At 37.6% G+C, this 283,824-nt stretch overlaps 1 protein-coding gene and 2 pseudogenes across 10 annotated transcripts; all 3 read right to left on the reverse strand.

The window, feature by feature from the left end:
* Positions 1–10,035: 10,035 nt before the first annotated feature.
* RAPH1 (Ras association (RalGDS/AF-6) and pleckstrin homology domains 1) lies at positions 10,036–129,734 on the reverse strand. Of its 10 annotated transcripts, XM_072617339.1 has the most exons (17): positions 129,388–129,734; positions 124,695–124,716; positions 80,780–80,899; positions 71,465–71,570; positions 70,265–70,770; positions 58,031–58,111; positions 51,782–51,856; positions 45,048–45,125; positions 42,693–42,852; positions 36,272–36,393; positions 32,738–32,803; positions 31,319–31,462; positions 28,755–28,865; positions 23,252–23,350; positions 17,960–18,080; positions 15,850–15,992; positions 10,036–12,939 (listed from the first exon to the last, which is right to left on the reverse strand). In XM_072617339.1, exons 3-17 carry the CDS (start codon positions 80,897–80,899, stop codon positions 10,978–10,980), a joined length of 3,894 nt encoding a protein of 1,297 aa, XP_072473440.1. In that variant the 5' UTR covers positions 124,695–124,716; positions 129,388–129,734; the 3' UTR covers positions 10,036–10,977. The 10 variants fall into 10 exon arrangements, with proteins under 10 accessions (XP_072473440.1, XP_072473443.1, XP_072473438.1 ...); XM_072617342.1 differs by lacking the exon at positions 124,695–124,716 and having other exon boundaries at positions 129,388–129,548; XM_072617337.1 differs by lacking the exon at positions 51,782–51,856 and having other exon boundaries at positions 129,388–129,478.
* A 4,999-nt stretch (positions 129,735–134,733) lies between these two features.
* LOC140512374 (glyceraldehyde-3-phosphate dehydrogenase-like) lies at positions 134,734–138,655 on the reverse strand (annotated as a pseudogene).
* A 135,480-nt stretch (positions 138,656–274,135) lies between these two features.
* Positions 274,136–274,867, reverse strand: LOC140511515 (vesicle-associated membrane protein-associated protein A pseudogene; annotated as a pseudogene).
* Positions 274,868–283,824: the final 8,957 nt, after the last annotated feature.

The raw sequence follows: 283,824 nt of genomic DNA on the forward strand, positions 1-283,824 counted from the left end.
GGGGTGGATTGGTGGTGGTTGTGGTTAGTACTGGGTATATACCTTAGTTTAAAAAATATGTTCCTTAAACTATTTATTCCCAGTATCTCCTCACACCTGCTGGATTTTCTGCTTCAGAGTGCTTAGTGGGTGTAATCTTGACAGCTCACCAAATTCAGTTACAGAACCCTGTCAGCTGAGCCACGCTTTCAGAGGTAGATACACTTAAGAGTTCTCTCTAGGGCCGGGGCCTTCTCTGCTGTCTGCTGACGGCACGTGTGAAGTTTTCATTCTATAGTCACTGTGGAGGGAGTCCATGGGTCAATGCTGCTGGCTTTTGCTCTATTCAGTACTGATGTGTAAAAAAAAAGTTGGATTTCATGCACATGTTTTATTTTGTACAGTTTAAAATTCTATAGCTTGTCTAGGAAGGATTCTATGTGATCAAAACCCAGAGTAATTGGAGAATTTAATGTATGTAATATTTCATAGACTGCATGCTACTAATAGTGAGGGTGCTGTTTCCAGTTTTATCATTTGTAAGTTTCCCCCTTTTGTCCTATTGAAAAAATAACTTTAAAAAAGCTTGGAAAAACTTAAAATTTGAGAAATAGTGCAGAATGCTGCAGCAAAGTCCAAGTCCAAAAGCTACTGACCAGCCCTCAGCAATGTTGTCACTAGAGATGAGGGGAATGCCATCACGGTCCATAATAGAGTGTGTTCTAGGACCACAACCAAAACAAAAACCCTTTCCCTCTGGAATCATGTTTTCCTAGATTATATTTTTACCTTCACCCTTTCTCCTCCCCACCCCGCTCCAAGAGCCCATTATGGCTGTTTCTCTTTTAGTATTTCATTTCCATGGAGATATGAATGAAAATACACTTCCTTGTTCTATGGCCTTAGGGTGAAGATGACATAAACTTAAAAAAAGTGCCAATTGAGGATGTTGCAAGGCTCAGCCTGCTGTTGGATTGATAAAGATGAGCCTCCTCTTGTCTTTTTAGCAGTGTTTTCCATTGCGTGGCGGTTTTGTTTCTACCTCCCTCAGTGGTCCTTGTTTCTGGCAATTTAGTTAAGGTAAGCAGGCAGCTGGTATTGATGTCATGTGTCTGAGGGATTGATTCTGTGTCACCAGGCAGAAGGATACTCCCTGCCCCCTTCTGATTTTGTTAAATAATTTACCACTTTCTTTCATCCTTGTAATGATAGTATTCATGTAGTTGTGGTGGTAATTTTTCAATTATTTCATCAGTGTCTTACTGAAAAAAAAAAAACCTTAATGAGATTTTTAGTTCTGGTGGGGTAGGAGATTATCTGTACTTTTTTTGTATTTTAAACTTTTTATTATTCCAGCACTTGCCTTCACATTAGAATACCTCTCCTATTGTCCTTAACCACATATTTCTCTAGTGGAGAGAGCATGTTGTGTCCTGAGTCTCACCATGACACTAAAAGCAGCCTTATGTAGAGGGTAGCAGGCAATCTCTAAGTATTTAGGAAGGCAGGCTTTTAATTTCCATCAGTTTACACTTAATTCACTGGCTGGGAATTCCACTTTCACTGGTGTTAAGGGGGTTTACTTAGATTCATAAAAATTATTAGAGCCAGAAGGGACCTTAGGTTATCTAGTTCAGCCCCCTCCTTTGACAGATGGGGAAACTGAGGCCCAAGGACATTAAGTGACTTGCTCAAGGTCCCACAGCTAGTTAGTGGTAGAGCCAGGACTAGAATCATGCCACCCAGTCCAGTGGACTTTCCACTATACCATGCTGTTTTGACTAAATATGCTATGTTTTTCTTTAAAACTGTGAGAACATTGGAGTTCCACTTGATGTCTTTAGGAAGATACTTGAAAGAAGTATGGCCATGTTTTGATAAATGCCATTAGAGTATTATTCACAGTTCCTCTTTGAATTATTCAATCAGTGTGCTGAGTGCAACCTTCATTAGTGAGGTGAGAATTTTAAAAAAATGGTACTTCAATGTGAATTGCTATTTAGTACAAATAGTCTTCTCGCCTTGATAAGGCATATGTTCCAAACATGTTTTATATGCTATTTTAGCAGTGGGAGGTGCACTGCACAGCAGGCTTATAAGAGAGGCTTATAAAGAGCCATCCACTAAAGAGGCATTGTGCTTGATAGCTGAAGTTTATTTTCTGCTAATATTTGTTCCTATTTCTTATTGAAACTCATACAATATTATGAAAATTGACAAATATGACAGGGCCAACCTGTGTACAAATGGACTATTTACGCAAATAAAACTTGCTAAATATCTTAACATTTTTGTAAAAAATAAAACACAAAAGTGCTTATTTTCACATTAAAATGGAAGTGTCTTTTGCAACTTCAGAATTCTATGGAAAAGCAGTTTCTACCATACCTTGTGTCCATGTACATTTTTAAGAAACAACAGAAAAATATGGTTTACAAGTAGGATGGCCGTGATTTGTGCTCTGGTAGTACTAACTAATCCAACTGGTGTACTCTTAGCTCCCAGAGAGGAGGTGGTTGGTGGCAGTGATTTAAAAAGATTTTAAATCATGGAGGACCCTGAGGAGCAGCTTGTCTGCTACGAGTAACGTTTAGTGTATGTGTGCCATTAAGCTGCCTCCAAATGAGTGGGGAACATTGACTTTTTACATTTTTTTTTAGATTGTACTTGGGATTAACTGTTGCTGTGTATTAAGAACTTGTTTTAAGTCCTAAATAAAAACCCACAAAGCACATAGAAGTGAATGTATTTATTCTTGTAATTCAGTGCTATCAAATTGACTTTAAAGTATGTTTGGGGGAAGATGTGTAAGCACCCTAACTTCATAAATAGACACAAAAAGATGACTGAGGTTCTAAACCAAGACCATCTTGGGGTGGGTCTTGGCATGTCACATTTAAATAGTTTTAATAAAAAAAAGTTGAGAATGCTTTTTATAGGTTAGGTGTTCTGGTATTCCTGGGGTGAATACATACCAAGCCATATTAATAACTCATTTATATGGCAGTTAATGATTTCAGAATGCTCTGATAGTCACACTAATCCTGAGTGTTATTGTTCCTTTTTGACAAATGAGGAAACTGACTCAGATGCTTTTCCTGTCTTAGATTGCTAATTCTGTGGAAGATGTGAAATCAGGTGAACAATAAAATTCTTAAACATGTAAACACTGATTAATTCTTGGCCTTTAGCTTGCTGCTATAATGGATGACCGTGTGACATTACATTATCTGCTCAGGCCTTTTCGGGCTTTTGAGTCTTGTAGATAAAATCTAAACTGGTGTTCTATTTGAGCAGCCACCAGTAATGTACATCGTTATAGTCTGAAACGTTTTTTGGGGGGAAAATTTGATGATAGGATTAAGAGGACTCAGTTTTCTTTTGTCTTCATTTTAGATTCTTAGAATCCATGGTCTAGATTCGCTTCCCCACTGTTCAGCTTCTCATGTAGATGGCACCAAGCCATTGGCAGAAGTGCTACATATATAGTTCCTGCCCTCCAGGAGCACTCTGTCCTGCTGAGAGTTTGCATGTACAAAGAGGATTAGGATGTACGCAGGATTTTTAAAAGGGACTAAAAACTTGACTTTGAAAAGGCACTAAAATACTTGAGACATGGAGGAGGTAAACTGAAAGACAAGATTCATTTTAGGCCCAGAACAGTGTTGACCAGTTGGATGTGAAGTAGGAGCCAAACTATGTCCTTACTGTGTCCATATCTTCATGAAAACTTTTCCTGAGTGCAAAGACTAATTCTGAATGGACTCTTCTGGAGTCTTTCAACACTACCAAGGAGGTTTCAGAAATGTTTGGGGGCAGGCTAGACTACAAACTTTTGAGCTTAATCTCCTAATACATTCAGATTACATCATCCACTCAAATGCTTAAATGAAGGCTTTTTTTTGGCCCTTTTACCTTGTAGGTCCCCCCACATCTCTAGACAATCCTTCCTCTTCCCCTAGACGTCTAGCTCTGGTGAGCAGGGCCAATACATCCAAAATGTATTCTGGTAATTAAAACATTAAAACTAACCTTTGTGCTAAAATATCATCTGTATGTTATTAAAATTTCAATAAACCTAAATTTGGTTTTAGTGTTTATTAAGCATGAAACGATGAAAACTGGCTCTTAATGTATCTCACAAAAATAGTAGTGGGTATCTTTGCTCCCTTTTCCACAATTTAACCTATTTTAGTATCTCCTCATTTGCTCAGTTAGCAAATGTGTTAACATGCTGACAAATACATACATTCTGGCGTTTAAGCTCGTTTCTTCCTTAACAAATATCAAAAGCAGCTTACACAAATCTGAATTTAAAGGATTCTGTCAAGGTTGTCAGAGGAAGAGATGAGCCTGGGCTGTCTTATATTTGTCTTCATACACTGCCATCCATTCCATTTTAATTATGAGGAAACATTCCCTGACTACCTATACCAGCCACTGGGAATCAGGAAAAGCCTGAGTTCGAATCCTGTTTGACACTTGGTAGCTATGGTCATGTGACCATTCTGTTTTATTTGCTGATTTGTAAAACTGCCTGCCCTTCATATATATTAGAGGCTTATTGGTTTAACTGGGGCCCACAGCTCTTAGTATGGCATGCTGGCCAAGCATTCAGTCACTGATTATTTTATTTTAAGATCACAAAGTAACCTTTCTAATGAAAGAGTTAATAAGAAGTTAATAATAATAATGTCTTATTTGACTCTTGGCTCTCTAGGTCAAGTAACAACTTCTTTGGGCCTCAGTATCTTTATCACAATGGATTAGATGACTGTAGTCTATTCTAGCCTTAAAAGTATGACCTTCTAGCTGACAACAATGGTGGGAAAATGGTCTTAATTACTGAAGAAGATAGCAGAGTCAATATTTGTACAAATAAGATGTATGAGTTAGTGATGTGGAGGCGAGCTCTCGACCTACTGCAGCACTCCTTCAACTCTGAGCAATCCCATATGGGGTTCTGAAAAATTTGGCAACAGTGAAAGGTTTCTCAACGTGGAAGGACAAAAAATTAAAAATCAAATGTGTGATGAATCCGAGGTGTTTCTGGGAGGGCTTGCCCGTACTGTGTGGCACTTCACTGCAGCCTTAGTTCTGAACACACACAAAGGATGCACACTTTGCACTGCGAATGCCCTCAGGCCACGAAACACAAACACAGGCCACTGGACTGTGAAAGAAGGTTTAAGAAGCCCTGGCATGTCCCAAATCACCTTTCCTGATGTTGAGTGGTTCCCCTCACTGCCATTTTCCACCTCCCGTCTGCCCCCAAACAACTTTAGGGAAAAAACTGATGCAATTCTGCTGCTATTCCAGGATGTCCATTTATGTTTATTCACCTGTTATTGGCATGAGAAATGAAAATAATTAACCCCTGACAAAAAATCATGGTATAGAAAGACCAATTGTTTGGTCACTTAAGAATATGAGTATTTGCAGATCAGCTTGAGGGGGGAAAAACCCACATGTAGATGAAGCCAATATTTTATTAAGGTTTCAGTAAACTTTACATAGTGGAAACATAAATGAAAAAAAATTTACACTGACCTCATGACCACCATCCTAAGCCATTACAATACTTTACTAACAATTGGCAAGAGAGTGACTCAGTAAAATAATTTAATCCAGCAGTATAATGAAAACATGGTCAGTAGTACTGAATATACCTCTATATTTTCACACAATCAGGGAGCAAGGCACATTATGAAATAAGAACATACAGTTATGCAAAAGACAAGACAAAAAAATATTGAATTTAACTACATCCTTATTGAATTGTGCATATTCTTTTGTATACTGGGTACTTTATAATGCAGTTCCTTTTGTCCTCTCTCCCATGCTTAAAAAAGTATATTTATACATACATATATATTCATATATTTATATGTGGCAAAGCTCTCCCAGACTGTGTAAGTCAGAGTTTCTAAGAACCTCCTCTCCGTCCCCCCAAACATGAGTTAAGGGATTGGGGTGAGGGAAGAGTAGGAAATAGGGGAGGCAATTCCATTTAAAGATAAAAGGTGCAATTTCATAAAAAAGGGGTAAACATGAATGTATTTACACCTAGCACACGCTTTTGCAGACTAATGACTTTTAATGTGCATCTCTGTACAGAATTCTGTTAATGGCTGTTAACAAAATGAAGCTGCAAAACCATGGGAAATATTCCACTTAATGCTTGTTTCACAAGGATTTTTTAAGAGATAAAAAAATCTTTTGGGGGAGTGATTATGATTGAAATAGAAGTTTCAATTCCAAATGCCAGTCCTTTAATAAGGTTAGAAAAACAGAAACTGATTTTACTTTAAACTCAAAGAATATCTTAAAAGAGGAGCTAATCGATTCAGTTATTCATGACAATTACTTATAGAAACACCATCCAGATGTCTATTTTCACAAAGTATGGTTTATACCTCTGTGCTGATAATCTTTTCCAGATGCAATACTTTTTACTTGGCTTTCCTAACATCTTTGGTAGACAGCCCTGAACTCACCTAATGACATTCATGGCTGAAATTATTCCATTTGGGGGGATGTTTATAATGAGTGAAATAGCCATGGTTTCATTTTACTACTTCCTTTCATCAGCCATCATGGATTAATCTACTCAACTGATTTAGAGAATGTTGTTCCTCCACGGAGTTCAAGGTGAATCTTGGTACATTACTCCATTACATCCAAGAAGCCCAAACAAATCAAGTGTTTGTCTTTTTTTTTTTTTTACATTCAGTGTGAATGAGGTCAATTTTTTCTCCCCCCCCAAAAAAAACCCAAAACAATAAACCAATTTTTGTCATTCTTTTTGTACTCTTGGTTACGTAGATACTAATTTAAATTTCTTACATGCTAATTAATGGGCATATGGTTTGGGTGAAAGAAAATCCAAATGTTTGTTCTCTCCAGAGTTCAAAGATGTATCCTAAAGGATCTAAAGGCTGATGGAAGACATTAGTTTTCATATTATTCATTCTTTGGACCCAGTCTCAAGTTTATTTTACTAGGAAGAAAAGAGTCCAGATGTATCCTTGTCACAATCAACACATTCATCAGAAAGTTGTCCCTTTGTAAAGGAATCCCTTTGTGAACAGTGCTTTCTTATCTTTTGTGTAAAGTCACATGTTTAGGTTGCTGAATTAGCGGCACATCTGCACTGTAGAAGCTTACTCGCTATAATCAAACAATTTTAAAATAAATGATAAGTATAACCATTAAAAGAAATTATATTAGAGGGAATAATGCTCCGAGGACAGGACATGCTTCTTGGGAACTTAGTAAAATTTGGCTAGAGCTTTTGGAAAAAAAGGCCTTTCCCCTCACTTCAGCTGGGGAAAAAGGAGTTCAAAAGTAGCTACTGGCTGACTCAAACTAATCCATACCATATCTGCTGCATTTGTGCCTTTATAATTAAAGGCATTTATATACTTCAGTACTAAGTCGTGGCAGATGCAGTCAGTCACAAGGAGGAAGAACATGCTTAGTGTTGCTACCTTGGGTCCCCATCTTCCTTGCTAATTATAAATACCACTTTCCCTGAATATTTCTTGCACATTTACTTTGTAAGAGCTCACCATGGATAATAAATTAACACCTCCATTCTAAGAATAATATCGTTTAAAAATAACCTCACCAAGGAGTATCTTTCAAGTTTGGATCATAACCTGGCTCTTGGCAAATCTATTTCTAAAAAGGGACCACCACTCTATAGAGTCAAAGTTAAAGACAGCCAAAAATGCATAAGGAATTTTAAGATCAAGTATCAGCGATTGGTAAGGCATAGCTTGACATTTTCCTTTTTTTCCAGTAATTTGTTTTAGACTTATTGTTCTCACTTAAAAAAGCAACAACTTGCAAATTATGATCTAATTAGTGAGCTACATTAACCTTATCATAATCACTTGCCTCAAACAGAAAGGAACCAGATTATTTCCCTCCACTGACCAAAAGCCACACTGGCAAAATCATGATGCTAACTTCCAAGACCATTATATCTTTTGAATATTTTAATGTTTACATTAACGTGCTTAAGTTAAAAAGAAAACACATAAGTTACATTATTACCAGAGAGAACTGATGCTGCCGTAGCCCAGTCTTGATGGTACAGTTCGTGGATAATAAGCAGGTTAGTACATACAATAACCACCAATTTGCACTGCCATCTAAAGCAGTAATTTAAAGCTGAACTGTCTGAGGTCCTTGGGAGTTGATGCTGCCAAACCAGATTTCCAGCTTTTTTTCCTTGTTCTGGAAAAAGGAAGCTGGACTGGAACTGTTAGCAGAGGCAGTGAAAGGAAGGCACGGTAATAGTGTCATCTGGCAGTAGATATATTTCCCTGAACCTACAGAGAAAAAGGAATGGCTACAAAAATACCCAAAATCTAATGTTTGAGGTTTTTTTTTTTTTAAGAACCCCTAATCTTCCCCCAAAAGCCACTTTAGGGAAAAAGGTTTAAAAATATCAGCAGCAAAAATCAAAAACAAAAATAAACCTTCTAGAAGAAAAATCTAAAACCTCAAAGAGGGCTAAGAACTTTTATTTTGGTTTATAATTCAGTTGTTTCCTGAATCCACATAAGAAAACACTGTAAGCTATTAGTTTGTGTTACATTTCTATTTTTCTCAAAGACAGAAATGGCTATATGTTAAACCAAGACTGTCAAAATTAAAAAAAAATATATAATTCCTTACTGCAGTGTGTTCCTTACCCAAAGGTCTGGAGCATCAATTTCTGCCTCCAAAATCTTCCATTAGTGTTCATTCAGAGAGTCCTTGGTCTCAAGGGAAAATGAGTAACAATTATTGGCCACTGTTGAAGGCAGAAAAATCCTAATGAATCTAATAGGGAACAATGAATGAATATTATTTCTTAGAGTCTTATCCAAACCATCACTGTCCTACAAAAGCTTTGGAGGCCCAAGGAAGGAAAGAAGAGATCTGATTTTTCATGGGGAAAAAAACAGTCCTCATTCCAACTTCATAAAAGTCTGACAACACAGCTAAACTCAATACTAAACAAATATCTGATCTCTGGTACCTAATACCTCCGCCTCAGAGAAGAGGTGGGGAGGCAATCCTTTCAATACGAAACTGCAGGTAGAAGGCTGTGGAAAAAGACAGCAGCACCCATGGACAGTAGCCTAGTTTAACCCAGAAGGTGTGTCAGCTGGCTAAACCAGGGCACGCTTCAGAACCAACAATGCAAACGCTTTTAAGGACACTTCATTAGCATACATGTCAAACACAGGAAGTTTGGTGAACAATTTAAAACACAAAAAAAGTGCTTTTTAAAATAGTGTTGCTTTAGAACACACAACGGTCTTATTGCTCAGCCTACATTAACACAGGAGAAGGTGACGTGGCAGTGGAGGTGCTGCGCGCTTTCACTTAACTCTTCTCTTTCAGGGTGCACTGTTTTCTACAGGGGAAATTTTTACACTAGATTTTTTGGTGAAACTTGCTCAATCTTTTCTTATTCCCAAAAGATGACTATTATTTGGACTCCTTCTTCCTTATGGTCTGTCTTGATATTTTCACCTTTTTCACTGATAATCATTTGCTTATACTTGCTGAGCAGATCATATAGTGTCCTGGGTAAAGCAGCTCCTCCCAGTCCCCAAGGTCAAGGTGACAGGACAGGATCTCTGATGCCCATCTCTTCCTCCTCTTCCCTTCCAATAAAAACTGACATGGAACGATATTAGTTAGAAAACACCACTAGACCTAGAGTTGTTCCACTATGGTTTTATGCTGTGCTGTACATGCACAACAGGGAATCAAGCACCCATAATTGGACATTCCAGTCACTATCTGGTAGCTGGATAAGCCTTCACAATTTTTAAAGATAGGATTCTGATTTGTGTTCCTTTCTCCCCTCCTCTTTTGAAGTCTAATGATATTCTCAAGTTCCATGTAAGATAGAGAAGTGTTTATGGATTTGTGCATTCATTAATGCCGAGAAGGACAAAGATCTAGAAGCTTAAATTCCCTATAATTCCTGATTACTCCTACTAGGGAGAGCAGCAGAAACGTAAGAGGTATTTATTCTCCCCAGAGATGTTTTTTTGGGCAACAGTATATTTGTATAATGTGTGCACATATTATGCAGAGATATGTATTACATACAGCTACATAAATCACACATTCCAAAGGATAACTGATATCCTGGAACATATATCAACATCTTTAGATGGTTGGTACTACACATGAATATCAAGACAAAGAAACATGGAAGCAAACTTGATTAAAAGCTCAACCTCAAGGAAGGGACTGAAATGGTACTCCTGGTTAAGAGGTAAAATGAACTAACAAAGCTTATTATCAGGTAAATTATCCCTTATTTTCTCAGGGACAGAATGCCACATTCTAGAAGGCTACTTGTGGCAGAAATTTATATTACTCCAGATCACCAAATAATTTCTATTTCCTTTTAGTTTTTACAGCTAGAATGTTTCAGTTGTATCATATCTATATTCTAAGCAGCTGGTCACAAATATCCCGGTATTGTTCTCACTCTTGAGATACTGAGCTTTTCCTGGCTTAACATGCCCCCTCCCTATGCATGAAAGTGAAGACTCAAACAATCTAGATAGACGAAACATTCTGGTTCTGTTATAATTGTGAGAAATGTCCCATTATAAACCTACTCAATATATACTATAAAACATGCACAAACGGAGTCTCATTGCACATGGACAGACACTACAAAATACCTCAAATGCAGAAAAAAGTAAGAAAGGTTTTTGGTCCAATCCACGTGAAAAAAAAAAAAAAAAGAAACATCAAGGAATAAGACACACACATCCCTCCACCTCCCCCCACCCAAAACACAAAACCCATTTTTGGACTAAGTATGGGGGATTGGGGGGGAGTGTATACAATTACCCTTAGCTATAGCTGAATACCATTTTGATCACATGATCTATCACACAAGGAGGCGCTGAACACCTGAAATTATGGTTAGATTAGCTGACTGAAGAATGATCCAGAATCCTATGGTAGCTACCAGTCTCTAGAAAGCTTGGTGTTCTGGTCCCTTTTTGGGGGGGCAGGAGGTGGCCCCCTCCGCAGTGTTGCATAGCCCGAGATATGACTCCCTCCGTAACCAATCTTCTGTTGATCAGAGAGCAGTTCAGGGGGTGGAGGGGGCAATGCCATATCATCCATGGTGGCAGTTGGCTCTGCTCTGGATATCCGGGAAGAAGAGAGTGAGCCATGCCGGGTGATGGACTTCCGTTGTAGTGTTCTATTTAAGTCAGCCAAGAATCCAGGTTGGACGCTAAGGCTGGACTTGGGAGAAGTGGGCACTTGTGGAATGACTGTAGCAGTCACCTGTTGCTCTGTGGTTTCCGCTTGTGTGAGGCGCGTACTATCATTCCGTTTGGGCCTTGTGGGTGGAGGGGCTTTCTTCACTGATGTTTTGGACCATGGCTGTGGCTGGGGGTTAACAACAGCTACTTTTGGAGGAGTGTTTCCTGAAAATACTGATGGGATCTCTACTGGTGGTAGAGGAAGCTCTATTTCAGGTGGAGGAGGTGGAAAGTCAGAATCTGAAGGAGGAGAAGGGAATTCTATCACTGAGTCCTTACCAGGTCCACTCATAACAGGTGCTTTTGCCGAAATGCCTCCTTGTTGGAGAACTATTGGTAGACTGACTCCAGAGAGATTGAGTTTTCCAGGTTTTGGTGGAGCTGCAGGAGGGGGTGGAGTTTCCTTGTTGGGAGACCCAGAAGGTTCTGATGGGGGTGCAAATTTGCTAACAAGGCTGTCCACTGAAGGTCTTTTAGACTCTTGATATTCTGCACAACTGCTAGATTTGATGCTGGAGTTTCGCTGCGGCGTTGGGGGTGGTTTCTTTCCCCCAGGACTAGAAGTCTTGCTGGTCTTTTTTACTGGAGATCCAATTTTATCAGGGGTGGGAGAGACCCCTGGTGTTGCAGCTGGTGGAGGTGGAAATACAAGGATGCTTTCAGGTGGAGGTGGAGGAAAATCAGGGGATGGCACAGAGCTGGGCTGCCACTTAGGCTTGGCTTTCACAGCAGGGGGAGATTGTGGTGTCACACTCAATGGCACAGGCTTTAAAGGTTGAGGCTCTGATGGAGGAGGGGTGGGGGGAGGTGGGAAGTGGCTGGCTATCTGCTTCACAACAGATGGCACTGGAGACTGTGGAGAAGGAGGTGGTTTTACACAGAAGCTCTGTTTTGGTAATGTTGGTGGGGGGACTGGACTAGGAAGAGCAGGAGGAGATTGTGGAATCTGGGAAATGGGAAAAACTGTCTGCTTTTTTGCTGGGGGAACTGGAGGGGTGGGAGCAGAGACTGGGGTTTGTATCACAGTAGGTGATGCAGTTTTGGTACCGGTTGGTGTGGGAGTCACCAGGGGTTTAGGAGGGGCTTGAGGAGGTGGGGGTGCAGGAACAGGAGGTGGGGGTGGGGGAGCAGGAGGAGCAGCCTGAACAACATTCTGCTGCACCTGATGGATTTTCAGAGGTGGAGGTGGGGGGTTGAACTGAGGAACCGATGGGGCACACGGGGCTGGTTTTAGCTGAGCCATAGCTGATCCTGGGGTAGGAGGTGGAGGTGGAGGAGGGGGAGGTGGAACTACCCCATTAGGAGGCACCAATAGTTGAGGTTTTCCTGACTGTGAAGCTGCTGACACTTGCTGTGTCACCAGGGGTGGTGGGGGTTTAAAGAGAGATCCTGAATGTTGAGAAGCATTCTGCAGCCTGGTTATTGTACTGTATTTGACAAACATTGTGGCTGCTGAAACTGAAGAAGGTGCAGCTTGGCTGGGGAGTGGGGGTGGAGGGGGTGGTGGCGGGGGTGGAGGGGGCGGTGGAGGAGGCGGTGGGGGCGGGAGAGGGGGGGATGGCTGTGAAGCAGTATAGGGGGCAGCTGTCTTAGTTTGTGGGGACAAAGGGGGCATAAGTGAAGTGTAAGGTCGGTTCAAAGACTCCATTCTGGCCTAAAAGGAGTATAAAAAAAAAGGGAGACAAGGGAGACAAAAAAAAGGTTATAAAGTTCAGTTCTGATTTGCTTATCTATTAAAAAATAAAAAGGAGCCTGGAACATGCATGAAGAAGATGTAGCAAGAGGATGAAGATGGACAGATCACATGACAGGAAGGAGGCAGCCTGGCTCCCTGGGGAGGAAGGACATCTAAGAATATGCTCAAACTGCAGATAACTAGATTGCCTATCAACCTGGGAGAGGATTTCCTGGTGTGGAAGCACTTTAGACAGTGACAGGATACAGAATTTTAGGATCTGTGGTTATTACTTTCACACATCCTGTCCTGAAAGGGAACCATCATGAGAAGAGAGGACCACCTTTCACTGCATGATTGCATCCGCATCAAGCAGATGCATGGATTAGGTTTAAGATGTGCTGATGGAGGGCCTCTTGATGAATGAGGATGGCTTTTTGATGCTAGTGTGCTGACATGTGAGAGCATGAAAATATTCAGCAGGCGTGCACAGTCATACAGGGCTGAGCTTGACACACACACTTGTATTCGTATGAGACACTTGCATCCAACATGCACAGAAGTCCAGCAATGCAGGTAAAAGGGGGACATTTTCCTTATATTTGTTTTACTGGAAAATACATAAAGAAATGATTCATGAACATTACAGTGAGTGACAACAAAAAAACCCCATTATTATATAGAAAAAAGCAGGAGAAAATGAAAATCTCAACAGGTTTGAGAAAAGGAAATCCAGAAGGAATGGAAATCTGCGGATGACTTAAAAAATCTTCCTTAGTGCTACTGGAGCCACCGTGATTTCGTGCATCAGTTAATTAACATAAGGATGTGATGAAAATTTTCTGGAAATGACAGCAGAAATATCCTGGGTAATATTTGTCTCTTTTTTCTGCTTTTTAAATAATTTGGGCATGACCTCTGGGGTTTTATCTGATGGCAATGGATCAAAAGCAAGAATGATTTATATCACATTACAAAGAATTTTCTAACCAAACTGTTGGTTATCTCTAACCTGCCAGACTAAAGTTTAGGGCTAATTAGCATAATCACATAAAAGGATTAGTTGGTAAGATCTGGCTTTATGAATCACTCGGGTTAACGTGCTTTCAAAGAGCAGTGGCAGACCTTAGCTGCACCCCATAGTAGGCATCTTGGATATGCAGACCGTAGTTCTGCTGCCGGCCTTCACACTGGGCATCTGAGACTGAAGTCACAGGAGGAATACAGAGGAATGGGAACAGAAACTTAAAAAATCTACACTGCTGCAAGGGGCCTACCAAAATTTCTGACTTGAAAGTTTTTTTTCCAAATTCTTCTATTCCAGTTAACCTTTACTTTGCAATGACAACCAACTCTTTTAAAACACAAAATCTTTAGATCTTTGTTTTGAGGCAATTCTACAGGTCAAAATCTATGTGGAAAACATCATTAGAAATTTTATAAAGTGGAGGATTTTATTCTGGAAATTAGCATTAGTAGAATTTCCTGAAGCATGGTTCCTGATTCATCCGAACTAATTAAAAGACAAAGAAGGACTAAGAATGTTTAAAAATTCTACTGCGTTGACTTGATTTTCCCCAAACAACCTCCAGTATTGACTTTTGTTCTGAATTAGAGTTTTGTTGGGTAACTTATAATTAGAAAGTAAGCCAATGGGCATCATTTATGGCAAATTTTCAATTTGACTCAATTGGTGAGTGCCGTAAGTGTATATAAGTAATTCAGATCACAGCACTAGAAAACAATTACTGAATAAAATCCTAACTCAGCAGTTGCTATATGCAATGTGATGAGTTCTTGAACTGGATGTTTTGAGGTGAAGGCCAGTTAGTAGAGATGTAACAGAACTTCTGCAATGAGCAAAAGGTCAAGGAGCTAACGGAGATGCAGTGATGTGGGGGACTTCATTTTACTTCTCAATCTCAGTTTCCTTATTTGTAAAATAAGGTGACTAGAATAGTGGTTCTCCAAGTATGGTCTACGGACCCCAGGGAGTCCCCAAGGCCAAAACTATTTCACAACAATGCCAAGACAATATTTGCCTATTAAAATACTCCCCCCTTTTCCACTGTGAGGTCAGATCTTTTTTTCATGTACTTCAACCAAAACAACATCTTACAACAGACTGAATGCAGAAGCAAATGAGAATTCAGCTGTTTTCTACTAAGTCAGACATGAAAAAGATTTGTAAAAATAAGTATAACACTGCCATGCTTTTCACTATATTTTTGAGAAAATAGTCCTCTTTTATAAAAAATTATATAACATGCAGTGGCTTACTATTATTTTAAATAAATATTTTAAAAATTTTATCAGTTTGATTACTAAGACACTATATATGTATGTATAATATTTATAATAAATATAGATTAAGAGCTCTTTGGGGTCCTGAGACCAAAAAAGAGTTGAGAACCACTGGATTAGACATTCAGCTTGAAGATTCCATATAAAAGACTTTTCCACTGATTTAACAGTCCAGGAAAAAGTGTCCAATTCAACAAGGCAGTATGATTCAGGAACACAAGAGTTTGGAATACAAAATTTAAAGATGATCAATTAGAACTCATTCCTTTCCTCTATAACTCTGTGGAAGAGGTAAATGAGTAGGAAAATGGTTAAAAAAAAACCAGAAAGAAATTTAGTGAAGCAAGAGGCTCATATGCAACAAGCTGAATAAATTCACTCTGAACCTCCAATGATCAACTGATCTGATAACATCTATTTAAATAGAATATAGTGGCTCCCCACAATCATAAAGAAAGACAGTAAGAATAAAAGAATCGAGAAGGAAGAGTTCCTAAAGAAAGGACAGAACAACACTGCAGGGAAGTCCATTTCTCATTAAAGCATCATGAGATTTGCTCTGCAGCCTAAAAACAGGCTTGTTACCTTGCTGGACTCTTCAAGCTGAGTCCCTCGTTTCCAGGCTTCTGAAAAGATAGAGCTCACGATACTCTGAGAACGAATGTGTCCTGTGGGCTGGGTGTCAGAAACTCCACTGTCAGACTGATTCGAGTGATTCGACTGAGATTCTGTTTAAATTAAAAGTTAAATCGACTTTAAATAAGTCTGTCAAAGTGAATAAATGTTAGAATAGTCTCACAGAATAAGCGTCAACTGATGTGCAACTGACAAGGCAACGAAAGTTCACGTCTACCACCCAACTCATAGAATGAATTACTTTCCACTAGAAAATGTCTCTCAGCTTAGAAGTGGTAAATCTCAAGCATACCAGTTCACTAAGAAATTATTCACAAAGATGATGCATGCTATTAATATTCAATCATTCTGCAAATCATAGAACTTGTACAAGGACAAAGAGGAATCCAAATAAGAAAGTATTTAAAGCCAGCATTACAAAGCCTAACATAACAACCCCCTCCCCATACCATCTCCACCCCCTGCTCCCCCTAGTCTTATACCTTTCTACTTCCCCTGAAATAAAATAAAACAAAATAAAAAAATAAAAAAACTGACAACAGTCATGGTAATGCTTAATTATAAGTTCTGATTTCTTTTGACTGAGAAAATGGGCCTTTTAAATTTAGTGTCTGTTTTGTTACATTGGGAAATGGGACAAACTACTCTTTAAGATTAAGTGATTTTTAATTTACAGATTTAAATCTGTCTTCACTTTATTATCATTAGGATTTTGAAATGATTGCCTTTTCTGGAGGAGGGAGAGGAAGGGAGAAAGAGAATGAATAAGAATATATTATGGTATCTTGGCTAGCTACTGGATAAACTAGGAAGGATTACAAATTGTTCCTGTAGTTTCCCCAGTTACAGTTTGAGACCACCAGGTTGCAGACCATGTGTTGCTGATATGTGGGGTGAAATAAACCACAAACCTCTAAGTCATACTTTAAGAATCAACAGCTATTCATTACTAAGAAGAATATGTCTAACGTCTTCCTTTCTTCAAACCTTGCTAGCAATAGGGGGTAAGTCATGAAACTTCTGTTCTGTAAAAGGGAGTGTTTGCTGCTACCTTTTTCTTGTGTTATCCCCAAACTCCATGAAGACAGGGGTTGTTTTATTTCTGTTATCTTCCTCACCACCTGAAACATTGTTTTGCACAAAGTAGGTACTCAATCACTGCTCCTTGTGCTTGGCTATGTATCCAGTAATTTCCTCAGATCCCTTCCACATCTGATCCTATGACTTATAAACTAGGAAAACATCCACCCCCAAATTGTACACAATGTAATGTATTTAAATGATAATGAATTAGAAAATAGCATTACGACATTTCAATTTATAATGGTCAAATTTGCTTTTTATTTCTTTTTTGTATATTCCTGTACAATGTGCTCATTATTCCCTTTTTGGTCTATTATCAAGTTTGTTTTTTATTTATTTGTTCTTACACAATAGTGATGAAAAGACTGTCTTGCTTGAGGCTTACGCAGGAGACAAAAAGAAAAAAATCTTTGGACTGCACTTCCTATTTCTTTACTTCTTATAGCTATCTCACGGACACTTAGGGAAGACAGGGTTTTTAAGAAAGTGTGGTTGTTTGTCTTCAACATTTTTGTCACCTTAAGATTTAATCTACTAAAATTTTCCATTTTGAAGATACTCAATCTAAATTTTCTTCATAATTTGAATAATCTTAGCTTTCAGTTTTGAAGAAAAAGCCCTTTAATAGCCTGGCATTGAGAAATTTAAAGACAGAACACACCAATTTTTATTGTTAAGAGGGTCAACAATTGAGATTATACTGAAATAGAGAGGTAATTAATCTCTGGAAAGGGCTAAAAAAGCTTAAAGTAGGGGTTTTTAACATGTGTGAACTTTAAAACTTTTAGATAACTATTTTTAATATAATTTGTTTTCTCTGTAATCCTATGTATTGAGAAGGGGCCCACAAAATCCACCAGATCCACCTTCCAAGGAAGTCCGTAGCACAAAGAAGGTTAAAAATTCCTGCTTTAAAGACTGAGGGTAGTCTTTACCACAAACTTTGAAGCAGTACTTTGAGATATTTCTGATTTACCTGGGATGCTAGAAGAACTTGATCCAGATTTGATACTAGAACTAGACAAGGAGGTCCAGTCATAGGCTGCCTCTGTTCTCTTCAGGGCTTCCTGGTAATTCAGGTAAAGCTGTTTTCCATACTAAACAGAAAAGACAGTAATTTGTGACTTTAATTGAATTTAATTGGTGTGGAAAGAGGAAGAAGAAGCATGTTTTTGCTAGCTGATTCACAAGTTTCTATTAAAAGACTTACTCACCATGCCAAACCATTAGAATGAGTTAAACTGTAATCTAATATAGCTAAATATAATTTCTAGGCAAGGCAGCAAGAGGTTGAAATGCAACAATAACCAATACTTGGTCAGATCTGTGGATTACTCAGTAGCTTTTCTGGCATAAATATAAAAGCAACTTAAAAAGCACAATAAAAAATGAAAATTTCCTTCAAAAGAATCACAAGACATTCCAAACTCAAATAAATCACACTTTTACCATATCTAGTGTTCTTTGATCACTTCTATTCAGTTAAGATTCAGAAGTTTAAACCTCAACCAATGAAAATAAATTACACTAATATGTACTCATCAACATGAAAGATGGGGGACCTTCCCTCCCTGTCAAGACTTTTTTCCTTATGCTCTTGATCCCATTTCTCTGTCATTTTTGCCATCCATTTCTTCTTCTTTTTGAAAATATGGCTCTTTTCAATCTAGAAACAGGTCTTCACCAATCTTCTAAAAAGCCTGAAAATGACCCTTCTATCCCTCACTCTCATTTCTGTCACTGCTGAAGTTCTAAAAGAGTAGATTTCAATCCACATATAACTAATGCCCCACAATCTTGGTTCTTAAACCTACCACCCTACTGAAATTGTTTTCTCCAATGCCACTTAATAACTTCATGATTAACAAATCAAATGGCATTTTATCAGTCCTCATCCTTGACCTTTCTGTAGCATTTGGTTCCCAAGGCACAGAAGAAAAAAAGATTTTAACATATAAGGAGAAAATGCAGTAGATGATTTAAAGTTGTTTGGACTAGTGAAGTTATTATGTGGGAAGGAGAAGTTTGGGAGAAAATTGAGGGAAATTCAAGAGATACCTGCCTAGATCCAGGATGATGATCTAGGAGCATGTAAAGAAAGGGGCTTAAGGAGGAAGGGATCAAGGAAGATTCGGGAGTAGAACCTGAACAAGAAGACTACAGAAGGCAAAGGAGAAGGGAGGTAGCAAGATAAGGTAAGGTAAGTTAGAAAAAAATTGGGTCTGCTTCATTTTTTGTCTTTTTACAGTATCTCCAGCACCTAGCAAATATAAAATCCTGTTTGTTTTCTATACAGCTCTTCACAATGTGGTTCCTCCCTATTCTTCCAGTCTTTGAATACTGCACTGTCCTCCACCTGGTCTGTGAAATGTCAGCCTTCTTGCTTCTACAAACACCACACTCTATCTGCCTTTTCACTGATATCATCCATTCCTGAAATACTAGTGTTCCTTGCCTCTTGGCTTCCCCTGGATTCCGTTAAAACTCAGCTCAAATCCCGTTTTCTGCAAGAGGCAAAACTTTCCTTACACTTCCAGTGCTTTCCAGATAACACTTCTGCTGGGAGCTCCATGAGGGCAAGCACCAGGTCTTTGCCATTCTTTATTAATTCAGGGCCTATCATATAGTAAGGATTAATAAATGCTTGTTGATTAAACAGAAAAATTGAAGGATAACTGGTGGGAGTACTGGTGAAAGAGATAGGTTGGTGCAGTACCAGTGGCTTTCAAATTGTTGAGACAGAAGAAAATTAAATATAGTGAAGTTCTCAAGTTTTTAAGAAATGACAGTCTGCTACCAAAATTTGTCATTCTTCATTAATCCAAGGCTGGATTTCTCCAAGTTTTGTAGTATGTGAAAAAATGCAAGAAATAACTATTACAGAAAAAGTAAAGCAATACTGAGATTCCATCACACACCCATCAGATTAGGAAAGATGATAAAAATGTAAAATTGTAATTGTTGGAGCAGTTGTGGGAAAACAAGCACGATAATGCACAGCTGGTGATGTGAATTGATTCTGCCATTTTAGAAAGCAATTCAGACCTGTGCCCAAACATATATGCTTTGACTAAGTAGTAGTGATGCCATTACTACTGGGCCTACTTCCCTAATGAGATCAAGGTGATAGTAACTCTTTTTGTGTATATAAAACAACTAGAAGCTAATGGGGTAACCATCAATTAGAGAATAAACAAATTATAGTATATGAATATAAATAATGGAATGCTATTGTGCCATAGGAAATGAAGAAAGGACTGGTTTCAGAGAAACCTGGAAAGATATGCAGGGACTGATAAGTGAGCAGAACCAGGCTAATTTACAGTATAACAGCATTACAAAGACAAACAACTTTGAAAGAATTAACTGATCAGTGCAATAAGTAATCAGGCTTTTAAAGGGCCAACTTTGGACCGAGAGAGAGGTAATGGACTCAAAATGTAGAACAAGACAAACATTTTTTGGATATGGAGCTGACTCTTGCTAACAGAGCCAATGGTTGGCTAAGCTAGAAATGATGGGCACTCTAAGGGGAAAGAGATCATTTCCTCTGAGAGTCTGTGACAGAGAAAAAACCCTGGGCATGACGTAGCATGTACTCCAGAAGCTGGGAAAGCAGATTTCAAAGGGTTCACAGGAAAGATAGGCAGGTTCTCTTGGACTAAAATGCTATTGGGTAAGTTATCCCAAGAATGAAATTCTGAAGACCCAAAGGGAAACAAGACCCTTATGGAGGGGAAAAATACAATGTGTCTGAAGTTAAGTAAAAAAACATATATTAAGTGCTGGGTATTTGGGCTAAGTGCTAGGAAATACAAATATAAGTAAAAATAAAGAAAATCCATACAAGGGATAGGGGAGAAAGTACCTGCACAGGGACATGGTGAACAAAGTCCAGAGAAGAATGAAAACTGGCTGGGACACTACTTAAGATGGAGGTTCTGGGCTGGACTAACCAGAGGAATGAGCCTCTGGTGTGAGAAGCACAAGAGGCCCAAGTGAACTTGCACAGGGAGTAAGCGGGTACTCTGGTAGGTGGGGAAATGCTGGAGAAACAAAGGGAGGGCCTGATGTGGAAACACAGGGAACTTACAAACAATTTCTATTTTAAAAGAAATGTATAGATATACAGAAAGGCCAAATAACAGAGGAAGAATATCTGAGCCTGGCACAATCCTGTGAAAATCGTGTGTACAGCGTGAAAGCTCAGAGGGTGAAGCTGAGGCTGGAGAGGGAAGCTTTTAAACTACTCTGAGACTCTAAGTTTCAGAAAGGTGCCAGCCTCCAATGGTAAATGAAATCTTTCTCACCTGAGGGTTCACTATACCAGTGAAACCACAGGTCCATCCCTCTCCCTACCGAAAGGAAAAGGAGAATTAGAGAAGCCCTTTACTGGGATAAATGGGATTATGACAGCTGACTACAGAAAGAGATAGAGCCGCTCAGGACAATGAGTTAACAAGGAGTTGATGTTCAAGATAAGTAAATGGATAAGTCAGCCTCTAGTTGCCCTAGCCTGAATTCATTTAGTCCAGATGAATAGTGAAAGAAGCAGTTGAGACACTTGGTGATATCTAAAAGAACAGGGAAAATGGGAAACGTGCCACAAAACTGGAGAAAGGCAAACATTTGGTTTTTCTAGAGTCAATGTAGGAATTTGTTTATACATATTTATAACAGGATGAGTTTTTTTTGTTTTTTTCTTTCTCAATGAGGGGAAGTTGGAAAGAGAGTGGATCTTTGTATGGAAAAAAATTTATATAAAAAAATGATAGAGAATAAAGTCTGCCAACTATAGATCAGTAAGTCTGATTGTGATTCCTGGGAAATTCTATATCTGATCATCTAGCTGAGGGTCATCCAGAAAAGGAAGTGGTGATTTGGTGATTACAAAATGTCTGTGTAGCTTCATAAAGAACGAGTCACAGCAGACTAAGTCCATTTCCTTTTGACAAGATTACTAAATCAGTAGATGAAAGGAATGTTATGAATATAGTTTAACTAGATTTAAATACAAAGCTTCCCTACAAGCTAAACAGTATCTCACGGCAGTCTTGTGAAATGGACAGATGTGGACTAACAACATACAGACAAACAGATCCAGAACTTGCTGAAGTCCAAGAGTAGCTGTCCATGGTGCAATGCTTTGTGCTACTTACAATTTTTATCAAGACTTTAATAAAGGTATGCTCATCAGATTCATAGCTAGAAGGGATAACTAATAGTTTCTTTTCCACACTGCAACTTTCCCCATTGTGGTTTCCATATATTTTGAGTCAGCATAAGAAATTAAATGGGAATTTTTTTGGAAGTTTTGCTGAAGCTGCAGATGACACAGAAAAAGTTTAGAAACTCAGAAAAATACAAAAAAAAAATATGTGTAGTATTACACAATATGAGAATATATTACCTTTTAATACCATAATAATTCAGACTTCTTCTCTGGTATGAAGGGAGAGCCAAAAATTTTTACATGGATTTTCTAGATTGAGGGAGGGGTGCCATGCCCCTAAACCTCATGACATGGAAGACAACTATACAATGTATGTAAGAGTCAAGAACCAAAAAGATCTTGACAGTCTAGCACTGGGTTGAAGTAAGTTGAAATTTAATAAAAATAACTACAAAGTTCTACATTTGGGTTAAAAAAATCAATTTCACAAGTACAAGATGGGGAAGTTGTGGTTACAGAGTTTTTCTGAAAACAAACCAAAAAACCCTTAAAAAACCATGATGATTTTAGTGAACCACAAGCTCAGTCAGAAGTGTAATGTGGTGGTCAAAAAAGCAAATAACCTTCTTTGGCTGCATTAAGAGAGGAAGCATAAACACGGTTAATGTGGAATTATGTTCTGCATGTCTTCACATGTAAAATTAATGTCGTATTGCTCGTCTTACTTTCTCCTGCCTCCATGCATGCCATTCTTTAGACCAGCAACATCCATCTCTCTCTACTGAAATCTGTTTTCAAAGCTTAGCTCAGCTGTGCCATCTCCTCCATGAAGCCTTTTCTGATTACCACCACCCTGCCCACCCCCACCTGTAATATGAAAATTTTCCCTTTGCCTTTATCACCATCTTTGTCCTATTATTTAGTTCTGTACACTTCCTTTCCTTTTAAATCATAAATTGCTAAGGACAGAAACTTTATTTTTCATTTTTGTATCCCTAGCATCTAGTGAGATACCCACTGTCTAATAATGGGGACTTGATAAATATTTGCTGAATTGCTTTAAGAACCCATCAGACATCTTAAAGGAAATCTTGCCTTTGCAATCCGGATGCCATTTACCCACTGGTGCAGAGTTCTAACATCGTCACAACACAGATACTTGATATACTGAGACTTCTTTTGGATCTGTGGGTGCTGGAGTAAAAAAAGAATATTGAAAGGGAAATTTCAAATATAACTTCAAGATAAGAAAAGCAAAAACTGAAACAAAAATTAAGGTCACCTTGACAACAGTTAAAACAATTAGATTAATCCCCCAATTATTTCCTTAAAATCTTGTATTTTATCTTAGAACAGGATGCATGAATTAGAGTAAGCCTGATAAATGAATTGGATATATCCTAGGACATTTCCAGAAAATGTTTTGCATATATCCATTTTGGGGAATAACAACACACAGTAAAGAACAAAACCAATTTAAGTTCAACCTATGAAAATTAGGAAACTTAAAAAACTTAAAAAAAAAGATACCAATTCCTTTTATAATGAAGACTACCTTTAGGTTTCTAAGTGAGATTTTAAGGACAAGGCAGCCTATGTTGCAATTAAAATAGCATAATGGCTGTAACTTGTTTATAAAGCATTTTATATCACTAAGACTAAAACCAGTTCAGGTCTGCCCATCCTCTGCAACTTTTTTCCCTGTCCTCATAAGTTTGCTACACGTGCTGGAAGCTTCTGCAAGCATCCCAGTGCATCACTGGCACCCCTTGCCATGTAACCTGCCCCTATTTTCTTCTCACTATATAATTCCCTTGATGGGTTAGGGTTCTTGTTTTTCTCAGTTCCTCACTGGTTATTTATTGTGGCTTGTTCACACCCACCCTGCCTTATCTATTGCCCTTTGTGTGATATTACTTTTTAATTCTTTGGAGACTGGTATGTTCAGTTTCACTGCCGTATAACACCACCGGCCAACTTGGTATTAAAAAACAAAACTGTTTACTTTCATGGAAAGATGGGTCCCTTCAGGCACTCCAGTCCACTGAACTCCTGTGTCCAACTCTGGTCCCAACTCCCTGTCCTTGTTACAATATACATGCTTTTAATAAAAGATATTTGATTAAGTTTTCTAAAATTCCACTCACTGCTTTAAGTTGGTCCTTTTATAATTACTTAGCTGCTTTAACTTGATAATTTTGTAATGCTAAGACACTCTTATGGTTTTCATGATCACATGAACAAAAATCTTGAAAGCTGTTTGTTTCCCTTGTAAGAAAACAGGCATCCCTAGATATACTTAACATACCTCACAATTCTGGAGTGCTTTAAGGTTTACAAAATGTTTTCCTTTTAACAATCAATCTTGCATAGTAGGTTGGTTGCACATTAGGTTCTCATTTACATAAAAAGAGAAAAATTTGCAAATTCACTAATTGTATTCCATTAAATTTCTAGCCTCAAGGCTAATTATTTAAAAACAAACTTCTAGCATGATCAAAGTTGAAAGTATGTGTCTTAAGTAGACAGTATGGTAAGGTGGAAAAAAAGAATACTCATTGGCCTTGGAGTGGGGAGATTGCTGGACTCCAATCTTTCCTCCAGTACCTACTCATAGTCATATACAGAAACTTATGATTAGAAGGGACCCTCCATGTTCACCCACTCTAAACCATACCTGAACAAGAATCCCACATAAAACATGCCTAACAAATGGCCATCCATTCACTGCTTGAAGGCCTTCAGAAAGGGGAGCCCCCTACTTCATACAGGTGCCCATTCCACTTTGAGTTAGTTCTAGTTGACAGAAAATTTTCTTTACACCAATCCTAAATCTGCAAGTTTTAACTCTTGCCTTGATCCTTGCCCTCTAGGGACAAAAACAAAAAAGGTATATTCTCTCTTCCAAGAAAGGGAAGAAGTAGTAGTACTACTAGTAGTAGCAGCAGCAACAATAATTCACTTTTTTTTTTGCTTTGTGTAAGTAGTGCATCTTCGTTTTATAGGTGAAGAAACAAACTCAAAACAGTAGGGTGAACTATACCCATAGCAGTCTCCTGAACTTTTTTTAGTAATTGTCAAAAAAGTAATGTTAGTCTGTTACAAGTTGTTCTGAGTGAAACTGTGGTTTACTGGTTATAGTTCTGCAAGACACATCCTTAGCAGTGTTTATGGTTTAGGGTAAATCACATTGTTCTTAGCTTCTCCTAAACTTTTTTCAAATAAGGATAAAAATAGTTAAATGGACATGAAGAAGAGCCTTGAAGGGAAAAGTCACAAAAAGGCAGCCAGAAGGAAGTACAAGTCACTGCTTCATAACCAGGATGTTTACTAACCACCTCTTTTAAATTACCTTACCTTTATGAGTCTGTTTCTTCCCCTATCAAATGGAGACACACTTCTAGGACAAGGCAAACAAAACAAAACAAAACAAACTATTACCACCACCACCATCATCACAGAACCTACCACTGAGCCAAATAGGTGGTGCAATGAATAGAATCCTATGCCTCCACTGAGATTTGAGAGTTCAATAACTGCCTGAGATACAAATAAGCTATACAGATAATAATGGCACCTAGCTCATACAATTGCTGTGATGATTAAATGAGACAACACACGTAAAATGTTTTGCAAACCTTAAAGGACTATATGAATGCCAGATTATTGTTATTTCCTTGACATAAAAATTTAAAACCTGAGAAGCAAGATTTTTTCTACTAAAGGCTAAAATTTACATTGTTACTTAAACAATGAACCTGGGCCACAGAAAGGTAGATACAACAATCCATGAAATTGGTGGTTGTTTCTTTCCCAGCATGACCAGGGCTGTCCTTAGCAGTGTTTCACTGCTTACGGCACAGGGTAAATCATACTGTTTGATCCTAGCTCCTCCTAAACTTTTTCCAAACAAGGATTAAAAAGTAGGCTAAAATTAAGATGAAGAAGGAAAAAGCCACAAAAGGGTAGCCAGCAGAGAGTATGAAATGTGTGGAAGGGTGTTCGGTCAGTTTCAAATCCCCTGAGTTAATAATGGTTGAAAAAGTATTGTGTAAATCTTTCCACTAAAAAACAAACTATGCACATCCTCACATCATTTTAAATATAATACTGATTTTGAAGGATCACTTGGTAAAAGGCAACAACACACTACTGAAGAATCAGGAAGAAAATATAATAAAATTTTTTATTAGCTTTTTCTGAAATCAGATCTAAGTCACTGTTTTCTTTTCTTTGTCTCTGCCTAAATTATAATGGAACAATTCCATGGACAAATCACAATCTTTCCAGTACGTGTGATGCTGTAAAATCCCAACTCTAAATTAGAAAATCAAAGACAATTACATAGACATCAATCATCTTAATCACCCCCCGCAATACTTTGGAAGCACATGTAATTGAAAGTAGTTTCTCATCACATTCATGATTTTTAAAAATAGCTTATATATAAACCTATCATATTATTAGATCTGTGGTTTCAATATATATTACATTTTTTTTACTAGCAATACTTTTAAGTTTTATGCTCATACTCTTCTCAAAAACATTAACCATTCTTGCTTTCCTACGTATCATGTCTAATAAAAATTATTATTTTTCTCATTTCTTTGAGAAACTGATATTCTATGTTGGCTGAAGTCAATATTTTCTCAGGAATTATTGTGATTTTTTTCATTTAAAAGCAAATAAAAAAAAGTAAAATAACCTTTACTTTTAACCCTTAACCATTACTCTCCATTTATCTCAGTGCGTACATATTATCATGAAGACCAAACACAATCAGTGCCTACAGTATACAACAATTAGCAAACTCAGAAATTAGAATCATTTTCTGCAAGTCTACTGCCAATTACAGCTGACAATGTGATTCAAATAATTCAAATAATGCCAACTTGAGTCAATAAGTTTTTGCTGAACCGAATTTCCATGAAAGTAAAAACGAGATTTTAAAAGGCTATGAAAAAGACCATCTAAGTAGGTCCTAATCATTTCTGTTGTTACCAAAGAAAGACTTTATCAACAAGATTCTAGCTTACAATTTGCCCAAAAATGAAAACACAGGTCAGCAGTGATAGTGATAGTGGTAGTGGTAGTGATAGTGGCAGTGAGAGTGGTAGTGGTAGCGGTAGTGGCAGTACTAGCGGGTGTGGGTTGACAAGTGAAGAAGCAGTGAATTTACTTCTAAACATTCTCTATGTGTGGTTTGAAATCACTCAACAAATCTGCTATTTCTCAGTATTCCTCACCATACTATCCTCTTCTCTAGAGCTCAAGCCCCATCTCCCCTGCCTTTTAAATCTTCTCCTATTTCCCCAAAGCAGGGAAGCAAAAGACATTTATTTGGGGGACGATGGGGGAAAGGATAAATTAAGTACAAGAAGGGCAGATGGTTTCTTGGATTTTTAGCATTAGTCTGTGGTCCCAAAAGCTTAAGAACCATCATCTTGGGCACTCTGGTGATTTACTACAACATCCATACACTCTGCTAGTAAGCACACACATGGCTGAGAAGTAAACCATACTTTCCCTTTTTGATAATCTGGTAGTAGTGAACAAGGCAGAAGAGGGGGAAAAACACCTAAAACATCTCATATATCATATGAGAAGGGAGAAACTATGGTATGTTTTTTTAAAAAAAGGGCAGGTTGTATTGATGATTTATAGGTAAGAAATCTGAAATTTAAGGTTGCCAAAGACCTTTAAATATGCTTTCTCATTTTATTTTTATAACAACCATGTGATGGTAGATACTGTTGTTATCCCCTTTTTACAGATGAAGGCTTAGAAAGGATAAATGACTTGCCCAGGGGATTAGAGCTTTTAATCATCTGAAGCAGAATTTGAACTTGCCTGATTCCAAAGTCAGAACTCTAGATACTACATCACCTCTAAATATCCTAATATATGGCACATCTTTGCTTCCCTTGTGAATATAATTGGTTTAATTTTATCTTGATAAATAAAAATGACAGCCATATAATATGTATGGTTTTTTTTTTCCTCTCTCCAATGTGAAGAAATAATTGGACTGGAAAACCTCATGGAGGTGACGGGAGAAAGTAAAAAACATTAAAAACAATTCAGAGACAGGGTACAATAAAGGGACTGGAAATCAATGAAATGATTTACTTTAATGTTCTTTCAGTAGTGGGTGGAAGTGGAGTGAAGTTTAAACTCAGACTATGGTGCCCTCTGATGGTTCTGTTTAGTAAAGAACAACAGCTAAATGGAAAAAAAGATTCTCAGGAGCTGAAAAGAATTTTCATCCCACTTAATGGACTAATTTTAATTTTTTGAAGACAAATGTGTATTTCAAAATAACAAGAAATACAATCAAATTGTCTGAAATACATTGGAATATAATGCTGAAATGTCGGTATCCATTTCTATGGCTAAAACCTTAATTCTGGTATACTATACACAATTCTTATTCGTGCTACCTTTCCTACTTTTCTCTTTCTTCTTTTGAACTCTAAGTACAATGATATGTCAGGTAGAGACAGTTTGGGTTCTTACATTACTAAAATAATATTATAGATAATCCTATCTACTATGCAAGTTCAATTAGAAATTCTTATCAAATTATAAAACAAGTTACCTTCAGGGCTAAGCAATAGTCTGTAGGTGCTTTGTATTTGTTCCGATAATCTTGTCCATAGTAAACATTGATATGATCCAGCTGAAGAAAGCATACGAGATCCCGAGAAACCTAATACACAAACAAAAGAGTCAGCAACAATTTATTAAGTATTCTCTAATCTCCTAAAACTCTGCTTCAGTGTTCTTCTCTGCATACCCCCCACGATAGGCTCATTTACTCTTATTATTTTCAAAGCCTACATCTCCAGCCCTTTCTCTTACCTGTTGCCCTGCTTCATATTTTCAACTGCCTACAGTACTTTTTTATTCTACTATATTAATCACACTGATGTTAAAATTTTCCTCTGGAAGATGGCTTCCTTTTCCAGTTATCCTCAGTCCTAACAGCAATCTCATCAACTGCCCAATCTATAAAGGCCCTGGTGTTTTGATTCTCCCCTCCTTTATGACCCCTACCTGCTATCTATTAACAAGCATGTCGTCACAGCATTTCAAAACTGAAGGGTCCTCAGTAAACATGTAGCCTGATATGTACAAAAAATAATCCTCTTTTTACAACATCCTGAAAAATAATTATTCAAGCTCTTTAGGAAGTGTGTATACTATCTTTATAAATTCTACCCACTGCCTCTAGTTCTACCTTCTAGGACCAAGCAAAACAAGCTGTTAACTCCTCTTTCATGTGAGTGCATTTCCAATGTTTAACTATAGCTAGCAATCCTTCTGAAATCTTTTTCAGGCTAGACATACCCAGTTCCTTTCCATGACAGCATGAAATCATCTTTCACCCTTTTTATTTCACTCTTTTGGCCACTCTCTACTTTGTCAATGTTGTTCCTAAAATGCATGCATCTAGAACTGAACACAACATTCTCAATGTAATCTGACCTGCCTGATCTACAGATAGGAGAAGAATTTCATGACTAAGAGATAGGAGTTTACAAGAGACAAAGTGAAAAATTTAAATTACATAAAATGAAAAAGGTTTTGCATAAACAAAAATCAATGCAGCTAAAATGAGAAGAAAAACAGGAAAATGGAGAAAAAAATCTTTCCAGCAAGTTTCTCTGACAAAGGTCTCATTTCTAAAATATACAGGGAACTTGCCAATAATACAAGAATAAGTCATTCCCCAACTGATATAGGTCAAAAGTTATGAAGAAGCAATTTTTGGAGGAAGAAATCTAAGTTACCAATAGTCTTAAGAAAATTATACTCTAAATCACTAATAAGTTGGGAAATGCAAATTAGAACAACTTTGAGATACTACCTCACACTCATCAGATTGACAGAGATGACAAAAGAAGATGACAAATGCTAAAATATTACCTATGGGTAAGCTATATTTCTGAAATGTGCATTCTCTCTTCACCACAACTATTTAGTAAACTGGTGAGTAAGTGTAATCTAGGTTTATGTGTACTGTAACAAATTCTATTATTAACACATTTTTATTAATATGTTGCTATCTATGGTAGCAATTTCTTAACTATTAAACAAAAAGGTCATATTTAAGATCTAAATGTCATTACTATGACTAATTGGTGTTACTCTGCCATATGCTTTCTAATTATCTGACGTTTGTATAAAATATTTAGGAATTGACCCTACCAAAGCAAACTTAAAACCTGTTTAGATCAATTACAAAATGTTTCTTAAGAGAAAAAAAAAATTATGGCTGGAGGAATATTCTGTGCTCTTAGTTGGGTCGTGCCAATATAATAAAAAAATGACAAAAGCAACTAAGTTAAATTTTTTCCATGTATGAAACTTAAAAACACTAATAAAAAAAAGCAAATTAAAATAGCTCTAAGATTTTACTTTAATATATCAGATTGGAAAAGAGGATAGATAAAAATAGTTAATTTTGAAAGAGGTGTAGGAAGATAGACATACTAATACTACTTGGTGGAGCTAGAAACTGGTCTAACTGTTCTAAAAAAAATTTAGAATTGCATAAAAAAAGTTACTAAACTGATCATACATAGTGATTTCACAACAGGATACATAAGTCACAGATAGAAAATAAAAAGTTCCATATTTAACAAAGTATGTATAGCAACATTATTTATAGTGGAAAAAACTAGAAAGAAAATGATTACTCATCAACAGAAGAATGGATGAATAAATTGCCACGTTATGAACATGACAAAAAATAACTGTTTTATCAGAAACAACACACCTAAAGCATTTAAAGAAACATGGGAGCACTTTTATGAGCTGATGCAGAGTAAAGAAAGCAGAAATGAGCAAACAAAATACGACTATTTTAAATAAAAATAACATTAAAAGGCAGTTAAACACAGAGGAATTTCAGCAACAGCCTTGGTTCTTAAGCACCAATTTCTCTTCTATATACCTAGATGTGGAGGGCTATGGGTATGGCATACTGTATACTCTTGGTCAGAACTGATGGCTGCTTTGTCAGCTGTAAGTTTTGCTTTGTGACAAAGTATTTTGGGAAATGTCTGCGAGGTTAAAAAGTAAGACACAACAAAACCAACCAAAGAACAAAAGCAGTACCAATGAAAAAGTTAAACATCTTTACTATAAAGAACACACCTTTGCTTTTCCTTTAGGAACATAGTAGATACCAGAAGCTCGCAGAAGAAAATAGCGTTTTTTCCAGGACTTCTTGCCATCATCTTTTAGCCACAGTACTCCTTCAAGTTCTGGAACTGTCACAGAACTCCCACAAAAACACTCCTGAAACAGAACAATGCAGAAATTAAAACAAAGTTATTCTTAACATCAAATAAAAGAGCATTTTCATAAACAACGTAGAACAGCAAAAGGATTGTATGTGAAAATACAAGATTGCTTTTTAAAATCATATCATAATAAAAAAATGAACTGAAACCTCCCTGGTGAATTTATATATATTAGTTGTACTTTCTGGTTAACAGAATAAAATTTGGTAAAAAAATAAAACAAAAAACAAATGAAGGTTTCCCAGAGACTAAAAATATGAAAGATGTATCAAAGATGATAGAAATCATGTTGAAGGGGTATGAAAAAGGGCTCACTTACACAAATGTTGGTAGGACTAGAACTGGTTCAACATCAACCATGAAGTAAATTGTTCATATCCTTTGACTGAGAAAGCCATAAAATCGAAGGGAATCAAAGGTAGAACGGAAAAGTTTCACATGTACCAAAATATTCATCACATTACTATTTGGGGGGGGAGGGGGAGAAATTGGAGACACAATTGGTGTCCCTTTCTTATGGAATGGCTGAACACTGGCTGAACAAATTCCTTTAAAAGAGCATAAAGGAATATTACTGGACCATAATAAATGATGAAAAAGGTAGAGAAACATTAAGAATATTTTACATCAAGTGATACTGAATGTAACAAGCGGAACAAGAGAACAATATTACACCCTGGCTACAATAATATAAGTGAAAACAATTCTAAAAGAAAGTCAAATTCTAAGAAATCAAAATCATCAATATCTTTGTCCCAGAAAGCAGATGACACACATCGCCTTCCCTCTTTCTGGTAGAAAAGTTGGTACTATTGGTACAAGTGCAGAATGCTGTATATATAGTCAGAAGTGGTTGCTACCTGGGTTGATTTTGCTTAAATCCTTTGGCTACAATGTAGGATTCAGTAAGTACGGGAGAGGGGTAGGAGAAGGTGTGCTGAATATCTAAAAATGAGTGTGACATCAGTACAAAAGCTATCAGCAAAACTTACTCTTAAAAAGCAAAGGAAGTTCACAAAATTGAAAAATTCTTTGCCTTTTAACTATCAGGTTAAATACAAAGAATCCTTACAACACAAAATTTGAACAATTAAAATACAATTTCTGCTAATAACCCTAGATACTAGTCTGGCAAAAGGTCTTTTAAATACTCAGAAAAAAAAAGATTCAAGTTGCAAAGCATATTTTATTTATTATATTTACAACAATAGCCTTCCTTTCAAGTTATACTTTTGAAAATAACATTCTGAAAGTGCATTGACAATTCTACCTCCAGCAGCACTTCTTTATTTCTGTCTGCCATCTCAGATGTTTCCTTTTTCCCCAGAAGATAGTTCTGAAAGAGAAAATGAAGACATTAAATTTAAAGACCTAGAATAAAATAAAAGATAGGTTTATTATGGAAAACCTGAAAGTCTATATATTCCTTTGTCACATACATGATATTGCCTCTTTTAAAAAAATTTTTTGCCTTGTTACTGAAAACTACTCCCACCAGATGTCTACCACTAGTCTGTTTCGTCTTCACCTATCCCTCTGTATTACCCCCTGTATCTCTCAGATCTTTCCCCCTTTGTGACTATATGGTAAACATTACAGATAAATAACAACTATATTCTGGCACATCATATTGTAATCAAACTTAAAGGGCACAAAAGAATCAGACAAACTTATTTAAAGCAGTTACTTAGTGCGTAGAAGGCCAAGCGATCCAGATTCCCTCAAAGTCAGTTTTTTACCTCTCTCTTTCTTTTTCTTTTAAAAAAAGAATGTTATTTTATTTTTTTACATGTAAAAACAATTTTAGACATTAGTTTTTTAAAATCATTTTTGAGTTCCAAATTCCCTCCTTCCTCCCTGAGAAGGCAAGCATTTTGATAAAGATTAAACATGCAGTCATGCAAAATATATTTCCATGTTAGCCATGCTGCTAAAGAAAATGCAGACCAAAAGAAAAAAAATGAATGCTTTGATTTGCATTCAGACACCATCAATTCCTTCTTTGGAGGTAGACAGTATTTTTCATTATAAGTCCTTTGGAATTGTCCTGTATCACTGTATTGCTGAGACTAGCTAAGTCACTTAGAGCTGACCATCTTTACAAGGTTGCTGTTAGTTACCATGTACAATGTTCTCCTGGCTTGATTTACTTCACTTTGGAACAGTTCATGAAAGTCCTCCAGTTTTTTCTGAAAGAATCCTGCTTGTCATTTCTTGTAGAACAACAGTATTCTATCACAATTGTATACCACAACTTGTTCAGCTATTTCCCCAACTGATGAACATGCCTTCAATTTCCAATTCTTTGCCACCACAACAAGAGTTGCTATAATTATTTTTGTACATATAGGACCTTTTCCTTTTAACTCTTTGGGATACTAGTAGTGATATTGCTGGGTAGAAAGGTATGTACAGCTTGATAACCCTTTAATCATAGTTCCAAATTGCTCTCCAGATCAGTTCACAACACCAACAGTGCATTAGTGTCTCAATTTTTCCACGCCCCTTCCAACATTTGTCATTTTCCTTTTCTGTCACATTAGCCAATTAGGTATGAGGTGATACCTCAGAATTGTTTTAATGTGCATTTCTCTAATCAATAGTGATTTAGAGCATTTTTTCATATGATAATAGATGGTTTTGATTTATTTCTTCTGAAAACTGCCTGTTCATATCCTTTGATCATTTATGAACTGGAAAATGTATTTTTATAAATTTGACTCAGTTTTCTAAATAAATAAGGCCTTTATCAGAGAAATCTGCTGTGAAAAATTTTCCCCAGTTTTCAGTTTTCCTTCTGATCTAGGCTGCATTAGTTTTGTTTGTGCAAACCCTTTTTAATTTCATGTAATTAAAATTATCCATTTTATATCCTGCAATATTCTCTTTGCTATCTATCTTTTATTCCCTTATCCACAGATCTGACAGGTAAAATATTTCATGCTCTCTTAATCTGCTTATGATATTACCTTTTATATCTAAATCATATACCCACTTTGATCTTATCTTGGTATGTAGTGTGAGATGTTGGTCTATATATAATTTCTGCCAAACTGTTTCTAGTTTTCCCAGCAATTTTTGTCAAAAATTAAATTATTTTTCCCATTTACTACTGTTTTGTGTACCTAACGTAGTCCACTGATCACTCTTTCTTAGCCAGTACCAAATTATTTTGATGTTTACCATCCGTAAATATGTTTTGAAATCTGTACTGCTAGGCTAAACTCTATTTTAAAGAATTAAATCCAAGTCATCTCAGCTAGTTATAATTCCACAATGTTTGACTCAACTAGAAGTTTTAAGAGTTTCTAAAATTTAGGGTGAAAAGTACATTTTGCTAATCGTTTATAAAGCCTAATTTTGATTAATTAATTAATATTCTCACACATTATCGTTTTTCTTGGCTATAGGTTCACCAATTTTACACTGGTGGACTATAAAGTCTGACAGGTCTTACCAAACAGAAAGGACTGTGAATACAGACCTGGTAACGAACTGTGTTTTGGATGCTAGAAGATCAGCCTATGTAAGACTGAAAAAGCTTATCACCAACAGGCTGATACCTAGGTGACAAATTTTTTCTGGCTTGAGAGTCATACAAAAACTGGGGGGGTGGGCCAGATTTGGCTCACTGGTCATAGTTTGCTGACATCTGTACTAAGGTATGGAAAGGCCATGATCTATAACAGATCTTTTCAAGCATTTAAAGAAGTATAAAAGTCTAACAGTATGCAATCACAACAAAAGGTTTTTACTTTCCCAAAATAAGCACTCTTCACAATTATTCAACAAAAGTATCAATTGTGGTTAATAATATTTTGTATATTAAGACAAATACTATTTGCCTTTAATACTGTGCTATTTGTCATTAGTATTAACTGGAATAATAGAAAATGGAAATTAACAGGAATTTTACTTATTCAGTTGATTTTTTAAAAGTATAATATCAGTAAATTTTCCTGATAATTGGGAAACATTAACTCCTATTATACGCTTAGTATTAAGATCTGAGAGGGAATCAGGAGGTGACCTAGTTCAACCTTTCCTTCGCCTTAAGAGATGAAGAAGTTGAGGCCCAGTGAGGTTAGCTGACTAATCCTAGATCATACCACTAGGCCGTAACACAGCTAGCATCTGAACCAGGTCCTTTGACTTCAATCCCATTATGATTTCTACTATAACACAGCTACTTCCCCCCATGGAAAAAAATACTAGCATTTGCAACTACAAAGCACTAAAATCAAGTTAATACACCAAAATGGATAATGTAAACATAGGAGTTAGATGAGGAAAGGTGCTTTAGGGTTATTTAGTTCAAACAGATCATTTTACAGATAAGTAAACTAAAGCTCAAACAAACTACAACCAAAGTGACACACTTCTTCAACAAAAAGAACAGAAAATGAACATAGTACATATATAAGGTGAAGAACTCCAAAAGCCACAATGCCCAAGGAGAATTTAATACTTCCCTGCAAAATTAGGTGCATACTGGGTCATCCAACAAGCATTCAACAGACGGATAGGCTAATTTATAAGCCATTTCTTGGGGAAGAACTAAGGAAAGAGGCCAGAGGCTACTGAAAAGTAGTAGCTACTTCTGTCACCCTTGGATGTGGATAAACACTGATCACTTTTGAAGGGAGTGTTTTGATCCTTAGGGTTACCACACAGATCAGAAAAAAAATCATGCTACAGTGCTCTACAGTTGTCATCAAGTTGTCCATTTTTCAAAACGGTTACCTGATTAGGTCAGAACAGTAAATAAACTACATTTCAATCTTACACGATTTTTTAGGCTTACCTGGGGATTTTTGAAAAGTGCATATTTTTCTATACGTTCCACGAAGATAAGCTTGTTTTGACTATCTCTTGTCCAGTTTAGAAGATTTTCAACTAAGTTTTCATGATCTTCAAAGATTCTCTCTGCCCAAATGACAAAGTTTTATTAGTACATCATTGCTGTAACGATCTCAGAATTAGATTATTTTACATTACAGTCTATGACTCATTGAAGACTGCTGGGTAGGGAGTGATGTGATCTGAGCATCCTAATTCTAGATTCATTACAAAGCTAATGTATTTAGCAGCTTTACATGGCTTAAACACTCTTTAAACAAGGGGGATGGAGGAAAACTTAAAGTAAACACTATGGGAATTGAGTGAGCCACACTGACTCCATCTTATGACTCAATCCTGGATCTAGCTCAGGTCCCTTTCTATTCAGTTATGGGATTAGTTCAATTTCTGTCTTGTGACAAACTTTATTCAATTATGAGAATTATGATAAAACTTTAATGCATTGTTTGAACTTCAACCTGCATGGCTGGGAAGCTAAACCACCTTTACCTGTTGCTTAGAGGCTCATAACAGGTTATGGTGACCAAAGACTCAGTCAGATCTGAAGACTGATGCAAACAGTTTTCTCATAATCATACATCTCAAGCAACTCATGTCTTACTTGAAAACTGGCCCCATTCTAGTTAAACAGTTATTGTTTCTATTTTCTTTTGATTGAAGATAGGTGTAGGATTTCTGATTTCAAGGTTTTAAACCTGTTTGCTCCCCCCTCCCAACCTGGAAAGTCCCTAATCTTTCCTCCAATTAGAAATCAGATTAATATTTTATTATGGTTAATCGTTTTCTTTTAATTAATTGGTTTTGTTTGTTTTTAATACATAATTTGGTTCACTCTGTATTCAGGGTCTTTGGTAGGACTGGGGAGTTTAATGAACTGTTTATTATACCTGTCTTGATTTATATAGGTCAGACTGTTTCCTCAGTTGTTATTAATTACCGCAATGATGGACTAAACGAGTACTTGGGTTCTTTTCAACTCTGAGATTCAAGACACGGAGAAATCATTCAACAAATATTTAACAAAAATTTAATTCAACAAATATAGTATATATGCTTTATGCAAGTCACTGTGGTAGATACTGGAGGGAAATCAGGCTGAAAATACTATAAGAGGTCTTTATGCATCACGCTAAGGAGCTTGAGTTTTATTTGGAAAATAGTGGGACAAGTTTTTGTTTTTGTAGGAATGTGATGTGTTCAAGATGTTCATGATGAAGACGAATTAGTTGTCTCCGTGTACTCGGTAGGGCAGTGCAGCACAGTGGAAAGAATGCTGGATTTGGACTCAGGTAATCTAGTTTGAATATTTTCAAACTTCAGTTTCCTTATCTCTGGACTAAACTAGCTTCCAGAGCAATTTTTTTTTTTTTTTTTTTAGCTCTAAGCTCATAAGATTTGGCAAGGGATAAGAATGAAGGAAAGCGAAAAAACCAAAACTAGTAACTTATGTGATTGGTGCCCATTAAAGAAACAGGGAAATCAGAAGAAGTCAATATTGAGGAGGACTAATATCTGACTTATATGGAATGAGACATAAGAATAGTCAACAATTTATTAAATGAATTTGGATTACTATATAAGACAAAGGTAGCCTAATTTTAGATGAAGCACTCATGGTAACCTTGGATTCACTATAACCTTACTATGGGAGTGTACAATTAAAGATGGATTTTACGTCTATCTTCAAAACACTATTTCTTAAACAAAAACAAAATATGTTCCTAACTTTAAGTTACAGAAACAATAGATGCTACATATTGAGACATAATAAGGCTATCAAACACTATGGACAAATAAAAAGCTATGAATAATGAAAAGACATTTTATCCTAAGTCTCAGACACTCCTGTCAGTTGGGTACTCCCTCCCTTAAAACACACGCACACAAAACATGATTTTCATTAAAATTTTATGAAATTTTGTGGTGGCAGTGACAGCATAAATAATATGAAACCACTGTAGTATGCCGTGGTTGAAGGAGCTATTGCATCTTAATGCAACAAATCATTACACATTGTTAATAGGCAGCTAGTTCCTACAGTGTGGAGATAATCTCCCAAGATAAGTTATTTTAGCTTGAAAAAAGGAAATTTTATTAAATAAATAGTATAATAAAGCAGCTGAAGGATAGACAGGTATGATGGAAGAAGAAAGGTCAGGTAAAAAATTTACTTGAAAAACCTTTCCAAATTAAAAGCTTGTTTTTGTATGGGGTAAGAACATTTAATTTGTGACCCCTTCTAAGATAGGAACCCATATTTTCATTTCCAATTACACCTATGATTCTGGATCAACCAAGCAATATTAGTATTAATATTACCACGAGGACATCAAAATATATTTCAGAGGCACTAGTATTACTATTTTAAATAACAACTTATTTCATATGATTTTGGATTTAAGTAGGACACCAATTCAAAAGCATTACCTCATCACCTTTGCCTCTTAGACTCACTAGTTTCATTCCAACTGCATCTCAAGCAGCATAAGGCTGCTCCTGATCTTCCAGTTGGAGCCTACTCCTCCTTCCTCCAATTACTTTGCATTTTCTTTTATATACTTACACAATTACATGTTACCTTACCTGATAGAATATCAACTCTTTGAAGACAGAAACTTGCATTTTTGTCTTTGTATCTATCCCTAGTGCCCAGCCTTGTATCTGATACATGAAAAGTGCTTTAGAAATATCCAACTAATTGATCTACACTCAGAAAATTAGTAAATGATGGCACTGACTTTTAACAACACTCAATATTCACTACCCCCTATACATCTGTACGAATGAAGAAAGAGGCTAATCAGATTCCCTCACCTAAGCTAATCTCTAAAGGACACAAAGTAAAAACCAATAGTTACTAGCAACTTTAACAGCTCCAATTAAATAAAAAAGTAAAGAAACAATGGAGGGTAAAAATCTCTGGAGGATAAAACTTAAGATTAGTTTCCTGGAAAGTATTTACTTTGGAATATTTATTGATTCAGGCATTCTAACAATCATAGCCAACATCTGCACAGTACTTTAAAGGATCGCAGAACACTTTAAATTATCACATTTGAACCCCCCAGAACAATTTTGTGAAGTTGCTACACCTTATGTCCATTTTATAGAAGAGGCAAAAGAGGCTGTGAGAGGCTGTATAGAGGTTCACACAGTTCAAGCAGCTATTCCTGACCCTCAAGTCCAGAGCTCAGTCCACTCTGCCCTCTTACAGAAGCTAAAGTTGTTTTTTATAAGAGATTTTATTCTTCAGTGCCATATTAAGAACTTCCTCCATTAAAATCAGCATCACTAGATGACAGATTAAGACCTAGAAAGGATGTTGGAAGACATCAAGTCCCATCCCCTTTACAGATGTGGAAACCAAGACCAGAAGGGAGGCAGTAACTTGCCCATAGTCATACAGGAATAACAATGATTTTTATATAGTGTTTTATAGTTGGCAAAGCTGTTACGTTAATGCGTTTCATTTATTTTATTCTTACAACCAACATGTAAGGCAGGTGCCAGTATCGTCTGAGGTAGGATTCAAACCTGGGTCTTGGCGATTTCAAGTGAATGGCAGAGCTAGGATTTGTACCCAGGTACTCTTTTCAGTATAACACATACTGGAGGACACTTCACCCATTCTCCCTAGTTCACGTGGCCATGATGAATATGAAGAGTAGGCATTTTCCTTCTTAGTCTACTGCTACTTTGTGGAATGTCTATAGTCCTGCTCAGGTTTTCAAGAGCTATGTTAATGGAACGTAAGGAAGAAAGGCTTGTCATATGAGCCTGGAGAACTGGGTATAGAAGATCCACTCATTTATATGTTAAAGGTCTTATCACAAGAGGATTGGTGATCACTAGGTAATAAATGTTTTCGCGAAATTGATGAAACGTCGAAATGGGAGTAATCTGTATCCATGGGAGAACACATCAAATTACTGGTGAAATCTTAAGTCTTTCAGAATGTTAAGTGTTAAGAGAATGAGAGTTGCCCTACTGTGCCATACTCATCTATATTCTTATTGACACATAGAGATATATTCTATGAAGAGAGTTTTCTACTCTGATACCAAATTCACAGACTAGAAACGTGCTCAAATCATTCTGTTTTCTGTCAGGCAAACCATTATGGATCTGTTATAGATGAATTTATCTAAATCTTTAAAAAAATCTATTTACCTGTATCATCTTTTGGTAGTAAAAGTACAGTAGTATTCTAGAGTAAAATGTTCTATAAAATTACATATCATGACAACTGGATATCACTAACCTCCAATGACACTAATACAACAGTCCTTTATACAACTATTCATATTTTTTGTTTTCAGGCCTCCTATGTTGTACAGAAGTGAAGGGGCTTTTTGGAGTGTCAGTCTGATGCTTATCAGCATGGAAGTTTTAAATGGCTTTTTGACTCCCCTGCTTCCAGGATGTCACCATATTGGTACTGAACTTACAAGGATATTCAATCAGCTTCAGCCTCACTGTGGCTAAGAACTTCTAAATTTAAGAGACCCACCAGCCTCAGCCTTGCAATAGAACCAAATTCAGCTACATATTTCTATGGTCTCTGTTTAAATGCATCTGTAGCTAAGAGCTTATTACCTCCAGAGACAGTCCATCTCACTTTTTGGCAGATCTAATTGTTAGAAGATTTTCCTTATATTAAGCCTGAAACTGCTTTTGTCTTAAATATCCACCTTCCAAAGGGATGCTCCCTTTTACAAATATACTGGTTATCTGGTGAGCAAATATTTTCATCCGAATATTTTATGATTTTATTTGTACATAATGAATTATTTTGAATATTATTAACATATTCCTAAAACTATTAATTTTTCTATATGTGATCTAAAACACACTAATAATAACTTGTAAATGTCTCATTAAAATTAAAATGGTTTTCAAAGGATTTATGGTAGACAACTGAGGTTATTAACTTGCTTACATTAAATTTCATTTATGCCAGTGGAAGAAAAAGGAAATCTGTTATTAAATTTCTTTTTCAAATTTTCACATGACTTATAGACCCAAATCAAGTCATTTAAAATGATTCAATACAACACAGTATTTAGGTTTAAAAGCAAGTTTAAAATAATTAACTAATGAACTTAAAATTGCTTTGATACAGAAATAATACTGGCATAGGAATCAGGAAATCTGGGTTCCAGTTTCTGTTCCATTACCTCCCAATTGTCACTTTACTAGTACACAAGAATCTGGTACTCATTTTTCTCTCTTTGGTCAAACTAATACCTGCCTTCTCACAGGGTTGTTTTGAGGACAGATAAAATAATGTACATGAAAGCTCTCTGGAAAATGAAAAAACAAGGAACAAATAAAAAGTGGTACTATTACTATTGTTGACCAAATCCCCATTCTACATTTGGGAAAACCAAAACTAGAAAATGAAAAATCAGAGTGATGTAAGTATACTATATAATTTAAAAATCCACGTTATATTTGATTGAAAAAGTTATTTGTGTCCCTTCCTCGAATCACATAAAACAAGAGGAATATGGGGATGTCATTTCTACACACATGTACATGTACAGGAGTACCTTGTTATGTTACTGCTACAGGAAATATTCTTAGGATGATCACTTGATATTAGATGAACTTTATGAACTTAAATACATAAGGTTCAAATAGTCATTTGTGAGTCAAAGTTACCAGGATAAATTTCAAATGTATTGATCGATTTTTGAATTTAGATTATTTGTCTGAGGAAAATTAACTTTAATATTTTTAGAGAGACAGGGGAAAAATTTAAGAACATGATAGTTAGATACAACAACAGAAAGAAATCAGTTAAGATAACAAAAAATGAAGTAAAATTAAATGTATGCCATAATGGCTTTCAGATATCTTTAGAAATCTAAAATTACAATTACTACAAAACTCTTTTTGATATAGGCCCTTCTTATACTCTTAGTGATGAATTTAACAATAAAAGGCTCCTAAATGAAGCTTATAGATCATAGGAAATTTAGTCAGTAAAAACTGTCTAAAACCATTAAGAGGTTTTCCATTTATCTCTGAAAAATCAAAAAATAAACCATATAAGCATAACTGTAGGATAAAATGATTGACTGTACAAAATTCTAAGAAAACAGTATTTTTCATGCATTGTTCTGTCCACAATAAAGCAAAGACATGAGTAAAATGGTATAGATTATAATCATGTATTATGTTATAATCTAAGTAACACTGAGACAAATCAGATGCTATAAACATAGAGGAAAAATCCAAATTATGAAAAAGCTGCAACTAAATTTATAACAATAAAAAGGATTTTTAAAGTACGCCTTTATAAAGAGTAAGACAACTGATCTTACACAGATATAAAAGACTGGTACAACAAAATTACTAACCCATTTGTAATTCGGAGATGGTTTCTACTAGAGACCAGTCTAAGCTATAGCCACAGTGTGACTTGTCCATCAGGTTATCCAATACTTGTCTCACTGTCTGCCTCTCGTCTACCATCATGGTTTTAGAGCTGTCATCAGACATGTGGACTCTAATTACAAGCTGTAATAGATAAGAAAAAAGTTAAAAAACAAAAAACATGATGAGTGTCATTTTTTTCAAGTTATTCTTTACTAGTAACAATATATACATACATATACACACACATACACTCTCACTTGAGTTTTATAGTAATCTGAAGATGTTTTGTTATTCCTGTTTTGTAGATGAGGAAACTGAGGTTCAAAGAACCTTAGCCAAAATTAAAACTGTGGGGCAAGGGTTGGAAGCCTTGTGTCCAGCATTCTTTCTACTATACCAGATGTTTCTTAAAAAGAAAAAAACCCTTAAAATATCACCACCAACAAAAACCTTTATCATCCTTTTATTTTATTGGTTATCTGCCTCCTAACATTTGGCTGGGATCAACTAAATTGAAGGAATGAGGCTTTTGTTATTTCGTGGAGGGGAAAAGAGTGAAAAAAGCATGGCAGGCTTTTTCTATACAAAGAAAAAAGTATACAGAGTTCAAAACAAGGTAGGATCAAAAACTTGTAGTACTTTGTATTCTTGAATTAGTCTAAGGCTTTTTTTTTTTAAAGGATATGTTTTGGTTGAAAATTAAGACAGTGATCTTCATGCATTCTACGTTCAAACCAAACTGAACTACCAGGCATCTCCTTGCCATTTTATTCCCTCCTCTGTCTATATATTTATACAAGATGTCCTTGTGTGCTTCCTCAGCTTTGCCCCTTGGAATCCTTATCTTCAAGGTTCAGCTTGGGGCCACCTCCTTGGACAAGTCTTCCCTGAGTTACCCCATTGTGATACTCTTTCCCTATATGTGTGCTTGTCTATACTTATCTTTGTAGTACAGGCTTTACCTCCCCATGACAATGTCAGTTCCTTAAGGACTCCATCTCTAGTATCAAGCACATTACTGTACATACTGGAGGCACTTTGTAAAGTTTGCTCAATTTGTTGCAATAACTAGAAGGTTGTATTAACCAGAAAGATGTATTAAAAGTTTAGCTAAGAAATATAACATGTGCCTCAATGTCACCAAGTGAACTGACACAAGCACATGCTTCTATTATCTTTGCTTAGTGATCTCGAGCAATCAAAAGAACGAGAGGCACTGGTAACGCATGAAACAACACTTGTTGGTCACTACCATCTGCACGGCATATATACCTAATCAGCTGCATAAATGTAGCAAGGCTTTTAAGAGTTCCAAACTGGCTAATGCAATAAATGGTTGAGAAGTCCTCCCCAAGATAATTACTTCAAAAGGTCTGTGACTGCATCAGTCGAGGCATAACTAATGCTTTAGTTAATATTAAATGTTGCTGTTGCTCAGAATATTTATTACTTTCTCTTCTGAGAAACCTCCTGACCTTAGCTAGGCTCACTAGGCCTTTTAGTTTGGTAGACAAACCCTGTCATGGCTTTTAGTCCCCTCAATTGAATACATTTCTACTTCTATGCCATTCTGACATACACTTCACAAACATACAATTAAAATGGTTTCCTTCTGAAATTTTCATTGGGCTCTATTTTCTTTATAGTTCAAGAGAAGGGGGAACCCCCCCCCCCAATAAAAAGTCTGGTCTGAAATAAGCAGTAAATATTTAAAATTTATATTAGAACTGGCATTGTGGAAAATTATCTAAAACAATATGGAGAAACTAAATAAGGACTAAACCCATATTTTAAAAAGCATACAGTGTGTATAATGTTATATAAATGAGCTTCTTGTTCTCTAGCAACTACTACATTTGTATCCATATTTTTTTCTGGGTGAAATATATCAAGTAACAACTTCTGAGAGTTTCCTATAAAGTAGAGATTACTGTCTTCTACTTTAAAAGAACGGTGGAAGCAATTTAAAAATAAATTTAAATATGGAAACAAATATTTATTAGTCTCTTAGAAATAGCTTTAATCTGCTTGTTGTTCCAGTGCCTAACACAGTGTCTGACATACCAGGTGCTTAATATATGCTCACTGAGTTGAGCTGTCCACGATCCTACAGGCGTACTATCTAATTGTTCTCTACAAGGACTGCACCGAAGCATGCAAGGCTGAAATTATGGATCATGTCGCTGTTCTGCAAGATCAGGTTGGTCTCAAACATATTTATTTTAGAACTACTTTAGACTTATTTTCTTTAATAAGCCACCCTCACAATCCATTACGTTACAGTAGACATTTTATCAATTAATAAAACCCCAAGCCATCCCAAAGCCCCAGACCACCTTCTTCACTTGGGCTTCTTTAATCTTCTCTAGGGCCACTCGGATCTTTTCTGCCTTCATTTTGGCTGCCTGTTCTTCCTGTGAACACATGACGATTGAGATAAACAAATGACCAGAGGATTAGCAGGTATTTTGAAATTTAAACTTAATAAAATGCTTAGGGTTAGTTTGGGGAATAAATTTTCAAGAGTATGCAATTTCCCCATGCTTAAATGTACAGGATATATATTTTGAAAGAAAAAACGAAAATATGGATCGTTATTTATGGAAGATGGCTTTTTATAAAATCTATCATACCCAACAGACTAGATTTGGTCACCAAAAGGAATTAGTTTTGTAGTATGGTGGCTAAGTTTATATATTCTAAGGTTACTAAATTTGATTCTATCCAAATATGAAGATCATGTAGTTTAATTATGGGAGAATATATGGTCCCAAGATATTATAAGCTAAAGCATAGTTTTGATTTTGTTTGCTGACAAATCTTTGCCTTTAATGAAACTTCTCTGAATTTAAACTCCTTGCAAAGGAGAGCAGCTGAACTTACTTAATTTTTTTTTGGTTATACTGCAACAACATTCTCAAGAAATTATATTTACAGGAAAAAGTAAAGTCTCTTTTTTATGAGTATGAAAACTAAATACAGGCATATTTTCAGAATACAAATGAGTCTGTTACATAAAAACAGGACCTAGGTTTTCCCCTGCTTTTAATGTTCTTAACCTTCTAAGACAGTCAGTTGTACTTTATGTTAGTAAATTCCAGTTGATCTGCATTCATCCATTGTTAGATTAAAAAAAAGTTAACTGTAAAACAATTTCTAAAATACTCAATTCAGTGTTTTGGGAACTTCTTAGACATACTTATCCCAAAACATTACATTAAAATGACTAGGAATTAAATATATAGTTTAAACATTTTTCTAGTTTTCCTAAAAGAACATTTTATACACTAACATCCATACTTACTTGCAATTTCTGGGAACAGGTCATATGAAACTGTAGCAGTAATCTCCAAATTAAAAAAAAAACACCTCAAGAAGTAAAACCTTTGCTAGTAAAGAATGATTAAAAAATTTTCTAAGGTATCACATAGGTGAGGCATCTAAAGAAAAACTTTAATTTTATTACTTAATCTGATATTTAAGAGGAACAAAGCCCAAACTTTTCAATTCCATTGGCTCCTTTCCATTTACCTCCCTTCTAATGCCCAATCGACCCCTGTCCCAAATATATTCTAGATTACAGTTAGTAAGCATAGCTAAGTCCTTCAGAGCAGTGGTTAAAGAAAGTTTCCATTAAAGTACTTGGTTCCAAAAACAATTCTTATGTTTTCTTCATTAAACATGAAGACAATGAAAGTCTGCTATGTTTAATAGAGCTACCCCATGCTTTTGCACAAGATTTCACTGTAGCTGAAACTAACTCCTTGAGAGCTCCTCTCTTCTTTACCTGCATCATTCCACACTCTAGACTGCCTTCCTTGTTTCATGCTTTGTATTTACTATTCTGTTAGACAGTGTGAGTGAAACAAGTGGACTAGGTAAAGCAGGGGGCTTGTTCATCAGGAATCTGATCCTTGAAAAGAAGCCGGTAAATTAACAAAAGCATAAAGCTGTAACCTGAAATACTATCTGAAAACCCAGATAGGCAAAGAACAGAGTATTTTATTTAGAAGGTGCTGAGGTGTAAGAAGAGGCTGATTTATTTTGTAAAGGTGTGCTCATTTAATGAAAAGACTGACTCATTCATCCAAATATACTTAATCAGTTAATACACAGCTGACTCTTCATTGCATATTTTAATAGAAGATACTTAAAATTCAACTTCAACAGTGGGACAAAATTACATATGAAAATGTTTACATGAAATCTTTAGGTTAGTTATTATTTTTCTGTGCTTCTCAAACAACTTTTAAAAAATGCTTTTCTGCTTCAGAGGGCACATTTTGTCTATAGCTATTAGATTATAAGAATGTTTCCTGCTTTTGGAAATTGAGAAAACTTCACACAGGAAAGGGGAAAAGATCTCATCATGCAAATTTTGTCATATTTCACAAACAGAGTGAGAAGACACATGACACAGCCCAGTACCAACACGCTGCTTAGTAAACACTCACTATGATGAGTTTTGCTCACCACACTTAAAAGTGCTTACAATTTTTTTTTTTTAACAAAGGTCATGACAATCTATGTTCAGTTATTTCTAAGGCATGGCAAAGTAGAAAAGGCCTGATTTGAGATCAGAGACCACTGGCTCAAATTCTAACTGCTGTCTGTTAGGTACATGAGACCCTAAGATAAATCAGGTGGCCTTCTTGGGTTTCAAAGACAACTTGCTCCAGAGTTACAAGAAGTGGGTTTGAATCCTGGCTAGCTGACCAATTAGCTCATTTACCACTGGTGTGGCTCTTGGCCATCTCATTCCTCTTTTCTGGGACTTATTTTCCTCATCTGTAAAATGAGAGGCTTGAACTATAGATCCTTTCTAGCTCTAAATCTAGGCTTCCCTAATTTCTCCTGATTTTTTCAGTATCCTTTTATTGACAACGTCTTCCAAAACCCCAAGGAAAAATAGCACCAGAAGCAACAACACTATACCACATATTAGGTTCTGGGATTTTTCAGTACTCTGTCTCAGTTCCTCTCTTATTTCATATTTTTGTCAACCTAAGCTAAATAACAGTTAAACAGAAAAAAATATCCTTACCTACTTTTCTTTACTAAAAGAGAAAAAGCAAACCATTGTCTCCTGAAAAATTCCTTTCACAGCTATCAAAGACCATCAAAAACCAAGCCTCCTCCAATTTGCATTAAGGACAAAAAATGGGTGGAAATCTCTTGATTATAAGAAAGGCAATGCTGTAGATAAAAGGTGCTGTAAAGCTCTATAGCATTTTCTTTTTTTGTATATAAAAATTTTAAAACTGAGGAAAAAAAAAGCAACAATAGTCAAAGGAAATGGAAACGGAAAGTTTGAGATCACTAATTCTGGAGATCATGAACCCAAGAACAAATCAGACCCAAATTAGGGAGGTTCAATGAAAACTAGTTTCTATCACCTTCCCCAAGCAGCCACACGCCTCACTGACTACCTGCCATCTGAAATGAAGCGTCCCAGCCCTTACGGCCACTAAGCAGAATCCAAAGACAGGACATTCACATTGAGAAATGTTTATGAGACTGAGTCACGTGGTAGTAGTCTGAATGCCTTCCCTAGAGCAGAGGAGAACAGGAAGGCCTAAGATGACCATGGCTTGGACTCATGTATTTTTTCAGTCACTCAATCACAAAGGATAAGCTAACATGATAATGACATCCCGGGTCAGAGGGTCACAGATACAGCAGTGGCTGGGTACAGTGCAGAGAATGCTAGACCAGGAATCAGGAAGACCTGTCTTTAAATTCAACACTCATGTAATCCTGGACAATCCACAACCTCTTTCTGTCCTAGTTTTTTCAAATGACAGCACCTACCTCCCAGAGTTGTTGTGAGAAATGAAACAATATTTGTAAAGCACTCTGCAAAACTTAAAAGTGCTATATATGTGACCTATTATTACTATTGTGCTAGGTGGTGTTATAGTGCATAGAGCACAAGTCCTGGAGTCAGGAAGTCCCATCTTCTTGAGTTCAAATCTGGCTGCAGACACAATAGCTGTATGACCCTTGACAAGTCATTTAGACCCTGCCTCAGTTTCCTCATCTGTAAAATGAGCAAGAGAAGGAAACAGCAAACCACTCCAGTATCTTTGCCAAGAAAACTCCAAATGTGTCACAAAGAGTTGGACACAACTGAAAACAACAACATTATTACTGTTAACTGATGTTAATATTTTTGCCTGCCTATTAGTATCATGATGATAAAGATGGAGGTCACTGCTATTCCTGATAAGGCAAATGACCAGCACTGCATTTTCAAAGTTTATTCCTCAGAATTAACTATTTCTGCAACTTAGAACTAGTCGTAATTTGTCAGCAGCAGCACTGTAAAAAAGAAACAGTGACAGGTACTTTCTGGATGTTAATACCATTCAGTCTGGGCAGAGGTATATTATTATATCTGTATTAACTACTAAAGGCAACACAGTACCACAGAATCAAATGTTTTGGGGAAAAGAGAAGCAAACAACAAAAAACACATTAACATCCTATGCTGTCTGCACCTGTGAGTTAATTTTAGTTAAATTGTATGACTAAAAAGATGTGATCTCCTCTAGAAAATAGTTTGCAAAGCTCAGCTTGCTTTTTCTAAGCCTTCCTAATATCTTCATCTATTGTTCATGTGGAAAATGTGGCAAACCATTCTGGTATCTTTGCCAAGAAAACCCCAAATGTGGTCATAAAGAGTTGCATATGACTAAAAAACAACTGAGCAACTGTATTGTATGATACAGTTACATGTGTGTAGATCACTCTCAAAGGTTTTATAATGATGAAAAAAAGCAGAAAGTCTAGTGGCAAGAGGTTGTAGCATAGTGGCTAGTGGCTTTAAGGTAGCAGACCATGAGGACAAGATGGGCAGAACAAGAATGGATTAAGGAAACCCAAGTGACGATAAGGGCATTGGTGTAAGCACAACAGACTGTAAGGAGAGTGGAATTTCAACATTAAAAATGTTGGAGATGATAGCTCAGTGTCTTTTTTTTTATCTCCAGCACTTAATCATTTAATAAATGCTTACTGATTGATTGAAAAAATAAATATACTGTAGTTAAGTTTTCAACAGAAGTGGAAACTATGAACAACTACTGGAAAAAAAATGCACCAACTCACTCATAATAAGAGAAATTCAAATTAAAACAACTCGAGACTTTAATCCACACTCAACAAGCTAGAAAAAGTGATTTAAAAAAATTGAAATGATTCAAGTTTGAAGGTCCATGGGATGACAGAAACACTATTTTTGGTGGAGCTGTGAATTGGTCCAGTGGCACTGGAAAACAATTCAGTTTCCAGGTGAGCAAAATGATTCAACTGTTTTGGCTCTAGGCCTGCTTGACTTCGCTACTGAAACTTCAGGGCACTCACCAAGCCTCTCCTTACCAGCCACACCTTCCTAGATTGTTTAGGCATTAGTTTTATTAAATCTTAGTCAGAATAAAAAGAGGTTATAATGAGTTATGGGCAGTGAGGTGGTGAAATGGATAGAATGCTGGGCTAGGAGTGAGGAAGACTCAGAGTTCAAATTTGGCCTTGGACACTTACTAGCTGTGTTAGCATGAGGAAGTCACTTAACTCTGTTGGCTTCAGTTTCCTCATCCTTAAAATGAGCTAGAGAAGGAAATGGTAAACTATTCCAGTATCTTTGCCAAGAAAATCCTAAATGGGGTCATGAAGTTCAGTAATGAGTTACAGTTAGATGGACAATTCATTCTTAATGTAAAAATGAGCTTATTTTGAAAAATCAGGAAGAACTGGTATTTGAGTAATTATTAACAACAACTGAAAACAATATAATCAAGGGTATCTGGGTTGAGAAGTTGTCATACATATCATAGATCTAATCTACTCTATTAAAATAATAATATAAAACATTTTCCCCTGAAATCCTAAAATTACATTTTTTGAATCAAAACCATAATTTGGTTTCTGATTATTTAAAAGGTATTTTGGGATCTTGCACTGCTTCAATATCATCTTTACAAACATCATTTTCATCATCGTCATCATCATTACACCATGTTCTGTAGTTGTGTAGTAGTAGTTCTTGGTACAGGTACAGATAAATATATTAAATATATTAACAGTTTACAGAAATGTTTTTAGTCCTTACATTAATCTATCTTAAAACAAGTGCTTCAAATTTATACCTAAGAAATGCCATTCAAGTATATTCTAAGTGGCTAACTGTAACTTAAATATAGTATCAAATACAGTTAATTCTCAATTACAAGGGTCAGTTGTGTCCAAATCCAAAATGGCACATAATTTTAAAAAATTATTTGATTTCCAAACAATTGTATACTTATAGAGAATAATTTATCTTCTATCCAAGGAATTCATGATACTTTAAACCAAAACTGAAGTTAGACTGTAAAGTTGTCCAGTTCCTAATTTAGTGATGGAAACAGAAATCACCTCTCAGAAAGAGGCAAAACAACGGTCTAAAGGAAATCCAGCTTAGGTCAAATGAGTTGCAGGGCTTATATATTCTTGATGATGTAGAATTAAGTAATAAAATGTTATAGACCTTCCTTCAAGCTCATGTTTGGCTACAATAAATCAAGATTTTAAGTAAAAAAAAACAGAAGTAATATTGGCAATGATAGAAATAAGAATTTGAAAGCAAGATTTGCCACAGGAAAAAAGTTATAGGGATAATCCTACCAAAGATAAATGACAATTAACTGCTTTATAGAATACAATATGTATTAGACTTTAAAGGAACAAAACTATTATAATGGAAAAGGTGATACAACACCAAAAACGCTTTTAAAGAAATTATTCTTTTCATGTTACAATGCATATGGAATGAATGCCAGTCATTACAAATATTAGAAAGCTGAGTGAAAAGTTATTAGAGGATTTTAGATAATTTCTTTAAAGAATCTTGTTTCTAACCAAGAGTTATTAATATCAAGTAATTGTCTTCAACTGGAGAAAAAGTCAATCTACTAAAGCCAAAGGTGCTACAATAATTAGGAAGCAACGATCCAGGAGCACATCCAAATTATGGGAATTGTATTCTCCCTCAAAGCAACAGTCACATGCAGGCAGAAAGAAGAAGCATCACCTTGGTCAGCAAATGAGAAGGTTTTCCTGCAATGTTTCTCAGAAGGAGGGAGGTTTCCCTGTCCAGATAGGAGTGCTTGTGCAGAAAGAGAGAAAAAAAGGCAAAAGGAGTCAGTGTAGGCTTTCTGTGCTTTAAAAAAATGAATAAATATAAAATAGACAAAGCAAGAATGTCCTTCTTTATACTTCTAAACTGAGACTACATTCACAAAGCAGGCAGTTTCCAGATAACAGACCCTGCTGCCTCTTCCTCACCTTAAGAAAATGTAGATTACCTAAACGCCATAGGGCAAATATGTATATGGTGAATAATAATGGTAATAAAGTTAAAATTTTAAGAATCTTTCAGAAATATTCATGATTACCCCAAAGTCCCAAGGTTAAAGAAGAATCCAAGTTCTTGACTTCCAAATCAGCACGTTTTTCTAATGAACAGTTTAATAGAACTGTTTTATTTTAAAATATCCTATAATTTAAAGTTGCCTTCCCCACTAAGAATGTAATGAGTTTATATTTTTATTCTCTTACTATTTTATCATAATGTACCTGGTCATGTACTCTCTCTTTCTGCATGTATGTGTATATAGTATACTAATATCAAAAACTCAAACTATAAAGAAGTTTAAATTCCTTAATGTTTTTCTTTGAAAAGTTTTCTATTTCCTCTTCAAACCCACTGAAAAAGAAAACTTACACTTATCAAAACAAAATGCTCACAAGATGGAGCAGTAGAAAGACAGCTGGATTTGGAGTTAGAAGATCAAGTTCAAATCTTGGCTCTGCTACCTTCTGCCTATCTGACTTGTGGCAAGATAAATCTATAAAAACAAGAGTTTGAACTAGATGACATCTCAGATTCTTCCCAGCTCTAGATCTGTGAGCCTTTCACACCTAAATTGGTTTTTGTAGGATCCTCAACTTATTTAGATGGCTCAATTATCTCCACCCCAGAACCCTACTAGAGATCACTGTCCTATTTTTTATACCTTTTCATTCTGTACAGTTCTTTTTTTCCCCCCTTTATTTATTTATTCATTTACTTATTTATTTATTTAACTTTTAACATTCATTTTCACAAAATTTTGGGTTCCAAATTTTCTCCCCTTTTGTCCCCTCCCCTCACCCCAAAACACGGAGCATTCTAATTGTCCCTGTCACCAATCTGCTCTCTCTTCTATCATCCCTCTCTGCCCTTGTCTCCATCTTCTCTTTTGTCCTGTAGGGCCAAATAACTTTCTATACCCCTTTACCTGTGTTTCTTATTTCCTAGTGGCAAGAACAGTACTCGACAGTTGTTCCTAAAACTTTGAGTTCCAACTTCTTCTCCTCCCTCCCTCTCCACCCCTTCCTGTACAGTTCTTATACATATTTTTTCAGTGGTCAACAGGTACAGACCACATAAAAGGATGAAAAGGACCATTTTAAAAGAAAGTTTATATTTTTTACTCTTATTTTTTCTTTTTTTGTTTTACCTTCATTTCTGGATATATACTTCCCTCAGATTTCATTACCAAACAAAGGAGAGAGCATAGAAAATAAAATTGTCATTTGCATTACACTAAATCAAAAAGCTTTTACATAAGCAATATCAATAGTTAAAATTGAAAAGAAAACTGTTAACTGGAGTAAAAAAAAACCTTTGCAGCAAATTTCTCTAAGATAAATCTAATATACAAGATAGAGAGGAACTATTATAAGTATATATGATCAAGATATGAACAGGCTATATTTCTAAAGAAATGCAGGCCATGACAATTCTATCAAAAATGCTCCAAATCACACAGAATAAGAGAAAACACAAAATAACTGTTAAGTTTCTACCGTACGCACATTAGCTTGGCAAAGATGAAGAAAATGGCAATTGTTGGAGGAGACAGGGGAGGATAGGTACAATGGTACAATATAAGTGGAGCTGTGAATTGTTCCACAATTCAAGAAATGTGGAAGCATACTAAAAAAAAAAATCACTAATACATGTATACGTATATGCATATATATGTGTGTGTATATTATATATATATAATATACACACACATATATAAATACTCTTTGAATAAAGTGATAACACTCTCTGCCACATGCATACACAAATATACGTGTGGGACAGACAGAGGGAAAAGACCCAAATGTAAGAAAATATCTATTAACAGTTCTTTTTTGTTGTAGTAAAGAACAAAGTGGGTGCCTATCAATGGAGAATGGCTAAACAAATAATGCTATTTGTTGTGCTGTAATGTATTTATTATACTATAAAGTGCTATTATATTGTAATAAATTATGAATATGATAGATTCAAAGAAATCTTGGAAAACCTATAGGAAATAATACAGAGCAAAGTGAGCAAAAATCAGGACAACAATTTATACAGCATAAAGGAAAACTACTTTGAAAGACTTAAAAACTCTGGATTGATATAATGCCTCCTTCTCAGAACTCTAGGAGACTGATTATGAAGAAGGCTTCCCATAGCTTGGCAGAGAGGCACTGGAGTAGAGATGCAGAAAGAAATATATGTTCTCAGATATGGTCAAAATGTTTTGCTTTGTTTGATTATGTTTATCACAAGGGAAGGCTTCCACTTTTATTTTGGAAATGGTTGTGGGGGACATGGTGAGTCATAATAGTGATGAAAGAAAGAGGAAAAAAGTGTCAATGAAACATTAAAAAAACAGACACACACATACAGAAGGGAAGAAACAGAGAGGAGACTTTGGGAGGGGACCCAGACAAGCTGAGCAGTTTTGTTACTAGGACTGGATCTGATTTAATGCAAACTCAAACAAACCCCAAACACCTAGGAACAAGTTTAGTTTCACATATAATCCTCTTCTGTTCTTCTTTGTACATGGAAATGTTCATATTAGTAGACACTTGCTAAATCCATAGTAAAAATTAAAATGTATAATCTATGTACGTATGAATGAAATATATGTATTGTTATATATTCCTTTTCCTGCCCTAAATAGCAAGTTATCCTTAGAGTAAAAATCAAAAAAAGATGGGGAAAAAAAGCTCAAGAGTAAAATTATTTTAAATAAACATTTGAAAAACTACGTGATTCTTAACATCCTCTGTTCCCTTTCCCACAACTATACCATCACCAGTACAAAATCATAATGATGCTGCAATGGACTTGGGGCTGGCTGTTTTGGTCTTTGCTATGACCAAAATATTCATCACTTTGCAACTGAACTTCTGGTAATGAGCTTCTCCATATTTAGTCAATGTGGTTCTCAAATATCACAAGGCCTATATTTAAAGCCCTTCTGGCTTGGTAGAACCTGCTAGTACTTGATTTTTGCTTGCTTTTAAGAAATGAAGAAAATTTTTTGTTCAGGCTTATTTTATGCAATTACACAAATGTGAAGAAGGTCACAGGGATGCTAAATTCAGAAGAGAGTGCTGAACTCAAGTCTTTTTGACTTCAAGTCTAGCTATTCTATTTATTGCCCTATGATACCTCTCAAAAAAAAGGCCCCATAGAATAAGTTTTTTAAGGTCAGTGGTATCATGAAATTAAAAAAAAAATCCAAGCACCATTTTTAGGTTTTTGGACACTATTTTTCCTCAAAACCTTCTCATATGATTTGCTCCATTAGCCCTCAAATTCCAATACTTCTTCCTGGTCAGTAAAATAACAAATACAGTACATATTACTTGACCACCAGGGGGCAATAATATGTAATTTATACTTGAGAGACTTGATAATACTGATCATAAAGTTATATACTAAATACTAAAAGAAGTAGTTTAAGAGATGAAATCACAATAGATACAGTAACAGAGTACCAAGCAATGAACTCAACATCATCTTCTCAGTAGCCCATGCATACCACCTCAATGTCATCCTAGATTCCTTTTCCCTTTCTCTCCACATATACCTCTCATCCAGACTACTGCAATAGCTTCTTAATTGGTCTTTCTGATTCTACTGTACCACACTTCAAGCCATCCTCCACATGGCTGCCAAAGTCATCATCCTTAAGCACAGGATTGACCACATTGCTCCTCTAATTAGTACAGTGGCTCCCCAATGCTTCTAGGAAGAAACATTTAAAAGAGTTTAAAAGCCTTTATAACTTTACCCCAACCTAACCTTCCATTGTTAAAAAATAGCTACAATCCAGTCAATCTGGCTTTCAAATTGTCTGTTCCTCAGACATGGCATTTCGAATCCCATCTAAGTTCTGCAAAGGCTGCCCTTCATGCCTGGAATGTACCTCTACCTCTGAGAAACCATAACCACCTTCAAGACTCACCTCAAGCATTACTTTCTATATGAAGGCTTTCTAACCCCACCACCCCACCCCCTGTTAGTGACCTCTGAAGCAAAATAATTTTGTATCTATTTTGTATATACTTATATGTGGGCATACTTTCTCCTCCAAAAATGCGAGTTCTTGAAGGGCAAGGTCTGTTCTGCTTTTTTTTCATCTCTATCACCTAAGCAGAGTGCCTGGTACCTAGAAAGAACTTAGTGACAGCCTGTTGAAAGTGTAATAAATTTGCAGTCAAAGGACCAGGGTTCAAATCTTTTTAGTGTAATACCTTAGTCAAGTCACTACACATTTCTGGGCCTCAGTTTCCTAAACTATAAAATGAAATGCTCCTCCTTGGGTCTCACAGGATATAACATCTCTGTCTACCAGGAAGTATGAGTTGCAGCCTTCAGTAGCCTATCTCTCTTAAAGACCTTCTTTCTTTCTCAATGACCTTCTCTCCAACCACTGATAATCTGCCTAGATTCACTATTCAATAGTCAACGTATTTCCATTCCCTTTACTTGCCCTGTATCAGTGATCCTGAAACTTCAGTTGTAGATATACAAACTCCATTCTCCGCCCTTAATATCCTTCACTCCCTCATGCCTATCCATTTCAATTTTATCTTAGAGCCAATAGGGAGCTACTAGAGCTCACTTAACAGCCAAATAGAGGATTGATTGTAATGAATAACTGATCTCCCTGCCTCAAGTCTTTCTTCACTCCAATCAATCCTCTATTTGGCTGTTAAGTGAGCTCTAGTAGCTCCCTATTGGCTCTAAGATAAAATATAAAGTCTTCTCGCATTTAAAACTCTTCATAATCTGGCCCTCTCTCACCTTTCTATCCATCTCATTCTTGACTCGTCTTCACTCAGTGATCTAGTTACACTGGCCTACTTGCTCCCTGAAAAATACCATTCCATCTCCAATATCTGTGCCTTTGCACTGGCTGTTCCCCATTCCTAGGATGCTTGCTTTCCACACATCTAACTCTTAATTTCCATGGACCCTTTAAAACTCAACCCAAATTCCACCTTCTGCTAAAGGCCTTTCCTGGTTCTTCCTATGTTGCTAATATCTTCTCCTTCTAATATTATTTTTCATCTATTCTGTATGTTATCTTGTATATACAGATTTATTTGCATGTTGTTATATCAAAATAAGCAGTTTGATATCAGAGGCTAATTTTACTTTTTTTGGGGGGGGGGAGGCAGCTTAGCACAATGTTTGCCATATCATTTAATAAATGATAACTACTGACCCAACTTAAAACAAGTAACCTTGAAAGGAAGCATTAAATAAGTTGAATAAAACACTCTTTCTGTATAAATACTTTCAACAAAAGCCTAGAGGACATCAGTCCAAAACATTTACCAAAAAGCATTTTATTTTGGGAACTACTTGTATGCACAAACTAATTAGAGTGCTGTACTTAACATTACTCACCAAGGACACATTAGGCCATTACAAGATAGTGACAGAGTAAAAAGATATGGGAATACATTTGAGGAGAGCAAAGCTGATTCTATTTTTTAGCAAAGAATCAGTATTAAGGAGGCAGCAATTTCACTCAATCATCCAGCTGAATTGTAGTATAACCTTAAATTAACTGACTGGATTAATACATACAACTGATTGTTTTCCTTTTTATTCTTCCCTTATCTTCAAAATAGTAATTTTTAAGAAGTCAGAAAGTAGCATGTGGTATCATGTTTTCATAAAAGTGGTTAGTAACAGCACTTCTCTACTTAAAGATATGCCATGATATCTGTACTTTTAATATTACTTTTTTAAAAAAATCAGAAGATACTGTACACCAAAGTAATTGCAGCTCACTTATTTTTGACATGTATAAAGATTAAAAAACTTCCATCCCCAGAAAATATATCTCAACGTCAGTATGATTTAGTGGGATCACTCTTCATTGATTATATATATATATGTATGTATATGGGAGCTCATAGACATGGTCACACAATAACTTACAGGAGTTAGCTCAGTCTCTTCTTCCATGAAGTCAATATGACACTTGGCCTGCTTGCTGGGACATCCCACAGAACTAAAATGCTGTGAAAAATGCAGGAGGGAGAAAATGATAGATTTGGAGAGGTGGAAAAAGACATGTCTTTATTATCATGTAGAAAAGGAAAATGAATACTAAAAGGAATAGGAAATGAAAATAAATGTTCTGTATGGATGTAACAATGCTTATTCTTATCATGTAAAAACAAACAAAAATCTGAGTTAAAATCAAATGATTATGTATCTCTTCTCTTTCATTTTCAATACTATCACCAACCATCTCAGGCCTTCATCACTTTATGAATAGACAACTGTAAAGGGTTATTAAATGATCTCATTATTTCTAATCTCTCTGCCATTCAATCCATCTTGTACAGTGAATATTCATCTCTCTAAAATATCAATTTCTTCATGCTACTTGGCTGTTCAAAAGCCTTGACTGATTCAGTACCCATAAGCTAAAACTCAAACTCCTCAGTTTGAAATCCAAGACTCTGTATAACCCAATCCTATTCTACCTAATTAATCTCCAACAATTCCCCCAAATTAGACCTTGCTTCCACAGACTGGTCTCTATGGCCCCAAAAGATGCCATGGTCAATTTCACCTTAACTTCATGCTGTTCATTTAGCAAGTTCTCCCTCTCGGAATAAATGTCACCTACCTTCAGAGTCATCCTCAGGTCATCCTTTTTACGATGACCAGATATCTTTTATTGTATATAGTATGTATGTGTTGTCTCCTTATTACTTATATGTCATAATTTAGACACCATTATTTCATCAATAAGCAAAACAATTATTACTGGAATATCGTGGTGCTATTCTATAGCATTATGCACTCTGATGAGTACAGAGAGGTTGTATCTGATGCTGCTTACATACTTGTGAAATGAACAACAGAACTACATATTTTTAGGCTACCACTATTCAATGGTACTAGCAGCACCCTCAAAATTACATTGAGAAGTACACAAAGAGTGGGAGGAGGGTACATAAACATCAATGTTAATATTTCTATAAATCTTTATCAGTTTTATATCTGAGGTATTATATCTGAGGTATATCTGAGTTTCCTTCTGGGCTGGACCTGAAGTTTCCCTAGTGTAGGAAACTCCTGGTAAAGAAATACTCTTTTTAAAAAAATTAATTTATTTGTTTTCAGTTTTCTACAATCACTATCATAAATCTTAGATTTTCTCCCCTCCCTCCCCAAGACAGCATGCAATCTTATATGAGTTCTACACATACATTTTCACGTTAGTCATGTTGCATGGAAGAATTAAAATGAATGGGAGAAACCATGAGAAAAACCAAACCAAAACAAAAGAGAAAGAGTCTGCTTCATTTTGTGATCCAATTTCTTAGTTCTTCCTCTGGATGTGGAAGGCATTTGAAGAAATACTCTTTAGCAATGCACATCAGCACATCATATGCAACTTAGAGCTTCAAGAGAGTTCCAGTGGGCTCCTGAGGGGTGAGGTGATTCTCTGGCATGACAGAGCCAGGCTATCTCAGAGGTATGTCCTTTTTTAGTGAGAGATCAGTTTCATTCACCATGCCATGCTGCCTCTCACAAAGAAATCTCATCAGTATATAGTTTTTAGAAGAACAGTAATATACAGAGGGAACAGACTATATAGCTTAAGTCAGTGTTTCCCAAACAGTGTTAAACAAAACTTTAATGATTCAGGCAATATTTTTTTTAAAAGTTAGTGTACATCAGAGGAAAGGATAAAAGGAATGAGGAAGAAAAGAGAGTAAATAACATCAAATATATAAAACAAGGGGCTATCATATATTATAGGACCATAGGATTTAGATTTTAAGAGATAACTTAGAAATAACTTATGTCAATTCCTCATTTAATAGGAGAGGAAACAGACTCAAAGATAAATTACTTATCTAGGTAACATATAATATGTTCTATACTTGAACTTAGGTCTTTTCTCTTGAAATGCAATGTTTTTCATAATGCCATGCCGAAAAGTTTCCAAAGGGGGTGGGTGGGTGGGTGGAAGAATGAGCAGGACTGAGACAAGAAAATGAGATGGAGATGGCAGACAAAAAAAAGCAACAACACATAAGTAGAATAGAAAGAAAAATGTGGATTGGGAAAAAATGTTCACTACAAATAGTTCAGATAAAGGTTGGAAAACTAAGATATAGAAAAGAGATTCAAATATCTGTAAGTCAAAGATTATATACAATTTTCAAAAGAAAAAATGTAAACTATTGACAATATAAAAATGTTCCAACTTATTAATAAGATGAAGGAAAAATAAATCAACTCAAGTTTCACTTTACTCCTAGAAAACTGGAGAAAATGATAAAGGACAGAAACAATCTATTTGGGAAAATAGGCAACTAATATAATGTTGGTGTGAGCTGTCACAACTGCACTGGAAAAAATCTGGAATTATGAAAGAAAAGTGTTAAATTGTTTATACCTTTTGATCCAGTAGTATGACTTTTTTCTGGGGGTATATCTCAAGATGATCAAAAGACAGACAGAAGGGTCCCACATATAACAAAATATTCATAGAAACAATGCTTGTGTCAGTACAAGATTAGAAACAAATTTGAAATAAAGGTTTTCTCAATTGTGGCACAGCTAAGAAAATTTTAGTGTATGAATGTAATGTTATTGAACTGTTAGAAACACTATGAGAAACTCTGAAACTTAGGAAGATTTATCTGAAATAATGAAAAAGAAAAAAAGCAGAGTCAAGAGAAACAAGATAGAAAATAACAGGAAGGACATGACAATTTGGATCAGTGTAATGACCAACCTTGATACAGAGTACTGATAAAATAACACTGTCTGTCTTTAGGTGTAGAATGTGTAGAACGAAGCACAGTTTGGCCAAATTGTTTGACATTTGCTTCATTATAAGGGAGGATTCTAGGTTAGTGGAAAGTGACAGCAATGTAAAAACAATTACCACCCCAAAAGCTGCCATGTAACATTTAAAATAAAAATTTAAAAACCAAAATAAGCAGTGAGTTAGTCATATTTAAAAAATCAAACCCAAACATCGTGCCCTTTCCCTTTTTGAAAGCAGAGATCTTTCTGACAAAAGGCTTAGTGAGAGATCACTATTCCATGGTAGGGTACTTGGCCTCAGGAAGTTTGGAGGTGTCACCTATTGAATACCTTCCTGTGATATGTTGTAGCATCCCCCATAAGATCATTAAAGGCAGAGATTGTGCCTTTTCTAAAAATAAGAATTAAAAATCTGTGTCCTTCCCACCTACCAGTGCCCTGCATGTTGTACTCTTCCAAGGGGCTACTAATAATGTGAGCCTGGAGCTCTGGAGAGAGATTAAGCTGGATACAGAGATTGGAAAATCAAATGCATAATTAGGCTGATGAGAGAGTTCTAGTTCTGTTCCTATTTATCTTGTATAATTTGGGGCACATGTGACATATGTCAAAATCCCAACTATGTGCCTGTGGTTATCAAAATGAAAGCTTACCAGATCCCCTATGTTATCTGATGTCTAACTTAGATTTGGTCACTACTTTAGTTGACTCTTATGACAGAAGACTTGCTTGTCCCTTCTATTTTCTCTGATACAGTTTTTGCCCTAAAATTTCCCTTGTTGAGCCCTTCAAAGTTAAAATCCTCTAGGGGCAATGAAGACCCTCAAAATGAAAGTGTACGCAAAAAGTTGCAAGTTTCCCTTGGCAGACTAGTGCATAGGGAAGGGAAATTGCAGAAGATTCTGAGGTTTTTTAATTTCTATAACGAAATGATTTTGAGGACCATAAAAAAGATTTATGGTTTTAAAATTCCAGTCCTCATTTTATATCTTAGAAATAAAGTAACGTGCTTAATATGATAATTGTATGATTACTCAACTCATTTCCAAACCAAAATACTAAAAAAAATTTTCTAAAGATATTGAGTACTAATTGTCATCTAACCCAATTTGCCATCTCTGACATTTCTTGACCTCGTAGACCATACTGTTCATGAGGTTTTCTTGGCAAAGATACTGAAAAGATTTCCCATTTCCTTCTCCAGTGGATTAAGACAAACAGAGGTTACATGACTTGCCCAAGAAGATGCAGCTAATAAATACCTATCTGAGACCAGGTCTGAACTCCGGTCTTCCTGATTCCAGGCCCAGTGCTCTCTCCAATGAGCACTTGGCTGTCTCCAAGTAGCCTTCCCCAACTCTTCAAGTTGGAATAGCATATACTCCGAAAGTTATATTGAAGTGATTATTCTTCTTGTTTTGGGGTGGGGTGAAGTAGAAAGATTTTTAAAATGAGAGAAAAGTGCTTAATTCACCCACTTTCAGGGCTAAAAACAAATAGCTTCCTTATGACACTCCAGATGCAATCACTATTAATGTGCAATACTTTAGGTTAATCTGCCATGGATTCTTAAACCTGGAGTCCAAAAACTTACTTTTTAAAATACAAATGTTGATAATCGCATTTCCATATAATTGCTTTTCTTTGTAATTATATTTCATTTTATGAATTTGAAAACATAACTGAGGAATCCATAGACTTTACCAGATTGCCAAAGGGGCAATGGTACATTAAAAAACCCTAGATCTAAAGGTTTCTAAAGTATTAAAAATGAAGCATATATTGTATACTATTATATTTTAACTTTAAAAAAAAATTAAATTGATAGTAGTTAAGGAAAGACTTCCTTTGCCAAGATGCCTGCTTATCTACCTGAACAAAATTAGAAAGCTTAGTTCCCCCACTGAACTTACTCCAACAAAAACCTAATAATCACACAAGAGCAAATGATGATCAAGAAGTTCCAAGAGAAACTACATTAAGTGACTTTTCCACTGCACAAGAAGTCACCTAGAATCCCACAGTCAACAGAAAAAACTCCAGAAAAGTCAGTATCAGAATAGGCAAAAAAGAACTGTACTCCAGAGGGACTAGGGACATTTCTATATTGAAAACAGCCAGATCTAAGGGCACCCTGGAGAAAAATGAGTTGGGTTGGATAGTCAGACCTGGCAGTCTCTGAGAATGTCTGTAAGTAATGAGGCCAACAGCAGCACTCTGACTGAGACAGACCACACCCAGGGCTCTAAGGACATGAGACACTCAGTTCAGGAAGCCAGGTAACCCAGATCCAAGTTGAGACGGGCCTACCATCAGTACATACAGAACCTAGCTGTAATGCATGAACTAAGGCTGGAAAAATGGGTGAACACAAGAAGATTCAGACCACTGTAAAGAACTATAATCCAGAGATACTTTTCCACAGGGCTCATATGAATATGTAGAAGAAATGAAACAAAAGATAAATGAAAGAAAAATCTCTAAGATTGAGAAAGAATAATAAAGGGCTTAGAAAAATGCTTAATTTACTTAAGTAATACCTTGAAAATTATAACAGGCCAAAGAGAAATCAATGACTGATGTGAATGAATGTCATGAAAGCAAGAAATAATAAAGAACTGGAAAAACAGAAAAAAATTTAAGGAATCTGATATAAAAACTAACTGACCTAGAAAAACATGATTAAAAAAAGCTAATTTTTTTTACAAAAAACTTCTATTTCAAGAGATTGTAAATATGAACTGTACAGATCAATTAAAAATGGAGAGCAAAATGAAGACAAAAAAGAATCCACCAATATCCTTCTGAAAGTAATCTCAGAAGGAATAATTTTTGACTTTTATCATAGCCAGAGTAAGTAAATGAAACACTAAGGCATCACAATCAGGATCACATAAGACCTGACAGCTTCTACTATAAATAAAAGATGCTGGAATATAATATTCCGAAAGACAAAAAAGATAGGAAAATGCTATCCAAATCCAGAGAAAAAACTGATGGAGTCTGAAAGCAAATTGAAGCATACTATTTTCACTTTGATTTTTTCCTTTTGTTCTGTTTCTTCTTTCACAATGTGATTAATGTGAAAATATGTTTATATACACATATGAGATACACACATATATGATTTCCCTATTCATCTCTACCTACTGGTTTCCTTTAAGTTCCAACTAAAATCCCATCTTCTACAGGAAGCCTCCCAACCTCTCAATTCTACTGCCTTGTTAGTTATCTCCCATTTATACCATAGCTTGCTTTGTATATATTTGCTTGCATATTTAGGCATATTTTTTGTCCTTTTAAAAAAAATCTCCAGTGTTTAGCACAGTGCTTGGCACAATGTAGGTGCTTAATAATGTTTACTGAATGATTAATTAAGGGTGCAGCCATCTGATGAAGCTCATTCTTATCTGAAAGGACAAAGGGAAGTTGAACACAAACACAAAAATTTGCTGTAGAAATACATTAAACTCAAAAGTTAAGCTGGTAAAGAGAAGGAAAAGAAGGGTATGGTTAAAAGGGAAGGCAATACCAGGAAGGGAAGAGTCCAAAAGTAAAAAAAAAAATTTCTGATCATGAAGAGGTGATTAAAAGGGGTGGAAGAAAGAAAAGAATTGGAAACTAAGAGGGTAAACAGCTGGAGAATGGTTGAATAAAACATAGTTTATAAATATAATTACTACAGTAATTATACTACAGTATAAGAAATGATCAAAGGAACAATTTCAAAGGATCCTGGGAAATATGAACTGATACAAAATGTGGTAAAGAGAAACAGGAGAACAATTTGCACAACAAAAATAATGCTGTAAAGAAAAACTACTTTGAAAGACTTAAGAACTCTGATCAGAACAATGACTTTCTAGAGGACCTGTAATGAATCATGTTATCTACCTCTTTCCTGACAGAAGTAATGAACTCCAGGTCAAGGAGTATACATTTCTGAACTAAACCACTGTGGATTCGTGTTGTTTGAATGTATGTATTTGTTATAAATGTTTTCCCACCCTGTTTTTCATGGGTAAGGGGAAGGATCAGAAAGAAAGGTAACAATGATGAAGGCAAAAAAAAAAAAAAGAAAAAGAAAAAAGAGGCAGGCCAGTGAAACATTTCAAAAAGTGCAGCACAGAGGATTATGGAATTAATTCAGAAGGAAATATAAACCAGCAGGACAATTTTGAAAGTAACAGGCTGAATTTTTTTTCTTTTTAAAGCAAGGATGTACACAATGGGGATTCATGATTTCATATACAATCCTCATATTCTACTTGGTATATGGAAATGTTCATTTTAGGGATATTTGTTAAGTACAGAATAAAACATTTTAAAGTAATAAAATAATTATACAGATGATGCTTTAACAATGTATTAACTGTGAATGTTTTATTAAATTTCTTTCAAATCAAATAAATTTTTCATTCACTGATAAAAACATAGGATATTAAGACCCACTGATATAAAAAATGACTGACTCAATAGGCTAAATCTACTTAGAATTTCAAAATTTTAATAAATGTCCCTAATACAAATAATGGAAAAACAAAGAATATATGTGATTTAAGCAACAGGAAAGAGATCAAACTATAGGGAATTTAGTATCAGACAGCAAAAGATATATAGTGGGAATCGCATTATTTAAAAAAAATATTTTGGCTAAGGACGTAGATATTAGCCTTGCAAATATTACTAATGGAATTAAGATATCTTAACGCTAGCAAATAGTGACCAACTACATAAGATTAAGATCACTGGAAAGATATAGTTCATTTAATGGAAGTATTACACTTGTGATTGCTTAAATGTATTTGCAAATATAGTCTTAAATTTTAAAAATTTCTTAGCCAAAGTTTGTTTGAACAAATCTTTAAAACAGCATTTCTATTTATTTGTGCCACATTTAAGTTTAAAAGCAAAATGATTAATTTTATACTAAATTTGGTATACTGTGAAAAGGCATATATATGTATACACACACAAATATAAATATATATATACACACATACACACACACACACACACATACCTTAAGTTTGAGATGGTGCTCACTCCACATACCTATCCCAGTTAACACTAGCCCCCTTGTTGTTCTTTGTGCATGACACCGCATTCTCCTGACTCTGAACCTTTTTGCTGGCAGTCCCCTATAACTGTAACACTCCCCTCCTCCTCATCTCTATCTTCAGGCTTCTTTCAAGTCTCAGCTAACATCTCACATTCTTCAAGAAATTCTTCTCAGCCCCTTTAAATTTTAATGCCTTTCTTCTGAGACTACCCTCAATCTATCCAGCTTATACTTTCTTTATATAGAGTTGTTTTCATGTCATCTCCCCCATTAGAATGAAAGCTCCTTGAAAGCAGAGCCTTTTTTTTTTTGGCCTTTCTTTGTATCTCTAGCATTGAGTGCACTGCAAAGTACATACTAGGTTCTAAACATATGCTGATTGACTCTTGGAAAAAAAAAACCCCGCAGAAATTTTAAAAAATCTCATGGGCATATAATTTTTTAGATTCTGGTAAAATCTAGTACATTGGTAGAAGTTACAGACATAAGTATGTCTAGGTATTTTAATCAGTGTCAGTGATGCTCTCTTTCCAAGTTATTTAAATAAACATGTTTAATTTGAAACAAAACCAAATTCATTTATTACTTGTTGGACACAGATTCAAGTCAGGAAAATCAGTAGTTTACTCTATTAAACCACATTTTGCACTTCTATGATACCCTTCTGCACCTAGCATAGTCAATTTAGAGAAACTGCTACTTGACAACTTGTTAGCTTAAGAGATTACAAAAAAAAAATTTTCACTGCCAGGCACCAAAAGTCATTCTCAAATTTATTATAATGTCTATATTTTGCTTCAGCAAAGTGGGGTTTTATTTTATTTGGGCAAGATGGAGGGAAGTAAGGAGGTTTCAGGCCAGTGACTCAATTTCAAATGAAGTAACCTTTGTTCTACCATGTTAACAGACATTGATGAAAATAATCTAATTGAATAAAACTAGTTTATTATAACCCCTCTACTCTTCCTTCGCTCTCTTATTTCCTCTCTCTTGAGTACTTTTCTTCCCCACTGTGAGTAGGGAGTATGACAGAAGAAATCAAGAAAACACTGGATTTAACTATACCTTTATCGTATAAGGGCAGTAAAATATTAGCTAATATTAGCAGCTTGACCCAACCTCCTACACTGAAAGGAATCCCCTGAAAGAGAAAGAGAGAAAGAGAGAGAGAGAGAGAGAGAGAGAGACAGAGAGTGTGTGTGTGTGTGTGTGTGTGTGTGTGTGTGTGTGTGTGTAGGATAAATTCTTATCTAGCCCCTGCTTCGATACCTTCAGTAACTATGAACTCATTACTTACTGAGGCAGCCTACTCTACTTTTCAACAATTCCAGTTATTAAGATTATTTCTTCATATTGGCCCTAAGTTTGCCACTTTCTAGCTTCTAACACAGATTTGTGCCCTGGAGCTACACAGAATAATTTAAATCTCTATTCCACATGACAACTCTCTTCAAATGTTTGCAGTCCTATCACCTTCAATTCTCTTTTTCAAGATATTTTCAAAAATACACCTTGTTTCTTCAACCAAACTTCACATGACTCCTCATGTCCTTACCATTTCAGCAGCTATTCCTTGGACATGCTCAAGTCCATCACAATCTCTCAAAATATGTTGCTTAGAACTGAAACCAGTACTCCAGATGTCATTTGACCAGTTCAGAGTATATTAACACAATTACATACTCCCCTGCCCCAACATTATACTTCTATTAATGCCACCTGAAACAGTACTAGCTTTTTGGGCAACCACATAATACTATCAAGTTGGCAACCAAATAAAAACACAACTCTCGGTCATATAAACTTTTAAGTTAAATCTCCACAATCTTGTAGTAGTGTAGCTTAGTTATTTTTAATTTAAGTTCAAGACATTTGCCTTTATTAAATTTCATCTTTATTATCACTGCTTTACACTATGGATTTAATATTTGTTAAAATTGTAACATTGTATCAGTTTGAAAAAACTATAGGGTATTACTTATGTTTATGTTTGTGATCTGCACATCAAACAAGTATACATTCTAAGTCTCTTTATGAGTCACTGATAAAAAATTTCAAAAACAATGCTGAGGACACAGCCCAGTAAAATGCCACTGAAGACCCATCTCTAGGTTAATTTCAACACATTGATCCACTAATTGACAAGTTTTGAAGACAGTGGATCAATAAACTATGAATATACATAACTGCACTATCATCCAGCCTATGTTTCTCTATCTTGTCTACAGAGGTATCATGAAAAGTTGAAAGTCTTGCTAAAATTCAGGTATTCTAAGTCTACAGCATTTCCTAGCTTTATTAGTGTAAAAATCACATCAAAACAATATTTGGCATAATGTTCTTGGTGAATCTCTGCTGAGTGGATAAAAAGGTCCCTTTTCTTTGTTTCCCCAGTACTACTTAGTACTTAGTACTACTTACACATTTTAAAAATTAGTTCTAGAACTTTGCCACGGTTAAACAAGAGTTCTACAATCCAAAAACTACCTTCCTTTTTTTTCCCCATCTCACATTTTGAAAGCTGGGCCATGTGTCAATCTTCAATCTTCTGTTCTCCACAATTTCTCAAATAGTTGACAATGTTTTAGTAATCACATCTCTAAGTTCTTTCAGTACCTGTGGGATAATAATTCATCATCCTCCCCATCCATTTTATATGGAGGTTTATTCTCTTATTTTCCATGTTACATTGTTTCTCCTTCAAAATATAGCAAGGTACTACCACAATTCTGGAATACAATTTCTTGAGAAAGTACAGAATATTCTCCTTGAAGAGAGGTAAGTTAAATCTGAAGAAATTATTATATGAGGGTAAGAAGAAGAGTAAGCCTAACCAGACACATCAGTGTAATGATAATAGAATGGGAAGATCTTTCTCACCCATTAATAGGCCTATATGACCTGCTTTGAGCTGGGGCCCAGCCAGCTGCTAAGACAAGAGCATGAATCACATGGAAGCTGAGTCACATGGCAAGGTGGGATGAGGAACTGAGAGTGAGGCAGAGTTGAAGCAGAGTAGCTAGCATGAATGAGACAGGGAGGAATTTTGCCTAGGGGAACTTGTTTGTGGGGAGGTCTAATGAAGACGTCAGTGCTCCCTGGATGGGTAATGTGTATAAACTTCTTTGTTACCATGGTGAATTTGGCCTTCTGGTATCTGAATAAATATCTTGGTTTCATCTTTGAGGAAGAGAGTTGTTTATATTTTGCAAATTTACCCTGGAAATACGGATGTATATTCATAGCTACTGCTATGGGCATCGCATTGGTGTGACAATCAAAAACTGTTTTTATGAGACCATTTATTATGTAAGTCTTTATTATCTATACACATTTTTTCAAAATAGGATGAAATTCAAGAAGTATTTCTGCAGATATGTCAAAAAGCAAATTTTGTGTAATTTTATAGCTTTTAAATAACAACTTATTCATAGAAAGTAGGAAATAAAGTTAAAAGGAAGGGTCAGACACACCAGTGTTGACTTTCCTAAATAAAAGAACTGCAGTAGTAAGATTCATTGGGATAGTTTTTGGTAAGATAGGAGAGAGCAGTTGCAATGTAGCAGGACCAGTATCTCTTTTTAATGATATATTTGGGATACAAAGTAGCCTCCGTAAGTGCTATTGTCACTTAAACTACCCTAAAGTAAAAATGACCTGTTTAAATGTTAAAAGTAAAATGATATACATATTCATGTTTATACTGGATAAACACATAGTTTCCTAGGAAAGCCTAAAAGAAGATTATAGAACAAGACCAAGAACAAGTCTGATAAAAAAGGAACAGGAGACAGGGGAAGTAATGGAGTACCCAATGATTATAAATTGTTTTAGTATAAACTTGTGATTTCACAGATAGGAGGGCTTCTTTTTTCTCTAGAGAGCTATTTTAAATTGAACACATGTTAAATATAAAACATGATATTTTCATGTGAATTTATGAAATCATTTACTGCTATCAGTTTTTAAAAATTTTGCATTCAAATAACATAACCTGAAATTCTTTCTGGAAGGCTTGAGGATGCCCTCAAGAATAAGAATACTAAGACAAAAGCCTTCTTCGTTATCTGTCTTGAAGCATACATGAGAGGCAGTATTACTTGTCTACTTGTACTATTCATTACAGAGTTTTTGATTTAAAGATTAATTTGTAGGACACTATTCACAAGTTTTAAGTTAATGTAAAGACTTGAGACAAGAGATAACTATATTTCTACTTACTACTGCCTTCTCCTTATGTAATACCGGAAACCCAATATTATTAAACACTTTGTGAGAGTACGAGTTTGCAACTTTTATTACATATTTACCTCAGTAACTGGTTGCCCCTGATGTGTCAGGTCTAGTTCTTGAGGACGTGTCATCTTATCAATATCCAAAGAGTCCATGCTGGAAGCCGCAGAAGTGAAGCTTGAACGAGATGAATTGCTAATGGAGCGTCCTTCAGCATCACTTACAGTACCTGCTGACGCTGTTCTCCTGTGCTGACTAATCACTGTGGGTTTCGAATCTTCCATTATTGACTGCTGAGCAGCCTCATCCATGCTGAGAGAAGCCTGTTCTAATTGTGCTGTAATGTCATCCAAGGAGTAGTTGGCAGGTGAAGGCTTCGTTATCCTATTAGATGAAGAGGACAATCCTTTCGGGGTGCCATGTTTCAAGGTATGTCGGCTAGCAGGTAATTTCAGAGCAGCTTTTGTTTCTGTGGCTTGACGCTTACTGTTTCCAGAGCCAATGCTACTGAGCTCCTGCTCAATAGAGCAAAGATCAGCCATCAAGGCATCCAAATCTACAGTTTCTCCCTGATTCAGGGCTTCTGCAATAAACAATAATACACATCAGGAGTCTCATATAGGTTTAATTATTATTTCTGCATTTCATTATTTCTTTTTCTTCACAGTAAATATTCTCCATGTAATAAATTCAAGAGGAAAACAAAAAGATTTCATTATATTGGGTTTAGAACACATAAAGTATCTGTAATATGTATTTTTAAAATAACACATATATATTCAAATCTCAACTATTCACAATTAAATAAAATAGCAATAAAAAGTTTGGTAGACTATCAATATGCACTGAAATGTCAACAGAGCAGAGAACAGGAAAACAGGTAGTAAAGGGGCTGCTGTATAGAATCTAAAAAAGTAAAGAACTAGATAATTAAACTCAAGTAGCCAAGAAAAATAATGACAAGTATTAATTTCATTGGTATTTTCACACAGTTTCAAGAAATGGCACAATTGGAAACTTTTGTATTGCACTTATGTTTAGATATTTAACAAATTTCCTGGAAAATAACTAAAAAAAGTTTAGTTATATTCATTTATTTTGAAATAGAAACTTTTCTACCACACTAATCATCAAGTAATTAATTTGTAAACAGGAAAATATAACAACTGAGTAAAAACACGTGTACATATTATCCATCTCTTGTTATTGGGTGTCTAATTTTAGCATCATGCAACTAAGCAAATTACTTCAAATTTTATTTTTCAATCTTTACTTACCATTCAAATTGTACATGGAGAAGCGATAAGAAAAATTGGCAATGTTTGTTTCCTGGCGAAGAGGAGATCTTTTTACTGGTTCTGCTGGCTTGTCAGTATCCAAACTCTTTAAAACAGGCAAACAAAAAAAAGCCAGAAAGAAAATAAAGTAAATTATATATTAAAAGCAAAATTGGTGACTGCTTCAGTTAGGTCAGATGACAAAATTCCCCCTCTATTTAAGTAGCATACCAAAATATATTGAAAGAAACTATAGTTCAGATAAGCAATAGCCTGGAAGACTGATTGCTTTGCCATTTCCTTCTCCAGTTTTTTTACAGATGAGGAAACTGAGGCAAACAGGGCTAAGAGACTTGCCCAAGGCCATACAGATAGTAAGTGCCTTTAGTTTTACCCACATGCAATTCAATAAGTATTTTATTAAGACCCAATAAGATGCCCTGTTTGGTACAAAGGTGATGCAATCTTAACACATGACACATTATTGAACTACACTAAATATAATACTTATGAGGAAGATGCATTGCTCAAAGTATTTTCTATCTATATGTAAGGATTATACAAGGAAGTTCTCATTCATAAATCAGATCATCTGAATCCCTCAAAGATGTAAATCTGTTCAATGTTCTGATACAAGAGATTTATAAATGTTCACCAAAAGTATTCTCCAGTGATGAAGCGGATCCAGCTTAGAATACAGGTCCTTTAGGGATTCTCTGTACATGGGAATTCTTTGTTTGCAGAGGACACATCAGAAAGCATCCTGGAAGAGTACTCTAAAAATATATTCCTATTCCCCCATCAATGCTGTGTGTAATTGTAAGAAAGCATGTTAATGTGGAGAATGATTTTTTTTAAAACTATAGTTTACTAGTTACTAATGACATTTCAGGAAATGCTCTTGCTTGGAACGGATCGTAGTTACTGGCTAACTATTAAAAATAAATATAACAATGAGAGTTTGTGATTTATAGTTTTAAGAGTTTGTCCTCTAGAGTAAGTAAACCTTAAGTATCACTCCCAGGGGGCTCCAATCTGCTGACTTTATTTTACAAAATTACTAGAAATTAAAATACCTAGTCCTCTCCTTTTCCCCCTCTTCTTGAAATCAGATGGTAACAAGCAAGTAAAGCCAACAGAATACAATTAAGAGTTTTGCTTGAGTACAGAATAACTTGAATGCAGCAATAAGGGAGTATTAACAATGAAGGAACAGGCCCCCTATCTATCAGCAGTGTAATATAGCAGAAAATCTGCTGAAGTCAAAGACCATGAATTTATATCCTGGTTCAACCACTTGCCACATCTATGTTCTTATTTATTTATACATACTATAGTTGATTTGTTTCTACATTATTATATAAATTTACACATACATACACATAAAATTTTATACAAATATAGTTATATTTATATTTCTGAATTATACATTCTATGGTTATTTTAAATGGAATCTCTAATTTCATGCTGAGTTCTGTTGGTAATATGTAGAAATGCTGATGATTTACATGGATTTATTTTGTATACATATATATGTATACACACATATGGGTTCAACTGTTGAATTTATCAACAATTTCAATTAAATTTTAACTGATTCTGTAGGTCTTCTAAGTAAATCATATCTGCAGAAAGTGATAATTATTTTATTTCTTCTCTATCTATACTTATGTACTTAATTTCTTTTCCTTACTACAGAAAATAGCAGTGATGATAACAGACAACTTTGCCTTACTTAGAATTCTAGTTTATCCTCATTACATATAATAATGACTCTTGCTGTAGATAGATATGATTTTTCATATTAAGAAAAGATCCAGACCCACAACCCATAGAATGGCTACAGGAAAGTAACTCACGGCGAATTCCGCACCCAGAGGCCACGGAACATTGGAGCGAGGGAGATTTCTGTTCCAGAGAGACCTGCAAACCTCTCGCGGGGGGTCCTTCGCGCTGCGGACTGGGCGCCGGGACTGGGAGCTGAGTGCAGCCCTGCAGCGGCCACGGCACCGAGAGGAAAAGATCCGAGCAGGCTTCACAGACAGGATCTCCAGTGGCCACGCGGGTCCCTCCACCCACAGAGGGATCTGCAAACCTCTCGCAAAAGGTCCGTCTGCGCAGACGCAAAGCCCAGCCCAGACCTGCTGCGGCCACAGCTGCGGCACCGAGAGAAACAGATCCGAGCAGGCTTCAGGGACGGGATCTCCAGCGGCCGCACAAGTCCCTCCACCCACAGGTGACAGGGGTGAGTGAGTCTCTTTGGCGGGTCGAGAGGGGAGTGGGGTGCCCCCATAATTCAGGCCCCCCCCAGGAGGTAGAAGCTGAGAGGTGGCTGCAGACAGGGGCTCCCCAAGCAGGCGGGAGCCTGAATCCATTGTGGAAGGTCTGTGCATAAACCCCCTGAGGGAACTGAGCCTGAGAGGTGGCCCTGCCCCGACCTCAGCACCAGAACATAATCTCATACTGAATAGCAGCCCTGCCCCCGCCAAAAGCCCTGAGGCTGGAAGCAGCATTTGAATCTCAGACCCCAAACGCTGGCTGGGAAGATCAGGAGGCGAGGTGGGTGTGAGGAGAATATTCAGAGGTCAAGTCACTGGCTGGGAAAATGCCCAGAAAAGGGAAAAGAAATAAGACTTTAGAAGGTTACTTTCTTGGCGAACAGGCATTTCCTCCCTTCCTTTCTGATGAGGAAGAACAATGCTTACCATCAGGCAAAGACACAGAAATCAAGGCTTCTGTGTCCCAGCCCACCCAATGGGCTCAGGCCATGGAAGAGCTCAAAAAGAATTTTGAAAATCAAGTTAGAGAGGTGGAGGAAAAGCTGGGAAGAGAAATGAGAGACATGAAGTCAAAGCATGAACAGCAGATCAGCTCCCTGCTAAGGGAGACCCAAAAAAATGTTGAAGAAATTAACACCTTGAAAACTAGCCTAACTCAATTGGCAAAAGAGGTTCAAAAAGCCAATGAGGAGAAGAATGCTTTCAAAAGCAGAATTAGCCAAATGGAAAAGGAGATTCAAAAGCTCACTGAAGAAAATAGTTCTTTCAAAACTAGAATGGCACAGATGGACGCTAAGGACTTTATGAGAAAGACAGATATCACAGAACATAGCGAGAAGATTGGAAAAATGGAAGATAATGTGAAATATCTTACTGGAAAAACAACTGACCTGGAAAATAGATTCAGGAGAGACAATGTAAAAATTCTGGGACTACCTGAAAACCATGATCAAAAGAAGAGCCTAGACATCATCTTCCATGAAATTATCAAGGAAAACTGCCCTGAGATTCTAGAACCAGAGGGCAAAATAAATATTCAAGGAATCCACAGAACACCGCCTGAAAGAGATCCAAAAAGAGAAACTCCTAGGAACATTGTGGCCAAATTCCAGAGTTCCCAGGTCAAGGAGAAAATATTGCAAGCAGCTAGAAAGAAACAATTCAAGTATTGTGGAAATACAATCAGGATAACACAAGATCTAGCACCCTCTACATTAAGGGATCGAAGGGCATGGAATAGGATATTCCAGAAGTCAAAGGAACTAGGACTAAAACCAAGAATCACCTACCCAGCAAAACTGAGTATAATACTTGAGGGGAAAAAATGGTCTTTCAATGAAATAGAGGATTTTCAAATTTTCTTGATGAAAAGACCAGAGCTGAAAAGAAAATTTGACTTTCAAACACAAGAATGAAGAGAACCATGAAAAGGTGAACAGCAAAGAGAAGTCATAAGGGACTTACTAAAGTTGAACTGTTTACATTCCTACATGGAAAGACAATATTTGTAACTCTTGAAACATTTCAGTATCTGGGTACTGGGTGGGAGTACACACACACACAGGCACACACGCACACATACATAGAGACAGAGTGCACAGAGTGAATTGAAGAGGATGGGATCATATCTTAAAAAAAAAAAATGAAATCAAGCAGTGAGAGAGAAATATATTGGGAGGAGAAAGGGAGAAATGGAATGGGGCAAATTATCTCTCATAAAAGAGGCAAGCAAAAGACTCATTAGTGGAGGGATAAAGAGGGGAGGTGAGAGAAAAACATGAAGTCTACTCTCATCACATTCCACTAAAGGAAAGAATAAAATGCACACTCATTTTGGTAGGAAAACCTATCTCACAATACAGGAAAGTGGGGGATAAGGGGACAAGCAGGGTGGGGGGGATGATAGAAGGGAGGGCATGAGGAGGAGAGTGCAATTCGAGGTCGACACTCATGGGGAGGGATAGGATCAAAAGAGAATAGAAGTAATGGGGGACAGGATAGGATGGAGGGAAATATGGTTAGTCCTATACAACACAACTATTATGGAAGTCATTTGCAAAACTACACAGATATGGCCTATATTGAATTGCTTGCCTTCCAAAGGGAAGGGGTGGGGAGGGAGGGAGGAAGAGAAGTTGGAACTCAAAGTGTTAGGATCAACTGTCGAGTAATGTTCTTGCCCCTGGGAAATAAGAAATACAGGTAAAGGGGTATAGAAAGCTATCTGCCCCTACAGGACAAAAGAGAAGATGGAGACAAGGGCAGAGAGGGATGATAGAAGAGAGAGCAGATTGGTCATAGGGGCAATTAGAATGCTTGGTGTTTGGGGGGGGAGGGGATAAAAGGGGAGAAAATTTGTAACCCAAAATTTTGTGAAAATGAATGTTAAAAGTTAAATAAATAAATTTAATTATAAAAAAAAAAAAAAGAAAAGAAAAGATCCACCTATTCCTGCTTTGTAGCATTGTTTTTTTTGTTTTATTTACTTACTTATTTATTTAATTTTTAACATTCATTTTCACAAAATTTTGGGTTACAAATTTTCTCCCCTTTTATCCCCTCCCCTGCCAAACACCAAGCATTCTAATTGCCCCTGTGACCAATCTGCTCTCTCTTCTATCATCCCTCTCTGCCCTTGTCTCCATCTTCTCTTTTGTCCTGTAGGGCCAGATAGCTTTCTTTACCCCTTTACCTGTATTTCTTATTTCCTAGTGGTAAGAACATTACTTTTGATCCTAACACTTTGAGTTCCAACTTCTTTAACTCTCTCCCTCTCCACCCCTTCCCTTTGGAAGGCAAGCAATTCAATATAGGCCAAATCTGTGTAGTTTTGCAAATGACTTCCATAATAGTTGTGTTGTATAGGACTAACTATATTTCCCTCCATCCTATCCTGTCCCCCATTACTTCTATTCTCTTTTGATCCTTTCCCTCCCCATGAGTGTCGACCTCGGATTGCATTCTCTTCCCCATGCCCTCCCTTCTATCATCCCCCCCCCCCCCCCGCTTGTCCCCTTGTCCCCCACTTTCCTGTATTGTGAGACAGGTTTTCCTATCAAAATGAGTGTGCATTTTATTCTTTCCTTTAGTGGAATGTGATGAGATTAGACCTCATGTTTTTCTCTTGCCTCCCCTCTTTATCCCTCCACTAATGAGTCTTTTGCTTGCCTCTTTTATGAGAGATAATTTGCCCCATTCCATTTCTCCCTTTCTCCTCCCAATATATTTCTCTCTCACTGCTTGATTTCATTTTTTTTTTTTAAGATATGATCCCATCCTCTTCAATTCACTCTGTGCACTCTGTCTCTATGTATGTGTGCATGTGTGCATGTGTATGTGCGTACTCCCACCCAGTTCCCAGATGCTGAAATGTTTCAAGAGTTACAAATATTGTCTTTCCATGTAGGAATGTAAACAGTTCAACTTTAGTAAGTCCCTTATGACTTCTCTTTGCTGTTCACCTTTTCATGGTTCTCTTCATTCTTGTGTTTGAAAGTCAAATTTTCTTTTCAGCTCTGGTCTTTTCATCAAGAAAATTTGAAAATCCTCTATTTCATTGAAAGACCATTTTTTCCCCTCAAGTATTATACTCAGTTTTGCTGGGTAGGTGATTCTTGGTTTTAGTCCTAGTTCCTTTGACTTCTGGAATATGCTATTCCATGCCCTTCGATCCCTTAATGTAGAGGCTGCTAGATCTTGTGTTATCCTGACTGTATTTCCACAATACTTGAATTGTTTCTTTCTAGCTGCTTGCAATATTTTCTCCTTGACCTGGGAACTCTGGAATTTGGCCACAATGTTCCTAGGAGTTTCTCTTTTTGGATCTCTTTCAGGCGGTGTTCTGTGGATTCCTTGAATATTTATTTTGCCCTCTGGTTCTAGAATCTCAGGGCAGTTTTCCTTGATAATTTCATGGAAGATGATGTCTAGGCTCTTCTTTTGATCATGGTTTTCAGGTAGTCCCAGAATTTTTACATTGTCTCTCCTGAATCTATTTTCCAGGTCAGTTGTTTTTCCAGTAAGATATTTCACATTATCTTCCATTTTTCCAATCTTCTCGCTATGTTCTGTGATATCTGTCTTTCTCATAAAGTCCTTAGCGTCCATCTGTGCCATTCTAGTTTTGAAAGAACTATTTTCTTCAGTGAGCTTTTGAATCTCCTTTTCCATTTGGCTAATTCTGCTTTTGAAAGCATTCTTCTCCTCATTGGCTTTTTGAACCTCTTTTGCTAATTGAGTTAGGCTAGTTTTCAAGGTGTTAATTTCTTCAACATTTTTTTGGTTCTCCTTTAGCAGGGAGCTGATCTGCTTTTCATGCTTTTCTTTCATCTCTCTCATTTCTCTTCCCAGTTTTTCCTCCACCTCTCTAACTTGATTTTCAAAATTCCTTTTGAGCTCTTCCATGGCCTGAGCCCATTGGGTGGGCTGGGACACAGAATCCTTGATTTCTGTGTCTTTGCCTGATGGTAAGCATTGTTCTTCCTCATCAGAAAGGAAGGGAGGAAATGTCTGTTCTCCAAGAAAGTAGCCTTCAATAGTCTTATTTCTTTTCCTTTTTCTGGGCATTTTTCCAGCCAGTGACTTGATCTCTGAATATTCTCCTCACACCCACCTCGCCTCCTGGTCCTCCCAGCCAGTGTTTGGGGACTGAGATTCAAATGCTACTTCCAGCCTTAGGGCTTTTGGCGGGGGCAGGGCTGCTATTCAGTGTGAGAATTAAGTTCAGGTGGTCAGGTCAGGGCAGGGCCACCTCTCAGGCTCAGTTCCCTCAGGGGGTTTATGTACAGACCTTCCACAATGGATCCAGGCTCCCACCCGCTTGGGGAGCCCCTGTCTGCAGCCACCTCTCAGCTTCTACCTCCCAGGGGGGCCCGAATCATGGGGGCACCCCACTCCCCTCTCGACCCGCCAAAGAGACTCTCTCACCGACCCCCGTCACCTGTGGGCGGAGGGACTTGTGCAGCCGCTGGAGATCCCGTCCCTGAAGCCTGCTCGGGTCTGTTTCTCTTGGTGCCATGGCCGCAGCAGGTCTGGGCTGGGCTGGGCTCCACGTCTGCAGTGTGACGGACCTTTTGCGAGAGGTTCGCAGGTCCCTCTGTGGGTGGAGGGACCCGCGTGGCCGCTGGAGATCACGTCCCCGAAGCCCGCTTGGATCTTTTCCTCTCGGAGCCACGGCCGCTACAGGGCTGCCCTCAGCTCCCAGTCCCGGCGCCCAGTCCGCAGCGTGAAGGACCCCCTGCAAGAGGTTTGCAGGTCCCTCCGGAACAGAAATCTCCCTCGCTGAATTCGCCGTGAGTTACTCCCCTGTAGCCGTTTTGTGGGTTGTGGGTTCGGAGCTATGTGTATGTGCGTCTTTCTACTCCGCCATCTTGGCTCCGCCCCCCCGTAGTATTGTTTTTTAATAGAAATGAATATTGCAGTTTGTCAAAAAGCCTTTTCTTAATCTATTGACATAACCACATGATTTTGGTTGTTATTGTTATGGAGACAGTCTATTATGTTTACAATTTTCCTAATTTTGAAACAACCCTAAATTCTTGGTATAAAGCTAACCTGGTCATAGTTTATGATCTTTTTTATGTCTTACCCTACCTTCTGCTAATATTTGATTGAAAAGGTTCATGCCAATCTTCATCTGGGATAATGGCATACAGGTTTTTCTCTGTTTAACATCTTCCTGTTTTAGATATCAAAACTAAATTTGTATCACAGAAGGGATTTGGTAGGAATCTCTTCCCTCCCCTCCCTTTTTTTTTTTGCAAATAGTTCATGTAATATTGGAGTTTTTCTTTGAATATCTGAAATTCACTCGTTAATCTTGTGTTTCTTCCCTTCTTTGAAAGTCTGCTCATGTGCTATTCAATTTTTTTTCCCTGATGCTGGATAATTTAAATTCTCTATTTCTTGTGATAATTTGGGTGTTTTTTTTATTTTTGGAAATCTCCATCCATTTCATTTAACTAGTTTTGTTGGGACATAGTTGATAATTAACAAATTTCCTTTAGTCTTCATTTTCTGTTAATTTCATTTTTGATACTAATCAGTCGGTTTTCCTTTTTAATGACACATCTAATCATTTATCTGTTATATTCATTTTAGTTACTTAAAAATATTTAAGTTATTTAAAACATAAGCTCCTACTTTCACTTATTAAACTTCTACAGAAAATATTTATATAGGATCTTTAACTTTCTCACTAGTTATGAAACTACAGAAAATTTTATAATCTAAGTTTAATCTCTGGAAGACCACTCAAGTTGAAAATAATTTAACTATGTTGGTACTTAACAAATATAATAGCTAATAAAATAAAATAAAATACTCTTTTACTTTGTAAAATATATTAACCATTAAAGTAAAATTCAGTATTGTAAAGTACTAAATATTGTGTCCACCAGTATCTCAAAACCAGCATTACATCTTTCAGTTTTATTTAGAAAAGGGAAAGAATCTTTAAAGTAAAATTTCTCAGACAACAGAAATCAAACGCCATCTTCAACATTTTCCAAAAGAGAAACAAAACAAATCTTATTCTTCCTTAAATTCAGATACCCAGTAAAAGCAAACTACAGGAGAAAGCTATTGTTAGTGGTCTAAATTAAGTCTAAAGTTAGATACTGACAGACGTTTGGAAATATGTAAGGAAAGACAGTATTATTAAATAAAACAATGTAAAATTTTTGTCATTTGACTTGGATCTGAGTGGATCTGCTCAAGCTGCCAAATCCTACCTAAACTACAAGCTTTAAAAAATTATTCAAGTGTGATTATATAGAAGTTTCATCAAGTGTTTATTTACCGTATGTCATTTTCATGCTGAAAGATTTTAAAATATTCAAAATCACCACATAAAATCATGTATTTCCTAATGTTACTATTTATGTCCTTTTTTTTTTAGTATATCTGTTTTTTCTCCTTTTGAGTTATATTTCTATTTTATTTCACTTTTTAGTTTACATAATCCTTAAAGATTGAATTAAGAAGCACATAATACTTTCAAATTCTTATAACCCTTTTCTCATAAACTATTTCTGACCTGTGTAAGTTTGTCTAGCTCCCCAAGCCAAGCCCCAAACATTTTGTCCAGATCCTGATCTTCTTTGTCACTGTCTTCCTCAGCACCATGGTCAAGTTCTTCATCTGATAACTGCTCCATCTGAAATACAAGAAATTCACCTTAGTACTTTAATTACAATGAATAATTAAATTTCTAACAAGTTCATTCTTAAAAATTACACACATTCAGTATGTAAGTTTTCAGTACATGGAATCCAGGCAAATTAGAAATAAAAGCTTTTTACCATGAAAGTCCAAGAATTTGAAATGACAGTCAAAAATCTGTTGTTCCCAGAGCGCATATACCAATCAGCAAATTGTATTTTATTATGTGGTAGGAAAAAAAATTGCTCGACTGGAAGTCAGAAGAACTGAGGCCTACCGTGAGCATACTATACTGGATACTAGACTGCTAAAAGGTTAAGAGTCCTGGGTTCTAGTCTGTCTTTTCACATGTGAGAGAACTGAGGTCCAAGATTAAATAATTTGCTCCAAGTTACATAAACTGGGAATCTGTGCATCTCCTCCCTTGTCTCACATTATATTGTATATGCCTAACGTGTACATGCTGTATACATTTAGCATGTATAGCAGAATGAAGGTTCCTGAAGAGCAGAAATGGTTTCACTTTTGTGACTTAGCTCCATTACCTAGCATACATCAGCCACTTATTTGTTGAATTTTTGAGTAATATGATGTAAGTCTGGAAAGACATTGGGGCAAGACTGTCAAAGAACTTAAATATCAGTCTGAGGAGTATGTATTTAATCCTACAAGCAATTTTTCTATACTGGAGTCAGGTCTGTGACTTGGGAAGAGAAATCTGTATCTTACTCTATTAATTCCCTTAATTACTAAATACCTTAATATATTAACTACCTTCTTTCAAAGACAGAAAACTCTATTTGGAAAGGTCATTGGAAAGTATGGCTTAGGTATTCAGATAGCTTAGATTAGTTTAAGAATAACTCTACTTTACTAGAATGTTTAACAGATTGTCAACCTCTTCTTTCTTCTGGACCTCACAGTTTCCATGCTTCTTCAAAATAAAACAAGAATAACCTAGATGTTTAAATATTCTTAAGTGTAATTCTTCCTTGAATTATTATTTGCATCTCTTGATCTTAAGTGTACTGCAAACCAAGATATTACTATGATAAGAAACATCACTGCAGGCTTTTGTTCAACCTAGTCCCTGCCCACTTGGCTACCTTTATGTTACTTTAAAAAGAGAAGCCAAAAAACAACAGGTTTGGTGTCTTTACAGAGCATTTCAGTATCCTTTGTGTGGAACAATGTAGTATTATGATAGGATTAAAGAATAAATGGGAAGGATGTAGTGATTCAGGCACTACTTAACATTTTACAAACAAAGTTTTTGCTAGCTTTCTTTTCCTTTTGAGTTTCTGACACAACTTGAGTTATACAAAAAATGACTTTCATAAGACAGAATACACTATTTAGCAACTTATCTGCAGCTTTTCCAATAAATAGACTTGGAAACAAGTTTCTGTTGATAAACTTTGGTATAAAACAGTATATCTAGTTCTTCGTAAGCTGATTCTGATTTTTCTAAACCTTACTTTCTCTAGCCTGGAATCACTTTCTATTTACCGTACTAAACACAATATTAGCAGCCTATAGAAAGTTTTTTACCCAAACTCTTCAGTCAGCAAATCTGGCATTGCAATGAATTTTAATTTGTCAATTCCTTAAAGATCCCACCCAATCTGTCCAGAAAATCAGTTGCAATAGCTACAAATCAATGCCTTCTTCCTAAAATATAGAACACTTCTTGTTCTGATTTCTTTCTCACTTAATAAATAAAACAATATTAGGTTTTTGGCCTCAGAACCTGAATTTCCCCTGTATCACACACTATTAGTAATGTTGACAAATGGTACACAAAGACAGAAACCCAAAAATCAATGGATAGGGGAAGAGGGTTAGCAAAATTTCACAAGCAACTGAAAGTGATCTTCATTTTTAAAATGAAGATGAATTTAAATAGAAATCCTCTAGTCATAAATGCTAAGTTTCTTAAGTCATAAGTTCTTTCTTGATCTCTAAATATGTTCTGGTAAAATATATCATCCTGCTAACATGTTATTTCATAGCATCTTAATCTAACGTTAGATTACCATCTATGTGGAAAGGAAAGTTTTTAATTTTCAATTGATCTCTGCTACATGTGGCAGTCTATGTTCCAAGGAAGTCAACAGATTTAAAAATACACAACCATCTTTAGGAAAGCAGCACACTTTCATATAGTACTGAGCTTATGACAAAATTTATTTTAATATTTATTATCTGGCAACCAGGAGAAAGGAAATTCCACATGGCCAATTGGTTGGCTGTGACTCAGACCAAGTGTCCTAACTCAACTCCTACCTGAAATCATACTGTCTCAGTTATTTAATCAGAACCTTATGCTTGGTTCCAGATACAGAACAAAGTTTAATGGCTCTGGAATCTGAGGATCTGAGTTCAGATGCTGCCTCTCTGATGGTAACTATCTGGGTGACTTTAAGCAAGTGATTCAACCTCCCTGGACTTCAGCTTCCTCAGTTACAAGTAGGTTGGGTCAGAGGACATCTGAGGTCCCTTGTAGTTCTAAATCGTACAATCTAGGATCTGAATCCAGTTCTGAAACATAAGAAGTGAAATGCAAAGCAAATATAACAGCAAATCTAAATATACAGTATTTCAAATCTTTTACTTATGACTAATAATAGTAAGACACTACTCAAAACCAATAATTTAAGATTAGCCAAGAAAATGAGAAGTGATAACAAAAGTGTAAGTCATGAATCTGCAGAATATTCTTCCTAATTATGGATACTGAGTATTTCTGCCCTTAGATTTGATCTATTTGACAGCAATTTTATTGAGGTATGGTTTTTTCTTATGTTGTTTTTCCTTAGGATCTCCAGTCACACTTGAACTAGTGAACAAAATGTAACAGATCTTCAAATACATCTCTAAATACATCTGACTTGACTGATTTTACCCTACTGGAGACAAATCACATTTAGGGTAGCATTTGGCTCTAAAAGGAGTGTGAGGGGGTGGGGTGGCAGGGCAGAAGAACAACTAAAAAGGTAGGGGGCAAAGCATTTAACCTCTCTTGGTCTCAGTTTTCTCAACTGTGAAATGAGAGAATTGGATTAGATCAGGGGTGGGGAACCTGTGGCCTCCAGGTCACATGTGGCTCTCTAAGTCTTTGTGCATCCCTTTGACTGAACTCAAACATCACAGAATAAATCCCCTTCATAAAAGGGCTAGATCCTACCAGCTCTAAAACTGATTTTTTTCATTTATTTTTTTATTTTTAGTTTTCAACATTCATTTCCACAAGATTTTGAGTTCCAAATTTTCTCCCCATCTCCCCCACCCAAGACATACCCTTGCCCCAATCTGCCCTCCCTTCTATCATACCCCTCCCTTCCCTTATCCCCATCTTCTCTCTTTTCGTGTAGGGCAAACTAGATTTCTATACACCATTACCTGTATTTCTTATTTTCCAGTAGCAAGCAAAAACAATTTTCAGCACTCGCTCCTAAAACTTTGAGTTCAAACTTCTCTCTTTTCTTCCCTCCCCACCCATCTCCACTGAGAAGGCAAGCAATTCAATACAGGCTATATATGTGCAAGTTTTGCAAAAGACTTCCATAACAGTCATGTTGTGAAAGACTGACTGTATTTTCCTCCATCCTATCCTGCTCCCTATTTATTATTCTCTTTTGACCTTGTCCCTCCCCTAAAGTGTTTACTACTAATTTATTTCCTCTTCCTATTTGTCCTCCCTTCTATCAACCTCCCCACCCCACTTATTCCCTTCTCCCCTACTTTTCTGCAGTGTTGTATAGATTTTCATAGCAAATTGAGTGTGCATGTTATTCCCTCCTTAAGCCAAATGTGATAAGAGTAAGCTTCACTTTTTGCCTCTCACCTCTCCCCTTTCCTCTCCATTAAAAAGCTTTTTCTTGCCTCTTTTATGAGATAATTTGCCCCATTCCATTTCTCCCTTTCTCCTCCTAATACATTCCTCTCTCACCTCTTAATTTTATTTTTTAAGATATTATCCCTTCCTATTCAACTCACCCTGTGCCCTCTCTCTCTATATGTATAATCCTTCCAACTCCCCAAATACTGAGAAAAGTTTCAAGAGTTACAAATATTATCTTTCCATGTAGGAATGTAAACAGTTCAATTTCACTAAGTCCCTTATGATTTCTCTTTCCTGTTTACCTTTTCATGTTTCTCTTGACTCTTGTGTTTGAAAGTCAAATTTTCTACTCAGTTCTGGTCTTTTCATCAAAAATGCTTGAAAGTCTCTATTTCACTGAATGACCATTTTTCCCCCTGAAGTATAATATATTCAGTTTTGCTGGGTAGGTGATTCTTGGTTTTAATCCTAGTTACTTTGACATCTGAATATCATATTCCAAGCCATTCAATCCCTTAATGTAGAAGCTGCTAGATCTTATATTATCCTGATTGTATTTCCACAGTACTCAAATTGTTTCTTTCTGGCTGCTTGCAATATTTTCTCCTTGACCTAGGAACTCTGGAATTTGGCTACAATATTCCTAGGAGTTTTTCTTTTCAGATCTCTTTCAGGATGTGATTGGTGATTCTTTCAATATTTATTTTACCCTCTGGTTCTAGAATATCAGGGCAGTTTTCCTTGATAATTTCATAAAAGATGATGTCTAGGCTCTTTTTTCATCATGGCTTTCGGGTAGCTTGAGAATTTTTAAATTGTCTCTCCTGGATCTATTTTCCAGGTCAGTTGTTTTTCCAATGAGATATTTCATATTGTCTTCAATTTTTTCATTTTTTTGGTTTTGTAACTTCTTGGTTTCTCATGAAGTCATTAGCTTCCATCTGTTCCGTTCTAATTGTTAAAGAACTATTTTCTTCAGTGAGCTTTTGAACCTCCTTTTCCATTTGGCTAACTCTGTTTTTCAAAGCATTCTTCTCCTCACTGCCTTTTCGGACCTCTTTTGCCATTTGGGTTAGTCTATTTTTAAAGGTGTTATTTTCTTCAGCATTCCTTTAGCAAGATGTTGACTAGCTTTTCATGATTTTCTTCCATCACTCTCATTTCTCTTCCCAATTTTTTCTTCACTTTTCTTACCTGATTTTCAAAATCTTTTTTGAGCTCTTCCATGCCCTGAGACAATTGCATATTTATTTTGGAGGTTTTGGATGTAGAAGCCGTGACTTTTATGTCTTCCTCTGATTTTGCCTTGTTTTTCCTCATTGGAAAAGATGGAGGAAAATACCTGTTCACCAAGAAAATAACCTTCTATAGTCTTACTTTTTCCCCTCTTTTCGGGTATTTTCCCAGGTAGTTACTTGACTTTTGAGTCCTTTCTCAAGTGGAAGGTATACGTTAAGGACCTGTAAATTCTTAGTTCCTCAAAGGTGGCACAATTAAGGGAGAGGAGTTTACTCCTCTCCTGTGCTGTGCTCTGGTCTGGGAGCAACCACTAGCTTTTCTGCCCAGGATCTGTGAGTAGAATTCCCTCTCCACAACTGCCTCCACCTCCACCACAACAGTGCTCCTCCTCACCCCAAGATGGCCATTCAGGGCTGAGATCTAGATCAGCTATGTGATTTTCCCAGGGTCTTAAGGCTGAGGACTACAAAAATGGATGCAGTGCCGCAGTGACTTCTGTCTCCATAGGGGCCAGGGCTAGGGCAGGACCCTGCTCCCTTCTCACCCAGGTAAAAGAGCTTTTGCACTGATCTTTGAAGCTGTCTTTGGCGTTTGAGAAACTTGGGAACCACAGCAGATGCTCATGATTCCACACTCTACCACAAGGCCTGCTCCAGTTCTGTACCTTGCTTTGTGGCCAAGGCTGAGCTGTGCTGTGCTCTGAGCCTGGTGCAATAGACCTTTCCTGCTGCCCTTCCAGGCTATCTTGGGCTGGAAATCTTTAACTCTATTGTATTGTGATGTCTGTTGCTCTAGAATTTGTTTAGAGTCATTTTTTACAGGTATTTTATGGGCTTTGGGGGTAGAGCTAGAGGAGGTCCATCCTTCTACTCCGCCATTTTGGCTCTGCCTGCCTACGATCTTTTAAAAGTTCCCAAATCTGTAGTTTCTGTAGGATTTTCATAGATAATGTGAAAAGAAACCAAAGAATAAATTGCCTAGTGTGCTAACTGCTATGGGTAATAATTCTTGCACATGAGTTTACAGCATAATTTGAAAGCTAGGTTATATAGAATTATACATTTTAAAATAAAATGTATAAAAATCAAGTTTTGTATGGTACAGACCATACATTCTACAGGACTTTAAAGAAAGGAAAGATCAGTGAGCCTGCAGTAATCAGGGAAGATTGATGAAAAAGGTAAATATAACCACAGAAATGTAGAGCTAGAAGAGATTTGTTTGGAGAAAGTATAGCTTTTGAACTGCTGAAGAAGAAAAGCAAATGAACATGGTTTAAAGACAAAGAGAATGATTTACATGCTGTTTTTAAAACATCTTTTAAAAATATATGAGCTTACATTATTTATTATTTGATACCACAATTTCTGTTAGCACTATTTGACACTGAGAAGCCCTTAGGGCTCAGTCATTGTATATGATAACAGATTTAAAGCTGCAAGGAGTTCCTCTAGTTCAACATCCTCAGTTCACAGATGAAGATCAGTTAGAAGGTACCCTAGGGTTAATTTAATCTACTCTCCTTGCTTTATACATGAAGAGGCTGAAGCTCATAACATACTCGTTTAAAATGAGTGGGTTAGACTAGATGACTTACAGGTCCCTTCCAACTCTAAAAGTCTATGGATTCTCTTTCCTTCTAGAAGGATTAAAGAAAGCTTCTTGGAATTGAAGAAGTACTTGAGTCAAGTCTTTAAATTCAGGTCTTGAGGCAGAGATGAGAAATAATTTCTCAAAGTTTATAAAAGGAATAAGTGACAGAGCCAGAGTTAAAACCCAGGTAACCTAACTCCGAAGTATAATGTTCTTTCCTCTATCATGCTATGTGGCTTGTTTTATAGGGATAAAACCTTAGTAACATTCAGACCCAATGAAACGGGTAAAACCTAATGAGAATACCCAATACGTTCCTTTCATGTTTTTATCACACAGGGAAAAGTGATAGCAGAACTAACTTAAATTTTCAACTTTATCTCATACTACTTATTTCTCTCCATACACCCTAGCCTTCTTCCAAACTGGTATACCTGATCTCTCATACATGTATCTTGAACTTTCTTGACTCTCTGCCTCTGCTCATACCATGCCCTACATCTAGAATAATTTCCTTCTCTCTGGCTGTTAAAATTCTTTGCCATCTTTCCAGATTAGAATCAAGCGTAAGTTCCTCCAAATAAACTTCTATAATCTTTCCAGTGAGAAATGGAATCATAAAACTTTTAAAGTAAAAGGGGAACTTAAATGGTTATCTAGTTATCTCCTCATTTTAGAGATGATGAAACCATGAATCTCAGTAACTTCATTTGTTAAAAAAGAAAGTTCTTTCTAAGATCTCTTCTAAGGTGCCACATGGTCTTATGCATATAGCAGACACATTGATTGCATAATGCAGGGAGTAGATCTCAGATTTACTCCCTTGGAGGGTTCACCCATCTAAAAGATCATTCCAGGGCCACCTACGAAAAGCAACTTCATTCAGGTTGTTCTTTCCTTATAACGCTAGTTCTATCTTGAATATAAAACATTTAACTACCCAGTTCTTAAAAGCTAAGGCTATTACAATACAACAATTATCTTAAATAAAAACAGCTGAAAATCATAAGTTACATATTATGGTCAATAAAAAGCAGAGAGAAAAAATGAGGGAAAGAAGTAAAGTGGTAGAGTAAGAGGGAGATAGGCTGGAAGGAGGAAGCAAATAGGACTTTAATATCTCTTCAATTTGTACTCAAGATTATATGCCAATCCTTCTCTTTGTAGACCTAACTGCACTTGTTTATATATTTTTATAATATGATGACAGACTCAGCATTTTGTACTTTTCTTTGGACATAGGTCAAAATGATCTTAAAGTATAAAGATGGAAGAAAAGAGATACATAAGAGAAGATTTATCCTGTAGGATTTCTCTCTCTTTCCTGTTACCAATGAACAATTATTATCAGTATTTCAATAAGGGTTAGGGAGACATTGCATCCTGGGCCATCTTCAGATGAATATCAGACCACTGGACCCAGATGGCTAAGGAGAAGAAAGTGAGGTTGGTGACCTTGCACAGCACTCCCTCATTCAAATCAAAGTCAACTGCAAGTCATCATCTTGATGTCATAGTCCTCTTCTGGACAAAGGACAAACACAACCTACAAGTGAGTAGCACCTCCTCTCTTCTCTCCTGTCCTACCCAAGGGAAGGTATACTCTATGGCCAAAAGCTGTCTTTTTTTCTTTGAGTTTACTGGCTACATTTCTTGCTCAAAGATCAAGCCTTAAACCCAATTTACTAGACCAGACCACAAGTCCCCACCCACCTAGCACAGAGTGAATGAAATTACTAAATACTAATTGTTTCTCTTTTACCCAGGAACCCTGAGAATCTCCCACTGCATCCTGGGTCATCTCTAGTCATCCTGATGAATATCTGATCACTGGACCCAGATGGCTGAGGAGAAGAAAGTGAGGTTGGTTGATCTTGCATAGCCCTCCCTCATTCAATTCAAAGTCAACTGCAAGTCATGTCATCATCTTGATGTCATGGAACTCTTTTGGAATGAAGAACATAACAAGGGTTAGGGGAGAAAAGGAATAAACTTTGGCCTTTCAAAAGCTAGCATGATCATCACTTACATTTATATAGCATTTTAAGGGGTGAAAATTGATTTACATAGATTATCTCATCTGGTTGTCACAACAACCCTCTAAAGCAGGTGTTATTATCCCCATTTAACAGATGAAGAAACTGAAGCTCAGAATGCTAATAAAATGCTTGAGGCAAGATCTGCCACTCTGTCTTCCTTCCCAATAGAATATAAGTTTCCTGAAGCCATGGCTATTTCACTTTTGTGTTGGGCACCAAACACAATGCCTGGCACACAGAAGATACTTAATAAATGCCTACTGATTGACTCATGACTCTAAGAATAGTGACCCATCATGCCACAAGACAGTGTGTAAATACATAAAACATATACAAAATTCCACTGTAGCAGGGGAAAGAATACTGGATTTGAAATCAAAGGGTCTAGATTCAAATCCCAGCTCCATTTATTCTACCTATGTAACCTTACTTCAGGATGGAAAAGAAGGCATTTGAAATAGGTCTTGAGGAAGACTGGTAGGATTTCAAAATGATCTTTCCTTCCTTACACCTTCCTTTCTATATTAGTTATTTGTGAACATCTCTTATTCTTCTAAAGACTGTAAATTCCATGAGAACAGAGATTGTCTTAATCTGTCTTTCTTCCACTCAACAAGCATTTCTTAAAGAGCCTACTATGTACCAGACACTGTTCTATGCGTTCAAGAAACAAATAAAAGAATGAAACAACTCCTACTCCCAGGAAGCTTATATTCTACTAAAGGAGAAAAGAAAAAAATATAAAAAATACAAAAGGAATAAGTATAAATAAGCACAAGGCAGTTTTTGGAGGGAGGCAGGAGGTCACTAGGAGTCAGGAGATCAAAAAAGATTTTAGTGCCTAGGATAGTGCCTTGACCATAGTAAGCTGAACTGAATCTTTAGGAAGTGTCAGTCATATGGGGTTTCCAATGGTAAATTTCTGCTGTGAAATACTCAATAGTGATACACAAAATCATATAATATTAGAAACAGAAGGGACACTAGAGATCATCTAGTAAAATCCAATAACCTCAGACATTATTTTAAAAAGGAAAAAAAAATGAAGACCTAAATAAGTGAAATGATTTTCCCAAGGCCACACAGTGAATTAATGGCAGGGCTACGATTTAAACTTCCATATCAACCCAGTGTGGTGCACTTTGCCCTTCATTTCAATGCCTCTCATGTCAGAGATACTTAGGAAACAAATGATGTAGAGAAATGTCTTTGTCCCTTCCTGTTCATGCATTCCATTCACTATCAATGTCAAACTCCTACTATATGAAGACTGCTGTACTAGGTATTGGGGATTCAGGAAGCGGGGATGCAACAAAGATAATATAAGACAAGATTTCTAGCATCACAGAGCTTATAATCTTTGGCACCAGGCAAATTCAAGACTTCTGTTCTTTTGTCAACACCAGCAATTAACTCTCCTTTATTCTCACACCTCAGTCACTTTGTGGTTACTATATCTTATTCTATACATATGCAATTTGAGAAGGTATATAGGAGAGAATTGGAGGGTTATTTCTAAGTAGACAGCAACCCAGAAAAGAGTGAATGAAAAGTCCACAAAGACAATTCCCATTACAAGTTTAGTGACACAGAAACTTGATTAGAGTATTCAACAAAAACACTGAATAGACATTGTGTAGTTTCCTCAACTGTAAAACACAGATAACAATAATATCATCTACCTCAGAGATTTGTTGTGAGGATTAAATGAAGTATTTACAAAGCATACTGCTTGGCACTTAGAGTGTAGTTGAATGTTTATTCTCTTCCCCTTATTTCCCAGTGTTTTTTCCTATTTAACTCCGCCAATACCCTTTGAAGAGGTCAAGGTTTTCAAAGGACACTTGTTTCTTTTTCCACCCTCCTCCTCCATCAGAATGTTAGTGCCTTTTAGCATCATATGACTCCTTCCAATTGCTCAAATAAATTTATGTTTCTAAGTCTTGTGTTTGTATTTCAAAGTTCTTAATAGATTCTGGTCTTTTCGTCAGGAATGCTTGAATGTCCATTAAGACTTTTTTTTTTTTTACCCTGAAAGATGAGACTCAGTTTTGTAGGCTAAGTTATTATCAGTTCTAAGTCTCTGACTTTTGCCTTTTGGAATACTGTATGTCAAGATCTCTTCTCATTTATAGAAGATGTTATGAGGTCTTCTGGGGTTCAGTGTTTCCCTAGCACTTGAACTGCTTCTTTCTAAGATGCTTGCAATATTTTTTCTTTGCTGTGAAAATGCTGAATTACGGCTGTATAATTCATGGGACCATTCCCTGCCTTGCCTCACTGGTTAAAAAATTTAAAAATAGAAAGAACAGAAACCTATTCCATCTACTCTGTTACTCCTATTTTACTGATTGGCTTAGAATGTTTGTAAAAAGCAATTGTTCCTCTTTTGGCCAGAAACACTGAGTGTCTTCCCCAACTAGATTTTTTTAAGAGACCACTTTATGCCTCATTTCTTATTAACCCTTAATCACAGAATAGGTTTTACCTCAGTCAAACTGAGCCCTGTCAAGGACCTTGGTTTGAGAAGGTCAAGGTTTCCCACTGCATCCTAGGTCATTCTACAGTCATTCTGATCTATATCTGGCCATTGGACAATGGCTCCAGAGGTAAAAGTGAGGCTGGTGACTTTTCACAACCCTCTTTCACTTAAATCCAATTCACTTTCTGTCATGGCTTCACCTTTGTGATGTCATGGTCCTCTCTGAGAAGGAAGGACAAACAGCAAGCAAGCAAACAATTTTACTACAGTAGTTTACCTGGTACTGTGTCTGTTAATCAACAAATGAATTCTAGTTTCTAAATATCAGTCATATATTCAGATTTTTCCCTCAGAAAATACTATTTATGAAAAAAACAAAAAACAACTTATCCCAAGCTATGAGTGTTTCTGGGAAAAATATGCAGTAGGAAAGATGGGAAGTCTGTATTGGTTTGGAGGAATATATCTACATGAGTAAGATTTAACTACTGAAACATAATCAACAAGGAAGTTTAAGGGTAAAAGGGACCAAAAATGTACACAAAAACAAAACTTCAGAAATTTAGCTGGGGGTAAGGGAGAGAAAGCTAACCCAAAGGGAAGAGACAAGACCAAAAAAGCAAAAGGAAGTCAAGTCTGAGTAGAGAAGGAAAGAAAGAACAAGAATGTTGGTTGTTGTCCTTTGTTTTTGAAGAGGACCAAAATGACAAGAATGTAACTAGTAGTGAGAGGAAAAGACCCCAACACAAATAGCTCTGATTCACAGTAGTATATAATAACTTAATTCCACCAATTCTTTAAGGATCTGTGTTCTTTTCAACGTGGGCACTTCTCTTTACCAATTCAAATTCACCATTGGAGAGGGGGAGTTCCTCTTTTGCCTGCCCCCCCAAAACTACATCACCTTGTGGTGAAACTGGTTATGAGCCCCTCTAAAATTAAGTTATGCTGGTCTCAAACAACCTGTACTCAAAGCTTTTCATAACCGTGTAAGACCCTCTAGAATTTATGTTTATTTGGCATAGCCTTTGAGAATCTGGAGTCACTTCCAAACCACAATAAGTCATTAGGGATTTTTAAAAAAGGATAATTTCATTATAAAATGACAAAGTATTATGTGAGGTCTGAGGGGAAGACCATTATTTAAAAATATGAAAATCTTCACAAATTTGCATGTAATGTACCAAAATTGTATCATGATATCAACATTTTCTTCTAGTAAAATTTTTATTTTATATGTGTTTACCTAGTTAAAGCAATGAGTGAATTTTTTCATTCACTCATTGCTTTTTCGCATTTATTAAGCACCTACTATGCTTGCTTTATACCTGTGCTAATTACTGGGGATAAAAATACAAAAGCCAAGATAAATTCAGCATAACTTGATGTACAGCAAAGAAAGCTGAAGAAAGAAAATAACCCACATAATGGCTATAATATATATAAAACATTAAAAGGCAGTTATATGAATATTGATGATTAAGTTCACAATAAGTAACTTAAAAACAGCAGTTGAAATTATGACAGTAACCAATACTGATTACAGAGGACAGATGATAAAATATATAAAGATGGGTTGCAGCTGCTGGATACTGGTGTTGTTCATCTGTTTTGCTTTCGATGAGAGACCTAGGGATGGAGCTACAGGAAAGGACTGTGTTAAAAAATTTTTCTAAAAAAATCTGAAATGCAGCATACATACTATATGAGATTGTAACATGTATTCACACATCTCTCTTTCTTCTCTTCCCCTCCTTTCCCTTCTCTCTTTGCCACGATCCTTTTCTCTTTTTCCCCAAAAACTTTTGGGGAGAAAATATGCTCTCCCCCCACCCACATAAAACTCTTCAGTCCCAGGCAAGAAAAAATATTGTCAAGATGTTGTCAAAGTCAAAAACCTGGATATCTTTAGAAGAGTGATTGCTACAATTTAATGTTTGCAATATAAAGTAATATGTGCAGCACCTGTTTAACAAAATTTTGACTATTACATATAGTTATCTAGAGAGTTAATAATATGGTTCTGTTATTTTTAGATAATCAACCTGCACTGTAAGAACTGAAAATGACAAATTCAAAGACATATGGGAAAACTTATATGATACCACTTGATAGCAAGTGAAGAAAAAAAGAATGAAAAGAGCAGTATACCCACAGACTGGGTATAACTGTAAATGAAGATGAGATTAAATGACAACAAAACAGGTTAAATATAATGGATGGTGGTAGAAGTTTTTTAGTTCTTTACCCTTCAAAAACACTCTTCTATACTGCTTAACAGTTTTCAAGAACTGTATTTCAAGAACTGTTTGTCTGTTTAAACTTATTAGCTGGCTTAACCAAAAATTCATCAATTAAAAAAAATTAAAAAGTAAAAATTCATGGGAATTCTACAAATAATAGTAAGTAGGTTTTCACAGCAGTCTTGCAAAAGTGCAAGAGGCATTTTTCTTTCAGTTTTCCAGAAGCAACAGGACGCTTCATGTGCTTTTAAAATTTTGTTATTAGTTTTTCCTTTAAGACCAAATTAGGGAAAGTGGAGGATACACCTTTTTGTTCTTACTGCTCCCTAGAAGGAATATAATCTCTCTTTACTGTAGGAATTAGAACAAAATATTAAATTCTAGTTGTCTTTTGGCTTAATCTGAGCTAGCTACTAGGGAAGGTGTTAAACGGCCCAGACCTTTAAACCATAGCAACTTCTAGTAAGGTTTTTATTAAATTTAACTAACTAGTACTTTATGGAAATTCTGATTTATGAGGAAATATACTGCTGGTGAACTATTACCACCATACTGTTGAACTATCATTAGGACAGTAATTCTTTCCCTCATGTCTATTTCCCCCATGATAAGCTGCATTACTGTCAGCAGCAGCATTTCTCCTCATACATCAGAATTTTCATTTTCCTTAGGGTGTCCATCCAATGTTCTAGAAGCTCTCCTCTAGGTCTTTTAATGAGGCTCTCTTCATTATTCATTATTCAAATATACTATTTATGTAATATCTATTTGCTATTTTTTTCAAAACTTTTAAAAAAGATTGACCTGCCTCCTTTTCTTAGTATACATATCCTATATGATAAAATTTGCCTCATACCTTGCATATACATCATTCAGTGATAACATGCTACAGTCAGTTATACATACTATAGCTCTCTATTGTTCTTTGGGTTGCCCACAATTTTCATCATTCAAAGATTGTAGTATTCCATGAATGGCAGTCATATTGCAAAAAAAATTCTTTTAGACTGGACCTATGATTTCACTGACATATGGAACTCCCAAAGAGTAAAACTTCCCTACCAAAGTGGATGAACAGCCCTTCTCTTCAATTATAGTTTTAAAGAGTTGCCAAAGTCACTGAGAGGTTAAGTGACTTGCCTAGGTTCACATAACCAGCATGAGTCAAAAGTAGGACCCTAAGCCAAATCTTCTGGACTCTGAGCCATGCTCTTTATCCACTATATCACATTGCTGCTCAACTACAAAAACATCAGCTTTCAACAGACTAGGTTTTGTTAAAGTATAGCTTGAAATTGTTGAACAATTATGTAATTTGCCATTATCTTCTAGCTTGTTATCTTCTCCCTATGATTCAATTCTGGACTTAGCTTACCGTCCACATGAGGTCTCTGTCCAAGATACATGTTCTGATGGACCAGTCCAATGGGCTATCAATTCAAATGTATTGCATATTCCATGTCATATCTACCCAAGTAGTTTAAGATATCTTTCAAAGTGGAAGGAAACTGTAAGAGTAAATATGGCACATTTTTCACGGTTCACTAAAAGCAGCTCAATGGTTTGTTTGTTTTTTACATAATATTAACACAAATAATGTAGCTAAAAACCAAAGATGAGCATAACAGAACCAGTCTTTAATAGGATTTACAAAAGCTATATTCTACACAATCTAAAGCTAATATACATTTCCAAAAGTCATGATGTTTGAGTAATATATTATTAGGTTGGTCCTGAAATGGCAGTATACTTTAATATAACTCCTAAATAATACGGTAAAGAAAACTATAATTTCACCACATTATTTGCCAACAACAAATTTTTTTACATAAATTGTTTAACCGTGATCAGTGTCATGACTAGCATCAATAGATTAAAGAAGACTGCTTTTTTTTTAAGATCACCAAGGTCCAGAATCACTTTTTAATATCCTTCTCTTTTAATCTAACACAAAAATTACTATACAGTAACAACACTGCTCACTTACCACACACTTACTTGAGCAATCCAAACATCTGACAGACTGCTAGGAAGCTGATAAAAACTACTACCACCTGATACTTTTCTTTCCTTATTCCTTCACGTGTCCTTCACTGTCCCAGAACTGATCCAGGACTGCATGTACTTGCCACTGGAGTTATGCTTTCCCTTTGAATTCCTCTTTCATTGGCTACTTGACAATCACAAAGCTTGGGTGGGATGAGAGATAACTCTGTTCATTACAGTCAGGGTTCCTTAAGAGCACAGGCTATTTTGTTTTTTCATTTGCATCCCCATGCTTGGAACACACAGTAAATGCTTAATAAATGATTTTTTCATTTATTCATGACTAATCTCTTTATGAAGAAATTTATCAAAATGACAAAGAGATGGGAGGCTTTTAAGAATCATCTATTTCATACGTAAAATAAAGGGGGAGATCTATTTCAATAAACTACACTTTAAAAGCAATTTTACATGAAAAATCCCAGTGCTCTCCAACCTCAGAGATAGCTGAAGATGGGAAAAATCATAATGAACTCTTTTTTTAAATTAAATTTATTTATTTAAAGTTTTCAACATTCATTTCCACAAAATTTTGAGTTCCAAATTTTCTCCCCATCTCTCCCCTTCCTCCACCCCAAAACGCCAAACATTCTACTTACCCCTACCACCAATCTGCCCTCCCTTCTAACATTCCTCCCTTCCCTTATCCCCATCTTCTCTTTTGTCCTGTAGGGGCAAGATAAATTTCTATACCCCATTACCTGTATTTCTTATTTCCCAGTTGTATGCAAGAACAACATTCAACAGTTGTTCCTAAAACTTCTGAGTTCAAACTTCTCTTCCTTCCTCTCTCTCTACCCATCCCCATTGGGAAGGCAAGCAATTCAATATAGGCTATATATGTATAATTTTGCAAATGACTTCCATAATAGTCATGGTGTGTAAGACTATATTTCCCTCCACCCTATCCTGCCCCCCCCCATTTCTTCTCTTTTGACTTTGTCCCTCCCCAAGAGTGTTGACTTATAATTGCTCCCTCCTCCCACTGCCCTCCCTTCCATCATCTCCCCCACCCTGCTTATCCCCTTTTCTACTTTCCTATATTGTAAGATAGGTTTTCATACCAAAATGAGTTTGCATTTTATTCCTTCCTTGAGTCAAATGTGATGACAGTAAGCTTCACGGTTTTCCTTGCATGTCCTCCCTTTTCCCCTCTCACCTCCCCCCTTTTCCCCTCCACTGAAAAGTCTTTTTCTTGCTTCTTTTATGAGAAATAATTTGCCCCATTTCATTTCTCCCTTTCTCCTCCCAATATATTCCTCTCTTACCCCTTAATTTTATTTTTTTAGAGATGATCCCTTCCTATTCAACTCACCCTGTGCTCTCTGTCTCTCTCTCTATGTGTGTTTGTGTGTGTGTATGTAATCCCACCAACTGCTCAGATACTGAAAAAAGTTTCAAGAGTTCAAATAACTGTTTTTCCACGTAGGAATGTAAACAGTTCAACTTTAGTAAGTCCCTTATGATTTCTCTTTCCTGTTTACCTTTTCATGCTTCTCTTGACTCTTGTGTTTGAAAGTCAAATTTTCTTTTCGGCTCTGGTCTTTTCATTAAGAATGCTTGAAAGTCCTCTATTTCATTTAAAGACCATTTTTTTTCCCCTGAAGTATTATACTCAGTTTTGCTGGGTAGATGATTCTTGGTTTTAGTTCTAGTTCCTTTGATTTCTTTAATATCATATTCCATGCCCTTTGATCCCTTAATGTGGAAACTGCTAGATCCTGTGTTATCCTGATTGTATTTCCACAAGACTCAAATTATTTCTTTCTAGCTGCTTGCAATATTTCCTCCTTGACCTGGTAACTCTGGAATTTGGCTACAACGTTCCTAGGAGTTTCTCTTTTTGGATCTCTTCCAGGAGGTGATTGGTGGATTCTTTCAATATTTATTTTGCCCCCTGGTTCTAGAATATCACAGCAGTTTTCCTTGATAATGTCATGAAAGATGATGTCCAGGTTCTTTTTTTGGTCATGGCTTTCAGGTAATCCCATAATTTTTAAATTGTCTCTCCTGGATCTATTTTCCAGGTCAGTTGTTTCTCCAATGAGATATTTCACGTTATCTTCCTTTTTTTTTTTTTTTATTCTTTTGGATTTATGATTTCTTGGCTTCTCATAAAGTCATTAGCCTCCATCTGTTCCATTCTAATTTTTAAAGAGCTATTTGCTTCAGTGAGCTTTTGAACTTCTTTTTTCATTTGGCTAATTCTGCTTTTTAAAGCATTCTTCTCCTCACTGACTTTTTGAACTTCTTTTGCCAATTGAGTTGGCCTATTTTTAAAAGTGTTATTTTCTTCAGCATTTTTTGGGGTCTCCTTTAGCAAGATATTGACCTGCTTTTCTTGCATCTCTCTCATTTCTCTTCCCAATTTTTCCTCCACCTCTCTTACTTCATTTTCAAAATCCTTTTTGAGCTCTTCCATGCCTAAGACCATTGAATATTTATTTTTAGATGTTTGTGATAGAGAAGCCTTGACTTTTATGTCTTTCCCTGATGGTAAGCATTGCTCTTCCTCATCCAAAATGATGGGAGAAGATATCCGTAAACCAAGAAAGTAACCTTCTATAGTTTTATTTTTTTCTCCTTTTTTGGGCATTTTCCCAACCAGTTACTTGACTTTTGGGTTCTTTGTCAAGAGTAGGGTATACTATGGAAATCTGTAAGATCTCAGTTCCTCCAAAGTGGCACAATCAAGCGTGTATACTGGCCTGGGAGCAACCAGAAACTTCTGTGCCCAGAATCTGTGGGTAGCAGAGTTTCCTCTCCACAACTACCTACCCTCCAGTTCCACCAAACCAGCACTAGGGGCTGAGATTCAGATAAGCTGCTCAATTCCCCCAGGGGCTTTCAGTGGGGGCAGAGCTGCCAATCAGTGTAAGATAAAGATCAGCTGCTCAATTCCTCTGGGAGCATTAGGTGGGGGCAGGGCCACCACACAAGGCTGAGGTAGAGATCAGCTGTTCAGTTCCCCCAGGGGTTTTACAATCCAACAATGGATGCAGGCTGCTGTGGGAGATGCTGCTTAGGCTGGAGCTATGGGAAAACCCTGCTCCTTGGCCAGCTGAAAAAATTCTCTCATTGACTTTGGTGCCTGTGGGTTGAGGGATATGCAAACTGCTGCTACTGCAGCTGGGGATTTGCCCCTGAGGCCTGCTCGAGTCCTCCTCTTGGGGCAGTGCTGCAAGGTCAAAGCTGGGCTGAGCTCCGCTCTGTGTCTGATACAACAGACCTTTCCCGTTGGCCTTTCAGGTCACCCAGGGCTGAAAATCTCCTCCACTGCGTTAGTCTGTGGCTTCTGCTACTCTAGAATTTGCTAAGAGTCTTTCTTTACAGGTATTCTATGGGCTGTGGGGGAAGAGCTAGTGTATGTGCATCTTCCTACCCTGCCATCCTGGCTCCACCCCCAATCATAATGAATTCTTGAGATGACTAGACAGTCTTGACTTATTTTCAGGAAAACTTTTTTAAAAGTTTTAATTGTGCCTTACATTCTTGCTCAGGAACATAACCTACAATTTATTTTATAAGCAGGGTAACAAAAACTATCATTAAGTTCAAAGAACACATAAGATTTAAAAAAATAAGTCACTGAGGGGGAAAAAGCCTATGCTACAATAGAAAGTAACCTTTAAAAAATGTACATGTGCATGTGTATGTATGTATATATATATGTATTATTTAAAATCTAAACACCACTGTCCTTTCAGTAACATAACATTTTTTTAAAAAGGTGCTTAAAACTTATACTGTTATACTTGCTTAAGAGAAAAATACAAATTCACTTTCAAAATTTATGGTCCAAGAAATCTTTTTAACCTTTTTCAGTTTTGTTTTTTTTAATTAACAATGCTAGAAAGGCTGCATGGTGCTAAACTACTGCAAATGACAAACTCTTTTTCAGATTTTGACTATGAAACATTAAAAACTTCTAGGCTGTCAGGGAACTGAGAATTCCTAGTTTGCTATTGTCTGTGCCCTTTGTGGTTATGATCTGCATCAGCTTAAGCAAAATAAGTAAGTAAACAAACAAACAAATAAATAAAGTTATGGTTTTTCTGTAGTCAGCAAAACAGCACCATCCCTTCAAGAAAAGAGAGGTGTCTGAGAAGACTTACACAACAGCAAAGTGAACAGAATCAGAACACTGTATGCAATAACAGCAATACTGTACAATGATCAACTGTGAATGACAGCTATTCTCAGCAATACAACAATTCCAAAGGACTTCTGATGAAAAATGCTATCCAAGAAAAAACTGATGGAGTATGAATGCAGATTGAAGCATACTTTTTAAATGTTCTTTCTTATTTTTTTAATCTGTATTTTCTTTTGCAACATGGCTAAAATAGAAATATTTTGAATGACTACACTTGTATAATCTATATCAAATTACTTGCTTTCTCAAGGGAGTGAGGGAGAGAATTTGAAACTCAAAATTTAAAAAAATGTTCAAAATGTTGTTGTACATGTAATTGAGAAAAAATAAAATAAAAATCAATTAAAAAAATTAAAAGGTTTCTTCTGTCTAGGTATAATCAGTTTGCACTACTTGTTCTCAATCTACTGTCCCCTTCCCACAAGAAGAAACAACTTGTACCAGTAATCATCTTTCACGCACCTTCAACCTCTCATTTACAAATAGCTTCTTCTCATCTGCTTATCAATCAACATTTATTATGTGCCTATATGTGCCAGGCACTGTGCTAAGAACTTGGGGGATACCCAATTGATAAATGGTCAAAGGATATGAACAGGCAATTTTCAGAGGAAGAAATTAAAGCTATCTATAATCATATGAAAAAATGCTCTAAATCACTATTGGTTAGAGAGATGCAAATCAAAACAACTCTGAGGTACCACATCACACCTATAAGATTGGCAAACATGACAGAACAAGAAAATGATAAATGCTGGAGAGGATGTGGGAGAGTTGGAACACTAATTCATTGTTGGTGGAGCTGCGAGCGCATCCAACCATTCTGGAGAGCAATTTGGAACTATGCCCAAAGGGCTACAAAAATGTGCATACCCTTTGACCCAGCAATATCGCTACTAGGACTATATCCCCAAGAGATCATAAAAATGGGAAAGGGTCCCACATGTACAAAAATATTTATAGCTTGCCAAAAACTGGAAGTCAAGGGGAATGTCCATCAATTGGGGAATGGCTGAATAAATTATGGTATATGAATGTAATGGAGTACTATTGTGCCATAAGAAATGATGAACAAGAAGACTTCAGAGAGGCCTGGAAGGACTTATATGACCTGATGCTGAGTGAAAGGAGCAGAACCAGGAGAACTTTATGCACAGCAACAACCACAGTGTGTGAGAGTTTTTTCTGGTAGACTTAGATTTTTGTAATAACACAAGAACTTCTTACCAAAAAAAAAAAAAAAAATCCCAATGGAGGATCTCAAGGCAAAATGCCTGCCACACTCAGAGAGAGAAATATGGAAGTCACTCACATATTGTAGCAGATCATGTTTGTGTATGTGTATGTGTTTGTGTATCATGTTCTGATTTGTTATACGATTTCTTTCATTTATCTTAGTCTGACTACATAGCATGACTATAGTGAAAATATACTCAATAGGAAAGTATATGTAGAATCTATACAGAATTGTATGCAGTCGTGGGGAGGGAGGGGGGTAGTGGGGAGTAGGTGGGGAGGGATAAAATCGCAATTGTATGGCAGTGATTGTTAAACATTACAAAATCAAAAAAAAAAAGAACTTGGGGGATACAAAAAGAGGAAAAAGACAGTTGAAGATCAAGTTTAATGGCCTTTTTTCTGTCCTCATCTCCACTGACCCTTTAACAAAGAGCTATCAGGAGATCAGATTGCAATAATGGGCAACAATGACAAGGCAGAAGCTCAGTTCTTACTTATTTAGCATGTTTGCTTTGCGAAGGAAAAGGATGTTTGGACTGGGAAAAAGAGAAGGAAACTGGTTTAAAACACAAAGAAGTTAAGAGAGAGTGATAACACCTATCTGATAAGCTAATTAAATCCTGGAGTATTAAAAGAATTGGTATAGATGCTATGTGAGACGCTGACTAGCTTTTTAAATTTATACTCCCCACTAATAAGCACTGAACAAACACTGTTTCTTTCACTTATTCATGTAGCTGGGTCACAGGATCACAGGTTTAGAGTGTAAAGGCATCTTATTTAAGACCCTAGAGTTAAAGATGAGGATGGATGCCCAGAGGAGGTTAAATTAAACAGCAGATTGAGGTTTTTCAATCAAGGACCTGCAGTATGCCATTAATACTTTAAAACCCCCTAGCAGTGACAGGTATTGCTTCATTTTTATATTTCTATATTTATACTCCCAAAACTTAGCACAGTGACTTGCAATAATAGGTGCTGAAAATTTTTGTTGAATCAAATTTGATATTTCACTGACAGTTTAGAACCCACTGCTTTGATGGCAAATCTGCTGTACTGCTTACAAATGCTTTATCTTGAGACTCCAATTCAAGGCTTCTAAAATGCTTCTATGTGCTTTTACATCTTTTACACTTACTAGTCAAAATGTATTATAAATAGGGAATACGTTTGGTCAATGGCAAAAACTAATGTAACACATAAACTGGGGAAGTCAGATATTATGTTTGTAATCTATATACCTAAATACCAGTATAATTAATATCAGTTTTAACCTATTTTGAATAAGAAGCACAAGCTATTGAGTCCTAAGTCTTAGGCAATGATCTTTAAAAAAATAATGGTGCCATGACACTGGGGAAAGGCAGATGATGTCTGAAAGGGGAGTGTTATTTTTTCAAGCCATGGACCAGTGAGCTTGACTTTGCTAATTCTACAATGTATTAGCTTTAAATTTATATTTACAGAACTTTTGTTTTCATACTATTTTCATTAAAAAAAAAAACAATCTTTTTTTCCCCTTTCCAGAGAGTTGTCTTTTGTGACAAAAGAAAAAACAAAGAAAAGAAAGCAATGCAGCAGAACTAACCTAAAATGCAATGTTCTATAACCAGTTTTCTATCTGCAAAGAAGGGTCCCCTCTCCCTTCTTCATAGAAAAGCTTGATTATTATAATTATACAGTGTTTAGATTTTTCCCCCCTTTCCATTTACCTGGTTTTTATTACTGTGTATATTATTTTCCTAGCTATGCTTACTTCATTTTGCATACTTTCACCTGAATTCCTGTCTTTCCAAGATAGGCAGCTAGGTGGCAAAATGGGTACAACACTGGGCCTGGTGTGAGGAAGAACTTGGTTAAAATCTGGGCTTGGACACTTAGGAAGTATATGATCTGGGAAAGTTACTTAACCTATGTCTGCCTCAGTTTCCTCAACTGTAAAATGGGGATAATAGTTCTTTCCTCAGAGTTAAGAGGATCAAGAGGGCTGTAGGGTGTGTTCAGGGAGGACCAGTACCAGTACTAGTCCCTTTGGTGTGATGGCTGCTGAGACCTTTTCAGGGCTTTCCACCTTTGGTGTCCACCTGTTTCACCTAACTCTCACCTGTGGTTCAAAGAAGCTGTAGCATGAGCATGGTAAGCTGTTTTGGCAGACGGGCCAAACCAGGCTGAGGGTAACCAAAGGTTCTCAAACCCATTGGTGAGGTAGGGGAGTGTCTACCCCAAGCATGTGAAGATGTCACCTGGTGGACTAGGCAGATGAGAACAATTTGTTCCAACAGCCATGAAGGCAGATGAAGCAGGCCATGTGGAGCGCTTAGAGCTTGGTTAGACACCAAAGACACCAAGGTCATCCACTGTATCCTGAGCTACTGCTAGTTGTCTTGACTCTGTCCTGCCACTGGACTATGATGACTCTGGAGGAGACAGTGAGGCTGATGACTTCATGCAATTCTGTCTCACTTAAATCCAATTTATGCACGAATCGAAAGACATCACCCATACCATTTCACTATTATGCCTCAAAGTCCTGTGGCAAAAGGTAAGCGATGAAGCAGTAGGTGCGGATACATTGGGACCTATAGTTACGACCCTGCACACAGGTGGTCCAGGCCATAGGGTCATTTCTCACTGGAAGCAGCAGTGGAACTTGGCAGCCCCCTGGGTGTCTGAGCAGCCTTTTAAGGATTGCACAGTTCATGTCCTGGTGTGAGGAAGAGGGCTAGAAAAGGTGCCCCAAACATTGCCTGATTACCCAACCCTGACCTGATTACCGCAGCAGGTGGGGAATCCCACTATGTGGTCAGCACACAAAAAAAATGTATGAAAACATCCGTAAAGATGATTCCACTCACCATTGGCACATAGAATGTGCGCACACTAATAGACAACACAAAATCCAGTAGACCTGAAAGAACTGCTCTTGTTGCAAGAGAACTCAACAGGTATCACATCCAAATAGCTGCCCTGAGTGAAACAAGGTTGGCAAATGAAGGCCAGCTTACTGAGGTTGGAGCTGGATACACATTTTTCTGGAGTGGGTGCAGTGAAGGGGAGTGCCATGAAGCTGGAGTGGGTTTTGCAATGAAAACCAATCTCATCAGCAAGCTGGCATGCCTGCCAAAAGGAGTGAATGACAGGCTCATGACAATGTGATTGCCACTCACAGGAAAATGCCATGTCACCATCATCAGTGCCTATGCTCCCACCATGACAAACCCTGATGAAGTCAAAGAAAAATTTTAGGAAGACCTAGAGACCCATATTGTCAATGTGCCAAAAGAGAACAAACTTATAACTCTGGGTGACTTTAATGCTAGAGTTTGCTGAAACTACCAGACTTGGCAGGGAGTCCTAGGGAGGAATGGAGTTGGAAACAGCAACAGTAGTGGTCATTTACTGCTGAAGACTTGTGCATCGCATGCCCTTCTCATCACCAACACTGTCTTCTATTTACTTAAATGCAATAAAACTTCATGGATGCACCCTTGCAGCATACACTGGCATCTAACAGATTATGTGATTGTAAGGAGAAGAGAAAAACAAGATGTGAGAGTGACAAAGGTAATGTGTGGTGCAAAGTGCTGGACTGACTACAGACTTATCCTTTCCAAGCTAAATATTCACATTCACCAAAAGCACCGACCCCAAGGCAAAATGACTACCAGAAGAATTAATGTCAACAAATTACAGTTCTCTGAGCATGAACAGTTTGCTGCTGACTTGGAGGGAAAGTTGAGCCAAAACACAGTTGGCAACAGTGGAGCAGAAAAGGAGTGAGCAGCTTTCAGAGATTTGGTGAACAGTACGGCATTTGCTCATCTGGGTCAGAACACTCGCAAACACCAAGACTGGTTTGATGAAAGTGATGGGGAAATTCAGAAGCTGCTAAACGAAAAACGAGAACTCCACAGGATTTACCAGCAGGATAATTCATCCACCTCTAAGAAGGCAGCATTTAATTCCATCAAAGGCAAAGTACAAGCAAAGCTTAGAGAGATTCAGGATTCCTGGTTCAGTAAGAAGGCAGATGAAATTCAGTTTTTTTTTTTATTTAATTTTTAACATTTATTTTCACAAAATTTTGGGTTACAAATTTTCTCCCCTTTTATCCCCTCCCCCGCCCCAAACCCAAGCATTCTAATTGCCCCTGTGACCAATCTGCTCTCTCTTCTATCCTCCCTCTCTGCCCTTGTCTCCATCTTCTCTTTTGTCCTGTAGGGCCAGATAGCTTTCTTTACCCCTTTACCTGTATTTCTTATTTCCTAGTGGTAAGAACATTACAGTTGATCCTAACACTTTGAGTTCCAACTTCTTTAGCTCCCTCCCTCTCCAACCCTTCCCTTTGGAAGGCAAGCAATTCAATATAGGCCAAATCTGTGTAGTTTTGCAAATGATTTCCATACTAGTTGTGTTGTATAGGACTAGCTATATTTCCCTCCATCCTATCCTGTCCCCCATTACTTCTATTCTCTTTTGATCCTTTCCCTCCCCATGAGTGTCGACCTCGGATTGCATTCTCCTCCCCATGCCCTCCCTTCTATCATCCCTCCCACCATGCTTATCCCCTTGTCCCCCACTCTCCTGTATTGTGAGATAGGTTTTCCTATCAAAATGAGTGTGCATTTTATTCTTTCCTTTAGTGGAATGTGATTAGAGTAGACTTCATGTTTTTCTCTCACCTCCCCTCTTTATCCCTCCACTAATGAGTCTTTTGCTTGCCTCTTTTATGAGAGATAATTTGCCCCATTCCATTTCTCCCTTTCTCCTCCCAATATATTTCTCTCTCACTGCTTGATTTCATTTTTTTTTAAGATATGATCCCATCCTCTTCAATTCACTCTGTGCACTCTGTCTCTATGTATGTGTGCGTGTGTGCCTGTGTGTGTGTGTACTCCCACCCAGTACCCAGATACTGAAATGTTTCAAGAGTTACAAATATTGTCTTTCCATGTAGGAATGTAAACAGTTCAACTTTAGTAAGTCCCTTATGACTTCTCTTTGCTGTTCACCTTTTCATGGTTCTCTTCATTCTTGTGTTTGAAAGTCAAATTTTCTTTTCAGCTCTGGTCTTTTCATCAAGAAAATTTGAAAATCCTCTATTTCATTGAAAGACCATTTTTTCCCCTCAAGTATTATACTCAGTTTTGCTGGGTAGGTGATTCTTGGTTTTAGTCCTAGTTCCTTTGACTTCTGGAATATCCTATTCCATGCCCTTCGATCCCTTAATGTAGAGGGTGCTAGATCTTGTGTTATCCTGATTGTATTTCCACAATACTTGAATTGTTTCTTTCTAGCTGCTTGCAATATTTTCTCCTTGACCTGGGAACTCTGGAATTTGGCCACAATGTTCCTAGGAGTTTCTCTTTTTGGATCTCTTTCAGGCGGTGTTCTGTGGATTCCTTGAATATTTATTTTGCCCTCTGGTTCTAGAATCTCAGGGCAGTTTTCCTTGATAATTTCATGGAAGATGATGTCTAGGCTCTTCTTTTGATCATGGTTTTCAGGTAGTCCCAGAATTTTTACATTGTCTCTCCTGAATCTATTTTCCAGGTCAGTTGTTTTTCCAGTAAGATATTTCACATTATCTTCCATTTTTCCAATCTTCTCGCTATGTTCTGTGATATCTGTCTTTCTCATAAAGTCCTTAGCGTCCATCTGTGCCATTCTAGTTTTGAAAGAACTATTTTCTTCAGTGAGCTTTTGAATCTCCTTTTCCATTTGGCTAATTCTGCTTTTGAAAGCATTCTTCTCCTCATTGGCTTTTTGAACCTCTTTTGCCAATTGAGTTAGGCTAGTTTTCAAGGTGTTAATTTCTTCAACATTTTTTTGGGTCTCCCTTAGCAGGGAGCTGATCTGCTGTTCATGCTTTGACTTCATGTCTCTCATTTCTCTTCCCAGTTTTTCCTCCACCTCTCTAACTTGATTTTCAAAATTCCTTTTGAGCTCTTCCATGGCCTGAGCCCATTGGGTGGGCTGGGACACAGAATCCTTGATTTCTGTGTCTTTGCCTGATGGTAAGCATTGTTCTTCCTCATCAGAAAGGAAGGGAGGAAATGTCTGTTCTCCAAGAAAGTAGCCTTCAATAGTTTTATTTCTTTTCCCTTTTCTAGGCATTCTCCCCAGCCAGTGACTTGACCTCTGAATATTCTCCTCACACCCACCTCGCCTCCTGGTCCTCCCAGCCAGTGTTTGGGGACTGAGATTCAAATGCTGCTTCCTGCCTTAGGGCTTTTGGCGGGGGGCAGGGCTGCTATTCAGTGTGAGAATTAAGTTCAGGTGGTCAGGTCAGGGCAGGGCCACCTCTCAGGCTCAGTTCCCTCAGGGGGTTTATGTACAGACCTTCCACAATGGATCCAGGCTCCCGCCCTCTTGGGGAGCCCCTGTCTGTAGCCGCCTCTCAGCTTCTATCTCCCGGGGGGGCCCGAGCCATGGGGGCACCACACTCCCCTCTCAACCCGCCAAAGAGACTCCCCCACTGACCCCCGTCACCTGTGGGTGGAGGGGCCCGCGCCGCAGCTGGAGATCCCGTCCCTGAAGCCTGCTCGGATCTGTACCTCTCGGAGCCGCGGCCGCCGCAGGTCTGGGCTGGGCTCCGTGTCCGCAGCGTGACGGACCTTCTGTGAGAGGTTCGCAGGTCCCTCTGTGGGTGGAGGGACCCGCGCGGCCGCCAGAGACCCTGTCCCCGTAGCCCGCTCGGATCTTTTCCTCACGGTGTCGCGGCCACTGCAGGGCTGCCCTCTGCTCCCAGTCACGGTGCCCAGTCCACAGCGCGAAGGACCCCCCGCGAGAGGTTTGCAGGTCTCTCCAGAACAGAAATCTCCCTCGCTCCAATATTCCGTGGCCTTTGGGTGCAGAATTCACCATGAGTTGGTCCCCTCTAGCCGTTCTGTGGGTTGTGGGTTCGGAGCTATGTGTATGTGTGTCTTTCTACTCCGCCATCTTGGCTCCGCCCCCTGAAATTCAGTTTTACCCTGATAGTAACAATCCAAAGTGCTTTTATGATTCCCTGAAAGTTATTATGGACCAAAAACCTATGAAGCATCACAGCTACTCAGTGCTGATGGAGCCACATTGATTAGTGATAAGGACAAGATCCTAGAGAGATAGGTTGAACACTTCCATAGTGTTCTCAACAGACTATCATCAGTCAACGCTGAGGCCACTGACTATTTACCTCAGGTTGAAGTTAATCCCTCCTTTGCTGAACTGCCAATTGAAGAAGAGGTTTTGAAGGCAATTAGGCTCCTTTCATGTGGCAAAGCACCTGGTGCTGATTCTATTCCAGCTGAGATTTACAAGATAGGAGGACCATTACTCATACAAAAGCTGACTGAAATCTTCCGGGTTATATGGCAAGAGGAGGTTATCTCCCAGGAGTTCAAGGATGCCTCCATTGTCCATCTCTATAAGAGTAAAGGAAATAGGTTGTCCTGCGACAATCACAGGGGGATCTCTCTCTTAAGTCATTGCTGGCAAAATTCTTGCTAGAGTCCTCCTTAATAGGCTGATCCTTCACCTGGAAGATGGGCATATACCTGAGAGCCAGTGGGGCTTCAGAAAGCGTCGAGGAACAGTCGATATAGTGTTTGCTGCCCGACAACTCCAGGAGAAATGCCAGGAGCAGAACAGAGGTCTGTACACAATGTTTGTAGATCTGACCAAGACCTTTGACACTGTTAGTTGTGAGGGCTTATGGAAAATTATGTCAAAATTTGGTTGCCTGGAGAAGTTCATCAATATTGTATGTCAATTCCATGATGGCATATTTGCTCAGGTTCTGGATAATGGACAAAGCTCTCGTGCTCTCATGCTTTTTTAGCATGATGTTTTCAGCCATGCTGACAAATGCTTTCAATGAGGATGAACATGGCATCAAGGTCAACTACCATACTGATGGCAAGTTCTTCAATTTGAAAAGGCTCCAAACCAAGACCAAAGTGGAGGGAGTGTTAGTGAATGATTTTCTGTTTGCAGATGATTGTGCACTCAATGCAGCCTCTGAAGCTGAGATGCAACAAAGTATGGATCAATTCTCTGCTGCCTGTGCTAATTTTGGCCTAATAATTAACACCAAAAATACACAAGTACTCCATCAGCAACCACCACACCATCCACATGTGGAACCATCAATTACAACAAATGGAGAAGTTTTGAATGCTGTGAATAAGTTCACTTACCTTGGTAGTGTACTTTCAGGAATGTACACAATGACAATGAGGTTCATGCAGGCATTGCCAGAGCTAGCTCAGTGTTTGGGAGGCTCCAAAGAAAAGTTTGGGAGAGAAGAGGTATTAGACTGACTACCAAATTGAAGGTCTATAGAAGCACTGTGCTGATCTCATTGTTGTATGCCTGTGAAACATGGACAGTCTACCAGCGCCATGCCAGGGAACTGAATTGCTTCCATTTGAACTGTCCTAGGAAGATTCTGAGGATCACCTGGCAGGATAAGGTACCAGACACTGAAGTCCTTACTTAAGCTGAACTGCCAAGTATTCAAACTATGCTTCAGACAGTGCAACTCTGATGGGCTGGCCATGTTGTTTGAATGCAAAATGTATGCTTGCCAAGACTATTTTATGGAGATCTTGCATGGGGCAGGCGATCATGTGGTAGCCGGAAGAAATGATACAAGGACAACTCTCAAGGTCTCCCTCAAGAACTTTGGATTTCACTGTGCAACATGGGAGACACTGGCACAGGACAGCTCAGCATGGCATGCCCACATAAGAAAAGGTGCTGTGCTCTTTGAGCAAAGCAGAATTGAGACAGCACAAAGTAAAAGCAGGATGCACAAATTTGGGATATTCATCCCAAATATTCACATGGACTATCTGTGTCCAACCTGTGGTAGAGCATTCCGAGCATGTATTGGTCTGATCAGCCACAGTTGGACACACTGAAATTTCACTTTACAATAGTGATTTCATTTTGGTCCTCTTCGAAGACGAAGGACAACAACCAACCAAGAGGATCAAAGGAAATAATGTTTATAAAGCACTTAGAACAATGCCTGGCAAATAGCAGGTGCTTAATAACTGCCTATTGTCTTCCTTTCATGATTCTCTCTATTCTTCACATGAAATACATATTAAAGGAATGATTTATGAGCACTTAGAAAGAAATGGTGACCATTAGGAGCTATCATGGTTTCAACAAAATTAATATACCAGATAAAATTTATTTCTTTTTTTGCTAGGGGACTGCTATAGGTATCATTGTATCTTAGCAATCACTTGGCAGTCTCTCACTCAGGCTATGCCAACAGACAAGATGGAGAGACATGATTCAGATGACAGTACAATCAGATAGATGGAGCCAGAACTGATTGAACAACCAGATCCAGGGAAGTGATGGCTTGATGACAACTTGGAGAGAGATCTTTAATGGAATGTATCATATCAAGGGTATGAAGTGCAATATATTGAACAGATAAGGAAGGTGACAGTACCACTATATTTTGATCTGCTCCAACCACAAGCTAGATTTTGTGTTGTATATTAAGAAGGATATTTTGAGAAAGGCAATAGCAAGACAGAGCATATCTATGAGAGCAATCAGGATGCTAGAGGAGCTGGAAACAAAGGATCTTTGAAGAAAGTAGGAATAGCCCAGAGAAAAGACTGAGTGGAGTACTGTCCTCAAATGTTTAATCCTAGGGACTGGCATGTGGAAAAAGTGGTTAAGAACTGCTCTGCTTGTCTCTAAAAGGCAGGACTTAAAGAATGAGTAGTAGTTCAAGAAGGCATATTTTAGCTTACTGTAAGAAAAATCTTACCATCAATCAGTCTTCAGGAGACAGGAGGATATTCATCATTCAAGAAGCTCAAGTTTGAAAGACCATTTGTCAAGGATTTTATCCTTGAATTACCATTCAAATACCAGTTGACTTCTACCTACTAGCTCTAATTCTAAGGTTGCGTGATAACTTTATTCTATTCAAAGTCATTTAATAGTTTCCCCTATGGCCTACTGAAAATAGTAAAAACTCACTAGGTTTATCTTCAGTGACCGCCATAATAGATGCTGTGCTACTTCTCCTCCACATCTTCTATATTCTAGCCAAACTGTATTATACACCTTCCCCTACACCACACTTTAACACCATCCTTCTCATTGTTCAAGTTGATCCCTGTAATTCCCATGAAATGCCATCCTCCCCCTTCCCTTTTTACCATAGTTGACAGTCACAGAATCCTTATGGTATCATCTCTTAATCACTGAATGGTCATCACCTCAGTCAAACTGAGACCTGGGAAGACCTTAGCTTAAAAAGACCAACGTCTCCCACTTCATCCAGGCCATCTCCCATAACCTTGATCTGCATCTTGTCACTGGACCCAGATGGTTCCTAAAGAGAGAGTGAAGCTGACGATTTTGCACAGCCATCCCTCACTTAAATCCAATTCACTTGCAAATCATGACATCATCTTCCTGGCATCACTGTCCTCTTCTAGAATAAGGACAAACAACGAACAATGGTGTCATCTAGTCCAACTTCTTCACTTGTAGACCCAGAAAGGTATAATCAAGCTCTTAATTAAATAGTAGAAGTGGGAATAAAACCCAGACCTTGAAACTCTAAATCCAATGTTCTTTAAAGCAGCTTTTTGCTCATATTCTTCAGAAAACCTTATCTAATCTCTCTTGTGTTTTGTCATCCCCATCATCCTTCTGATTTCCTCCACACCTTTCTTTTACACATATTTTGTATCATAGTGTGTCATACCAGACTGTGCTCAATAAGTAGTTGTTGGGTTATTTTGTTTATTAAGGAATGAAGTCTAATACATTTCTGGGCATGGGCAAGGTGGGGATTTGCTTTTCTTGAGGATGTCTCAAGGGCTTTGTTTTTATTTTAAATTGGGGACAGGTGCAAAGAACAGAAAATAAATGTTTATTAACTGAAAAATCAAATGAAATAAAAATAATAAAAAAAGGAAGTCCATATAATAAAGCAAATGAACCTAAGGTAGTTTCCTCAACAATGACAAATATAAATTTTATTTCTCACCCTATCCAGAGGTACAGGAATCAAGATTTCTACTCAAACAGGAGGGAAAAAATGGGTAAAGAATTGACAGGCAAGAGAAATAGATGATTGGGGGAATTTTTTTCTGAAGAGGGCTTCATACATAAGTGTAATTATATTGAATGGTGATCACACCATCACATGAATATTTCTTCTTCCTGCTCACCATGAGGCAAGAAAACTCAATGGGAACATCGCAAAAGCCTTTTATCTGACCTGGGATGCTAGAAAGGCTAGAAAGACTGTACTCTCTTCAAATAAACCAGAATGAATGGATTGACCATGAGCATATTAAAGAGGAGATTCTAGACACACTCACTGTGATAAGATGCACAGACTGAGAGGTACTCAAGAACTGAGACTAAAAAAGAAAACAAAATTCAAGCTTACATTTCTGGGGTATCACTTTCTCTCTCCCCATCTATACTATAGTTCAATTGTAAGTTAAATGCACGTAAGGTTTTGGCATTATTGTAATAAATATATGAATTAAAATTATCTAAGATGACAAAGATTGAACATCTAATTAGGCAAAACTGCAAAGATGCCACAACATGGTAGATAAAATGGGAGGTGCAAAGTACTACAAAACATCATCCCTTCAAGAAGCTAGTTGATAAATATTAGGAATTATCATCAGTTCCCAGGAAAGATAATCAAAATCCACCTGTAGAATTCAGCTCACGAGGAATTCAGTATTTATATGGATTTTTCTTCCAGGAATGGTCTGGCCAAATGGGTCTCTCCTTTTAGAGGACTGTTAGTGCTACAGCAATTATTCAGTCCCTTATAGCACTAATCTTCCAGAATTTATGTCTTTGTGCTTATCTGTAATTTTCCTTCTTGTTTAGGCATGTGTTTACCTATGTATTTTCTTCAGACTTGAGCAGCTCTTTTTTATGCCTTATTTTACATCAGCTATTGAGTAGTTATTTTAGTTTCTTTCTTCCAAGGGTCTTTTCAAGTCTTTTCACCTTGATTATCACACACAATCTTATACTATGTCCCATTCAATGCATGCACTCAAAATAGGTCTATAATTCAGATTTATTTTCTAATTTCAAAAATATATTAAACTAAATCAGTGTGTTTAAAACAAACAGCTGCATTATTTTCAACTCAGCCTATCATCCATGCTTTTCAACTACTAAGGCCAATGAAAATTTTATATTAAGGTTTAAAATACTGAATTAGAGAGAACAATTTATAAGACCTTGTTGAGATAAAATCAAGGTATAAATGAAAATATCAAAATGCTGATTACTTCATATCCTACAAAGTAGGATACTATGTTTCATTATATAATTTTAAGAACATAAAATCAGGTCATTTTGCTTAAACATACAAAATTATAAACAGAAAAAAATGTTTTTCACATATGGTGAAATGATCTGATAATTTTTATAGTACTTGTATAATAAGCAAATCTGAGTAGTACTTTATGTTCATAATATCAAAACACCATTTCTTTTAAAATTAACTTTAAACGATTCCTTTGTTTTTTACAGCACATTCATTTCCCAATATCTCTCTCCCACATGCCCTACTGTTGTCTATACTGTTGTGGCTTGGGTAGGAATATGAATTAACCCCCTACATTACCACACCAGGTAAGACTGTTACAAGCAAAGAAGTTATGCAGATCTGGGGCAGTTGGGGTTAGTTTTGCACTTAAATGTACTTGCCTGGGACCAAAATGTTGGTACTTTGGTCAAGAAGAGTGCAAAAGTTTTTTTGAGACTTTGATATAGAGTTCCTGAGATACCTGTGAACTTCTTGCTGATGGCTTTTAAGCACACTTGTCAGTGGCTTTTATTTGATACTATCCTCTGGATTGTTTTTTAAACTGTTATGAGAATTGCTTATGAAGGTACTGAAATATGATTTAGTAAAAGGACTTTGTTTAAAGTCTCTGGCTCTGAGTGACCCATCATACTAGTTGTAGAATGAATAGCAACCCCTGACAGATACGTAGCAAGGATTCCCTTGTAACATAAGGTTAAAAAATTACAAGTTTGGCAAAATGAACACATTCCCTCTTATTTCCCCCATAATAGAGTAGGACCCCAGCATATCAAACAATCTACTACACTCATAGTTCCCTACTTCTGCAGTACAAGGAAGGAGGTACGTTTTCTTAACTCTTCTCTGAGGCCAAGTTTACCCATTGTAATCACACAGAATCTGGCCTTTTGTCATTCCATCATTTACAATGTGGCAGTACCTGCTTGGTATCTAGTTCTTTGCTATCATAAAAAGTTCAGTAATAACTATTGGGCATATGTGGAACCTTTCTGTTTTTGAATTCCTTGGGCTATTCCTAGCAGTGGAATTTCTGGGTCTAGAAGTATGGATGTTTTGTTCACCTTTTAATATTATTCCAATTTGCTTTCCAGAATGGATGGAACAATTCAGTCTTACATTTTACTCCTCTTCTCCACATATTATGATCCAGGGACACTGGCCTTTGTGCTATTATTCACACGTCCATGATGCTCCTGACTCCATATGTTTACCATGCCTGGAATGCTCTCCCTCCTCAATTCCATTTCCCAGCTTCCTTCAAGACTCAGATACACACTACCTTCTATAGGAACTTCTGGTCCTTTTCCCCACTAGTGCTCTTCCCTGTGATTATCTTCCATATACACTGTACATCTCTTTTGTAAACACAGTTATCTGCACATTGTGGCTGTCATTTGAACGTAAGCCTCTTCAAAGTAATGACCATATTTTTGCCTTTCTTTGTATCCTCAATGCTTAGTACATTACCAAATGTCTATTAATGGTCACAAATATAATGGATAAAATAATGCAATTTATGTAAATTGTTTATATGATTAGTTATTTACAAAGACAGAAACAGTCTCTAATCCACAGCTCTAGTACACAGTATTCTATATACCACAAATACCCTAATATGCATACAGATACCTCATTTGGTTTTGGTAACATAGGTGTCTCAACTAAAATCTCAATTGGGGCATTTCTATAAAACAGCTAATATCAACATTAGCTATGGGGTTAACAGCACACAGACATTTATTAAATTTAGCATTATGGCTCAATGAAGTTTTCTTTCCACCAGGTTTACACAGTGAGGGTATTTGAACTACTCTCTCAAGAGAGTTATTATGCAAGTAACTCTAATACACTGTTACTACGTGAGTTTGCAATTCTCCCAAAACTCCTTTTTGTGTCATGAGCTTATTTTTATAGGACAAACTCACAGAACAAAATTCTTTATCCTTAGCTGGATCTTCTAACATTACTCCAGACTACTCCTCTGTCCCAGCTCCAGAGAGTCTGAGCACCTCTAAATAAAGTTTGAAAAACAAAACTGATTTTGTTCAGTATAAATTTACAGTAAACTAGTGTCAATATAGTCTGCCACCTACCTGAAGTCCATAGCCTGAGCTTCTCTGCCTGTTTCAGCAATCTTTCCAACTGTACTATAATGGCTCCCTTCTCATTCCCCACAATGATTGTACTATTCCAAACCTTTTTTCTCTCTCATGAAAATTCTAATCTCCCCATTCCCACCCCTACTTACAGCAAATTACTTGGCCTCCTACTTCACTCATAAGACTAAACTCACTGACAGCAAGTCCCTCAATTTCTTTCCACTCCCTAAAAATTCTTAGCACCCAAACTTACTCTCTCTTCTGTCCTTTCAAACTTCAGGATGAAGTACGCAATCACCTTGCTAAAACTAATTCCTCCACTTAGACCTTTGATTTCATCACTTCTTGGCTCTGACAACTTTGCTCCAGCAAACATCTCCTCTCTCCCTCAGTATCTTCAATTCTCTTCAGTGTACCTATGTAGTAGAACACTAAATCTAGAATCAGAAGCCCTAGATTCAAATTCTGACTTTGCTACTTGGCGCGTGTGTGACTTTGGGCCTATCTCTCTGAGCTTATTTCTTTACTTGTAATGAGAGTAGACTGGATGATCCCTAAAGTCTCAAAATCCTATAAATCGTTTCCTCCCACTAGCTCCTTCTAGTTGTCAATGTGAGCATAGCTCCTCAATCCTAAAAAGTTTTCTCTTGACTTTTCTAAACCATCCAGCTAAGATTACATCTCTATCTTCCTGCTCATGACCAAACTTTTTGAAAAAGCTGTCCTACATCTAATGCTCCTAGCCTCTCAGGCCCTTGCCTTTTGAATTCCATGTGCACCACACTAGAGAAACTCTTTAAGCCACCAATAACTTCTAGATATCAAATCCACTCACCTTTTTTTCAGTCCTCATTCTGATATATATACCTCCAAACTATCCAATAGGATATGTCTGTGTCCCATCAGCACATGAAACTAGACATGTCTAAAACACTGTCTCTTCTCAAAAAAACTATACCTCATTATTTTTGTCTATGGCACCCTCATTATTATAACATCATAACCTCAAACTTCTATAGTGCTTTTAAGGGTTACGATTAGAAGGTATTTTGCTCACAACAACCCTGTGAAGTGAGTAATCCAAATATTATCCCTCATTTTGCAGGCAAAGAAACTGAGGTTCAGAAAAGTTAAGTGACTTACCCTTAGACATGTAGACAAGTGTCATCATCAGGATTATAATTCATATGTCCTGGCTCCAATTCAATATGCTTTTCACCAACAGGTTCAAAACCATAGTATCATCTTTAATTCTTCCTCCTTAATCTTCTGTCATATCTAATCATTACCAAATACTACAGTGTAGGCTTCGAAAATCTATCCTGTATCACCCTGTCCCATTATATTTTCATTGACTCCACAACTGATTATTTACTACCATTTACTTGAACTACTGTCATAGTCTCCAAGCAAGTCCTTCTACCTACATTCTCTCCTTCTTCCAATCAATCTTTCACTTATAAAGGAAAAGGATCCCTGCCTTTACTTTCTTCACAAGGCTTAAAGAAAGTACTCTTAACTCTTAAAGTGCTAGGTAATGTGAGCTGTCATCCTGAAGTTTAGTGCTTAATTGTTCTCTAAATTGTTTGATATTAATGTACACACTAAGCTCCTCAAAGAGCTGAATTGCAATGAGTACTCAGTGAGCAAGCACTCCAGGGATTGATGCAATAGAAATGATCATCTGCTGCTGGGGAGGCTGAGGCTGATAGATAAGAGTTTGGGAGTTCTGAGCTACACCAGGGCTAAAGCTGAGTGAGTGTGTCAATTAAATCCAGCATCAGTCTGGAGAGTCCTGTGGGTGGAGGGCCACTGGGGGAGGGCCTAGGTATATGGAAATTGGCCCAGGATGGAAACAAGGAGGTTAAAACTTTTGTGCTAATCAGTGTTGGCACAAAACAGTGTTGGCATCTACAGAGTGGCAGTGAACTTTTAGAAAGTCTGGGTGTGATAGTGAAATCCAATCTCAATAAACACATAAAAGTGATCATTTAAGTCTCAAGGATAGACATGCTATTTCATAGAGTGAACACACACACGTGTACATATATACATATGTGTGTATATATATAAATATATATATATATGAAAATAAGGGGGGGGTGGAGTCAAGATGGCAGAATGAATCAGAATTTTTAGGCAGCTCACTTAACATACCTTTACAACTATCAAGAAGATATGCCACACCAAATTCTGATCAGGAAAGCAGAGAAAAATTAGTCAGTGGTTTTTTAAAGTCCAGTGGCAATCAAAGACTATGCTAGGGTGATATTAGTGGGAAAAGAAATATAGAGATGAACTGGAAAGATATTTTACAGATATTATCAATGAACTTAAGCAACAGGATGTGAATTAGATGAAGGCCATTATCTCTGTTTAAGAACTATCTTGTCTATGAAACATTTTCCAACTTTTTCAGTTCAATATTAATCTTACTTTTCTCCATGTATATATATGTATAATGGAGAATGTCAAACTTGGGGTCTGCAGACCCTGGTTCAGATCCTCAGGAAAAAAAATTTACTAGGTTCACACATTACAATGGATGAGTACATCATTTAATCTTTCTGAGGCTCAGTTTCCAGTTCTGCAAAATGGAGATATTTCCCCTCTATTCAGTTAATTTTTTCTTACAAAAATACAGATATATAAATGTTACTTCAGAATGAGAATTCATGAATTTTATAAATAAAAATGAACAAGAAGACATAGTACGTAACAAATTTAAAATCCACACAAATATATTTAATAAATCTGCCCCCATATGATGAGGGCATTAGAGCAGCAAGAAGTAGTGGGAAATGGGTGAATTACACTGACTCCATCTTATCACTCACTTCTAGAGCTAATTAGTTCCCTTTCTATTAAGTTATGGGTTTAATCCAATTTCTGCCCAGTGAGAAAACTTTATTCAACTGTGGGAATTGTTGCATTGTTTGAACCTAGTCTTGCCTGGTTGGGAAGGCGGATGCCCTCTAATTTTTGCTTAGAGATCCTTAACTAAGGACCTAGGTCATGCTGAACAGAGCCCCAGTCAGATCTGAAGATTGATGCAAGGATTTTTCTCATAATTACATATCTCAAGTAACTCACATGTCTGATCTAAAAACTAGCCTCGTACTGATCAGTTACTGTTTCCAGACACCTGTGGGGAGTGGGAAACCTCTTTTTCTGATTTCAGGAAATTCACTCTCCCCTCCCAGCTTGGAAAGTCTCTAATCTTTCCTCCAATCAGAAATCAGATTACCTAATTTTATATCACAATTGTTTTCTTTTAATTAACTGATATTTAATGCATTAAGATCTGTCTCCTCTTGTATTCAGGGTCTAGTGCCAAAGCTGAGGAAGGCCTGAAACTGATTTATTTTGCAACTGGCATGCACTGCTTAATAAATCGATATGCTTAAAAGCTTGAACTTTTGTTTCCTCAGTCTTTTTATCTACCATCCGACATAGTAACAGAATAACAAACAATAAAAACAAGATTCACAATAACCCTTTAAGAAAAACTATTGCCAATGCTCTAAATCATTATTGATTATGCATTATGAAGTGCAAATCAAAACAACTCTGAGGTACCACATCACACCTATGAGTCTGGCTAACATGACAAAACAGGAAAATTACAAATGTTGGAGAAGATGTGGGAAAATTGGAACACTAATTCACTGTAGGTGGAATTGTGATCTGATTCAACTATTCTAGAGAGCAATCTGAAACTATGCTTAAAAGGCTATAAGAAAGTGCATAATACCCTTTGAGCTCAGGATGCATTCCAGGATGATCTACAAGGCCAATTTGAGCTTAACTACACATGAGGGAAAAATGAATCTTCCATAGCAGGGAGACATTGGAATCATTTTTAAAAGAAAACCTTACCTGAAGAGATTGCTTGCTTCTAGAATACCCCAATCAACAGAAATGCAGAAGTAATAAATAAATAAAGCATTCAAGGACAGCCACAGCCAAAAGAGAACACTGGCAGAGAGACCAGTAAAAATACTTTTTAAAATACATACCAGGAGAGACAAGTGAAGGTAGAATCTTATGGAAGAACTGGAATCCTATGGTAGAATCCTACTTTAAACAAATTCTATGCCTATATGTTACAAGGTATTTGTTTTCCTTTTCCAATTTTTTTTTATGGAGGGAGGAAACTGAAGAGAGAAAAATTTTAATTAAAAAACATACCTTTAAAATAGGTGGGCGTGGATTGCTACAGATACTCCACATCTACAGGTGTGGAATGTTGCATGTAATTTCAGGTGATGCACTGTTAGTTTGCAACTTTTACTTTGTTGTTGACTCTCTCTTACTCCATTTGCGGTTTTCCTACTAAAGTGTTTTGCCATTTCCTTTTCCAGCTCATTTTACAGATGAGGAAACTAAGGCAAACAGGCTTAAGTGACTTGCCCAGGGTCACACAGCTACTAAGTGTCTGAAGTCACATTTGAACTCAAGACTTCCTTACTCTAGGCCTGGTAGTCTATTCACTGCACCATCAGTTGCCCCTTTACTTTCTTACAAGAGAGCCAAATGGAAATGTTTGTAAATGTAAAATCAAAACACACCAATAAATCTTAAAAAAAAAAAGAATACTTAAAGAAACATTATAAGAAACATTTAAAAACACACAGAAGAGAGCCGAATAAGTTCACAAGGAAACAGATACAGACAAGCAGTATAGGGTTGGTACTGCTGTGTAATTTTGACATACATGCATTTATTTTTTAAACATTTTATGTATAAATATATATGCATTTTTAAAACAGGCAATAATCAATATTCTTTGTGTGTATGGGGGGGATGGAAATGTCCATGTTTGTTAGGTTTAAGAAAAAGCAGAAACAAATTTTTAAAAAAAACGGCAGGTACTGTCTGTAGATTTTGTCTTTGTATTCCCAATGCCCTGCATATATAATGAGCCCTGCATATAAAATGAGCATTTAATGAATACTTGTTGAATTGGAATAATACTTCAGTAGAGGGCAGTCCAGAGACCTAAAGATAATAAAATCCAACTCACATTTACATAGGGCTTTAAAGTTTGCAAAGCATTTCACTACAAATAATTATTTCCATTTTATAGATGAGAAAATTGAGATTTAGAGAAAAGTAAAATCACTTTCTAGATAGTATCCAAGCTGGGGTTTGAACTAAGATGGGAAAACAAATATAGTGGAGTGACATTTTACATGTGAGTTTCTAAAATCAACAGGAGGAAAAATCATAATGTGAAATTTACATACTTTCCATAAGGTTCTATACTTTAAGCCAGGTGTGGCTGAAAAGGATCTAAGGTCTCTTTAAAAGCAGACAACCTGTATCAGAGAGCAGATGGCTCTATGAAATGGTTGCTATGGAAATTACTGAAGATAAATTATGTAAATTTTACTTTTCATTTTAAACAGTTAAGTTGCTGGACCCAGGAGAGGACAGCCAACACTTCTACTCAAAAGGAAGATTAGCTGAATGGAAAACTAATAAAGAAAAAAAGTATTCTTGAAAGGACTCTACATAAATGTGATATTAGAGGGTGACCATACCACCACATAAGTGTTCTTCTTGCCTGGAATGACAGCTTAGTGAAATAGTTAGGAAGCTGGTCTCCAAGTCAGGAAGACCTAGGTTCATATACTGTGTGAACCTGACCAAGTAACAATCTCCCAATACTAAGGGGAATGGTCTGAAATTATTAATTGCAGAGTAGGTATCTACTCACCTGTAAGTTCCTTATAACAATGAAATCACAGGTCCAAAGTCTACCCTCCTCACTCCCAACAATTTTCAGTATCACCACGAGGCAAAAAAGGGTACAAGAAAGTGAACAGGAACATAGCAGAAGCCTGCTAGTTCCTGCTAGGAAGGCCAGTTATAGCTGCCACTTATACTAACTCTACCAGACTCAGCAGAATGAATAAAACTTTGGTTAAGCTAATGAGCTTTTTTAGACTTAGACTCTGCATGGTTAAGATGTTCACACTGGAGGTTAAGAGGCACTCCAGACCTGAGACCAACTTAGAGAACAAAAGATATCTCTTATCTCATGCCCATTCCACGGAGAATTCACTCTGAATGGAATGATGGGGGCAACCCACATGATATTCTCATTTTCTCTCTCTCTCTCTTTCTGAATCAATGCAAATTAAATGTATGTTAGAATATTGGCTTACACCGTAAAATCTAAAAGTCTGATCGCTATCATTTTTACTGTTAAAGATCAAGGTCTAGAAATCAGTGGTCATCAAGCAAGACAGGTTCAGAACAGACTCAGCAGCAGCAGAAGGCAGTCTGAAAGTTTGAGAGAGAAAAGCGCAAAGATGATTAGTCCCATCATCCATTAATCACAGTGCTCAATATATAGGAAGGTTTTGGTTTACCCTATATCAAAACTGATCAAAAGCTAATGATATAAGCTCTGAGCCATGAAGAAAGGCAATTAATAAGAAAGAAGAGGTTGGTGTCTTTATCCTATACTCTGATTTGTTAAAAGCATGTGAAATAAGACAAATATAAAGGAAGAGTATAACACAAATACCAGTAAAAAATTTGTGTCTAGGTTTCCAGGTAATTCTATACATAATTCTAGGGGCGATAATGCAAATTATATTTACATATACAATAAAACACACACACACACATCCCTTCAATTTAAATGAAAATTTAAAGTTAATTCTGAGGTACTAACCTAATCAAATTCTCTTTATCAGTCTACCTCATATACAAAGATACACATATATGAATCCTACTTATAAGAGAGCATGATAAGGTCCTTCTAAAGAAAACTCTCATGAAATTATCTAATTTGTAGGGGCAAAAATGTTTCCAAATTTAAGCTAAAAATTTTGGCGGGTCAATTCTGGTCCCTCTATATTCAGAGTTCTAATGCCCTCCAGATACTATTCCTCTTAGAACACATGTTCTCTAGTATGTCTTCAATATACCTCTCTCCACTACCTTCTCCAAACATGTAAAGTCAGTTCTGCCATAATACTTGTTTTGAAAACATAAATTTGTTCCACCTGGACTGATTTATTAGAGAACAATTTGGATTTTGGTTTGCTTATGCTCAATGTCATGTGATAAATAGAAGAATGCAGAAAACTGCACCAGCTCACAATAATTCACAAGCTAGAAGCCTCCTGACCCCCACCTCCACAAACAAATTTAGTTTTTCCAAGGTAAAGTGTCATATTTATTGTGTATCTTCTAGTACAGAAGGAGCTGTGGGACAGATGAGGTCTGATCCTCACCCTTCTTATACTCTTTCCTCCCTTCAACCTATATATAAGGCCTCACTGGTCTTGGAGATTTGGCCAAGGCTACCCTCTTACCCTTGGTCTGAGATTTTGCTAGCCTGGCACCTCCATCCCCAATCCCTGAATTAGGTGCTAGCTGAGCAGCAGCTTAAAGCTGAGGACAGATGCTGTCACTATTTATTGTAGTGTTTATGTATTTCTTAACCATTTACAGGTATAAAACTGTGCCACTGTTTTTGTTAGGTCCCTATTTTTAAAAATTGTGTCACAGACTAAGTTTTTGAGTATTATACCCTAACCCCAATTTCCCTATGGTTAGGAATGCACATATACTTTACAACAGAAGTAGCTGAAGTCTTAGCCTACTTTGTGTATTTAAGGAGAGTATTAGGAAGACCTTTCCCTTATTCCACTATTTTGTCTGACTACAATTCTGTCTCCCTTCTTTCCCCGCCAAAGTTCTCCAACAGTCTAAAACAAATTCCTTCTACTATCAGAGGTTCTTAATCTAGGGTCTGTGGACTTCTAAAAATATTTTGATTACTATATCAATATAATGTTTCCTTTGTAATCTTATATATTTTATGCATTTAGGAACATTATTCTAAGAAGGGTTACACTGTACTGAAGTTCATGACAGAAAAAGGTTAAGAACTCCTGCTCTGTATTCTTATCATTCACTCTTCTCTGTAATCCCCTTCGATCCGGTTTCCATCACTCTACTGAAACTGCTTTCTAGGGCCAACAGTGATCTCTTAATTGGAAATCTGAATGGCCTTTTAGGGGTTAATACTGCTTCCTAAAATACTCTTTTCTTCATATCCCCTTTAATTCTGATGCCTTTCCATTGTTGATTTTCTCCAACTTCTTCAAACAATCTGATTCACTGGTAACAAAATTATATTTTTGTAAGACTTATAAATTGCTACAAAATACTCTTGGACTACTTTTTTCCAAGAGAAAAACTTTGTTAGGCACTGAGAAACCATTATAGACTTCTAAGCAGGAGACTGATATGATGAGAAAAATATCTTAGGAAGGGCAATATTGATTAATAAATAGCCACTACATTTCCTGAATAGGAGGCTGCTGATCTCAGGAACAAGGAACCTTTAAAGATCATCGAATCCAATCTCCTTATCTTATGGATGTAGGTACCCAGGCCCAGAAAATTTAAGTGGAAGGCTCAGTAACATCTTTCAATCACTTACCTTCAATTCTACTCTTGTGTTCCTAAACAAGGCAGAAGGGAGGACAGGAGGCAAGAAAGGAAGGAAGAAAGGAAAGAAATAAACATTTATTAAACATCTACTATGTTCTAGGCACTGTGCAAGTGCTTTACAAATATCTCATTTAATCCTCACAATTCTGAGAGTTAGGGGTTATTTCTCCATTTTATAATTGAGGAAACTGAGGCAGAGTTTAAATGACACGATGACTGTCACCTAGCTATCAAGTATCTGAGGATGGATTTGAACTCAGGTGTTCCTGACTCTGGGTCTAGTGCTCTAATTGATGCGTCACCCAGATGGCACTAAAGTCATGAAATTGTTTGGGTCCACTACAAGTTTATGTTACATAAGCTCAGCTGGATCCTCACTGCTGAAGGGCAATCCTTTCATACCTTCCTAATCAATTACTGTCACACTAACCACAGTGACTTTTCCAAAACTTTTCATCTCTTCTCAAACCTTCTACAGGTCCCCCTGCCCCATCTTTTCAGTAGAAAAACCTTGCCTCATGTTTCATTCAAAAAATTAAGGTCATTTGCTGAGCTCACACTTCCTTCCTCTCCTCTTCCTCTTCTAACATAATTCAGATACCTTCTGCTACTACCTCTTCATTCTCATTTTTCATGAAGTAAAATCTTTACATTACCCTTCTTGTCAAGACAAACCCCTATCCATTCACAAGTGATCCCATAACATCCCATCTTCTCTAGCAGATTGTCCCCTCACTCTGTCTATTCACAGCTTCTATACTGCCTATAAATATGCTCACATCTCCCCCTTCTTCAAAAAACTCTCAATCCATCAAACAGGTACTGTCCTAAATCACTCCTCTTTTCCGTAACTAAATTTCTTCAGAGGGCTGTCTACAATTAGTGCCTGTACATTCTCTTCTCTTTCTCTTAACTTTCTGTAGCCTAGCTTCTGATCACAAAATTCAACTGAAATTGCTCTCTTCAAAGTTACACCATTTCCAAACCTCAATCCTTATCCTTCTTGACCTCTTTGCCTTTGATAAGCCTTTGTCAATGTTTATAACCCTATTTTCTCCCATATTCTCTTCCCTCTAGGTTTTTGAGATTTGGCCCTCTCTTGATTTTCCTACCTATATGACCAACTCATTCTCTGTCTCTTTTTTAATATCTTCATCCATGTCACACCCAGTAACTGTGAGGTTTGCCAAGATTGTCCTGGGTCTTGTCTTCTCTTTCTACACTGTTTTACTTGGTGTTCTCATCAACTCCCATAGTTTCAATTATCATCTCTATGCAGATGATTCTCAGATCTATTTGGCCAGCACTAATCTCGTCTGACTTCCAGTCTTATATTTCCAACTTCCCACTGGACATCTGAAATTGGAAGTCCTAGGAACATCTTAAACTCAACATGTCCAAAAGTGAACTCTCTTTCCTCTCTTCTTAATTTCCTTATTACTGTCATGGTTATCACATCCTCAGTCACCCAGGCTAACAACCTAGGTATTATCCTTGACTCTACACTTTACCTTACTCCCCATATCCCAACACTAGTCAAGGCCTGTCATTTCTAACCATATTTCTAACTCCTGTAGTCAGCCCCAGGAAAAGGCACTCATCACTTCATAATTGGGACAATTAGCTCTTTTTCTCAAAGTCAAGACATCCTCCTCCTGATGTCATTGGTTCTCTTCAAGAAAGAGAGAGGAACAACTGCAACAGCCTGCTAGTTGGGTTTCCCTGCCTTAAGTCTCTCTCAGTTGTCAAATTAATCTTCCTGAAGTGCAGGTCTGACCAAATTACTCCACTACTTAATAATCTCCAGTGGCCTCCTATCAGTTGCTGGATTAAATATAAGATCTTGTTTGGCTTTTAAAGCACTTTGTACTCTGGCCTCTTCCTACCTTTACAGTCTTCTTACATCTCACTCCCTTCCAAATACTCTGTGATTCAGTGACACAGATTGCCTTGCTGTTCCTCTCAGAACTCTCTGTCTCCAGACTCATGCCTGGAACACTCTTCCCCTTCATATCCACTTCCTTTCCCTGGTTTCCTTCAAGTCTCAGCTTAAGTCCCACATTCTTCAAGAAGCCTTTCCCAGTCCTTCTTAAATCTTAGTTCTTTCCCTCTAAAACTACCCTCAATTTATGCCGTATATATCTTATGTGTGGGTAATTTTTTTTTTTTTGCATATTATCTCCCTCATTAAAGCCCAAGGATGGGCATTTATTCTGCCTTTCTTCATATCCCTAGAACTTAGAACAGTGCCTGGCATATAGTAGGCATTTAAAATATGCTAGCTGACTGACCTGTGACCTAAGACGAGCATTTCTTATAGGCAATATATTCTAAAAATCTGTAAGAAGTTTAAGCCAAAATAATTGGCATAAAGTAATACTTATTTAGAAGGGAATAAAGTGATAGCTTGTGAGTAGTGATAAACTGTAAAGACAAAGTCAAGAAGGCTGGTACCGATTAAAAAATTTCCATTTTACTTGTATATACTGTGTTCAATTTGCCTAATTTCTTGTCTTCATGAAGTTTCTGAGTCTAGAAAATTAATTGTTCCTCCTACCAAAAAGGAGTAATATTCACCAAAGTTAACACCTACAAATTATTTTGTATTATACTCCAACTTGATTATCCAAGCTAACATGAATGACAGAAAAGATCATTCAAAAATCATATTGGGCTCTGTAATGCAGTTGTGTATTTAGGAGTGTCTTTCGATCTCCAGAGCTTAGCACAATATATGGCACATAATAGATATTTAACAAAAGCTTGATTATTTTAAAATATGCCTGGATCTGAAGTTTGGGGGACTCAGAACACGAGAAATAAAAACAATACTCCACAATGAAAGCTTGACTCCAGTACACTAAGAAGCTGTTCAGCTTCCCCATTTTGCCTTCCTGTCTACTTCTCTTCCTACCTTCCCAGTAATGTTGGAAATGAAGTATTTCTTGGGAGGCAAAGCAGCCTGAAGCAAAGTTGCCCTCTTCTTCAATTTTCTTTCTTTTTGGCTCTCATTTCTCTGAAGGATTAGTAATTAATTCAGTGTCTTAATATAAAAGGCTTTCAATTTTGGCTTCGGTGGGAGTGCCACCTTGTGGGTACAAACGGGGCAGTGTGCTGTAAGGAAAAGGACACTGCACTGGATCTGGAGTTGGAAGATCTAGGTTCAAAATACACTTACTACCTGTGTAACCTAAATATTCTTTGGACTTACTTCTTCCTTTAAAATAAGGAGTTAAACTAAATGATTTCTATGCACCCCTTTGCTCCCTCCCCACTTAAATCCTATGTGATTGCTGGATGTAATGATAACTGGAATTAGAGATTTAAACAGATACACCTTAAAAGCTGAAATCAGAATCTGCTGAGAAAAAAGATCCCAATTCAATGTCCCATAGCTAATCAAGACTTGGATTTCTCAATTCCCTGGATCTAAACATTGACTCTAGGAGAAAACACTTAGATTTCTCTGTATTCAATTTGTTTATAAAGTGGGGATAGCACCCATCCCTAACAGAAATGTTAGGTCAAAAGTCAGACGCAAAAAAACCCTACATAATCACACAGTAGTATTATCAAATTGCTTTACAAACACTTAATATATGCTCAGTTCCTCATCAACATATATCTATGGTCACAGAACAAAAATTTTCCTTTTTTCTTATGGCTTAATTCTGCCTTACATAACGCTTAAGATAGATAAACCACTGCCATTCAAGAACAACAAAAAAATCATTTAATCCATTAATAATCCTCTACCGGAATTCGAAAAAGACCCGATTCTTACCAACTATGCAGATGACAAAAGATGAACTAAATTAAAACTGACGGATAACTACAAGGCAGAAAAATATATCTGTATTCACACATATACATATATACACGCACCCCCATATATAAACCAGACACAGACACAGACAGGAACTCTTCAAGTTCCGTATGTCCCCAGGGCCATGTCCTTGTTTTCTCCCCTTCTCGCTTCACAGAGATTCAGTCTTATGGCTCTACGCGGCTCCTCCCGTCTTCACGAGGGACAATATTGACTGGGAATAATTCAGAAAATGAATTTGGTCCGGAGCGGGTCCTCCTGCCACCGGGGTCAGGACACCCTACTTACAGGCAGGGGCGGGAGCCACCCTCGGCGCTGCCTCCGAGCAGAAGGCCACACGTCTGGGAAGACGGTCCGCCGGCAGGGTCGCGAGGGATCCAGCCAAGCCCGCGGGGACCCTCGGGGAGACCCACGCTGCCAGCAAGTCCGCTCGCCGCGCCAAGTCCAAAGGAAGCTCCTCATCCCCCACCCCGCTCCGAGCGGCCGCCGGCTGGATTTCCGGATCCGACGCTCAGGACGAGCGGGAGAAGCCGGAGCCGCCGGCCCGGAGCCCCCGGCCCGGAGCCCCGGGCGAGTCCGGGGCCCACGGAGGGCACGGGCCCCCGCCTCCCGGCCGGGCGGCGCGGGGTCACTCGCCGGGACGCCCCGCTGGCCTCGGTCGGGGGGCAGTGCCCGGCGCGCGCCAGTCCCGGACCCGCTCGCTCATTGTCTCCCCCCGCGACGGTCCGGGCCGACCCCCGCGCGGCTCGGCTGAGGGGGCCGCGGGACGGGCCACGCCTGCCACGCCTCGCCCCCCACCCCCATCCCCCGGGGCCGCGCGTTCGGGAGGGGGGGGCGGCGCCCCTGGCTCACTCACCGCTGCGGCGGCCGGGCCGGGCCGGGCCGGACCTGGCTGCCTCCTGCCGCTGCGGCCGCTGCTGCCGCCGCCCCGTGGGCTGCGTGACCGACCGGCCGGCGGGCGGCTGGGTGGGGAGTGCGGAGAAGGGAGGCTCCGGCCGCAGAGCGCTCGCACACGCACACGCTACACACGCCCCCTCCCGGGCGGCGGCGGCGCCCGCCCCGCGGGGAAGCCCGAGGCTGCAAATCACGGCGGGGCACTCGAGGACGGACCGGCCGACCCTCTAGCCGAGGGACGGACGGACGGGCGGACGGTCTGACAGACTGCCCGCCTAGCCGCCCGACTGACTCACGCCGCCGCCGCCGCCGCCGCCGCCGCTCCCTCCCCCCGCTCCCCGCTGCCAGCCGCTCACTTCCGGCGCAGGCCGCCGCACCAATCACGCCGCAGTGTCCCCCTCCCCCCCACCGCGTACACGCCCAGGGCTTCAGGGTCTCCAGGTCCGCGCTGGCTGGAGGCGAGGGGCCGGTCCGAGCCTCCCTCCCTCCCACGGCCCGCCCGCCCTCCTCCTCCCCGCCCCCGCCGGCGTCCCGGGTGCCCCTCGGCACCCCCGCCGGTGCAGCGAATGAATGAGTGAAGGGCGAGCGAAGCCCGGGCTGGGCGCACTCCTGCCCTGCCCTCGCCCTGCCGGGGCTGCGCCCGGTGGGCCTGACCCGGCTCCGGGCGACCGGCCTGGCCGTGGGCTCCAGACGCTGCGGCTTGGGTTTCGGTTTACCCGCAGTGAGCAAAGATGCGTGTAAAGCTGCTTGTGCATTTTATGTGTGTGCGTGTGCATGCGTAGACAGACAGACAGACAGACGTGTATATGTACACATGTACACACACACATATATGCAGAAGAGCTGGAAAGCACCTCAGATACTTTTTAACCTGGGACTCAGTAAACTTTTTTTTAATGCCTGATAATTGTATTCAGTATAATTGACTTCCTTATGTATTTTTTAAAAGATTCGTTTAAAAACACTGTTTTTGAAAAGGGGCTTCTGAGTTTCAACAGATGGCTAGTGGGCTCCATTAAAACAAAAATAAGCTAAGAGACCCTGATCTACGAAGTATAACTCCCTCTTTTTAAAAGATAAGAAAAGTGAAGCCTAGAGAGAAGTGACTGACCAAACAGCAGCAAGGTTAAGTTAATAAGCTTTTATTGAGTGACTACCATGTGCCAGGCACTGTCCGAAGCGCTGGAAAGGCAAAAAGATAGATAGACAGAGAGAGAGAGAGAGAGAGAGAGAGAGAGAGAGAGAGAGAGAGAGAGAGAGACAGAGAGACAGAGAGACAGAGAGAGACAGAGACAGAGAGACAGAGACAGAGAGAGAGAGAGAGAGACAGAGAGAGAGAGAGAGACAGAGAGAGACAGAGAGACAGAGAGAGAGAGAGAGACAGAGAGAGAGAGAGAGAGACAGAGAGAGAGAGAGAGAGAGACAGAGACAGAGAGACAGAGAGAGAGAGAGAGACAGAGAGAGAGAGAGAGACAGAGAGAGACAGAGAGACAGAGAGAGAGAGAGACAGAGAGAGACAGAGAGACAGAGAGAGAGACAGAGAGAGAGAGATACATAGATGAATAGATGATAGAAGAGATAGATAGATGATAGACAGACATAGATAATAGAAGAGATAGACAGCTAGATAGATGATAGACAGACAGATGACAGAAGAGATAGATGATAGAAGATATAGACAGATAGGTGATAGACAGACATAGATGATAGACAGATGATAGAAGAGATAGACAGATAGATGATAGATGGTAGAAGAAATAGATAGATGATAGAAGAGACAGATAGATTAGACAAAGAATGAATGAATGAAGACAAAACAAAAACAGAAAAACAGCTATAAAAAAAATCCTTTGACGCAGGATGAGAAGAGCACATAGAGCTCCTCATCTCAGAAAGCTCCCAGTGTAGTGGGGGAGCCAACATGCAAGCCACTACATACAAACAAGCTATCTATGTGATAAACTAGAGATCGTTTTAGAGGGTAAAGAGAGGAAGCCAGTTATGTTAGCTAGAAAGAGGGGCCTGTGTTTGAATTCCACTTGTAAAGTATGACCCTGGACAAGTTACCTAATTTCTCTCAGTCTCAGTTTCCTCATCTGTAAAATAGGAACCATAACAGGCTTACCTGTGAGGGCTGTTCTGCAGATAAAATGAGACACTCTGTGTGTGTGTGTGTGTGTGTGTGTGTGTGAGTTAGCACTTTGCAACCCTTAAATATACATATACATTTTATTGCATAGATGTTAACATAGATAATAGCGTATTAGCTATTGTCTACTTATTCAGAGACAGGAATAAACCAAACTAAAATACCGAGTTTTTCTGAATAAGTCTTTATCAGGTTGAACTGAACCAGTTTAATTGTCTGACATTTGTGAGCATTTTTAGGAATTCTCACTTTGACTCACACCTACCTTTTTAGCTCAATGCAATGCATTTTGTGGAGTTTTCAAGAAGCTGTGTATTTTCGTTATCCTTAATTGCTCCTTTTTTGGAAATCAACTCTGTTTTTGAACTTTTGCCCAAATACATAAAATATAAGTAAAATATCATGTACTCTCAAATAACTTCTGGCCTCCTTGATTGAAAGTTGTCAGTTCCAGCTGGGAGATATACCTAATAATACCCATTTATTTTACTTAACAAATTCTTGAATATTCAGGTTATTCTGATATCAAATGATCCAGGTCCTTAGTTTCTGACTTTTATGCTGGTTATTAGATGGAAAGGAGAAAAGAAAAGGTAAAATTTTCACTTTATTTTACTATTTACTAGCAGCGTTGGTGAAAAATTGTTGAGAGGACTGAAACTGCTGATGAAATGGAAATAAAGACCTAAATGCAGTGAATGAACATTTCTATACCATATCTTTCCACCTGAGGGGAATTTCAGTATTCCTTGTCATGGATTTCCATAGATGAATAAAAATTGACTATATGTTTTTGATGTCCTAAAACCCTTTCAGATTATCCTTCCTCCAAGAACTAGTGTTAATTTCTCTGTCCTAGGGCCATATTCTAGTTTGACTAATTACATTCTGCCTTCTTGAAACTCTGGAGCATTTTCAATTTGTTTCAGTCTTTTACAGAATACATTCCATGCTTGTGTTCGGAACCACATTGCATTGCTCTTAGCCACATTTCACTCAGAAGACAACTATACTTTAGACACATAATTGCACTTCTAGATATTAAATGGAATAAGCTTTTTTAAGATTGTTGAAATGTAATTTGCTGCTTGTTGTGTACGAATAGGTTGATATTGAGTAACTCCCATAACACTTTGTAACCTTATAGCTCTTGTTACATACTACCTTGCCAGGCCTAGAGGCCTGAGGGCTACCCGAGTCTTACCTTACCTATTGCAGGTCTTCGGCTGGCCAAACCGGATAAACGTATGAGAGAAGAGACTTTCCGGAGTCGAACAAGGGTTAGGCTTTATTCAGGGTCTTGGTTACATGTGCAGGGGGAACTCTTCCTTAGGAGAGAGAGAGAAATCTCCCAAGGAGGCAAAGATCTTACAGTAAGAGAATGAAAGCAGAAGTGGAAGTGGGGAGAGAGGGGAAAGGGGCCTTCTGTCCTGTAAGGGACCCTCAGCGCTAAGAGCCTTCAGGCTTTCCTGACCCTACTTAAGCTCTCCGGCCACATAGTTTGCACCTGAATACCGTGCCTGTTAGATAACAATAGGTGTGCTCAGACCCGGGTCAATCTCAAGGGCAGGGATGCTCTCTCCCATCACTTTTCTCACGGGAAGAGGTGGAAATTCACGAGATAGCCCGGTCTCACACCTCAATTCCCTGCTGTTCCCTGGGGGGCCTCATGAGAACTCTAAGGTTTAGAAGTTCTCACCTTTACCCGCCCGAGACTGTCCACATGGAACTGAGCTTACACCCCCAACACTACCTTTTTTTATAGTTATTTGTGTACATATCTTATCACTGTCACTGAATTGTAAACAGGAAGCAGTGTTTTATTCATCTTTGTATCCCTGACAGCCTTGCATTTAGTAGACATGTAATAAATTATTTGTTGAATGAATTAACTTTTTTGGATCTTTTGGGGAGACACAGTGGTAGTGATGCCCTTTGTATTGATCCATACCCACCCTTTTACCTGATCTTATTTAACAAAAGACAGAAGTGTTCAGGGAGAGTATAGCAAATGTGTAAATATCAATCTTTTCTCATCTTACATCCTGTTAGATGAGAAAGTAAAATAAGTTAAGGAAACTTATCCTCTGTCAAACTTAATAAATGATGCTGTGTTTCCAGAACAAGGAAAACATTGCATTAGTTAAAATTTCCTTCCCTTTTATTCTTTTTTAAAGAAAAATGATTCCATGCATTGGTGATCTCATCAATGTACATTATCCTTCAGGAACAGATCTCAAACCCTCTTTAAAAATTCTACTGGATTTCTGATAGACTTTTCCAATTTCCATATTAACCGGCTCACTCTCATCTAAGCCATCATGTTGGTCAAACAAAAAGCAAAGAGAGAAAGAATCACTAAAAAGATTAGGTAGGTTGTCTGGTCAGCTCATTTTAATCACTCCAATCCAAAAATCTGAAGGAAAAATCATATCTGAATTAATCCACAGAAAGACGTTGTTCCTTAATCTCATGGTGGAAAAATAATAGAATCATTAACATATTTTGCTGATGCAGTAGAAATTCCACTGAACTTGAGAATCTGGGCTTCCTGACTAATTCTTTCACTGACTCAGGCCCAATTAGTTAACTTCTTTGGGCTTCTGTTTCCTTAAGCACATTGTGTCATTTTTAACTTTCTAAAATGTAGCTCCAGTTCATAAGAAAGTCAATACCATGTTGTAAACTCTTCCTTTAATCTGGGTAAGTAAACCAATCTGTAATGACCTTTCAAAAGAGATTTAAAAACTTAAGTTTTTGTTTTTATTTTGTTTTATTTATTTTAAAAATAAATCAAGCTTCAGAAGATGATAGTAATCTCAGTAATTATTTATTTAAATAGAGTGACAAGATTTGTATATTACTACTCCAACATGATTTTTCAGATAACTGAAAGAAAGCTAAAATTAGAATCAGGAGAGACCTGGCTTTGAATCTCAACTTCTGATACTTTTTTTTTTTTTTTGCACTGAATGTGGTGACTTTATTGATGGTACAAAATACAGGACTTTAGGCTTCTCCCCGCTACTAATGGGGTGTTTTGGGACAAGGATGTGAATGGGACATGGTATTCCCATATAGAAATGTAAGTTAGGAATGTAGGTTCCCCTGTAGTGGAACTCCTTTTTCGCCTGGGGATGAAGATCCATGGCTTTCCACTTTGCTCCTTGGAAGCCATGTAGACCATGATATCCACTACACAGTTACTACAACCATACTCATTGACAGACTAAGAAATGAACTTGACAAAGTGGTCATTGAAGGCAATACTAGTGCCAGCATCAAAGGTGGAAGAGTGGGTGCTGCTGTTAAAGTCACAGGTTACAACCTGGTCCTCTGAGTAGTCCAAGATGCTCTTCAAGGGTCCTGCTGTTGCCTGCTTCACCACTTTCTTGATATCATCATATTTGGCCGGTTTCTCCAGGTGGCAAGTCAGATCCACAACAAATACAGTGGGAGTAGGTACACGAAAGCCATGCCTGTGAGCTTCCCATTCACTCAGGTATAACATTGCCTATAGCTTTAGCAGTACCAGTAGGGCAGTTAGGTGGTGCAGTGGACAGAGCACTCAGGAGGACCTGAGTTCAAATCTCACCTCAGACACTTGACACTCACTAGCTGTGTGACGTTGGGCAAGTCACTTAACCCCAACTGCCTCATCCTGGGTCATCTCCAGTCATCCTGATGAATATCTGGTCACTGGATTCAGATGGCTCTGGAGGAGAAGTGAGGCTGGTGACCTGCACAGCCCTCCCTCACTCAAAACAAAATCAAGTGCTAGTCATGTCATCATTTCTCTGATAGCATGATCTTCTTCGGCAATGAAAGATGAACACACAGCAGCACCAGTGGAAGCAGGGATGATATTTTGGGCAGTACCACTCCCATCACACCACAGCTTACCAAAGGGGCTATCTACTGTCTTCTGGGTAGCAGTAATGGCATGGACTGTAGTCATGAGTCCTTCTACAATGCCAAAGTTGTCATGAATGACCTTGGCCAAGAAGGCCAAGCAGTTAGTAGCACAGGAAGCATTACTGACAATCTTAAGGGAATTATCATATTTCTCATGGTTCATTCCCATCACGAACATTGGGGCATCAGCAGAAGGGGCAGAGATGATGACCCTCTTGGCTCCACTCTTCAAGTGAGCCCCAGCCTTTTCCATGGTGGTAAAGACTCCAGTAGACTCTATAACATATGCAGCTCCAGCATCTCTACATTTGATATTGGTGGGATCCCTTCCCTGAAAGATGGTAATGGCTTTTCCATTGATCACTAGCTTCCCATTCTCAGCCTTGATAGTACCCTTGAACTTGCCATGGATGGAATCATATTTAAACATAAACCATGTAATTAAGGTCAATGAAGCGGTCATTGATGGTCACGATGTCTACTCCACCTGAGATGAATGCAGCCTCGGTCACCAGGCACCCAGTATTGCCAAATCCATTGACTCCAACCTTCACCACCTTGTTTCAAGGCTGTGACTGAAGCAGCAGATCCTGGCCCTGAGCTTGGGAGAAAAGCTGAAAGCCTCTGAAACTTCTTAATCGTGGAATCATATTCAAGTCTCTTCATTTCTCTGAATCTAAGTTTCTTCATATATAAAATAAGGATGGCAATACTTGTACTACTGGCCTGAAATGATTGTTGTGAGAAAGGTACTGTATATGTAAAATTTTGTTTATTTTGCAAAAGTCCAAGAAAATAGATTATTAATAAAATAGGACTTTGGGTCACCCTCTCCCCTAAGCTAATTCAAATGAATGAAGAACTTGGGCATAGGAGGGAGGCCGTGTAATATGTTGGAAAAAGCAATGGATTTTGATAAGGAGGACCTTGATTCAAATTCCAGCTTTTACTATCTGTGTGACTTGGTGTAGTGCACAGAGAGCTAGACTTAACTGTCTCAGAAGAGACCTTGATATAAGTCTTGCTTTTGACAAGAATTAGCCCAATGACCATGGTGAAATTACTTAATTTTTATTAGGTTCAAGTTTCTTCATCTATAAAGTGAGTATTGTGGTATCTACCTTAGAAACTTGTTTTTTTGTGTTTGTATTTTGTTCAGTTCTACTATTTTTCCAAGTCAAGGAGTTCCTCATGAGGAAAATCCCTCCATCAGTGTCATTGGGCATCTGAGCTACAGTTTCTAATAATAAACAATAATACAATTTATAATCTAAACAGTTTACAATATAAACTGATCTAAAGTTTAGAATAAATAAGAGTTGCCTAGGATGCTGAGGGTTGCCTGCTGCCAGAAGTAGGTCTTGAATGCAGTTGGTCCTCGCTGTGATGTCAGCCCTCTCCCCTCTGTGCTTTGCCACCTGTTTTGATGATTGTTATGAGATGTATCAGATGAGATAATGTACATACAGAAGTTTTAAAACCTTAAACTTTACATAGTTATAAATGTCTGTGACTGATATATAAAGGTACTGTTGGGAAAGCCCTGATCAATATGATGAGTCTTCTAATCAACTTGGTAGTATTCTAGGGCTTGGACTTTTATCTGAAAGATGCCTCCCATGAAAGTAGACATGCACCCCAGCTCTTTACTGACGTGCTCTTCAAAACACAAGGCATTCCTCTTACTTGTTATGATCCTATAAACCTATGATTAGTCCCCAGTCAATGGAACTGCCTCCAAGATAATCAGTGCCTGAGAGTTATCTGAAATTGACTCTTGTTGGAATAACCATCTTTTATGGAGCAAACTGTGAAACAACTCAGCTCTTTTTCTTCTAAACTTTCTTTCCTTTGCACTTTCAGAATATAGTAAGGGTTCTTTTTTTTCTAATCTTCTACCCCACTACAAGTGCATAAAATGGTAACTTGCAGACTAAGCACATGGTGATATTGATGGAGAGATTTCTGGATCTTCAGGTACTTCGTCACCTCTCTCTGCCTTTCTGCTTCCTTTTCTGAGTGCAGATCAGAGAAAAGAGTTTCAGAGGGTGGACTTTTCAGGCAAATTCAAGTTTGCAAGAGATAAAGATTTTCTGAATCTGGCCACTGGCCTTCTATTTCCAATTTGGGCTCTGGTCCCCTAGAGGGAGGAGATTCCTCAGCAGCCAAATTTATGGAATTTAAAATCAAATGGGATTGAGATCAGGTATATACATATACATACATATATATATATATCATATGCTTCATATCACATTACAAACAAATGTGATATGAAGCATATGATAACAGCAAAAGAGAGATATATGGTAAGATTTGAAGAGTGAGAAAGTACTTTCAAGGACAATGGTGTTCAGAGATAGCTTCATGGAGGATGTGGTCTTAGATGGGACTCAGGAAGAAGTGTACTGCAGGCTGGGGGACTTCATGTAAGGTAAGAGAATATCGAAGATCATGAAATTGCTGGTAATCCAGTTGTGTTGGACCTTAGAGTTTTTGAAGGGGGAATACTGTGAAATAAATCTGAAAAGGTAGATTAAAGTTTGATTGCAGAGGTCCTTAAGAACCAGCCTAAGGAATATGTAGTTTATCCTAAAGGCACTGGAAAGCCACAGAAGGTTTTGAACAAAGGAATGATATGGTCAGACCTGTGCATTAGGAAAATTATATTGGTATGGATATGAAACATTCATTAGAGAGGAGAGAGACCCAGAGGCAGCAGAATCAGTTAGGAAGCTATAATAATAAACCTAGGAGAGAGGTGATTAAGGCCTTAGCTAGGGTTAGGACAATATAAGTAGAAAGAGGGAGTAGTTTGCAAGAATTCCCACCCAAGGAAGTAGAAGCAACAGGATTTTGCTTCCAACTCTAATCTTCCTCCTGAGTTGCAGACCCAAGTTACCATCTGCCTCTTGGATATTTCAAACTGAATGTCCCACAGACATCTCAAACTTAACACATCCAAAATAAAACTCACTGTTATTGTGCTCCCTGCCTCCAAACCTGGCCCACTTCCCAACTTTCTTCTTACTGTGGGGTTCACTGTTATTCTCCAGGCTCACAACCTAGGGGTCACCCTTGACCCTTCACTTTTACTCACCCACTTGTCTAATCTGTTGACAAATTTTATTGTTTTAATCTTTTCAGCATCTCTACCATATGTCATCTTCCCTCCACTCACACAGCTGCCACCTTGTTGCAGATCTGTATCACCTCATCACGCCTAGATTATCAGAAAAGACTTCTCGTTGGTCTTGTTCCCACTCCAATCCATCCTCCACTTGGAGGCCAAAGCAGTTTTATTAAAGTGCAAGTCTGACCATGTCACACACCTAGGAAACAAACTCCATTGGCTCTCTTTTGCCTCTAGGAGCAAATATTAAATCCTTTGTTTGGCATTTCAAACATTTCCCGACATGGCCCCATACCACTTTCCCAGTCTTACACTTTATTCCCACAGTCTTACATTTGTACTGTACAGTCCAGTCACAGTGTCCCACTTGTTATTCCTCATACACAATATTCCATCTTTCAACTCTGGGCTTTTTCATTGGCTCTCCCCTAAGACTTTGTTGTTCTTCCTCTTTACCTCCTTCTCCTAACTTCCTTGGCTCCTTTTAAGACTCGGCTAAAATACCACATTCTACAGGAGAACTTTTCTGTTTCTATTCACTGCTAGTGCCCTTCTCTCTGAGGTTATCTTCCATAAAATAGTGGATTGAATTTCGGATCTGGAGGCAAGATAGCTCTGGGTTCAAATCTAGCCTCAGAGCAGATCGAAGCATATTATTTGCTTGCTTTTTTTGTTTAGTTTAGTTTTTCCCTTTCTCACAGTTCCTCCTATTTGTTCCAATTCTCTATACAACATGACTAATGTGAAAATATGTTTAATATGAATGCATATGTAAAGCCTATATCATATTGCTCATCACTTGGGGAGGGGTCAGGGGAGAGGAAGGAGGCAGAGAAAATTTAAAACTTGTAGAAGTAAAGTTGAAAACTAAAAATAAATAAATTTACCAAAAAAATTAAGCCTCAGAGACTTAATAGCTGTGTCACCCTGGGTGAGTCACCCTTTCTGTGACTCAGTTTCCTTGTCTGTAAAATAAAGAGTATGATAGTACCTACTTTCCAGGGTTGTTGTGAGGATAAAATGAGATAGTTTTTAAAAAGTGTTTTGCAGACCTTGAAGTGTGATAAAATACTAGTTATGATGATGATAATGATTTTATTGTTGTCTTCCCCATTAAAAGTGAGCTCCTGGAGGGCAAGGACTGTGTTTTTAACCTTTCTTTGTATCCCCAGCAGCTTAGCACACCTCAGTGCTTGGCACATACTAAGCACTAAAATGCTTGCTGAGAAACTCTCAGTCAAAACACATTTATGTTTCTACTATGTGCCAGGCACTGTAGTAAACACTGGGGATATAAATATGAAAAAGAAAGTCCTTGTCCTCAAGGAGCTTACAATCTAATGTTGGAAGAGAGTTCACAAAAGGAAGAGGGGGAGGCAGGGAAGCTAAAAAGTGTAGAAGAGTAGAGAAGTCTAAAGGAGAGCAGCCTCATGGAAAAGGAAGAAGGCCTGGGTTCGCTCCTTAAATGGAGGTTCTGGAAGGAACTTTTCATTCTGTCCTCCAATCAGAGGGGATCCAAGATGAGAAGGTTCCTAAAGGCATGATGGAAAAGTCCAAAAGAGTGTCATAATCAGGTAGGATTGAAGAAAGGGAAGAATTAAAGCCTAAGAGAATGGTGGTCTCATCAGCAGAAATAGGGAAGGTGGAAGGAATGGAACACTTTGGGGAGAATATGACGAGTTCAGTTTTGGAAATGATGAGTTTGAGACAGGGAAGAGAGTGATTCAGATGGAAATGCCAATCAGGCAACAAGAAAGTAAGGATAAATCAAGGCTATATACTTAGATTCAGGAGTTAATTGCAAAGAAATAATCACCAAGGAAGATAATATAGAGAGAATAGAATAGGACCAAGGGCAGAATTTTAGTGGTCATCCACACTTAGGGGACAGAAGAATATCATAAACCACTTAATCTGGGGCAGCCAGAACAACCAGAAAAGATCTTTGCTGTGAAATCAAAGGGAGGAAACAGTATCAAGGAGAAGATTATCAACAGAGTTAACTGTATAAATGTCAAGGAGGTTGGGGACTGAGAAAGACAATTAAGATGTCACTGGTGACCTTTGAGTGGAATTGTGGGAAATAGAAGCCAGACTAAAGGAGGTTAAGGAGTGAGTGAGTGGAAATTCCTCTTGACAGAAAGGATTGATTCCAGAATGCACTGTACATCTAGAGAAATCCATACCAGATTTTAATTTTCACTTTGGCATTCTTCCCTAGTTCTGCAGGACAAGGAGAATACATACCCCTCAAGGAGGACAGAGATGACAGGATGACAAGGGTGACCTTCTTAGTCTAAGTTCATGGAAACCAACCCCAGAGGAGAAGTTTGAGCAATTCATATTCTAAAACTGTTTATTCCCAAATGATTTCTTGGGACATTGGGACTTTGTTGTTGTTGTTGTTAGGGGAGAGGAGTAAACTCAGTCTCCTTGACAGTATTCAACAAACAGCCATACTTTCCAAATATGTATCAATAAATCATTGTATATTTTTAAAGATGCATTATTTCTAAGTGTTACAGGAATGGTAGCTAGGCACTAAGGTAGCATTAGACTTACTAATGCACTGCTGGCTACCCACTAGATGCAGACTATGTTTGAGCATAAACTATTCACTCACCAACCATTTCATTATATATCTATTTATGGACTAAGAGGTGGTTGTGAGATGCAATGATAACTACAACCTTCTGCCCTCATGAAATTTAAAATATGGAAGGAGGAATATGATATATATACATTCAATTTTATGCAAAAATCCAATAAGTATTTCATAAGCTATAATCAGACCACCAACATGCTATGCAATGAATATAGTACAGAATTTACTATAATAAAGACATATGTTAGAGGAATTGATCATTTCTATCTAGAGGAGTAAGAATGGCTTTCTGAAACAAGTGGCATTTGAAGAAGGTCTTGTAAGACAATCAAATTTCCAAAGGAGGAGATAGGGAAATAAGAGATTCTGCAAAAAGGAAATAGCATGAGCAAAGGTATGAGGAGAAAAAGTATCAGATGTATACAGAGGACAGCGAGTGATCCAATTTGAGTAGAGTATAGCATACTTAGAAAGGAGTATGAAACAAGACTGGAAAGTCAGGGAGGCTTCACTCTGTAACGGGTCTTGAAATCCAAATGAGGCTTTTGAATTAATTTTTTTGTGTGTGTGTGAGATAAATTGACTTGATCAAATATGCATACACAGGAGCAAGGTTAATTGGACACAAGTGTAAAAGATTGATTGGAAAAGCTGTCTCAAATATTATTAGAATGCATTAGAAAGGTATTATAGTAGTTTAGGCAGGTGGTAATGAGGATAGTGATAGGTGAATAGAAAGGAAGGGGCAAATTTGGAATAATTGAGTGGTAGAATCTGTATGACTTCATAACTGATTGACTACATGAAGTGAGGGACATGGATGAGTCTAAGTCTTTGTGCATGGATTACTGGGAATGGTGATGCTTTTGATAAAAATAGAGAAGTCAAAAGGAAGAATTTCTATTGAAGAAAAGATGGAAATTTTATTTTGGATGTTTTGATAGTCTGACCTACTGCCAGGACATGTTGATTTGAGATGTTCAGTAGTTATTGAAATCAGGATAGAGGTGGAATAGCAATACAGATCTGGGAGGCATTTAGGTAGAGGTGCTATGGAGACAATATTTTATGCACATACATACACATATATATGCATATATATATCTATATAATGTATATATGCATATATATACACACAGAGAGACAGAAACAGAGACAAGAAGACAATCAAGGGAAAATCTTTGAGAAATAGCCAACTCAAGGGATTAGGAAGAGAAAGAGAGCTATTCAGTGATACAAAGGACCATCAGAATCTTAGGGGGAATCAGGAAAATGTAATAGTATAGAAGCTAATGAAAGAAAAAGAATCAGAGAAGAAAGACTGTGTGGCCAATAGCATCAAATACTGCAGAGAAGACAAAGAGGTCAAAAACTAAGAGGCCACTAGGTGACTTTTTGTAAGAACAATTTCTTTGGGGTTGTAGGAATACAGTCGGATTGTATTATGTGCTCAGTGCTGTATTAGTTACTGTAACGTGTACAAAAGTACTGTAAATGTTCTTTGTGCTCAATCTCACAGTTTAATTGGGGAGAGGGAACAAGAAATACAAGTATGAAATAATTAGAAAATAAGTATTAGACACTACTAATGGCACTAAATATGATACAAATTTGTAAAAGGGAAAGATTGATATGGCTAGAGAAGGCTTCATGGAGGAAGTGGTACTTTTAGTTGGAAACTGAAAAATGAGTCAGATGTGGATGTCTAGAGAGGAGAAAAGAGGCTATGTTTGAGGAATAGCAAAATAGCATGAACAGAATAAAGAGAAAGAAGGATATATTTTTCTAGATCAATGATGAGACTGCTTTGAGAGTAGAGCTTCTCTTAGAGCATATTGGAAAATTAGAACCCAGATAATTTTGATTATTGTAAGCCGGGATCATGAGGTTGGTGTAGTGGGCAATTGAAAAGTATTCTGTGGTCTTAAGGAGAAAAATGACATGATGAGTACAGTATTTTAGGAAGACTAGTCTGAGAGAATTATGCAAAACGGATTGGAGCTACTACATTAATCTAGGCGCAAGGCAGTGAGGGTCTGGACCAGAGCTATGGCAAGAGAATAGAAGAGAAGCACAATTGATTTATATTATGTAGGAATAGGTGGTAGGACTAGATAGGACATCTAGATTGAACATAAGAGATGAAGAAAAAGGACAAATCCAAGATGACTCTAAAATCTAACTTGAAAAACAGGATAAAAGGAAGTATCATTGACACATAAGGTACTCTATTTCATAATCTTTAAGTACCTACTATGCTCAAGACACCATGCTAGGTGATGTGGAAGATACACAGAAGCATAAGACATGCTTTAGTCATATACCTACTCAAGGAAGTGCTGTGAGAAGATACACAGGTGTACACAGGTTACATCCAAGCAGAGATATCCTCCAGGTATTTGAAAGGAACAAGATGGAAGGATGATTGGAGATAAAAATGGATATTTATGTAAGTATGCATTATATGTAGAGACAATATTTTTTTTCTTACTACTTAATGGATTTCAAAGCCTTCTAATTTTAATTAAAAAATCAGTCTCTCATTCATTCAAGAAATATTCATTTGTTGAATTAACTACATATCTACAACTTCTTTTTGTTTTCCTTCAAATCATAAGCACAGTCTTCCATCAGCATTTTGAAATTATTCTTTTTCTCTGCCTCATGGATGATATGAAAATTCACTCAAGAGTATCTGTAAAGTCCTTTCCATTATTTGAGCATTTAAAGCATAAGAAAAATTATTTACACCACTGCAGCTGACCATTAGTACCTTTGTTTAATCTCATCCTTTGAAGCATGGTTATGTCCAGGATAGGTTACAGGAAACTTTTTTTTTTCTAACAGAGTACTTAATCAAAGTGTTTTCCATCTAGACAAAGTTTACAAGTAGGCTAATTGTTTCCCAAAGATCTGTGATTTGTTTTCAAGTATCCTAATGAGATATTTTGAGGCTTGATAATCTCTATGTGGATTGTATCACAAAAATGTAATTTTTAGTCCTATTTTTAAAGTAAATTTTCATATACTTGCACCAAAAACAGAAATTCTAATCAGTCCTTTTTGTATAAACATTTGTGTATTACTTAAATCCTGAAAATTAAGATTGTGGAAGAGTTGAACATATTTAAATTATATTTATTTGTAGAGTGGAACCGCTTTTAATCTTATCTTTCAGTGCAATGGGTAGTGGAGGAAATTATTCAAGATTATTCAATAATCCCCAGAAATACTCAATGTTACTAAGGTGCCAAATCTTGTCAATTCTTCTCGCTATATCTTCCTGCTCCTTCCCTTTTCCATGCCCCCTAATGCCACTGTTACAGTTCAAGTGCTGAACTCACACCCGAATTATTTTAAGAGCATTGTACTTGTTCTCCTTGACTTCATTCTCTCCTACCTCCAATTCAATTCAACAAACATTTATTAAGTGCCTATTATATGCAAGGCTCTATTCTAGGAGCTAGAGAAATGATATAGATTCTGCTCATAATTGAATAGGGGGGAAAATAACAAATGCACATCCAATAACTATGATATAAAGGAAAGTTTTACTCATTCTGCCTAGTACTCTAATTTTCCTTAAACTCCAATTTCATCATGACCTTTTTGTTACTTATTGTCTTTGGCAGCAGTTCTAAACTCCTCTGACTGGCTTTCAAAGTCCTTTGTAATTTGACTTCATGCCATCTATCTGGTCTTATGTCCCATCACTTACCAACTTTCTATTCTACTGGAGCTGGTCTACTCACAGTTCCACATCCAAATCATATTTTCCCCACCTTTTTATCTTTATTTATAATGTTTTCCCTGCCTATATGAGCTTTTCCTTTTGTCCCTACCCTCTATTTATTCAACAACTACCCATTGCAGGCTCAAATCCTATATCTTTTTTGAAACTTTCTCTGATTATCCCATTCCACATCAATATCCCCTATCTCTAGCTTTCCATAGTACTTGAAGTCACTTATACCAAACATTCTATAAATTACATCTGTCTTGCATCTTCTGCAATTGTGTCATTTGCGTTAGCTGGTCTCTCAGTTTCTTGATAGTTGTATATCCTTTGTTTCTGCAGAGGACCGATGAAATAATGGGATGATGTCTTGACTAGGTACGTGAATTGGATTAAAGTGAGGCAGAGTTGTACAGGGTTGTCAGCCTCACTCTTTCTTCCAGTCATTGAAGTCCATTGGCAAAACAAAAGTCAAGATGACTGACAATGGCCTGGGATGCAGTAGATGACTTTGGCGTCTTTGAGGTCTGATCAAGCTCTAAACATTCCACAGTACCTGCTTTAGCTGCTTTCATGGCCATTGGAACAAATTATTCTCATAAGTCCATTCCACTAGGGGAAATCTTCGTATGTTTGAAGTAGGCATCCTTAACCCACTAACAGGTTTGAGGTCTGTCAGTTACCCTGAACCTGATTTAGCCTGTCTGCCAAGACGGTTTTGCTGTGGTTTGGCTGCTATGCATGCTACAGCTTCTTGGAGCCAAAGGTGAGAGCTGGGCAGCAGGTGGGTGAGCAACCCTGGAAAGGACTTGACAAGCACTCATACTAGAGGTGCTAGTCTTCTTTGAACACCCCAAATACTCCGTCCATAATAGAGACTATGGCATGTTTCTCTGATAATAGAGTCTGCTATGGTAAGCTGCTCAATAAATATTTATTGGTTGTCAGTGAATTGAATACATTGCTGCCTCATACTCAGGAATACTGAGGAATGGTACAACTTAGAATAAAACACATAATGCTTTATTGAGTAATGGAAACCTATAATTATGGGTTTCTTTCTTTTTTCTTCTGAAAAGGGCTACGTCAGTGCAAAGATCTCAAGATACAAAGGCTGTCACCCTTGCATTGTGCATTTTCACATTTACTTTATATTTACACAAAGATAATTAAAAGATTAGGAAATAAGATCTATCATAAAGATTTGAAGGAGCTGAGATTATTTAGTCTAGTGAAGAAAAACTGAAAGAATTTAACAATGATCTGAAAGTAGTTGAAGTTTATAATTATAAAGAGTATGGTCACCAGCTGTTTTTCAACCCTACTGAGGGCAGAACAGTAAATGAACTAACACAACAAGATGAGATTTAGGATAGACTAGATATAAGAAAAAAATTCGCATGGGGAGGTTTTGGAACATTTAAAAAAAATTACTGCAGTTTACCATGCAGAGATCTCCTTCACTTGGCTGAGGGATGGGGAGAAATAGCTCCAGGACACGGAATTCATTGAGACCAGGTCTGCCAGAGATGGGACTTTCCAGAAGTGGGAAGCTGTGGGTATGATCTCAGGACACGAAAGGAAATATACCTGCCAAGTTCAGCACGAGGCACTGTCTGAGCCCCTTCCCCTGAAATGGAGTCACAGTCCTCATCCACTTGGCTTATTGTGGGGGTCATTACTATCTTTCTCCTCATCGAAGTCATTGCTGGAGTTGGGATCTGGAGGAAGAAGAATTCAAGTGGAAATGGAGGTGATTATGTGCTGTTCAGGCTGCAGCTTAAGAGAATTGCCTGGTTTTGACCTGAGATAAAAAACAAATCTGCAGTCCCTGTTTTGTTCCTGTTGTCCTCTGGCTTCTCTCCCCAGCATTAGCCCCTTTGATCATTCCTGTACTCTACTAGCCCAAGCCCAGGGAAGCATCATTAGGGCCCTCACCCTATTCTCTAAGGCTTCCCTCCCCCACTTTCTTTCTGCCTGTCTCACTCTCTAGGGAGACAACCAGCAGTAAGGTCCAGAGGGCTTTGAAAATGAACCCTCTTTCATATTTGTTGCACTGACCACCTGTAACTTTGTCTGACTGCAAAAAACAGCCTAATGAATTATTTTTCTTGAATCTTCAATTTTCTCCACGATCTCAGCTGAGCTTCACATTGGATGGGGGATTGTGGGGAACAGGATGACAATGTGGAGATGTTCTGGTCATATGAAGGGGAAAATAAATGAAAGTTTGGAGAAAAAAATTATATTACACTTCTCTTAAGGTCCCTTGAAAAAAAGTCTTATTCCTCTAAGATTTAAGGGTGACCTTGTCTGAAAGGTGGGAGATTAAAGAAATGACCCCTCAAGATTCCTACTGGCTTAGGATTTCTCCTTTAATCTTTATGGGCAAGGGAGAAATTTACCAGTACATTGACTTTTCAATACATTTTGTTCTCTGTGCAAGGAACCCATCTGAGAGAAGAAAGAAAGCATTCCTTCTTCCCCATCCCTTTGTCTCCAAGCATTTATTTGCTAGAGCCTTAATCCCATAGTGCTTTCTTTATGGACCTGTAAAGCACTGAATTGAATAAAGCTCTGAAAACTTCAGCCAGTACTTGGTTTACATGAAGTCATCATAAGATTATTATATATGTTGCTAAGAATATTACATTCAATTATATAATTAACTAGTCAATATTGATGAGGTCTTCTTTTTAACTACCTAAGAATATATGCAGACAGAGAAGATTTCCATCAAAAGAAGTTAAATGAAAAGTATCAGTTTTAGTTCAAACTTTGAAAACTAACTTTTGTCTGCTCAGTTGCTGGGAGCCAACATTGGAGAACATGACATATTAAATCTGTAATAACTAAACTGAAGAGAAGTGTAATGTTCTACTCTCCCCTCAGAGGAGTGATTCATGATCCATTGAGACCTATAATTCCATAAAATATTTTGGCTCTGTACTTGCCCATAATGCAAACACACACTATTTATAGATACTTAGTGAGCTTACAATTCCCTTTTGCTGTATGTCTTTTAAGTCATGTCATATAACTTTATATTTTAAAAAAGTTATCTTGCACATTGAAAATGCTACTTTAGTAGTGTTAGATCACTCCTCACACACCTTGTGTTCCTCTCCAACTTTTGACACTAAAGATCATTCCTTCATTTTAGATGCTCTCTGAGTTTTCACAACACTTTTTTCTTCTTATTTTCCCACTGCTTCAAAAGTTCGTCATCTACTCCCCACCCTCTAAATATTGAGACACCCCCCCCCCAAGATTTTGTTCTGGGTCTGCCCTTCTTTCTCCATACTCTTTCTCTTGGTGATTTCATTCTATGGGTTTAATCATCATCTCCATGTAAATGACTTCTAAATCTACATATCCAATCTATATCTCTCTCCTGAGATCCAGTTCTATATCACTAATTCCCTACCAGAATATTTACCTGGACATTCCATTTATATCTCAAACTCCACAGAACTCATTATCTTTCCCTCTAAATTCATCTCTTCTTCTAATTTCCCTACTTCTGTTAAGGTCTTCATCATCTTTCCAATATTCCAAGTTTGCAATCTTGGAGTCATATTCTACTCCACACACTGCCTCACCTTCCATATCCAATCAGTTGCCAAGTCTCGTTGATTATTCTTCCACAACATCTATGGTGTTCATCCCTTTCTCTCTACTTATAGGGCGACCACCACAGTGTAGGCTCTCATTGCCTTTGCCCTTGGTTTATAAGAGTCTGGCTTTTGGTCTTTCCTTTCTCTAATGTGTCTAGTATTTAGCATAATGCCTAATGCCTAGTTCCTACCTGGTGCATAATAAATGCTTGTTGACTTGATTTGTTGACAGTCTTTCATGAAGTTGACAGATGTCTAAACATAACATTCCCCTACTAAAGAAGCTTCAATGACTCCCCTTGCCTCTGGGATAAAATATGCTTTTCTGTTTGGCATTTAAAGCTCCTTACAGCATGACTCCTGCCTAGCTTTCTGGACTTTTAATTTACTAAATGATAGCATCTTAATTAAGGTGGACAAATTTTAAGTACAAGTTGCTGTGCTTGGCTCTCTCTCTATTTCCCCATCTTGCCCCATAGCATTCTAAAATTTCATTCTAAAAATAGAGATAGGAAATTAGGATATTTCAGTAGTTGCTTCTCGATCTCTGGGACATGACTCTCTCTTTAAAAATTTTATTAGATTTTTATAGATGCTGTAATTCAAATAGTTTCAGCTACTATTACAGAAAGAATAACTGAGTGATTTGTAGTAAATTCTCTCACATCCTTTTATGACTGATTGTATTAACTGGCTTCTTTTTCTCCTGGGTGGGTGAGTGGGAGATTATTTCATAAAATGTTAGGTAAACTCATCACCAGCTCTTTAAGTGACATATTTGTAGCCTCTAGAATCATGCAAGTTCCATTATTACTTTATTTCATTCCCCTCCTAGAACTTCAGGAGTTGGCAAACATTACACAGGAGTTCCTGTTTCTTTGGGTGGTTTTCTAATCTTTGCTCCATGTCTCATTCTTGGGTAGATGGTATTGGAATGCTTAGAAAAAACTATAATTAACGTATCAGAGAGATTTAGAGTATGTAATAAATATGAGACACAAAAGTTCTTTTCAGTTACCACAACAAGTAATAGAAAACCACAAGGGCCACTTACAGAGATTTCTGTTTTAAGGGATGTCTCTGTGGTATTTTTGTCAAAACAATACAGTAGGAATTAAAAAGTTTCCTTTACATTCTTATCGATGTTCTACTTTATGTTATATATTACATATAAGTATGGATACTTATATATGTATATGTGCTTATGATTGTGTGGATAGATAGATATAAAGATAGATAGATAGATAGATAGATAGATAGATAGATAGATAGATAGATAGATAGATAGACAGACAGACAAATATTTAACTCACTGGATCCTACAGACCCAGCCAACTGGCCTTTTCTCTGTTCACATGACATTTTATCTCGTGTCTTCATGCCTTTCCACTGGCTGTCCCCCATCCCTAGAGCTTACTTACTCCTCACCTCTGCTTCATAGAATCCTTCTCTCCTTCAGGGCAAGCTCAAGCATGTTACATGAAACCTTTCTTTCCTGATCCCCTCAACTGCTATATTTTCTTTCTCCAACTAGCTTCTGTTTAACTACTTAATATTTATTCTCTCTTGTATATTTCTGCAGTTACTCATGCATGCCTTGGTTGTTTTCCTTGTTAGAGTGAAAACTTCTCGTAGGCGTTCAATAAATGCTTGTTGTAGATATTGTTATTGTTGATGATAAGGATGATTGATTACAAACCTTCCCTCTCCCCAGTTGTCTCCATCTTTAAATCTTCCCAAAAGAATCACAACCTTTAAAATAACAGGTCGTGTGGCATATTTTAGAAGAGGTGAGGAATACAAGCTTTTGTAACTTATTGTTATTGTCAATATATCACAGTTTATGCAAACATGGACTCAAGAGACCAAATTTAGGACACCAAAAAATATGTTTTCTTGATGCTTATACTTACTTGAAGTAGTGAGTTCAATTTTCTCCTTCAAGATCCAACATTAATACTAAGCAGAAGATCGTTCCTACCTCTCCTAGATTTCTTAAGTGCTAGCCACTCCTGAATATTTGTTTTGAGTCTGCAGAAAGCTGCACTGAGAAAAGTCCCTTGTACACTCACTTCCAGCACATAGAAATGTGTGCTCTAAAGGGGACTTAGAGAGTCAAACATTGCTGTAGCTAATTTATGGGTTTGCTTAACCCCTTCCTCACTTTGATTCATGCAGTTCTACAGATACTTCTAAAGCAACTTAGTGAAGTCACCTCTATCTATCTGTCTGTCTGTCTGTCTGTCTGTCTGTCTGTCTGTCTGTCTGTCTGTCTGTCTGTCTGTCTGTCTGTCTATCTATCTATCTATCTATCTATCTATCTATCTATCTATCTATCTATCTATCTATCTACCTACCTACCTACCTATCCATGTATCTATGTATCTATCTGTCTATCTAAAATATATTGTAGTGGTCATGAACCAGATACTTTGCACTTTCTCTGTACTCAGTTGGACTATTAAGACCATTGTCCCAGACAAAATAATTTCTTATTCTAATGTGCTCAAATTGTTTAAGATTTTCTAAAATGTTATGGAGTAATATTGCACTACCTTACAAAACAAAAAGAAGTCACCATTTGTCTAGTTTTTTTTAAAGCAAGTCATCACATTCATTCCAAAGGTTTTTTTGTTTGTTTGTTCATTTCTTTGCTCCTATCATAAATCTTATGAAAAATCCATTTATGTGATCATAACAGTTAAACTCAGGACTCTTCTTTCATAGTCATTTTATATTCTTAATTTTAAAATATTTACTATTTATAACATTCTTTTCTTTCTAAATTTTGAGTTCCAGTTTCTCTCCTTCCCTTCCCAATTGGGAAGGTAAACAATGCATCAATTATATAATTAAAATCATGTGAAACACATTTCATATTAGCCATATCACAAAATAAAGCAAAAAAAGTAAGAAAATTATATTTCAGTTTGTACTCAGAGTATATTAGTTTTTCCTTTGGAAGTGGATAGCATTTTTTCATTGTGAGTCCTTTGGAATTGTCTTGTATTATTGTACTGATCAAAGTGGCCAAGTCTTTCATAGTTGATCATCATTACAGCATTGGTGCTACTGTGTACAATAATTTCCTGATTCTTCTCACTTCTCTTTGCAACAGTTCATATAGGTCTTGTCATGTTTTTCTGAAACTATGCCATTCCTTTCCCCCTATCATTTCTTTTAGCACAGTACTCCATCACAATCATATGTTACAACTTGTTGAACCATTCCCTAATTGATGAATTTCCATATTTCTTGTCACCACAAAAATGTGCTGCTATAAATATTTTTGTACATATCAATCCTTTCTGTTTTTCTTGTGACTGCAGGAGAGCAGAGGCCCTTCCTGGGTTAAGACCAGAGCACAGACAAGGAGAGCAGTGACCACACCTCTCCCAGAATCATACCACCTTAGAAGTACAGAAAACTTGCAGACCCTCAGAACTGGCTTCAAAAACAGCAGCACAAAAAAGCCTGAATCTTGGCATAGTACCTCCAATCCCAAAGCAAACAAAGCCTAGGCTTAACCTAAAGTTCATAGTGAGTAAATAGGCTGGGAAAATGAATAAACAACAACAACAAAAGAACTTGACCATAAAAAGCTGTCACAGTATCAGGGAAGACTAAGACATAAACTTAGAAGAAGACAACCATGTGAAAACAGTTACAAGCAAAGCCTCAAGGAAAAATGCTAATTGGACCTGAGGCCAGAAAGAATTTCTGGAAGAGTTAAAGAAAGAGATAAAAGTGGTGGAGGAAAAATTAGAAAAAGACATGAGAGTAAAGCAAGAAAATTACAAAACAAGAATTAACAGCTTGGTAAAAGAGGCACAAAAAAAAATACATCTTAAAAAAACAGAATTGACCTAATGGTAAAAAAGGAATAAAAATTCATTGAGAAAAGAACTTCTTAAAAAGCAGAATAGGCTAAATGGACAAGGAAGTGCAGAAATTCACTTAAGAAAATAATTCCTTAAAAATTAGAATTTGACAAGTGGGAGCTAATGACTCCACGAGACTTTAAGAAATAATAAAACAAAGTAAAAAGAAAGAAAAAAAGAGTAGAAAATGTGAAATATCTCATTGGAAAAACAACTGATCTGGAAAATAAATTGAGGAGAGATAACTTACATGGTCTTTAACTTTTAAAAATTGATAATCTCCACTGACTGTAAGTTCGTCCCACCTGTACATATTGACTAAATGAAGATTTAACTAAACTTTTGCCTATAAGAAGATCATGAAAGCTATGCCAAACAATAACATGCATTATATCAGTATCTATTTTATGTCACCTCAACATCTGATACCTTTTGGTTTTTCAAGATGTGATTTAGATGCCTGAGGATTCAGGAACAATTTCTCTCTTTCAGGAGAAAAAAGGAGCTTTACCTCAGTGTATTATATAGGGAGCTTTAGATTGATTTGAAACCCAAAGTTCTTTCTAGATTAGCTCCTCAGCTGCCTTATCTGACCCCCCAAAGCTAGGGAAGCTCCAGATAAACTTTCCTCTTCTTTCTTTGCTCCTAACAAAAATAAAATGTTCATAATTCATCTCAAGGCTTATAGTGTAGTTTTATGAAGATAAGTGAAAAAGGTGCTTTCAATGCACATAAAAGAAGCATAGCTAAAAGCATTGTTGTTTTTTACTCCCTACTGTTAAGAATAAAGAACATGGTACAATAGAGAGATCATCAGATAGATTTAGGCTCTAGGCCTTACTTTGCTACCAGTAATGCCACCATCTCATCACTAAGATGGAGAGGTTGGATTATATGATCAGTAAGTTACTTTCTAATTCTGAAGATCCATAATCCCTTTAAATAACTAACCTCTCTTTACAGCAATTTTTACAATTAGTTTGTAAAACATTTTAGTAGGATTTTAAGCCCACTGACACATCTCTTATATGAAAGTGATTGATGCAATTTCAGAAACTATTTTCTTTGGACCTATGTGTTTTTGAATGTGAATAAGAAATTTGTCCTAAGAAGATATGACACAGTGGTGTTCCCTGTACTGAATTCTAATACCAGTGTAATGTAAGGTTGATCATCAAGCCAACCATTTTTCCACCCAGGGAATGAGCATGGGGCCTTAGTAATAATATTTTCTGAACCAAAAATTAGAATACTGAGTCAGACAAATGATATTCCTTTTTGCAAAACCTCATTAAAAGTGCTCTTTCTTTCTTCTTGTGTTCCTTTGTTTTTTCTTTCCCTCTTGTAGTGGGTCTCTCCTTGGGGCATATTTTAAACTCAAGGTAGAAATAGATCAGGAGAATGGTTGAGAGCCAGCAGAATTTTACCTTCTTGGATGACCCTGAATCTAGAAAATAATGACACATCAAAATGTGCATGCATGTAATACAACATTAATGCTTACTTTTTTTGGTTAGTAAAAGTGATGGAGCTGGGGGTGAGTCATATTATATGGCTGAAGGTGGACATAAGAAAAGCATTTTGTGTGCTTTGCTCTGTGAATTCCACTCTATTCTTGTCATTCTGACCCATTTCCTTTCAGGCCTCCTCTAAGCATGATTGTCTTGAAGTCTCCTTTTTCCTCTCTGGGAGAATGTTGTATGTACCAAAAGCTCTGAACAATTTTCCAAATTCAAACCAATACACTCTAGCCTTCCTATTGAATTCTAGGTGCATCTTATTGTTCACATGTAGAGTACTGGCTTTGGAATCAGAGGACTTGGGTTTAAATTCTACCTCTCATGTTTACTACACTGAGCAAATCACTTAACCTCCTTGAGCCTTGTTTCTGTATCTCTGAAATGAGAGAGTTGGACTAGATGGCTGCTGAAGATCCTCCCAGTTGTAAATCTATGATCTTGCTATTCTGGTTATATTCTAAGGTGAACTGATCACACAGGTAGATCCAAATACATCTTCATAATCTGGGCAATATACATTCTTCATCCACTTGATTTTTCCTATGATTACTCAACTGATTCTCTCTCTCTCTCTCTCTCTCTCTCTCTCTCTCTCTGTGCCTGTTGACGTCACTGAGGCTCTGTAAGAACTATATAATTCTTATAAAGTCACCCACAAAGAGGAGCATCTGGTGAACCTCACTATGTATAGGGAATTCTTCATTTATGCTCTATACAAGAATTTGCCATGCAAAGTAATGATGATAATGACTATGATGATCATTCAATAAGGTATTAAACACAGGTTATGTGCCAGGCACTGTGTTAAGTGCTGAGCATACAAAGACAAAAACAAAACAGTTCATGCTTTCAAGGAGTTTGTATTCTACTGACTATAACATAAATATTGCAAGCTTCTATTAGCAAAGATAATGTGTTTCAATGATATTCTTTGATGTAAAAGCTTCATTGCAAAAGAGAAATAACAGGACATGAGGATGTTATTCCAGGATATAAGAACAGCAAAATTACAATATGAAAATGCCAGGAAGTCCTAACTAAAAATAAGGTGAAATGTGCTTGGTGATGTTTTTTATCCTATTTCTTATCAGAAAGTCATATTTGTTAAAATACCTGGGGAAGAGCACAGATTGGGCCAACTCCTCCATTTTCTAACCTTTAACCTTCCCTTCCTACCCTCTTCCTCAGGAAAGACAGAATGAAAGATCTGAAGCAAAGAGAGAAGATTGTAGTGTGGATGAACAGCTTGGGAAGGTTCCTAGAGACAACTGGCATAAATAGGACATGTACTCTGCATGAAGAAACAGGATTCCTTTTTCAGGTGAAGAACCCATCCCTTTGAATTTTCCTCAAACACTCTGTCAGGATCTTGACCAAGAAACTGGACTTCTGATCTAGATGAGGTTCTAGGAAACGAGGCAATCTAAATCAGCCTAGTCATACTTTGGGATAGGCAACAGACACGTAGGGGTGAGTTGAGAAAAAATAGGGCATAGGACAGGGCAGATGATTGATTTTAGAGGTTAATCATTGTCAGAAAGTATATGAATTAGGGAAGAAGCTTGGTTTTAAGGGTAACCTGTCATGAGAGGAGGGCTAGGTTGCAGGCAAACACAGGAGACATGAAACTTTGGCTCACTGGGCCTGAGACAGCTAAGATAAAAGACGTCCAGAACTCTGGATAGCTCCCTGGGAGAAAAATCTTGACAAAAGTCTCAGACTTTATTAAGATATCTTATCCTCAAAGCCTCTGGTCTGCACAGTTGATTATACACCTTAGTGGAAGTCTCTGATTATTAATGAAGTCTCAGTCATATTTATCAGGCTTAATCCCCAGAGATATCATCCCTCCAAGGGATTTTGGTCTCTAAATTAGATGAGAATTAATATCATCTGGTCTGTTTAGGGGCTCCACGGTATTTGGGCAAGTTCATTATGGAGACTTTGTCCACTTTGTCCCTGGAAGATTTCTCTTCCTGAAGCATTATTTTTCCTAGACTAAGATCAATGACAATCTGGCACAATCACGAGTACTATGTTAGTTTTACCTTTAAAGATGGACTTTCAAATAGTCAATATTTTGAGGGACATTTTCTTTTCCATTACTACCATTTTCAAGCTGATACTTACAATTTCTTAAGTGAAATGTCAAACCCTTCACTCTACAATTAGAGAAAAAGACAAAGTGAGTAGTTTCTGTTTGAGCTAACACACTCACTAAATCTTGTCCATACTAAAGTCAAATGGGTCAATCAACAAGTGTAAATAATTGAAATCAGAACCTTTTCCCTATTGATGTGGGATGTAGGAGAGGCTTAGAAAGCAGACACACATCTGTATCTGAAAGGTTGAAGGAGTCACTGTTGGGAAGAGGGGAAAAGCGTGGAAAGGAGACACGCTGGATGTGCTGAAGACAAACTTCTAAAAATCTTCCTCAAAAACTTTAGCAAAAATATTGCTGTCAAATTACACAACACACACTAATACTATTTGGTGTGATTTATAAAACTTTTTAGACTTGCTTAAACGTGAACAATTTTTTTATAAAGGACTTTTCTTCCCAGAGGGTTTATTAATTAAGGTCCTACTGTAATTACATTGAATCCTAAATGAGGACCATAACCAGTATAGGTCTTTCTTTTCTTTGTATTTTTTCCCCTCTTAGCAGTGGAAAATCATCATTGGACTAGGAGCTCTTAGTTCTTCAGATCTTAGTTCTCTTTCTAGGTCACTTAACCTCTCTGGGTTTCAGTTTCCCTATCAGCAAAATTCAGGTCTTTGACTGTATCTCTATGGTCTACTCTAGCTATAAAACTACAAATCTATGCGGTAAATTTATGTTTAATATGTTTAAATTATTAATCATTAAATAGAAGCAATAAGATGATGATATGAGTGAATAAATGGATATATACGATATCAGAAACACCAATTAGAAGAGTTCTTTATATCTTGCTTAGTACTGACTCCACTCCATGCTGCTTTGGTCTACCCTCTCCTTTTCTGACCTGATACTCTATGTCATACCCTGCAGCTCTACCCTCCTGATTGCTTAGTCTCTTTCTAATTGTTATACTTGTTGAACTAACAGAGCCTACATAATTTAGGTTTCTTTTCCTACTGTGGAAGGTTAGAATTTAATATTTAGAATTGCAATGACTCATTATTAATACATGAGAGTGCACTAACAGGTGGAATTAGGTATTTCTTCAAAATTCTTTATTTTAGAAACATGAATGAAAACATTGTCAACTTTATGCAGCAGCTATTATCATTCTTATACATACACACATTATATAATGAGAAATCTGATAGTCTTTTTTCAGTTCTCACCCTTCTTGACCCTTCTGCAACTTCTGGTGATCACTTTCTCTTCTCAGTCGCTCTCTTTGTATTTCATTACACTACTATTTTCTTTTTCTTTTCCCTTTCTAAGCTCTCCTCCTATCTGTCTAAAAGAATATCTGACATATTGAAAAAAGCTGTTGTTTCAGTTGTGTCCAACTCTTTATGACTCTACGTGGGTTTTCTCGTATTTATTTATTTAGTATTTTATTTTTCCCCAGTTACATGTAAAATGACTTCTAACATTTGTTTTTAAAACCTTGAGTTCCAAATTCTTCCCCTTCCTGCTCCTCCCCCCCCCCCCAATTGAGAAGGCAAGCAATTTGGTAAAGGTCATACACGTGTAGTCAAGCAAAACATATCCCTAATAGCCATGTTGCGAAAAAAAAACAGACAAAAGAAACCTCAGGAAAAATTTAAAAAAGTAAAAAAAATGTAAGCTTCATTCTGTATTCAGCCACCATCAGTTCTTTCTCTGGGGATGGATAGCACTTTTCATCATAAGTCTTTCAGAGTGGTGTTGGATTGTTGCATTGCTGAGAATAGCTAAGTCATACATAGCTGATCATCTCACAATATTGCTGTTAATTTGTACACAGTACATTTCACTTTGCATCAGCCCATGCAAATCTTTCCAGGTTTTTCTGAGAGCATCCTGCTCATCATTTCTTACAGTACAATAGTATTCCATCATAATCACATACCACAACTTGTTCAGCCATTCCCCAACTGATGAGTAGTCTCTCAATTTCCAATTCTTTAGTCCCAGAAAAGGGCTGCTGTAAATATTTTTGTATATATATGACCTTTTTTTTTTGTTTTTTATCTCTTTTGGGGTATAGACCTAGTAGTAGTGGTACTGCTTCATTAAAGGGTTTTATAGCCCTTTGGGCATAGCTCCCAATTGTTCTATAGAATGGTTGAATTGGTTCACAATTCCATCAATAGTGTATTAGTGTCTCATTTTTCCCACATTTCCTACAACATTGTCATTTACCTTTTCTGTCCTATTAGAGCATCTGATAGATATGAGGTTGTTGGGGGTGTAAGCTCAGTTCCATGTGGACAGTCTCGGGCGGGTAAAGGTGAGAGCTTCTAAACCTTAGAGTTCTCATGAGGCCCCCCAGGAAACAGCCGGGAATTGAGGAGTGAGATCTCGTGTATTTCCGCCTCTTCCCATGAGAACGTGATGGGAGAGAGCATCCCCACCCTCGAGACTGGCCCGGATCTGGGCACACCTATTGTTATCTAACAGGCACGGTATTCAGGTGCAAACTATGCGGCAGGAGAGCTTAAGTAGGGTCAGGAAAGCCCGAAGGCGCTCTTAGCGCTGAGGGGCCCTTTCAGGACAGAAGGTCCCTTTTCCTCTCTTCGCTCTTCCCTCTCCCCTCTCTCCCCACTTCCACTTCTGCTTTCATTCTCTTACTGTAAGATCTTTGCCTCCTTGGGAGATTTCTCTCTCTCTCCTAAGGAAGAATTCCCCCTGCACATGTAACCAGGACCCTGAATAAAGCCTAACCCTCGTTCGACTCTGGAAAGTCTCTTCTCTCATACGTTTATCCGGTTTGGCCAGCCGAAGACCTGCGATAGGTAAGGTAAGACTTGGGTAGCCCTCAGGCCTCTAGGCCTGGCATGAGGTAATATGTCAGAATTGTTTTAATTTGCATTTCTCCCATCAATAGTGAGGTAGAATATTTTTTCATATGGCTATAGATAGCTTTGATTACTTCATCTGAAAACTGATTATATCTTTTGATCATTTACCAATTGGGGAATGGCTCTTATTTTTATAATTTGAATCAGTTCTTTATATATTTGAGAAATGAGGCCTTTATCAGAGAAACTTGCTTCAAAATGTTTTTTTTACAGTTACTATTGCTAACTGTATTTCCCTCTATCCTACTTGCCCCACTCTGTTTATTTCTTTTTACCCTGTCACTCCTCAAAAGGGTTTTACTTCTGACTAACCCTCCCCCAATCTGCCTTCCCTTCTATCACTCCTGCCCCTCTCTTACCCCTTCCCCTCCTATGTTCCTGCAGGGTAAGATAGATTTCTATACCTAATTGCATATGTATGTTATTCCTAGTTTGAGCCAATTCTGATGAGAGTAAGTTTCCATGTGGGGTTTTCTTGGCAAAGATGCTGGAGTGGTTTGCCATTCCTTCTCCAGCTCATTTTACAGATGAGGAAACTGAGGTAAAGAGGGTTAAGTGACTTGCCCAAGGTTATCTAGCTAGTAAGTAAATGTCTGAGGCCACATTTGAACTCAGGTCCTTCTGACTCCAGGCCAGAAGCTCTATCCATGATGCCACCCTTAAAAAAACTTAAGGAAATTAGGTTATTCCTCCTTATTCACTTCACATTCTTCTCTTCAGTTTTTGACACTGTTGACCACCCATTCTTCTAGAATACTCTTTTCTCCCTGAGTTTTCATGACGTTCTTCTCCTAATTCTTCATCTGGATAGAACACTGGGCTTTGAGTCAGGAAGACCCAGGCTCAGATAGTTAACAACTGTGTGACCCTGGGCAAGTCACCTAACCTTTGTCTGTCTCAATTTCCTCAACTGTAAAATGTGGACCATAACAACTCTTATCTCAAAGGTTATTGTGAGGGTCAAATGGGATGATATCTGTAAAGCTCTTAACATAGTTCCTGGTGCATATTAGGTGCTTAGTAAATGTTACTGAATTAAATTATTATTGAACTGAATTGATTTTAAGTGTCATGTGTTAGGACCAGTAAGTAGGCCAATGTACTTGGATCACAGTGTGTGAAGAGGAGAGTAATATGCCTTGTATGTACTTAAATGGCAGTATACAGGTTTAAAATATATACATATTGTACCCCTCCCCCTAATACACACCAATCCCAGTCTTACCCTCTCTACCTTGTAGTTCAAGATGAACCAAAGCTGGAAACTGATCCCCCTCATCTGTAGAATGAGTTACAGCTGCCTCAGAATGGAGACCAGAGAACAATTTCAAATTGGGTTTCATCAGAACACTGATGACATTAGCAGAAAAATGACAAGAGCAGATAGCTTTTCTTATTGTTTTAAGAGAATGTAAGTTTTTTGAAGACAAGACATTTGTTTTCTTTGTAAACCCAGCACCTACCATGGTGCTTGGCAGATTTATTACTTGTCCTTTTGTAACAGAATGTTAGCTCATTGAGGGCAGGGATTATTTCATTTTTGTTTTTGTATGCCAAGGATCTAAGTAGCAGCATTAATAAATTAATAAATACTATAAATCAGTGAATAGTTGTTAAATTGAATTTTTTGTGACTGTTGGTTTTTGTTTTTGTACTTTCATCATCAGAAAGGGGAGCTCCCTGCTATGGAAATTCCTTAGACAGATTAAGGTCAGCAACTCCTCTGTAAGTTACAGTCTTAATGAGTTCCCTGAGGGCACTAGGAGTTATGAGATCTGCTTATGGTCACACAGCTATTATGCCGATCTAGGGCTTGGATCTAGATCTTTCTTGACTCTGAGGCCACCCCTCTTTATGCTGCATCATATAACTTTTCAATGAATATATTACAGACAAATAGCATCACTAAAAGATGAGACTTCAGTTTAGTCACTGACATTCTCTAGCAAATATCCATTCAAACAGCTATATGGAAAAGCAGAAAGCTGTTGTGAGGTTTTTAAGGTTTGCTGTGACTGCAGTCATGTAATGGAGAATAATTGGGTCTGCTTGTCTGGCTTGAAGTCAGAAAGATTCATCTTCCTGAGTTCAAATCTGGCTTCAGACACTTACAGGCTGTATGACCCTGGACAAACCACTTAACCCTATTTGCCTCAGTTTCTTCATCTGTAAAATGAGCTGGAGAAGGAAATGGCAAACCACTCTAATATCTTTGCTGAAAGTATCCCAAATAGGGTTACAAAGAATCAGACACAACTGAAAAATGACTGAACAACAACAATGGACAGTAATACAAGCACATATCAATATTTTGCTTTAGGCACAGAACACTAACATTATGGTGACAAGATCTGATATATTTGTAATGAGGGGTATCCCATGGAAAATGGACAAAGTAGCCTTCCCTTTCTTCTGACCACAATTGTGACTCATCACTTAGGCACCTTGGAGGAAACAAAATATAATGACTCAGTACTGAAAGGAATTGGTGTTTACACATGCCATAGCAAATCTTGAGTAATCCTTTATTTCTCCCCTTTTCCCTATGACAGTGACAAGGGGAAAAAGGTGCTATGTCAGTTAAAAGGAAAAGATAGCTCCCAGCTTACCATCTTCTTTCACCTCTCCTTTGTGGCAAGCAGTGTTTTCTGCTTCTAGACCATGGCAGAGGGGATGAAGGATGGCAATGCTTATTTCTCCCAACCCTGTACCTGTTCCCATGAGCATAGAACTAACTAGGCAAGCTGACACCAGGGCCCTTTTCCACTTTGTATATCTTTTTCTGAATAGGTGATTGAATATTGATCTTGAGGTAGACACATTCAGGTTTGGAGGCAACCTTATGAGTAGAAGATGTCTAAAAATTCTGAGCTTATTGAAGAGAGCTGATTTTCAGTAGGGGAAGGTTGTTACATTGGAGAAGATAAGAGTTGGAGCCTAAGCCCCTGGCCTGACTTAGTAGAAGAAATGAACTTTTAGAGAGACAGTACAAAGTCAAGGTGAAATGTTGCTGTTGCAGGGTTGGGTTTGTCCTTCGTTCTTGAAGAGGACAAGACTTGCAGTTGACTTTCATTTGAGTGAGAGAGGGCTGTGCAAGGTCACCAGTCTCACTTTCTTCTCCAGAGCCATCTGGTTCCAGTGGCCTGATATTCATCAGGATGACTAGAGATGGCCCAGGATGTAAGGTGAGACCTTGGCTCTTTTAAGCTAATGTCTTATCACATTCTCACTTTCAGTGAAATATACTCATTCAATGAATGGGCCTCTTTAAGTAGTTGCTCAAGGGATGGCCCCTTTTAATAAAAAAAATCAAAATCAAACTGGGAGGTTCCTGAGTAAAAGAGAAATAGGTAAAATAGATATAATAGATATAACATATAGATAAAATTTAAAATGTCTAATCAGATGGAGCCAAGATGGCAGAGTAGAAAGATGCATATACTCTAGCACTTCCCACAGAGTCCACAAAATACCTGTAAAAAGGACTCTCAACAAAGTCTTGAGCAGCAGAAGCCACAGAACAACAGAGCAAAAGAGGTTTCCAGCCAAAGGTAACCCAGAAGGCCGACAGGAAAGGTCTATCTCACGGGACACTGAGCAGAGTGGAGAACATCCCTTGCCACGTGGCACTGGGAGGAACAGGACCTGAACAGATCTCCAGGAAGAGTTCCTAGCAGGGAAGGTCCCAGATATCTCAACCCACAAGCGCAAAGAAAGTTCCAAAGGTCAGTGGGGGAGGGCTTTCCCAGTTGGGCAAGAGGGAACGGGGTTTCTCCAGCAATAGCCCCAGGTGATGGCAGAGGCCAAGGCAGCAGACTGTAGGCAGCTATGGAGGTCAGGTTAGGAAACAACCTGGATCCATTGTTCAGGCAGCTCAGCTTAAAGCCTCTGGTGGTAGGAAGCAGCTGATCTAAACCCCAGCCCTGAGTTACAGCCCTGGCCCCACCCAAAGCCCAGGGGAACCCAGCAGCTGAGTCTAATCTCTTGACAAAGGATTCATAAGTCAAGTAACTGGCTGGGAAAATGCCCAAAAAAGGGAAAAAAAAATAAGACCATAGAAGGTTACTTTCTTGGTGAACAGGTGTCTCCTCCCATCCTTTCAGATAAGGAAGAACAAGGTTTACTGTCACAGGAAGTTAAGACTTTTGTCTCCAGGGCCTCCAAAGTGAACTTAAACTGGACTCAGGCAATAGAAGAACTTGAAAAGTGAGTTAGCAGCTTGCTAAAGGAGAACCAAAAAAAATGCTGAGGAAAATAACACCTTTAAAAAGAGGCTAACTCAATTGGAAAAAGATGTCCAAAAAGCCAATGAGGAGAAGGAGGCATTTAAAAAGCAGAATTAGCCAAATGGAGGAGAAGGTTCAAAAGTTCACTGAACAAAACAGTTCTCTGAAAGAGAGAATTGAGTTCAGGGAAATGAATGACTGAGATAAATCAAGCAGTTAGAAAACAAAACCAAAGGTTTGAAAAAATAGAAGATAATGTGAAACATCTCAATGGAAAAACAATTGACCTGGAAAATAGATCCCGGAGAGACAATTTAAAAATTAAGGGATTACCTAAAAGCCATGATTAAAGAAAAGAGCCTAGATATTATCTTCCATGAAATTATCAAGGAAAATTGTCCTGATATTCTAGAACCAACCACCAATCACCTCCTGAAAGAGACCCGAAAAGAGAAACTCCTAAGAATATTGTGGCCAAATTCCAGAGTTCCCAGGTCAAGGAGAAAATACTTCAAGCAACTTGAAAGAAACAATTTGAGTATTGTGGAAATACAATCAGGATACCACAGCATCTGGCAGCTTCGACATTAAGGGATCAAAGTGCTTGGAATATGATATTCCAGAAGTCAAAGGAACTGGGATTAAAACCAAGAATCACCTACCCAGCAAAACTGAATATAATGCTTCAAGGGAATAAATGGTCATTCAGTGATATAGAGGACTTTCAAGCATTCACGTTGAAAAGACCAGAATTGTATAGAAAATTTGACTTTCAAACACAAGAATCAAGAGAAGCTTGAAAAGGTAAACAGGAAAGAGAAATTCTAAAAAACTTTCTAAAGCTGAACTGTTTACATTCCTACATGAAAAGAAAATATTTATAACTCTTGAGACTTTTCTCAGTATTTGGGTAGGTGGAGGGATTGTACATACACACACACATATAGACAGAGAGTACAGGCTGTTGAATTAGAAGAGATAATATTCACAAAAAAAGATATAAAATAAAAATTAAGGGGTGAAGAAAGAAAATACTGGGAGGAGAAAGGAAGAAATGGAATGGGGCAGGTTATAACTCATAAAAGAGATAAAGAAAAATCTTGTTCAATGGAGGAGAAAAGAAAGAAGGGAAGAGAGAAAAGTGAGGCTAGTCTCTTCACATATGGCTTAAGGAGGGAATATCATGCTCACTAAATTTGGTATGAAAATCTATCTTATACTACAAGAAAGAAGGGAGGAGGCGACAAGTGGGGTGAGGGGAATGATAGAAGGGAGGGCAAATGGGAGAAGAGAGCAACTAGAAATAAACACTTTTGGGAAGGGACAAGGCCAACTGAGGGAATAAAAAAATAAGGGGAGATAGAGGGCAACATAGTTAGTATTATACAATATGATTATTATGGAAATCTTTTGCAAAATGACACATATAGAGCCTGTATTGAATTGCTTGCCTTCTTAGTGGGGATGGGTAGGGAGGGAGGGTAGAAAGAAGATAGAATTCAAAGTATTAGAAAGGAATGTTGAGAATTATTGTTGTATATAATCAGGAAATAAGAAACACAGGTAATGGGGTATAGAAATTTATCTTGCTCTACAAGAAAAGAAAGAAGATGGAGATAAGGGAAGGGTGGGGTGTGATAGAAGGGAAGGCTCATTGAGGGAAGGGGTAATCAAAACGCAAGGTATTAGGGAGTGGGGGGAGGGGAGAGATGGGGAGAAAAATTGGACATGTTACAAAGTGATGTAAAAGCAATTAGTATTAAAACAATTGACTGAATTAGTTACTGAGACTAAATCAGAGACATCTTTAGTTTGGGGAAATGAATTTTAGTCTAAGTCTCCTAGAGGCAGGTAACTTCAGGTAAAATTTGGCATTGATGGAAAAGTTAAAGTTTTAATGGTAAATTTGATTTTATGATTGTTATTTAAGCAGGAACTAGAACAGATATAGAAAGACATGTAAGCCACTTAAGACTTACCTCAGAAGATGTTCCTTAGCCAATATAAAATTATAGTCATATCTGAAACCTGGTTATTGGAACTTGCTACTTTAAGATGCTATGGGGCTATTAAGTGAATGTTCTTCTGAGTCTGACTCCAGGTATGGATAGCAAGAAAGGCGGTCTGAGCCTCCAATCCATGATGCCAGTAAGCATCATGTGAGATGCTGGTATGAACTGAAAAAGGTGATCTCATGGGAAGGGTTGGGAGAGCGGCTGTTTAGCCTGGTCTGAGGTAGATTCTCCTAACTCAGTGTCTCCACTGACACCTGTCAGAATCTAAGCCTCATTGAATGCAAATTGACAATTTACTCCTGCCTGGAACTGACATGAATTTGGGGAGATAGTGTTTCCCTTCAATTTCCCTACTCTTAGTAGCAATTTCCTATAGTCAAAAGGTTTGTAAGCTTAATACCAGATCTATTAAATTACAGGTTGTTGGTAGGGGAACACGCAAGGTCAAGTCTAAAATTAAGCTATTAGGCTTAGGACTTTAGACCAACAATAATAAGTTAGGGTCCTGTAATTCTTAGTAATAGTGTGGAGACAATTAGGTCAAGGGCTTAAGGAGTTTAGCATATGTAGTTAGTATTTGTGTCTCAGCTGGCTAATGTTAAAAAAAAATCCATTTGTGGTCTATATTGTAAATGCTTTAAAAGAAATCTCACCTGACCAAAACTTGGAATTGTGTTATGTGATATGAACTGTGTTAAAAATGAAAAATAAATAAAAAAATGCCTAATCAACTATAAACTGCTTCATGTCTGATAAGGTTTAAATATCAGTCTCCTAGGAGATTACAACAGTAGTTACAAGTTACTAAATTCTGTTTTAAGTTTTTTTCAATGCACATTGTGAATTTTTATGTCTTTTAGAATTTCTTTTGTGTGTAGAAAAGAAATACTTGTCCCATATATAACATAGAATCTACATTGAGTACCTTTTTACCCCCTTCTTTTTGGGGAGACCACAGACATGAATCTCCTGAGCTCTATAAATTATTTTTGGGGCTGTTGGGTGGAAGCTTAAAGAGAGAAAGTATATGAGAAAAGGGGCACCTGTCTCTTCTCATTAGAGGTTAGGTTCCCCTAGGATTGAAGTCTCCTGAATCCAGGAGTGGGTACAGATTTCTAGACTCTTAGACTGGTTCTTTATGGTAGACTTTGAAAAAATGAAAATTGCTGAATGGAAGTGATGACGATCCAAGATCAATACTCATTCAGAAAGCCTACTGGGAACACTATGAATTTAGAAGTTGAGCAGTTTTTTGTTTGTCCACTGCTATGATGACTCAGGTTTTTTTTTCTCAGTAGGGATTGCTCATTATTTAGAATGAGGGTGGAAGATACAGGTACACAAAATGTCCGGTGGTTTGGCTTTACAACCCGGTTACATCTTCCAAATGCATTAAAGAAAAACAAAAATAAAAGCCTACCTTATGCTCCCTGGTTTAAATATTGATCTTTTAGTTCCCCAGACATTCAGCATTCCAGGCCCAGGTCCTTCCTGCTACTGTGCTCCTACTTGCCATAATAGAATAAAAAGCTGATTTTGTTTTCCTTTCCACCAGCTTTCTGAACTTTGTCCAGACTCCTTTCAAGGCCACTCCCTTAATCTCCTCTACCTTCTGTCACTTTGAGAGGTTTCTGCATCTTGACCCTAGGCCTGGAATAACCATTTCCCTATTGTTTATTGCTTTCTTTGTTATTATTTGCTCATAATTGAGTTAATCTAATAAAATAATGGGTGGTACTACCTAAAATATGTGGTACTACCTAAAGTAATTTATAGCTTTAGTTCAATATGAAATTATCAGGTCTTTATTTAATAGATTTGAGATAAAATAATAACAAAATTCATCTGGAAGAAAAAAGATCAAGAATTTCAAAGAAAGATAAGGAAAAAGTAAGAATAATTGGGATCCTAGTAGTATCAGAGAACAAACTATACTCTAAAGAAGTAATCATCAAAATAATTTGGTACCAGATTAAAAAATAGAAATGTTGATCAAGGGAGCATAAATAAGACCCAGGAGCAATCAGATTAAGGGTACTTACTAGTTGAGTAAAGAGAGCCAAGTGGTACGATGAAGAGTACCAGGCCTCAAGTCAGGAAGACACATCTTCCTGAGTTCAATTCTTACCTCAGATGCTTACTATCTGTGTGATTCTGGGCAAGTCTCTTACCCTGTTTTCTTCAGTTTCCTCATCTGTAAAATGAGCTGGAGAAGGAAATGACAAACCAATCTAGCATTTACATCTATGACTAGGTGGACAAGTCTTACCTAAATAAGGGATAAAGATAATCTTAGGAGACATAATGATCACTTTCTATTACATAGAACTGAAAAACTTTTCCCCAAACATAAATGCAATTCAAATTAAAAGTTAAAGTTTTAATTAAGAAAAAATGTTGTATCAAATTTTTTCTGATAAAAGTGAGAAGTATATATTATATATGTGTGTGTATGTGTCCATGTATACACATACACACACATATCTATGCTACAGTATAAGAATAGCAGCTACTTACAATAGATAAGTGGTTAAAGGAAATTGAGAGATAGTTTTGAAATGAATCTCAGGCTAATGCTCCAATTCACTAATAATAACAGGAAATACAAATTCAAACAACTCTTGAGGTCTACCTCATACCAATCAGATTAGCAAAGATGATAAATGAGGAAAATGGCAATTTTTGGAGAGGTCGTAAGAGGACAGTCACACTAGTGCACTGTTAATACAGTTATGAATTGGTTCAGTTGCTCTGGAAAATAATTTGCAACTATATCATCCAAAGTCAGTAAAGTATTCATGCCTTTGTTCCAGTGTCACTATTATTATACACATACCTTCAAGTACATCAAGGACATAAGAAAAGGACGTATATGTAAAATAGTATTTATAGCAGCATTCCTTATTTTAGTAAAGAACTGGAAACAAAATAGATATTCATCAATTAAGGAATGATTGAATAATGCCCTCTGAACTCTTACCAAAGCATCAACCAGTCATGACTTCAAAAGACTGATGACTGATGACTTCCACCCCTTAGCAAAGAGTTGATGGGCTCGAGGTACAGAACCAGACACGTTCTCACATATGGCTAATGTGTTGATTTGTTTTCTTTTTTAAAATATTAAATTATTTTATTTGTTTTCAGTGTTCTACAATCACTTCCATATAGCTTAGATTTTTCCTCCTCCCTCTCCTTTCTTACCCCTCCCTCCCCACTCTCTCCTTGAGTTGGTGTACAATCTTATATAGGTTCTACACATACATTCCTATTAATTACATTTTCACCTTAGTCATGTTGCATACAAGAATTAAAATGAATGGGAGAAACCATAAAACAAAACAAAACACTATACAAAAGAAAATGGCCTGCTTCATTCTGAGATCCAATTCCATAGTTTTTTCTCTGGATGTGGAAGGCATTTTGTCTTGAGTCCATTGGGAATTTTTTAAGTTCTTGCATTGAAATGAAGTATTAAGTCTACTAGAAAAATTCCTCGCACACTGTGGTTGTTGTTGTGTATAAATTTCTCCTGGTTCTGCTCCTTTCACTCAGCATCAGTTTATATAAGTCTTTCCAGGTCTCTCTGAAGTCTTCCTGTTTATAATTTCTTATAACACAATAATATTCTATTACATTCATATACCACAATTTGTTCAGTCATTCCTCAATTGGTGGACATCACCTTGATCTCCAGCTTTTGGCCAGTTTTCTGCTTCCCTCCTGATCTTGGTTACATTGGGTTTGTTCGTGCAAAAACTTTTCAATTTAATGTAATCAAAATTATCCGTTATGCATTTCATGAAGTTCTCTATCTCTTGTTTGGTCAAAAATTTCTCAATTTTCTGTAAAACTGACAAATACACTATTCCTTGCTCCCCTAATTTGTTTATAGTATCAGTCTTTATACCTAGATCATGTATCCATTTGGACTGTATTTTTTGATTTGTTTTCTTGAGTAGACATATTTATTATAAAGGAAATCTTCTGGTGGGGGAATGTGAGTTGATGGGTAGTGATATATTTGAAACAGCAATATTGTAATGATGATCATCTTTGAAAGATTTAACAACTATGATCAATGCAATGATCAAAGACAATTTTGAAGGATTCAAAAAAATGTCACCCATTTCCAGAGAGAGAGCTGATGAGCACTGAGTATAAATTAAAATATGATTTTCTAATTTCTTCATTTTTCTCAATTTTTTGGTGGCATGGTTAATATGTTTTGCATGATTCCACATAATTGATATATGGTTTGCCTTCTCACTGAGTGGGGGAGAGGCTGGAGGGTGAGAGAGAATTTGAAACTCAAAATTTAAAAAAAGAATGTAAAAAAAGTGATACATATGAAAAAAGAGCATTAATAAATCATCTTTAAAAGTATACAGAAGAGAGAGGAGATACAAAAGGAATACAGAGGGGACAATTTATTGCTACTTTATTAAACTTATACAGTATACATATAAACATACACACATGTTCTTTTTTTTTAAGTATGTAGAGGAAGTAAGTTTCTTGCATAATCTTTTTTCCTGTTCTTATTCATGTCTTAAAATGCTTATTATTCTTCATGAGCACTGAATTCATAAAAAAATAAAAATTTAAAAAACGTAACTAAGTTAGAATGTCAATTCGTCATGAATTTCTGGCAAGTGCATTCATTATACGATAGTGTAAGTTTATAGGCTTACAGAGTTGGATGGTCTGAATTTAAAACATGATGGTGTTTCTTTCTGGCAAGGGCAAACCACCAGCACATAAACATACATTCAAATAAATTGTCCTGGGAAAACAATTTCCTTTCCTAAAAATACTATCCTATCTTTTTTTTTAAATAGCAGGAGATTATATGACAATGTTTCATTTTAATTTTTTGCAATGGCATTAAATCATAATGAAAAATGAAGTACAGTGGAAATGGCAGACATTTAACCACCGTTCTCTTTTCTGTGCTAAATTGTATGAATCAAAAGGAAAGATTTTCCTGTTGCCTAACTAGCAAATTAAATCATCTTCAGTTTCCCATGTAAGTCTAGGAGCTGCTTCAATATGATGTTGCATCTCCTCATATTGCTAAAGGCAGGAGATGTTCAATAGCTTCAAGGAAAGGCAGTGTGGCGTAGTGGAAAGAGTGATAGACTAGGAGATCTTAATTTAAATCTCGCCTTGGACATTAACTAGTCATGGTATTTGGGGCAAGCCACTTGACCTCTCAGAGTCTCAGTTTCCTCACTTGTAACATCAGGATAATAATATGGTTTTATGGTGTGTTGTGGGGTTGTCTCAAAGAATTCAGACTCAGACCATCTCTAGTGTTGAGGGTGAGACTCTTCGGTGAGTTGAGTTCCAAGAGGAACCAGCAACTTAGTGAGATGAGAGAGCTAATTTTATAATGTAATGATGCTGATTACACAACAGAAATTATGAATATTAAAAAGGCAGGAGGGGTTTGTCAAGGGATTAGGTAATAGGGGAGTGGTCCTAGCCTCGGGTGGAACTGTACATGTTATTACCCACAATACATACAGAAAAACCCATTGGAGGGGTATGTATGTAGATAATGATATTATGATAAGCCTCTCTATGTCATAAGTTTACTCTAGGTCAATTCTTTACTATTATTGCACAGGTGCCTACTTAGAGAAAGTCCTTTCTATTGTTTTGGGTGTCAACATCCTACTCAAGCATCCTGGTGCTGCTGCTTTCTGATTGGCTGGCTATTGTGGTCCTGTCTGAAATTAGATGGATGTGGTTGTGATTGAGTGTAAGGACACACTTGCTATTTCTGTAAGAAATATGAGGAATGGATCTGGGGGCAATGGCTAGCTGGAGGTAGTGGCTAGCATTCCACCGTGTGGACATACCTGCTGTCCTAGTACAGGGCATGAGTTTATGGACATACCTGCTGTTCTAGTGAGGCAGTGAGGCACATATGAAAAAGCTGGGATGTTGAGTTGGGGATGATAGGACTGTGGGCCTGCTGTTCAGTGAGGGCTATGATTGAGTTTGGGGGCCTATGGTGTGGTTAAAGCCAGATTGCGTGGTTAAAATAGGACATGCCTATTGTTTAGTGGGACCCATAAGGAAGTTAGAATATTGGGGCTGGAGGCAGTTTTATTAGAATTCCATCAGTAATACTTGCATTAGTTAGTGTACAAGGTTGCTGCAAATCTTAAAATGCTCTACAAATGTGAGTCATCATCATTCAAACAGGAAAATTTAGATGCTCTTTTTCATTATTTCACAGATTTTGAATTTTAGAGCTGAGGATGTTGGAGATCATCTAATCTAAGGCCCTAATTTTACAGATGATGACACATGATGAACTTCTATTAATTCATCGTGAGAGGAATGGTATATTTTTCATGCTTAGCAACTGAGAGGCATATAACTTTATGTACCATGGGAAGAAAATTGCTTTAAGGAAATTTTGGTTTGACTTGTTTATAGATCATTGCAGAATCAATCAACTAATCAACAAACATTTATTAAGTGCCTGGTGTGTGCCAAATACTGTGGTAGGGGTTGGCATTTTGTCTTTGCATGGGCAAAAATGAAGAAACCCTGATCAACTTAACTGAGTTCCCCCTAGTCCAGCTGATAAAATCACAGAAGATAAGGAATGGGTAATAGAGATAGAAATTTTAAGCCTTAGACAAAATATAAAGAAGGTTTCATATGCTTTTGGGGGGGCTGTATATATAGCATGTAGTAGATTTACTATTTATATAGAAGTTCTTGATCAAAATGAATCAAGTTAGAGAGCAGCTAGCCACTGCCTGAGACAAAATTGGCCATGTCACTGGTGGCCCTTGAAATAGTGGTCCATTCTCTCTAGGAGTCAGTCAAGAGTTCAAGTCAATTCTTGGTAGTCAGTGCTGTCAATACGAATAAGAAAAAGAGACACTCAAGGAATTTACAATCTAAAGAGGGAACCCGGCACACAAAAAGAAGCCAAAAAGGGAGTGACACCAGGGTTCACAGAAGTTGAAGCCCAGTAGAGCGCCTGATGGAAAATGGAGTTAAGAAGGTTGTGAGCCCTCTATAAAAGAAGGCTTTGGAAATAGTTTAGCACTTCACCTTCAAGCCCTCCAAATGAAGAGGAGAAGCAATTGAGAGTGAGTTGAGAAGGTGGAGTGTAGAGTAATCAGGAAGACCTGAGTTCAGATTTGACCTCAAACACTTATTGACTGTGTGAACCCAGGCAAGTCATTTATTTATCTATTTGCCTCACATCCTCAACTGTAAAATGGTGACATACTGGAGAAGGAAATGGCAAGATCCCTGTCGATGGAGACATTGAACAATAACGGGGTCGCAAAATCTGAGTCATTCTTTGTGGAGATGAGATTTCAGGTGATCTGTTTACCTCTGGGGGTGAAGAGGGCAAGAGCTTGTTGTTCCCTGGAGCTGAGCTGGATGGAGAGTGGGAGTAGTTCAATTGGGAACTGGAAGACTGTGACTTCTAGCAGCCTGACAGCTGAGAAGTGACAGCAACTATGGAAAGATGGACACCATCCTTGTGATAATTCCTTGTCTTTTGGAAGACAGCAGGGGTTTCTCTCCCAGAGTAGTTAAGGGTCTCTCAGTAGAGCTGATGGGATGATGGGACCTGCACCCCTAAAAGGAAAAGACCATGTCTTTGAAAGCAACCCAGTCCCTGAATTTTCCCATATATTTCAGCAGTCTAGATCACTGGCATCTTGTCCAAGGTATCTGGCCCAGCCCAGCCCAGTTGGATATTTGACAGTCCTTTCACCATTACTCTTGGCCCATCCCAGGTTATTTTCCACTCCTTAATCCCATCCAAACCTTTTCACTGTCCCCTTTTTTTGTGTATAAGTCTCATCCCCATTAAGTTGCAGATTCATTAGGAATCTATCCACTTCTATCTGTATTACAATAAACCTTGCTGCCTTGACTAGAAGAAAGTTTGAGCATGTGAATTCTTCCCTGGTGGACATCACCCTGTACCCTGACATTTTGGGATTCCAAGCAACCCCAAACCACTTCAGAGTTGTAGTAGGAGACAGTACCCAGAAGGATATTGTTCCCTTAGTTTGAGGCAAAAGTGTGATCTCTGAGGAGACCCAGCCTTGGCTGTCAGGAGTTGAACTGTGGAAAGGAGCACCTGGGCTCCAGGACACAGATAACAACTTGTCAGACAGAGATTCTATTCCTAAATGGGAGAAGGTGACATAATCTGAGTTTTGAAGGAAATGAGGGCTTTAAGAAGCAGAGCTAGGAGTATGAGACAACCAGTGCTGAAGAGAAACTGGAAATAAAGTGTCATGTAGGATGAACAGTGAAGAAGCCACTTTTGTGGTAGCACAGGGTGTGTACATGTAATGTATAATAAGGCTAAAAAGGTAGGTTCAAGTCAGGTTGAAAATGACTAAATTCCAGAGGAAGGTTTTTTTTTTGATCCTAGGAAGCCACTGGAATGTATTGACTGGAGGAGTGATATAGTTTCACCTGTGCTTCAGGGATATCTTTTTGGCATCTCTTATACATTTACATCTGACTGTAATAAAGTAGTCAACAGAACTCTGCAAAGTAAGGGAACAAAGGGGCCCTTTCCTTTTACCTACTTGACCATTCTCCTTGGCTTTCACATAGAATCATTAAGCTTGGGCTGAAAGGGTATGGCACAGTTGACCTTTCTTGAGGTTGTACTCTTTCCTTGGAAAGGAAACACAGTCAGTTGACCTATGAGGCAGTTCTGCCTACATTTGATCTTAGCCAAAAGGCCTGCTGCAATCCAGAAAAATTCCTAATTTGCCCTTGGTGTCTCAAATCAGGGTAAAAATCTGGAATTTTTCATTGCCACTTCTATGTTTCAGGGTTCCAATTAGCTTCATGGACAGAATTTCCTATAGCTTAGGTTTGCTAAGAGGATTTTCTATGCCTCCCTCAAAAATCTGTGCAGACTCCCTGGAGTATTACAGTGAATTAAAACGAATTCTCTTTGTATATTGGTTATGCTAGCAAAGTACCTTAAAACATCTCTGGCCTTAATCTAATGCCATAAATCTGAAGAGGCAGCAGAATATAGTTGGCAAAGTCTGACCTCAGGGTCAGATGAACTGGGGTGGGGTCCCAGCTCTGCTAATTATGAATTGTATGTCTTATGAGCATTTACACAACTCCTGAGGCTTCAATTTTCTCCTCTGTAAAACGGCTGGGGTGTAGAGATGGAGAAGAAAGGGTGTTGGATACAGTATCTAGTCTATATTGTTATTGACAATAAAATTTATCCTCCTTGTTACTGCATTAGAGAAAGCAGAATTCATATACTAAAAGACAACAAAGTGAGGGAAAAGCAGGAATTAGCTGCTTCAAAGGTAAAGAATTAATGTCTGCCTAGCTTAATAGAAAAGTGAATTGTTTTTTTCTTATTTCTTCAGCTGAGATTCTTATCTCTTTTGTCAGTGAAAGGACTATTTCATAAACATTATAATTCTTTATCAAATAATGACACAGACTGTTGAAAAGGCTTGTCTAACAATTCAAATGGATGAAGACTACATATTACCCACATTATGACATGCAGTTATATGATCAGTCCCTTAGTGAAGATATGCTATACAATTCCTTAATGGCAATAACTTGGGTCAAGAATTGAAAAGGCAGAAGAAAGTGTATTAGACTGTCTTGGGAAATTGAGCAGCTTCAAATGATGCCACTTTCCTGTTTTTATAGCAAGCCCATCATTTTTAACACTAATAGTCTCCAAGTGATGCTCCAAGTCATTATAGAACATAAGCTGGGAAAAAGCAAAATTGCTGATAGAAGGTAATGGAAAGGCACATGGTGGGCATTTGAAAACAACCCTTTATTAGCCCCTCTCCTTCATGAACTCCATGTTTCAGCCAAACTGGTTTACCACTTGTTCCCTGAACACATCTATCTTCAGTCTCCGTGCCTTCTTGGAGGCTGTCTCCCAAGCTGGGGTGCACTTTCTCCCTACTTCTACTTCTCAAAACCTTTAGCTTCCTCTCAACCCCACGATCTCCTGGGCGTTTCTCTCCCATCCCCCTGTCCCTCCTCTGTTACCAGTCTTCTGTTTATCACCATATATGTTATTTCTCTCCTATAGAATGCAAACTCCTTAATGGTAAGAACTATTTCATTTTCATTTGATGTCCCCAGAATGGAGGCTTTCGTATACTAGGCACTTAATGAATATTTATGGAATTGAAAGGACTCAGAAGAACATTGGCACTGACTAGAGTATCATTAGTTATAAGCTATAAATAATTTGGCCAGCCGTGAAGCTTTGAACTACTTACAGCAACTCATGTCATCAAGCCTTCCAAACAAATTCAGTTCAAGCTAGCTGAACATATTTCTTGCTGGGTTGCCTCAGTGTAAGGAAATGAAAGAAAGTGATGATAATAAAGAAAAGGAGAGTAAGGCAGAAATAATAAAAACTAATGATCACTTCCGTTTTCTCTGTGATGTTTCATTCATTGACAAGGGATTCAGATATGAGGGCAAGTTCTGTTGAAATCTGAAAAAGCTTTCCAGTGCTTTGGCCTTGGGTTACTGACACCCCATGAAAAGTCTCACCTGGGCATGGCAGCCTAGGTATAGCAGAATAGATAAGAAAATTAGGGATAGAGCTTTTGATAGACTCACCTGCATTTTTGTACCAAAACACAGGTAATAGAAGATAAATTGGTTATTCTCTTTTCTATATATACCAAAGGTGTGTATGTATGTATGCATGTATGTATATGTATGTGTATATATGTATGTATATATGTATATGTATGTGTATACCCAATCCCAATTAAGTCTTGTCACTATTTTAAACGGCTGAAAGTTGTTATTTGTCTAAATGTTTCTTTGCCCCCTGTTCTAGCTTATACTCAGCTCTCTGTTAGATTACTTGTGCTAATTATCCTATTAACAACTTTTTATGACTCACTTTGAGTTCTAAATACCAAGAGGAGCTTTCAGTTTCTCTTTATTTCAACTACCCTGCCTACTTCTAGAATTCTTAAATCTTTGCCTTCTCTTTTTTGTCTTGGCTTATCTGAACTATATGGGAATTCTTACTTCATTTCTAGTTGCAAAAGGTACTAAAACAGAGGGTGCTTCAAAGTCACTCTATCAGACAAGGAACAAGCTTGGCATGTTCTAAAGTCATATTTCAATGGTGGCAACTTCTTTTGTAAGCCGTCCAGCTCAGACACAGTCTCTCTGACTTCCTACAGATGGGCACAGACAAGTGAGTCCCCCTCTGAGGGATCCCTCTTTTTCTAGGAACACACAGACATGACACAGATTTCTGATTTGAAACCCAAGTGGGCAAGCTACTGACTCTTACACTTGGACATGTAGAAATCTGTATCCCAGTGCTATAGGTAAGAGCTAGTTGTCTCTTATTAGGGTGTATCTTAACTGCAAAGTACTCTACATTGACTTCAACGATAACCTGCCTTGCCAAAGTGGAGACAAGCAGCCAGGCCACATCACCAACATGAGAATTTGTCTGCCATTGTACTTCATTGATTCCTTGCTATTCCATGAGGAGGAGATGTCAGGTGATGAATCATAAATCCTGGCTGAAAAACTAAAGCTACTTTCTACTTCCTGGTGCTTGTTTATTTATTTCCCTTTTATAGAAATTAAAAAAATTGTGATTGAATTTTTTGTGATTTTCCCTGATGGGCTGTCTCTCATTTCTGATCTCTCAAATATCTAAAGTCTATGCCAGGGGTTGAATATAACTTTTTTTTTTTAAAGTCAGGATTATTTATCAGCACTCATATCTCTTATCTCATTCTCATCTCTTTTGATGGGATTCAGATAGAAATCATCTGAGGACAGATTACTAAGTTATTATATATTTAATACTCTGTAGACTATTGTACAGACAGATAAAATAATTGCTTTTTTTTGATAACTGAACAAGAGCATTGAGATATAAGTTCATCTTTTGTAGCCTCTCTGAAAGCTTCTTTGGGACAAATCCAGCAGCAAACAGAACAAGAGGACACATGCTTTGTTCTCCTTCCCCATGGCCTTAATTTCTTCCACTGGGTCTACGTATTTTTAAAGCTTTCGATTGTATATAGTTAGACATTATGAATATTTGTTATTGTGACAGCTAATGAAACTGCTATTTTTAAAATTTTGTGGATCATTGTTATGTCCAGGGGATTGTGGGCAACAATTCTCTCTGTAATAATGCTCAGGTTGCAATATTATTTAATGGTTGAATTATTAAGCATATTTTGGAACTTGTATTTATAGTATAGCATTTTTGTAGGTTTGTAAATAATAATAGTTACCTGATGGTAAACTTCCTAGTATCTTGTAGTTGATAATTTTTGCAGTTTGTGGTGATATATTACATAATTTCTACCACTTCACATAATCTGCAACAACCAATGTCTGAGCTCTTTAAGAATAACTTTCTCCTTTTCCTCCTCCATATCTTCTTCTTTTTATTCCTTCTTCCCTTCCTTCACCTTTTTTTCTTCCTCCTCTTTCTCCTTTTTCTTTCTCCTGCTCCTCCTCCTTTCCTTGAAAGAAGAATATGAAAGACCTAGACATGGTGGGCTACAAGTAACATCACAAAAATGAAATCAGTATCTTAACATAAAGGAAACAATTCACCACAGTGGAAGACGTTTCTGAATTAGCTGCAGAAAGCTTAGCATGTGCCTCAACTAAGTCTGATCAACCTGAAAGTATTTATAGATGAAATTGGCAGGAGGACAATAAATGGGAAAATAGAACAGATTTGCCAGCATTCCCATAACTATCTATTTTCATCAGTGATGACAGTGGAACCACCATATTTGGACATGTTCCAAACAATAAAGATTGTGAGGCATTCCCAGAGATGAAACACTATCAAACACAGGAGAATACTGAGAAAGAGAAGAAAAACAAACCAAACATCTCCTAAGAGTCACCACCAAGGAATCTGAGGCCATATCTTTCTTTGTTAACAAATGTTGGTGGATGCCGTAGTCCCGGCCCTCCTCAGAGATTGGCTCTTTGTCTTCCTCTCTCACTGCTCTGATATTTACACACACACACACACACACACACACACACACACACACACACACACACACACACAAACACATACACACATTCTTCCATGATTCATCAAACACTATTACATTTCCATTACCACCAAGCTTGGAAGAGGACAGAGTTGTCACTGCTGCACTGGACACTTCACAGTACCAAAGCCTCAAACACAAGACCTCTTGCCATTTGAACTTTACTTAGGAGTAGGGTCGCAGACCCAAGCCCAATATTTTGCTCCATTTATAGGGAAGCTTCCAGATATGCCTTGTCTATCACTATATTGAGATAAGGCAAAAGTATTTGTGCTGAATGGGTTTCAGTCATGTCCTTGGGACACAATACATAGGCATTTATAGAGCCCTTTGCCTGTTACAATCTCACTTCTTCCCTTGTCTGTGAATGAGAACTGACATATTCCTCTGTTATCATAGTATGCTTGTAATTGAGTCTCAGTCAAATGATTGTTTATCCTCATCCTAGAGCTAGCACATTCCTACCTCTTCTCCTAAAACATGTGGTACAGAGTTTTCTGTCGCCTAGGAAAAACTTTCCTTTCCCTATGACCTCTCTTGACTTATCACTTTCCACCTCAGCCATATCCTTCCTAGTCCCTGTCCTGCTCTATCCTTCATTTTCATTGTGTTTTTTAGAACCCTATTACATTGTTAACAAACTATCCTCCAACTTAAACCTCTTCATCTCATCCTTCTTTTTTAATCTTGAACTTATGGGAAACTGAATCACTGTGAAAGACATTACATCCCTGGTTACCTTCTCCAACACTGGGGAATCCTTCTCTCATGCCCCCCTCAATATCAGGTCAATAGGAGGAGTAGGCAGACTTCCTGCTTTATGATACCACTTAAAGACCCTCTGTCTGCTGACTTCACGCATCAATCTCTCCTTCTTCAAAAGTCACTCCTTCCATCCCATATCACCCTATCCCAATCCTAATCTACCCACCTTATGCCATTCTCCCTACTTTCTCAAGGAGTTTAGCACCTGGATCATAGTCTTCCTCTATTACCCAAGATCTGGTCTTTCCCTTGGGGGCCCAAGGTCTCCCAGTGCATCCTGGGTCATCTCTAGTCATCCTGATGAATATCTGGTCACTGGACTCAGATAGTTCTGGAGGAGAAGTGAGGTTGGTGACCTGCACAGCCCTCCCTCACTCAAAACAAAGTCAAGTGCAAGTTATGTCATCATTTCACTGATGTCATGGTCCTCTTCGAAAACAAAGGATAAACACAACAAATATTCATATTGCTATTTCTTCAAAACCATCCCTCCCTCCAATTCATTAGGCTTCTCAACTCTCATGGTGTATACCTTTATACCACCTCAGTCACACATTGGTCTATTCAAGTTTTACCTCCATGATTCAGAACTCTGAAATTCATCTGCCTGGTCATTCTCTTTCCTTTGCTTCCTGTGCTCACTGCTCCTAAACCTATTCTTTGTCCTTGCCAGGACCTCCAGTCACTCCATCTCCCCTTCTCCCAGTCTGTTACCCTTGCTCTGGCTCCATTTTCTTCTCTTTGACATATTTACCTTTTAATTGAGTAGTTCAACATACAACATTCTTTACTTCCAAATCCCTTGCTTCTTTCCCTATTGCTTATTATGACAAACCTTACCCTGGCAATATCCCTACCCATCCCCCACCCCAATCTACTTTCTCTGTGCCTGTACTTATTTTGCTGAACACTGATGGAGGAAGTCATTTGACCCTGTCAACCACAAATTTATCTTATATAATCTTATCTAAGCCCTTGCTGCTTCATGCCAATCTTTTTACTTATCTCTAATTGATGTTATCACACCCCCTGCAGCAGCTGCTCCAAACCTTTTCTTCCTTCCTCTACTCTCCTACATCTTCCTCTCCCCTTCCTTCTTGACTGAAGACTGTAACTCCTACTTTTCCAAGAATATAGAGGCCACATTCCATGGGTTTCTTCTCTGTCTCACAATCTTTTGACATTATCCCCCATTTTTTCTTCCTTTAATGGAGAAATAGTCCTTTCTTTTGCCAAGAAAAACTGCTTTCCTTGTGCCCTTGATTCCATACTCTCTGATTCTCTTAGGAACTTGCCTGGTCATGTCCTCTTCTTTTTTCCTTTTTTTCCTCTTCTTTTCTCTTGGATCCTTCCCTGTTGCTTACAAACATATCTAACTTCTTTGTCCAAGAACACTAATTTCTTAATCGCTAAGTCTTCTGGTCTTTTTCTTAGCTCTTCCTTCTTGACTTCTTTGTAGCATTTAACAGTGCTAAATGCTACAAAGAAGTAAAAGAGTTTTCAGTTGGGTAATACAATCAGATATCAGATTGCAAGAGACTGAGAAGTGAGTTGGAGTAGAGGAAGCTGATAATAAGATTATGGCTTTTGAAAGGGAGGAGAGATATAGGACGATAGCTTAAAAGGATGATAGAGTGAACTGAAGATTCTTTAAAAGGATGTGGAACTTTTGGAGATGTTTGTAAACAATGGGAATGATAGGTAAGTAGAAAGAAAGGGATGTGTATGAGATATATGTTGCTGGGGAAGAATGACAAGACTCCTATCTCTTCCTTTCTTCAATCTATTTTCCACACACTTACCAAAATAATCTTCTTAAAGCAATATCTGAGCATGTCAGTTGTGATGAAGAGCGTTTGGTTGCCTTTATGATAAATTACAAACTCTTTAGAGTAGAATTACAAACTCATCACAATTTAACCATAGTTTTCCATAGAACTTATTTCATTTTATCCCTCTCCATGTACATTACATTCTAGCCAAACTGCTTTACTAGCTGTTCTCCATAGGTTATATTCTACCTTCCACTTGCTCTGTGTTTTTGTATCTCATGCATCAAATTCCCTCCTTTCTCTCTTATACCTCCTCCTCGTAACCTTCGAGGCTCAGCTCTTTTTTTGGGAAACTTTTCTAATTGCTAGTGCCATCTCCTTCATCAAATAATCAATCTATATACTGGCTTGTTTACTTGAACATCAGTTTCTTCAGGGCAGGGGCAATTTTCTTTGGTTTTGTCTTTTTGTCCCTAGTGCCTCACACAGTACACATAGTAGGCAATTTAGCAAATGTTCATTGGATTGAATTGGATTAGTGCCCAATGTGCCATATGAGGAAATGGAAATGAGATATGCAAAAAGATGAAGTCAAGAAGGGATGCTGGACCAGACCAAGCACCTCACACCGAAGAAATCCTTTCTGGAAGAGACACAATTTTGAAAGCTTGAATGTTTCAGTTCTCAAGACATCTAAATGAGGACAAGAAGTCAAATAATTGGTCAAAATCATGAACAGTGGTACCATGGGGGAAAAACATGACTGAGAGCACCTACCAACCCTCTCTGTCTACTTTCTCATTTCTATAAAATCTTTGTGACTTTATGTATTTTATAATACATTGAATGTACCCTTTATGAAAATATAGGAAGAAAATAAGTGAGATGTGAAGTGAACAATTCTTTGACCTATCCAGTTCTTAGAGACCTAAACTGTTGAACGGTTGCATTCTGCTTTAATGGAGGTAATACCCACAATGATGAACTTACAAATCCTTAGAGTACTGAAGTAGTCAAATATTGTTACCATTATATTTTAAAGGACAGTTTCATGCAGACTTTTATAACTCACATAAAGCAGAAATCTAATGGATCCTTGAGCATAAGGATAATCCATAGGATGAAGGAGTTGAGAAGGGTGAAAGAGCAATACATAAAACAAAATATTATTTTTATTTTACCTTAACTAAAATTAAATCATTTTATGATTATTTTACCTTGTAGGCATACTCTGCAAGATAAACATGATAAATAGACAAAATTGTTATTTCCATGTTAATTTTACAGTTAGACCAAACTATTTGCATCTAGGGTGATATGCAGAACAATGTTAAGATTTTAGGGTGGAATAGGGCTCGGTTTAATGTATTATGAATTTAATTTCAGCCAACATTGGTCGGAACAACATTATTTGTGATGTGGATAACCTGGAAATAATTAAAAATATATAGTAATTTATGGAATTTTTTCTCCTCAGACTAAGCAAAACTAAAAGGTAAATATGGCAAGAGTTCTGTGATCTTAAACACACTTTTTTGTAACTGGAGGAAGATAATATTTGTTCTGATGAATGCGTTTCTCATGTGGATTGGAAATACCTTGTTTCTCTCTGTAGATCTGAGGGAGCCACGAATCATCACTACCATATGGGAGACCTCTGTTCTTAATTAGGAGATCACTTATCCTGCAGTTTAGTTGCACATAGTGCATGAGATTATGAATTTTTTTTTTTTTTGGTGGTAAGGAGCAAATCCAAATACATTGAGCAACAGTTTGTGTTCATGGAACCCAGGACACCACAAAGCACCAGGGAGCTGAAACCATTTGTATGGGAAAATTTTGAGAGTCTAATGGAACCCACAGTGCTTGCCTTGGCAATATGCAGGTCTGTGTTTTAAATGCAAGAAAGGGCAATATACTCCTTTTTCTAGTGGTTTGCTAGCACTCAATTATTTTGCCATTTTTTTCCTTTGTTTTCTGGGCTATTTCTGTGATAGTTCATTCTCCCTCCCCCAATAGATTCTGCTCAATAATAGATTGTTATTAGATATTAAAAAGTGCCCCTGCTCCATGCTTTATAATTGATCTAGTGCCCTGGTCCACCACATTATTACTGTACTTCATCTTTTAATTTGAAGGTGAGAGATAAATTACCTTGATTTAAAGAAAAAAAGCTGTTTATAAATTACAAAAGAAAACCAATATCCATTTAAAAGAACATTGGAAAGTAGTGCCTTACCTAGTGTAAAAGCATATTTAAAATTTTTCTGGCTTAACTTCTTGTATCTGGTGCAACTTTCCTCAGGAGTTTCACATAAAAATCAAGACAAAATTTCATTATTGAATTAAAGGTTATACCCTTACTCTACAATCTAACACAGGAAGCCATCCACTTTCACTGGTAATATATTTCATAAGTTCTCTTGAGTAGAGGAATTCACAGGTAAGTATTATACAAGTGAAGCATAAGAAGAGATGAAGCCAAGGAGAGGAGAGTCTCTGGGAAGCCAGGAACAACTAGGAATATATTTATCTAGGACAAAATCATTTGAGGGAAAGTATCTATAGCATATAGTTAAATCACAAGTATACCCTCCCACCTCCTGTAGTTGTGGGGATGGTCTCATCTCTTTTCCCTAGTGAGGGAGAAAGGCTGTTTTGATGACCAGTGGTGCCAGTGTCTGAGGACTGAATAGACCCGATTACATGTGGATTTAAGTAGAATTTAAGCTGTTCAATGGCAGGGAATGTCTTCCTTCCTTCCTTCCTTCCTTCCTTCCTTCCTTCCTTCCTTCCTTCCTTCCTTCCTTCCTTCCTTCCTTCCTTCCTTCCTTCCTTTCTTCCTTTCTTTCTTCCTTCCTTCCTTCCTTTCTTTCTTCCTTCCTTCCTTCCTTTCTTTCTTCCTTCCTTTCTTTCTTCCTTCCTTCCTTCCTTCCTTCCTTCCTTCCTTCCTTCCTTCCTTCCTTCCTTCCTTTCTTTCTTTCTTTCTTTCTTTCTTTCTTTCTTTCTTTCTTTCTTTCTTTCTTTCTTTCTTTCTTTCTTTCTTTCTTTCTTTCTTTCTTTCTTTCTTTCTTTCTTTCTTTCTTTCTTTCTCTCTCTCTCTCTCTCTCTCTCTCTTTCTTTCTTTCTTTCTTTCTTTCTTTCTTTCTTTCTTTCTTTCTTTCTTTCTTTCTTTCTTTCTATCTCTGCTACTTTTCACACAATAAATGTTGAATTGAATCAGTTTGGATTTACAGAAATCAAGACCAGTAGACAGTCTTTATTTTGGTCTTGATTCAGAACTTGAAAGAATTTAATTATAGCAATAATCTCTTTCTTTGGTAACAATTTTGTCTGACATCACTCTGTTCTTTCCTTTGTGTACAAGAAGTTGCTATAAACAAAAACAACAAACACTATTTTACATTTATAATACTATCTTATATTTTTAGCTTTCCAAAATATTTTTATTTCAAAGATTTAATTGTGTCCTCATAGTAATCCAGTGGCATGAATGGGGCAAGTATTATTATCTCCATTTAACAGATGAAGAAAGTTAGTTGAAAAAGGTTAAGTAATACATGTTTGGTGAACTAAAATTAAAGGGGAAAGGAAAGTTTTTTCTGCCTTAGTTATCATACCTTTTGCCTTTGTGGAGGCAGGTGAGTAGAATTGCTGTTGCTATGTCCTCGCTGGTTGCATTCTGGCATTACTTTGCACCACCTGGATTAGCATCTCCACTTAGGAGTTAGACAGATTTGTTCAATTTGACATGAGATTGTGTGTGGCCATCCATGAGCTACAAACTCCTGTTTCCCAGTGGTAGAGAGAAGATGCACAATTACCCACTTGGCATATGGATGCTTAACAGGAAAGTTAAGGTCAAATATCTCATTCTCACTACTTGCCTTGGGAGCAACTGTAACTATAATATCCTCAGTGTAAATTACAACTCGAGCATATCAATTCAGTTCATGAGCTTTTCTCCCCCATTAGAACAAAGATTCTTGATGGCAGGGACTTTGTTTTTGCCTTTCTTTTTGTCCCCAGCACTTAGCACAGTGTTTAGCACCTAGTAAGTGCTTAGTAAATGCTAGTGAGCTAATATTAACTTAGTTCTAAATTTGTGTTATTGTCTTTTGCATTTTTTGTTGTCATTAAGTCATTTCTTAGTCATGCCTGACTCTCTGTGATCCCATTTGGGGTTTTCTTGACCAAGATATAGAGTGATTTGCTATTTACTTCTCCAGCTCATTTTACAGATGAAGAAACTGAGGCAAACAGGGTTAAGTGACAGGCCCAGGGTCATATAGCTAGTAAGTGTCTGAGATCAGATTTGAACACATGAAGATGACTCTTCTTGATTCCGTGTTCGGCACTCTATCCACTGGGCCACCTAGCTGCTCCCTGCCCCATTCCACCTCATCTTTTGCTTTCACTTCACTATCAGTTCTGAAAAGATTTCTTTCTTCTCCCCTACCTGGTGATTCTTCCCTTGTAACAAAGAATAAGGAGGGAAGAGGAAAAGAAACTAGAGGCTCAGCAAAACCAACCAACAAATCAAACAAATCAGACAGAATATGCCATATTCTACACTTAGGGTACTCTGCCTCCACAAACAAGGGATAGAGGTGAATTTTTCAACCCTTCTCTATGGCTAATCTTTTTAAAATGCCAGTGTTTTGTTTCATTTAAAAAATTCTTTCAATATCCTTTGTGTACGTTGTTTTCTAGTCAACATACATTTGTTAAACACCTATGATGTATGATGCATTGTGCACTATGTGCTAATGTGTGTGTGTGTTCGTCCTTCATTGTCAAAGAAGACCATGCCATCAGAGAGGTAATGATAAGACTTGTACTTGACTTTGTTTTGAGTGAGGGAGGGCTGTGCAGGTCACCAGCCTCACTTCTCCTCCAGAACCATCTGAATCCAGTTACCAGATACTCATCAGAATGACTGGAGATGACCCAGGATGAGGCAATTGGGGTTAAGTGACTTGCCCAAGGTCACACAGCTAGTGAGTCTCAAGTGTCTGAGGTGAGATTTGAACTCAGGTCCTCCTGACTCCTGCACTGCTGCTCTATCCACTGCACCACCCACTCAGTTTGGTATCAAATGAATGATTACAGGAACAAAGGGTTTTATTCCCCTTTCCCTGTTCATCTTCCTCCCCACGTAGCCCAATGAACATTGGACATTATCCAAAATGGAGTCATGATAAGAGTTTGTGGTGTGCTAGGGATACAAAGATAAATATTGGTATATGTATGGCCTTTGAGACATTTAGACATAGGTCCATGTTAGATGTTAGGAGGAACTTTTCTGATTTTATTACACATCCCCTCCCTCCAACAACACCTTGTCTCATTGGGAAAGCAAAATGAGACATATTTTTTGAATGTGTATGCAGGAATTTGCTTTGATTGACTAAGAATGTTTGTTACTAGATTTTTCTTTTGCTTTTATTTTATTTTGGATGGAGGAAAAAAGGAGAGAAAATGAATGCTTGTTAATTGAAATGATTTAATTTTATTTAATTTGGAAAAGTAAGTGGAGTAATCAAACTCTTTGCTTATCCAAAATGCTTGGAGCATGCACTTGGGGATCCCAAACATCTTCATGCTTGTCTCCCTTCATTTCACCCTCAACTGGACTGAGAACTAAGATAGAAACACCCACCATAAATTAAATCATACCATAAGAAACAAATAGCTCTAGTCTGGAGTTTTTAACAAGAGAGGTTTAGTCTGGCAGGAATTTTTAACCTGGGGCCCAAGAATTTGTTTAAAAATTTTTTTTTGACAACTGTAATTCAATGGCCAGTCTTCTTATACCTTACCAACCCCCCATGTATTTTTTCATCCAGTGGCACCAACCTCCTTGTTCCTTACACAAGATATCTATTTCCTTAATGCATGCATTTTCACTGACTGTCACCAAGCCTGGAATTCTCTTTCTCCTCATCTCTACTTCCTAGTTTCTTTGGCTCCTTCCCAGTCTAGCTAAAATCCAACATCCTATAAGAAGCCTCACCTCATGCCCCTTAATACTGATGCCTTCCCACACTGACTGTTTATCTCAGGTTGAAGTCAATCCCTCCCTGGCTAAAGTTCCAACTGAAAAAGAAGCTTTGAATGCCATTAGAATCCTTTCATGTGGCAAAACACCTAGTGCTGATTCTATTCCAGGTGAGATTTACAAGATGGGGGTCCATTACTCATACAAAAGCTAACTGAAATTTTCCAGGTTACATGGCAAGGGAAGGTTATTGCCCAAGAGCTCAAGGATACCTCCATTGTCCATCTCCATAAAGGTAAAGGAAATAGATTGTCCTGTGACAATCATAGCGGAGTTTCTCTCTTAGTTATTGCTAACAAGATTTTGCCAGAGTCCTCCTTAAAAGGCTGGAAGATGGTCATCTACCCGAGAGCCAGTGTGGTTTCAGAAAGGGCTGGGGAATGGTTGATATGGTGTTTGCTGCCAGACAACTCCAGGAGAAATGCCAGGAGCAGAACAGAGGTCTGTACACATTTGTAAATCTGACCAAAGCCTTTGATACTGTCGGTCATGAGGACTTATGGAAAACTATGTCAAAATTTGGTTGCCCAGAGAACTTCATCAGCATTGTATGTCAATTTCATGATGGCGTGCTTGCATAGGTTCTAGATAATGGACAATGTTCTCAAGCTTTCCCAGTCACTAATGGAGTGAAACAGGACTGTGTGCATGCTCCCATGCTTTTAAGTATGATGTTTTCAGCCATGTTGTCAAATGCTTTCAATGAGGATAAATCTGGTATCAAGGTCAGCTACCACACTCATGGTAAATTCTTCAATTTGAAAATGCTACAAGTCATGACTAAAGTGGAGGGAGTGTTGGCACATGATTTTCTGCTTGCAGATAATTGTGCACTCAATGCAGCCTCTGAAACTGAGATGCAACAAAATATGGATCAATTCTTTGCTGCTTGTGTGAAATTTGACCTAACAATTAACAAGAAAACATAGGTGCTCCATCAGCCACCACCACACCATCCATACATAGAACTATTGGTTACAGTAAATGGAGAGATTTTGAATGCTGTGGATAAGTTCACTTATCTTGGTAGTGTACTTTCCAGGGATGTACACATTGATAATGAGGTTGATGCAGGCATTACCAGAGCTAGCTCGGTGTTTGGGAGGCTCCAAAGAAAAGCTTGGGAGAGAAGAGGGATTAGACTGACTACCAAATTGAAGGTCTACAGAGCCGTTGTGCTGACTTCATTGTTGTATGCCTGTGAAACATGAACGGTCTACCAGCACCATGCCAGGAAACTGAATCGCTTCCTTTTGAACTATCTTAGGAAGATTCTGAAGATCACCTGGTAGGATAAGGTACCAGACACTGAGGTCTTTTCTTGAACTAAACTGCCAAGCATTCAAAGTATGCTTCAGAGAGCACAACTCTGATGGGCTGGCTACATTGTTTGAATGTAAATATTCTTGCCAAAAAAGATTATTTTATGGAGAACTCACACAGGGCAAATATTCACTTGGTAGTCAGAAGGGGTGATACAGGGACACTCTCAAAGTATCTCTTAAGAACTTTGGAATTGATTGTGTGACATGGGAAATGCTGGCACAGGACCACTCAGCATGGCATGCCCACAGCAGAGAAGGTATGGTACTCCATGAGCAAAGCAGAATTGAAATAGCCAGAAGCAGCATAAGATGTGAAAATTTAGAGAATCCACCCAAATGTTCACATGGGCTATTTGTGCCTGACCTGTCGTAGAACATTCTGAGCTCATATTGGTCTGATCAGCGAGTTGGACACACTGAACTTGACCCTAGTATAGTGATGTCATTTTGGCCCTCTTCAAGAATGAAGGGCAACAACCAACCAACCATCTTCAATTTATTTTGTATATAGCTTGTTTGTACATAATTGTTTCATGTTGTCTCCTCAATAAGCCTGTGAGCCCCCTGAGATCAGGGACTTTTTTTGGCCTTTCTCTAAATCTCCCAGTGCTTAGAAATGTGCCTCTAACACAGAAGTTGCTTATTAATGCTTGTTGACTGACTGACATTTGAAAGCTATCTACCCCTCTATTTGAATATTAACTTTCATGACAATTCTCTTTCTTCTTTTCTGAATCATATTCCCTCACCAAAGCATGGATGTCCTCTAGAGATTACTTCTCTCTCTTTTCTTTGTTGATCTCATCTGGTCCTATGAGTTCAATTGCTATGTCTCTATAGATGACTCCAGTATTTTTGTATCCAGTCTTAATATCTCTCCTGACTCTCGTCCTGAATTATCAACTGTGTGTTGGACAAAACTACCTGACCATCAAACTCATTATGGCTCAAATGCAATTCATTTCCTTTGGCATCTTAATGTACTCCTTAACAATTTTTTCCTTTTTTTCTTTTGAGAGCTCTGTCACACTTACATTCACTTTAGTTCATAGCCTTGGAGACATCTTCAACTATTCCCTTTCTGTCATATCACATTCATTCAGTTACTATTTTTATTGATTCAACTTTACCACTACAACATTTTTCACATCTATCTCATTCTTTCCACTCACATGATTTGTACCCACATTACCACTACCTCTTGAATTTTGACCCTCATAATTACACAGATTATTTCAAGAAGGTCTTAATTATTAGTCTCTTTGCTTTTAGTCTCTTCCTTCCCCAGTTTAGAATCAGAATTGAAACAGACCTCATCAGCCATCTAATCAAACTCATATCTGCCTCCCCTAAAACCAAACCAAACCAAACCCTTTTATATACCCATCAGATAGTCAGTTTACCTTCCCTCAAAGACCTCCATGGGGGAAAACTGACTACTTTACTTTTCAATAGCCTTCATTGTTAAATTTTCTTTCTTATATCAAGCTTAGTTTTTTTCTGGATGTCATTTCCATCCTTTGCTCCTAATTCTGCCTTCTGGAACAATCTCTCTTTCACATGACAGCCATTCAGATACTTGAAGGCAGCTATCATATTCCCTATGAGTCTTTTTTCTCTCTCCTAACATCCCTAGTTTCTTCAGTTGGACTTGAGGCTCTTCACCATTCTTTACACAGTTGTCTGAAATTAATCTTCTTAAGTTGTAGGCTTAGCCATGATGTCACTCTCCTCATTCAAAATTTTCAGTGGATCCCTATTGACTCTAATCTATAAACTCCTCGTTTTGATATTTAAAACCCTCTGTAATCTGATTGAATCTACTTTCCAGAAATATACTATTATTTTTAGTTACCCTCTCTAAACTATAATCAAGTTATACTTATTATTTTCCACACTTGGCATTCTATTTCTTCTCTCCTGTCCTGTCCTGTGCTGTCCTCTCTTCTTTCCTCTCTTGTCCTCTTCCCTCCTCTTCTCTCACAGTGGAACAAGTGTTGGATTTAGAGTCAGAGTACCTGGGTTCACCTACTGACTCTGTTTCTTACTATTGTATGCAACTGGACAAATTCATTTACCTCTTTGGGCCTCAGCTTTTTCATTCATAAAATGAAAGAGTTGAATTTGATGTCCTTCAAGTTACCTTCTAGCTCTGAATGATCATGTACACTTATGGATGCCTAGTATTTTTTTGGGAGGGGGTGGGGTTGTGGTTGGATGTCTGACCTGCAATTTCATCAGTATGGGGTGTTCCCTGGTGCTCTCTTTGCTGATGAGGATCAGAGACTATATGTTACTTACAGCCTTAAGCAGTTACATAGGAGTTCTGAGAGACTGAATGACTTGCCCATATTCAGAGTCATATTCTCCTTATGGCTAGGCCTTTAAAATAGCTTGAGGAGTTACAAAGATCTTTTGAGCAACACTGTGAACTCCCCAGTGTGGCTACTTTAAATATGTTAAGTGCTGTTGTCTATGTTTTTTTTTAATCATTAAAGCCCCAATACCCAGAATGATATGTTCTTGCACATACATGTTTAACTGTTTCAGTCATGTCTGACTCTTTGTGACCCCATTTGGGATTTTCTTGGCAAAGATACTAGAGTGTTTGCCATTTCCTTCTCTAGTTCATTTTATAGATGAGGAAACTGAGGCAAACAAGGTTAAGTGACTTGCCCAGGGTCACCCAATGCACAGCTAGTAAGTGTGTGAAGCTGAATTTGAACTCAGGTCTTCCTGACTCTCGTTCTGATGCTCTATCCATTGTACCACCTAGGTACTCTGCACATACACACACACACACACACACACACACACACATATACTTGGGGCTTACTAAGTGTTACTTTAATATAATTAAATCACTGTGACAAATTGAAATTCCAAGAGGGATACAGACCAGACCCTTGTCTGGTTAGGCATATTTTTAATCCAAGTACCTAATACAACGCCAGGGATCTAGAGGATGCTGAATAAATAGAATCTTACGATGGTGATGCCTGGCAGTTATATCAATAGAGTTGATAATGTAAGAATTTCTGAGAAAGAGGATAAGGGTCCTAGAACTGGCTGCCTCAGAATTGCTGTCTTTACTAGATAACAGAAATCATGGGTTTGTGACTTGGTCATTTTTAGCTCTTTTTCATGAAAATTTATGTAACACGTGCTTCATGCCTACTTCTGAGACAGCATGTAGAAATTATGGAATGAAACCAGTGGCACCTGAAAGGCATCCACAGAAGATGGAGGAAACTGATATACAACAATAAAAAGTGGAGTGGTTCATGGGTAGCAAAATTATCATTTAGAATCAACCTTTTGACATGTAATAATTCTTTTTTGAACATTCTTTTTTTTTTGCAGATCAACAAACTAATATTTTGTAATACTACTATCTATTCATTGACAAAAGAAATTACAAAAATCTTCCATGAATTGAATAACACATGAAATTTTATTCACTACAACAGTATTTGTATATATTTGAAAAATAGTGATATATACATACATATATATGAGAAATTATTTATTCATGTAAGTATAGGATCATGGATTCCATGGATCACAGAAGGGACTTCAGGGGATTGATCTATCTGCCTTCCTCATCTTACTAGTGATAAAACTGAGACAAAGAGATTTTGAGTGATTTGCTTAAGTTCACATATGTAATCTTGGCAAACCTAAGCTTTTTTTTTTTTAATAAAGAAAAGTTTTACTGATATATTTTCAAACATTTAGAGTACCCTCACTTCATGAGAGGTCTCTTGTAACATACATGTTCATGTACCGTGACTAGGCATGTGCTTTAGAATGATGTGATAGACCCTGAGTACTACTCCTTCTACTATCACTGGGAGGGGCTAAGGTGTTGTATCTCTTAAAGAAGAGGCTTCAGATTGGTGACTCTCTTTGGCTGTAGCTTTACTGACGACTGGATGTGATTTCAGGTAGACCCTTCTCTACCCAGACATAATGGTTGTGTGCTTTCTCTAGGTTCTACCTGAAAAATGGACTAAATTAGACAGATTTGTACTAGGGTTACTCTGTGCCTCTTTTGTGTGTTTCTTTCCTTTAGAATAGACCTTATAGGTATCCAAAGGTCCTGGAGGACGATGCTGGCAAGAAGCACTGGCATCTGCCCGAGTGCCAGGGAGACTGTGACTATAGAGGCAACAGCAACAGGAAGAGGTGAGAAGGGAAGAGTGACCATTGGAGCGCAAAGTCTCAGTAGGAAGAAAATCACCTTTGGGATTTGGTGAGATTGTGCTCAATGAAGGTGAAACACAAAATGGCTAATTAACAGCATTTACAAAAGCTGTTTCTGTCCTAACAAGCCTTGAATATTAACCTCTCAACTGGCTGTATTAGTATTGATAAGATACTAGATTTTGTTCTAATCATTTGGTTTTGCATGCTGTGATTCTTGTATGCTGAATATTCCCTTTCCTGAGGGTGAATTTTGAATGTTTCAAACTTGCTTCATGTTTGTACATTGAGTACTTTCTAAACTCCCACAACTTTTGGGTAAGCCCTTGACTTGAGCCAAAAATAACTTACTATACTTAGCAACTTTCTTCTGGGGTGGAGGTGACAAGACAGTGAATGGGAAAATTCAGTAGCCTGCTTCCCCTGTTGAGAAGTCAGACTTCCCACAGAACCAAGCCCTAAGCAAACTGAAATGGAATGGAAAGGACAGAAATTGACACAGGTTTCACCTGGGCTCTGCCTATCTAGCCACTGCTGTTAGACATATCATATACATATTTTTATATGCCTGTATATATAAATCTATTACATAATAATGTCTAAAATTAAATATCTTCGTTGTTTATGGCCAAAGATTGACATTTTCTTAAAGGTATGAATGAAAAGCCTTTAATAGACTCTGGCAGTCAGAATTATTGGGTTTAATAGGTGGCACAGTGGAAAATGTGATAGATTTGGAGTCTCAGAACATGGGTAAAATCCTGGCTCTGCCACTTATATTACTCCTGTGAATTTAGACAATCACTTAACCTTTCCACCTCATTTTCTTTATCTTTAAGGAAGGGGTTAACTTGGTTGACCTCAAACATCTCTTTTACCTTTAAATGATCCTATGATATATAGCTATCATTCTTTTCATCTTCTAGCCTGTATTTATACATCTGTGGTGGCAGTGTATTTGTGTGTGTGTGTGTGCGCGTGTGTGTGTGTTTTGTCTTGTTCTGAAACAAGCTAATCTTAGACATGAAACTAGTATTGCACATTAAATGCAATCCACACAGGCAGACATTTTAGCTGGATAAGCTGCTCTTGACAATGCAGACTCTTGTGTGAATAGTCTATTTTTAGCTCTATAAAATTATCAATCTGAAAAAGCCCTAGAGGAGAAGCAGGAGAGATTTCTTCACCCTTTCCATAAGGTCTTTTAAGTGTTTCCAGAGCTTAGCATAATGCCCAGTACATAGTAGGTACTTAATAGATGCTGATTGATTTTAGCAAGAAGACACCTATGGAACAATCAAATTTTTAAAAATCTAAGCCTTTGGCAGAAGGCAGGTTAGTGCAAGCTTTTGCTCCGTTCTCCAGGCCACAGCAAATTGACTATCTGCTGTCTTCCTATTGGTCATTTCAAAACGGAATCTGGCATTGCTATGCAAGGCAGGAAATCAGACAGTTTGACCCTGTTTTACCTTTCCTTAGGATGCTTATTCTATTATCACTGTTGGGCAGTCATTTTTCTTGCTCTGGGTAGCTTCCTTCCTCCCAGATCTCCATTCAAGAAGAACAATCATGGCAAACTTCAGACTTAAAAACTGGGTTGCACCTTTAGTTGACTCCCCATGGAATCAAACCAAGAGCTAACTCTTGAAGGGTTGGGCTAGGGAAAAAAAAGTCTGTTGGCTTTGAAATGCTGAGTCACTCTCTGAGGTATGGGCTTAGAGTGTATCAAAGCAGCAATGTTTTGGGCTCCAGCTTTTACACAATACATAGCTCTAGCAAACTTGTGTAGGAGTAATAATAAGCCAAGCAAATTATAGGGGACCTGAAGAGGGAATTCCACCACTGAGATGGCAAGTAGTAGAGAGAATAGCTGTTCTGTTGGATGTGTTTGGTTAGCCACATGGTTCATTCAGTGTGCTGACTATACAACCCCTTTCATGTGGAGCCAGGGATGGAAAATGTGGGACCCAGACACAAAAATCAGGGCAGGCAGGAAATTCCTCCTGTTATGGTTCTAATTAGAATGTTTCTTTTGTAGTTTCCCTCAGATTACTATAATAAAGGGTAAGACCCAGCTGAGATTGGAGCATAATTTTAGCTCAGTATTGTTGACATTTACATGACAAAGGGCAAAACTATATGTGAATGAGATGTGTCAGTAGATGTGTGTGTGTGTGTGTGTGTGTGTGTGTGTGTGTTTAAATTGTGTCCCATAACTCAGGAAGGCTCCATGAATACTGGATTCCCACGGACCTAGGTTAAATCCTGGGGAGCCTGACCCTGGCAGGATGGGGTAGGGGCAGATTTCTCCTCTCTGTATATCTCAGCTTCAATTCCAGAATACTCCAAGGATATCTCTAAAATATTAAACTCCAGTAAGTCTCATATCTTGGGTCTCCCGAAATAAAAGTAAAATGATCTTTTCTAGAAAATTCAGTGTACATTATTATAATGCATGGCGGTATCTGTTTATTTCTTCCACCACAGAAATAGCATAAGATGCAAAAGCCTTACAGGCAATGCATTAGCAAATGCAGAAACATAACACATCTCAAATAATCTATTATGCTCATTGTGGTTTGTCCTTTGTTCTTGAAGAGGACCATGACTTGCAAGTGAATTGGATTTAAGTGAGGGGGGGGCTGTGCAAAGTCACCAGACTTACTTTCTCCTCCAGAGACATCTGGGTCCAGTGGCCAGATATAGATCAGGACAACTGGAGGTGGCTCAGCATTAGGCTCATTATCATCCATGTGGAAGGTAAAGGCCCTTTGTGACAATAAGATATTCCTTATCCATCTTGGACTTGCACTGTCCTAGCAATTCAGAAGTTTCAGGTCTCCTGGTCAACTGAGGCATGATGACTTTCTTCACCTTCTTCTAGAGGCAAATAGTTAAGGAATTTCTTCTCCCTCTGCTTGACTGCTACCTGAATTCCAATCCCAGAATTTCTTAAACCATGCAGCTATAGCCACAGTCACAGCTAGGAAAGTCCATTTCTCTGAATTACTAGTCACTGGCATGCTCAGAAGAGGAAAGAAATGGAAGAAGGCAGCCAGGGTTGTCTAGCAGGCATGTGTTTCTTTTGACTTGCCCAAGCTCACTTAGCAAATAGTGCCTGAACTTGGATTTGCCAGCACTTTCTCCTCTTTATACCTCATTGCTTTTCTCTATTATGTAGCACCCTTAGTTGCCCTTTTGGACCAGGGAAAGAAGGTTTGTATTCATAGGTGTGTGGAAATAAGCTAAACATTAGAATCTAGGTTAGTTTACCACCTGTTGATGATAATACTAACTGAATCTTTCTCACACAAGTTAATAATGTATATAATTTTGCAATACCTTGTAGTTAAGTTGTCGCACTGATTACTATCAGTACAAAGTATAATTTATCTGTAACTTACTGGGGAGAGGATGCCTGCAGTTGATCATGAGGACAATTAGAGGAAACAGAATCAAAGAATGATATATAGAAAGGTAGAACTTTTTAGGGCTACTTCCCCAATGTAAGACTCACATGTTCATGTGTTGAGTCACTGGGCAGGTGACTTCACATTTTCCAGAGGTACCCTGTGGGTCTACATTCCTAAAACTATAGTTCACAAAGTTTTATCAGAGACACTTAGCTCAAAGCGAAAGCATTTCCTAAGATAGGACAGTAAGAGCATTCCTACCAGACACCTGGGGCAAACTCTCCCATAAACACAAAGAGCATTGGGGGAAGATTAGATTCAATCTTAGAGCACATGGCTCATGAGTTATGTATGTAGGAAACATATGAAACTCATATTCTTGGTGTTCTCATTTCTGTCCATTGGATGACTCTCAGCTGGAATCTCGGAACCTATTCCACTCCAAGCTTAGCTCCCAACTGTCAGGGCTAATCGTTTTTGAATTCACTCTGTCTTTTCTGCTATGAGGAGTCATACTCTTAGAAGCAGCTTCCTGCTTCCTACTCTTTGTGTTTGTGTATATATTTCTACTCCTTCCTGGTTGCAGTCTTTTCTACTCTTTGTGGGGAGAGAGAGGAGGAAAGGAACAAAATTCATTAGGTGCCTACTATGTGCCAGGTACTATGCTAAGCACTTACAAATATCATCTCATTTGATCCACACAACAAGATACTTGGCCTATGGGAGGAAGGAGAGAACTTGTCCTTAACACCCATGCATGGTAGAGGTACAGGAGTCATATTCCACGCACTCCACAAAACTGTTCACTGCCTTAATCTTTCCAGGATGGACAGGCTTAGCTTTTAAAAAAAAAAAATTAATTTTTAGTTTACAGCATTCAGTTCCACAAGCTTTTAAGTTTTAAATTTCCTCCCCCTTGGTCACCTCTCCCTCCCCAAGGTGACATGCAATTGGATATAGGCTCTACATATACATTAAACATTATTTTTAATGTCAATATAGGATTTACATAAATATTAAACATATTTTCACATTAGTCATGTTGCAAAAAAGAATTATAACCAATGGAATGAACCACGAGAAAGAAGAAACAATACAATACAAAACAAAAAAGAGAGAGAGCAAATACTGTGTTTTGATCTGCATTCAGACTCCACAATTCTTTCTCTGGATGTGGATAGCATCATGAGCCTTTTGGAGTTATCTTAGATAGAACCTTGCATTGCTGAGAAGAGCCAAATCCATCAAAGTTAGTTATTGCACAATGTGGTGGTAAATGTGTACAATGTTCTCCTGGTTCTGTTCCTTTCACTCAGCATCAGTTCATATAAGTCTTTCCAGGTTTTTCTGAAGCCCACCTGCTCATCATTTCTTATATAGGCTTAGTTTTTTAATGGTCATTAGGGCACAACCAAACCAATTTATCTTTTTAAAGATTAGCTGTCTTTCTAATTCCGTCAGATTTCTTGATGTTCTGGTCAATTTTTCCCCCCATTAAAATAACCAACATATTAATACCTGTTATCTGTCTCTTACATTCCATGATTATATCCACTGAACTGGGGGTGATGATGGGGAACCAACCCTATCTTCCAAAAAAAGTGGAAAGCAGAAGTGAATCCTTTTAAAGGGGTATATGGTGGTAGAGTTGAGATGCTACCCTCGTAGTTAATAAGAACTGACTTCAAGTCCTTCTGCTTTTCACAATATTAGTTGTATGAACATGAGCTAGTCACCTACCCTCTGAGTAACACAGGCTGCTACAACTGTAAGTTGAAAACAAATTGCTGATTTGATGGAGGGCATTTCCATACCAGAAGCTCCCCATAGCTTTTTGGTGGAGTTGAGAAACAGAGTGTTGTAGTAGATAGAAGTGCCTAAGCTTTGGAGTCAAGAAGACCTGAGTTCAACTCCTGCCTTCTATAGTACTAGCTTTGTGAACATAAGTAAGTCACTGAGCCATGGAGTGTACAAAAGATTAAGAATATGAATTGTAGATAAATAACTGGTTTTATGGAGGTCTATTTCATAGCAGAAGTTACCTATATCAATGAAATCATAGATCTGGAGCTTCATCTTTCCCTTCTTCTCCAAAAATTGATGGTGGTGTTTCAGTTGCTGGTTTCCTTTAATTCTTTAGTTTCTGATGTCCAGCTCCTGAGTCCTATATTGCCCTCTAGATTCAAGACTTTTTTCTTTAATGCAGTCATGCAGTCTTAGCTATGGAGTTATAACGCAAAGAGACAATCAATCATCCATGCCACCATTTCTCCTGGTAGAGAGTAGATTATAGTGCCTATATTTGCTGATTATTGTCTAGAACTTTATACTAGGTACTTTTCAAAGCAGTTGTATCAGCATTATCTCGTTGATCCTTACAACAACTTTTTCAGGTAGATAAACTAAATATAGTTTATTTCTAACTTGCATATGGGAAAACTAAGACAGAAAGTTGGGTGACATGGCCAAGTTAGTTGTAAAACTATGCTCCTCAGACACCTTCACAACAAGTCTAGGCCTCTTTCTAGCTTCTGGTCTATCTTCCTTTAAAGAGTCACAGTCAGATACCATCTATTAGAGAATTCATCTTTCTGGGGCTCAGTGTCATCAGGTACATGATAAGAGGCTTGGATTAGATCATTTCTACAGCCCCTTCTAGGTCTCATTTTTTCTTTCCATGATACTCTACTTCTATCCAAGGTGAAAAAGTTACACAATAGATATAGAGCTAATTATTATTCCTATTTTCTCATCACTTTTAGCTGCCTAGATTCACGGTAATTGAATAAATAGATGTACTCAAAGGATTTGTAGCTGGAACGGGTCTTAAAGATCAACTAAATCTACCCTTTCTTTCTCCTCTCACTCCCATTTTATAGATGAAGAAAATCTTGGGAACATGAAATTTCTTCTCAAGGTCACATACTATGTAGGATCATTGGGATTCAGACATAGATTTATTGTTGTTCAGTAATTTCAGTCACATCTGACTCTTTGTGAGTCCATTTGGGGTTTTCTTGGCAAAGATGCTGAAGTGCTTTGCCATTTCCTTCTCCAGTTCATTTTACAGATAAGGAAACGGAGTCAAACAAGGTTAATTGACTTGCTCAGGGTCACATAGCTAGTACGTATCTGAGGGTAGATTTGAACTCAGGTCTTTCTGACTTCAGACCTGGTGCTTTATCCACCGTACCACCTATTTGCCCCTAAAACATAGGTTGTTGGACTCCAAGTCCAGTCTTCATTCCATTATGCCATGATGCCTTGACCACAATGACTTGAATGTAGGCTTTCCTGGGAACACAGATTTGGAGTTGGAAGGTTATATAGTTCAACATCCTTATTTTTCAGATAAGAAAACTGAAACCTATAGAAGTTAAATGAGAATCACACAGGTGAGAAGTAAAACCAGGATTTGAACCTAGATTCTCTGACTCTAGATCCCTAGTTCTATCTATTTCACCATGTTGCTTTGAGAAATTAGTGTATAAAATCTGTACGCCAACGTTGATACACCATGTGTGAATGAATAAACAGATAAAAGAAACACCACCCAGACATCTGTCAAATATCTAACAGACATCAAAATAAATATTTTCTTTTCAGAGGCACCAGTAGATATAGAGCTGTTACCCGTAATTTTGACATACTGGGCAAATTTCACAAAATGTGCCAGGTGCCAGCAGCATGAAATTTGTGCTCAAATTAACTTTTTAAGATAAACTCAGTTCATGACAGAAGAAAAGTCCCTGGGACACAGAGATCCTGAGATCTGGGGAAAGACTTAGTGTCCTGAGTAGCTTCCGATTTTAATTAATTATTCTTATTACTTAGATGCCAAGCTTATTCATTTATATGCTACTGAAGTGCTATCAGTAAGCTCTTAATGTGGGTGCCCTGGAGAGACACCAGGCTTTCCCCATCTTAGTCACAGCTCTGTGTAGATACAAGTAACAAACTGAGGTGATTTAAGTGAGAAGGGGAACCATAAGTCCAATTCATCAAGAAGGGCTTTTTGGAGGAAATTCTTAAGTAGTGGGAAGTAGGGTTTGACAAGTTGTAAGAGAAAGCATACGCCTCTTTAGTAATGGGATGAAAAAAAGGAAGTGATGACTAAAATAACCTAAAATAAGGGAACCTAAGCAATCTGGAATGCCTTTGTGACGTACTTCAAAGGACATGCAGAGAGGATGTGATTCTGTAACTCAGCTATCCTTTTTGTGGAAAGGAGCTACTTTTCATTTTCTGAAAGACTTAAGATTATCTCTTGGAAGTTCCTGCAATCCCCTTCCTGACTTTGTAAGGAGCAGGAGAAGTCAACTCATATATAGTTCGAGGGAAAGACTGGGAGGAGAGAGTACAGGGAATTCCACTTATTTGCAGAAAGGGAAGCCATTCAGGGACCCATTGTGATGGGAATAGTGGACTTCTTTATATTTTGTGTTTCTTTATCTCTGTACAGGTAGTACAGGTGGTGTAGTGGAAACACTGCTGAGCCTGAAGTTAGGACGACTCATCTTCCTGAATTCAAGTCTGGCTTAAGACATTTACTAGCTGTGGGATCCTGAGCAAATCACTTAAGCCATTTGCCTCAGTTTCCCCATTTGTAAAATGAGCTGGAAAAATAAATGGTGAAACCACTCCAATACCTTTGCCAAGAAAACCCCAAATGTGATTGTGAAGAGTTGGACATGGCTGAGCAACATACCATGTACTCCCAGTAGGATGAAAGCTCCATGAGGGCAGAAGCTGTTTCATTTTAGTCTTCCCAGTACTTAGTATGGTAACTGGTACATGGTTGGTTGGTTGGTTGGTTATTGTCCTTCCTTCTCCATGTTGTCCATCCCTCATGACATCACCACGATAAAGTGGAATTTCAGTGTGTCTGACTGTGGTGATCAGACCAATATGAGCTCAGAATGCTCTACCACAGGTTGGGCGCAGGTAGTCCACGTGACTGTATGGGGTGAATACTCCAAATATGCACATGGTGCATTACCTAGTGATGTCTCTGTGCAAGTGTCTTCCACGTTGCACAGTCAAATCCAAAGTTCTTGAGAGAGACCTTGAGAATGTTCTTGTACTGCTTCTTCTGACCACCATGTGATCGCCTGCCCCATGTGAGTTCTCCATAAAACAGTCTTTTTGGCAAGCATACATTTTGCATGTGAACAATGTGGCCAGCCCATCAGGGTTGTGCTCTCTGAAGCATAGTTTGAATGCTTGGCAGTTCAGCTTAAGCAGTTCCAACTTCAGTGTCTGATACCTTATCCTGCTAGGTGATCCTCAGAATCTTCCTGAGACAGTTCAAATGGAAGCAATTCAGTTTCCTGGCATGGCTCTGGTAGACTGTCCATGTTTCACAGGCATACAACAATGAGGTCAGCACAACAGTTCTGTAGACCTTCAATTTGGTAGTTAGTCTAATACCTCTTCTTTCCCAAACTTTCTTTGGAGTCTCCAAAACACTGAGCTAGCTCTGGCAATGAGTGCACCAACCTCATTGTCAATGTGTACATCCCTGGAAAGTACACTACCAAGGTAAGTGAACTTATCCACAGCATTTAAAACTTCTCCATTTGTTGTAACTGATGGTTCCACATATGGATGGTGTAGTGGTGGCTGATGGAGCACCTGTGTTTCCTTGATGTTAATTATTAGGCCAAAATTAGCACAGGCAGCAGAGAATTGATTCATACTTTGTTGCATCTCAGCTTCAGAGGTTGCATTGAGTGCACAATCATCTGCAAACAGAAAATCATGCACCAACACTCCCTCCACTTTAGTCTTGCTTGCAGCTTTTTCAAATAGAAGAACTTACCATTAGTGTGGTAGTTGACCTTGGTGAGCATAGCTGCCTTCCAAGCAACTGACCCTGATTCAGTCCTGGCCAGTGCATATCTAGTACACAATATTTGCTTAATAAATGTCAGTTGAAATAAGACTTCTAGGTCTATTAGGAATGGCTACCACTGATGAACTTATTGGGGGAACCTCTGTAGTAGTCAATCTGCACTCCCAGAAAAAGCTCCTCAACAACCCCAAAGACCTAACTTTATAAGAGTTCTGACAATAGTCAATGAGTCAATGTACAGGTAGAAATCACCAGAAAAATTAGAATTCAAAATGGATCTCTAGTCAAGCTATAGGAAAACCCTTTGTCCCTCCATAGGTGAGGGTAGTTTTACAATGTTTATGAAATGCTAGAACATCATGTTTCACCATTGACTGAGTTCTGACTAAAGAGAGAATTGCCACTTTTTGGATCATCAACTTCATTTCCTGAGGAATTAGATTTTTTTTCCTCTTCTAATGCCTGCTGTTTAGGTACCATCCAAAGTGAAACGAGGGGTGACAAATTCATTACTCAGAACAGCATAAGTGAAGGTCATCAAAACACTGAGCCATGTTCAGCAAAAACTTGAGTATTTTCTGGAAAAGAAGCCCTCCAGGACAGTACACATGAGGAGGAAGGAAAAGCAGTGAGTTCTTAGAGGAGAACAGAGATAGCATAATAGGGAAAGAGAGACTAGGGAAGTTGTCCATGTGGGTAGAAAGTACAATAATGAAAAACCACAGATGTGTACCATGTGGGCTGACAAAAAATGTGATTGTGCTGAGTAGGACAACATTTTTGAATCTATGCCATAGGTCATATGTGCAACTGCTCTGGATTTAGGGATTTTTCCTGTAGAGTTAGGGAGGTATTTAGATGAATGGCCTTGATAGGGTAGGAGACTCTCCAGTTAAGCCTACACTTGGCCACTGTAGTGAACCGGAATTATGAGTTTCAATCAGCAGTTATCTGAGCCAGTCTGCACAGGCCCAAGATTGACATGAATCAGCACACTTGTAACTAGTTCTATGATCTGGAATGAACCAGAAATACCAGTTTGTCCAATCTTGGAACTGGTGTGTTTAGAAATGGTTTCAAACCAGAACTTGTAATCAGAGGATCATAGATTTAAAGCCTGAAGGGACTTCATGGGTTCTCTGGTCCAACCCACTCTCCCCTTCATTTGGCAGATTAGGAAAATGAGGGCCAGAAAGGTTAAGTTAAATAAATTGCTCAAGGTCACACACAAGGTAGTAACTGGAAGAAGTGGGATTTAAACTCTTATCAGTTTTCTTATTCCAGATCCAACATTCTTTCCATCATACTTGCTGAGAGGTTTGATTTGATGGCTCCATGGAGAGCCAGTCCAGGAAGAGAAAAGAATAATATTGGCAGCTCTGATTCTGAATGTAACAATAGCTGATGATCATAGAGCATTTTAGAGCTCAATTGATCTTCACAATAATTCTTCAAGGAGGAGATTACAAGCATTATTAGTCCTGCTTTATGACTGAACAAACCAAGCCCCAGAGAGATGCAATGCCTTGCCCCAGGTCATATGACATGTGGCAAAACTGGGACCTGAACCCAGAGCTTCTCCTTTTAAAACCAGAGCTCTTTCTATGCAGCAGCTGCCTCCCCATTGTGGCTTGTGTTTAAAGTTGGAGTCATTATTGTGATTTATGGTTATTGAAAGACCAGAAGAGTAAGTCTGTGAAATCACTGTATCCTGTCTGTATAATGAACCATATAAAATGCTAGATCTCTTTCATAAGTAGATCATTAATCAGAAAGGCACTCTACTCAGGAGATAAACAATAAATGATAAAACTCATGTATCATAGGATCTCATATTTAAAACTGGAAGGGATTATAGATGTCATTTAGTACAAGCCCTTTCATTTTACATGTAAAGAAACTGAGACTGAGATGGGTTCAAGTGAATTGCCCAAGGACACCAAGGTTACAGTAAGTGGAAGGAAAAGTTATATGAGAAATTTTTAATAGAACAAAATGAGAATTCACTAATGTAAATCACAAAGGAGTTTTAAATAATAATTTGATGCAATGACTAATTCTGTTTACACAGCTAGCATCAATTTTCTAAGGATATCTTCACCTTTTTTTTAAATTCAAAATGAAATCAAACCTAGTTTACTTTGAATGATCCAATATTAGTTGCTGAATTCTCTTCTCTAATTTCAGCTGAAGTTGAAATCCATTTTTAAATTAGTACAAGTAAGCCTAATTTTAAGCACACATATATGTGTGGGTTTTTTTCGGTGTTAAGGGAGCCTTGAAGTTCTGAAATTCGATGACTAAATGGATAGATCTGGAAAATGAAGTCTGCATTTTTTTATTTACTAGATGGATGTATCAGGAGCAGCAGCACCAAAGTCAACTGCCCCCAGAATACCCTAGTCTGTAAGCTGCTAAGCACAAAAGCTGATCTGTGGGTAGAAGGAACAATTTTCTGGGGCCACATGCAGCTGCTGCTAGTTTGTGCCAGAACTTTAGCCATCTTGACGATAATCCAAACCTAGGCTATCAGTCATTCATTTGGGGGCAAAGAGAAGCAGGTGTTCCTGAAGGACCTTTTCATTCTTACTTGCCCTCCCCCTGCATTGAGAACAAACAGCTTGTGGTGGCAACGTTCTGAGGTATGGTTGGAGTCAGATGACCATTTTCACCACAGCAGTCATTCTCCTGGATCCTTGAAGGGTGGGATGCTGTGCATTCTATAAGGCAGTCAGAGAGCATGATGTTTAAAAGAGCTATAGGAGCTTTCAGCATTATTATTTTTAGGATGCCCTCATTTAAGAGTGCAGCTCCTTCATTGTAGGAATATAAACATTCATATGTTTAGGTTTCAGTTTGAAGACCCCAGCCACAATCCATGGATTCATCATCACTATGTGGATTGAAGTCACCTAGACTTGAAAACCAGATATTGTTTTCTTCTTCCCAGGATATAAATTATGTTGATTGTTTAATTTTAAGGGGGCATGATTATTTCAGAATTCGAATGAAAGAAAAATGGTTTTATTTGGCATCATGTAAGAAACCAAAGCTATCATACTTTGATGGATCTGTGATTTTATGAGTGTGAATACTGCTGATGAGAATCCAGACCATTCCATGAGTTCCCATCCTGTTTAATTCTTAACAGTGTCTTGCCAAAATAAAAAATAAAAAGATACATTTTTTACCACATTAGAGACATCACCCCAAATACTAAACGAATCCCTTTACAACATATATATTCAGGGTGTAGGAAGAGGGGATAGAGAGAAGAGCAAATATGAGAAAAAAAACACAAACGAGTTAGTTTAACGATTGTTAACAGAAAGGAGGGATGTGTCCTTTGACTCTGATAGCCTGGTACTAATGTTGTCGATTGTGCCCGTTGCTTTTCCATGTTGACTTCATGTTATTTTAGTCATTATGAGCATCATTCTTTTTGGCTCTGCTTTCTCAACTTTACATTGCTTCATACAAATCTTTGCATGTTTTTCTGATTTCCTCATATTTGTCATTCCTTATGGAGCATTTCATTTAATTCATATGATATAATTTGTTCACCGATTTCCAAATCATTAGATACATAGCTTGTTTCCAGACATTTGCTATCGCAAAAATGCTAGTACAAACATTTTTGTACTTGTGTCTCTTTTCCTGATGTCAGTGACTTCCAGCAGTGAAATCTTTAGGTCAGAGGGCATAAGCAATTTAGCAACTTTTCTTGTGTAATAGCAAACTGTTTTTCAGAACTCTTGAACAAATCCACAACTCCACCAACAGTGAATTAGCGTGGCTGTCTTTCCACAGCACTTCCAGTGATGTTCTCCCCGCCCTGCCACCCCGATCTTTTTGAGTCTTTGCTAAACTTCATTCATGTGTTAAGGTTATTTTATTATAAGAGTTGCTGTGGCCAAAAACTGATCACTCTATGGCTAATCTGGTGACAAGCTCTGGAAATTTAGCTAGGCTGATCCTTAGGCTAATGTTTTCTTTTCTTTTTTATTTTCTCAATTACATATAAAGGTTAACTTTTTCAAGTGGGTATTAATAATTTTTGCTTATTCTTTTTAGAAACTTCATATCCTTTGATTCTTGTATATTTTATGTTGGGGAATGGTTCAATCTTATATATTTGTGCTGGTTCCTTATAGGTTTTAGATGTTAGGTCTTTTATCAGATATCTAATGTATAGATTTCCCCCAAATTCATATCTTTTATTCCATTTTATTGACCAGTTCTCTAGTTCTCAGCTGATTTTATCTATACGAAAAGGTTTTGAATTGTATATATTTGAGATTGTTTATTTTGTGGTTTTTAAATGATCTCTTCCATCACTTGTCTATTATGAATTTTTTCCTTTATCCATAATCGTGGAAGATAAAAGCTTGCATTTATCTCTAGTTGTTTTTTAATATGACTTTATGTTTCAATCCTTGTTCATTTGAAATCTGTGTAAGAAATTTGGCTTAAGAAAGGTGGTGATATAAGTTGTTTTTCATTTTGTCTTTGTATCCCCAGGACTAGAAAAATGGTTACTCATAGTAAATAATGCAATAAATTCTCGTTGAACTGATGTGTTTCTTCTTGTCAATGTCATTTAAAAAATTTGTCACCTAGATCCTAAAACAATAATCCAACATGGTCTGACAAGGGCAGAGTAGGGTGGGGCTAAAGATTCCCGTTTTCTGGACACCAGGCTTCTGTTAAAATTGCCTGAGATCACATTTCTCCTCTTCTGATTCCATAGAGATGACCTTGAAAATTATACTAATGAAGTCCGAGCTTTGGCAGTTCTTTTTAAGCTAAAAAAGATTCAAGTATAGGTTCAGTGATATGATTCAATGTTTGCCTGTTGTCTGAGAACCAGCCTAGCTAAGTTTTCAGGACTTATTGCCAAACGTTAGCCAAAGGGAGAGGAATTTTTTGGCCACATAAACTGATGTGGTATGCATTGTGGTAAGAAAATCTCCACATATGCAATCTCAGATCCTTGAACTTTGAGATTGCATCAGCTTTTTTGTCCATTATATCACACTATTGACACATATTGAATTTGGTGACCCTTTTCCCATAAACGGTTGAGCCACGTTTCTTATTTTGTATGTGTGTGTAGTTATCTTTTGAACTGCAGAGTAGGATTTTATATCACAATTCACCTCTTAGTTCTTTTACCCATTCTTTTAACCTGTTGTCTTGTATGACTTTTGCCAACCAAATATGTCCCCTGCAGGTTGGATAAGTATGCCATAGCAACTAACGTGATTTTCCTAAAGCACAGATCTAATCATGTCACTCCACTAATAATAAACCCTAGTTGCTCCTTGTTGTTGTTTGTCCTTTATTTCAGAAGTCCAATGGCATCACAGGGTGATATCCTGATTTGAACTGGATTTACATAGGCAGAGTTGCACCAAGTTGTTAGCCTCAATCTGTCTTCCATGGTCATTGACATCCAGTGGAAGACAAAAAAGTCAGGATGTCTGGGGATGGCCCAAGATATAGTAGATGACCTTAGCATCTTTGATATCTGACCAAGCTCTAAGTGCTCTACAGTGCCTGCTTCAGTCTTATGGTTACTGGGAAAAAATTTTCTCATTCACCCATTCTTCCAGGGGAAAAATTCACATGGGGAGAACACCTCCCTAATTCACTGGTGGCTCTGAGGACTTTTGGTCTGTCTTCAACCTGGTTTAGCCTGTCTGCCAAGATGACTTTACTGGGGCATATGGGGTGTTCAGAAGGACGATCACCTTTGGTGTGAGGTGGTTGAGCCCTTTCCAACACTGCTCATCCACCTTTGATGTCCATCTTCACTCAACTCTCACCTGTGTCTCCAAGAAGCTGTAGCATGTCTAGCAGCCACACCCTGATAAAACCTGCTCCCTGTAATTGCTAGGATCAAATATAAATTCCTTCGTTTGGCATTTACAGCTATTAACAAACTGAGCTTTTCCTACCTTTCAGTATTCTTACACTTTACTCTGTCCCATGCTTTCTGTGATTCAGCCATACTGGACTACTCACTGTTTTGCTTGCATAGTGCTTCATCTTGAATTTCTTTGCTTTTGCCCAAGCTCTCTCCTATGCCTGGAATGCACTTCCTCCTCATCCCTGTCTCTTGAAATCTCTGTTTCCCTTCAAGACTCAAACTCAAATGTCACCTTTTTGACTCTTTTCTTATCCTTCCATCTGCTAGTACTCTCTTTCCCCAAACTATCAGATATTCATTTTGAACATATTATGTATTTCTCACTTGGCTGCACTATTTTGGGGCTTGTCTGACTTCTCCACCATGCCACAGGAACCTCATTATTGGGATAACCTTATCTTCCTGTAAGATATTAACCCTAGGTTCTATACATACTCCCCTCTGCCCCTCTGATTGGAGGATGGGGCTATGAATTCTGAAACCTCCATTTAAAGAGAGAGTTAAGCTCAGACATCTTTTCATTTCTCACCTGGTTGCACCATTTTGGGGTTCCTCACATTTCCACCATCCCTCCCCTCCCTCCCCTCCCATACTTCCTTTGACCCCACGCCAGTTGCTTTTCAGTTTCCTGTTGTGTGCTGTCTTACCTATTAGACTGTGAGCTCTTTGAAGGAAGGACTTCCTTCCTTCCTTCCTTCCTTCCTTCCTTCCTTCCTTCCTTCCTTCCTTCCTTCCTTCCTTCCTTCCTCCCTTCCTTCCTTCCTTCCCTCCCTCTCTCCTTTCTTTCTTTCTTTCTTTCTTTCTTTCTTTCTTTCTTTCTTTCTTTCTTTCTTTCTTTCTTTCTTTCTTTCTTTCTCTCTTTCTCTGTCTCTCTCTCTCTCTTTCTTTCTTTCTTTCTTTCTTTCTTTCTTTCTTTCTTTCTTTCTTTCTTTCTTTCTTTCTTTCTTTCTTTCTTTCTTTCTTTCTTCCTTCCTTCCTTCCTTCCTTCCTTCCTTCCTTCCTTCCTTCCTTCCTTCCTTCCTTCCTTCCTTCCTTCCTATTAGACTGTGAGCTCTTTGAAGGAAGTATTTTCTTTCTTCCTTTGTTTCTTTGTTTGTTTGTTTCTTTTGTATTTGTATCCCCAGTGCTTAACACAGTGTCAGGAACATAGTAGGTGCTTAATAAATGTTTATTGGTGTGGTGTGTATGTGTGTGTGTGTGTGTGTGTGTGTGTGTGTGTGTGTGTGTGTGTATGGGCGTGTGTATGTGTAATGAGAACCAGACTGATGTCATGAATAAAGAACTATTATCAGGTCCTTACCTCTAATATATACTGGCTGTGTTATCCTAGGCAGGTCACTTAAGTTCTTAGGGCCCTAGGCAATTCTCCAAAATTATGTACTGCTGGAAAGTTTTTAATATCTATTGATAAAGGGAGTTTCCTATTCCAATGAATCAAAGGTCCAGTCCCTAGCCTTATGTAAATGTTCATTATATTCTAATCTCTCCATTAGAGTATAAACTCCATGAGAGAAAGGACAGTTTATTTTTATCTTTGTATCTTTAGCACTTAACATATAATAAGTACTTAATAAATACTTGATTGATTTAGCCAAGTAATTTTTTGTTCTTTCAGATGAATTTTATTATTTTTTTCTGGCTGTACAAAATAATTTTTTGGTAGTTTGATTGGTATGGCATTGAACAAGTAAATTGATTTAGATAGAGCTTTCATTTTTATTTTCTTGGTGATATCATCTCCCTATTCCTCAACAGTACAATGACTCAGTAACCACATTGCTAAGTTTTTAGTACTGTGGAATATTGTTCATCTTGGCCAAGTCACTTTAATTCACTGAGGGTGACTTAGAATTCTTTCATATCTCCTTATTTATCTTGAACTTCATCTCTCTTAGTCACTTTTGTCCTATTTCCAGGTTATAGAAAATTTTTTTTGGAAAAGAACAAAGTTAAGGAAAAATTGTGTGATTCTGTCTTTTATCCACATCATTTATCTATTTCCATTTTTTCTTTCCTTGATCTTCTTTTTTGTCCTCCATTTTGACAAAAAAAAAAAAAAAGCTTTTTTTTCACATCTTTAACCCTCACAGAAACCTCAGATTTTCTTGGACATTGGTGTTCTTGACATTCTTAGAGAACCATGCCATTTTTCCTCCTCTTCGTCCTCTTCTATACTTGTCTTTAAAATTCTGGGTTTGTCAGAATGTTCCTTGTACATTCATACTGATCTTTTAAGATAACTCTCCTTTTGCTTCCTGACTGCAATAATTTTTGTTTGCATCAACAGGATTTTATGAATGGTATGCTCTCATTCTCACAAGGTTCTTATCATTTCTACTTTGGCAATCAGTTCCATCTCCCTTCTCTCTGCCCTTTCCTCATTAGTTCCAGAATAGTATTTCTCCTTATCTAGACAAGTCAAAGAATTTATTAGTTGATCTGTTTTTGTTTTTTTTTTTGGCAGAGAGAGGGGTACAGCACATGTCCTTACAGCGGAAGTCCCATGTCATTGCCATATCATGACTCTTTGTTGTCTTTGTGATCTACTTCTGAGAACTCATGATACATGTCCTGTTCTGGGAAGGTGTTATGTAATGCGCACCTACTATGGTATTTCGTTTTCTCTCTATTCACTGAGCCTCACACGTATGATCTCCACTATACTTTTCCCCTGGGATTCAAGCCTGGTTCATTTGCATAAAATTTTCCTCTTTGGTGAAAAGAATGACTACTTAATACTCCATGCCTGTGAAAGGGGAAGAGTTGGCAGGAGTTTGGGAGAAGAAAGTTGCTTTTTTTGGCTTCTGACTTCTAGAGAAGACACATGAAGTTCCTAACCCTCTTCAGGGAGAGGCCCTTGGAGAGGAAAGAAGCAGACATGTATAGGACCTGGTGCCTCAATATATTTCTAATTTCCAGCTTCCCATATTTAAAACTTTCAGGAAATTCCCCTTTTGTGATGTCAGGAACTCTCTCAGTTGAGTGGACATATTTCTAGTGGGAGACTTCTTTCACTCTGCATGTTGTCTGGTATGTTTTAATTAGTAGAACTTCTTTGATTTCCATTTTGCTATCAACTTGGATAAAGGAGTCTCTGCAATTAAGTGATAGTCTTTTGTAATTAGCATTTGGGAAGTCAAGCCATTGGATGTAGCTTGGAGCACTTCTTCTCCATTAAGGGATAGTGACCAGGAAAGTGACTTGACCCCAAAAATAATTTGCTTTAGACAAGCAATATTTAAGGATATTATTATTCTCGTCTGGTATCTGCTCTCTGAGGAGAACAGAGTTGATCAGTCTTATGATTCTCCTGCTCTCTTTTAGGAAGGAATCAAAATATCACTTGGAGAGGTAAAGGGAAAATTCCAGAGATATCTATATGTGTCTTGCTGAAGCCACATTTAGACAAATCAATGTGGACATACACATGACTTACATGGGTAGCACACACAAATACCCTACACATGGAAAATATGAAATATATTCATCCTAAGTAGTTATGATCAAGTGAACATTTCTGGGGCAATAATGATAACTTTGTAGTTACAGATGACATATTTGATATTTCTCAGCTTCTATTTTCTTTCCTCCCAGGCATTCCCTGTTTGAAGAAGGGTGGAATTTCTTTGCTGGTGACATCTCTTCCCTGATTTAAGAAAAAATAAAAATAACCAGAAATATTTGACTGGTGATTTTCCACCTTGCTTTAAAAAAAGAAAATTATTCTACAGTAAATGGTCATGAAAAGTGTTTGCTTTGGATGCATTTGTTCTGCAAGGAGTGAAGAGAGCTCTCATGTTCTGTTTTCTTGCCAGTGTGGAATTTTTTTTTCTTATTTGCCAAGGCCTTCCTATTCCCAGTAATGAAGCTTGGTTGGTGGAGTAGGTTTGGCTAGGAGAAAATGTGGTGAGGAACTAGGAAAAGATTAGTTTGAAAACACACTGTAACTGTAACTTCAACTGGCAATTTGTGCTAGCCACTTAGATGCTATATATTATAATCTTCTCTAATGTATTATTTCCTTGCTCCATATCCCTCTGTCCTTCAAGGAGGAGTATCATGCATGAGGGTACTTCATGTATCCTTAAGTGCTCTTTCTTATCTTTGCATACCCCTATACCCATCACATAGAGGGTGGGGGAAGTGTTCTGTGTAGTTTGGAATAGACCTGGACATAATAGATCCATGAGTTATAAAAGAGGGCATGGTCAGGGTATAATGAGCATACAACAGGGTGTGACTGAATTGGCAGGAATTCTTGCTTCAATTCACTATACTGCTGGATTTCCCTGGAGAGAAGGAAGGAGGAGATCACTTCCCCACCCCCTCCCTTTCTGGGAAACTACACATGCAGTCTGCAGAAAGTATTTTTTCTCTTTAGATTTATGGCTGGACACGAGAATCATAAAGGAACGAGAGCATGTGAGGAAGAGACTAGTTTTCCTCCTTTGAGTACATAGGTCTGTAAACAAGAAGAGAATAAAATTTATTGGGTGTTCAGTTATGCAAAGACTATGCAGGAAAATCATAGTGACTGCTGTTGGTGTCATAATCTGTGACAGAAACACTGCTAAAAGAATAGAAAGGGGCTTCAAAGGTGGAATCTTGTTAAGTGAAAATCACTGTGAAATAGTTTTTGTTATTTTCTCTTTACCTTTTTCTTTTTCGTTAGGTTTGGACAAGTAGAAGAGAATTGTTGGAGAGTCAAAAATGGGAGGATTACAACTATTCTGCTTCTTTTGTTTTGGGGAATCTGAACAAAAAAGACTACCAGTTTTTTCTTTCTAGTTTGAAGACTCATCCATGAAATCCTATAAAAGGAAGTGCACTAGACCATAATGCTGTCTTGTTACATTTCTTCTAGGATCAGATCTCTTCTATAACTTTCTATGAGAATATCACCCAGGGATATGCTAGAACCCGCTGGAATCTCAAAGAGCCAATTGTTAATTTTTAATATAAGCATTACACCTCAGAAATCAGCAAATGTTCTAAGTCAGGGCTTGACTTATTGTTAATTGTTTAGGCTTAAGAAAGTGATGGAGAAAATGTTAACAATGCAGGTTAAAGTTAAATGTGTGTCCTGCATACATTTTGGAGGGAGAGCTGGTTGTTAAACATTTACCAGAATTTGTCCAATACTATCCTATACTGAGTTTTAACTCTTACTAACTTCTAAACCTTGGCTTTAAGTGTGCAGTGGAGGATCTCCTTATTTACTGAGTCAAAAGACTTCCTAGGTTCAGAAATCTGCTATAGGCTAATACTTAAATATTTGCCCTCCTTTTTCTCTTACTGCCCCTGTCTCTGGCTACTTTGATTCCAGAATCTATTCCCTCTTCTCTTCTCACACTCTCCACAACAGTTGTGCCATGGCCAAGATTGTTTACAAAGAAAAAAGATTAAATTAACATTAAATTCAGAAATAACCTGCAAGACTAAAGGTCATTAGAAATATACATAAAAGAGCTTACCCAGTATACACTAGGAAGCCACCAAGTTTACTAATCTGTTATAATTAGATAAAAAAATATTCAGACTTGATTTTTAGCTCCCAAATCCCAAATTCCAGTATCTTGCTCCACTCTGGTGCAAAGTATGGAGGATCAAGTGAGATAATATTTATAAAGTGTGCTCATCACAGTGCTTGGCTTAAGTAAGTGTTTAACAAACGCTTGTGTCTTTTCTTCCTTCTTTTCCTAGAACACAATGATAATGTATTTTGGGTTCTACTGATCTGGAGCTCATTTATCCCTTCTGAAACCTGAAATCTCTGTTTAGCCAATCAGGAAGCCTCCTGGTCTCTGTCAGACTTTTGGGTAGCTCACTCCTATAGACTCATATAACTTATGAGATAGTTACATCCCCTACACCCTGGGTTGGGGGAGTTCAAGGGAGTAAGGAATGTGTGTGTGTGTGTGTGTGTGTGTGTGTGTGTGTGTGTGTGTGTGTGTGTATACTCATATCATGATCTTATAGATAATTTTAAGGGAACTGATCTTTGACTATTCCCCAACCTAGGCAGTTCATGATATAATCACAAAGTGTTAATGAGGTATTAAACTAATTATAAAAAAGTTATCCCCACCTTTATGACAGACAGAAAATCTCTCGGAATGAAAAAGAAGGGAACCACAGAATGAACCAACAAAGTTGTCCCATATTTGGAGGCTTTACAAATATAAGCCCTGAATAGTTTGGGGAAGTACAGTTATCCCTTCCATATTTGGGGGGATGAAGGGTGCGGCACTCACCAATCTGGAAACTCTGTGCAACATTTTTTGACCCTCCCTTTGTACCAGAGAGGAAGTCTGAGTTTTGTCTTTTTCTTCATGAGATATTTACAGTACTGCACTGTAAAATTTGGGTTAAGAATTTGGTCATAGGCTCTGTGTCATCCGCTGACCTTCATATGTTGTCTACAGTTTCAACAAAACTGCCCCCCAAATTCCCATTGAATTTCTTATGCTGACCAGCGATATATATGCAAACCAAGATGGGAAAAGTTACCCTATGGAAGGGATAACTGTACTATCTGAACAGAGTACTTCGTGGAAGAGAACCTTGTATAGGAGTAGAAGGGGATTTCTTTCTTTCCTCTTCCTTCCTCCGTGGCATTCAGCAGAAGGAGCAGCGGGAGACACCCCATCCAGAAATTCAAGAGATCCTTGTTTGAAGCACATTTGGGGAAAACAGAGACACATTCTAGTCAGACATGGATACAGAAAGGAAGAGACTTTGAGGAATGACATTCCCAGCAGCAGAGAAGAGAGCTGTCTATAGAATGAAGCAGACCCTGGGAACGTAATTGGGCAATCTATTCAGTAGAGATGGCACACGCGGAGGGTGCTTCATGAAGACTGCAGGGACAAAGGATTTCCAGGTGCTGTAGTGGCTGTGAGTTGCCTTTGCCACATGTGTATCCTACCCTGCATGCCTCACTAGGCATGCCTCACTAGTCAGGGGATGTTGTGAGGTGTGAATGAGATAATGGATATAAAATATTTTGCAAAACTTCAAGCACTCTGTAAATGTCAGTTATTATCATTATCATTAGTTATCATTGTCATTGCCTTTAGTTACCAGGCCTCCAGTCTGGTGATAACTTCATTCCCTGAGTCTTCTACTGTATGTTTGCTGAGCTCAAGTAATGTTCATAGAGTAATACAGGAGTGTGTTGGTAAATGTTTAACAATTGGACTCAAAAAAAAAAAAGTATCCACAGAGTTTAAAGTTTGATATGTATTATTAATACTTTCTTACTTCTAGAAATCAACAAAATGATAAATCAAGCTCTGATTTGTAGCCAGTTTTCAATTTTTGAGGTGAAAATGCTCACACTAAAAATTTAACAGTGGCTTTAAAAAACTGATCAGAGCTTGTGTCATCTATCCCTATGGATCCTGTGTGTATTTGTGGAGTACTATGTACCAGGTTTATAAGGAAAATACTTCATAGATACTGTTTTTTCTATACCTTCTTTGTAAATGCATTTTCTAATATGAATTGTGCCTATAGTCTGATTGTTAATGGTAGGTATACCAGTGGGACCTCATGAGCTATAGTGTTAGGAGTGCAGACCTACAGGATTACCTGTGAAAGTAGAAGCCATTTGGGAAACCAGTGAGTGTAAGTACAAACTAGGTAAATGGGGCAGAAGGGGTGCTACATATTTTTTTCTGTTTCCCAGAAAGAGAATGATTCAACCTAACACTTAGTTCGTTGCCAAAGCTTCATTTGACGTTTAAGACCCTTAATCTGGCTCTCACTTATCTTTCCAATCTTATTTGACATTACTTCCCTTTACTTACTATACATTTCAACCAAAATGGACCACCAACAATTCTCTTGCCCTCTGTTCATTTGCACAAACCAATCTCCCTACCTAGTATGTGACTCAGTTTCCTTCAAGTCTCAGTTAAGTCACTACCTCCTCTGGGAAGCTCTCCCTGATTTCTCCAATTGTTAGTGCCTTATAAATATTAATCTATGTGTACATTATATTTCCCTAGTGTAATGTAAAATCCTGAGGCACAACTGTTTCTTTTTTGTCTTCTTATTCTTTTAAATAAAACAAAATATGTATACTTTTTCTTTCATTTCTCTCCCTTCCTCCCTCCCTTCCTTCCTTCCTTCCTTCTTTCCTTCCTTCCTTCCTTCCTTCCTTCCTTCCTTCCTTCCTTCCTTCCTTCCTTCCTTCCTTCCTTCCTTCTTTCCTTCCTTCCTTTCCCCTTAATTCAAGTACTTATATGTTAGGCTTCTCTTTTAAGGCACTAGGAGCTTGTGTGTGTATGTCTGTGTGAGCGTGTGCATGTGTGAGCACATGAACGTGTGTTTGTATATCCTTTAAGTGAAATGACACACAGACTGCCCCTAAAGTTCATTTGTGGGTCTATCATTTTGCAATTTATAGTACATTTCCAATAGATACAATGCTATAAAAGTGGTGGTTATTATCCCAGCCCATTCCATGAAAGCCTATTGAATGTGGACAAAATCTCCCAATACAGAAGACAAAGCGATAGCAATTATAGTAATTGAACAAGAGAAAAATAAAATTTTACATGAAATAGTTCAAAAAAGTTATCTGGAATGCTGGTGCTTAAGAAGAAGCAGATATAATCAGAGGAAGTTAAGGTAGAGAAGGTAACTACTGTCATTCATGATGATATCGCTTGTTTATTTTGTCTGATTTCACTTCAACATTGATAACTCTAAGCACATATTAGCTTTCTAACACTGGGCATGTTAACCTTTTAGTGTGCTAGGCAACTAAGACCCTAAATTCTAGTAAAAGTGTTGACCTGTATTGCTAAAGGGATTTTCCTCATTTGGGAGTTCATTTGTCCATTTTCTATTTTACAACTAGCACTATTTTTATCCTTATCAGATTATGATTTTCCCTTACCTAATAAATATAATTAAGAAATAAAAGGGGGAGTGGGAGAAGAGAGAGAGAGAAAGAGAGAGAAGAGAGAGAGAGAGAGAGAGAGAGAGAGAGAGAGAGAGAAAGAAAGAGAGTGAAAGAAGATGATTTTCTTTTGAAACTTGGGCAAAAGTTGGGAGTAGGAAGGTAGTTTAGAGGATGCACATTCAAATGTGAGCAAAGGTAGAAATGACTGAGCTTTGACAGAAGGTGTTGGAAAAGAAAGGAGGTAGTGAGAAAAAAGGTATTAGGTTAGATGGTTTCTTTCACTGGCTACTAGGTGACCCCCTTGACTGAACAGCTTAGTTGTTTGTCTGGAGTGGCCTCAGAGTGGGTGGCAATGCGGTGGTGGGAGGAAGTTTGTAACTGATTCTTTGAATACATGGAACATTTTCAAGTTAAGTGCCTATAATTTGGGGAAGTGCCTTTATTTGATATATAAGTAAAAAATACACCTCATTTTCTTCTTTATTTGTATTAAACAACTCTTCTCACAAAATTCCAAACCTACCTATTGCCCTGCCAACCTGAATTGCTCTAATCAAGCCACAATATGATGATTATGATTTACTTTAGTCCTTCTTGCTTATTTTTCACTCGTTTGGTAATTCTGTTCATTATAAACACAGAAGAAGTCATGGGTTTCCCCTTCTGAAGTTCCCCTTATGCCCTATTTCTATTTGTCCAACATTTCCCCAAATTTTCAGGGTGTTTTAATCATCCGTAAGACCCATAGGAATTCTCTTCACCTTTTGCAAAGCTAGTACTGGACCCATGTTTGTGTTGTGATTTACCTTTTTTGCTAACACTGCTCTGACATGAACATTCTTCATAAAATGGTAGCAACATTATTATATGGAAATTTGGTTAAGAAAAAACAAGGATTTCTACCAAAACAATACACTTCAATTCAAAGTTCTAATGTTGATGAGAGTCTCATGGAATTGAAAACTAAAATGAAATAGGAATGAAAGACACAATAGATTCCATTCCTTTTGAGCCCATTATCTGATTTTAACTAAGTTCATTGTTGCTGTTTGACTTACACTTGGGCACCTGCTGATTTTTTGTAGGACCTGAGCATATGAGAGACAGTTTTATTTTTGTTTTGAATCTATAAGACATTTAAGTATAATTGAAGTTTTAATTGTAAATGAGAAAACTCATTCTTCATTCGCTAAATTATTTTTGCTATGTATTACTTCCACAAGTGTACATTTATTTTCTTGACAGAGAGGATTTTCAAGTATAATACATTTATATGGGTATAACAAAAGACCCGCTAACTCTAGGGAGCCTGAGTGCCCTTTCCCACTGAGGAAGAACAGTTATGGATTTATACAGACTGGGTTTAGTTTTGGGGGAACCTGGACTGCAAGAGGAGGATCACACTCTTTTCTGTCTGACTCCTTACAATTCCAATCAAGAGCCTTGAGAAAAACCACTTAAACCTTATGCTAGCCCATTTCTAGGGTCTCCCCAAAAAGGTTAACAGAGTCCCAGTTATCAATATACAAAGAGAATCAGGTATAGGACAGCTATTATTTTCCTTCACCAGGAAAATAAATTCTTAAACACAAAAGTCTCAAAATATACAATGACTAGAACTTAAAACATGAAATAATAAACCATAATACTTATGATATTTTCCTGGAACTTAATACTTAAAACATTAAAAGATGAAACACAATGGGAGTGCTAAACAGTCACTTCTCTTTCATCTTGATTCTCCACCGGATGCTCAACAACCTTAAGGTTCCTATCTTCTGACAAGCTATAACAGGGCTTGCGCTCATCCTCCTGTCCATTTTCTGCTCTGAGAAGCATTATAGGCATGCCTTGGGGATGTTGTGGTTTTGGTTCCAGACCGCTACAATAATGCAAATATCACAATAAAGTGAATTTTTTGATTTCTCAGTGCATATAAAAGTTTTGTTTACACTATGCTGTAGTCCATCTATTAAGTATACAACAGTATTATGTCTTAAAAAAAACCCAATGTGCATACCTTAACTAAATAATAATAAATTTTATTGCACAAAATTGCTAACCATCATCTGAGCCTTCAGTGAGTTGTAAACTTTTTGCTGGTGGAGGATCCTGGCTCAATGTTGATGGCTGTTGACTGATGGGGGTGGTGGTTGCTGAAGGATGATGTGACTGTGGCAATTTCTTAAAATAAGACAACAATGAAATTTGTTGCATTGATTGATTCTTCTTTTCAAGAAAGCGTATTCTGTAACATGTGATACTGTTTGATAGTATTTTACCCAGAGTAGAACCTCTTTCAAAATTGGAGTCAGTCCTTTCAAATCCTACTGCCACTTTATCAGTTAAGTTTATGTAATATTGTTTAATATTGTGTCTGAGGGAAAGGGATACCTGAAGAAAGGGAGAGAGTGGGGGGGGGGGCAGTTAAATAGTCAGAACACACACAACATTTATCCATTAAGTTTGCAGTCTTATTTGGCTTATGGCACCCCAAAATAATCACAGCAGTAAAGTCAAAGATCACTGATCCTCCTCCCTTCACTTTGTATCAGTTCAGCTGGGTCATTTCTTTTAGTACAGTAGTACTCCATCACAATCATATGCCAAAACTTGTTCAGTCATTAGAGTTTCTTATTTTAAAGTCTTTTGAGTAGTCAGCTCTTGCTGAGAAGTGGCAAATCCTCTTTGACGTGGTAGGCTATCATAAAGGGTGGGAGAAGGGACCAATCAGAAGCTTCTGGTTGCACATGTCTTTTGTCAAGGGACCCATTGGAAAGAGCTGGAACAAATATATCCCTGGAAGAGGCCCATTTCCAGGCATGATCCTTTAGCTAGAGCAGATTAGGAGTGGGGTGGCTTTGGGACAAGTCAATTCACCTCTTTGTGCCTTAGTTCTTTCATCTCTAAAAAAGAACGGGCTGAATTAGGTGACCTCTGAAATTCCTTTTTTAATTTTTACAACTGAAGAAGTTGAGGTTCAGAGAAATTGTTCAATTTCCAGGCCAGCATTTATAATTTACTTTAATACTCTCTCTCTCCTTTTTCTCTCTCCTTTCTCTCTTTCCTCCCTCTTTTCCTCCCCTCTCTCTTTCTACTTTCTCCTTTCTCTCCTTTCCCTTTCTCTTCTCTCTCTCCTCTCTCTCTTTCCTCTTTCTCTCCTTTCTCTCTCTCTTTCCTTTTTCTCCTCTCTGTCTCCCTCCTCTTTCTTCCCTCTCCTGTCTCTCTCTTCCTTCTCTTTCTCTCTCTCTTTCCTCTCTGTCCCTCCCTTCTTTCTCTTTTTTCTCTCCCCTTTTTCTCTCTTCCTCTCTCTCTCTCTGTTTCTCTCTCTTTCCCCCTTCTGTTTTCCTCTCTTCCTTCCATATAGATGGATATATGTATACACACATGTATATACCCCTCCCCCCACAGATATACATGGCAAGTGAAGATGAAAGAAGGCCACAGCAGCAGATCAATACTTCCTTTCTCACATGTGGCCATGGTATTCATGCCTTATCTTAACCATGTGCCTTTGACACAGGGTGCAACCAGGCCATGGGAGGGTTTGAATGATGTAGGCAAATGGTTTACTGCCCAAGAAGTATTTTTTTCCTACTTAATTTTGCTTGCCTCAGTTTCTTCATCTGTACATTGAAGATAATAAAAGTATCTAGCTCCTGGGTTTATAGTGAGTATCAAATGAGAAAATATTTGTAAAGCACTTGGAAACCTTGAAGCTGTAAATATAAGGCATGTGATTATTATTAAGGGAGAATATAAAGTTCAACAAAAACCAAAATCTTCTGTGGAACTATGACAACTGAAAAGTACTGCTATCAGCCCAAGTTTATGATTTTCTTTTTAACCAGACTTGCAATTTCATCAGTCTAGGAAGCCCTAGAGACAAAATTCTCCAGTGCAGATCAGAACCTCCTTTGCAAATTATAGTCTTAAAAAGTTGTCTGGGGCAAAGGGATCCAACATGCAGCCACATGTAGCCCATAGTACTCCTGAGTCCTGACCAAACCAGATTAAAATGTAATTGGAAAACATTTAAGAAAATTAATCTAAACATAATAAAACTTAGATAATATTCATATGTGATTTTCTAAGTCAAAATGCAGCCTGGAGGGATCCTTACACACAATTTAATGGTCCCTATTTCTATTTGAGAACATCTAGGTGGTGCAGTGGATAGAATGCTGGGCCATGAGTCAGGAAGACTTTTCTTTGTGAGTTCAAATCTGGTCTCATACACTGACTAGCTGTAGGACCCTGGGCAAGTCACTTAACCCTGTTTGCCTCAGTTTCCTCATCTGTAAAATGAGCTGGAGAGGGAAATGGCAAACCACTCCAGTGTCTTTGCCAAGAAAACCCCAAATAAGGTCGTGAGTTGTGAATACAACTGAAGCAACTCAACAACAACAACAATAGCATTAACATTTCTAGTTGAGTTGAACTCCACTGGTCTAGGGCACAGAGAGGTTTATCAACTTGTCCAGGTCACACAGCCAGTATCCACTAGAGGTGAAACTTGAACCCAAGTCTTCCTGACTCCAAGGCCAGTTCTCTGCTATTCCATGCTGCCTCTTATGTTTGGGATAAATGCCTAAATTACAGTATACCTACTGCTAAAAATTTAAAACTATAGACTCAAGTCACTTGTGGAAAAGGAAAGAATTAAACAGTCTCTGGGTAAGTAGGTGTTACAGCTTGAAAGAAAAAAAAGGGCTTTCCCTTCCTTTAATTGTCCTCAGTTACAATACTACAGCATCTATGATTAGTCAAGAAAGGGCGTGGACTTAACAGTACCTGTTTGCAGCACATTTTCTCAAAGTATTTCAACTTTGAATCTCACTACAATGTGAGCACTAATTAAAATGACTACCTTTTGTGAATTTTGGAAGTGAACTGTGTATTATTGGGTTGAATTATCCTGGTTTTTGAAGTGATAGGAGCAATGGATTTAGCTCTTCACATTTCCTTGTCTTTCCCTTGTCTGCCAGAAGAAGGAAGTTAGATAGTTAGTGATTAGGTAGGAATGTGGGTGGAACATCCAGAAATCCTCCAATGATAGGACTTCCTGATTGGCTGAGGATGAACCACAGATAAAGCAGAAGGAGAGATTAAGCTCTAGTCAGAGTCCTGTTGAAAGAATCTCAGATTGATATGGGATTGTTCTGGTGAGGAAAAACCTTGGTAGACTAGAGTGAGCAACAAAGAGTGTCTGCCTAGAGAAGCCCATGAAGGCTGATCTAGACCTGGGGAACTTTAGTTAAAAATCAGAGTAGAAAGCTTAGGGGTCACTATGTCTAGGAATGAGTAGTTTTCCATCACAGACTTCTAATTACTTACCCTAGTGTATTATTTATCAATGTGTATTTTCTCTTTTCTTTGGTATATAAACTCTAGAAAATGCGTTGTTGTGGTCTGCAATCTATGATACATAGGAATAAGAAGGAAAACTGGGCATCTAGTTAAGGTTTTGTGTCTGAAGGACAATGAGTGTTCAGATTTTGAACCTGGGAAGTCAAGTAGACTCAGAGACACGGAAGGATAAGGGGCCAGATTCAGGGTTTAAAGATCAAGCAAGGTTTAGAAATCAGGAAAGGAGAAATCATTGGGGTCAAGAGGAAGGTCTCTTGGATCAAAACTAAGAAGCTGAGAGGGGTTCTAAAAAGCTGACAATAGCTGAACAGAGAACAAATCAAATAAGATATGATCCCTGTCTTCGTGGAGCTTATAGTCTTGTAGAAGTATGCACGGTATAAAATAAAACATACCAGATGTATATATGTACAGGTTCTCAGGAGGGAATCAAGTTCTTCCATGTCTGAGCCTGATTGAGAATTTCTTGGAATTGCCCACCCTCTAAAACAAACTAGTCTTCCTTGACTCCCTTTAAGCCCAGAGGCCAAAGATGTAGCAGAATTGATAGAAAAGTTGTTATATTCCTAGCCTTATGTTCATTGGAATCCTTATTGTATGCAAAGAACTCCTGGTGCCATGGAAGTTGACTTTTAAGAGGACTGTTGACAAAGCTGGAGGTGACCTCAGACTTCATCTAGTCCAAGTCCTTAATTTATAGATAAGGAAAAGGATGCTCAAAGAAGTGAGAGTTTACTCAAGGTCCCATGGTGAGATAGTAGCATAGACAGGATTTGAATCCAAATCTTCAAACATGCAATCTATCAATCTATTGCATACAATAGCTAGTCACTCATTTCACAATTCACAGTTTGTTTCATTGAAGAGATATTTTAATGGAAAACTCTATCAACTAGGTTAGATGCTTAAAACTGAGGAAAATGCCTTGACATTAGGAAATGCAATTTACCAATAGGAAACGCAATTTACCAATAGGAAACGTAATTTACCATTATAGATCTCTTGAAACTGAAATGCTTGTAAATATCTCTGCTGCCCTAAAACATCGGGTGACCAAATTTTCTAATACTAAAATTGAATTAAATCAGTACTTCCTCACTACAGAAATATTAGTTACAAGATCCTGGCATAAGAGGCATTTTTCATCTTTCAGTGGTACATACGTTGTTTTTCAGCATTTTTATTCTTTACTGAACATTTTGAGTCCTGGCAATTCTTCCTGTCAAATACTATTAAAGAAACTTCCTTTTCAGACATAAAGGTCAGCTAAAAGCAGAGGCTGAATAATAGAATGTAGTGATGTCCCTTGACAATGGACCTAAACTAATAAGTTTAAATGTAACAAGGATGAACTGAATTGGGACAGATGTGAAATTCTGCTATCAGGTTATAAAAATTCCCTACTTTAATTCAAGATTACGTGGAGACTTGGCTTAGTAACAATCCATGTGAAAAAGACCTGATGAGTTTAGTTGGCTATAAACTCATTATGAGCTAACAGTGTGACAGGGCTACTAAAATAATAAGTCACATTTATTTGTAGTGGAATGATGCATTGTGGGTACAAAGTGCTTCATATACATTATAACATATATTCCTTTCCTCAGTAGCAGTGGTATAATGAAAAGAATATTGGATTTGGAATCAGAAGTTAAATCCCAATTCTGCTACTTATCCCCACGACACTAGGTAAAGTTAATTTCTTTGAACCTCAATTTTGAAATAATTGAACTGGGTGATTCCTTTTACCTCTAAATTTTATGAATCCCATGAAACAAGTAAAAGCTAATATAATCTTAGCCAGAATTAAGAGGACTAATTTAGTTCACATTTATGTGGTAATTAAAAATTTACAAACTTGCTTCTCACAACCATCCTGTGACCTAGGTGCCAATATTATAATCTGCATTTTATGGATGGTGGAGCTAAGAGTCAGAGAAGTGATAGAGATCTCTAAGTATTTTATGGGCTCCCATGTAGAGGGAGTAGATATCCCCTTCTGCTCCAGAGGGCAAAACAGGCCAAGTAGACAGAAGTTATAGAAAGACAAATGAGAGCTTAAGACAAAAGTTCTTATTGACAGGCTGGTTAAGCTTTTGGTTTTAAACAGTTTTTAATAACTGTCAAATTTATGCATTTTAACTTCATAAAATATCTGTTTGTCAGTGAAAGCAATTTTATTGAAATACAGTTAACAAGATATTAAAAAAAGTTTGTGGACCTCAGGCTTAGCTTAGGGCAAGAAAGAAGTTTCTAAGAGCTGCCCAACAATGAAACATGGTATTTGCTTTGCAAAGTAATGAGCCTTCCCTCATGAGAAGTGTTCAAGGAGTAACCATCAGGGCTACCATGGAAAAGATTCCTACATCGAGTAGGAGGTTGCACTAGGAGCACCAGTAAGACCTTTTCCAACTCTAAATTCCATAGTTCTTTATGGCAGTTTCTGTATTTTCACATAATAAAACAGGATTGTGGATGAAAAGAATGTATCGCTATGCTGAACAAGCCTTTTGTTTTCCTTTGGCACTTTGTTCTCCAGACTACAGAGCATGGTCTTAAAACAAAATTACATTTGGAAATCTAGGTTGAGACTGAGATGGTAGAGGGGAATGTCTCATTTATTTATATTTTCTTTTCAGTTTTCATTTATATTTGTCAGCTTAACATCAGTAAACCCATGTTGATATCTCTCAAATTCTACTTCAATCAATTCTCTTATCTCTATCATATTAACAATATTATAAGAACCATACTGCTGGAATGATGATAAATATGGCCTCAGGGCTACTGCCTGTTTTGAGGGCTAAAGTCAAGCCACCTTAGAGCCATAAAGAGCATGGTATTTGTGTATGCTCAAGCATCTTTATTTTTGATGTGAATCTAAAGCTTGTGACACAGACTGAGCTGGTAACTATGGAAACTGCTAGGATTTATTTACCATTGAGGAGGTTTAGCTCAGACAGAATCACAGCAGGTTTCCTAATGTTAACAGAGTGCCTACACATTCTTCATTTCTGGGGTATCTGGGGAAGATTAAGCTGGAAAAATGAATATGGGAATGAAGGTCAATTTGGTTAATAGGATGAATTTTAGGACCTGATCTAGGAGGATAAGGGAATACAGAGTTGAGGGAAAAGAAGGTATAAACATTGGTACCGGTGTTCATTTCTATCTCTTCCATCACTTTGTTCATGCTAGTTTCTCCACCTAGAATTTCTTTTCTCCACCTCTACTCCCACTTCTAACCAAACCTTTGTTCATACTATTCCTTCCACCTAGACGCTTTGTTCCTCTCCCTTGACTATCCAAATCTTATTTATCTATTAAGGTTCACACTCTGCATGAAGACTTGGGGAAGTTACTTGCCCTCTTTGGGCCTCAGTTTCCTCCTCTGTAAAATGAGGGATTCAAAACTCTTAGGTAACTTGCAGTTTAAAATTCCCTGAAGAATTAAACTCATCCATACATTAAAAATTAGATACTATAGGGGTAGAGGGATGGAAAAGAACAGAATTGTTCACATAGCAGATTCCCCTCTGTTAAGATAGCAGAATATAGCTTTTTGCCATGGCTGCAGAAAAGAGCTGATCAGTGACAGCTGATTGTACTTCCCTTGGACTATCTAAGGGGAGTCAGATAATGAGAAAGGATGGAATTAGCAGTGAGAGTTTATAGTGAGAGTCAATGGAGTGAATACAGAGCTAAGAACAGAAGAAATTTGGAGGCATGGCTTAGCTACTTCATGTTGGTTCTATGTATCTACCTCCAATGCCATAATTATTGTACATTAAAGTATTCATAAATAGTCTGGGTTAGTCTAGAGGCCTGGTTCGTGTTGGTCCAGGACCAACAAACTAGAATTGCAGAAGTAATGATGGAAGACATTGTCAGAACCAACTTAATGTTGTCTATCTGAACTGTGTCAATTGAATTTACTGTGAAACACTTGTCATTTGGGAACGGTGCCCAGGAGTAGGGACCATATGTGAGATAGTCAACATTGACTTGTCATTTTCCTTCCTTTCTCTTCCCTTCCTTTTGCTTCCTGACCGTCATTACCAAAGGAGAAATTATTGAGGGTTTTACCTCCCTAAAATAGTAGCCTTATCCCCTTTACTAATAAGCTCTTTGGGGAAAGTCACCATATCAAATGTATTTCTTATTCATTATAGTGCATAGCATAGTACTAGACAAATAATACTTATTTCAAATGTTTAAAGATCCAGGACTAGGGCCTGTAAGGTCATGTCTAGCTTTAATGATCTGTGATCCTTTCATTTGCGTGGGTACTTCTTACCCTCCATGCTTTGGTAGATTGTCTTCATGTGTTGCTATGATGAGAAAAATTCTTCACCTGGGGATCTAACTCTACACTTAACTAGACCAGTTATCAGATAAAAGATTTATAGTGGGATATGAGGTGAGTATCTGATGATAGGAAATACTCAAAGTCTTTCCATCATGCTGTTAAGACTTTCTGGGAGGCAGGAAAACAATAAGCACTAGCTGAATTGACATGTATTAGAAGCGAAGGAGATACTTAGGTAGGGAGGCATTTAAAAAGTGCTATGGGAAAAAGAGAGAGGACACAGGGAAGTGAGTAGGCAGAAAGAGGGATTCATTGATTCATTTACCTCATTTCCTTCTGTGCATCTCAAGAGTTCATTTCCTTTTATATTTAGGGTGGAACGCTTTAGCTGGATTCGCTGACGTGCTGAAATCAAGGACTTCTGGTAGACCAAGGAACAAAGAGTACTGTCATTCAGCTATGCTGGTAATGACAAAATTGCTAGACATATACTATACTACACTGGACCACAGAGACATGTAGAATAGCAGAACTGCATTGAGGGGATGCCCTTGAAACCTCTGGGGCTAAATTCCTTTCTTTCTCCTGAGGAAAAACTTCTCTAATGTCTTCAAAATTTCCTGACCAAGGCCACCCCAAACATCTCACACTTCCCTTTTTAAAATTGTGGTTAGGATAACCAGTTAGAGATGATAACCAGTTAGAGATGCCTTCTGATGTAATCTTTCTTCTGAAAACCAGACTTTTTTTTTATCTCATATTGGTTCATATCAATGTGATCTGCCTCTTTTTAATCTTTCTTTTCACAACAATACCTATAATGTTGAAAAGAAAAGTAACAAATTCTTTGTTTTTCTTTTCCAAACAATTTCCTCTCCCCCAAGCACCAAACCAAAAACACCATCTACTCACTATTCTTGCTGAACTGATATCTGAATTTACTCTGAAACTCTGAAACAACTGAACTGATAACCATGCCCAAAGAGTAAATGGAATATTAGGAGTAAAAGAAAGAAAATGAAATGGTCCATTAAAAGTTACAAAAATCAAAGATTTCCTTCCTTTTCAAGGCAGTGAGCAAAAGGAACCATTTATTACAGGCAAGCATCATCACTGGGGTTGGTTTGGGATGATCAGAGGAAGAAAAACGTGTTGTTGATGGAATTATTCCAAGGAATAGTTGAATCTACTCCCTCTTTGACATGATCACAGACTTCATTAGCTAATACCTTTCACATCTGGAGAGAGGGAGTTAAAAAAAAAACACAATGTGTTACAACACTGACATACTAGATTTTTCTTAAGTCTTTATGTTTTTACTTTACATAAGGAATCTTTTGAACTCTCCATTTTTAAGTCTTCCCTGATTTTAACAAACAATGAAAATGAAAATCCCTGGAAGTTAAGTTTGTAAGATCATTAAATGCCAACCCACTGTCATCAAACCAAGAGCCTTCTTGTGTGGTATTAGATGACAAAATGGTATTTTCCATTTACTCTGTACACTTCCTCTTTATAAAACCAGGTATTCATCCTCATTCCCCTCTGTGAATGGTAGATAGCTTTCCTGATGTAATTTTTCCTAGGGTGTCTATGGAAAAGGGGATAAGGGAAGGGAGTAAGTCTTCATTAAGTGTTTTTTCTGTTCCAGGCACTGTGCTAAGTGCTTATTCAAATATATCTTATTTGATCTGAGATTTGATTGAGAAACCAGGAAACAAAGATGGTGGGCTCCTATAATCCAGTTGTTCACTCTATGATGGTGCAGAGGATAGGGCACTAGACCTGGAGTCAAGAAGACTGAGATCAAATCCAGCCTCAGACATTTACTAGCTGTGTGACCTTAGGCAAGTTCTGAGCCTCTGTTTGCCTCAATTTCTTCATCTGTAAAATGGGATAACAACAATACCTACCTCCTAGGGTTGTTGTGAGAATAAAAAGAGATGATATTTGCAAAATACTTTGCAAACCTTAAAATAAATGTAAGCTAAGCACTTCTCTAGATTGTTTAGTTTTCCCATTCTCAGAGTAAACATGCCCGTCATCTCATTGACTCATTCCGTCCTACCTCTGAGCCAACAAAGGACCATATATTTTGATTCAGTGGTATAATGTAAAGAAAAGTGAGTATGAAGTCAGATCTGGATTTTAAGGCTACCACTGCCTTGGGTAAGCCACTTAACCTTTTAGGGCCTCAGTTTCCTCATTTGTTTAGTGAGGAGTTTGGCTAAGATGATAGCTAAGGTCCCGTTAGATGCTGGGCTCCTGTGGTACTGCCTGATTTATTTCTCTTATCTTTCTTAGGGAGAAGAATGGCAGTGCAACACCAAAGACAAAAAATAACCTCAGCATCAATGGAGCTTCAGCTGCCCCCTCTTCTACTTTATCCTTCCCTTTCCTAGATAATTGCAAGGCTCTGGGTTAGCCCCAGAAATGTGCATTTGGATTCCAAAGAGCCTTGACATCCTCATTCAATCCAGGAGTGATATGTGGTTAATGGGGCTGATCTGGGAATTTAGGGGTTCAGGTCAGAATGGAGCAGAACTACCAAAGCTGTGCTGGAACCAAACTGATCCTCAAAGAATTTCCTGGACCAGAGAAGACCTAAGGCTGTCAGATCTCCCAAAGTTCTGTGGGTTGGAATGTCCCCTGATCTGAGCTGAATTCAGCTGGGCTGGCCTGGTTTCCTGGACTGTGATGTTAAGGGAAGAATTTCCTGTCACCCTATAATTCACTACATAGTGGCGCAGTGGATAGAGTGATGGACCTGGAGTTAGGAAGACCTGAGTTGAAATCTAGCCTAAGATACTTATTAGCTGTGTGACCTTGGACAGGTCACAACCTCTGTTTACTTCTGTTTCCACAACTGTGAAATGGGGTTGAGAACAGCACCTACTTCATAGGCTTGTTGTGAGGATCAAATGAGATAATATTTATAAAAGTGTTTGACATACTGCCTGTCTCAAAATAAATGCTATATAAATGTTTTTTTCCCTTCCCTTCCTCCCTACTAACTATGGGACTTGAAGTGCATATACTAAGGTATGGATGGGATATTAGGGAAAGGAGATGAAATTAAGGGTCTTACAAAATGTCAAACATGGAAGAGATTTTAGAAATCATTAAACAAATAGGGTTTGTTTGTTTGTTTGTTTTTTTGGAGAGAGGGGTGCAGAGAGATCTTGTTCTTTACTCTGATATCATACCAGTCAGTCAATCTATGGGTAAGCCTGGCTCAGCTAAGGACCAAACTTTTGAGACATTCTTTATTTAGCCCTGAAGTACTTGAGGACTGGTTACTTTAACTTGCTTCAGTTAAACGAATGCTTATTAAGTGCCTACTAGGTTCACGATTAGAGCTTGGACACTGATAAGGGATATAAAAAGTGATATGAGACACAGATGTTACTTTCAAGAAACTTACAATTCAATAATAATAATGACTTATCTATATTATGCTTACAAAATGCCCAGCACTGTGCTAAGTGCTTTTACATTTATCACATTTGATCTTTACAGTAAATCTGGGAAGTAGGTATTGTTGTCAACCCCATTTCACAGCTGAGGAAACAGAAGTAAACAGAGGTTGTGACCTGTCCAAGGTCACATAGCTGGTAAGTATCTGCAGTCACATTTGAACTCAGGTCTTCTTGACTACAGCCCCAGTACTCCATGCCACTGCTTATAAATATCTTCCCTCTCCCATCCCCAGTGGGCCATAAACATGAAATGTTGGTGGGTATAGAGACTTTGGAGAAATAATATGATACAGTGGACTGCCTATTGGTGGGTCTAAGGAAAGACAAGTCAATCTCCTTGAACCTGTTTTTAAATCTGTAAAAATGAAGGGGTTTGACCAGATAGTCTCTAAGGTCCCTTCTAGCTCTCCATGTTTGATTCTATGAACTCTCTGATTTGCTTTCACATTGCAATTGTTTCTTGGCTTTTGAAACATTAACTTTTATCTCCTGGTGACTCTTAAGCATTACATGAGTCACTATTGATAGGCTTTCGCAGACAAGAATCCAATACCATTCTTGTTGTTTTGAGAGCAAACGTCCCCAACTCCCTCTGCCCTCCCCCCCCCCCCCCCCACGTGGGTATTCTGTTTTAATGCATTTTTAAGGAAACTCAAGACTGAGGAATTGCATTTATGTTTGTTCTCTACTGAATGGTTAAGCCTGGAGGAAGTTGCTCCCAGGGTTTTCCTTAGAATCCCTAGTCCTTTCTGCTTCAAGTCCATTCCAAAATGGTGATTATTCTTCAAATACAATAATAATGTTAGTCATCCTGAAATGGGGAAGAATTGAGGTTTATGATATAAAAGAAAGAAGGAAAACTCTGAAGATATTTTGCCTCTTTATTGAGATTCATTTTTGAGTTTGGTTAAAGGTAGGAGAGATGGCTCAGAAATCTTTTAAATCATCTTTTCTGGGTTTTTGGATAAGATTCTCTGAGAGAAAACACTTTTACTTAGTCACAGAACCTGCAGCAGCTCCTTGCCAGCAGAGGAGAGTTTGGAAGGGAGGCCAAACTAATTTTGGAGGAATCTGATGTGTTTTGGGAAAGAAGGCAATCAAACAAATCTGTCATATCATATCTTGAATGTGCTCCCAGGCTCTCTGCCAGGTTGTAAGTGAACTTTTTTTTATGAATTTAATTTTTTTTCCATTAGGAAAATTACAGCCCTTCTGAATTAATCAGGGCAGTACTTGCTGTTTCAGGAGGAAAAGCTGTACATTGCTTTCATTCAATGCACATTCAGTAAGGAGAGCAAAGCATGGTTTGTAAATAGTGTCTATAAATAATAAATGGGCATGAGAACAGTCTATGGCTTCATATCCCACATTAAGTGACCTTGGCTTAATTATTCATGCCTTTAATGTTTATTTCAATATAAGACCCTTTTCCCCCTTTTTTTTCCTCTCCCAGTATTTCTATCACCCATTTACTGTTCGGAACCACAAACTTCTTGCCATTATCAGTCACTCCTCTGCTCTGAAATGAAAGAGATATTATAAAAGGAAACAGTTCCCACACATTTATGAAATGGTTTCCAGCTGGTCTTGGAAGTGCCTCTGACTCCCTCTGGGTGTAAGAGTATATCTTCTAACGTTTAGCACCGGGGACTCCCCCACCCCCACCCCCATCCCCATCCCTGCTTAATTTCATAAATGAGAACATGCCAAGAGAGCCAGGAGATTAGCATTTAGGAAATGCGTTTCTTCTTGTGCACAAAATAAACACTTCTGCATGCATAAGTGGAAAGTTTTAAGAGGCTGATCTCAAGGATGAAATTCTTTCTTTTGGGGAGGTTGTGAGGAAAGCCCTTTGTAGGAAAGCAATGAGGGAAAACGGAAAGGGCTCTGGATTCAAGGTACAAATCTTACTTTCCATTCTTCTTATCTGTATGAACTTGGACAAGTCACACTCTCCCTAGACCTCATTTTCCTCCACTATAAAATCAGGGAATTGGATTAGATGACGTCTGAGAGCCCCTCCATCTCTAGAACTTTGATCCTATGGCAAAAAGTCATGTAAATATAGGTCATTATTACAAAATATGTTTATATATTTATAAAAATGCCTTCTGCCCAAAAGGGAAAGCAGAGGACCCATAGTGAACTGGGGCCAATGGATTTGTTGTTTATGGAAGACAAGGTTCCCATACAGGCAATGTTTGATCAAGCTCTAAATGATTAAGCAGGGCCTCCTTGTGGTTGTGTGGAATCCTTGTGGGCATTTGTCTGTCTGGCAGAAGGCAAAAGTGGAATTCCCTACCTCTGTCTCAAGTCTGGGAGTGCCAAGTTATCTCATCAATTCATCAAATATGTATTGGGAGCCTGGGTGGAGTGCTGTGCTGGGTGCTGAAGGCCCTCAGGGACCTTACACTTTAACGAAGTTCTGATTCAAGTTACCCTGTTACTCAATAAACTCCGGTGACTTCCTACAGTCCCCAGGAGCAAATACAAAATGCTCTGCTTGGCATTCAAAGCCTTTCATAACCTAGTCCCCTTTCCAGGCTTCTTACAACTTACTTCCAAATGTGTACCTTTTGATCCAATGACGCTGGCTTCCTGGCTGTTCCTGGACCAAGACATTTTATCTCTCCATTCTGGGCATTTTCTATGGCTGTTCCCCATACATAGACTGCTCCTGTGCTCCAACTACTGACCTCTCTGGCTTCCTTTAAGTCTCAACTAAAACCCTACCTTCTAAAGGAACCTTTGAATTCCAGTGCCTTCTCTCGGTTAATTATTTCCATTTATCCTACACATACCTAGCTTTGTATATATTTGTTTGCATGTGGTCTCCTCCATTAGATTGTATGCTCTCTGAAGGCAAGGTCTAACTTTTTCTTCCTTTTGTATCCTCAGTGTTTAGCGCATAGTAGGTACTTAATGAATAATTATCAAATTGAAGTAACAAAAGAGAAGTACAAAATGCTGGTGGAGTTCAGAATTATAACTAGATGTGTGATTTCATAGATAAAGGAGAACTCCCAGGTGATCATACTGCAGCACTTTCTCTGCAACTCTGAAGGACAAAGGACTAGAACTGTCCAGGGTCACACAGTCATATGTGTTAGAATAAGGACTTGAATCTAGGTCTTCTTGACTCTAAGGACAAATTCCAACCACTCTACCCCATCTGTTTGTACTGGGGTTCAGAAGAGGGAGAGAGAAATCACATCCTATTTGGGCAATCATAGAAGGGTTCATGGAAAAAGTAGTAAGTGAGTGAGACACTGAAGGATGGACTGGATTTAAAAAAGCAAAGTGGTGAGGTGGGAGGAGATCAAAAGGGTAAGGATATTTCAGGGAGAGAAAGTAGTATGAACTAAGATATAGAGGTAGGAAAGTGGGGGATGGTGCAGAGTCCATCTTCTAGGACCATAAAAAAGGGAGTGACTAATTAGAGGTAAGGATGAAAGAGTATATCAAGGCCATACTTTGGAGGACAAGGTTGAGAAATTAGGGTTTTTATGGACTTAGGAAATGGGCAGCCACTGAATAACTTTGAATCTGGGAGAGAATTTGTGATCAAAGATATTCTCTAGGAAGATGAACCTGGCAGTAGGCTGAACTAGAAGACAGAAAGATGAGAGATGGGGAGATTGGTTAAGAGGTCACTGTAAGGGGTGATGAAGGCCTAAACAAGGCTTGTAGCAGTGAAATAAAAAAAGAGGACAAATGTGAAAGAGATAGAAAAGAAGGGACAGCTAGGTGCAGTGGATAGAACACTGGCCCTGGAGTCAGGAGGACCAGTTCAAATTTGGCCTCAAACACTGTAATGCTAATGAGATTAAAGATCTTCCCCCACCCATTAATGGGCCTGTCCAATTAAGGGGAGTTTAATTAGGGAAGATTTGTAGAAAGACCCACACTTTTTGTTAATGAGGCACTGGTTCTCAAGGGGTTGTGATGCTCTCTGGCATTGAAACATGTATAAATACTCTGAGGTGAGGTTTTACTTTGGGGCTTACTCATTGGAAGTGTTTGTTTGGTCAAATGAGAGCCCCCCTCCCCCCTCCCCACCTCACCTCACACCCTCTTTGAAAACTCAGGTGTTGGTGTTTCTCTCTCTGGTAACTATGTATGCATGGCCAGACAGCTATCTGTCTGTTGATCTGTCAGATGGTTGGAAGCTTTGTCTGTTGATTTTGATTTCTCTGTATTTTCTTTGAAGCTCAGGGTGCTGACTTTTCTGCCTGAACTAAGTGAATGACACATGTGCTTGATTAAAGTGATTGTTGACCCCTCAAAAGTTCCTTTCCTTTTGGAAAAGCAGATCTAAGAACCTGTGATAGCAGACTTGCTTTAATAGATACTTACTGACTGTGTGACCCTGGGCAAGTCACTTAACATTGTTTACCTCAGTTTCCTGATCTGTAAAATGAGCTGGACAGGGAAATGGAAAACCAGTATCTTTGCCAAGAAAACCCCATTGGGGGTCACTAAGAGATGGACATGACTGATTGACAAAAGAAGCTATAATCTAGGGAGAATCAACAGGATTTTCCTTGCATTAACATATTTAATATTTCACATTTGCATTCACAAGATTATAATAAGGATATAAAGAATATATCTATGGTCCATAGAACTACTATTAGATTCTCTGTTTGACTATGGAAGATTCCCCCTTAGAGAAATTCCTGCCTTAGGGATTAGTAAATAATCTTGTTAGTTAATTAGTTAACAATTAGTTAATAACTATGCTAGGGTACTAATATCAGACTTTTCTACATTGCCATAGATGCTCCCAGTTAGGATGTCATTGCTTCTGGGCAATCTTGCAAAGAGATGTGATTGCTCATATCTAAATTTTGCACTTTAGAGGAATCCTCAAAATCCTCCATTTTGTTCTTGGTCTTTCTTTTGAGTTATAGCAGCACAAGCCAAAACGATTGGCATAGACACCAAAGAACCCATTTAGAATAAACTGGCAGTTTCAGGGGTCAAAGGTAATCTCTGTGCTCTCCTTTCAGTTTTTTTTCATGTACCATTTAAATTATGGTGAGCACTTTTGGTTAATTCAAACTAGAAAGGGGCCCTATGGAATCTTAGTGGGTAATTATTTTTAAATGAGAGAATAGATGAGGTATGCAGACCAGAAGGAGCAGGAAAGTTCATTTTCTTTGACTTTCCTCACTTATTTCCTTTGTGTTGTTAGGCAAAAACCTGAGATTGTGTCTGTCACTGAAAAGTATAGGATTCATTAAAAAAATAATCAACTTCTTGAAGAGGTGGGATGGACAGAGATAGTAAAGATGGTAGCCAATTAATACTTGGGCTATGGGAAATGCCACATTTCCCTCAATATTTTGTGAGGGTTACTCTTTGGTCTTCCACATCTATTATGACACATTTATTAATTTTGATAGGCTAGGGATTAGTTTCATGTCACTGTCAATGTTCTCCAGTATATTAAGGAAGTATCAAGTAACAGGGATGGAAGCAGAGAGAAAGTATGCTTGAAGAATCTTGGTTTCTCTGTTCTCAGAATCACTTCAGCAATCAACAATTCTATTAAATAGGTTTCTAATTATGGCTCCTTTTTTCCAACCTCCAATTCTTGAATGAAAAACATGTCACTGAAGTGTAGGTATTGGAAGGGTTCTCACTGCTCCTGTAAGTTTGAGAGTGAAGAATAGAGATAGGGATGTCTCACTTAGATGAAAGCTACCTCTTATAATCTGACTGCTTGTGCCCAGCTCCCAGGTTTCCTCCTAAAGACAATCTGAAGATAAACATAGACCAATAGAAGTTCTTCCAAGGGGTCAATTTTCAACTGGGAGCACATTGACAAAACGGCTCTCTGAACTCAGACAATTCAATATGGTGCCCAAAACTAGGGAGAAATTGTCCCCATCACATATGTTTGTGAATTTTCTCATTTTGGAGACTGATAAGGTGAGGTCTTTGTATCCCCAGGAGCACAAAAGATTCCTAAATGTTTATTGAATATCACAAAGATCATACACTATGATCAGGTTGGATTTATACCAAGAATGCAGGTCTGGTTCAATATTAGGAAAACTATAAGCATAATTGACCACATCAATAACAAAAACAACAAAAATCATAAAATTGTACAAATAGATGCAGAAAAAGCTTTTGACAAAATATAATAACCTATTAAAATTCTAGAAAGCATAGCAGTAAATGGAGCTTTTCTTAAAATGCTAGCTGCATTAGACAAAAAAATTAGACAAAAAAAAAATGAAGGAATAAGAATAGGCAACAAAGAAACCAAACTATCACTCTTTGCAAACCATATGATGGTATACTTAGAGAACCCTAGAGAATCAACTAAAAAAACTAGTTGAAGCAATTAACAACTTTTGCAGAGTTGCAGGATATAAAATAAATACACATAAATTATCATTTCTATATAGTACCAACAAAGCACAGCAGGAAGAGACAAAAAGAGAGATTCCATTTAAAATTACTGTAGCTAATATAAAATACTTTAAGTCTATTTGCCAAAACAAACCTAGGAACTATATGAACACAATTATAAAAAACTTTTCACACAAATACAGATCTAAAATGGCCAAAGATGACTCCCAAATGGTAATAGTTAACATTGGGGAGGGGGAACCTTTGAAAAGACAGACATATTAGTAAACTTTTTGGGGAGCTATGAATTAGTCCAATTGTTCTTAATATTAACTTGGAATCATGAAATAAAAAAAAATTTAAACTGTCCAAACACCATTGAGTAAGGAGTATATAACAAGAAAATAAAACAAAAATATGTATATGTATTTATTCACTGCTAGAAAACATTTTGGAATTATATAGCCAAAGTCAATAAACGATATACCTTTCTTTTAGGGGGGGAATAAATGTTTATTGAATTGAATTAAATAGAGAAGCATGTCAGGTCCTCTTCACTGACAAAAGCAAGGAAGCTAAGTTCCCTTAGAATGAGCACTGATTTAATCAATTTATAGGATTTTGCTAAGTGCAGTAGGTAGATCAGTCAATACTTCTGGGGTTAGATTTCTTATGGAATCCTTATTTGTTAATTAGTGATGTCAGGCCACTAGGTGGGGTTAAAAGGCACAGATGGCAGGCAATCTTTCTTATCTCTTTCTTCCTGTTCCACCCTGTTCTAAGGTTCAAAAAAACTCTTGATCCTGATGAGAAGTGTTAGGCTCCTGCCTGTTTTAGCTGTAATTTCTAATTACAGTCCTAGGTCCTGACCTTCTAGGTCATGATATTTCTATGTAACCTATCTTATCTCCATTTACTCCTCTATTTGTCCATCTGAGGTGAACCCTTTTAGAGTATACTTAAAAATAATAACCCAACAAAAAAACCCCAACTCTGACTAGATTAATAGGGTTTTTCATATCTCTTTTCCTTGTTTTCTAGAAGTATTCTAGAAAGGCATAGCCTGTGGAGAGCCAGCCACTAAGTTAGGAAGTTCCGGGTTTGAATTCTGCCACTGACATGTATTGGCTGTGACTCTGGGTAAGTCACTTAACATCTCTGTGCCACAAACAATTCTATAAGACCATAAATTTCAGAGCAGATATAAATCAGCAGGGGGACTTCCTTATCCAGAGGTCCCCATGCCAATGATATCACCACTACCTATCCCACAAGTGTTCTCTGACGTCCCACTCCTCCTGCTTCTCTCCCAATGCCTATTCTAAAGGATTCTGCCTCATAATCCTGTAGTCTAGATTCAAACTCAACATTACATTGTCAGTTCTTCAATGTCAGGGACTATCTTTTGCCTTCATTTGTATCTTCAGTATTAGCAAAGTGGTTGGCACATAGTAGGCACTTATGGATTGATTGATTGATTGCCTTCTATGTTCAGGGCTCTGTACTAAGTAAGCATTGGTGGTACAAAGATGAAAAGAAATAAAATACAGTCCCTGTCTATCTACATTCCAGTGGTGGGAGGATGTGAGCACAGAAATAAATATATTATAAGTTAAACTAAAGTGTACCATAAGTTAAACTCAAGTTACATCTTGATAGGGCAAAAGAGAAATAATGATAAAATAATAACACACATAGCATTGTAAGGTTTGATAAGAAGTTTACATGTGTCATCTCATTTAATTCTTTGTCTTAAGGTTTATTTTATTTTTTAAAATTAACAAATTTTTAGTTTTCAATATTCATTTCCACAAGATTTTGAGTTCCAAATTTTCTCCCCATCTCTCCCCTTCCCCCACCCAAGACACCATGCATTCTTATTATCCTTTCTCCCAGTCTTCCCTCCCTTCTATCATACCCCTCCCTTCCCTTATTCCCAACTCCTCTATTTTCCTGTAGGGCAAGATAGATTTCTATACCCCATTACCTGTATTCTTATTTCCCAGTTGCATGTAAAACAATTTTTAACATTCATTTGTAAAACTTTGAGTTCCAACTTCTCTTCCTTCCTCCTTCTGCACCCATCCCCACTGAGAAGGCAAGCAATTCAGTATGGGTTATGTATGTGTAGTTATGAGAAAGACTTTCATAAAAGTCATGTTGTGAAAAAATAACTATATTTTCCTCCATCCTATCCTGCCCCCTATTTATTCTGTTCTCTCTTTTGACCTTGTCCCTCCCCCAAAGTGTTAACTTTTAATCACCCCCTCCTCCCATTTGCCATTCCTTCTATCATTCCCCCACCCCACTTATTCCCTTCTCCCCTATTTTCCTGTTAGTGTAAGAAAGAGTTTCATACCAAATTGAGTGTGTATGTTATTCCCTCATTAAGCCAAATGTGATGAGAGTAAGTTTCACTTTTTCCTTCTCACATTCCCCCCTCTCCCCCTTTATTGAAAAAACTTTTTCTTGCCTCTTTTATGAGAGATAATTTGCCCCATTCCATTTCTCCCTTTCTCCTTCCAATATATTCCTCTCTTACCCCTTAATTTTATTTTTTTTAGATATCATCTCTTCCTATTTAACTTACCCTGTGCCCTCTGTCTACATGTATATGATCCCTCCAACTATCCAAATACTGAGAAAAATCTCAAGAGTTACAAATATTATCTTTCCATGCAGGAATGTAAACAGTTCGACTTTAGTAGGAGTTCAACTTTCCCTTATGATTTCTCTTTCCACTTTACCTTTTCATGCTTGTCTTGATTCTTGTGTTTGAAAGTCAAATTTTCTATTTAGCTTTGTTTTTTTCATTAATAATGCTTGAAAGTCCTTTATTTCATTAAATGGCCATTTTCCCTTCTGAAGTATTTTACTAAGTTTTTTCTGGTAGGTGATTCTTGATTTTAATCCTAGTTCCTTTGACTTCTGGAATACCATATTCCAAGCTCTGTGATCCCTTAATGTAGAAGCTGCTAGATCTTGTGTTATCCTGATTGTATTTCTACAATACTCAAATTGTTTCTTTCTGGCTGCTTGCAATATTTTCTCCTTGATCTGGGAACTCTGGAATTTGACTATAATATACCTAGGAGTTACTCTTTTTGGATCTCTTTCAGGAGGTGATCAGTGGATTCTTTCAATACTTATTTTGCCCTCTGGTTCTAGAATATCAGGGCAGTTTTCCTTGATAATTTCATGAAAGGAGATGTCTAGGCTCTTTTTTAAATCATGACTTTCAGGTAGTCCCATAATTTTTAAATTGTCTCTCCTGGATCTATTTTCCAGGTCAGTCATTTTTCCAATGAGATATTTCACATTGTCTGCTATTTTTTTCATTGCTTTGGTTTTGTTTTATAATTTCTTGATTTGTCATAAAGTCATTAGCTTCCATCTGCTCCATTCTAATCTTTAAGGAATTATTTTCTTCAGTGAGCTTTTGGATCTTCTTTTCCATCTGGGCAATTCTACTTTTTTAGGTTATTCTTCTCCTCATTGACTTTTTGGATCTCTTTTGCCATTTGAATTAGTCTATTTTTTAAAGTGTTATCTTCTTCAGTACTTTTTTTGGGTCTCCTTTAGCAAGCAGTTGACTCATTTTTCATGATTTTCTTGCATCACTCTCATTTTTCTTCCCAATTTTTGCTCTTCTTCTCTTACTTGGTTTTCAAAATCCTTTTTGAGCTCTTCCATGTCCTGAGACCAATTCATATTTTTCTTGGAGACTTTGGATGGAGGAGTTTTAACTTTGTTTTTTTCCATTTGAATGCTTTGGTCTTCCTTGTCACCATAGTAAGATTCTATAATTTGATTCTTTTTTCAGTTTTTGCTCATTTCCCCAGCCATTTACTTGACTTTTGAGCTCTTTGCCAAAGTACATCTCTGCTTCCAGTGGGGATGAGGGTTGTACTGTCAGCCACAAGATATCCCCACAATCTATGGGCCTAGAGCTATAGAAACAGTGACTGTAGTTGCCCATGCTGCTGCTTTGGCTGCTGGAGATTCCTCCATGCCCTCTCCCCTTCTATCACCCTGGGGCTGGGGCCAGACCACTCCACTCTCCTGCACTGGTCCTACAGGCTTTTCCCACTGACCTTACAATTTATCTTCAGCATTTTGGGGTCCTGAAGTCTGGAAACCACCACAGGTGTGAGAGACTCATTTTCCCTAAGGCCTACTCAGTCCCCTCTGTGCACTTGTGGCCCACTCTGGACTGCTCTGCTCCCAGCATGGTGTGATAGACACTTTCCGGTAACCTTCTAGGGTGTTTTGGGATGGAGATTTGCTTCACTCCATTATTCTGTGAGTTCTGCAGCTCCAGAATTTGTTTAAAGCCATTTTTTACATGTATTTGGCTGGGCTTACGGGCAACCCTCTAGAGAGTCTGTGCTGTTACTCTGCCATCTTGGCTCTGTCCCCATCTCATTTGATTCTTGCAACAGCCCTATGAGGTAAGGTATTTTCCCTATTTTACAGAAAAGGAAACTGAGTCTGAGAGTGACTAAGTAACTTGTCCAGGATCATACAGCTAATGACTGGATTGGATCTGAAGTCACTCTAAGTCCCTCACTCTATTCATTACATCAAACTGTTCAAAGGGATATTTGGGGACAAAGAGATCATTTGAAGTTGGGAGTGGGGGTGGGGAGATGGATCCTCCTCTTGAACTAAGACTTGAAGGGAAAAAGGAAGCAAATACAGGTGGAGGAAATCTATTTGAAGCATAGGAGATGGTCTTCTTGAACCCATGGAGATGGGAGATGGCATGCTGAATTTGAGAGCTATCTAGTAATCATGTTTGGTCAGAGTATTGAGTGCACACAAGGGAGTAGTCACTACTTCAGATAAACAGAGAAATTTGTATTTTATCCTTTAGAAAACTGGAAGCCACTGGAGGCTTTAGAGCAGAGGAATTACATAGTCAGATCTGTGCCTCAGGAAGATTTCTGGCAGCTGTACAGAAAATGGTTCAGAGAGAGAAACAACTAGAAGCAGAGAGACTAGTAAATGACCTAGATGTAGACAGGTAGACACTGACAGATTGTTACTTGCCCAGGGTCACAGAGCCAATCAGAAGTCAGGGTATATTCCAGGAATAGAGGTGGCAGTATGAGTGTACAAAAAGGGGCAAGTATAGATTCAGTAATATCATATAATGGACATGAGAACATGCTTTGAGATTTCAAACCTGGATGACTGGCATGATGGTAGAATAATCAACAGAAACAGGAAAGTTGGAAAGAGGAATTGTTTTAAAGGAACATATTGAACTCAATTTTGGACATGTTTTTGAGGTGTTGACAAGAATTTCAAGTAAGATGTTTAGAAGGCAGAAGAAGATCCAGAGACTGGAGTGAATGGAAGAGATTAAAAACAAGAAATATAGATTTGGGAGTCTTCTGACTACAAATGATTGAATCCATGGAAATTGATGAAATTAGTATGGCAAAGATTGTAGAGAGAGGAGAAAGAGATCCAAGGCCAAGGTCTTCAGAAACACTCATGCTTAAGGATTTAGAAGAAGGATGATGAACCAGCAAAGGAAGCCAAGAAGATTTGTTAGCTTGGATCTTCCCTGGCATTCTCTTCTGTTTTCTTGTTTCATAGACCATCATCATGTTTCCACTCTTCTCCTTATAGTTCAAACTGTAGAAACTCAAATTTTTATGCAGCAGGGATGATTATGAGTAGGGAGAGCTATCCCCGCAATCTCTGTGTACAAACTGTACCATTCTGCTCTCAGTGTTTCTCTCAAATTTGCCATCTCTTTATGAAGAGATAATATACCCTTTTACCTCTTCAATGAGCTCTTCTGGTCATTGAGGAGAAAGGATGACCTTCTCGTCATCCACTTTGCTGCAGTTTGAGAAGAAAGGCAGTCCGGCCTCCTGGTTTTCCTGAGTCTGAGTTCTGGCTCTAAAATGGTCAGAAGGAAGTATTCACTAATCTCTGATTTCTTATATAAAATTTTCCCTACTAAAACCATTTTGCTTTCTATTTTCTTCTCACCTTACACACTATTCTTTCAGGGAGTGATCTTATATTGGATTTTCACATTTTTGTTCTGCTAGCCCTAACTCTTTTAAGTTAATCCCTTTCAACCATGCTTTCCTCTAATCTACCTAATCTCAGTATTTAATTTTCAGTCATTTGGCACATAGAACGAGATTCATATATATAAATCACACAGGAGGTGACATCCTATCTACAGGATATCCAGGAAGGACATATACAATGGGGTTATTTCTTTACAGTAGCCCCATAGGAACCAACAAAATGCGCAGTCAAATTTCCTTCCTTGCTCCATATATAGCACTTTGTTAATATCTCACTTGTATACTTTCCATCTTGTTATAATAGTTATTTTTATATGCCTCCATCCCTTACTCCCCATCCTTCCCCAAGATCATAAGTCCTTTGAAGTAAAAGACTATGTTTTATTGACCTCTGCATTCACCAGTGACTAGCACATAGCAATAACTCACATTTATATGTTCTTTTAGGTGCTGAACAAATACTTGGTGAAGTGAATCAAATTGAACCTTTGACTTTAATAGGCCCATCTCTCATAGATCACCCATAAGGGAGAAAATAAAGTAGAGACATTATTCTCAAAATGGTTAGGCATCTAGCGGCAAAGTTACCCTCAAAATTGCATTTCTGGTTCTCCATCAACATTTATTAAGTGCAAGGAATAAAATAAAAGAAGCTAGGTAGTGAGTATATAGACTGTCAGAAAGACTCATCTTCCTGAGTTCAAATGTGGCCTCAGATACTTACCAGTTGTGTGACTCTGGGCAAGTCATTTAACCCTGTTTGCCTCAGTTTCCTCATCTGTAAAATGAGTTAGAGAAGGAAATAGTGGGACAGCTAGGTGGTGCAGTAGGTGGAGCACTGGCTCTGAAGTCAGGAGGACCTGAGTTCAAATCTGGCCTTAGACACTTACTAGCTGTGTGACTCTGGGCAAGTCACCTAACCCTGATTGCTTAAAAAAAAAAAAAAGAAAAGGAAATGGCAAACTACTCTAGTATCTTTTGCCAAGAAAACCCCAAATGGGTTCACAAAGAGTCAGACATGACTGAAATGATTGAACAAAAGGTAAAAATATTCTTTGTCCTCAAGGAGCTCACTTTTTAATGATAGTATCAGTCCTGTGAGACTGCTATTTGTACTTCATGCTTAGGTCCTGTTTGAGAAGTTCAAGATATGGGATTCTCTGATATAAGATACAGGGTGAGGCTCTTCTTTAATACTTCCCCTCCTCCACAACAGTAGAGGTCTCTTCTGACTTGTGTCTATGGACAGATGGAAATGGAAAAATGATACAATTTTTTGTGATCATTTTTCCCTGTAAAATAATTCCACTTTAAAGATTCAACTATGCCATCCTCCAAAGGTAATCTTGCTATAAAATATTTTTTCATATTATTTTTTGTTGCAATTAAGTCAGAGAAAATCCCAGTTTAAAATATTATTTGCAATTAATGAACTCATATGTTGTGATATTTTGCATACATAACATGTTTTTGAATGAGTTATTTCCTTTCTTTCATTTTCCTTTACTAGATACTGACAGAGCCAACCATGAAATGAGTGGTGCCACCCTTGTAGATGGTGGAAGAGTAAGAAGTCAATCTCCTCAGGCACAAATGAACTCTATTGGTCCCTCCTCTGGGGGCAGTGGTGGTTGAGTTGACTCACTCTGTTTTTTCAAAATTATTGAGCTAAATGAGGAACATTTCAACCTTTTACTTGCAGTTTATATGTAATTACAACAGGGTTGTATAAAGGGATGAAAACTGCTCTGGGACTTTAGAACCACGTCTGCTATGTGACCTTGGCCAATTCATGTCTGTTCTTTGGTCTTCTGTCACTTTTTGTGCAAAACGCAATGCTTATTGAATAACATGAGATGTCAAATACCACCCCCCTCTAAAATTTTGTGATTCCTATCAAAACAAGGAATGTGACCATTTAAGACCCTTGCTTTGTGCAATGGATAGAGCCATAGTCTTGGATATTAGTCAAGATGAGTTCTTCTCCAATTGCCTCATTTATAGGTAAAGCAAGTGAAGTCCTGATGGATTTAATCTATTAGTCTGTCAATCAGTCAACAAACAGACCTTTCCTATTTTTCTTAGATCTTATTCCTTACCACTTATGACACTCCATCTCTCAACTCCACTCGTTTTCACTGTTTCCCATACCTCCCTTCTCATCTCTGCGTCCTGGTTTCTCCAAGCTTCCTTCAAGTTTTAACTAAAGTCCCATTTTCTGCACAAATTTTCTTTCCCAGTCCTCCTTAATCATAGTAACTCCCCTCTGAGACTACTCCCAATATACCCTATCTATACCTTGCTTGTTTATAGCAGAGACTTTTTTCTTGCCTTTCTTTGTTTCTCCAGTGCTTAGTACAATGTGCTTAATAAATGTTTGTTGACTTAGCTGACTGCCTCATATACTTACTTGCTTGGTGTCTACAGATAAATCACTTAAGCTCTAGAAGCCTCAGTTTCCTCCTTTGTAAGAGGAACCCTTCCTCTTGGGTTGTTGTGAAGATCAAATGAGATAATATATGCAAAGCACTTTGCAAGCCTTAAAGCACCATTAAGTACTGTTATTATTTTTAGTATGAACCCCAATGCTTATCACTTCACTGTTTGTGGTACAGTCCTGTTTAGCCAAGATACATTGAACAAATGTACTTTATTGGCTTACAGCATTATCTACATTACTATATGAATGGATACTCTAGAAATCCATTACTCTAAAATGCATAAACTGAAAGCTATTAAATAAAGGGTAATAAAAATGGAAAGGTAATAAACAGCTAGCTTTCACTAGCTGCTCTTGGTTGCTGGGCTGGCCATGGACCTAGTCCTCTCTTTTTCCTTCTCTTTCTCTCAACTCTTTTGTTTAATCTTGTCTCCAGGCTCAGAGTTTATCTGTTTTATTTTCTGAAGGGATCCAAAGAGCTATTTCTAACTGACTCAGATAAGGTCTTTGACTCTCATGTTTTATAATGAGGTTTATCTTTGAACACTGTACCAGTTGCATTCAGATGCCACTCTCAAACCTGATACCTAGAGGTGGGTATCCTTGTCTCTCTCAAAGTGATGAGAAAGGTTTAAGCCCTTTTTCCAATCTCATTGACTTCCCGATACCTGAAACTGGGTCTTATACCAGTGACTGTCTGCCATGAATCTGCTTGAAATCCATTTGTAAAATTCTATTAAAATGTTCTTTTTAAGAGGTTATATTTTGGTAAGAATACACATTCTTTTAGAAAATGACTCTGGGGAACCTTTTGTGTGAAAGTAGTTTGCATCCAAAAGAATTTTGGAAAGTTGCAAGTTGCTAGGTGTAACAACAACTGTTGAGAAAAGGACTAGTACTCATGACTTGCTTCTGTCCCCCACTGATGCCTTCCAAAGTTCAGAGTTGATCTCACAAGATCTCAGAACTGCAAGGGACCTAGATGATTTCCAGTCCAAATCCTCTCATTTAACCATAGAGGAAAGGGAGGGCGTGAGAGATTAAGTGATTTACCTACGATCATATAACTAAATAGTATAACAGAATTGAAATCACATTGTTTGACTCAAAATCCAGTGCTCTTTCCATTGCTCATTAGACAGGTAGGTGGCTGGAGTGATGGACTTGGAGTCAGGAAGAACTGAGTCCTTCTCATCTCAAATGCTTACTAGCTGTGTGACCTTCTATAAATCTACTTCTATGTTCCTCAGTTTCCTCATCTATAAAATGGAGATGATAATGATAGGATCTATCTCACAGGGTTATTGTGAGGATCAAATGAAATAATAAAGGCACTTTTGCTAGTCTTAAAGTTCTATATAAATTCTAGCAATTATATAGCAAACTTCCCTCTGTGGCAGTAATCCTAGTCTCTGTTCTGTAAAGAGGACTGGTCCTGTTCATTAGGCCAGAGTCTTCATCCTTAATAATTACAGTTGACATTTTTCAGAGCTTTCTTCATACCTTGTGTCATCTGATCCGTGAAGAAAGTACCACAAAGTGATATTCAAACAGGTGAGATTCTAATCCAAAGTCAGATGCTTATCCATTAGGCTTCCTTGCCATTAGTATAATCTTTCCCATGAAATATAGTTGAAACTTACATATATCCTTTGAACTTATGTGCAATTTTTTCTCAAAGGTAAACAGACCTAAGAGGAAAGAAAGAACATTGAAGTAAACCTTTAACCCCTTCCTGATTTAAGTGGATAAAGAAGCAAGAAAACTAGTCCCTTGGTGTCACTGAAGAAAATAAAAGGGATGAGTAGGGAGCAATCCCAGAGTGAAGAAATGTTACAAAATACTGTAAGACAGAAGGACAGCCTGTTGGACCTTGACATTTCCCTGATTCAAAGCATGGGCAAGAAACTTATGGTGTCATGCACAAAAGGGTTTTTAAATATATGATCTCTGTCTTTCCAGCTATCAGAGTGTGAAAGAAAAAATTAATGATCTGAAAAACACTTACTTTGATTATGACCATATTGTTTTTGTTGGAAGAAGATACATTAAAAGTACAAGGAGAAAGAAGAGAAGAAAGAGTAGGAGGAAAAGGAGGAGGAGAAAAGGATAAACTGAAAGAGTTGGAAAAAGACATTTTTCTAAGGATGCCTTTGACTCTAATAGGAGGAGGAGGAGAGGAGGAAGAGGAAAAAAGATGATACGGAGATGCTGCTGGAAGAGAATGAAGAACTGGGGTGTATCAAAATTCCAGGCAAGACATTTCCTGATTACTCCCCAGTTTTCTGAAATAGAAACTGGGACTCACAGAAGCAGAGATAATAGCTGTATACTGTGAGGAACATGCTTTTTGTTATCCCATGCATGTTGGGGGTCTGTTTTGATAACTGAGCATTTTTTTTAAAAACTTAGGCAAGAAGGGAATATTTGTCCTACTGAAGAAGCAGACCTAGTACTTGACAAGGACTCTGGGTATGCTAGGACACAAAGATTATCAAGATTTGTGAAATGAAGTGAACAAGAGTTCAGAAAGAGCTTATATTGACTTCTCAACTGGCTGTAACAAGTAGTTCTAGCACCCTTCTATTTTAGCAACAGTTTACACTAGGGAATTTTAATTCAAGCTAAACATTTTAATTCAAGTTAGATGTCTGGTTTGTACTGCTTAATTGACCAAATAGGAAGTAGCAAAAACAACATCAAATCCCACCCCCACCCTATCTTATTAAAAAAAAAAATGTTTAGAATGTTAAAATGATACTTAATTCTTGAAACACTGGCATTTGCAGGAGATCGTTCATTTAAATAGAAGATAGCCAGCTGGCTAATTACATGCTTCCCAAATCTCCCAAGACTAAAATTTGCTCTTTTATTCTTTTCTATGATAGATAAGTAGAATGTCTTACATTACATCCAGTAGATTTTCTGGTAGAGACTTCATATAACCAATTCCTCTCTGGTATCATGGTACTCGGTAGAAATTAGGTACCTGGAAAGTCAATTGTACTGGAGAAAGTTTTAGGATCTGGTGCTACAGATTATCATTAGAATGCTAGTACCCTCGAATAGAAGAAAAAATGTTTTGCCTTGTAAGTGATTCTGAAGCTCAGTACTGCTGGGACTGGGAGTTTGGACACTGGCTTTCAACATCAGTCTGGAAGTGAGTTTTGGTTATTAGACCTGGTGGACCCCCTTCCACTCAAAGTGATGCTGACAGCTAAGATGGCCACTGGGCAAATGTTCATCTTTAGAGGCATTCAGTAGGGATAAGCTCTAGATTCAAGGCAGTACAACAGATTTTCTTCTAAAGAAATTTCCAAACAGCCCCCCATGAGGAAAAAAAAACTTGACAAAGATAGTAAGAGAAGATCAGAGGTGAGGACATGAAAGAAATTAATATAATATAAAGTAGGCTTATAGAGATAACTGCAGTTAAGCAGATGCTCATGTTGAGGAAGAGCTAGGAACTTGAATGGATAAACAGAAAAGATTAGACTGGAGGTAATGACAAAAGGTCATGGAATATATATGTATGTATATGATGGATAAGGTTATTCATTGGAGAGGGCTAGAATGAGTGGTAATCCATACACCAAGATTTCTGTGAATATTTATTAACTCTAATATTTTGGTCTTTGCTTTCCTTATCTATAAAATGGGATAATTGCACTAGATGTCCTCCAAGTCCCCTTGTAGTTCTTCAATTTTAAATGGAATTCTGAAGCTTTTTTTAATTAAAAAAAAAAACTGACCAAACTTCCTGTTGTGTCCTGGTTTTAAATAGACTTTGATTTATCTAAAGTCCTTGTTCCAAATGCCATAGTGTTATGAAATGTAGAATGCTTCCTTTGAAGGAAGATGTCCATCATGAAGTTGTCAGAGGAACTTGCCTTAATTTCCTGAATAAATGGCCATTGGGGGTCATGGAGCATCACAACTTCAAGGAGGTATTATTACGCTTCCTTATCCCCATTTTGCTTCCTCCCCACCCAGTTAGCCTTTGGTTAGCTCTCTTACAAATCCCAGTGGTACCATAAAGGAAGGAAAATATCATAACAATCGGTTTTCAACCTATTTTTTTGAATGGGACCTGGAAGTTTTTTATTGATTAAAAGAGGAGATTACTTTATTGCTTAGTTTAAATTAGTCAAAGGATTATATATATATAGAGAGAGGGCACAGGGTGAGTTGAATAGGAAGGGATGATATCTTAAAAAATAAAATTAGGAAGTGAGAGAGGACTATATTGGGAGGAGAAAGGGAGAAATGGAATGGGGCAAATTATCTCATAAAAGAGGCAAGAAAAAGGTTTTTCAATGGAGAGGAAAGGGGGGAGGTGAGAGGAAAAAAGTGAAGTTACTTTCATCACATTTGATTTAAGGAGGGAATAACGTGCACACTCAATTTAGCATGAAAATCTATCTTACACTCCAAGAAAGTAGGGGAGCAGGGAATAAGGGGATATGGGGAGAATGATAGAAGGGATGGCAAATGGGAGAAGGGAGCAATTAGAAGTAAACACTCTTGGGAAGGGACAAGGTCAAAAGAGAGAATAGAATAAATGGGGGGTAGGATAGGATGGAGGAAAATGTAGTTAGTCTTTCACAACATGACTTTTATGGAAGTCTTTTGCATAACTACACATGCATAACCTATATTGAATTACTTGCCTTCTCAGTGGGGATGGGTGCAGAAGGAGGAAAGGAGAGAAGATAGAACTCAGTTTTAAAAATAAATGTTAAAAATTGTTTTTACATACAACTGAGAAATAAGAAGTACAGGTAATGGGGTATAGAAATCTATTTTGCCCTACAAGAAAATAGAGGAGAGGGGAATGAGGGAAGGGAGGGGTATGATAGAAGGGAAGGCAGATTGGGGGAAGGGGTAATCAGAATGCATGGTGTCTTGGGTTGGGGGAGGGAAGAGATGGGGAGAAAATTTGGAACTCAAAATCTTATGAAAATGAATGTTGAAAACTAAAAATAAATAAATAAAATTTAAAAACAACCCCTGAAATTTTCCCCATGCCAAATCACAGGTTTCAGAATCCCAGTCCTATCCAGGCAGGATTTTCCATGTTCCTGTCTCCCATTAGAGCTACAATGGCAAATATATACTGAGCATCTAATATTTATATAATAATACCATTCTAATTGCTTTGGAGGAAATACAAAGTGGTACAAGAAGTAAGATGCTTTCAGTCTACTTCAGTAGCCTAGACTAAAACAGATGAGAAGTTAAATGACAGCAGATTCGCCAAATTAGTGGTTCCAGCAATACCTGATTGAGAAGTTGAGAGAAAGGGAGAAATTAATATGATTTTATTGGTAAAGGAAGGCCTCATGGAAAAGTTGGGACAATCTGAACCATGCAGGAAGGATAAGAGCTTGATAGAGGGTGAAGAGAAGATCAAGAGAATGATGGGAGGAAAGTTTAAGACTGCAAGATGGCAGAGGTGTGGCAAGACAGCATTTCATGAAGATCCGGGGCTTTTAGCAGATTGGAAACTCAGGGCCTGTGGCAGGCAAAAAGGCTAAAGTGATCGTAGATTGCATTAAGAGCTTGGTGAAAGATGATATCTGGGGCAGGGAGACCAATTATAAATATTGAGGAAGGAGGTGATAAGGGTCTATGCGAGGATGGTGGCAAGTGAGATCAGAAAAGGTATATATATATATATATATACATATATATATAATAAACACTATGAAGGACGAATCAATAGTTCCTGGCAACTGAGAGATTCAATTCCTGGCTCTTACCTGGAATATTGAGAGTAATAACATCCTTATTGGTGCCAAAAATCATGGGCATGGAATCAGAGGTAGGGCCAGGACTGTGCATGGGTTCAGATGCCATTTTCCTCTCTTTGCCCTTAATAGCTGCATACTCAGAATGATTTTATTTTTAAGGAGTTTAAATCACTTTTCTGCTCTCAGGATTTGATTCATAACACCCATGCGATAAAAGGGAGAAAAGAAGAAGCATATATAGACTAAAGAAACTGCTGGGTGTGGAATCAGGAAGACTCATCTATAGGAGTTCAAATTTGGCCTCAGACACTAATTAGCTGTGTGACCCTGGGCAAGTCCCTTAACCTCATTTGCCATGAAAACCCCAAATGGGGTCATGAAGAGTCAGACACAACTAACATGATGGAACAACAAACTCACTCAATTACAGCAGAAAACGTCTTCCAGTTCATAGTGCTGCCTGCTAGACCAGGGGTCCCATACATAAATTGCATTTTTAAATTTTAAGTTTATAGCAATATTCTCTTTGTATTACTATCTAAGTCCTTATTTCTCTTCACAAATATCTTTTAATCTAATTTCATATTTACCTGAGCAAATGAACAAAAAGCAGTATAATATACTGTAAGATATATAAACAGCTGGATCGACTTTGGATCCTGTTAGTAAACTACACTAACTAGTATACTTCACTGTATTGGTATTCACTTTACATTTTCATAATATATAGGCAACTCACTTCTGGCATGGAAGACGGCTATATTTTGGGGGACATCTCACTTATTTGGTTTATTGTCATCATACAGGTAGATCCTGGGACCTTTGGTACCTGGATTCTCCTGAACGTGTTCACCAGCTCTCCTTATAAGCACTTTACCTCAAAAGATTTCAAAATATAGCTATTTTATTTACACAGTAATGGACACACAATGGACTTGTACCTAAGCCCATAGAGTCCAGAGATTTTCTCCATCCTTTGTGCCACCCATCCCGCAGACACCTGGACATATTTTTGTGACTGAAGTATTATTTTGAGTGAGGCTCCAACATAGGCAAAAGATTTGGGATTCACTCCTCCACATTAGTGCTCTAGCTTTGCATAGTTCCTTCATTGATAGTGCCCCTTTGGGTGTTATAATCTCTGACATTTGATCCTAAGATGGCCTCTTCCACTCTGGCTACCTTTAGAATTTTTAAAAAATCAAGTTCTCCTTGGCTCATTGCTTACTAGCAGGTGGTTCTAGTGATTTTCAGAGTCTAACTTTTTAGTAGTGGGGCATTATTATAAAGTCTAACCTGCTGATAGTACAGATCCCTCTCCCACCATCCTGGTTCCAGAATGCTTCCAACTACTTATATCTCCTGATTTTTAACTCTTGAGTCTCTTGGTTTAGTCTTCCACATGAAAGATTTCCCAGATGCCTATTGAGAACAGAAGTTTTCTTAGCTTGTACTCATAAGACTATTTTCTTCTCTTAGTTCCTTCTAAGTCTGTCCCATTTACCACTTCTTTCCTCCAGTGCCTAGGAAGTATGTACCCAATTTGGTCAGCACCTACCAATGAGTCTTTTTGAAGTTAAAAAAGGCAATTCTATTCTCTTTTCATTATCCACCCTCTTCTAAGGCAGCAGAGTTGGGTTATACAAATTACCTTGGGCTACTTCTTGCAGATCTCCAAAGAGGAAAATAGAGATTGTTCTCAGGTTATAGATAAACTATCAGAAAGGTTGGTTCTGAAGTTCACTTTAGATAAATGTGCTTCTGGTATCCTTGAGATTCTATCAGAAATAGGAGTTCCAAGGTCACGCAAATAAGGAAGAACCAAAATGTTTATCATGCTTTTCTTAAAGTAAGTGTGAAAGGTCCCTAAAGAATAAATGCCTGTAGAAAACACAAGCTAGTTCTTTCTTGGGAGAACATGCTCTTTTCCTGGACAAAAAATAGATTCGTGTCAACATTTTCTCATTACCTATAAATTAAAAACTGAATTCAGAGTAAAACCAGAAGACAGTCTAATCAGATCATTTAAAAAAATTAAGGTAATTCTACATGGGCTATGAATAACAACTTTTTCTCTTAATCTGATTAGATGAAGACAGTATTTAAATGGGAGAAAAGTCCTTTTAGGAAGCACCGGGGTCATATGTATTTACTGCGCCAGACAATGAATTCTCCAGTTGCAAAGAAACTCTGTTTTAGGGATCTAGAGAGAAATAGGAACGAAACATGCATAATAATTTTGTAAAATGTGGAGTATACTATACTATATACTATAATATCATGGAAGGTAATATTCCTTATATTACAAGGACTAATATCATAATACATGTGATATGGTGGTCATGGCAAACTTTAATGTTAACACTCAGAATTTATTATAGTTGATTATATCTACTACTATATTTACTAATGCATTAAGCAGGATAACCTTTGTAAGGACACAGGTAGCATTCTACTGCATCAGCATGTCAATTTATTGATTAACTCCTTTTATATCTAAACTTTGAAAAGACAAAGAATAAAGCAAGGGCTTATTTGAGTCGAGGTAACCAACAAGATATTTTGCAAACTATTAGATGAATTGAATCCAGTGACTGGTTAATAACTGGGTGCTGCTCACTTGCTCTCAGAACAGGCAGGTATTGAGTTGATGCCTTTTTAAATTTTTCCTTAGATCAAAGCATGTAGATTCAATCTTAGTTTGCCAGATGTTAATACTGTTTTTAAAAGATCCTCAGAACAGAGGTTTCATAATCTCTCTTGGTAGTCTGTTCCAATGGTTAATTACTCTTATAAGCCAAGGAGTTCTTTCTTATCTCTCTTCAGACCTTTTCTTAGTGCAATAAAGTCCATTTCCTTTTGCTTTGGTTCTTTGTGGAGGTAGATATTTATCAGTACTTTCTTGGATGCAAATAGTGTTTTCCTTCATATATCCTTTATAGTTTATTTGGGTATTTATAATTGTCAAAATAACTTATTTGCTCAAAGTTGTTCTCAATATTACTGTTATTTTTATATATCATTGTTAGTTCAGTTATTGAACTGGAATATTAAGACCAGAGGTCAGACAGGACCAGAGAAGGACAAACAACTTTTGTTAGATCTTCCTGTGTCACAATATTTGAGATAACTCTTATTTAGAGATTTGTCATATGATGGCAAATGAAATGCTAGCAAGTGGAATTTGATCTGGAAAGATTTTGTTTTGAGGCAGCAAAAAACAAAATCATAGACTATTTGAGGTGGAAGAGGTTTTAGAGATAATTTAGTCCAAATTTGTGATTTTACAGATGAGTAAACTGAGTCTTGACTTGCCTAGTTATACACCGAGTAAGTGGCAAATTCAGACCTCAAACCAACTTTTGATTTCAAGTCCGGTGATCAATCTTTTTTTTTTTTTTTAAATCTGAGCTTAAACATCAAGTAATGTATTTTCATATATCTATAAAACAGAAAAAATGGATTTTTGCATATAAAATGCTAATCTTTATTGGGAATAGCTTGTTTTTCCTTTGAATATAACAAATTCAATGTATAGCTCCCCCCAACATATCACTTTCAAAGATTCCCTATTGATTTGTGCTTCTTTCTGGCTGTCCTTTTCTCTTCAACTCATTTTTAAAAAATGCTTCAATATTTCTACCCCTGCCTCTCCTTTTTAGGTTATTTCATTTCTAGTTTTCCTCTTCCTATCACTATATCCCTATTATAGAAATAAAGTTTTGTAACTAACATGCATAGTCAAGCAAAACAAATTCCTGCATTGCCTATGTTTAAAAACCAAAAAAAGTATGGTTCATTCCATACCCTGAATTCATCATCCCTCTGTCAGGTGGTAGATAACATGTTTCATCATTGGTTCCCTGGAATCAAGGCTGCTCATTGCATTTATCTGAGTTCTTCATGAAGTCTTTCAAAACTGTTTGTCTTTATATGTTCATTATTGTACAAATTGTCCCCTGATTCTGCTCAGTTTCACTCTGCATCAATTTGTACAAGTCTTCCCAGGTTTCTCTCAAACCATCCCTTTCATCATTTCTCACGACACAATGTAGTGCCATTAGATTCCCATATAATAATTTGTCGAGCCATTTCCCAAATGATAGTCACTCCTTTTGTTTCCACTTCTTTGCCATTATCAAAAGAAAAAAAATGCTGCTATAAAGATTTTATTTTTCTAAATACGTAAGTTTCCTTTCCCTCTGACTTTGATCTCTTTGGGTTATTGGCCTAGTGGTGATTCTGCTAGCTCAAATAGTTTGCAGAATTTAGTGATTTTAGAGCTACAGTTCCAAATTGCTTTCTGTAACAGTTGGGTTGATTTAAAAGCTCCTCCAACAGTGCATTAGTGCACTTGTTTTCATGCTTTTCCTCCAACAATTCTCGTTTTCCTTTTTTTATCATCCTTGATGTGTATTTCTCTAATTATTAACGTTTTGAATCATTTTTCTTATTTCTATTGATAGTTTAGATTTCTTCCCTTGAGAACTGCTTATTCATATCTTTAACTATCAGTTAGGAAACTATTCTTATTTTGACAAATTTGAATCAATTACTCATATATCTAGAAAATGAGATACCCACTAGAGAAACTTGTTGCAAATATTTTTCACAGTTAACTATTTTTCTGCTGATCTTAGCCCTACAATTTTGTTTATTCAAAATCTTTAAAATTTTGGATAATAAAAATTATTTACTTTATTTTCTGTGATGATCTCTATCCCTTATTTGGTTATGAATTCTTCTTCTATCCATAGATTCTACAGGTAATTTCCTCCTTGCTCTTTTATTTCGTTCATGACTTCACTTTTTCTACGTAAGACCTACATTCATTTGGAGCTTATTTTGGTTTATGGTGTGAGGTGTAGGTGTAAACCTAAGTTTTGCCAGAATTCTTTCCAGTTTTACAAAAAGTTTTTTTTTTTAAATCAAACAATGATTCCTGACCCTGGTAGTGGGGGTCTTTGGATTTATTAAGCACTAGGCTACTAGGTTTGTTTGCTTCTGTATATTGCATACCAAATCTGTTTCACTGATAGATCTCTCTGTTTTAAAAAATCTGTCCCAAATAATTTTTGATACTTACTGATTTGTAGTGTAGTTTGAGATCTGGAACTACAAGGTCCCCATCCTGCCCACTTTTAAAATGATTTCTACTGACTTGCTATTCTTCCAGATAAATTTTATTATTTTTTTCTAGCTCTGTAAAGTAATCTTTTGTTATTATGATTGGTATGGCACTGAATAAGTGAAGAAATTTGAGTAGTATTGTCATTTATTATTATTATTTATTTATTACTATTTTATTAGATTGGCCAATCCTTGGACAACTATTATTTCTCCAACTATTTAACTCTGTCTTTATTTCTGAAAAGAGTGCTTTGTACTTTCATACAGTTCCTATGAGTGTCTTGACAGAGTGCCTAGCATTTTCTCTTCTTATCTCTTCCTGTTATGTTTTGCTACTGGCATACAGACACATAGATAATTTGTGCATTTATTTTATATCCAACAACTGGTGTAAGGTATAAATTATTAAATTTTTGAAATTATCTGTTTAAAGTTCTCTAAACCATCAGAGTATTGGCAAAAGTGATACTTTTGCTTTACAATTTCTTCCTCAGAGGAACAGTTTCCCATGCAATCCTTTAAAACAGAAAAAAAGGAAATAAAAGGAGGTAGAGCACATGAAATGTCTTTTGAATTTGAAATAGGAATACGAATAGCCTTTTTGTAATTGTAAACATCAAGAATTCAAAGGGTGTTAAAAAAGAAATTGAAATATACTGTTTTCAATGTGTTCTTCCCATATTCAATCACTCTGTATAACTAATATCTGCACAGTATCATTAACTGACCTAGTGACTAGGACACTGGTATCATTCAGTTAATTAACATTAATTAGCTTTTATGAAGGAATATTTATTGGAAAGTATGAAGAAATATAAACATTTTCCCTTAACATCTGGGTGACATTTTCTCCTATATCACCTCAATCCCTAGGAAGATTGGGCTCCAACTTGAAGATGTTGCCAAGAAAAATTTACTCCATACTTCTGAATGTGGCATAGGTGAGTAGCAAGGTAAGACAAGGCAAGAAGCATTTATTAAGCTCTTTCTAAATGCCAGGCACCATATTAAGCACTGAGAATGCAAGTACAAGCAAAAAAGAATTCTTCTATTCTAATGGGTGAAGACAGCACAGAAAAGGGAGCTAAAGTGACTGGGGGTTTGAGGAAGATATCCTGGTGAAATGTGGAGACTCAGAAACAGAGTTGGGAGGGGAATGAAGTGTGGCTAGTTGAGCCCCTCCCCAAAATGGAGGCTCTTGGAGGAACAGAATAGAGCTTTAAAAGCCCGTGCTGAACACAGTTTTGAAACCTCATTTTCTGAATACCTTGAACTCTGACTGACAGTGTGTCTACTGTTTGTGCTAGAGCACTGAAACCTAGAATGGAAATGTGGTCTAGAGAGTGCTGGTCAGAGAATAAGGAAGGGCTGCTTAAAACACAGCTGTGGAAATTCTCTCATCCATCTGCTAAACTGCACCCAACCACTTAGAAGTATCTAGTTCTTCTTGCTGTGATCTGCAATGACAAGAATTTCTACAACTACCCCACGACTCTCTTGACCATTTCACTAAGATGGAATGATAGAGATCATGGGAAAGGTCCAAAGGAAAAAAAACCACATTCATTCATTCAAACATTTTTGAGTATGCATTCCCTTAAAGTTACAATTCAAGAAGAAAGATAGATGTCCTTGGGGAAAGATAAGATGCATAGACATGAAACAAATAGGGCACATAAACGAACTTAAGATGATGTGATACATTGTTAGATTTATAGTACATGGTGGCAAGGGCTTTTTTGCTGCTTCTCTCTGATCTTTTGAAGAGATCTTCAGTTCTGCTTACTCAGTTGTTACTGAATAATACTAGTTGCAGAGGAACAATTCTTGGTATCACTTACTCCTGTCCTCACCTCCTTTCCCTACCCACAACTTTTGGTTCTAACAAGTGCAGTTATTTTATAAAACTAGAATGAGAGTTGAGTAACATCTTGCTTGAGTCTGGGATTTGAATCATTGGTACCCCTTACTTCTTACTCAGTTACCTCTCCTCACCATTTGGGACCATTTCTGCATCTAGTATTGGGTTTCCCAACTCTTCCTTCCTGAAATGGAAACCCAGAAGATCAGTTGCGCTCAAGATTCAGAGAAGTTGTATTAGAAAAAAAAGCTCTCCTTAAGGTTCATCATTGATTACTCCAAATGGGTACAGCCAGCATAGAAGGAAGTAGCAACCAGACTATCAGCTCATGCCTTTCTTCCAGCATAGCATGATAACCTTACAAAGGAAGGGTCTCTATGGTAAGCTCTTGGTTTTGTAGGTTTCTAGCTAAGCTGCCATACTTGTTCTCAGCCTTACTCCTGTAACTAGAGTCTTCTCATCCTCTTCCATATACTTTATCTCTTTTAACCAATGACCAAAGTGAACCACTCCAGTATCCCAGACAAAGACTCTACACATTCAGCATAACCAAAATTTCATTGTCTACTGTTCTATGGTCCCAGAACCCTGGCTAGCTTTTAATTGCTGCACTTAACACACACACAAGCATGCTGGCTATTTCTTGATGTTCCTACATATCCCCAGGAGAACTGAAATCATTTGCTCCTCTTTTGGAGTCAGGAACATCTGAGTTCAAATACTGCCTCAGACACTTAATAGTTGTGCAACCCTGGGCATGCTTCTTTACTCTTTCAATCTCAGTTTCTTCATTTGTAAAATGGGGATAATAACCCCTACCCCACAGGGTTATTGTAGGGATCAAATGAAGTAACATATGTACGGTACTTTTCAAACCTGAAAAAGTGCTATAGAAATGCTAACTGTTTGTTATTTACCTATGTAACAGCCAGGTGTGAAGGAAATTTTCTCATGCTAAGGACAACACTTATATCTGTCTTTTCTCAGATCCTCAGCACTCAGTGCTGCTACTTACCTTGGTTTCTTCTAAAATAGCATACCAACTTTATCAAATATTTGAAAAGGACATCCTAGCAAGTACTACAGGATGTCAGTATAGTAGGGAGGAAGCAGCAGGTTCTCAACTGTGTGCTAAATGATTCATAGATACTATCACATTTGATCCTTATAACAACCCTGGGAGGCAGATACTCCTATTATCCCCACAGGTAGTAAGTATCTGAGGTCAAATTTGAACTCAGGTCTTTCTGACTCCAGGTTCCTTGCTCTATCCATTGAGCTGCCTAGCTGCCTCTAGAACTCTTTTGTGACTTCTCTGAGTTAGGCCAGCTGAGTTCCCTCCCAATCCTCCATCCCCAGAGAAGACTACCTAGGGTTAAATGCCAAGCATTACATGTTAAATAGCAAAATATATGGAGGGAATAGTAACAAACTAAAGGGGAAAGTTAAGTTTTCATCCATTTTTTTATCAGTCAGTCTTGATTTCCTTATCCATAAATACAGGTCCCTGGATAGTCCTGGACTTTTTTTCCTTTTTGTGCCAGCTACTGGCTAAACTCTTACTTCCTCTACATCTAGTTCTCAGAATCAATTGACTCTGCCAAAGGCTAGATATTATTTCAAATCTTGGAATCTTGCCAATGGATTTGGTTTGGAAAAGGTGTAGATATTTCATGCCTTTTGGATCCACTTTGTCAACTCTTAGTATGGAATCTCTTGACCTTGACAAGTACTATGCGTTTCTTGGAACTTCTCTTCATCTCTTCATTCCTTTTGCCTCTTCCCTCACCCCTGATCAAAGACAAGTCTTGGTACTGAGACTTGGAAGGAGGTGATTCTTATCCTGTAGCTTCTTTTACCCTCCAGCTTCCCAAGACTTTTTTGTTAGGCGTCAGGCCTCAAGAATAGTTACTTTCCTCAAGATTTTGGTGTCTGAAGGCTTCAATCTTAGCAATTTTCTCTCTCTTGTGACCTCTCCTTTTGACACTAGATACAGTGACTTATAACAGTTAGTCCTACTTTTATTCCTTGCTTTGGTTTCTCTTCTCCATGGCCACAGACTGACATCCTGGTCTCCTCCTTGCTAGAAGTCATAGGACTCCAGGGACCATAGGACCTAGGCTTTGATCACCTCACTTGTTCCTTGAGTCCCCATGTACTCACAGAATGGGATCCTCTTCTAGATTTCTCTTTGCTGTAGAAACATTTGATCTCTGAGGCCCCTTCCACCAAATTCTTTTTCTGTGCTTCTTTTGATTCTAGCTCATTGGTAGGGAAAATAGATACATGTCGGGTCCAGGAAGCAGTATGCCTTTTTCTTTACCTTCCTGCTTGTTCTACCCACCTCTCTTAGGCTTGTGAGTCACATTTCAGATCTCACTCTTAGGGTGTTGCTTCCTAGGCAACTACAGGGTTCACACAGAAGGGGGAAGAAAAAAGCATAAAGTACCAAACATACTTCAATACTTAATTAAATGGACCTATGATCTCATTGATATGAATGTTCCCTCCACTGGTATAGATTGCAACCCATCTACTTTTTTTAACCCTCTGTGGTTCTTACTCATTCTTTTACAGATGTTGATAGAAGATGTACTCAACATGTCAGAGTACTTTCTCTAGGTTATTTTTGTTTATTAATTTATTTTACATTTCATGGCTACTAGTGCAGTTCTTGGATGTCCGTGTTATTCCCTGATCTTTCTACATGACTACATGATGAGCCCACATCCTTTTCTGATTTTGCATTTCCTCAGAAAATACAAGATCAGAATGCAGTTTACTGGCTGTGTAACCAAGAGTAAGTCACTTAATCTCAGTCCCCAGGCAATTGCATAAGACTAATACTGCTTGCATAACCCTGGACAGCTGTGGATATGGTGCAATGGATAGAGTGCCAGGCATGACATCAGGAAGACTCATCTTCTTGAGTTCAAATCTATCCTCAGACACTTATTAGCTACGTGGCCCTAGGCAAGTCATTTAACCCTGTTTGCCTTAGTTTCCTTATCTGTAAAATGAGCTGGAGAAGGAAATGGCAAACAGCTCCATTATCTCTGCCAACAAAACCCCAAATGGAGTCACAAAGAGTTGGGACATGACTAAAATGTTTCAATAACAATCCTGGGCAAGCCACTTAGGTGTTTGATGCCCCAAATAACTTTCTAAGACTGTAAGCCACAGAATGTTTCAGGCGAGCTGCTCTCTCCTTTCTCTTTGGAGTATTTTTTTATTTTTAAAGAAAATAAGTTTTATTGCTGTCTTTTGTTTATGTAACATAGTCATTTTCATATAGGTTCCACGCCCCTGCAAATGAGCTCTTTGTTGTAACAAAGACCAATAGTTAAGCAAAACCAACCCACAAAATGATCAAGTCTGACAGGAAACACAATGTTTTAAACTTGTTACATTCATTTCTCTACCTCTCCACCAAAAAGAGGAAAATTACTCCTCATAATTCTTCTGGGTCAAGATTATTCATTTAGTTATTTAGTGTTTGGCTTAATTTTAGCATCTTTTCATTTGCATTATTACAGTAACTATTCATAGTGTCCTGTTGGTTCTGCTTACTTTGCAGCAGTTCAAAAGAATCTTCCTGTGTTTCTCTGAATTCCTCAATTTGTCATTTTGTATGTTCTTTTTGATTCTACAGAGATTGTGACATTCCAAGATTCATTATCATGTAACAATACCAGGAGAACAATGGTTTTAAAAAAAATTGAGATTGGGGAGCAACCAGAGATTATCCAGACACCCAATGTAAACTTCCCAGATGTAGTTTGGCTTTCTTTTTCCTCTTCAGTCTTTATTTATCCACAGTGTCTGTTGCAGGAGTAGATACTTATGTACTAACTCAACCAGCTGACACCACTGGGAACACTCACATTTAAGAGGAGTAAATTCATTTCTTCACAAAGTTCTACTAAAATGCTTTATCTGAGAGGGGGAGGACATCCTGGTTTTTTGAAGGTTAACAAGTTAGGACAAGCAGGAAAGGTTTTCTATATGGACCTAGTAACATTATGCAATGACCACAATAATTTAAGGGAATACAACTTTGAAAGGCTTCAGAACTCTGATCAATGCCATGACCAATCATGAATAACTTTGGAAGACTGATGCTGAAACATGTTTCCTGGCTCTTGGTTGAGAGGTGCTGGCCCAGAGGTGCAGAGTCAGACACGGATTTTCAGACCTGGCCAATGTGACAATTTGTTTTACTTGACTAAACTTCTTCATTACAAAACCCTAGTGTTTTATGGGGGTGGACGATCTGTTGCATAGTGATAAAGATGCAAAAGAGAAATAAAGAAAAGAGCATTCCTAAAACATTTAAAATGCAAGAAAACTAAAAGAAATTCAGAAGAGGGTGTAAACAAATAACCAATTTTGTAATGACTGATAAATTTAAAAGTACATTTAAAAACAAGTTGTACATCACAGAAATTTGGGGGTTCAACTATAAACATCTTTACTATTCTTGGTGTAATAGAATTTTGGGGTTTGCATAGGATTAATTTTGTAATAAAAATAAAATGAAATAATAAAATATATCCATTGTCTGATCCTTAATCAACTATAGACATGCTCCTTACTAGAAGGTTCATCACTGGACAATTACATTTTTGGCCATGGTAATTCATGAGAAAGATGAAATAGAAAAAAGGTCTCAGTTATACTATGACTCCTTCTGCATCCTATGGGCAAAAGGAGAGTGAGATCCCTAATAATCATCCACTAACAAGGTTAACCTCTATCAGTTCATAATAAGCAATCTACATATTTTTCCAAAAAAGCCTGATTCTTTCCCTTATAAAAAGCCATTAGAAAAGAAAAAAGAACAAAATCAAAAGAATGAAAAAGGATCTGAGGAGTTGGCAGAATAGACTGACCCTGACATCTGATTTGTTGTTGTTATTTGCTTATTCAGTCATGTCCAACTCTTCGTGATCTTTGTCCTTTCCCAGTGTCTTTGTCCTTTCCAATGAATCCTGTCTTATCATTATGTGATCAAAGTATTTAAGCTTCAGTTTCAGTATTTGGTCTTCTAGTGAATAGTCTGAATTTATTTCTTTACATATTGACTGATTTGATCTCCATGCTATCTAACGGACTCTCAAAAGTCTTTTCCAGAACCACAATTTTAATAATATGTTAACTTAGAGCCATTAGATTTTTAGAAGGACATCAATAAACTGTAGAGCATCCACAACAGGGCAAACAAGATGCCTTGGGATCAAGTTATAGGACAATCAGTAGAGCCAACTGGGAATATTTATCCCATAAAAGAAAAGTTTCAACAATCTTCAAGTATTTATTTCACAAAACTCAGAGAAGGAAGGTATGTTGGAAGTCTCTTTCCATTTCCTTTATAAGAATCCCTTCTACAACATTTCTAACAAGCAAACCATCCAGCCTTTACTGAAAGACCTAGATTGCATGGTGGATAGAACACCTAGCCTGGAGTCAGGAAGACTTATCTTCATGAATTCAAATCTGGCGTTAGACACTTACTAGCTCTGTGACTATGGGCAAATCCCTTAACCCTGTTTGTTTCAATTTCCTCATCTGTAAAATGAAATAGAGAAGTAAATGTCAAATCACTTTACCAAGAATACTCCAAATGGGGTTGGACATGACTGACAAATGACCAAACAACAACATACATCATGTTGAGGTTCACTAAGTGTTTTATGCTTTTTATCTCATTTGATTCTCACAACAACCCATAAATGTAAGGACTATTTTTATCCCCATTTTAAGGTTGAGGAAACTCAGGCAGAAAGAAGCTAAATGACTTGCCTATTGTTATAACTGATAAGAGTCCAAGGCAGGATTCAAACTTCTGACCCTCTTTGTGCTAGCCCCACCCTAGTATAGAAACAGTACAAGACTAGGGAAGGGGAAATGATGTCCTGATTTTCTATAAAAGGGTAGAAGGTGGTGTCCGAGACCTCTAGGTCAGTGAAACTGACTTCAATTCTTGAAAAAATTCTAGAATATATTATTAAAAGGATGGCTAGTTATCATGTTAAAAAGGAAACAATGATTATAGAGCCAAGAGTAGATCATGTCAGACTAATCATTTACTTTTTTGACAGTTAGTAGAATGATAAATCAATGCAATGGTGTAGATATAATTTACCTAGATTTTAACAAAGCATTTGACAGTCTTTCAAGTTATTCTTAGGGAAAGAGGAAAGAGATATGAACTAGACAATAGTATAGTTAGATTTAGAATTGGTTGAGTGGCTGAACTCAAAGAATAGTCATTAATGTTTAATGTCAATTTGTAGTGAGGTCTCTAGGGGAGTGTCCGAATCATACTTGGTCTTGTGTTGCCAAACAATTTTATCAATCTGTAGATAAAGGCTGAGATGGCGTATATTTAATTTTCAGATGACACAACCTAGGAGGGATAGTTAACACACTGGACATTAATAATAATAACAATAATAGCATTTATATAGCACCTACTCTGTGCCAGATACCCTACTAAGCACTTAACTATTATTTATTTATCTTCACAACAACCCTGGGAAGTAGGTGCTATTATTATCTCCATTACACATATGAAGACATTGAGGCAGATAGAGGTTAAGTGACTTGTTCAGGGTCACATAGCTAAAAGTGTCTGAGGTTGAATTTGAATTCAGATCTTCCTGACTATAGTCCCAGTGCTGTATCCACTGAGCTATCTATGGAGTCAATCAATAAGTCAACAATCATTGGTAAGTCCTTTGTTGTTATTTTTGAGTTATTTCATTTGTCTTTGACTTGCTATGACCTCATTTGGGGTTTTCTTGGCCAAAACACTGGAGTAGTTTGCCATTTCCTTCTCAAGTTCATTTTACAGATGAGGAAACTAAGTCAAACAGGGTTAAGTGACTTGCCCACAGTCACACAGCAAGTAAATGTCTGAGACCAGATTTGAACCCAGGATAATAAGTCTTCCTGACTCCAGGCTCAGCATTCTATCCATTGTACCACCTAGCTGCCAATGTCACAGGCTATCACGGGGATGTGTGGGAGCCACCTTAGACTATTTTTTTTTTTTTAGAATCCATTGTTAAATTTTCAGTGTGAGCATTTACTCACTGAGTTTTGCTTCAGAAATTGGCAAACACTATAAATCAGGGCTTGATTTATTATCTTGTTGAATGTCTATTCCTAAGAAAGTGAAGGAAAAATATTAATGATGCAGATTAAGCTTAAAAGTGTGTCATGGATATATTCCTCACTCTCTCCCCTGAGAGTCAGTTGTTAAACGTTTGCCAACACATCCCTAAGTGACAGAGAGCAAAAGTGAAATAGCCCCTCCCTTCAAAGAGTTTATGTTTCATTGGATCTGAAAAACATTTTGATAGGTCAGAATGCTAGGACAAAGGTAATAAGGTGAAATTTAATTGGGATAAAAGTAAAGTCTTATACTTGAGTTCAACAATTCAACATCAGAAGTGCAAGATGACAGAAATATGGCTGGGCAAATTGAATTGTTTGTTGGAAAAGATATTAGGATTTTCGTGGGCAGCAAGCCCAGTATAAATCAGCAGCTAACATATGTGACCTTAGATTGTATTAAAAGCTGAATTCAGAATAAGATCTCCCTGCTATACTTTTCCCTGGTCAAACCATGTTTTATGTATTGACCTGAGTTGTAAATTCCAGAGCAGCCAGACGAATATGACCATAATATTGAAGAATATCAAGATTATTTCATGTTTTTCAGTTAAATGAAATGGGAGATGGTTAGCCAAGGGAACAGAAGACTTAGGGAAGGGGAATATGATGCCTATCTTTAAGTAACTAAAGATATGCTACATGAAAGGGGGATTACAAGTGTTGAAGTTCATCCTAGAACTAGAAGGAGTGAATGAAAGTTTTAGAGAAACAGCTTTTGGGCCTGATTTAAGGAAAAACTTCCTGACAGTTAAGATATATCCAGAAGTAGTATGGACTGCCTTGAAAAGTAGTGGGTTTCCTCTCATTAGAGGTCTTCAAGTGAGGGATGAATGTCTGTTTATTGGGGCCACCATAGGAAATGTTCTATCAGGTATAAATTAGGTTGTAAGATTCTTTCCAACTCTAAGATACTGTGAAAAAGAAGTTTTTTACACAATAAAAATTCAGAAACTTTTACCATATAATTGCCTAGTATTAAAAATGTCAGGTTGGTAAGTATCTGCTATATATTTTTTTCACAAGTTATAATATTACTTTCTGCTTTTGTAAGTTATACAAGTAATCCCAAGAGATTGCCCTGGTTTCATTGTGTAACTTAGGTTCATTATTACAGTGTGGCTTGTTATCTACTTCCAGGAATTGTAGGAAAATTCACATCTATTCCTGATACCTAATTTACTTTGCTTTATGGGGAGAGGAGGGCCAAAGGAGATTTAAGAGAAGGAATTACATCTACTACCTGTTTCCTTAAAATAATTGAGTTTGGACACTGCCAAGCAGAAGTGCTAGACTGTATACTGTGATTCCAAGCCTGTGGAAAGGACCTTGGGGAAAGCATTAGACTTTGTCCTATGCCAAATGAGGTCCTAGAAACCTGTCTTCAGTCTTAGAACCCAATAAAAGAGGAGATGAGGTAGCAAGTGGGAGTCTGACACTATTTTACACTTTTGCTTTCCCAGGGTGGCTTTAAATGGGGTTTGGATGCTTTCTTTTTAAATCATGTCTTGTAGTTCCCAAAAATAGATACACCAACGGTCAAGCTAGGAAGTCTTTATTGTTCCTCTTGCCATGTCTTTATGGTCCACTGGGAGACCCTTGGTCCTTCCTTGTAATCCTTGCTGAACAGAGAGAGGTTAATAAAATTCAAACAGGAAACCTGGTAAACCTGGAAGACCAGAAAATATGGATGAGGTTTCTTGACAGTTACAGACTTCTCAGATGATAACCTAGGGGATCTGCTCCTTTTAAACTGATTTCAGATCTTGGCATTTTCTTTTCCTTAAACAAAATCAAGGTCTCAGACCTAAACCATTTAAATGCCACATAATCCATTTTGCTCAGGTTCCTCAGAAGCAGTCTAAATTCTACTTAGATCTTAAATCATGGGTACAATGTGGCCAGGATCAGATTATTCATCTGACCAGACAAAAAGGAAGGTTGATTCTCTGAGAAGAGTTTCTGATTGGGTAAAACTTTTAACAGAGTCAAAATACAGGGGCAGTATTTCTATGGGATGGATCTTAAATGACTTACTCCTACCCTTTTGTAGTACTCTAACTTATTTTAGCTACTCATTCATTTGCAGGCACCTAATTATGTTTGGGAGATCTCAAAAACAACTGTGCTATTTTGCAACTAGAATCTTGAGGGGAATTCTGGTTACCAGATCCTAAGAAAGACAGATAGCAGAACTGGCTAAGGTCTAGATGCATATCACTAAAATGGTACTCTTTAGGTTAAACAAAGAGAGACAACTTGGTGTCAAAAGGAAACTGAATTGGGAGTTACAGTAAGAGACCTTGGTTAGTCATGACTCTGTCACTAACTTACTGTGAGCCCTGGGGTAAATTACTTCTCAGAAATTTTTTAAGATTCCCGTCTAGTGCTAATATTTCATGATTCTATAATCAAAGTGTTACTGTACAAAGGTAGCCTATGAAATGAAGGCTCTTAAATCTGGAAAAAATAGAAATCTGAAATTTAAGTCTGAAAAAAATCACAGCGGGTATGGATAAGGGATATCCAAAAGGCGGATTGCAGCCAGACCACAGAAGGCCTTAAGGAGTATGTATTTATGTCAGGCTAAGGAGTATGTATTTTAATCCTATAGGCAAAAGGCTGCAGCTGAAGATTTTTGAGTGAGGATGTAATGTGGTTAGATTTGTGCTTTAGGAAGATTCTTTTGGGAGCTATATGAAAGGTAGATTGAAGTAGGGAGAATGTGGAGGCATGAAGGTTTAAGAGGCAAATAAAACAGATAATGAAAACCTGAGCTAGGATAGTAGCAGTGTGAGTGCAGAAGAGGGGGAAAGATATGAGGGTTCAGAGCTATAATTAGGAATTCTGGTACTTAGGACCAATTTAATTGAGTGGAGGGATCTTGGGACAGAGACCTTAGGATACTGCTTCAAGGTGGGGCAGGAAGAGAGAGAGACTCCTACACTTTCTCTCTATGAAAAAAAAAGAATGTCATGGATCTTTCCCATGAAAGACATCAAAGAATCCCCAAGAGAGTTTATCATAGTCAAGCAGAGAAGGTCTGACCTGTATCCCAGAGAGTATGATCTGTATGATCAATGACTGATGACTGACCCCTCCCAAACTTCAAATCCCTTGGAAAAAGGTGGAAAAGGAAAATTACATTTGGGGGAATGTGTCGTAATGCAGAGGAAGAAAGACCTCAGGATATAGATATAGACCTATAGTGGTCCATAAGGTATGGGAGTGGTAGACTAGAGGACCATTGGTGAAGAAGCATGCATGTATCTGAGATGTTGGTGCCCTATGACAAATATCCAGTGATCGCTCTCTAGTTATAGCTCTAGTTGAGATATTCCAGAAGCAGAATCAATAAGATTCATTCAGCAGACATTTATATCATGACTGCTATGTGTAAGGGATTGTGTTAGGCAAATGTTTGAATATGGAGGTCATGGAATAGGGAAATCTCTAAATGACTCTGGTTTTGAATCTGGATAATTGAGAGACTTAGAATGTCTTTCATATTAAAAAATCTATCCCTCCTCCAGGCACAGAGGAAGGATAGGCTTTTTTGGGAAGGATGATGAAATTTAATTTTAGGTATGCTAAATTTGAGAAGCCAGCAGGACATAAAGGTGGAGATATCCAGAAGATAACTGAAAATGTATAACTGGAACTCCCTGGAGAGGTCATACCTGAATATGGAGATTTAGAAGTCATCTGCAATATAACTCATCAAGGAAGAAGTGTGTGGAAAGAAGAGAGAAGATGTAGTATGGAGTAAGGGACCTCTATCCTTGGGAGGTGGAAAGAGGAAGATGAACTAGCAAATCACATCAAGATATCACATCAGAGATGTAAAAAGAGAACAGGGTGAGAACAAAGAGTAAGTTTAAGTGCAAAAAGTAGGAAAGTTGGATTTGACACAAAGGATGCTACTAGAGATCTAGTTCAGTCTTATATAGTCTTCAGTCTTAATTTTATCATGCTTCTGTTTAAATTTTACTTCTCCTGAAAAAATAAATAAATAAACAAAAAAATCCCATACAAATATGGATCCTATGTTATGAAACAAAGAAAATTCAAGTAAAGGAGTTTAAAATGATTAGGCTGTCTAATTCTCTCTCTGTCTCTGTCTCTGCCTGTCTCTGCCTGTCTCTGTGTCTGTCTGTCTGTCTATATATAAATTCATCACAAGAAACTGAGAAATGCATTTGACTAGCAGCAGTTTGTCAGGGAAGAGTGTGTATTTCAGAGTTAGTTTAGGATGCATATTCATATCATTTAAAATAACTGTGTTTCTTTAGCACTTGTTCTTAATTTAACAGTTGGAAAACACTCTTTGCACTGCTACACATTGCTATGGGAATAATCAGAATAACTTGCATTTATATAGCACTTTCGCATATATTACCTCATTTGATCCTCACAACACACCTGTTAAGAGCCACATACCTTCAGAACAGTATGATAAAGCACTCATGATATCTCAATTCTCAACAAGATTAATTGGGTATATGCTCTTTGGCTGAGTCTGGGGGTCAAAACAGTATCAGCAATGGCAAATTTTGATTGGTAGTAACCAATTCCCTGCTGCTGTTAATCCACTTCCACAAGCCATGGACAGTGGGGTTTGTCAAAGACCTCACTCTCCGTAATGTACATGTACAGACAAGACTCATTCTCTAGGCTTCTAATATCACAAAGATAAGTTTCAAGGTATCATAAAACATACAAAAAGTTCATGTTATGGCATCTGACAGCATGGTAGGTGCAAATTTGTTAAATTATTGCTATCACGAAGCACTAGAATGATAGTTATTGCATTGCCTCAGTAGAATTCCTGCAGTTGCTCTGTAAATAGTTCTAATAGCCATGTGACTAGCTTATCTTAATCTCCAGTCACACATTTCATTGATGATATCCCATATACCACTTCTGCTGCATTATTCTTCATCAGTAATATTTTGCAGAGTACTTATACTCATTATCGACTTCTCTATTGACCATTGGTTGATCCTTAATTTTGGTTCTCCAGAAATAATATTGTTGCATGACTTCTGGTCATTCAACAACTTTGGAAAAATATTGGTTTTAAGAAAATGGCTCTTTGTTTTGTGGAGATGTTTGGGGGTATTAAATGAACTTTGATAACTTTTCAAGTGCAATCTAGTATACTCTTCTTTTTCTACATTACTTTGGGACAGCAAATATGTCTATTTGTAGCATCTCTCTGAGATCCACAAATACACATACGCAGAGTTGATATATAAGCTTATGAATTGTTCATTCAACTTCAAGTTATTGTCTAGACAATAAGCATTCTTCATCCATTTGGTTTTTCATTTGTGAATAGAAATCAAATTTTCTTGAGTAACTTTGGTTCTCATCTAGATGACTGCAACATTTTAAAGACAATTTAGTCAATACAATGACACCAGAAAAATAGAAGCATTTGAAGGGCTTCCTAGACTCTAGGGAAGCCCCTTCGACTTGTTTTTGTTGTTTGTCCTTTGTTTTTGAAAGAACCAGTAACATCACAGGGTGATTTCTTGACTTGTGCATGAATTGGATTTGTGAGGTTGATACACAAAGTCATCAGCCTCACTCTCTCTTTCAGAGTAATTGAAGTCCAGATGCCAGACAAGGGGTGACTGGTGATGGCCCAGGATACAGTGGCTGTATCTCCTCCATGAAAGTGGTAAACAACTTCATTGACCATTTATTCTTGTTTTATACCTTGTTTGATTTAATAATCAAAGCACTCTCTTATAACAATGAAAAACAATTCACCAAAATGAACTTGTACCAGTGATCAATATCCCAACATCAGCTATACAACATAACATAGTATCTCACCTAACAATGAGAGGAAAGATGTTTTTCCTGTCAGTCCTTTGGAACCAAGATTGATCATAGCATTTTATCTGATTTCTGATGTCTTTTAATGTTGTTTTCACTTAAGTTATTCTAGTAATTCTGTCTATCTGTCTATCTGTCTGTCTACCTATCTATCTATCTATCTATCTATCTATCTATCTATCTATCTATCTATCTATCTATCTATGTATCTACGTATCTACGTATCTATGTATCTATCTATCATCTATCTATCTATCTATCTATCTATCTATCTATCTATCTATCTATCTATCTATCTGTCTATCTATATATCTGTCTGTCTGTCTGTTTGCCTATCTAATTCCCCTTTTCTACTTTTAAAATTTCTGTATACACTTAATAGAAATCTTCCCATGTTTCTCTGAATTCCTCACCTGGGTTGTTTCTTACTGCCCAGTAACACTCCATTACATTTTTTTATACCATAATTTGTTTAGACATTTCTCAATTGATGAAATTAATTTTGTCTCTTTTTTTGTTATTGCAAAGAATTGCTACTAGCATTTAGGTATATATAAAACCTTTTTTGGGGGAGTATATACTTTGTAGTGAGGTTATTGATTTTATAGGCTCTGAAAATAGTAACTTTTCTTGCAAAATTTCATGTTATCCCCAGAACAATGAAACTAATTTAAAGCTCCACCAACAGGTTTGTATTTCCATAACTCCTACAACACTGAACATTTCCTTCCATAGCTATCTTTGGGTGTGAGATAAAATCTATGTCATTTTAATGAGCATTTATCTTATTATTAGTGTTTTGGAGCATTTTTCTTGTGGTTGTTGATAGTAAACATTTTAAAATTTTGGAAACTGTTTCTACCTTTTGACTGATTTGGAGAGGAGAGAATTGACTTTTATAAGGCATCATATATTATTGTCAATTCCCTACGTAGCTTGGATATCAGACATTTAATGCAGGCGTTTGTTGCCAAGACTTTCTTCCACTTGTTTTTTATGGGGAGGAACCTCTTTTTTTTTGAGTCATATATACTTTCCAAAACATATTAGGAAGAATCCTTTCACTCCTTGTCCTCAAAATAAATGGTGTATGACAGTTTGAGTTTTTAATGAAAACTTTGAAGCACAGAATAGGAAAAATAGATAAAGCAAATACTCTACTCCAAATTCTATTGCTCAATTAGCTTAACAAGCTTTGAATCTCTCAAAGAGAAATAGCATGTAAGCAAGTGGGATGTGTTAATCATTAATGTCATTGCTGTGGGCAGAGGCTATGTCATCTGCAAATGATTACTGGAGCATTTCAAATTTCTAATAAAAATTCTAGGAAGCCTTGTTATCCCTGTGGTGAAGTGGAAAAAGCACCACATTCTCAAGTCAGAGGACCAGGGATTGAATTCTGACTATCTTACTATGTTACTATAGTACAATTCATTTTGGCCCATAGATTTTTCATATGTAAAAGAATGGGTTTGGAATAGATCAGGGGTTCTTAACCTTTTTGCGTATCCTTGATCCCCTTTGTCAGGCTGGTGAAACCAGTGGACCCCTTCTGAGAACAATGTTTGAAAATGCATGAAATAAAACACATAAATTGACAAAGGAAATCAATATAGTGAAATATTGTTATCAGTTTTTTTAAAATTCACAGACCCCAAGCAGAGAACCCCTGTACTAAGATGACTTTTAAATGCCAGCTCTAAATTCCTTGAAGGAAAGAGAAATTCTCTCTTTGGAATCCTCAAGAACTGAAATCATCTTAATGAGCTGTCAAAAAGTAAATCTTGTCTGTCTATCAGTACCTTGAATTTATTATTAGGTAAAAGAGGTACCATAAGGCAACTAGATGGCACTGTAGTGCATAGAGCACTGGACCTGCAGTCCATAAGACTCATCTTCTGGAGTTCAAATCTGGCTTCAGACTCTTACTAGCTGTGTGACTCTGGGTAAGTCACTTAACCTTGTTTGCCTCAGTTTCTTCATCTGTAAAATGAATTGGAGAAGGAAATGGCAAATCATAACAGTATCTTTGCCAAGGAAACCTCACATCATGAAGAATTGGACAACACTGAAACAAGTGAACAATGACAATAACAACAAAGGAGGTATTCGTGCTTTTACTCAGGCTTCTTGCACAGAATTTCTACCTCCTCTTTTTTTCACCCCAGTAGTTCTTTGTATATACACATATTGCTAAGCTTTCTTTCTTCCTATCCCATGTATGAGGAAGTAAAACTTGCATTACGATCTCTGCTTTATCTTATAGTAACATAGAATTCCTCATATTTTAAATCATGAGGTTCTGCCCCATTTTTTTGAGTTTTAGTATCATTCTTTATTTTGATCCAATCCAAGCCAATCTAATCCCCAAAAAAGTATTTATTAAGGACCTACAATGTAGAAAGTGCTGAGCTAGAGACAACACAACACTGTTTTATTAGGAAAAAATAGGAAAAAAGTTTGAGAAGTTGTAATAATTAATTTTATCAATCTACTCTATAATAGACATTGTACTAGGTACTAGGGATATAAAGAAAAAAAGGTAGCATTTACTGGCCTCAAGGTGTTTACATTCTATCAGAACGGCTCAAGAGCATCAGAAAAGTCAAATCTCTTTAATGTCTATTATGATCCCTACATTATTCACTCTGAGCAAAGATACTACTCCTTTGATCTTCTTTCTACCCAAATGCTTTTAAAAAGTCCTCTTCTTCTTCTTCTTCATCATCATCATCATCTTCTCCTCTCCTCTTCCTCTTCTTTCTCCTCCCCTCCCCCTCCTCTATTTTTTTTTTGCTACTCATGGCATTTGTTGCCAGCCTCAGTGTATTTAAGCTTTAACATTCCCCAAACTAATCTTTTTTTTTGGACTCTATTACTATAAGAAAGTCCTGTTCTTTTCTAGTTATTCTTACATAATTCTTGTTTTTATCTTTTTAACATTTTCTTTTTATGTGTATTACATGTATAATTTCATATATGTGTGTGCATATATAGGTGTGTATGTATATGTATATATGTGTGGTTTGTGTGTTGATTGATGAGTTTTCCAGGTTTCTGGGTCAACCTCTTTAGTCATTATAAAATTCTCCATTTCCTGGTGAATCTTTAGGAAGGTTTAATGATTTTCCTAAGGTCAAGGAGCTAGAACTCAATTTTTTATTACTAGTTCAGCACTCAGTTTAACTACTTTTTTCCCCTAATAAAACAGTCTGGCACCTGGAATTCCCAGGTGGTCTCTCATTGAAGAGTTTGCTAGAACCACTCAAACCTAGCTTCCAAGATAAGCAACCATTACAACATACATTCAATGTATCCTAAGACTAGCTAGGTTAGTCAAACTTTGGTCATATTTTCATCCTCTATGCTTAAATTACATTCTATCACTATTGGAAGAAATATCAAAGAATGATTGCTGATATATTATTTTTTTGGATTCCAGGAATATTATAACTGGCTGCTTTTTCTCCTTATTAAAACCACAAAGAAAGAACAATTATTTATGAATTTCATAAAGGACTGAATGTGCAGCTGACACCTGCTATTGATGATCTGATAACATAGTTTGTTCAGTAGCCAAACAGTTTGTTTTTATTGTGTTTTCTGATCATGAGGGATCATTAAAGGCAAAGCCTATTAAGATTCTGTACACACACACACACATGCACATATACACACACACACACACACAAATGGTCACTGTGGGCCATATGACCAATGGAATGGTAAGTAAACAAATCATTTTCTGGTCAAGAAAAAAAAAGAAAAGAGCATTCTTTATGTTTTACTTTACAAGATGAATTTCCATAGAAACAATCCAGTGAAAATGGCTTCAGTTTCAAGAAGTGAAAGAAGAGAACTGGTAACATTCTCTCTGAAAGACGTGGCAGAGCTTGATTCAGATTTATCTGAATGTGCTACCTTTCTGAGCCTTAAACCTTCATCTCTCAGGTGGCTACTTTCTTCTGCTAATTTTGTCACTTCTCCCTGAAGTCTTTTATACTCTTCCACTAGTTTTCTTGTTTCAGTATCATTGAATGAAACACTTTTAAATTTTGGCACGGTTTTGTCTTGTTTAGATGTATTCAGTGCAAGAGCTTTGCTGGGTTTCAGATTGATCAATCTATCATTTTCATTGGGCATTTCAAATGCATATCTCAATTTGGAAACCATCAGTTCATCAGGTTTTGCTTCGTTCCACACAGTCTATCGTACCGTAAACTTGAGTTTACGCTTCTCATTTGGATTGTATTCAAAAGGCTGTAGAATTACTGAAACAGTTATAGTGGACCCTGGATCAATAATTCCATTGCTTGGTCTCTGACTACTATCATAATTATTGCAGTGCTGACTAGGTGCCGTTGTCCTCATTTTGAAACATATTTTTATGTCTGATGAATTTCGAAGTTTAAGATTCATAGTGACTGCATCTGTGAAGGGGCCTTTAAATCTGAGGTCTGTGGGCAGTTTCAGGAGCAGGATTTGCTTGTGCTTTGTCATTACCTGAGCAATGGCTGCCATCAGAGAAACAACACGGATGAGCTGCTTTTTTTCTGTTATTGTTGATTGTTTCCTCAGTATTCTACACTGTTTTTTATCCTAGAGTTCAGGACCATTTGTAGTTTCGAAGACTGATAGCCTATTAAGATGGAACTCCTATTTACAAAGTGTTGTAGGAAATTTATTTCATGATTTCCTGTTGAACATTGTGGGATATTTATAGAAAGAAGATACAACAAGGATAATAGGGTTGTTAGCTCTGTAAAGGGTTGATCAAGGGAAGGCCCCAATCAACTTTATGAGTTTGAAAATGGTGATATTGTCTGGAATTGCATATGTGCTCATATGCTTTTATTTGGAGAATGGATATCAGTGACTGGGCCTGCTCCCAATATAAACTGGTAGTCTCATTGTTAGAATAGATTCTTGTGAGAGAAGTTCCATCTCTGCTGGTCTATTAAAAAAAAGTTATTAGATCACTTTTGTCTCTTCTTGTTTTTTTCCCATCTTCCTTTCTTCTAGATATTTCTGCCCTAGAAGCCATTAACAGTGGCTTTGTGGAGATATAAAGGATAGGTAGGTATGTGCTTGCCCATGCTGCCTGGATAATATGAGCTCCTGAACCCCAGCTTTTGGGGCAATTTCCTGTGCCATGTTATTACTGCACTCTAGCCTCTTTATTTTTTAGGTGGGGAAAAAAAGCCTGATTCTTGAATCCTAGTTACTCAAAGAAGGGAAATTTTCTTATTTAGCACCAGCCTCTGGAATTGACTTCCAAGAAATTCAAGTTTTAGAGTTTGGGAATCACCCTTCTAGTCAAAGAGTGGGATTTCCTAGGCAACACAAATCTGGAATTTAGCCTTCTGACCAGGAAAGGGAGATTTCTTGGGCAGTTTTACCCTTGAGGTCTCTTCTTGAATGATGATAAGTTCAAGAATTTGGGGTCTAAATTTCTTTCCAGAAAAGAAAATTTCCTGAGAAGCTTGCTTCTTTGAAAGAACTGAACCACCTAGTTTTATAGCTGGGGGAGCAAAAGGCCTGGCCTTTGCTCTCTGATTCTTCAAACAGGGGAGGTTGGAAGGGAGATGGATTGTCTAATATCCCTCAGTGTGTGTTTCTCTTCTGGAGGAATCTAAAGTCTTTGGGGGTTTCTCTGCGGTAGAAGAGAGACTCACTGGAATGTCAGGATATTTCCTACCTACTTGCCCTCAGAGTGTATTTCTCTTCCATAAGTGGTCTAGAGAATCAAATGGGAGTGGGGAAGCTTGTAAGAGCCTGTGGAAAGGTGGGATCCACCAGAGAGGTAAGACAGTTGTATCAATTGCTTGTAGGCTTTGTTAATCACCTTATATCTTTTCCACATTTATTTATGGTCTTATGTGAGTTCTTTTGTATTGTCTGCATTTTCTGTGAAGTGAAATAGAGATTGCAATGAAGGATATTTGTTACCTTGAGTGAATTGGGAACTCTGCTATCCACATTTGTGAAAATTTAGATAGCAACTGCACATAAGGTATATTTGGAGATTTCCTGGAACAAATCCTAGATTGGTAGGGGCAGGGGGGAGAAGGATCACTAACAACCCAAAGAGAGACTGATATTTTTGGGTTGGTTTTTAAGATTGGATTCAGCCTATGTAAGTCTAAGAAGTAGTGGGATAAGGTTATCTCTCTGCTCTTAAATGGGATGGGAATAGATCTTTTGAGTGTGAAACAAAAATAAGTTCACCTCCCTTTTCTTTCACTACCTGGGTTGAATTAGCCCTCTAAGAGGTCTAGAAGTTGTTGATAATGATTACTACCCTGTGCTCTTATGAAGCCAATTCTGTATTTTGTAGAGAGGAGGAAAAGTGTCTAAGCTAACCATCATCATCATCCCTGCGAAAATGGAATGGATAGTTCTGGAAAAGGAAACATACTATTGTAACCTCATGTAATCAAGGTTGCTGCTGTTAGGCCATAGAATCTCTCAGTTTTCATGGGGCAGTGGTGGTGCAGAAGAGGACCTGCACCTCCACCTCTGGTATGGTTCTCTTGGAAGAGGCACGAATGAAGGCAGCGCTGATCTTCTCCTAATTCCTCCTCATAAGAAATGGTAGGAATATTATCATACAATCCAGTAGATGTTCTTTTAAGCCAGAGTTATTTGTAATTTGAAGAAGCAGAATGAAGGTCATGTTCTCTAGAGAGCAGCCATTTAGGGAAAAAAATGGTATAGCATTATAACCCTTAGGAAATTCCAAGAGGTTTTAGTTATTTATTGCAGTTATATAAACTAAAAACTCCTGGGCTGATGCAACTAAGAAAATAAAAATCTAAATTTAGAATTCTCTCAAAACCCAGAGAGAAGGCTGTAAATGATAATCAAGAAAGTTTGTGCTCTGGCTTAGAAATGTTTCTGAGCCTATGGAGAGAACCACATTTGCTCCCAAGGATGACTTTCTTTCCTCTATTAAAGTTGCGCTCCAAGGCCTTATTACTGTGCGGAGACGTGGAGCTCTGTAAGAGGATGCCAGTGGAGCAAAAGCTTTGGCAAGTCTTACTGAGGTAACAAGTCTCAGTATCACATTAGGATGGGATTCCCTTGAGAAATGGATTGTCTTTCTTTTCTATTCACATGCCCAGTATTTAACACAGTGCTTTTTACATAGTCAGCATTAAAAAACCTTTTCATTCGAGTATGGGTGTATTATGTACTATACAACTTGGTGTGTGTGTGTGTGTGTGTGTTTGCGCATGTGTGTGTGTATATTTGATGTTGCTGTCCACTAGTTGGTGAGGCTTATAGAGGTTTTTAGCATTTCCCCCTTTTGATTTTGGGGGAAAATATTTATCCCCCCTATTTATCTACTTTTTATTTGGAACTTAACTAACACCAATTAAAATGAGCATTTCAGTCTCCAATGTAGAACAGAAAAAAGATATTGTAATGATGAGTCTTTATCAGCTGCAGTTTGCTTTTCCTTTGAAATACATAATAAATTGGACATGTAACTTTCAAAGCTGTCCTAATTGTTTGTGTTTCCCTCTGGCCTTCCTTTTGTTCTCTTCTGTGAATTAAAAAAAATACTTCAATGACCATCTTTTCTTTGCTTGTTGCCAAGGATAAGCCTGACTAAATACGGAGAGTTTTATTACGAGGTTGGTCACAGTGTGACCATAGCAACTCTGTAAGATGGTTTACTAAGTTAAAGGTTTAGTTAGTGTTGGTGGAAGTAGTGCCACTGGTGATAAAATTTTGGATCGCTAAAATATTAGAAGGTTATTTTATTTAATATTTTTGATAAATAAGATAATATAAATCATAAATTTATCTATCTATATACTCACAACACACACATATTTCAATATTTTAGTGAATTATGGTCAAGGGCACTTTGTAGCATTTCAAGATCTTAACATAAGGAGTTGTTGACAGGTTTCCCAGAATCATACTGACATTGGGCATAGGTGACAGGGAGTGACATCTCACTTGGTTTTTGCTATGATATCAATTTACCGGAAAGCTAGAGATGCACCATTTTCTTTGAGGAAAAAAATCAGTTTCTTCATTGAAAGAGCTCAAGCATTCCAGTGTAACAGGGAGGGGTCAAGCCTAACTTTTATGGGTATGTACAGTGTGTTTGACAGATGCAATGTCTCATGTGGGCTTATAAGTGCACTTAGCCATAACTATTTCTGGTCTGCTCACTGTGGTAGTGAAGCCACAGACTTTTGATTGGCTACTGAGGCAGAATTGGGCATATGTTCAAAAGTCACTAATGGCCAAGGAGCTCTCTCTCTTTTCTGCCTGCCTGGCTTAAGTGAGGAAGGTATACTGTATGCCTCTAGATGAAGAGAGGCCTTGGACCCTCTCCACTTGGGCTCACATGTGATTCATGAACGTAGTTCTCTCTTCTTTGCTTCTTTGTATTTTTTCTTTCCAGTTCTTAAGTAAAGGAATTTGGGAGATGGTTGTGACCTAGTGAACTCTGAAAATTTGGAACAACCACTAAAATTCTAGGCATTGGAGGTTAGGTCAAAATTTGGGGCTGACCAGTTTTTGTTCACCAACATAATCCTGAGAAGACACTGGAGTCCAGCTCAGCAGTGGAGTGACCCTGTGGCCAACATGTTGAGTCCTATAAGATGAGAGACTCCTTCACTGACTATGCCACATTTGGAAGCAAACTAGATGAGGGCAAATGTTTTGCAGAAATTGCTTTAGGTCTGAGCTCACTCTATTCAGGGATTGAGGTTGTATATGAAAGTGTGTCCCAGTTCAGGGGACTATTTAATACTTCTGTTCTTACCATATCTTTTAGTCACTATCGCTTTGTAAAAGCTAGTTGATGTCAATTGGCTAAATGACACTGGGGCACTAATCACTGGTGATTGATGTTGGAGTAAATATGCCAAAATGGAAGTTCAAGTCAATAGCACTAGAGAATCCTCTAATCAGGGGTGCTCCTGGAATCCTGAGGGAGAGACGTACCTAGCACTCTGATGGGACCGAACTCATCAATATGAATGGGAATTAGGAAAAGGACCCCCTCAGACTTTTAAAGGCTACAGAGGGTTTTATACACACATTTTATTTGATACTCTTGATAATCCTGAAAGCATTATTTCCCTTATTTACAGGTGAAGAAACTGAGGCTTCAAGGTTCATTAATGGCTTGTGTTTCCATAGGCAGTAAATGTTGGAGCCCAGGTCTCCAGCTTTCAAGTCCAGCATTTAGTCCATCGGACCAAACTGCCTCAAATCAAACCTAGTTTTCCCAGCAGTTTTGTTGAATAATGAATTTCTTCTCCAGTGATTTGTAGTCAAGTTATTCCGACACTAGATTGCTGCATGAATGTAGTCATAAATCTTGCTTATCTAAGCTATTCCATTGCTTCTACTTTTCTATTTTTATTTAGTACAAGATAGTTTGATAATTACTGCTATACAGTATAGTTTGAGAGCTGGAAGTACAAATTTCTCTTCTTTATTACTTTTCTCCATTATTTTCCTTGCTATTCTTGACCTTTTGCTCTTCTGGAACCTTAGAGTTTTCCAAAGCTTTATGCATTTTAGCATTTCCTGTGCCATACCATGAACATGGGGTCAACAAAAGATAAACTCGTGGAAAGAAATCAGGAAAGACCAAACTAGTTCTTTTCACTACATATCTGAATTAAAAATATAAAAGAGAAGACATGAAATCAGTCCTTTTTAGGCTACTATATCAATGCAGCTGGGATTAATACCAAAAAATAAATGTGCAATATACCATGTGCTTATTCCAAAAAATGAAGAAAACTTCAAACATTCCTGGGTTTATTCAGAGTCTACCATGAAGGAGGCAATGTGGCGTAATAGTTTGAGTTTTGAATGAAGAGGACCTGGGTTTAATCCTGGTTCTGCTACTTACTATAGAATCCATTAGTCCCTTCCTCTCTATGTCAGGGTCTTTTCTAGTCGTTCTAACCTATGTCTTGCCACTGGACTTTGATGGCTCTGGAGGAGAGAGTGAGGCTGATGACCTTCCATAACTCTGCCTCACTTAAATCTAATTCACTTGCAGGACAAGGTCATTGGCTTTCTATGAGAAGGACAATCCCTTCAATGGACCTCATTTCCCTCTTTCGCACAATAGGGTTGAACTAGCTGATCTCTAAGGTCCCTTCCAATTCAGATCTTAGGTTTGTCTTCCACAAAAACCAACCACGGCTCTTTGCTGCTCACTGGAAAAAGGTGTTGGTAGTGACCTTCACCAGGAGGCTTTACATAGCATCCAGCAGTCCCTTGACTTCTGAGTCATGATGAATATAAACCACTGTTTGATGTATCTTCACATTATGGTGTCAGTTGAGCTGAGAATGAAATGAAACATGAACCCCAAGATACTGTACTTTTACTAATTAAAAACACTGTTGTCTATAGAACAGAACAAGCTGTCAGATATCCCTGCTGGTATTGTGAGAGTCAAGCAGTTTAGCTACTAGAGTGGCAGTCAGGAGGTGCAGCTCTGCTTGGTTTCTATTCCATTATTATCTTCATCATGCCCTGCCCACAATAAATTTATCACCAGAATCTCATTATCACAGAGATGGCCTTAGCTTTGCTATTCACCCTTAATCAGTACCTTGGGTTTCTTGTGTCACTCTGATTGCATGAATGGAGGGTAGGGCAAAAAACTCCTCCTATAACCTCAAGCATATAAAAGGCTCAAAATAGAATCAGTCTCTTCATTTGCCACCAACTGTTCTGCTTGGCTTCACCTCTACCAATATCTTCATCATGCCTTGTCATTGGGTACCCTCTAACACTCCCTTATCCCCACCTTATAGCTTGCATTTGTGTATTGTTTTCCCTCCATTAGACTGTAAGCTCCTTGAGGCCAGGAACTATCTGACTTTTCCTTGTTTACATCCTCGGCTCTTTTCATAGTGTTGGTGTGCTAAATCAATGTTTATCTTATTTTAAATTTGTAGCCAAGAAGACCTAAATTCAAATCCAGCCTCAAACACTAACTAGTTGCATGACCCCCTGGGCAAGTCACTTAACTGTTGTCTACCTCAGTTTTCTTCATTGCTGTTGTGTTTGTCCTTTGTTCTCAAAGAGGATCATGACATCAAGATGATGACATGACTTGTAGTTGATTTTGATTTGAGTGAGGTTGGGCTGTGCAAGGCCACCAACCTCACTTTCTTCTCCTCAGCCATCAGGGTCCAGTGGCCTGATATTCATCAGGACAACTGGAGATCTCCCAGGATGCAAGGTGAGACCCTGGCCCTTTCAGGCTAAGATCTTATCACATTCTCACTTTGAGTGAGATAAATCCACTCAATGAATAGGCTTCTTTAAGAAGTTACTCGGAGGGATGGCCCCTTTAGTAAAAAAATAAAAATAAAAAAAATAAAACTGAGAAGGGAAGACCCTCAGGGTTCCTGGGTAAAAGAGAAACGATTACTATTTAGCAATTACATTCACTCTGTGCTAGGTAGGTGGGAACTTGTTGTCCAGTCTATCAGCTTCAGAGTGAATTGGGTTTAAGGCTTGATCTTTGAGCAAGAAATGTAGCCAGTAAACCCAGAGGAAAAAAGACAGCTTTTGGGCATGGAGTGTCCCTTCCCCTGGGTAGAACTCCAGAGGACAGTTTTCCTCATATGTAAAATGCGGATAATAACAGCACTTAACTAGTATTATCTAATATCGTTAGTTAGTAAGATAATATTTGCAAAGCATTTTGCAAACTTTAAAGCATTTTTATAAATGCTAGCTAGGCAATATTATTATTACCCAGATCAGGTAAGATAAAGCATGTGAAAGCACTCTGCAAACACAAAATGCTAGATAACGTAAGTTATTGTTTTTATGATTATGCTTTGACTTATTATACTGATCATATGTCATTTCTGGGATTTTTTTTAACGAAAGTGTATGCTTATATTCTTAATTGTGCTACATAATTATTACAAAGAAATATTCAGGAGAAGTGATTTAAAGTCAAAGCTTCTGAGCTGAATCAGATTAATAATAACAATTATAATAATAGCATTATGTAGACCCTACTATTTGCCAGGCACTGTGCTAAGCACTTTACAATTTTTATCTGATGTGATTAAAATGTAATTGGGAAATTTTGAACAAAATAAACAAAAATACAGCACGACATAGATAGTGTTAGCTTGTAGTTTTCTAAGTTAATATGTGTCCAGCAGAAATCCTTTTCTATTTGAGTCTGATACCACTGAATTATAAAGGACCTTAGGGTAATAGAGCTAGTTGGGACCTAGGAGGCCATTTAGTCTAAAGCTATCATTTTACAGATGATGAAACTGAGGCCCAGGAAGGTAAAGTTATTTTCCGAAGTCACACATGTAACGTAAGTGGCACCAGGAACATTCAGGCTCAGGTCAATGGAGTAGAATATTATCAAAAAAAAGGCTGAGTGAAAAAGAATTTGGTCTGGTCATATGACAAGATCAGTGGATAACTGACACACAGTGCATGTGCTCCACTGGTCCCTTCTCAAGTGAAAAGAACTTAAGAAAGTTCCCCAGAGTGTATGGTAAAATTACAGGACATAAACAAGAGTCACGCAAAATGGATAGGCATGGCTGGGTTGTAATCGTCCTCCTTGGAAGGAAGCCCCACCTTGATGAGGTGACATTGGAATATCTGAGCATGCAGCCCTCAGGTCTTGCCTAGTACGTCGCTCTTGTTCAGTGCTTCTAAAGGCATGCTTCTCTATAAACCTAGAAAAGAAGCATTGAATGCCAATGTTTGAGCCATCTGCTGTCATGTCCCCAGGGAATTTTTATGTTAGAGACCTCTCTGACCTACTTTTTCCAGCTGTTCAAATTGCACCAGTAATTGTGCAGAATGACATTTTAGTCTAGTTTCTTGAAATGAACGTGGATGGGACATCCTTGTAGAAAAACTGCTTGAAATACTCCAGTTATTCATAAACCATCACCATGAGTGATCTGCCTGCAAAGGATGACTTTTATGTCAAAATCATGCTGTTATTTTCAGAAGTGACAATCACATTATCTAGACCACAAAACACATAACACATTGTCACATTATTTGCTTGAAAATTTGGCCAAGGGCAATGTCTAGTGGCTTAGAATCTTTTCTGATACTGGGAAAAAAACTGTGAAGGAGTCTAAGTCATGCCACATCACATGGCATAACTAGCTAATGGTATTTATTTTTCAACAGGAAGTAATTGAGAAGCCTTGATCAGGAGTTCATTTTGATTTTTTCTATGACCAGTACAGGGGAGGAGCATTATAATTGTGGCAGACTTTTCAAAATGACTTGAAGTTCTCCTAGTTATTACAGCACAAATGGTTCTGCACCATTTATTTGCAACCAGTTTTCAGACATGATTGTTTACGATGATGTGTAACCACTGGCCATAAACCTGGATCTCACCGTTGGAACTTCAGCTTGGTTCCTCTTTGGCATAGTGATGGAGATGCCACCCTTTTCAGACTGAGTAG

Source organism: Notamacropus eugenii, chromosome 6, assembly GCF_028372415.1.
Source record: "Notamacropus eugenii isolate mMacEug1 chromosome 6, mMacEug1.pri_v2, whole genome shotgun sequence".
NCBI lineage: Eukaryota > Metazoa > Chordata > Mammalia > Diprotodontia > Macropodidae > Notamacropus > Notamacropus eugenii.

Excerpts from the sequence above, each read along its gene's own strand:
- RAPH1 (XM_072617339.1), bottom strand. The coding sequence starts at position 80,899 with ATGGAGCAGTTATCAGATGAAGAACTTGACCATGGTGCTGAGGAAGAC. Across the intron at positions 45,126-51,781 it reads CTTCTCATTTGCTGACCAAG|GAAGAACAGGCAGCCAAAAT; the intron begins GTGATGCTTCTT and ends ATGTGTTCACAG. Across the intron at positions 23,351-28,754 it reads ACTATTGCTTAGCCCTGAAG|CACCCACAGATCCAAAAGAA; the intron begins GTAACTTGTTTT and ends TTTTTACTCCAG.